Source organism: Amia ocellicauda, chromosome 5 (genome assembly GCF_036373705.1).
Source record: "Amia ocellicauda isolate fAmiCal2 chromosome 5, fAmiCal2.hap1, whole genome shotgun sequence".
NCBI lineage: Eukaryota > Metazoa > Chordata > Actinopteri > Amiiformes > Amiidae > Amia > Amia ocellicauda.
This window is the reverse complement of record NC_089854.1, coordinates 10,642,760-10,920,259: the sequence shown is the minus strand read 5'-3', so window position 1 is coordinate 10,920,259 and position 277,500 is coordinate 10,642,760. Positions and strand designations below refer to the sequence as shown.

At 38.8% G+C, this 277,500-nt stretch overlaps 6 protein-coding genes across 19 annotated transcripts in view; 1 reads left to right on the top strand and 5 right to left on the bottom strand.

The window, feature by feature from the left end:
- The window catches only part of sycp1 (synaptonemal complex protein 1), a 22,371-nt gene extending 9,966 nt beyond the window's left edge, over nt 1-12,405 (bottom strand). For all 4 annotated transcript variants that reach the window (XM_066703690.1, XM_066703686.1, XM_066703688.1 and 1 more), the window contains exons 1-20: nt 11,680-12,405; nt 10,988-11,118; nt 8,635-8,719; nt 8,179-8,231; nt 7,542-7,706; nt 7,072-7,139; nt 6,825-6,898; nt 6,547-6,605; nt 6,409-6,475; nt 5,988-6,061; nt 5,177-5,285; nt 4,908-4,993; nt 4,470-4,642; nt 4,291-4,358; nt 4,145-4,206; nt 3,512-3,628; nt 3,071-3,175; nt 2,786-2,889; nt 2,245-2,362; nt 352-413 (exon numbers count right to left, since the gene is read on the bottom strand). In XM_066703690.1, the coding sequence (XP_066559787.1) occupies nt 352-413; nt 2,245-2,362; nt 2,786-2,889; nt 3,071-3,175; nt 3,512-3,628; nt 4,145-4,206; nt 4,291-4,358; nt 4,470-4,642; nt 4,908-4,993; nt 5,177-5,285; nt 5,988-6,061; nt 6,409-6,475; nt 6,547-6,605; nt 6,825-6,898; nt 7,072-7,139; nt 7,542-7,706; nt 8,179-8,231; nt 8,635-8,719; nt 10,988-11,104 (1,766 nt within the window). In that variant the 5' untranslated portion in view covers nt 11,105-11,118; nt 11,680-12,405. The remainder of the gene's footprint in view (nt 1-351; nt 414-2,244; nt 2,363-2,785; nt 2,890-3,070; nt 3,176-3,511; nt 3,629-4,144; nt 4,207-4,290; nt 4,359-4,469; nt 4,643-4,907; nt 4,994-5,176; nt 5,286-5,987; nt 6,062-6,408; nt 6,476-6,546; nt 6,606-6,824; nt 6,899-7,071; nt 7,140-7,541; nt 7,707-8,178; nt 8,232-8,634; nt 8,720-10,987; nt 11,119-11,679) is intronic.
- Nucleotides 12,406-13,005: 600 nt separating this feature from the next.
- Nucleotides 13,006-19,801, bottom strand: LOC136749404 (alpha-1,3-mannosyl-glycoprotein 4-beta-N-acetylglucosaminyltransferase C). Of its 2 annotated transcripts, none has more exons than XM_066703691.1 (4): nt 19,449-19,801; nt 18,546-18,676; nt 17,709-17,856; nt 13,006-17,419 (listed from the first exon to the last, which is right to left on the bottom strand). In XM_066703691.1, the coding sequence occupies exons 2-4, from the start codon at nt 18,636-18,638 to the stop codon at nt 16,236-16,238; spliced, it is 1,425 nt and encodes a 474-aa protein (XP_066559788.1). In that variant the 5' UTR covers nt 18,639-18,676; nt 19,449-19,801; the 3' UTR covers nt 13,006-16,235. The 2 variants fall into 2 exon arrangements, with proteins under 2 accessions (XP_066559788.1, XP_066559789.1); XM_066703692.1 differs by lacking the exon at nt 19,449-19,801 and adding an exon at nt 19,126-19,425.
- A 2,393-nt stretch (nt 19,802-22,194) lies between these two features.
- Nucleotides 22,195-25,796, bottom strand: LOC136750549 (probable G-protein coupled receptor 139). The gene is made up of 2 exons (XM_066705694.1): nt 25,693-25,796; nt 22,195-24,552 (listed from the first exon to the last, which is right to left on the bottom strand). Exons 1-2 carry the CDS (start codon nt 25,766-25,768, stop codon nt 23,618-23,620), a joined length of 1,011 nt encoding a protein of 336 aa, XP_066561791.1. The 5' UTR covers nt 25,769-25,796; the 3' UTR covers nt 22,195-23,617.
- Nucleotides 25,797-28,500: 2,704 nt separating this feature from the next.
- On the bottom strand, nt 28,501-34,445 carry tmem183a (transmembrane protein 183A). The gene is made up of 8 exons (XM_066703685.1): nt 34,229-34,445; nt 33,687-33,776; nt 31,412-31,579; nt 31,092-31,251; nt 30,642-30,822; nt 30,418-30,498; nt 29,806-29,961; nt 28,501-29,596 (listed from the first exon to the last, which is right to left on the bottom strand). Exons 1-8 carry the CDS (start codon nt 34,290-34,292, stop codon nt 29,411-29,413), a joined length of 1,086 nt encoding a protein of 361 aa, XP_066559782.1. The 5' UTR covers nt 34,293-34,445; the 3' UTR covers nt 28,501-29,410.
- Nucleotides 34,446-35,502: 1,057 nt separating this feature from the next.
- On the top strand, nt 35,503-161,286 carry ppfia4 (PTPRF interacting protein alpha 4). 10 transcript variants are annotated; one of them, XM_066703675.1, is made up of 31 exons: nt 35,503-36,667; nt 106,578-106,679; nt 109,073-109,237; nt 109,436-109,510; nt 116,340-116,423; nt 123,346-123,567; nt 125,005-125,139; nt 125,583-125,717; nt 127,374-127,457; nt 130,144-130,275; nt 131,007-131,069; nt 131,285-131,376; nt 132,301-132,442; nt 133,044-133,270; nt 136,795-137,026; nt 137,721-137,756; nt 138,832-138,971; nt 139,445-139,602; nt 141,190-141,271; nt 141,634-141,693; nt 143,355-143,436; nt 144,367-144,567; nt 144,849-144,911; nt 145,472-145,498; nt 145,807-145,982; nt 146,282-146,379; nt 147,346-147,521; nt 148,470-148,538; nt 152,166-152,343; nt 154,849-154,941; nt 157,517-161,286. In XM_066703675.1, the coding sequence occupies exons 1-30, from the start codon at nt 36,419-36,421 to the stop codon at nt 154,905-154,907; spliced, it is 3,744 nt and encodes a 1,247-aa protein (XP_066559772.1). In that variant the 5' UTR covers nt 35,503-36,418; the 3' UTR covers nt 154,908-154,941; nt 157,517-161,286. The 10 variants fall into 10 exon arrangements, with proteins under 10 accessions (XP_066559772.1, XP_066559773.1, XP_066559770.1 ...); XM_066703676.1 differs by having other exon boundaries at nt 124,993-125,139; nt 133,065-133,270; XM_066703673.1 differs by having other exon boundaries at nt 124,993-125,139.
- Nucleotides 161,287-161,518: 232 nt separating this feature from the next.
- myog (myogenin) lies at nt 161,519-165,045 on the bottom strand. Its single transcript, XM_066703684.1, has 3 exons — nt 164,435-165,045; nt 162,857-162,962; nt 161,519-162,099 (listed from the first exon to the last, which is right to left on the bottom strand). Exons 1-3 carry the CDS (start codon nt 164,948-164,950, stop codon nt 161,984-161,986), a joined length of 738 nt encoding a protein of 245 aa, XP_066559781.1. The 5' UTR covers nt 164,951-165,045; the 3' UTR covers nt 161,519-161,983.
- Between the last annotated feature and the right edge of the window lie 112,455 nt (nt 165,046-277,500).

Below are 277,500 nucleotides of genomic sequence, written 5' to 3'. Positions count from 1 at the left end.
CGTATCATAGGGACACGTATCGTGTCCATCGCCACAATATATACAGTATTGTGCAAAAGTTTTAGGCAGGTGTGAAAAAATGCCGTAAAGTAAGAATGCTTTCAAAAATAGACATGTTAATAGATTATATTTATCAACTAACAAAATACAAGGTGAGTGAACAGAAGAAAAATCTACATCAAATCCATATTTGGTGTGACCACCCTTTGCCTTCATAAATATAATCTATTACCATGTCTATTTTTGAAAGCATTCTTACTTAACAGCATTTTTTCACACCTGCCTAAAACTTTTGCACAGTACTGTATGCTATGCTGATAAATGTATATAGAAATGTGACAACAATCTTGCCTCAGCTGATGATTTTCCACTTCCAGTTTCTCAATTTCCTTCCTTTTCTTTTCTTCACTTTCCTAATGTATAAATAACCAAAAACAATTTGATTATGTCTTCTTCAATATACAGTGCATCCGGAAAGTATTCACAGTGCTTCACTTTTCCCACATTTTGTTGTTACAGCCTTATTCTAAAATTTATTAAATTCATTATTTTCCTCAAAATTCTACAAACAATACCCCATAATGACACGTGAAAGAAGTTTGTTTGAAATCCTTGCAAATGTATTAACAATAAAAAACAAAAAAGCACATGTACATAAGTATTCACAGCCTTTTCTCAATACTTTGTTGAAGCACCTTTGGCACCAATTATAGTCTTTTTGAGTATGATGCTACAAGCTTGGCACACCTATTTTTGGGCAGTTTCTCCCATTCTTCTTTGCAGGACCTCTCAAGCTCCATCAGGTTGGATGGGGAGCGTCGGTGCACAGCCATTTTCAGATCTCTCCAGAGATGTTCAATCGGGTTCAAGTCTGGGCTCTGGCTGGGCCACTCAAGGACATTCACAGAGTTGTCCTGTAGCCACTCCTTTGTTATCTTGGCTGTGTGCTTAGGGTCGTTGTCCTGTTAGAAGATTAACCTTCGCCCCAGTCTGAGGTCCAGAGCGCTCTGGAGCAAGTTTTCATCAAGGATGTCTCTGTACATTGCTGCATTCATCTTTCTCTCGATCCTGACTAGTCTCCCAGTTCCTGCCGTTGTAAAACATCCCCACAGCATGATGCTGCCACCACCATGCTTCACTGTAGGGATGGTATTGGCCAGGTGATGAGCGGTGCTTTGTTTCCTCCAGACATGAGTTCAATCTTTGTTTCATCAGACCAGAGAATTTTGTTTGTCATGGTCTGAGAGTCCTTCAGGTGCCTTTTGGCAAACTCCAGACGGGCTGTCATATGCCTTTTACTGAGGAGTGGCTTCCATCTGGCCATTCTACCATACAGGTCTGATTGGTGGAGTGCTGCAGAGATGGTTGGTCTTCTGGAAGGTTCTCCTCTCTCCACAGAGACACACTGGAGCTCTGTCAGAGTGACCATCGGGTTCTTGGTCAACTCCCTGACTAAGGCACTTCTCCCCAGATCACTCAGCTCTAGGAAGAGTCCTGGTGGTTCCAAACTTCTTCCATTTATGGATGATGGAGACCACTGTGCTCATTGGGACCTTCAATACTGCAGAAGTTTTTCTGTACCCTTCCCCAGATCTGTCCTGTCCTGTACAATCCTGTCTAGGAGGTCTACAGACAATTCCTTGGACTTCATGGCTTGGTTTGTGCTCTAACATGCACTGTTAACTGTAGGACCTTATATAGACAAGTGTGTGCCTTTCCAAATCATGTCCAATCGACTGAATTTACCACAGGTGGACTCCAATCAAGTTGTAGAAACATCTCAAGGATGATCAGTGGAAACAGGATGGACCTGAGCTCAGTTTTGAGTGTCATGGCAAAGGCTGTGAATACTTATGTACATGTGCTTTTTTGTTTTTTTAATAAATTTGCAAAGATTTATGGGGTATTGTTTGTAGAATTTTGAGGAAAATAATTAATTTAATACATTTTGGAATAAGGCTGTAACATAACAAAATGTGGAAAAAGTGAAGCGCTGTGAATACTTTCCGGATGCACTGTATTTCACTATTTTTACACTTAACATGTCAATTTGGTATACACAGAAAGCTAGCAGAATAAGTGTAATATGAAGCAGTCAGGATTTTGTCACATTGATGAGACACTTTATTATTAAATTTGTTAATAATCTGGTAAATAAAATTTTAGCATTCACAACTGTGATTACATTGACATTTGTTTCAGAAGCAGTAAGCAACTTTCAGTTTAATAATTTTAAATACAAACCTTTAGTTGTTTCTCAAGGGTCTTAGCTTCAGCATCTCCAATTGTAATCTGTTTTGTAACATTCTCCTTTTCGAGCTGTAGTTTGCTAAAACTTGACAGTAACTCGTCATTCGTTTTCCTTTTGAGAAAAAAATATTACAAACAATCAAATAATAAGTGAGATTACTGAAAATCCATCTTAGATGCACTGTAATTGTTTGCAATTACATTTTGTTATGTTAGGTCCAGAACAAATTAACACTTTGACTTACCCATGACATCACAAATTATAAACTTGTACCCATTTGCCCTAAAATGTACTGTCTGTCTAGTCTAATCATCATAATCCATTAGTGAGCAAAGGTTGATTAAATGTAAATTGTTATCTGGATGGTACAGAACCAAGGCTGTTTTGCTGGATCTATCCAACTGGAGTGTTGTAAACTTGATGAGTAACACATAAATGTTCACAATATTGAGCAAAATGTACTTGGTGTAGTATAAAATCAAGTGTAACATATGAAGCACATTTCAAAACGACAAAATATATAAAGTATCTCACTCTTGTTGTTTCAGTTCTTCCTTTAACTCATTTATTTCTTCCAATAATACCCCTTCTTTTCCAAGAGCAACAGACAGTTGTTCTTCAGTCTCATATAATTGCCTCTAAGAAAGAAAATTAATCAGATTCATCACAATCTAAGCAAGAGTACGATAGCTTGTAAAATACAATTATTTTATTACTTAATTTTATTTCTGGTACAGATTTTAAACATGTGCCTACCAGCATATATTAGAAAAACAAAAATCAAATTCTAAACAATAAACCTGAAATATGAAAGCAGACCTCTCTTTCTTGGACAGTATCCTTCCAAATGTCCAGCTCTTTCTGTAACTGCTCCAGAGCCTTCTCTGTGTGAGTTCTTTCAACTGAAATAATCTGTACTGCATTCTAAAGAAAAAAATATATTTTATGGATTCAAAAATTAATTCCTTCATGTAACATAAGAGTTCTAAATCCCTGTTCGTTTATTTTAAAAGCAGTGAATATTGAATTCATCAACCTCACAAAATTGCTACATTAAAATAAACCTTTCTTGTGAATTGTGTGACAGGTGTAAATCTCTCTAGTTCTTGAGATATAGCTAAATGACAAACCATAGAAAACAGAACACAATAACACTACTGTATAGTGTTTGTATAGTTAATAACATAGAAAACTAATGTGTAAATTCCATAGATATTGCAAAATGAGTATCAGTACTCCCAATTCAATTATCTGACTTACCTTTAGTCTACAAATCTCAGTGTTTCGGTCTACAAGTTCAGTGGCAAGTTGCTCACGCTTTATCTTCTCAGTTTTTAACTTATCTTCAGATACTGTTATAGACTTCTTCATGAGATCCTATGTAAAAACACATCACCTTCATCCTTTTATATATCACCATACATATATTGGATATTATAATTACTTACTAAAAAATCTGTATTAAACAATGAAAAATGCTGCATAAGGTCTAATGACCAAATTTCTTTGAAATATTACATTTCTCTGAAGTTTTAAGATTTTTTTTGTTCTGTACTTTTTCACATTCTGAAGCTTTGGACAGGTTACAGGCATTAAATTCAGACATTTTATTTATTCATGTGCAGTATACTGGTGGCAGATGTTTTGTATTGAGAATATATTTAAATAAATTAGTATCAGAAATACTACTTCAATGCAGGGGTCAGAAAGTTGAACTGTGAGCAAGTTTGAAATGTTCCAGGTATTCATGAAGACAGTTTTCAGCTTTCAGAGTTGGCCGATTAATTAGTGCTCATTATTGCCATATGCATTTTACACAGTGAAATAATAATCCAATAAATTGTATATAGACATTTTTAAAGAAAATATAAATTAACAATTATTATACACTACCAAATCATCTTTAAGACTCTTGATTTGTCTTTCCTTCTGTTCTATCTGGTCTTCTATTACTCCTAGAAAAGGGAATATATAAATCTCAAATACATATACTCACTGGACTTTTGAAGGATTTTAAAAGTGTAATATATAAATATTACCTAATTTGGATGATTTCTTCTCCATCTCCTCCAAACCTTTATTGATTGCCTCTTCTAGTACACTTCCCCTAAATACAGCATGCAGAACAAAACAAAAATATAATTTGAGCCAATACATAATCTGAAAAGAACTAATAAAGTTGGATAATGTTTTGCTAATACAACACCACATCTCTTACCTTTGTTTCTCTAAGACGAGAGAGGCATGTAAATCCTGAATTGTACCCTGAAGCTCCTCAATCTGCGCAGTCTGCTGCTCCTTTGTTTCATTAAGGTCTCTTAAACTGCAGTCTTTCTCTGAAAGTTTCTGTTCCTTTTCTTCTAGAGCAGCTTCAATAAGTTTTACATTTGCCTTAAAACAAGAGCAAACAGATTTGTGAGAGCCAAAAATCCTAATTCCAGAAACTATCAAGTAATTGATTAAAATGTCCACTTCGGAACTTTTTCATGTTTTATCATTGAAGATTCATGATTTGGACTATTGTTCCATTTAACCATTAACATGAATCTGCATCAGACCAATTTATGATTTTGCTTTTTACTTTTTGTACATTCCGAAGCTCGAACGCAGAGGTGAGAACCAGGCAACATTTGTAAGCATAGAAACAATCATACACCTCATTTTGTCTGCATAACTGTTTTGCTTCTTCCAATTGCTCTGCTTGATGTTTATTGGAGTCTTGAAGCTCTTCGTGCATTTTCCCTAAATATTGTAAGACAAGACAACATTACATTCTACATTACATTTTCTGGAAAGTAAAACCCTACATATTTAGAGCCAGTTTTCTGAGAATGCAGAAGACTGAATAAGAAACAGTACAACATACACATTTAATCTATCAAACTCATTCTACATTTAAAAAGGTATTAAAGGAGAAAATCATACTTGCTGATTCTTCTAGCTGATCGCAGTTATGTTTTGCTTGTTGGAAATTGTGCCATATTTGTCGAAGTTCTTCATTTTTACCATTAACTTTCTCCTGAAGCATTAGCACCTTAAAGTAAAATACAATTGTTACAAGTCTCTTCAGATTTAAACATACAGGTATAATTCAACAGGAAACATTACTAATTATTGTTCATGTATTGAACAGAATTCAGGCCTATACTGGCAACAGAAAATTCAGGAAAAGGGACATAAGTCTAACAGTTAACTAAAGTGTTACATTGTGATTGGATGACATGGGATGCTACATACAACATGGGAAATTGCTGTGTCCACAGGGGCAAAGCTGGTAGAAACGTATCCACAGAGACTCATGGCTGTAATTGATGCCAAAGGTGCCCCTACCAAATACTGACTGAAGGAGGTGATTACTTATGCATTCAATTATTTTCTGTTTTGTATTTGTAATTCGTTTAGAACAATTTGCAGATTATATTTTTCACATTATGGATATTTTGCATTCCGATTTCATGTTGTAACACAATAAAATGTGGAAAAGTCACCCTGGAAAAGAGTGTCTGCTAATAAATAATAATAATAATAATAATAATAATAATAATAATAATAATAATAATAATAATAATAATAATAAAAATAATAAAAAATGTCCAAGGGGGGTGAATACTTTTGAGAGCCACTATACATATTTGATTGGACCGAGAGTTTATTTTTCTCATTCTGAATGGGACATTGAGAAAGCGTTCATTTTGTTTACTTGGTAACAGACATAAAAACACATTTCGGGGCTAACCTCTTCCTCCTTTTTCATGATTTCCTTTTGAAAATTTCCTCTAAAATCTTCAAATTGCTGCATCCCATCCTTTACTAAAAAAAAAAAAAAACTTTGAATATTACAGTATACAATATGGGTTTTAAATTTTAAGTTCTCAACTTTTGTACTGCAATAAAATATAGTAATCAAGTAAAAACAGTACACAAATAAAATAAAAATAAAAATATTACAACAACTTATTCTTCTTTTTGTTTAGCTTCAGGAAATACGAACTTTGCTAAGCATGTTCCTTAATGTATAAGGACCATGGAAAGCACTGTTTTGAGCCAATAATTTGAGATTTTTTACATCCATACAATAATCAAATACTTACTGGTAATTACTGTTATTACTGATAAAGTAATCTTTAATTCATGTTTCATGAAATCAAATCACTTACATTTTAACATCTCAATTCTTTCAGTTTCTGCTTGCACACGAAGACCCTCAAATGCAAGAATCACCCCCTAAAAATACAAATAATGAGGTATTTATTTTACTTTCAAGTTTACAATTTTTAAATTGCTTTGAATTTTACCTGAATCTTTTCATTATATTGAAGAAGCAGATGATGAGTTTCTTCTCTTTCAGATTCATCTGTAACAATTAAATTTAAGTCACTTCAAAAACCATGTTTAACATCTGAATTAGAAACAAACTTTAATAATGATAAGGATCAAACACACACAAACACTCACATACATACATACATACATACGTGCATTTATATAACATTACATTATTCTACTAAATGCAAAATTAAGTATTTAACTGTTTGCAGGCATATTTCAAAACGTACATTTACAGGTTACTTACACATATTCATTTTCTCTGCTGTTCTTTCAAATTTCTCCTGTAAAATATTACACAGATTCCGTGTGGCAGTGTTTCTATACGAAATCAATAAAACAAATGTTATTGAAGCAAACATACTATACAGGCACTAATGACAGGTAAGAACATTTAAAAGACAGAGATTTAAACGTACCACACATTTTAATTTAAACAACTGAGAATGCCAGTGATAGACTCTTGATTGTTAAAAAGCCAAGCAGGCACTTACTGGTCCTCAAGTTCTTTATTTTCATTAATCTGCTCTTCCAACTTCATACTAAGGCTCTCATTTCCAAACTGAAGAGAAAAACATATATGTTTACAGTTATGCAAGTGAAGAGGAAATTACCATCTCATTCTTATAGCATCTCTGTTAACAGGTAACAAGGAGGAACACTGATCTCCTTGATGTGGAAGGGGTGGTGATGGGTGGATGCACTGCATTGATTGACAGTCTGACAGTAAAAGACACTAGATAAAAGACACACTGAAAGTATAGTGTTTGATGCTAGTTATTAACATTCAACTGTTGTATTTAAATTTCAATGGTACTATCTGACATTCAATACTTGCATTTAAATTCAATTGATACATTTAATTTATTAAATGTATCAATTCTAGGTTCATGCAGTCAACCATTTTCATATAAATATTTCAATTTTTTATTGCAGTAACACCTCCATATTTAAGTTGGTGTACCTGCAGTTCTTGAATGGCTTTACGTTGGTTCTCCATCGTTTTTTTGTTCTCCTGGATTTTGTTTTCCTTTTGTCCAATTTCAGTGTCTATTTTAATTTTCCAGCGTTTAATCTTTTCAGCCTCCTGGTATAGCTTAGAATAAAGCTGACTGATTTTCTCAGTTTTCTGGGGAAAGTCATGAAAATCAATTCATCCTTGAGTGCAAACCCAGGAGTATGTATACAAAACACCTTTTACAGAATTAATTAGTATTTTCATGTATTTTACAAATAGTATTAAAACTATGAAATGATTAGAGCATATGAGTTAAAACAGATCTACAAGTAGTCCTATATAGCCTGATTAAACTATAACTTCAACTCACTTAGCAACTGCAAATGACAAGTCAGTAATAACAAACAAAGTCACTACAAAGCTTTGTGTGACAGGACAATGTATTGTAATTATTGTTATTAAAAAGCAGAAGAAGCCTCTCCCCTGCAGTAAAACACTAACCTCTTTAACCTTAGAGTCAGAGTGTTGTAGATTTAAAGATCTAAAGCTGATAACAATTAGGTAACTAAGGTAAATGTTTATATTTTTTGTAAGTAACAACACAAAATGGATTGTGGAGGGGAGATTGAGATTTCTAAATGACCTCTTCATCATCTTCTTCTGGCATCGACATTACAGCTATCTTCTTCACTGCACCTTTAAAAAATATATAGCAATATAAATAAATGGTCATCAACTCATTATTTGACAGTGATAGGTTGGAAAGCTTAAGTGCATAGATTTCCTTATTCAAGAATTTACTTATTTGATTATCTGTATTAATTGTCAGATTTCTCAAATTAAATAATAAAGCGAAAGAAAATATTGATTTAAGAGTCAGGTGAGTCTTTTTACTTCCTCAAGCTGCTTTATCAATAGAAACTCACAATTATTCTAAGTGTCAATCACCCCACCTAGAGAACGCCATTCAAATATCTTCATGTATTATTATACAAAATAAACTGTACATTACACTACAAAGTGTGTCAATAAATTGACAAAATCTATACCTAGTGGCAATAATGTTAAACTATAGATGTCCCTCAATTTAATGGATTACCTGTCTTGACGGCTGAAAATGGGATGAAAGTCTTGGTCTTTGAGAATTCAATGTTTGACTTGTTGTCAATGTGTTTACTTAAAGTCTGAAAGAAAAAAAAATTCACAGATCATCAAAAACTGCTATATAAGACTATATTAATTTATTCATTTTAAGTTTATTGGTGGTGTACTGATTATGTATGTACAGTGAGGGAAAAAAGTATTTGATCCCCTGCTGATTTTGTACGTTTGCCCACTGACAAAGAAATGATCAGTCTATAATTTTAATGGTAGGTGTATTTTAACAGTGAGAGACAGAATAACAACAAAAAAATCCAGAAAAATGCATTTCAAAAAAGTTATAAATTGATTTGCATGTTAATGAGGGAAATAAGTATTTGATCCCCTATCAATCAGCAAGATTTCTGGCTCCCAGGTGTCTTTTATACAGGTAACGAGCTGAGATTAGGAGCACTCTCTTAAAGGGAGTGCTCCTAATCTCAGCTCGTTACCTGTATAAAAGACACCTGTCCACAGAAGCAATCAATCAATCAGATTCCAAACTCTCCACCATGGCCAAGACCAAAGAGCTGTCCAAGGATGTCAGGGACAAGATTGTAGACCTACACAAGGCTGGAATGGACTACAAGACCATCGCCAAGCAGCTTGGTGAGAAGGTGACAACAGTTGGTGCAATTATTCGCAAATGGAAGAAACACAAAATAACTGTCAGTCTCCCTCGGTCTGGGGCTCCATGCAAGATCTCACCTCGTGGAGTTTCAATGATCATGAGAACGGTGAGGAATCAGCCCAGAACTACACGGGAAGATCTTGTTAATGATCTCAAGGCAGCTGGGACCATAGTCACCAAGAAAACAATTGGTAACACACTACGCCGTGAAGGACTGAAATCCTGCAGCGCCCGCAAGGTCCCCCTGCTCAAGAAAGCACATGTACAGGCCCGTCTGAAGTTTGCCAATGAACATCTGAATGATTCAGAGGAGAACTGGGTGAAAGTGTTTAGATGAGACCAAAATCGAGCTCTTTGGCATCATCTCACCTCGCTGTGTTTGGAGGAGGAGGAATGACCCCAAGAACACCATCCCCACTGTCAAACATGGAGGTGGAAACATTATGCTTTGGGGGTATTTTTATGCTAAGGGTACAGGACAACTGCACTGCATCAAAGGGACGATGGACGGGGCCATGTACCGTCAAATCTTGGGTGAGAACCTCCTTCCCTCAGCCAGGGCATTGAAAATGGGTCGTGGATGGGTATTCCAGCATGACAATGACCCAAAACACACAGCCAAGGCAACAAAGGAGTGGCTCAAGAAGAAGCACATTAAGGTCCTGGAGTGGCCTAGCCAGTCTCCAGACCTTAATCCCATAGAAAATCTGTGGAGGGAGCTGAAGGTTCGATTTGCCAAACGTCAGCCTCGAAACCTGAATGACTTGGAGAGGATCTGCAAAGAGGAGTGGGACAAAATCCCTCCTGAGATGTGTGCAAACCTGGTGGCCAACTCCAAGAAACGTCTGACCTCTTTTATTGCCAGCAAGGGTTTTGCCACCAAGTACTAAGTCAAAGGGGTCAAATACTTATTTCCCTCATTAACATGCAAATCAATGTATAACTTTTTTGAAATGCATTTTTCTGGAGTTTTTTGTTGTTATTCTGTCTCTCACTGTTAAAATACACCTACCATTAAAATTATAGACTGATCATTTCTTTGTCAGTGGGCAAACATACAAAATCAGCAGGGGATCAAATACTTTTTTCCCCCACTGTACCTTCTTGTTAGCTAAACTCCACGTTCAAACACTTGCAAGGCATTTCACGTGGACTTTACTATACATAGTGCTGCTGCTAAAGATGTAAGATGTAAAAAAACGCATCTATCAGACTTTGATATATGGAATTAATTATTTTTTTTTAAATCAAAACTGCCTGCTCATTTCAAATCCCCTTCAATTTTCTCTGCATTAAAGAAAAGCGACGCTTTGAAGAAAATCTTGACGGAGAATACAGCGGGAAATCTGGTAAAACACAGATTGAGCCGTAAACATTAAACACTGAGCAAGAGATAACTGGGAGAAAAAATGGTGAATGATTGTCCAAATGTTGTATACTGCTTAGAATAAAATGTAGAAATGACATTGTGAGTGTCTGATATTAGTTTGCTGGTACACACAAAGTAAACATGATAAAGGCACATATTTTCAGCCATGTGGTGTGCTGCATTGAAAAAATGTATACTGTAGTCCATTTCAAAAGTTAAGGCATCTAAAATTCCCAGGGCCACTGCAGTAAAACTGGTTCCCAATCTTCATTTAATTGAGCTTAAAATCTAAAGATGTATTATGTCAATTACCTGCATAAAACCACTACTGCCTTCTATGGCCTCCTGGGGTCTGACTGCAGACACGGGCCCAGGTGCCACCCTAGGGGGCACAAACAGCTTAAAACTGAACGACCTCTCCTTCTCCATCTCGTCTTCTGAGTCTGCAAATACAAAAACATGTTAACCATTAAAGAACACAGAGATAAACAGCATAAAAGTCCAACACCGAGAATAAATACATAAACAGTAATTTAGCAAATAAGAAACTAAATAAATAAAACTTTGCAAAGTAATAAAGCCCTACCATAGCCGTTTGTATTTGGAAAGCAAGTCATGGAAATAGAAGCGGTGCATTCTGGGCATCACCAAAAAAATGTTACTATCTGGCTACAGTGAAAGACAAAGTTGAATAATTTTTAAACGTTTAAAACATTAGTTTCGTTTTTAGGGCAAATCTTATATTGATTATAGAAGCATTATATTTAACTGTGTGTATTTGGGAAACGAAGATATAAAATGTATTCTGAACAAGAACCGGTACCGTAGACTTCGAGGGTCTATTTCTCCTCTTTGTGCAGGTAGGCTATAGAACATATATGTCGGGTGAAATGTGATGACATTATTGTGTCGAGTTAAGATCAATTATAAGCCAACATATCATGAATAATGTAATGAAATGAACGACGAATCATATGAAGATGAAACGCACGCATGTCACTCACCTCAGAAACCCGTCGACCGTTACCCTCGCGCGCGCCTCTGCTCATGTATGACACATGATCTGTGCACGCCTAGAGCTGGAGCACGCGTGTCTTGCAAAGTGCCTTTGTGTTTCATTAAGTCCGTAGTTTGCCCAGCCAGTCATGCGCATGTGCGTGATGTGAATGCCATGGAAGTCTTAGAAACACGAAACACTATTTCATTAGTGACATGCACATGCTCATGCGACATGCTGATGACAATTATTCTCTCTCTCTCTCTCTCTCTCTCTCTCTCTCTCTCTCTCTCTCTCTCTCTCTCTCTCAAAATATGTCCGTGCCAATCTGGTCAAAATGCTAAAGGTGTTTGCTCATACTGCGCATGTGCAAGGTAAAGAGTTCATGTCTTTTTGAGAAATGAACGCTTAATTTCACCCCACGGCGTGGACACCTTGCAGACATTGTGTGGCAACTAAGATAAACAAATGCCGAATGGAATAATGTAAAAATGAACCAAACCACAAACGGAATTGGTTTGTAAATAGATCTTAAACTTTAACAGTAGCATTTGCTGCTCATCAAACTTAAAAGATAAATGCCTTAATGTGTATATTAAGATTATTTTAGTGAATACACAGACAAAAGGCTCTAATATTTTCAGAGATTGAAATTTGAGGAACAGGAGGAAGGCAATTGGATAAAGTTCATGGGGTCACAGCAAACCCATTCTATATATTGATTATGTCCATATTATGTAATATACATGCGTGTTAAAATGAACACCACAATAAAATTCCATACTTATTTTTTATTTAGTAATTTATTATTTTGTTGATTTTGGCAGTCCACTTTACATTTAAACCAGTTCTGCCTCAAAATTATTCTTTTTGTGAACAGTGTTACATAAAAAAGTTAATCCTGAGTAAACTAAACTATTATCCCTTTCTTAATGATGCATGCATAGGAGTAGTTTTCTTTGGTTTGAAGACAGTGTACAGTATTTTGGAAAAGAGTAATACAAATCAGAATGTAAAAAGTATGTTGGTGCCTATAAAATAACTGTCAAATTACTAATTTGCCCTGCATTAATAATACGTGATAGTCAGCAATGAGCTGTCCCCTGCAGATCAAATTTAATCACACTGTAATCATACAGTCATCTTAGGGCTAGACCAAATTAAGACCTGTATCACTCCTACATAAACAAAGTAGCAAATGTATTGCAGGTTCTTAATTCAAAACTTGCACTATCGAAACATAATCCCTCCATCCTGAAAAGAGGAACAGATCACTGAAGTGGGCAGGAAAAGTAGAAAGTTAAAAACATAAAAGCTAGGAGTCATCCATATGTACACTTGCAGGGAGATCACAAATATGTTTTAATCAAAAATACATAATTATACAGTAGAAATTATATTAGCCAAACTGAATGAAGTGCTAATACTTTAAAACTAATACATACATCCTTCATGTAGTGGAACAGGAGGAAATATGTACTTCTTATTCAATAAGTACTTCAGTAGGATATGATTTATGACATGACTTTCATAATGGTACACTACATTTGCTTTGCATAACATTTTTGTAAATGTACTGCCAGAATGGTAGGGTTGTATTGTATCCATTTTACTATACATCTATTAAACTGATATAAATGTTTCAGTTTTAGTTTAATTATTATTATTAGTGGTGTTTTTTCTGATACAAGATATTAATGAAACCCTTCAAGACATGTATAAGGGCTTTTGCAACCATCATAATGGTTACTGTGTTTGCAAGATTTGGTAAAGCATTGTCAAAGCATCCACTTTCCCCTACCAGTGAAAGGGAACCTGCGAGTTTGCCAGTTTAATACATGAAAAGAAATGTGTTTCGATCACAGGATATTTCACTGGTCATTTTCTTCTTTTGGTTTGGTACTGGGAAAGCTTTTGTATCAATTATTGCAGTCTAGCCTTCGAAACTCTTTAAAGAGAAAACCCACAATCTGAGCTTTTAGCAGTGGAGTCATTCGCAAGTCCCTCGCAAATGCAGAAGCCAAATTGTAGTAAAACTCGACAGAAGCTGAAGTAACCTAAAAAAATATTTTTAGAAAAACTAAATAAAATGTTTAAAACAACAACAAAAATAAGAAAATACATAGGCCTGGACCAAATCACAAGTTTGACTCTTCTGGCAATAAGCAAATAAATAAATGCATTATTAAGTAAATAAATAAACCATGGTGGAAGGTTTGTATTTGGCCGATTCTTCAGTGTTGCAAAAAGCCACAATCAAGTACTGGAATGGCAATTTACAACTGAAGAATGGGTCAATGTTTTGATGTGCTCTGGGCCTTATCTCACATGCCTGAGCTGTTCATTACAACTGAGTGCTTTCAAATAGAAATTATTTTCAAATTCCATTTTAAGAATATCTTTGGAAAACTGTGCAGACAACATTGCAGACCAAAATCCAAGTTTGTCTTTAAGGCACTAAAGGTTTTAAATAATTCCCTGAAAGTTTCTTCATAAAACTGTATAGTTATGCAATATTAAATATAGTAATTATATAGCACTCCTTGGCAGTCAGCTGTGCCAGTTGGGAATGGAACTAAAGCGATCTTGACTATAGGACCCAACCCACGATCTGAGCTTTTAGCAGTTGAGTCATTCACAAGTCCCTCACAAATGCAGAAGCCAAATTGTAGTAAAACTTGACTGAAGCTGAACTAACCTAAAATCACTGCAGCACATTTTCCTTTACAATTCCTTCCACACCCCCAGCAGTGCAGTTTTCCCTAAAATGCAAATATTACATCACAGCTGCCAGACAAAACACACAAAATAAAATAAAACAACCTCTATAGACAAACATATACATAATGCATATCAGGGTTTCGCCAAGAAATTTGCACAAGCATGGCAGCATGTCTCAGATTTGTCAACGGTGGTGGGGGGGGGAGTTCAGCTGGACAAACTGTTGAGCTGGCAGGGTTGTGCTGACAAACTAATTATCGGCGTGCCACTTGGCCTGAAAATAGCAGTGGGAAACCCGCTGTGTGTATATATATTTATACACACACACACACACGGATATATCAATTTTGTTTTGAGTCAAGGTAAGAAGTACATGGTAGTGGGGAACAGATTAGTGAAACATCAGGACCACAATGAGCACATTCCCTCAATCCAAAATATCCAACAACTGTATTGTTACTAAACCCCATCAAACAAGCAAAACCCCTACTATTTTTAACCTTGCCTGGCACTCTGAAAAGGTGATGTAAATTAGGAAGCCATCTCAAAGTCAAAGCATCAGTACATGACATTGGACAATGTGCAAAGATATAATTAGACTGGATATTTTGGAGTGTGCTAATGCTTTTGTGGCATTCAATCCACTTCTATTTGATGATTAAGATAGTAACGCAATAAAATACCGTACTGTGCAAATGTTTTAGGCAGGTGTGAAAAAATGCTGTAAAGTAAGAATGCTTTTAAAAATAGACATGTTAATAGATTAGGACTGTGTGCAAGTGTACCTAGAAGATGCTGTTTTGAAGGCAAAGGGTGGTCACACCAAATATGGATTTGATGTGGAATTTTCTGTTCACTCACTTTGCATTTAGTTAATTGATAAATATGATCTATTAACATTTATGTATTAAAGCACTTTACAGGATTTTTTCCCCACACCTGCCTAAAACTTTTGCATAGTACTGCATGTACAGATTGATAAGATCACCCATTTCCTTCTGTGCTTTGCATTTACGTATGTGATATACACCAGTAGAAAGAAAATTGGAAATATGCAAAACAGAATAACAATTAGAGGCAGAAAGATTGCCAGATTCACTACAGCTTAAGGTAGATATTTCTGATAGATAAGGAATCTTCCAAGAAACTGCTGATCTACACTTGATTTATTCTACAGGAATGGCCCCTACTAAAGAAACTTCTCTATGGGCATTCAACATATGACAAACTATAAACAATGATAAATGGATATGGGCAACCTTTAATCAAAGGTCTTAAGGCCACTGAGAGAAAAACAAAAACAAAAAAAACCTCATGTGTCTGTTTCCCCAGTTTGTATTCATATCCCTTATTCAAGATTTCACTTGGTTTTCATATTGCCCTTGCAGAATTTACCATTCTAGAGTGCAATTTAAATGATTTATAACAAAGGCATTTGTATGGAGAACTACATTAGGAGTAGCAATTTTAATATATAGAAATCCATCTTTAAATATCATGTTTGTATTGACACTCACCAAGGACCATGGAGGCCAGGCCAAAATGAACTTTCGTAGCCTGCTAATTCATTTATTTATAAAAGCTTTAAAACTACACTATGGAATGCCACATGGGATATGAAAACAAAATGGGGACATTTAGACATTAGTAATAGTTTTTATATTTAAACAACTTTTAAGGAATAGGCTACATACAATAATACAAATGTATGGCGTAATTTCCAATTAGGGATTACTGTAAATGTTAAACTTTCCAACGAACATTGATCTAAGCAGCCTTGCTGAATACGTCACTGTGCTGTACCTTGACCACAAATCGGTCCTCATAAAAATAAAAGCACACTCACACACACTTCAAATTGTACCAGGCGTTACTGTGACAATTTTTTAGCATCCAAATGTTTATCCTTTGGATGATGACCCATTCTTTTTGGCTTTCCGTCACCACAATCCTCAGGCACGAGAAGGCGGAATGCATATTCTGCTCAATATTGGTCTTCACAAATTGTCCATTGACAAGGTCTCCAAGTTTGACATAGATTGAACATTCAACCTTATTTTTCACAGTGGCTGGATCCTTCCCCACTTCCACCCTTGCAGAAATCAATACATCCTTCTTTCTGTCCTCTGTACCAGTGTCTATCAGCACACGTGTCAGCACGGCTGGTTTATGCAGAACCAGAGTGAAATAATCCCCTACCGATGGCGACTTTCCCCAAAAGTACTGTTCCACATTCCCATAAGCTTTGTTCGCACTGTACTTCTCAAACGTAGTAATGTTGGTGAAGAAGTCTGCAGGGGGATTGTCGGGAACATCAGTGGGGTTCTCTTCAAAATCTTCATCTTTTAAGCGGTTGACAGACCCCTGAAAGGAAGAGTAGAGCCCGATGTGCTGGAATAAAGAAGGCTTGAAACGCATGATGTCAGGCTGAGCAAGAAGTGCCCGGAAATGGCTCAACAGCCAATCACAAGGCATCTCCTGGTAGAAGAGGAAGAGGAATTGGGCCAGCCGCACCAGGTCGCTGGAGTGGTAGAGCTTCCCAATGTAGCCCAGCTTGGAGAACTCCAGCGTCACCCAAGGAGAGTTCTCCCTTGGCGAAAGAACCTTTTTAATGGCGGTGAAGAAGTTCTTGGAGCAGAGGACGTCATCCTCGATCATGACATAGTAGCGCGAGAGGTTGGCGCAGAAGTTGAAGAGGAAGGCGTAGTCCACGTTCTGTTTGGAGCGGAAGTAGACTCGGTCGGGGGCATCATTGAAGTTTCTCTTCAGGCCATGTAATGGAGGGTAGTGCTCCTGGGGCGCGTGGATGACCAGAAGATGGCCTTTCAGGATCGGTCGGGGGAACCTGTTGGAGATGTCCCTCAGGACTTGCTCATTCCAGCGCATGTCAAAGTCCGCGAGGAGAACCACCACCACCATCTGTTTCAGCTCCTCCTCGGAGGACTGGGTGAAAATGGAGTTCAGTGTGTCCAAGAGGTAAGAGCCTTGCTTTCTTTTGATTGACGACAGCCCTACTGTGAGGTACTCTGAAAGACAGAAAATCACAATTAAAAAGGTGCTTCCTACTCACTTCACTAGTGGATGAAAAGGCCTTGCTTAATTTCTGCTAATGGATTCTTAACGCACAGTGAAACTCTGACGGCAGGTTATTTTGGGAAATGAGTGAGTGAAGAACACAGGACGCTCATTCAAATTTGCAGCAAATACAGTTGTCAGTGTTAGTATATTTTGTAAAATCCCCAATGACCCAGTGTCCCAGTGACATTTCAATTGCTTGCCAGATATTTTAACTATCTGAACTAGAACTAGGCTTACTTTGTTTCTGCATTGGGAAGCCTGCCAGGAAGCTATAGGACACATTGAAGGGCAAGGAGTCGTTCTGAAGATCTCTGAAGCTCTGCAGATTTCGGTCCGAGTTCAGCTGCTGGGTGATGAGCACTCTGGCCCAGCGCTTCTCCTCCTCCTGTGATTCAAAACAAGACATCAGTTGTGGAGTCATCAGTTTAAAACATCCTTTTGAGAATCAGTAAAAACAACCCTTCAGAGCTTAACTATTCAGTTTATGCATTGCTTAACACTACTCAGTTTATGCATGGTGTCTACATAATGATAGCAGTATGGTAAGAATGTGTAATATTCAGACATGTAAAAACCAGTTTCAATCCTGAAGTTTCATGTGTAAACAGATAGATTTTTACAGATTAGGCCTATTGTTTGCTGGCATACATGATCAACTGAAATTTGTCCACTGTGTGTTTTTCAGGGTGATGGTTTTTGGAGTAGGAAATAATCAAGACAGAAATGGATGATGGATATTGGATTATATTTAGCAATTAAGAATGATGAAGATGTCTGACCTCTGACCCTATGTAACCATATTGAAATGCAATAATTGTACCAACCACAATAACGAAAACCGAACAAGCACAAACTGTAAAACTCAATGAGTCATATAGATTAATTATAAGACAGTAATGCAGAAGTCCCAGTGTTCACATTTCTGCAAGAATATGCAAAGATTTTTCTAAACCAAATCAGACAATCTATACTAAGAGATTGTTCAAATTATTATTATTCATTTGAATGATGAACCTGCCTTGAAAGATGCAAGTGATATCAATACTAGTACTAGTAAAGAACTTCTCTTCTTACATTGAAACCATGTCCTTTGTTGTCTATGGTGATGTACAGGACCAGAAGTAAGAACAGGAAAACCACAGAAGTCTTCTTCCAGTAACATCTCATGGCCACTGAAGTCTGAGGACTGCGCAAGTCAAAGGCAACTGAAATCAAACCACAGAAGAGGAAAACACACACTCAGTCCACTCCCACCATTCCTCAGAGTACAAAAAGGGTTAGGATTGAATTACCCTTTACATATTTCTAAAGTATTTAACAAATAGATTAGGGGGTTGGTCCCACAGGATAAGCATGACAGACCACAGTAATGCAATGAAAGTGGTGTGTATGTGTTGACCCTTTCCTTCCCTAGGGTTTAGCACTCCAGTTGCCCCCTGCACCAGACTCCACCAAGCAAGACCCATCCTACACCCTGCCTTTCACTGCAACCCCTTCAACACAAACTGTACATCTGAATGCTCTGTCCTCTATCCCCCAACACATCTCCCGCATACAGTACAGTGAATCAATGAAGGAGGTTAAATGCTTAGCAAGTGCGTCACATAACACGTATTTCACAATCAACAGGCGAGAACAACATGTAAATCCTCACCTCTTTTCCAGATTGTTCAAACAGTGGTTGCAAGTAAAATTAAACCGGTTGATCACATTTCTGCCAATTTCAAAACCCGGAAGGACCCTGGTGCCGTTTCAACACGAGGTTTTAAACATACAACATATAATACAAACTATATGCATACTACTAAAATACTATTGCTATTTAAAGACGTGTGCGCTCACTCATCAGGCGTGGTTTAAACCTGGTTAACTTGGCAGACACAGAGTCACTGTAAAAACATGCATCGCACATAAAATACAGTCAAATACACACACGTTTAAAACACAAGGACGAACAAGTAAGGGCGGGTTACTCACTCAAAACTCGTCAGCCCACCTGCGGGAGACTGATCTTGGCAAAGGCAGGCGCGGATAATGCCATCAGGTGCAATTAGTTTAAGTGCAATACATTACATTACAATACAATACAATACAATACATTAAGTGCAAGCAGCAGCGCCCGTGTCTGTACTGTGACACAGTCGTGCTAAATGCCAGCGAACCGGCAGCTCAAACCCGACGGGGTCTTGATGTGACCCGAGCGGACAACTGCAACAGGTCGGGAGCTCCGTATTCATCTGAGGATGCTCAGGATGTCCGTGATGGAAACCTGTTACAAATGAGTTCAGCTCCATCATGTGATCACAGACACCTTAAAGACACACGCCTCTTTTTTCCAGATCGCTGACTTCTGCCGCTGCTTCAGGCCATGTATGGTGCGTGTGTTAATCGAGCTGTGCACAGGTTTGAATACAGAAATGATTGGTTGGGAGTGTTTGATATTTTACACAGGGAGTTGTCCCAGGCTTTTCCAGAGACAGCTGGACTAGCTCTGAGGACCCCGTGTTGCTGCTGTTCTGTTTGTCCGTGGGCTCACAACAACCCATACATTACAAAAAACAAACACTAAATCACATGCATTTACATCCCTGGAGTAAGGAGTGATCAGGTGTTATGTCTGTATGTGAAACATCGTGATATAACCTGTGCTTTAAGCTAAAATTGGAGTTGTGAATCACTACAAACAAAAACTGCTTGAAGGTCATATGGGCACTGCGACCTGGTACCAAAAACCACAGCCACGATACTGGCTAAATAAAGGTACTTCAATTGTAAACAACTGTACATTTCTCATCACCTGACATGCATGCAGTAAATCAAGTATACTCACTGTTTTTGTGAGTATATGCTGTGTACCACTGATGTGTAACAAAATATGTACCAGGCATGCAGTTATGTATTGAATACAACAGGTTTGTGAATACATTGTTTCTTTCAGCCACACAATTCTGGGCAGAAATCTGCTTCTGTTTCAAAGCTAAATAGGTCCTTTGTTTAAGCAGGAAGCATCATTCAGATGTTGAAAGAGAGACCTGGAAGGTTTGGTGTGAAACAGGAAAAACTACTTAAATCCATAAAAGATTTACGCATAATGTATTGGTTCTCTTTTCTCATATCATCACCCTTGATCCTGTTAAAAGTGTCACAGGATCTATCACATGTTCCTTTTGAAACCAGCACCTTCCACAAAACATTGCATCCTCTCACCTTGACTTTGAGGAGTTTTCAAACCTTCAGTTTGGACCAGTTTTTTGGTTAAAGCATTGTCCTGCCAGCCGTGTGCCAGAATCAACCTGATGTTTCCTTTGAGTTCTACCATCCAGGTACAATCCAGACCTGCTCTTCCTTCCATCCTTAGCATTTAAAATATGATTAGATCTTTATTCAAAGGAATATTTCTCTAAAAAAGTCTAGATGTGCATTCCCAAGCTGCAACCAAAATCCCATGACATAGTCCAATCAAAGAACGCAGTAACTTACAGACATTTGTTTGAGGGCGGCTACATGTGCACTCCCAAAGTGAATTTGATACCAGCACTAACAGGGCCTATTACACCATGTTACAATTTTATTTTATTTTTTGGTTCCTGGGTAGTAAGTGTTATTTCCTAATTGCTTATGCTTCAGAAGTATAGAAAATGGCTATTATTCCCCACAAACTGCTTTTATGACCAGGACAGTGATATTTTGAAATTTACCTATTTCCAATGAGAAAACGGGTGAATGTGTCTTTTCATTCACATAAAGTCAGAAAAAAAAATATGAATCCAAATTAACATGTATTTGTACTAAAGTAATACAAAAATGACTACAAAAGATTTAGAAGTGAGTAGTTTTTTGAGATTTATGATTGTACTGTAAATCACTGTAATAACACTTACTACCCAGGAACAAAAATTGTGTTACATAGTGTTATTCATAGAAATATTCATTTAATTCTGTGGATGGACACATTCACACACACACACTGTCTTAACTTTGTTAAATAAACAGAATCCTTATTCCACCAATCCCATATCAGCCAGTTTATGGCACTGGATAAGTGTGCCTGTATCTGATGTGTGTGTCCAAAGCTGTTTTGATTAGTGAAAGCACATCTTAAATGACTGAACCTTCAATTATTACAGACTTTTAACAAGATATAGTTCAAAGTATCTAAGCTTTGAAGCAGCATGCATTTTTATGACCGCAGTTCACTCTTAAAATGCAGTTTAATTTCCTTTTCATTTAACTGCAAAGAAATTGCAAAATCTTTCATCCACATAATTCCAGAAGAAATCTGCTTCTGATTCAAGGCGAAATGGGTCATTTTAATTGCAATAATTACTAATCGAATTTAGGCCATTTAGACACCGATGTACTGACATGTGCTAAAAGCATTGTTGCATTATAGAGGTGTTCTGGGGCATGCAGTTTTTATTTAGTCTTTAAATACATTCTGCAGCACAGAATCAACATTAAATATATATATATATATTAAATAAAAATATGATGTTGTACAAGCTCTGCCAGTAGAGGTCAGTGTTCAATTAAATTACTGTCTGGATACTCAAAATGTCTGTGGGAATAGTAATACAAAATCAAGTACTTTTTCCTCTGTATAGTTTATCTCTCGTTGTTAGTGCCGTCTGTTTGCTTTGTTGTCCCGAAGAAGCCATCGACCTCTTGTGAAATTTAATTTGAAATCCACACTCTAGTACAAACATAATTTATCAGTATGATCTTGTGCTTAAGCAACTCAGATTGCAGCCTTTATTTACATGATATACAAGGATATACAAGAGCAGTGTGTACATATACAGATGTTTTATATATCACTGTTTAAGAAAGATGATCCTGTGTCTTTGAACAGCAAACAACCTTTCCGATAGCCATCTCTCTTTTTCCATTAAATAGTCAGTCAGAATTAAAATCCTTAATGTACAGCTTGTTTGACGTGAGTGAGAGAACAGAAAATGAAGCTTTCTGTGTGTCTTTGTTTGTGTCTCAATCTCATTTCACTGTGCTTCTCCAAAAAGGTTCACTGTGATACTTTGGCTATAGCTCAAAATATTCTGAGCAGTAAAGCAGTTAAAATAGGTTCTAATTTTTAATCATTTGATACATACAATTTGCTTAATGGAGAGACATGATGACAAATCAAATCAAGGAAGGTAATGTGCATTCAGCACACTTCATTTGTAAGGTTGTACTAAGTTCTGGTCACCACACTAACAGAGGTATATTGCTGCTCCAGAAAAAGTACAAATGAGAGCAAATAAATTGATTATTGGTCAGAAAGGAATATCATACTCAGACACATTCAAATAACAGTCATTTCAAATACGACTATGTGGGGACTTGATTCAGGCATTCTGAACGCTGACAGGTACTGACAAAATCAATCTAGGGGACATCCCTAAGACAGCTAATTCATTTAATGACCTGGGTCACAACTGCAAACTAAGTTTTAGGAAGCTTCGAGACAGAACACAGTCAGTCGTGGGAGTGTGGTACAAACTCCTCAGCCAAGTTGGAATCCTTAAAAAATCTTGTGTTTTAAATTATTGGATCTGTAAGCTGCTACCAACCAAACGGGTGAGATGGTGTGGGGTGGGAAAATGCTAGACATTAGATCAGTGAAATAGGAAATGTATTAAATCAAAAAATGAACATCTCATGCAGAGAACAGGGGATTCATGATTATACAAAACATTTTATAGACCAAAAAAAGGAATTGGCGAATACAAAAAAGGTGATAAGAGGCCAATAATACACTGTTTTGTGCATCAGGTGACCGATAATGATGTTGCACGTTATTTGGCACATTTTGTACCTGAACTCCTGTTATGAGTTCTCACCCTTCACAGTGATTTTTCCATCTTGCAGTAAGGTTAACCCCTAATTCATTCCTCCTGTTCGCAAATGCATAACCCTTATATGTATTGGCTACATTGCAAGAACACAAAGCTTACACTATGCCTTGAACTTCACCTCCACCTCTCCCAACCTGACAGAGATGTCATCGCATGCTAAGGGAGAGGTTGCCAGCACATCACCTCAACTTGTCTGTTTCCCAATTTTAACCCTTCAAGGGGAATGCCTGCCACATTCTCATGTTCCTATGTGAAGGAATGAAATTGGGGATTGTCATATAGTTACTCTGGTTAAAGCTGGAAGATCACCGAGGGGTAATCGTACCGAGGGGGCTTGCAGGTCATGCAGGGGGAGATGGCTAGTTTGATGCAGGTGACCACCTCTTTGCGGAACTTGGTCTGGGTGCAGGCGTACAGGTACATGTTAATGGCGGTGTTGCTTAGGTCCAGCATGGTGCCAATGTCAGCGGCCACGTTGATGGGCAAGGAGTAGTTGTTGCGATTGATGTCGTAGAAACCCAGGCGCAGGACGAGCTGGGTGATGAAGCGGGTGAAGGAGAGCAGGGCGAATGTCATGGACACACTGATGAGGAGGAGCATGGATTTCCTCTTCTTGGAGCGGAAGTGGAGGCCACACCTTTGGGGGCCACTGGTCTCAGAGTGGACCTTGTTGCTCCTGACTATCTGCCGGAGTGTCAGCCCATTGAGGGAGAAGATGATGATGAATGGGAGGATGTAAACCAGCACTGTCTGGAACCACACCAGGGAGTGGACGTAAAGTGAACGTAAATCTTGGTTGTAAACGCAAGCCCAGAGCAAGTGGTGGTTGCTTTCGTTGAAGCTGGACTTGTTGGACCAGAAGTAGGGAATGGCGAACAAGTGGCTGCAGACAAAGACCACCGCAATGATGATCATAGCACTCTTTGGGGTGCAAAGTTTGGCCTTGAGCTTCAGGGTGTTGATGGCTATGAAACGCTCCATTGTGAAGACAACCACGAGCCAGGTGGAAGCATTGTAGGCACCGTAGTTGAAGATGTCCCTCAGGCTACACCATGGGTCTCTGCTCCAGTACGGCTCATCCACATTGTACTTCAGGGTGATCTCCAGCACTACGATAAGGACTAGCACCATAGTGTCAGCCACTGAAATAGCCATCAGGTAGTATGTGCTGGATCTCGAGAGCATGCAGTTCCTCCTCCAGAAAATTAGGAAGGTCACAATGTTGGCTAACAAGAGGATGAACGAAAAGAAAAAGATGATCATGTTGATGATTATGATGATATAGATTAACCAGAAAGAAGAAGCAACAGACAAAGAATAATGTTAAATCAATACTTTAGAAGTCTCATCCTTCCTTTAGACCCAGGAAATTAGGATAAATCAGTTTTTGAAATCTGTTTTAGTTGAGGAAGGTCTGTAGTCTTTTGTACTTGTAAATGGTGCAAATAATTATGGATTGAAAGGAATGTTAGAATTGAAATGAAGCTCATCTTCTTTGTTTGACTTATAGTGACTTTGGAAATAGTATACAGTTAGGTCAATAAATCTTTGGACAGTGACACCACAATTGTCATCATTTTGGCTCTGTACGCCACCACAATGGATTTGAAAGGAAACAATCAAGATGTGCTTTAAGTGTAGACTTTCATCTTTAATCTGAGGGTAGTTACATCCAAACTGGGTGAACGGTGTAGGAATTACACCCATTTTTATATGTGGCCCCCCCAATTTTGTATTGCTTTCTTTCTGTAGAAAGTGCATAGGCTACAGGAATTATAGTGGAGAGTAGATTAGTACAAACTCAGTGAAAAATAGGTGACCCCAAAATAGTGTAATTCATTGAATGGAATTAATTAGATTGCCCTTTTTGAGACATAGAGAGACACAGTTTCTCCCCAAAACATGTATCTTTTGTACCACTTATAAAGATTCAGTTATTTGTTTATCTGGCTTAACATGGATCCCCAGAGAGGATTAAAAATTTCTTATCACAATTTAGTAAACTGTGTGCCTGAGTGATTAATTATAATGGTGTCTCATTCATGGCTCAGTTTGTCAAATTGGGGTCATCAATTAAAAAAGCATGGGCACAAATGAATAAACTGCGCACACATACTTTTACAATTATATTTGACTTTTCAATTAAATAATATTTGAGAATCCATAGCTTTATAAAAACTTCAACAGCACATCTTGAAATCTGCCCTGTATGAAGCCTCAATCGGGTGTGTCAGTAACCCAGAGAGATGCAATTTGATCTAAAGCCATGCATCTAATATTATTAATTTCAGTCCCTCAACAAGACAAGACATTCACAGACATATTATATTCATCTCCCAAAACAAATATATAATGTGTCTACTCACAGGGGATCCCCACAATGGCGAGAATGGGGTAGAACACTCTCTGTAGTGTAATCATCCAATGTCCCTGACCGTTCATATCCGAAGCAGTGGGCACCAGCTCTGACACCCACCAGCACCTACTGCTCCTATAACTAATTCAGCCACACATTTTATGGTTATTGTTCTCATAACCCTCAGCAAACAGTTCAGTCCGGCCTGTTCATTTTGAGCAGGATCTCTGAGGGATTATTTGCTGAGATCCAGCGTTAATCATTACTCTTTGGGTGCTGGGCTGGGTGAGGCAGGAGAGAGTGTGAATGGCTCTGGGATGGTCAGCTTTGATGGGTCAGATTGAGAAGGTTGTTCCCGTATGGGTTTGGAATCGACAGAATGGATTCAATATCAATGTGTCAGTATGATATTTTCTATTGGTATACCAGACATTACCTGGCCAAAGCAAAGATTCTGTTCAGATAATGGTTTACTTCGACAGTGGTGAGATTAAAACCACTGTAACAGAAGACAGATTCAGCATGATTTTCAATAATACTTAAAAATAAGCATGCATTTAATTTGTATGTATATTGATTTGTTTAGGGCTTCCTTTTTCATCCAGCAGTAGTCAAATCATGGAGCTTCAATATATGTCATGCATGACAGCTGATTTCACTACCAAACTACCAACTAATTGAAGGAACAAAATATGGAGAGCAAAATATGTTAATTATTTAATTTCCAGAGAGAATAGAAGTACAATTTTGAAATTTGAATCCCATACGTTATTCCAATGTGTTTGTGATTGCGCATCTTATACATCCCATTTAGGACTTTCAATACCTGAATCAATTCTGTGTAAGATGCCTTTGAGACCATGGATTTCTGGAATTGGTGATGAATCTTGGATCATGAAGTAAATCCACTACTAGATGTCCAAACTACAAATAAACATCTCTAAAATGTGAATACGTAATCTTGTCCTCCCTACAGCAGGGGATCTTTGCCCCTGCTGTAGGGAGCTTGGCTGATTTAGTTTTCAACAGCAACATTAAATGAGAAATCTTCATTTCAATTACAATGAATCAACAAAAAGACTAGATTGCAGATTGTATATAAGAACAAGTTACTTTGTAAAAAAATAAAAAATGCAACTTGAACGTCTATGCAATTGTCCATGATCCCTCTATTCTTTAAGTTAGTATATTTAGCATATGGGACATGCAATGAAAGATGGTGATGTGCCTATTTATTATTGAATATGATTTAGAGAATTCCAATGTATCACCTAAAGAAGCTTGAATTAATAAATGTGTTTCTAACTATCATACTAAACAAAAGACTTCGGGCCATTAACGATAATGGCAGCAAGCTTACAATCTGTCACAAGTATGACAATGCACAATGCAAAAAAGAAAAACAGGGCCAGGCAAGTGATCTCCAAGTAACCCAATCTACTTTAAATGTAAAAACCCTTGAAACAAATGACTGTGAATATAATAATTACCTGGTTTATCAAATGCTTTGTAAATTAAGAAGTTGGTCTTTAATAACATTTTTAAATAAATTAGATATTAATCACTAAATATCCACACTTACCTGGAAGGACTGAGGACTGCTTACCTGAGCATGCAAACATTCAGTTCCAGCAGGTGGCTTCCTTATATACCACACAATCAGATCAGCCACAGCTTGACTGCCCATGGCAGACCGGCCATAGTTACTAGTGAAAAATACTATATACAGCTCTGGGAAAAATTAAGAGACAACTCCAAGTTCAGAAATCAATGTTAAGTGGTTAATTTTTTTCAGAACTGTATATACTATAGATCACTTACAACTTCGATGGATGATAATGATAACATGGGATTAGTTGGTTTACACACTTATTCCCTCGAAGCTACATCAAAACAATTTAGAAACCTACAAACAGAAACTATTTATTGTTCTGCAGTCACAATCCAGCTACTTTTATAGACCAATTTAAAATGAAATGCCATGCAGTGTGTTCAGTATTGTGAGCAGTGTCCAGCTCCTGTCCTAGAAAACTATAGAGCGGAGGTCTGAAACAAATTTTTTGGAGGGCCACACTCTTTAGGTTATCATTCTAACTGTAGCTCTTAATTACTTATTTTATCAGTTAGACATATACAACAGGATTGTAAATTGCTTTATAGCAGAAGACACAGATTGGTTTGATTCAAGGCAGTACTTTATAAAATAATTTATAGTCGATAGGGAAGTTAAAACCATCCAGTAAATCAGATAATCTTAACAGTGAAGTAACTGGGAACTCAATTACAACAGCCAGAAGACTGTGAACTTCCAGAAGGTTTATTACCCTGTTGTAGGGTATTAGTTTTACAATGCAATGTTTCCTAGACCAGAAACTGGTCTGGTTTTCCCACGAGAAGGGAAATGAAAAACAGAATAAACATTTTCCAAAAGAAACTACGGTGATTGCGATAATCTGTTAAACCATAAATATTTGTTTTGGATAAAGACTTAAAGGCAGTCGATATGTAGACTGGAGCACTACCACCACCTTGTGTTCACTCATGAAGTACTGTAGGTGATGACAAACAAACAGGAACAATGAGAACACACAGAAACTGTCAAGACTGAGAAGGTGCTATTTAGATTCTCTCTCCACACACTGCTTAAATTATGGTATTATGGATTTTTTTATAATTAACAAGACAGTTTTGAACTTCATACAGATTTGTCATTGCAGAACACTAGTGTTTATATGACCACAGCAGTACAACACAATGTAAACAAGCTCTTTGGAAGAAACTGCATAATTCTACAATGTGAAACAAAAGGAGCATGGGACATTTTTCCATTTGCTTTACTGTAGCAATTTAAATTGGAAGTACAAATCAAACATGCTACATTTTTTTTGATACAAACACAGTGATAGTCCATGTATGGAAATGACTGACAATTGCCTCAGAAATTAAATCCAAACACACAATTCTTACAATTTAATTGTAGTTCTTACAAGATTGGTCAAATTAAGCTTGTGAGGTCTTCAGTACATTTGGGACTGGACAGAAAAATTAGCATAATGCAGCCCTCAGTGGAAAGTGCACAGGTTTGGATTACTTGGTGAAGTTCCAGTTACTCACTGTACATTGTAGACTACTTTACCAATAAAAGGATGATAATACAGACTGATGTATTCAGAAGCATTGAGATCATACAAACTAAATGGTCTATAGAACAGGTGTGCAGGAAAAAGCAAAAACCTAAAGATTTTGGTCCCATTGCAAATAATCTCGGCAGTTTCCCATATGTCTATTTCAAAACAAAAGAATAAAAACAAACTGTAAAACTAGGATCTGGTCAAAAATTGAGGTCTCAATTAAAATGTAAAAATATATCTATTTCCTGTCATCAAGTGTTATGCCAAGTGGAAAGTGCTGAATAAAACATTTAAAGAGCTTTCAGGATATGCTGTAAACGAAGACACTTCTGAAACAGTCATTTATCCACCCTTTTCAATCTGGCAGTCAAACAGCATCACACAACATATAGTGTACAGTTCACTACGATGTAGCACCGTGTTCATCCCATGACGGTTTGCAGCAAACGGGCATGTATGCATCCTTACGAATGCTGTGTTTTGTTTCCAAGAAGCGTCATCTTTGCCAACATCTTCTCAAATTGTGTGGCTTGGGAATTGCTTTTTATGGAGCCGGAGGGAGGGGGGGTGTTGGAGGAGAGCATGTTAGTAGGAGATCTAGGCCGACGGTGCTGGGGGGTACTGGGGGTGCCACCAGTCCACGAGACTAACACTGTGCACAGGGTCCAACACCACCTGCACCCCCTGCTCATTTCGGGGCTTCTTGCCTCTCAGGATAGGCGAGTCCTGGAACACCAGCCTCACGCGGTGGTGTCTCATGTCTGTACTCACGTTTATAGTGAACTGCAGAGGGGGGAAAAAAGAACAAACTCATCACAGATGGGAAAACTGAACACACTCGCTGGCATTTCAAATAAAATACTCGCTGGAGTATAGGAAACCCAATGAGATTAGCACAACCCTTCCCCTCATGATGTGAGATTACCCATAATGAAGTGGTCCACAGTAAGTCACATTTGAAAATACTGCAGCAGTCTGCTCCCTGTACTCACCAGGGATAATGTCATGCCCATTGCGACGGAGGTAAAGATGAAATTGAGCGTGGTGACTTGCAGCAGATAGCAGTCCTCGTCGGGGTTAGTGTGAACATCTCGGTACTGCCTGGGAAACTGGAGTCCATTTCCACAGCCGTTCTTAAACTTGGCAGGCTGAAACATTTTAAATCAAGTTAAATCAGTGCTTCTGTATACAAATTATGCATCAAAACACAAAATGTATAGATGCATGTTCTTACCGTGTCTCTCATAAGTATACATGTGCTTTGTACACACGACATCCATTTGACACTTAAATTACGATATTTACTGATCTAAACTTAGTAGTTATTAATTTTGTATTGATAGATTCAGTGCTTTAGATTTAATATAGAACAATGCCCAATATAGTACACGTCTACATGAAAATCACTTATTTGCTGTGGTGTGATAAGTAACATGCTAATAGAACTAAAGACATATGATTCTATTTATGATCCTCGATTAATTGAAGTTCATAACTCAAAATGCCAGTATAATAAGTTACACTGAAGGAGAACTATGCAAGTCCAATTCCAAGTTAATTGTGCAAGGAATTCCAGTGGTTATGGTTACTTTAGAGATGCTTACCTGCTTAATAAATTTGAAATTGAATTCCCACATTGGTTCTGGCCTATTCCCATCTACCTTGTTGACCCAAAAGAGCAAGCACTGGAGGGGAAGAGAAAAAAAGATGAATGAAAATAACATCGACGTTTGATATCTCACTAAACCAGTACAGAAGTAGTGTTCAAGTTCCACACACCATTAGATAGACAACTATAACTCGTCTAATACCACCAACAACCATTTACCTTGGAATTCAGAAGCGTGGTGGGAGTGGACTCTGGGAAAGAGGGGCTTTTGGAGACGCGAGAGCTGAAAGGCTCATACAGGTGAAAGAGAGAGCGAATCACACAAGCGCGAAGACACCGCATCTTCCCAATGCAGTCAGGCTGCAGGCGGAAAGGCAAATCTATATCCAAATTATAGTGTCTGAAAAACAAGAAAACATTAAAGTCACCAAACCCTGAATTTACAAGATTGTAGATGCCTCTCTACACAGCACAACAGGGAATTAACGGGACTAACTGCATAATATTACCTGTTCTATGAAAGATGGTTATGGTTGCGATTTCATTTAAACGGGTCACAAGGCCTTTAACATGCTGAGTTGATGACAGAAGCACTGATGCAACCTCACAAAGCCACAGCAGCTCCCTCCAGCAGAACAGAAGCACTGGGGCGCAAAAAGCACATCTTACCTCCTGTATAACCTGGTCCAAAATGCAGCAGTGCAAGTGACAGTCCAAGCATTCTTGCAGATCAAAGCAAATTTGCAAGTGTCTTCTGGGCGGATATATGAAGCCAACAGCAGCCAGATGTCAATGGGGTACTCGTCTCCATCGCTTGCCTCACTGCTTTCTTAAAAAAAAAATAATAATAAAAAAAAAATTAACAAAAATTTGAGGTAAGAAATTGTGGTTCTCAGTTTAGACTTATATTGCTTCAAGGAACAAAAACTGAGGTTTCTCTCTCTCATTCCAACACATTTTGTTTTGTTTATATGCGATTCCACAGCTACCTTTGCGTCTCTTGCTTTTCTTTTTCCGGAAAACCTTCAGATCAGTGTGGCTACCTTCTCGGTCCACTTCGTCGCTGCTCTCGCAGTCCTGCCCGCTGCCAGGCACCGCAGACGACAGCACCTCCTGCACCGGACCATGAGAGGCCTCCAAACCACACAGCAATTTCACTGGAACACAAGCCACAGCACACACTGCCCTCAGTACACAGTAGCTACAGTGAGGGAAAAAAGTATTTGATCCCCTGCTGATTTTGTACGTTTGCCCACTGACAAAGAAATGATCAGTCTATAATTTTAATGGTAGGTGTATTTTAACAGTGAGAGACAGAATAACAACAAAAAAATCCAGAAAAACGCATTTCAAAAAAGTTATAAATTGATTTGCATGTTAATGAGGGAAATAAGTATTTGACCCCTTCGACTTAGTACTTGGTGGCAAAACCCTTGTTGGCAATCACAGAGGTCAGACGTTTCTTGTAGTTGGCCACCAGGTTTACACACATCTCAGGAGGGATTTTGTCCCACTCCTCTTTGCAGATCCTCTCCAAGTCATTAAGGTTTCGAGGCTGACGTTTGGCAACTCGAACCTTCAGCTCCCTCCACAGATTTTCTATGGGATTAAGGTCTGGAGACTGGCTAGGCCACTCCAGGACCTTAATGTGCTTCTTCTTGAGCCACTCCTTTGTTGCCTTGGCTGTGTGTTTTGGGTCATTGTCATGCTGGAATACCCATCCACGACCCATTTTCAATGCCCTGGCTGAGGGAAGGAGGTTCTCACCCAAGATTTGACGGTACATGGCCCCGTCCATCGTCCCTTTGATGCAGTGCAGTTGTCCTGTACCCTTAGCATAAAAATACCCCCAAAGCATAATGTTTCCACCTCCTAGTTTGACGGTGGGGATGGTGTTCTTGGGGTCATTCCTCCTCCTCCAAACACGGCGAGTTGAGTTGATGCCAAAGAGCTCGATTTTGGTCTCATCTGACCACAACACTTTCACCCAGTTCTCCTCTGAATCATTCAGATGTTCATTGCCAAACTTCAGACGGGCCTGTACATGTGCTTTCTTGAGCAGGGGGACCTTGCGGGCGCTGCAGGATTTCAGTCCTTCACGGCGTAGTGTGTTACCAATTGTTTTCTTGGTGACTATGGTCCCAGCTGCCTTGAGATCATTAACAAGATCCTCCCGTGTAGTTCTGGGCTGATTCCTCACTGTTCTCATGATCGTTGAAACTCCACGAGGTGAGATCTTGCATGGAGCCCCAGACCGAGGGAGACTGACAGTTATTTTGCGTTTCTTCCATTTGCGAATAATCGCACCAACTGTTGTCACCTTCTCACCAAGCTGCTTGGCGATGGTCTTGTAGCCCATTCCAGCCTTGTGTAGGTCTATAATCTTGTCCCTGACATCCTTGGACAGCTCTTTGGTCTTGGCCATGGTGGAGAGTTTGGAATCTGATTGATTGATTGCTTCTGTGGACAGGTGTCTTTTATACAGGTAACGAGCTGAGATTAGGAGCACTCCCTTTTAAGAGAGTGCTCCTAATCTCAGCTCGTTACCTGTATAAAAGACACCTGGGGGCCAGAAATCTTGCTGATTGATAGGGGATCAAATACTTATTTCCCTCATTAACATGCAAATCAATTTATAACTTTTTTGAAATGCGTTTTTCTGGATTTTTTTGTTGTTATTCTGTCTCTCACTGTGAAAATACACCTACCATTAAAATTATACACTTATCATTTCTTTGTCAGTGGGCAAACGTACAAAATCAGCAGGGGATCAAATACTTTTTTCCCTCACTGTACATTTGTAATCCTAGGCATTAGCCAAACCTGAAACAGGTGGCAAACCTGAATTATCTCTATAATAATTTGAAGAACAGTAAAAGGGACAGAAAGACGCTCAAACTGAACAGTTACCAGACAGCATTTTAAGCAAAACTACATAAAATAGTCTGAATTTAGAGTGGTAAGAGGCTGCAACCTGCAATATTCAATTGAGATCTAGCATTAAAGACAGTATTCAATAGACAAAGTTGTCAAAGACTTGTGTAGTAAGCATTTACATGAAGCTTATTTATTCTAAATGCAAGAAAAAGCAGTGGATCACTTAGAAGAGGTAATCAGGCATAGTATTTTAAACATTATGCAGTGTAACTATTGCACACGGCACCATAAAAGCAAATGTGGACAGAAGTAAAACTAATATAACTTTCCATAAATGTTTTAACAAGCTTTTTATTATTTTTATGACACAAGCAATGCAAAGCATACCTTCTTTTTCGATTGCATTTGCAACAGCTTTTTTCACCCTCCCAGACTTCACAATGGCTGGGTCGGAATTGGCGTAATCGGCCACAGTAACTGCAGAGGAGAAAAACGTCTATTAGGACAGTTAGAAGTGTTAATAAAAACAGTGGCGTAACCATCTACCCTTAGTCCTAATACTCACTACACACATGAACATACCCCGTGGCATGTCTGGATGTTTACTAGACTGGTTTAGACCATGCAGTGTTCAATAGGTTTGTACTGGCAATGCGACTGTCTTCACACAACTAATGGAAATCATTATTAATCTTATCACACAGTAGCTGTTAAGTCGCGATAATCATCAACTTCTGGTAAATGTGTACGTGTCTTATATAATTCGATAGTTGTACAATTTAAATTAAATAAACAGCACTTATTAGCAATTAATTAGTTAGGTACTTATTTACAAGAACACGTAATCACTCTCTGAATCGAGGCCCCGCCCTCCGCTCTTGGGTCTGTTTGCGGCCTAACGCCGCTGCCGTGACGGCCGGCACAGATACCTGACTCCGAGCACACATCCTCGGCCCGGAACTTCAGCCGTTTTCTGTTCCCTTTCTTGGGCATGGCGGCGGGGATATGTGGCCGGTTATCGTGTCCGTGGCTCCTGCCATGTCTCAACGACAAGCAGAGACAAGGGGAAACGGAAAGAAATAAAGGAGAGATTGAAATGAACTCCTCCAGGATCTGCAGCCATCATGGAACTGAGCTCAGCTCCCGCAGAACCACGCGAGATCTTCGACACCGGCGCATTACGTCATGCTGGTGGGGCTCTGAAAAGGGCAGGAGTTTCAGCATCTTCTGTGACTGAAATTTTATTTTAAAATATGATTTGAATTATTGTTCAAAATAGTAATTTTACAGTTGTTTACACATCTGTCAGTGGATGCAGAATTACACAACACTAGCAGTACTAGAGACCTGGCAAGATCTTCTTTTCAAAAATGCCCAATGCCGTTTGTTTGTTTTTGTGGTCCAGGAAGTGCTACCCATCTTAAATACAATCCATCCATCCATCTTCGAAAACGCTTATCCTGGTGAGGGTCAAGGGGTTTAAATAATAATAATAATAATAATAATAATAATACATTTGAAATAAATAATTACTTTTTTGGCAGATATCGAAATGGCATGTAGATGTATTATTATTACAAATAAGTGTGCACTTCTGACCACTGTAAGCCTCGGTAACACAGATCCCACTCAGTATTCAACAGACCACAATGTATGTGTATGAGTATGTGTATGTGTTTTGTTAATTTGTATTTCAATGTTTTTATGGTTGATTATTAGAGTATATCAGACAGTGAGAACCTTTACAGTATGCATGTGCTCTGCATATCCATACTTAGTTATATAGCTTCTTAACCTCTTAAAAAAATACTGCTATCTAGGGTTCCCCCAGTTTATTCCCAATCCCACCACTGATTATAATATACATGAAAACACATTAATAAAGGAGTTTACGGTATGATGGGTGAAGCCTATTCCTTAGCATTGTATTTACATTTGCCACCATGATATTATGCAATGCAAATGAGTTGTCTTAATGAGCTCAGAGGCAATGCATTATGTATTAAACGATTAACGCGCAGAGCCAGATCCCCTTGACACTCCCGGTTTAGTTCCTTAATAGAATAATTAATAGGACGATTGTGCTTTCAATCGCGATGGGGGGAGTTGAGCTGCAGCCCCGCCAGGGAGCGCTGCAAAAGGCCTGCGCTCTCCAGCTTCATTACAGGACCCCAGTGCTCTACGCTGGGCTGCGTGCGTGCGTGTGTGGTGCTGATGAGGGGAGTTTTTACTGTACAGTTTGACGGTCGTTGGCAGAAACCTGCTGAGATATTTCGTAAAACGCTTGGTGGATATAAAACTGGCTTACAGGCAAAGGAAGGAATTGCCGGCGCCGTTCGCGTAAAGGCGCAGGAAGCCCCTGCAGTCCACGCACGGATGGTGCGTACCCGGGTTTGCTGATGGCCCGGCTGCGCCGTTTGCGTAAGCGGCAGTGACAGCAGCCGCGGCAGCAATGAGCTCCGGGCTGGGGAGAGAGGAGGGGGGCAGTAGTTTGTTGGCTTGAGAAGGGGGATGGCGGAGGAACCGGCGGAGGATGCGGCAGAGAAAAAATGTCTTTCTCCGTTTCGGTAACAGAAAGATGAACGGCAACCGGTGGCTGTCGGTGGAAGAAGGCTACGGCATCGCCTGAGACGCGCTGGATGGCTGTGCTTTATACCGGCTCGCACAGGGAACTATTGCATCGCTGCTCATGGGCTGGACTGTCTTCTTCGCTCGTCTGAATCAATCCAATATCCAGCGGATGGGATAAGTGAACAGCTGGCCGAGGGGAGTAAGAGAGAAGGAGCATAAAAAAGCCGCCTGGAGTGCGAGTATTTTAAATCCAAACTCGTTTTATTAATTTGCATTTGTAAGACCAGCATTGCACTCATGTGGAATTGGGTAAATTGCAGCAAACCGAGTATTTATTATTATTAATATTATTATTAGCTGTGCCCAGTGTGGCTAAACTAAAAGTCAAGGAGCATGTTTTTCTTCATATATTGTGGACGAGACTATACTCCAATGTGAGTTTAGCATCAAATCCCCTCCTTTATGACCTTGTGTGGGCTTTTGGGCATCTTTGCAATTTGGTAACGGCGATCTAGTGGAAGTCAAACCGAAAAGGCAAGGAGGGCAAGATGATGTGCGAGGTGATGCCGACCATAAACGAAGGGGACTCCATGAGTTCCCAACGGGGGTCCCAGAACGGCTCGGACCCCGACAGCAATTTCGAGCAGCTGATGGTCAACATGTTGGACGAGAGGGACAAACTGCTGGAATCGCTCCGGGAGACTCAGGAGACCCTGATTCAGACCCAGACCAAACTGCAGGACGTGGTCCATGAGAGGGACCTCCTCCAGAGACAGATCAATTCCGCCCTACCACAGGTAAGACCTCCAGCTCCAGCCTATAGTGCCAACCTGTGCAAACCTCACACCACTGTCTGCTCTCCAGAGGCAGCCCATTGCATTGGTTTGCAATGTAATGATGTAATGACACACGAATGCATTCTTGCACTGTTGGCACCGTTGGCCAACTTACCGCTGGTCAAGTTTAATGCAAGTGTTATATGTGGCCAAATGCGAATGCAACTGTGTTTTGCGGAAATGAGCGTCTTTTAGGTGCAGAGACAAAGAACCGAGCAGAAGCAGTCCAGCTGTAGCAGGAGTCAAAGGATACCTGTAGCTTTCGGTGACTAATGCAACGCGCAGCCCAAAATAAAGGTGGCGCTCATGTGTGCTGCTGTGCTTTGGAGACACATTTGCATGTATTTGTGTATGGCTGCCTTGGGTGCTGATAAAGCCGAGGTGTACAGCTCCTTTGTGGGAAGTTGGGCGTGGAATTCGTGAGTGGCTTGCACATTTTGATTGAATTATGCTCTATTGCCTGGGCAGGCTAGGGAAGAGAGCAAATCTGAGGAACTTCTGAATTAAAGGGAGGCTACCCTGAGTGGGAGGTCTTCCAATTCAGACTGTCTGGTTACAGCACTATAGTAGTGAGTGATGGATAGATAGTTTTTTCTATATTAGTTTATTTCTTGATTTATTGAATCATTGTCCTAAGCCACTGTTGTTCTAAAACTTGAATGAAAGCCTAGGCCAAGCAGAAAGCAATAAAACCATCTCCTGACACAAGCACATTTACAAAGGGCTAAAGGGAAAACTCTCATGCTTCCCTCCCCTCAAAATCAACACACATTTCCACCAGCAGACCAATGAGATCCTGCCATCTCTCTGAACTGCAGATCGCTCGCCAGCCGTGCACCCCTGCAGACACACACACACACACACACACACACACGTCATCTCGGCTCTTTCAACACTCAGCCCTTCCTCTCTGAGAAATCACCATCCAAAAGCTGGATGAGAACTGATTTGCATCCCTGATGTCACCAAGCAGGAACGGCAAACCGCATGCTAATGATCTGTGTCCAGCCGATCTCAGCCTGCCCTGCGAGTTTACCAGCTGCTTAAAAAAGGCACGTCTAGTCTAAGTGGCCATAGATGTAATTAATACAATAAAAATGTTCTCTTTGTTGAGCAGGTTACTGTGGGGGCTGTTTAATAATAAGTAACAGATTAATTTAAATACATGTCTAATGAGTTGAGACAGATGTTTGCAAGGGACATGACTAAATGTATATGTAATGTATGTGCGTGTGCATGTTTGTATGTATGCATCCAAAGGGAATTCCACAGAAAAAGCTGTTTTTTCCTCAGACCTTTCTATTGAAACGTTTCATTTGATTTTTCACATCTTTCATTTGAACCCATGATTACCAATGTGATTATTTTGTTTAATTCATATTGTTCATTGGATTACTTCTAAGTTTCACAGGTGTAATATTTTCAGGTGTCCATGTCTTGAGGTGGAGGCTAATGTTCTCTTTTTACCACAGCTGTACTTTTAAATATATCGCTGGTTGGCCTATGAAAATTCTGTGGCTGACAGGGTCTACCATAGGATTCTGTCAAGTTAAATCTCCCACAGAAGTAACCTGAGCTGTTTGGGTCAAGGTCAAAGATGTTCCTGGAATGAGTCCGGGTTGTGCTGAGTAGGCAGTCTGGGATGGGAACCAATCACAGGCGGTGCCACATTCTCTTCAGTGGTTTGTGGATCAGCCTTAGGAGGTACCCAGCAGAAAGAGAGACAGCGAATGAGCTGTACACGTCTCTTCTGCACTCATGCTTTCCATAGATTAGCAAGCTCCTGTGATTAAGTCAATCAGGGGGGAATAGAATCTTGTTGTGTGATGCAAACAGAAGGCACCAACTGATTGCCTGAAGCGTCTTACACGATTAGTTCATGACATATCCATACATTTTCAGCAATAGCTTCATCTAGTGTGGAGTTGTAGATAAATATATATTTTCATCATCATCATCAGCCTATATCGATCCACAGCTGGATGAAGGCCTCCTCAAGATGTTTCCAATGCTTCGATCTATAGCGTTTCTTTTCCATGTCAAGCCTGCAAAGTTTATTATTTCATTGTCCCATCTTTTATGTGGTCGTCTTCTAGGCATTTTTTCATCTCCTGGGATCCATTCGGTAGCTTCCTTTGTCCATTGTTGAACTGTTCTCGCAATGTGTCCGGCCCATTGCCATTTTAACATTTGCACTCTTTTGACGATGTCACACATTTTTTGTTTGTTCTCAGATTCATTCTCTTCTTGTTATTCCAATAATGCATCTTTCCATGCTTCTTTGTATATTCCACAATTTCTGTAACATTTTTGCATTTAGTGACCAGGTTTCACAGCCGTAAGTGAGCACTGTTAGTATGCATTGATCAAATACTTTTTTCTTCAGGCAAATAGACTTCCAAATGCTGTTGAACATGACTTTGGTTTTACTCAAGTTCATTTTAAGTCCAGTTTTCTTGTTTGCATCTGAGAGGTCTTGAATTTGAAGCTGCAGGTCTTCAGGAGTTTTTGAAATTTGACATCGGTAAATCTTAAGTTATTAAAATAAGAGCCTTTTAACTTGATTCCTTTTTCTTCACAGTCCAAAGACTTTAACATTTCTTCAAGAGTTGCCGTGAAGATTTATGGAGAGATTGTGTCTCTTTGATGTACTCCTTTGCAGATCTTGATTTTATCAGTGTCTTGGTGCAGTCGGATTGTTGATGTTGCATTATTGTATATATTTATTAAGAGTTGTAGGTTTCCTCTATATTTTTATTTCTTAGAGCCCTGATCAAAGCGTTTGTATATACTGAATCCAATGCTTTCTCATAGTCAACTAAGCCCAGGCACAGGGGAAGCTCATATTCTCTGCAGTTTTCCAGTACTTCTTGGACAACTTGTATATGATCTATGGTGTTATAACCACTTCTGAATCCTGCTTGTTCTCATAGTTGGGGGTGAAATCCAGTGTGTACTGAAGACAATTAGTTAAAATCTTTGTAAATACTTTGTATAAGATGGGATATACACTCACCTAAAGGATTATTAGGAACGCCTGTTCAATTTCTCATGAATGCAATTATCTAACCAACCAATCACATGGCAGTTGCTTCAATGCATTTAGGGGTGTGGTCCTGGTCAAGACAATCTCCTGAACTCCAAACTGAATGTCTGAATGGGAAAGAAAGGTGATTTAAGCAATTTTGAGCGTGGCATGGTTGTTGGTGCCAGACGGGCCGGTCTGAGTATTTCACAATCTGCTCAGTTACTGGGATTTTCACGCACAACCATTTCTAGGGTTTACAAAGAATGGTGTGAAAAGGGAAAAACATCCAGTATGCGGCAGTCCTGTGGGCAAAAATGCCTTGTTGATGCTAGAGGTCAGAGGAGAATGGGCCGACTGATTCAAGCTGATAGAAGAGCAACTTTGACTGAAATAACCACTCGTTACAACCGAGGTATGCAGCAAAGCATTTGTGAAGCCACAACACGTACAACCTTGAGGCGGATGGGCTACAACAGCAGAAGACCCCACCGGGTACCACTCATCTCCACTACAAATAGGAAAAAGAGGCTACAATTTGCACAAGCTCACCAAAATTGGACAGTTGAAGACTGGAAAAATGTTGCCTGGTCTGATGAGTCTCGATTTCTGTTGAGACATTCAGATGGTACAGTCAGAATTTGGCATAAACAGAATGAGAACATGGATCCATCATGCCTTGTTACCACTGTGCAGGCTGGTGGTGGTGGTGTAATGGTGTGGGGGATGTTTTCTTGGCACACTTTAGGCCCCTTAGTGCCAATTGGGCATCGTTTAAATGCCACGGCCTACCTGAGCATTGTTTCTGACCATGTCCATCCCTTTATGACCACCATGTACCCATCCTCTGATGGCTACTTCCAGCAGGGTAATGCACCATGTCACAAAGGTCGAATCATTTCAAATTGGTTTCTTGAACATGACAATGAGTTCACTGTACTAAACTGGCCCCCACAGTCACCAGATCTCAACCCAATAGAGCATCTTTGGGATGTGGTGGAACGGGAGCTTCGTGCCCTGGATGTGCATCCCACAAATCTCCATCAACTGCAAGATGCTATCCTATCAATATGGGCCAACATTTCTAAAGAATGCTTTCAGCACCTTGTTGAATCAATGCCACGTAGAATTAAGGCAGTTCTGAAGGCGAAAGGGGGTCAAACACAGTATTAGTATGGTGTTCCTAATAATCCTTTAGGTGAGTGTAGATTAATTCACCAATCTTCAGGACCATATCAGTGTATTTTCAAAAGGATTTTATTCATATTCTTGCCATTAAAAAAAAACATGGAAAAAGGTCAGTTGCCTAATTGCTGTATGCCTTTCATCACATTTTTAATAGGGTCCACTTATCCATATATTTCTAGTTCATCCTACCAATAATATCTACTGACCATTTCAACAAGGGTACCTTCAGAGAGAGTGTATTAAAAGCCTTGCAGGTAGTAGCTAGTTTCTGAGTAAAATAACCATCATTGTTTGTTTAAGGAATGTAGAGAGGGGAGTTCAAAAATGTGATTTAAATCTCTTTAAAAGTAGTTGCCTTTAATTACCAGCTGCAGGAAAATGTCATGGTATCCTTGTCAGCTTCAAAAGCAGGTGCATGGGTAAGAAATTAAAAAAATAAGAAGGGGGAAACAAAACTAAGACACACACCCTTAGTGATATGCCCCCTAGGTGGATTGCTGTTGTGAGGTTTGAAAACAAACTTGCAAAATGAAACTGGACACGGACATTGTTTTTTTTCTGTCGGCATCCAGTCCTCCCCCATTGTGGCAGAATTCGCTTTTTATCTTGACTCATGGGATGGGTGCTTGCTGCCACTGAACCACTGCCTCCACAGTTCAGACGCCAGATTTGTTTTTGCCCTCAGAGGTCACTCATCCGCAAGCACAGCCTACATTGAGTTCCCTAGAGCTAATATGATCAGATCGCTAAGGTGGGATGGCCGAAGGCTGTAATAAGTAGAAGGCAATGGTTTGTGTCATTCTAAGTTGTTTTAAGGTAAAACGTGCAGCTGTAGATGTGGAAGACAAATACATTAGGCAGCCAGCAAAGCACAAACACACAGTGATTGATATTATTAGAGCCGGCACTTATGTTATCATTTGTAGTAGAACCCTCACCAGTAAGAAAATCATGTGAATTGCAGTTAGATATCTGGTAAATAATGGTAAATGTAATGAATTGCCTGTGTGTGTGTGTGTGTGTATATCTGTGTGACTGATATTGTGTCTGAACTGAGCCAGGGTACTTACCATACAATTGTTAGTTTCCTTATATGAAAATATTACTTATACAGTGGCTCAGGGACCTATCCAAGCGTAAGTCACAGGGCTTGTATGTGCATATTAAAGCAAGCAGTAAAACCCCAAGAGTGCCTTGATGAAACTGGGAGTTGCTGAACCCTGCTACAGGGTTAACAAGATCCTGTCATCTGGAAACGTTCAAAAGAATCACCTCTTTTTTTTTTTTTGTGAATTTCTCAAAATGTACACGGTGGTGCGATTACAAATAAATGTCTTTACCCCATCATAAGAAAAGCCTCTGAACAATTACAAGAAGATATGTTTTGGGGAATGTAAAGCCAGTATGAAGGTATGATAAACACTTATTTGGAAAATCAAATTCCCAGCTCTGTGTTTTTATTAGAAATTACCTTGACATAGTGAGACCAACCTGCCCTTTCACACTGCAGTCTGCACACAAGCTCAGGGAAGAGAAATGAAAGGAAGTAAATATAAATGACTTCACATAATGCATATGCAATTTGCCATTTTAATAACTAGAGAGAACTACTGCCTTGTATTGTCTGCTCTTTTTTGGGGGATGGATAAAAGGGCATCACGAGTTGCCACCTCCTCTAAGGAAGTCTGTTACAGAAATTAACAACTACACTTCTTGTTTCACTGCATTATACATGACATCTCTTTTCCAAGCTTCTGGTGGTAATGCAAAACAAACATTTTTATTTTTTCTCTTAGGTGCAGCGTTACATCGGATTTCCAGTGCAATGACCCAGAACTGTCGTCTTCTATAAATGTGTTTAACCCGATCAAAGGGGGCATGCTTGCTGGAAAGATTTCAAAATGACACAATACATTCAACGATAAAAGTGTTTTTTGTGTTCTAATACAAGCTGTGATTGGCACCAACCTCCAGTGCCCTGAAGTGCTCGTTCACATCTTGTAGGGAAATAGGTGCTGGTAGATCATTCAAAATCATTACGGAAACTAAAAGAGAAATATTGTCCACAGTTAGCATTCTGCAAGCACACCCACCCACAAACGGCAAGTTACATAATGTGGTTGTAGATGTAGGCTTTTAAAATTGCTTTAGTCTTGTTGCTTCTCTTCAAAAGCTGCTCAAAGGTACTGGGTTTAGTAATTGGGGTGTTGTGTCAAAGCTTTGATTAAATCTGCTTAGTTTTCTCCAGTTACAAACCCTTGTGCTCATATAAGTTTAGAATGATACACCAACCTACCCTTATTGCAATGTATATATTTGTAATTAGTCTTAATACATTTTAACCTATTTTTATAAGGGCAGAAATCTCCTTTTAAACGTTAATTGTTATGTTGAATCAAAGACTCATAGCTGTTAACTGCTAATGCTACTCTTATCCTTTTATGTAGCTGAATCTAGAGTATTTTTAAGGGTTCTTGTTATGCGCTGTTACATTGGTACAAAGTGGAAATGCTTACTAATCATGCATTTACTGAAACATTTATGTAATCTGCAGGAATATATATATACCGTATATAAAATACTTAATACCTGTGTCCAGTTCATTTAAAGTAGTTAACATTTGACTGTTAAAATTATTCAGTATTTTCTTATTTTTTCACTGCTGTATTAATATGAAGGACATTAATGGGGCATGATGCTAATTCACGTTCTTCTTTCACAGTAGTTTAACAGAAATCAGAGGACAATCTTTAGACAAGCTTCAAACGTTACCTAAAATAGCCACAATGTTCCCATTGTAAATCCTGAAATAGTGCAGCTAAAACCGGCCTTGACCACTTAGCACTTTTGCAACTTTTTGGGATGTGTGAACCATCTAATCGGAAATTGGTAGGTGCTTCAGTGTTGCCATCACCTCTTTCAGATCTCTTGAGATGAACCATGGATGTTATTGTTGCTGCTTTTTACAGCAAAATGAACTTGAAAGTGCAGTTCTTTTATTTTTAAAACGGATTTATTTCTTCAAAATGTTTTCTTTCTGGGTATCTTATCTCAAACAAATCACTGTCAATCCCTCAGTTCCTCAGCCACGCCTGTAGGCAGTACACATCTCAGTTGTTTCCTCATTCTGAACAAGCTTGCTGTCAGTTCGTCTGTTCTCTGTTATCTGTGTCGGGACATTTGTGTGATTGGCAGTTCTCACAAAGTTGCAGGGGACTGTCGTATAACTAAAAGTATTAGCCATGCCAGCTAGCTTTGGGAAATTAGGGCTCCAGCAACAAACTGCCACAGATTGACAAGACTTGTCAATCTGCCTGAGAGTTTTTATTTTGCTTGTCCAGAAACAGTATAGATAAGAAAATTAAAAAGAAGCCAAGCAAATTGAAACATGAACTTGTATTTTGCTACTTTTACCATTTTAATTATACATTTCTTTATATGGACTAACACATTTATACATTTATTATTTAATATGTAAAATGTAGACATTTCAAGACATGCATGCATCAAACCATAAAGAAACTGAACCTTAGCACATATATTTCCAGAATCTCCTTTTGATAGTCTATCCTGAGATAGATGTAGAATGACTTTGAGCAAAACAGTGGGACATTCAAGCAGAGATGTATATTTATGCAATTAGAATCCTCTTCTTGCTTCTTCATTGAAAAGGTTTATGTAACATGTTTCCTTTACCTACATGGATCAACAAAAGCTATGCCAACCATCTTAATCATTTTAAAAGTGTTCTTTTGAGCTGGTAGCTTTTATTTGAAGTGACAAATAAACAAATCAACAACAACAATAATAATAATAAAACCCATTCCAAGGTAAGACTAGCATTTGGGTACACTTTGTAGTTCATTGGAAAGAAGGCTTAAATAACTCTTCATTGTAAACTGGTAGAGATCCTTTAATTGCGATAACTTGTACAGGATTTAACTGTCAGCCAGGGTCCTTGCCATTTCTGTTAATTTGATCTGCAGTGTCTGAAATGCTGATAGTTCTGGAAAATTCAATATTTTGAGCTTGATAATCAGCCAAGTGGATAAGTGATCCTGATCAATTTAGCAACCCTGAATCTTTTGTTAAAATCGCAGCAGCCTTTGTGCACTTGAACAGCATCTGAAAAAGGCCAATGTAATGCGTCTCTCACTACCTGGGTTACATCCCTCGCAGCCAAGACTAAAACACTGCCCGATTTTTTCAACACGAGGCCTTTGGGAACATTTAATGTTCAACTCAATCAGTAGCCCCATAACTTCAAAAGGAAATTATGGCAAAAGCGTGGCAGTACATTAAAGGAATTCCAGTAAGTTTATCCAAAAAAAGAAAATACAAGAAAGAGGTAGTTCTGCTATGTATATTTTATTGCCTTTTATGCATTGTTATTCTAGGCAGTTTTGTACAGTATAATCACACAGGCACCATTTGATCATCAACTTATTCATTAGTAATCTTTCCTTAAAAACTATTTACAGATTTAGGAAAATGTATAGGTCATTTTCTGAGGTTTGGAAGAATTATGTGTAAAATCAATAAATCAAAAAAAGGATTTAATTAAGTGTAAGGAAAGCAGAAGGAAGATATATTAGGGCATTTATTGGCTAACCACTTCTGGCGGCTGAAGAGAATATAATGCTATCTGGGAGCAGCCAATAGCAGTTTGCTTAGACATTTTAAAAACATCATATATTCTCACTGACATCCTTCAGGGACTCTTGGCTATTGTCTCTGCTATGCATTCAGCCTATCAATAGGAGTGCACAGGTTTTCAAAATCAGTGAATTGCTGTGTTGTCACCTTTGGTTTAGAAATGCCATTTTAATTTCTGCCCACTCTTCCCTGTCAAGATCAGGGCTTGTGTTTTGAAGTGGCACTCGGCAGTAAGTGAGGAAATGAACAGGGTGCTTCAGTTATCATTGAAGATTACTTCAGACTCAAGAAGGAGAAAAACAAAAGGCACCGCCACAGCCCCGGTTGCAGGACTAAAATTAGGTGCAGGGGTAGATATGCCTCGCTGAGTTTCTTCTTTTTTTGTTTCTTAAAAAGAATGCCTCTCTGAATTCTGAACCTACAATCACAACTATATTAATTTAAATTGTAATACTACATTTGGTTTGCTTGGCCAAGAGAATGCTGTTGTCTGTTCCCCCTGATGTTTGTTTCTCCTTCCTTTACTACATTTATGAAGCATTTTGGGTCAGATGTGAATGACTGTCTCATGCAACCCAATCAAATGATAAATGCACTACTCCAAGGGACTAGTGCCCAGGCCTGAGTGGTATTTCACTATAACAGGCACAGTGAGTGCTGATACATTACAATCCCCGTAGAGATGTATAATTAAATACTGTGTCTTCTGATATTTGTCCACTGTTTACTTCTAATACCACAAATGGAATATGGAAAACAACAGTAGGTCCAACTAATTCACTCTTGCTTGTTTTATTCGCTTTTTCCCGACGTGGGGCATGTCTGTAAAAATGGGACGAGGAGAGAAATATGCTATTGACATACTTAGAATAGCAATATGGCACAGAAAGTGTAGCAAAATAACTTATTTTTGTGGTCTGAGATAAAGTAAAGTTTTGCTTTCTATTGGCCATTCTTTGGACATCACCTTGCCTGGTAGATACCTAATTAAAGCCATTCTTGTGTGCCAGCTATGATCAGTACTGTATGTACTAGATGTGAGGAAAAACGGGGACAAGGACATACACACCTCCTGTAAGAGGCTGATGGCACGGGCAGCTGTGTTTCTCTGCAACCCGAGAACAGTCTTCTGGCCCTTGTTGGCAGCGATTGTGAGAAAACATGTCTAAGGAGAGGAACAACCGTTTCCCCTCTGCCCCTCTTCTTTGGGTTTTATTTTTGCTATACGTCTATTATATTTTTAAACCAGGACTGTTTCAAAAGCCAGACTGAGCTGTTCCCTTGTTTTCAATGCTCAGATGGAGCACACACACACACACACACACACGCAGACACACACACACGCACACACGCACACACACACAGACACGCACAATAGACACTTTTTGGCTGCTGCTACAGGGTCTAATCATCCTGAACAATTCCAAAAAGGCTGCCGTTACATTCTCTGCCCCAAGGTGCTGCCTTCTCAAGTGGCTCTTGATTTATTTTAATGCTTCAACCTACACCAGCATGAAGCAGTAAAACACATGTGTCTCAAGAGTCTCTCAACATCCTGGTACCTTTAATGGTGGAAAACATGACATTCAGACCACGAAAGGACTGCTTTCTCTGTTATTGTTACTGTTCTTGATTTACTTCATAAGTTTACTTCCATACTTCAAACCAAATATGTCAATTGAGTACAAACCAGCCAAGAGGACAGTACTGTTAGTTTTTCTTTAACAGTATGAGTTGTATTTCAGATGGATTTAACAAAAAATTGAGATTGAGGTAGCGCAGGTGAAACCCAATCGCCTCCCAGTGCATTGCAATGTATGCATTACAGAAAAAAACATATTATTCCTTCCCTCCTCTAGAACGGGGCACTTCAGCACAATTTCATGTGGTCTCCCAGTGATAAACGAGCGTGATCAATAGGTGCTATTCTGCAGGATTGTGGATTCTAGGGGTGTTGTGTTGATTTACAGAGTATCGGAAAATTGAAACCCCATTGACAGGACAAGCAGTTTCTGAGACCTCATTTAGCACCATGGGGGTCATTTGGCAGCAGAATGGAGGGAATTAGTGGATTACAGAACAGGTTTCAGGCAACCGAAAGAGCTACAGTTACAAAGCTTTATAATTATGTTTTTTTAAAGAGCAAGCCTTTAATTATTGTTAAATGTTCTTGAAATACCCCCACCCCCCCCTTGCCACTTTCGTATCTAATGGTATATGTGTTACTAGCCAACTCTTGGAGCAAAGACTCAGTGCATTATTATCACAGCTTGGGATCATTCGAATTTCTAATTCTTGTTGAAAGAAGAGCTGGATGGCAGGAATACCCAAAGATGTAGCTTCTCTGCTTCCAATATTCACTTGGCAATATTGTTCTGCTTGTGAGTTTGATCAGTCTATGTACAACTTTGTGTACTTCGCAGGCCAGCGTTTATTACGCTTTACAATAAGCAGCCTTCACCATAGACATCTATCAAGTCGCTGGGAGCTGCAGCGTCCAAAAAAATGGCACAATTCATAAACAATCCAACGAGCCAGGTTGGTTTGAATACATCCAGCACACGATGCGCAGACTACTGTCAAATCTGTCAGGACTGGAAGCAGATGCCTTTCATTGGAAGACGCTCCTCAAACAGCCATCTGCACCTCCTGAGACGCTGTCGTGTCACAAACGGATGTCCATTCGTTTTTAGAAGCGTCTTCATTTTTGTCAGTTGAATACAGTTCTTGTTTCTCTTCCTCCCCCTACCAACACAGATGTCAAAACATTAGTCGCTTCTCACACCGCCCCCCACTGAGCTTAAAACTACAGTAATTATACAATGCAAGTTTAATTTATGTAACTTAGCGGTATTGCTCTATACATTAGTACATTTTAAGATCCTCTGACTATCTTGTTGTCAGCAGTATCATTCCGTTTGTAGTATCCTTGTATTCTGTTATTGGGGATGAGATCGGAAATCATTATTGGTCAATGTGTAATTATTACTATAATCGGTCTCAGCTTTGCACATGTTTACCTCCAGTTAAGTGAAGTAATTAAGAGATTTATTAACCTTTTCCAACCCGGGCCCAGTCTCGTGCGAAATGGCCTGAATTGACATCCCTCTGCAATTTCCTTCTCTGAGCCACTTAAACAGGGTTGTCTCTGCTGCTAACGTGGAACCATTTCTTTGTGTGTGTGTGTGTGTGTGTGTGTCCAGTTTGTCTATGGGATGGTGGCTAAAAAAACGAGTTCACTAATGCCTGTGCTTGTCTCACACTCTTCACTCTTATCAATTCTAACTCTGTTAATGCTTTTGGCTGCCTGGAACCTCATCAATAAATTAAGAGTCCATTAGGCAGTCCATTACGGAGGATCTTCTAGACGAGTTCTAATCTCATTTGCTTTGACTCTCCTTCTCTAGGTGGTAAGAAGCCAGTACTGGCGTTGGAAAATACTATATTGTATGTGCAGTATAGGGGGAATGCGTTCTATAAAGATAACGCATGAAAAATGTGTCTGTAATCTCTGATAACCTGCCACAGACTTGATATGCCTCAATGTAGGTTCGGAAGGTGGAAGCAGGATTAGGATTTCTAAGCTTCAGTTGCTGGGTGAGAAGATGAGGAATATTACAGTCAAGTTAAGCACAATGTTCATGTAATGTTGGAGTAAAATGGTCCTCCTGACACATATTTATTTACCACAAGAGACATAATGACTCTTACAGGCATTCATAGCCCATAGCAGCACAGTTTCTAGTCCCCAAACACAGAATTACCCTATGCATCATTTACCAGTTTCATTCAATGTTTAACCAATAAAATAGAAACAAAACACAACTGTTAATGACAGAAAAATATAAAAATCGTCATCTCTTCCTAATATTTTGTAACGTTTCGCAATTTTAATTGAGGCTTTTTCTCATTGGTCATTGCAGAACAGATATCGAAGTGTTCGTAACTGTTTCTGCAGGCGGCACGACAGACTTTCCAACATTTGTCTTTATCACAGCAACTAAAGCTGTCATTATCACAGCAATTAAGACACTAAGGCCAGCTATCATCCTTTAACTAAATACATGACATTTAAAAGAAAAGCATGTAGAGTCCTTTTTAAATGATCTATAGAATATGGGAACCTTCTAAAGAAATTCACATTAGCAAAAGCTTAGTACTTTTCGAGCTACTGCATTTTCTGTAAACGAATAGATTTATGTAAATCTCTTTTGATATAGTAATATGACATCACAGGCTATTTCCTGTGGATTTAGCTAACCTTTTCTCATTGTTACTGTAGTGCAAATTAAACAACAAAATAAACCCAACTATAATATCATTCATTCCCTATTTTCTTCACATGTTAATACGTTATAATTTAGTATAATTAACAGCTTGCATTTGAAGTCTTCTCAACATGTAAGCCCCGGGGGGAATAAACACTGATTGCACGTAGGTAGTGTTAACTTCCACACACGATGAATCGTCTGCGATTTATTTTTACATATGTCATTTTTCTTTCTCAACGATTTGCTTTTTGTTTCAACATCTAGCATAGCAATAATGTTATTCTTATTGCAGTTGATATTTTTTTAATAAAAAACGTGGAGTATAATCGCTTGGTTCCAGTTATATTTCTGGAATATATAGCCTAGATCAGGAATTTGCATTTCCCCTCCGTACTACATAATTTGTAAGACAGAGTACCTGTACCCAGGCGTTTGCAGGAGTAATCTTCTTGGCCCTACAGTCAATGCTCAGAAACAATGAAACATGACCCCTATCTTACCAGAAGGAAATTTGTGTCGTCCGCACTTTCATCTGTAAGATAAGCCACCTCCCAGAATATAGTCTATCTTTCCCTCGCAACAGTTCTTTAAGGTAGAGGTACTCTTCTGATGGCGGAAAATAAAAATGACACGGCTGCCGTTTACCAAAGCTTTATCCTGCCACTTTGATGTCGAAAAACACTTTTTAGAAAGTCTGCTGTTTTGCATTAGGAGCTTATTGAAACAATGTTGTGAAGTAGATGCCAATTTCACTGGAGTCTGTTGTCACGTCCATTATAGATGTCAGGGTTTATTTCTTCACAGAAAAACACAGACCTTGAAAAAGCATTCCTTAAATGACTCTAGGGATAAACCTTCAGAAGCAGAACACAATGGATTCGAAACATCATATTGTGAATGCTGGAGTATCAGTTAGTTGTTGCAGATTTGTACTGAATCAATTCTTTCTGAAAGCCACACATATTTTTTTGTAGTAGCTTTTGTCCCCTTTTTCCAGTGCAGCATAGTTTGGTTTTGGGCCTGCAATACGGCTTGCGATGTTACAAACTGCGGTATAAAAATGTTGACTGTAACATCCAATATTTATATTGATCTGAAGCAAAGAAAATTCCACATGTAATTGCTTTAGATACAAAAAAAAGTCCTTGGGTAATCATTGCATATTCAGTTTATATAAGATTGCAGATTAAATCATTGTCACCCTACATTTGAAACTGTTTTATTCCCTATTTTTTTTTAAACTAGGCTTATTTGATTATCTTTTTACGAAGTATTGAGAAGATATTGATGCATAGAGTAAGTGTACTTTAATTAACAGTTGAATATATTATTTAGTGAATAAACTTCAAAGGAGGGGGGACCTTTTCTGTAACTATATATTTATTGTTCTTTCCTTTTTAGCAGATGCGAATAAACTGGCTTTTATTAATAGTATCATGTGGTGTGGGTCCATTTTTCTGCCCTTAATTTATCCTTTGTATGGGTTTAAAAGCTAATGAAATCTTTCTGTAAATGTTGCCTGGTGTGCACTGTAATAACCTCAGTAGATTTTGTGAACCATCTGTCACCTAAAGAGTGCCGCACATTTAGCACACCAAGATGCCAAATTGTCTCCCGTAAGATAGGAAACTCGCCGCAGTGTAGGAGTGCAAGGCATTCTGTTGGGCTCGGGAAAAAGTCCAGAATATTGTGTTGAAAATATTCTCCATTATAACTTTTTTTTTTTTTTTTACTATACTCTTTCAAACATCGTGGTCTCACTGTGTCGTGGGATTTGAAATATGAGTCACATCAGTGATATTGTAACACTGTATTGCAGTGCTAGACTATTTGATTAATAGTACCGGTAAGAAATTCTGCTCTTTGGTCTTTTGTATCTGAAATTGGTCGCATAAATTCCCAAGCCATAGCTGGGAACATATTACTTATTAGTGCCCATTCAGCAGCAGACCCTTGTCAGTGGAAGAGATGCAGGTTTTCAATGTGACATGTATAAGTGTATACACCAGAAACACTCAGTCACAAGGTGTTCCCTCGAATGGTAAATTAAGTCCATATTTCACAGGATTATTTTCTTTACACTAATTAAAAATGATCCTGACGTGATATTTGAATTTATTCCCAAGGCACTATCTGAGCCCCAAAGCATCTTGCCGATGGAGTGTCAAACAGGACTCGACAAAAAAATCTACAGCAATAGCACTAAACTCATTTTATCTCCTGCTTAATCCTGTAGATATACCGTGGTAAGCATGAATTTATCCCATATGCCTTAATACCAACCTGTGGTTCCAACTATAAACTATGAATCAATTGAATATTGTACTGAAATTTCATTTTAAATAAGCACCTTGATATAAAATTAGCCCCCCCGCCCCCTCCAAAGCAACCTGAAGATCTGGAAAAAAGGGGCTTTTTTTATTGGAAAGCAATTCCACTCCTTTTAAGCAGACTTGCCAATGCTGCCCCTAATGTGACAGAGTGAATGTCAGTTCTGAGCCCGAGCTACAGTGTCTTAGATGAGGTGTAATTACGTGAAGCCCAAGGGGTCACCAGCCTTAAATAGCTTTAAATATTCAGCAAAGTATTTAATCATCCTCATTCCCTCTTCTATCGAAAACCTCTGCTGAGAAAAATCTAATAAAAGGCGTACACAGTAATATGATGACATCAGTCTGCAGACTTTAAAACCAAAGGCCTTTTTTTTTTTTTTTTGCATTTTATTTTTCAAGTCACAGAAGGGCACTATAGGGGGGAAAAGAAAAGAGAGAGAGTTTATTTAGGCAGCTCAGCACTGAAATCCCAGCTCTGTTTAATATTCACAGCTCCTGACAGGGAATGTTCGAGCTTCCCCTCTCTGTGTCGAGGCGCTGTGTTTTTCTATGTGAGCTCTCCTTGGGGGGCTGGCCGTGGTCACGTCTGCATCGCAAACCTGTGGCCATGATTGACACAGTAATCTGACAGATCTTGAAGGAGGAGCTCCCGGAGCCTGCTACTTCCAGTTATTGCACTGCAAGCTGGGTTTCTTCAAATGCAGCCCCTCACGGGCCACAATCCAGCTGATTTTATTATAATTGTCCTACATTTATCACCTGCATTGCACCCAGGACAGGGTACAGTTCACATTAATTAGTTCAGTTAACCAATTAATAGCTCAAATGCAATTGAACCCAGAAACACTGTAGCCCTAGGAGCAGACAATAGGAACTGTACTGTATGCATTCTGTATTGTGTTGCTTCTTTTAATCAAAAAATTCTGATGAAGCTTTTTTCTCTTACACATTTTACACATTTATTTTCCGCCCTCGTCCATCAGCAGGAGGAAAGACTGTGTTAAGGGCCATCACAGCAGGCATTTGTGGTTGACTATATGAAAAGCAGGCTCTGTTCACCCCCTGCCTGGCACACCAGCTGAATGTTCCCAGAATTTAGAGTCTGTCTTGATATGGTTTGATTTCATTTTCACTTTATTTTGATTTAATATAACAAAGTGAATAACTTTTTTAAGACCCGTACATTTCAAGTACATGATTGCACTGATCCACTGATTGCATCGCATCAGACTCCGAAGTCATGAATCTTGAGGGACCAATAGAGCTCATATAATGGAGTCTATTCCCCACTTCTGTGATTCTTTGCTGAGTGCTATATGGTTTGAGTATTGGCTGCAGTAGTAAGTGACCTAGGTTGACAGGCTGCCTTATAATGTCCATCATACATCATCAATGGGTCTATGTAACACTAAAATAATGCCGCTGCATGCTTCCTCTGTAGGATTTTTCAGAAAAGAAATTTCCTTCAATAGTTGATTAATCTAAGTAAAGTAGAAGAAATAACATCCGAAACAATGTAATGAATGCCTCTATAACAGGATGTGCAAAGTGATACCATTCTCAATTGGGAAATGTGTTCATGCACTTAAAAAAACCTCAGTCAGCTGACTGACACTGAGCTGGACTCTTTTTAAGAAGCAGAGCACATGATAAAGTAAAACAGGCATCTCATTTCAATGGGCCTGTTATTAAAATAATTAAATTATTTTTATTGTATCACTAAAAATGCACTTACAGCAGATGCACATAGATTATGTCATTCATTAGCTTATTATGCCACAATAGTGTTCAAAGCTGTTCAGTTGCTGCCTTTGATTTTACTACTACAATGAATCTTCAAGTGGTTGGCTTCAAATGAAGTTAAATCAGTCAAGACAGAATATGTTATTGTGTGCTTGCAAGGATGTTACTGAAGTGCTTTATTTTTACATACGTTTCAGGAATAAATGTGTTTCAATGGGTGGTGTGAAGCAATATTTTTACATGTATATCTCAGACTGAAAGATTCCTCCATTTTTACATTCGTCTTTATAGACATATGTAATAGCTTGTAAAGATCATTCTGTTGAAAAAGCCTGTTATGGACATCAGCTCAGCAATGATTCTGTTATAGAGCTACATATACATTTCTTGATGTCTTTTGTTCTTGAGCCAAATATATATTATATGTAACCTCCTGTGCTTCAAGCAGAGGTGATATCACGCCTATTTCTTGCATAATTAAATAATGACAGATTTAATGTAAAATATTAGCGATTTGAAGTTCTATCTTTTAACATCCTTTTAATGGGTGACCATAATACACAGAAGAAGGACAGTGGAACTCAAGGATATAAGGGGAAACTGAAAGGAGTGGAAAGAATTCACAAGTAGGGTAGAGAAGAAATGGTAATGGTAATGTTTTTTCATCGTTAAGTTTTGTGCCGTATTGTACTAATTGTGTGGAACTCCAGAGCTGCAGGAAGGGTGGTGCTGCTTTGGACACTGTTGGACTGTTTTTGTAGCATGTATGCATGATTTAAGAATGATTTTTTTCCCCCTTGTGCTCTACCAATTTGGAACGGGGAATTGTAAATCAGCTTAAGCACCACCTAATTAGATTTAAGCATGACAATAATTGGTCCATACAGTATTACCAGCATTTCCCTTGTTTGCAATGGCTAGCAGTTCTGTTGTGTTTTTGTCATGCTGGACATTGAGTCCAAAAAGCAAAATGGCAAGCGGAAATCAAAAATGACAACGACTCATGAGATTAATTTGGTGCCTTCTTATTGCATTTCTCAAACTCAAGAGGGCTATCTGCAACTGTGTGACAAGACAGACTGGGGGTAGCATTGACAGAAATTGAACAAAGGCAGGCAGGACAGTTTCTGGAAATATGGAGCAGAAGGGACCTTGCAAAGAGCTTATACAAATACCCTGCAATCTTCACAATATATTGTTTGTCTGTGGAAGGCAAGACATTCTGAGACATTGTGGTTACATTAATATGTCCGACACCAAGACCAAGTCAAGGTTTGTAGAAAATGACATATAATCTTCATATTGTTTGTTTCTATGAAGATCACTAAACAAATGAACCGGTGCAATAAAGTCTTGCATCTTTAAAACCATAGACAACACATGCAGAAAGCTAATATAAAGGGAATTATATAAAATCTGAATGAGCGATTACTTAATTCCAGTCTGCTTCTAGTCCTCTTCGCCAGCCTGGACTCAGATTGCTTTTGGCATCGGAGGCATGGCACAGATGTGAGAGGCTGGTGGCACGGGGCTGCTCTGCTGCCCATATCTCTACACTGTGACAAGAAAGTCAGCCCTGGGGGAAATGAAATAAGACATTTTTATGATGCGAACACTGTTAAGGTCCTATAAACGTCTCACTCTGCAAGCATAAGCCTAATAGCGTTCGGTTAGCTGGGTTTCTTTTTTTATTATAACTCTGTTATTCTGCCATAGTTAAAACATAAAAGATAAAATCAATGTCCCACCCTTGTAATAAAACACTTCCGGCAGGCCACAGTTTCCATTTTATCTTTTCAGCTACTTCATGGTTAAGAATAAAACAAGGTTGTTGGGCTCATCTTGCTTGTTTAGTTTTTAGTCTCTAATGAGTTCCCTGAATGTTGTCCTATTTTCCTGAAGGAAGCCAGAAAGTCTGTCTGTGTAGCTTGTTCCAGACCCCCACAACCCTTTGTGCACACATGCCTTCTATTTTCAGTCCCTGACTTATCTTAGTTTGTCCTTGTGACGTGATGTTTACACAGGGGGTAGTCCTTGGAGTTGACTTTATCCATCCCATTCAGGAGTTTGAATACCTGAATTAAATCCAGTTTTTCAGTTCCTTTCAGCCTCGCTGGGTATGACATTCCTTTGTGGCCTAAATATTGATATGGTAATGGAGAAAATGAAAAGTGTGCAAGAAGTGTTTTATGTGTGCATGATACTATCATTATTCAAATACACTACAATAAATTAAAAAAAAAAACATGGATAGGTATGTTTGCTTTACATAGGGAAGAAAATGTATACATGGAATAGTGCCAGTGCAAAAATTTAGATTGATCGGTTTATTTTTAGCAAAAGGAAGTACCTATGTATTTTTAATAGCAATGAAAGTGCCTGCCAATACTCCCTGTATGAAAGTCAGATGTTCAGTTATGCTTCTGTTTGACAATGTTGTCCTTTAGTGAGGGTTTCTCCATTAGCATTGAATAGCTCACTGCATTGCTCACAATTGGGTGACATGGATGTACAAAAAGACCAAAACAGTGCTCATCAATTAGTGTGTTTGTTGGGGCTTCGCTTTGTAACCTTAATTTGAATTGCTATCCTACGGGTACAGGTGTCACTGTAGCCACTTATGGCCTCCCTAGTGTCATTCTCCTCCAACCCCCAAGGAATAATAATTGAATTTAATTAGAGGAAAGAGAGGCTTCACAGTGTTAACACACTGGTTTTACTCTTTGCTTTTGAAACGTTGCATGGATTCCTGAATTTCAGTATCAGGTGAATTAGTAGCCTATCTCCTAATAACATCCGTTCAGTGCCTGAGCAAGGGAAGCATCTGGGAAAGCAAGGAAAGAACTCAGTCTGTCTAATTATGACTGCAGATCGTCACTCTGTTGTTGTTTCTTGAGAATGTGTCTGCGCTAGGGGCCAGAAGTTTATATTTGCATTTGTTACTTTAATTTAGACTCAACAATGAGAGGCACCCAAGTACGTAGATTTATCATTTCAAAATGCCTTCATTTCAGGGAGCCTGACAAGTAAGTAAACATGGTTAATAGATAGTGGATTTGTTTATATGAACCCTTTAGGTTGATTGCGATGCAGTGGTGGGAGGAGCTAGGTGAAATGTCTAGTACGCCAAGCAGTAATCTCTGTAGCCTGTACAACACTAGTATTCTTCCCCACATCTATACAACCCTATACATGCTGTCAAATCATATTCAAACAGGAAAGAGCCAGGTAACATAACCCTTCGGGGATGTGAGACTGTGAGGCAGTTGATTTTAAAACTACTGAGAAATCAAAAGGGTTAACATCCCATTCCCCTGACACACCACACCACAATGTGAGGCTGCCTCCTCTCACGCCTGGTCTGGGTCTGGGTCTGGGCTGCCAGGACCGCGCCTCCTCTTCCACCAGCTGCGTGCTCACCATTCCTGTGCCGGGGAAGCTTGAGATGGCTTTCCCTTTATAGCTGTGCAGCATGATGACGTCTGGCCCTGGAGGGGTCATCTTTCTCCCCAGTGCACAGCCTCTATCCCACTCCGGGTGAAGGTCACTGAGCATGCAAAGCACATTCGAATAATTAACATGCAAAGCGACGTGATGTCAGGTTGAGGCACTTACACTACTCCCTCCACCCCCCCGTACTGATATCAACACGCTCTTGTGCAGTTAATGCCGTCATCCTGTTATGTTTTTAAAACAAATATTAACCCCGGGAATGTTGTTCTAGTAAGCAGTTTTTTGAGTGTTTTGTATGCATTCCTAACCACACAACATGTTCATTCTGGTGGGAGGCTTCTGTGTTCAGTCCTGTGCACGAACGGGTGGGGGGGAGTCCATGCAGTGTGCTTGACTGTGCAGGAAATGGGTTCACTAGTAGTTTTCATCTGCCGTTAAGTCCTTGGCGATTGTAAACAGTATGAGACCTCCTTCTCCTCTTCCTGCTGCTCCTACGCTTTCTATATTGTATGTTTGAGTTCCTGAACTGCAGGGCCTGTTTCCCCCCAAGCTGCTTAACACAGGGCAGTGCACTCGTATTGTTCCACATTGGATGCCATTGGAAGCGGTCAAGGACATGTAACAGAACAAACCGCCAGGGCACAATAGCTCAGCAGAGCACTTGCGCGATCGGCAAGATTTCCTTCTGCCTAGTTAGCTTGTCTTAATTGGTCATCTAATCCTTCCTTTTAAGCCAAAGCCTTTCACTTGATAGGCAATGCTCTGCCGGATTGTGCTCATCGGCTTTGATAATGTGGTTTGCGCAGGACACTGAGAATGCTTTTTTTTTTTTTTTTCACCCTTAAATCCTGCAATTTCGTTACCACAGAGTCTTTTAGCCGCAGTAGAAGAGCACCTTTTTCTGTGTGGGTTTGGCATTATTATAATATCTGTCTATGAGTATGAGACTAGTGCTCCTTAATTTGTGGTGAGGAAACTGCACCATGTAATAATCAAACACCTCCATCCTGCCCAACGTTGGGGTTTTGTTTATCTCTAATGTCAAGAAGAATCAGTTCTCTGGCTTATCTAACCATGAACAAATAAACAGCTGGGAGTGTTGTCTTTTATTATTATCCCAGTGAGTCAAGATTGGCTTCCTACCTGATTTGCAAAGGAAAAAAATGTTTTGGTTTTTTTCAGAGTAAAAAATACAAATAATAACTCATCTGTGACGCTTGCCTTTTCTCACTTCGTTTTCTCCTATCTTGAGATTCCCCAAATGAATGAAAAGGATTGGGGAGCCAGACGAGAGTAAAAGTGTTAAATAGATAGTGGATGTGTTTATACGAAGCCTTTAGGTTGATTGTGATACGGTGGCGGGAGGAGCTTGGTGAATATCTAGGGATCAAAGCAGGGGATGGCAGTAGTATGCTTCCCCACATCTATACGACTCTATAAATCCTATCAAATCATGTTCAAACAGGAAAGAGCCGGGTAACGTAAGCCTTCGGGGATTTGAGACTGTGAGGCAGTTGATTTTGAAAACTACTGAGAAATTAAGAGGGTTAACATCCCTTGAAAATCTGAACCAAAGCCTCCTTCAGGATATTTGACTCAGCGAAGAAGTGAACCACACAGACTCATGCTTACACACACACACACACACACACACTTCTGTTCTTTGTTAAAAATAGAGTGAGCTCTGATCCCAGCAACACCAAACCGTTTCCATGGCAGCCAGAGTGAAGATTAATAAGACTTGAAAAGATACTTACCAGGTGTTTGGCTGTTTGTTTTAATGCTCTTCTACCTCTGAAGGAAATGCGCACAGATACACAGATTATTTAGGGTGAACTGAGCTTGCAAATTCAAGGATAAAACCTATTGGCCCAACATGTAGACAAATCACAAATAGCACCCTATAAAATGACTTTATGTATCTGCTTCTTATTAAAATAGAAAATACTTTCGTGTATAATGTGTGTCAATTTATAGAAGAAATGCAATGGTTTTAATATTCTAAGCTATTGTTCCATCCATTTTGGGGGTCATACCTCACAAAGTATGAGGTAATGCAGTTTCTCTATATACAATAACACATTAACTAGTGTGTGGTTTAGACTTAACACAAAACTAGATTTGTGCTTAAATGAATGTCAACCAGACAAAATTCTGAATGTATCAGGTGATGCACCCAGAAGAGATGCAAACAGTGGTTCACTTTGTGAGTGAACGGGGGCTGAATCACCTTTCAAAACTGAGGATGGGTAATTACTTTCATTTTCAAGTAATTGGACTGATTTTGAACATGTGAATGACCTTACCTTGCAATGCCTTAATGGAGGCTATTAGTAATGTGACAAGGAGTATTAGTAAAGATGTCTTGTGAAAGATGTCATCTCTAGCAGTCTCTTTTTGACAGTCCATAGCCAGCTCCTTCTCTGAGGTGCGTTCTGCAACCAAGACTCACAAATATCACCATCATCGATGTGTGCTGAATTCCATTTAATCACACTTGTCTTTGAGAAAATATTTTTCATGTCATTGTTCCTATTCAACGTTGTCAAACAGCAGTCCTTAAACATTTTCAGTGCAGCCTTTAATGTTTGCCCCTGATTTAGTTTTAGGTATTTCTGGTATCTATTAACAATATCTTGTAAAAGACAGTGATTACACTAGGTTCTACTGCCTAGGGTTTGCTGGTCTGGAGTATTTAGTGACAGTGGAAAGTGTTGCCTTTGTTTTGTAAAACTTTTCCAGTGCAGTCATGTGTCCCACAGGTTTGTCTTTATTGCTAAAGCTATCACATCCTCCCTCTTGAGAATTTGTGCCTATTTGTGTTACTAAACTGATATTTTTGAAAACTGTACTTGTACATAAAAACAAATATCCAATGAATGGTACAAAATAGAAATGAAAAACACATTTATTTTACATTTGTTAACACTTAGATGAACACATGAGGGATTCATGTGACACTTCTTTGTGTTTTTTCCTTATTAGGAAAAGCATGTGTTATAACTAGCTGTGTTATAAAAATGGCCATCGTGGGTCCCTGTCATTTTGTGTGTTATTTTTTGGTCTCAAACAGACACCTGGGTCTACATTCAGGAAACATTTACCACCGTTCAAAGTTTGCACCTGTTGGTTTCTCGTAGGAAAACAACAAAATTAAGTTGTAAAGTGTAACCTAAGTCTTCCTGGGTGCTAATTTTAGAGCCCCTACAGTTTAAATGTTGTGTTTTTCATGTTGTTATTTAAGTTATGGCTATGGGTTAGTCTCTGAGATTATATATAATTATATTATTGTTATTAGTAGTAATGGTATTAATATTAATTAACAACAACACATTTTGTGACAGTTTTTAGGATATATTAACACTGCATAAACATTTTTACACTGAACTATCTATCTGCTAACACTCCGCATTACGTTTTCCATTCACAGTTATGGATGTACATTGCGAATTTGGCCTGAAGTTCTTGAATGGAACATAAATAGTTCCTTTCTCCAGGAAATCCTGCTTATTTAGAAGATGCTGACCCTGAACAATTGACTCCCGGCTCAGTGTTGCATCCTTTGTGCTGTTAATGTTAAACGGGGCTGAATTGCGGCGGATTGTAGATCCCTGTGACAAATGTTCTTTACCACGCGACAGTAATCCCTATTGTTTCCTTAATTGGTTATTATTGTGCATAACTGATAGCGAGGATCTGCTGTTTTGCCAAGCAAGGAAGCTCGTAATTAAAACACTGTGGCTTTATCTGGAAAACAACAACAATGAAATATCCAAAACGCAATTTAACATTTGCCGTCTTCATAATTTAAATGCTGGAATGTGAAGGTGTGCAGCACAAATAGAACTTTTACTGAATTGTATTGCATAGAAATGCCATCATAAAAACATAAATTGCATGAAGCTACTGCTGGTAGCTTTAGTTTTTATAATTTTAAATAGCATTAGACCATATATCAGTGCTGAGAAACAATGAAAGCAGAACACACACACCTTTCCTGGGAGTATCATTTTTAACATTTAGAAAATGCCTCCTGATAGCGTTGGCCCTTTTTCAGTCGGTATCAATTTGGATTTGGAAATGCATTGGCAGAGGAGTGGGTTATAAACCAAACGTTAAAACCAAAAAAAAGACATCAAAGGACTAAAGTTGGCCCAGCAGCTCTTATAGTAGAAAAAGCCAAGATTTCTCATATCATCTACAATTTCGTAATAGTCACACATGAGTGACAGTTATTTAAAAAAAGCATCACGACCAGGATTGTTTCTGCGTGTGTACAGCATAGTTCTACAATCTTTTCCCTCTGGCACAGTAGAAACACAGCAGATGCAGGTGTTCCTAACTTGGTTGCTATTCAACAGTCAGGATTTTAATGCTGCTCTGCTTAGACTGCTGCCAGAGCCCCGCGCCTGTGAATCCCGTTTCCATGGTAACCCCGAGGTCGTGAGGCGCCCAGGGAAACTGGCGGAAGTGTTGATTCTTTCGATCCATCTACTCCGTCACGGTGGTGTCGGTTAACAGCTTGTTCCCACAGTTCGAGTCAGCGCCAGGTTCTGAGAGTCACACACAACTTTGGTCAATATTACTGATCTCGTCAAAGAAGTAGGACTCACACCTTTAGCTGACCAGGTGCAAACGGGTCATAACTTTCACAGTACCCGTGTCAGCTGTGAATTTAAGAATAAAATCTTCCCACGTCCCTGAATGACTCGGCTGGTAAATGCCTGCGTGCAGAGAGCAGGTCGAGCCCTGTAGTTCAGACAGCGCTGGTTTCAAGTATGTGACCAGGATTTCTAGCATGGAGAATTGTACAAGCGCCGACAGATTTGGCTGATTTTCAGTTGGCCAAGGTTTGACTGTCTTGTCGCACAACAGCGACACCTGTAGCTTAGCAGGTATCTGTGAGCTCCATATTGTTATCAGTGTGGGGCTCCATTCCTCCTACAGTGTTTCCGCTCTGCTGTTTACACTGTGGACCTGCACTGTGATGTTTAGGTAGATGTGGATGTGTTAGCTGCCAGTTGTGGTGAGTCAATTGATTAAATTCGGCGATTTCATATTGGAAGAATAAAAGGATATAATTATTTGCTAGTGGCTAATAAAAATACACATTTAAGAAAGCTTGCCATAGTTGACTCCTACATGTATAAAATCATTTGTAGGACAAAACCTAATTTGGGTTTCTGTTTGTTTATTTTTGTTCCAGGTCAACTGCAGTCAACATCTTAAAAATGTACCCGATATTGTTCATGTTTTGTTCCGTGACACTGTCTTCTTCTATAATACTGTTGCCCACTTGAGATCCCGAAGGCCTGGGGTCCAGCAGGCTGTCTACTTGTTGCCAGTTTTCACTTTGCAAAAACCTCAGGGGTCTGTTGCTGTAAAGAATGAAAAGATAGCTACAATCTTAAAAAAAGAGAAGGAAAGCAATGAGCTTCCAATAAAATCATTACTTAATGGAGCGTATTCATTTTTGAGTCATAAATATTGAAAAATGCTCAGAGAACAACTGGCAGGTTACACAAAACAATTAACATTTTTTGAAAGCATGTATTTCATTATAAGTGGCCTAAAGGCATTTATGATCTGTTTAATATTCAAAATGACATGCCACTGTATTTTAATTGGTTTCTCACCTACTCTTCAATTTTATAATTGTGACCAAAGTCAGTGAGGTGCAACCATCATTTTTATTTTTGTGTGTGTGTTGTTGCTGTTTTTTTTTACAAAGCATTACAATACCATTTACTCCCTGTATGGATCAATTTGGGACCGGTGTCCCTTCTGTAATAAACAATTGTTGACCTAGATGATATCAAGACTTCAGTCAAGCTGCCAGAAGCACATGCTGAATGTGTCTCGTGATACTGGGTTTCTGTTGCCAACGGCTTCTTGTGTCTACCCAGTGGAAGTCTGCCATTAAAATAGCTTCTAGAATTTATGTGGCAGGTGGGTGGGAGTGCTGAGTTAAAGTGGGCATTGGTGTGTGACCCATGGGGATTACACAGACCTAATACAACTTTAGTTGGACATTTGACTCCACACTCTGGAGTTGAGAAAATCAGACAAAGAATCTCCCATGCAAATCACCTGTAAAATCCGACCTTTTCAAAAGCTATTTGAAACATTTGTCTGATGACTCGAGATGAGAGAGCACATTGTCCCTGGAAGAAGACAAGTGGTGAATTTGTTGACCTAATGACTGGATTGGCAGTTCAAAACCCCAATCAGCCAATCAAACTATTTTAATCTAGCAGATTAGCAAATCATAGTGATCAGCGCATCTGCTGCCTTAATATACAATATCTAATATCTAATAATGATAGACAAATTAAGCTATGACAAAATGACATGGTTTAATGTAAAGTTTGCCTACAGGGCAACATATAAATGCCTCTGTATGAAATAATTAATAATACAAATAATATAAAAAGTTAAAAGCAGTATTTTCTGTGCTAGTACCTACCTGAAAAAATAAACAATAGAAAACTAATAATTTTTATTATTTTTTAACTTGCAAAAATCTTAATTCAAAGTAACTGTAGTAAAGTTTAGATTCTTTGGTTTACTAATTAACAGAATTCCACCAAAAATTGCAAAGAACGAATGAATCCCCATTATAAAATTAGAATTATAAAATTAGAATATCCAATGTGAATTGAAAACGTTGACTCTTGGATAAAATAAAATCATCTATATGTGAATATAAAAATTCTCTTACTTAAGCCTGTATGGCATCCGGTGTGACGTAAGTCAGGAAAAGGTAAAAACATGAAAAATAACTGAATGACATTTGTATATGTAAAGACAGATTGCAACAAAGAATGGAAAATAGACATTTCACACTGTACGGTGGGCGACATCTTGAACCAGAAACAGAAGTGGTCTGTCGTTCGTGCACATGTTTGTTCATAACAACGTGACCCAAAGCACATTAGAAATGTGAAGAATTATGAAATGGAGAAAGAGCGCTACCTATGGTTTACTCAGATGAGAGGCAGAAAAGCTGTCATAACAGACGTGATATTGACTGAGAAGACATGCTATTGCAATAAACTACATGTACTATACATTGTACACTGTATGACAAACTTTCAAAAAGCAAGATAAAAGGTGTTGCAACATTCAATAAAATGTGCTAAAAAGTGCTGTGCTGTTTTGTGCTACTGTACATTGCTTGCATAAGGCATACTCTCATTAAACCACCACATTTGCAGAAAACAAAGTGTATTACTATTATTAGTATTATTATTATCAATGGTAAACATGTATAACAGTTTGTTTTATTTCATTGTCAAGGCCAGGTGATAATTGCCAACAACAATTTATGGAAGTAATTGACAAAACTGATTTGATTTTAATTGCTCTTTAATTCCTTTTGCAAATCTAAATTTAAGTGCCCTTAATTCTCTTGCAACCGTATCATAGATATATTCAAGACAATTAGACTAGCTGCCATCATCAACAATTTACAGGGATAGTTGAATCTTTATTTGGCAAAAATCCAATTATATATGTTCTCTTCCAGAGTCCTCCTTTTCTATTTCCACTTACATGGCTAATTGCCATGCTAATAAACTTTTCCAACAAGATTAACAGAAAAAAATGTTTTTGGAAAGACTACTCGTAGCTGAAGGGAAGTGTATATCATTATTTCCCATGCTTCAGTGCGTAAGACTTTGGCAGTAAGGCTTACTAATATACTACACTAATTTGTTTGCCCGGTACACTTCCTAAAAAGGAGTTTTTAAAGATGTTGTTTCCTGTATTTTTGAGATGCATTCTCTTGACGGATAAAACAAGATTTTTTTCTGTTATTGTAATGCATGATTGCTACAGTCGGTGTCTTCGTGTTTCTGTAAGCTAACTATATCAAAACTATCTTCCCCAGCCCAAGCTGAGGGTCTGTAGGGCCTACAATGGATCTTTGGAAATGCTTTTTTGTGTTTGTTTTGTTTGTTCTTTTCAAAATATCCCTACTCTGACGCTAATTGTGTTTGCAATAGTGTCCCTGAAGGCGACAAAACCTCATTGGTATTATTCAGGACTCTTTCTCGGTACACCGCCAAACACCTGCCCAGTCCAGCTCAGAGCTGAAACAGTTGTCTGTGCCTCCGAATGGGCAGCATGGCCCGTGCCAAGGTAGCAGGTGGTCGCTTCATTTGATTCTGTTGTAATCCTTCTGGAGAGTGCCTGACTTGAATTAGCCTCATGCAAAGGCTAATACTATGGTGAACACTCAATAAATAGATATCTGTGTGTGTGTCACGTATATATGTGTATCACTTACATTTTGGATATGGGGAATAGGCCTAAATTGTCAAATAATAATGTTCTTCAGCTGGCATCAGTACAAGCATTTTTTTTGTCAATCTGTTTTGGCATACATTTAATTGATTTTTATGACTTCTTTTCAGAACCTGTTGGGGTATTTGCAATGCTGAGATCTAGGCTATATTTAGGCATTCATTTGGAAATAGATTATGCTTGCCATTGTGTGGGATGAGACAGGATATTATGAACAGGCGATATTCCAAAAGCACAGCTTCTCAAAGCATTTTCTCACTCCAGTTTTTATTGTTTGTAATGTGAATACTAGCTATTCTTGAAGCTTTGGATTTGTTTTCTCAGAAATAATATCAATGATGGATCATATTCCAAAACAATTGTTTAATCAAAACCAATTGCAATAGCATTTCTGATTCAATAGTCTGAGCATCACAATTCAGAACTCACACAAGAGAGAAGACATCAGCTAATACAATACTCCTTTAAAAACTTATCCCTCAACATTTCTGAGCATGTTCTTACAGTGTGATAGGTCCGTCTGTTACTGTTTTACAAACTCTAGACTCTCAATAGTGTGGAAATGTTCGAATCTGATGGCATATCCAACACAATATCATTCCAGTTTTTTAGAGAGATTTTTCTTTTCTTGTTAACTGGAGCATTTGCTTGACCTCAGTTATGTGTTGCGATATTGTCCAAACTGTGCCAATCATTTTGGATTGGATGCCTAAGACATTTAATCATGTACGCTGGTTTGATCAGTATTATACGGCCTGTATTTCTGCAAAACAGCCTCAGACAAGCCACTGATTAAGGAAAACAACCCCTGTACTTTTTATAACGATCCCCAGGAAAGATAAGGCACTAATTACAGACAGTTACTGTCTCGTATGACACATTAGGAAATCTGCACCACCCTCGAACATACTCGGTATAATCAGCTAACAGATGTTTTTAGGCATTATTATTTTATTTAAGTTGTGCTAGCTTTTATGGCCGTCCAAGCTGTTATTTGATTGTGAAAGCATTGTCACATCCTACTCCTACTGTCTTTCCCTAAATATATACTTGCAACCAGTTTTTTTTCTAAGGATCTACATCTCCCTTTAAAAAGGACCTTGATAATTAATACTGTATATTACTGTGTAATAACCATGGTATAATTCGATTGTATCAGCACCCTACCAACATGTCTATCTACCTACCTGTCTATCAATTTGCCCAACTATCTGCCTAGTGATTTACCCACCTTCATTTTTAATTGACACACCAGGGAAAAAAGGAAAATATTTCACATCTGTTTATCTATAGACTTATAGACACATACAGATATATATATACATTCTCCCTATCTACCCATCTGCCTGTCAGCATATAGTTACTGATCCTCTGTAACGCGAATCCGCAGTTGTCCCTTTACGAAGCTTAAACGGGCTTGGCTCAGGCCTCCTTCTTCAGGCGTTGTGTTTCAGGGCAAGGATCATGAGAGCCTGGCACCCGGTCACGTCTGGGCCAGGCCGCCTTCCCTGCCAAGGCCAGCCGCAGCCACACTGCACTGGGTGGCTTTCCAGACCCTGGGCTCTGAAACGTGTGAGGGGCTAGCGGGTTGCTGTCCCAGGCACATTGTGAAAGGTTGCTCCTCACTTGCTAGTTCCAGCTGACGCCCTGCATTACACTCAATAAGCCCTGCACCAGAGAAGAATGCAGCTGCTGTAAATATCACACTTAAATCATGCTGGCTGAATGTCTTTACTGTAGCTGCAGAGAGCAACGGCTTCAGCATGGTATGCTTTCTGGGATCAGCGGGGGGGCCAGAAAAAACAACAAGCCTTTTATTGATGTCTTTATTTATTAAATGGTGTAACCTGCATTTGTTTTTGACTTCCAAATCAGGTTGAAGATAAATTGACAAAAATGACAACATGAAATTGATCAGACTCAACTCTAAATACGGTAGAAGGCAGGCTAATCACAGGCATCTTTCACTGGCTTTGTTGGGAAAATAGTGAGATGAATTATATCGATTTCAAGTACACTTTGTGTTTATGTGAGTGTATGTGACTGTCTTGTTGGGCTATTCAAATGTCTAGTCACTTTCAAGAGGAGTTAGTTAGAATATCAATGAGAGTACAGCATGAAAACTGCTACAACAATCATACTAGTTAACAACTGATAGATAGTCAAAACAAGGTTGGCCTTAAAATAAAGCAACACTTTTGTAGGACATGATTGAAGCTCTGCTGGAATCCTTATGTGTGGTGCGTGGGTTATTTTGCATTTGGGAAACCTTTGTTTGCATATTGAGCTTCACTGACCTTCCATTTTGAATAGTAAAGGAAAAAAGAAAAACCTTTGTAATCTTTCCCCTTACCTGCACTGGAAAACATGTGAATAAATATAAGAAAATATATGTGCTTGCGAGCATGCTTGCGTGTTATTACAGTGGGAAGTTTCTGAGGTTTTCCAAAGGCCTAATAATTGTACACTGTACAGTGAAGAAGAAAGCAAACAGAACCAGGCCTTTCAGGAATTGTTAAGCCCAGCTCCAGTATACCTGGCTCTTTCTCTGAATCCCTGAGCCTGAGTAAAGCTCTCTTCTCTAGCTCACCGTTTTGCTGCAGCTCCACGTTTGTGGATGACTCATGAGGTTTCGGGATCTCTCCTGTCGCGGTGGCGTTTGCATGCTGGCTGCTACAGTACCGGTGCCAACACAACACTGGCTTGATTCGTTTCCTGAGATGTGGCTTTCCGGAATGTGTTAGCACCCAGATGGCAGCAGCTCAATACTACCATTTAAAATACTGCAAAACAAGATGGGTGAAGTGATATTATTGGAAAACAACATACAAGGTCACATTTCAAGGATGTTTATGAACACTATCTATCTATCTATCTATATTATCAATCCATGTCTATTGATATTTTTTAAGTTCTGTTTTCCAGATGTCTACTACCAGTATTCATGTTGTACGTCTACTACTTTGGAAATACTTTTTTCAGTGTCTCATGATTGTCTGTTAGATGTATAACCCAGCAGCAAAAAGTCTTACCTCACTTCCCACACTCTAAACCTATGACACCAGTCCTGTTACACTGGCAACCAGTTAATGAAATAAATCTCCTTGATTAATACATCCTGGTGTGAAGGCATTCAATGCTGAATGATAGTAGCCAGTTGTGAATGATTGCAGTCTGTTGTGAAGGAATGTATGTCCTTTAGCTAATATGATTTGTGTGGCTGTAGAAGGCTGGCTGTTTACATTCACGTTCGGATATCACTTGCATGGTGACACTATTAGAGTAAATAGAGGAAGTGACCACTGAGATCACTCGCTCAGTCTCTAAGCAGCTGCTGCAAGCATTTCCAAGAGAGGGTGTGCAGGGAAGGGGGTTTGATTCTTTGCTTCTTTATACTGTTTATTTTTAGCCAACGTGAATGCAGGTCTCATGAAAAGATGAGGGATGGCCACTGGCTGCAGTCAGACCCCACATCGGCAGGCGCCACCGAAGCTTCCTCTCATAACTCCACAAACTCTCCCCTAGCACTCTCTGCCCACTCCTGGGCCTTCCTTCACCAGAGGGACTCTCAATTGGTGTCAGGTTGCATGTTTGCTTTTGTGCTGTGTATTTTAACACACCCTGGGGGATAATGCTGCAATCTTTCAGCTTATTTCATTTGGTGTTTTAATTTCGAACCCCGAGATGAATCATTTTGCTCACTTCTGATATTTGAAGTACGGGATTCAAGTCACTTTTACTGCAAGTGTTTGATGAGTCAAGATGACGCACAATGTCACTCACAACTTTGAGTTAATTTGAGCAGTACCTACCTAATTGCTTCTATATTTATAAACTGACTAAATTAATTATTACATTTGATAGTTTACCTTCGATTTCTCTCATCAAGTGGAAATTCACTGACATTCCCACACTAAATGGAAAGTTATAAATACTGCATCAGAAAAGATCTTGCAGTAGCTCAGGTCTTATGTTTTGATTGTTTCTTTGGATATATATATATATATATATATATATCTGTATATAGAGAGAGACATCCATCCTTTCTCAATACAGGCTTATAAAGTTATTTACTCTCTTTGACTTCCTGTTTTGTGAAAACGTTAGGTTGCGAATGCAACCCCGGTTATCTGATAAAGGAAGAACTGCCCAATTGAGAGGGGTTTCTGTGCACTTCCGTAGGAACCCGATCGAAAACATAATTCTATCAAAGCTGCCATTGGCTTCTACAGACCACTGAATAACAGTGTTAGTAATAGTCAACTGAGTAGCCACAGCTGGACATAACAGTATATACAGCGTGGCAGCAGGAACATTCATTACATTATTTGTCATTTAGCAGATGCTCTTATCCAGGGTGACTTACATTTGTACCCATTTATACAGCTGGGTAATCTAAGTGAAGTATCTTGCTCAAGGGTACAACAGCATTGCCCCACCCGGGATTCAAACCCAGGATTCATGCTGCCTCCACACAGCACAGGAGAAATCACGGAGTGGTAGAGAGTGGCCAGCTCCACTGTGCTGTCATAACAACTATACACATCGCTGGGTGCAGGAAGCAGATCATGCACCACCACATGACACGGGAGCAGTAGTCACCTATTAGCGCAGCTAATGCAGGACAACAGCAGGCTGTACCATGACAATCAAACCATACACCACCAGGTGTTCAGGCACCGGGATCCCAGTGGACTCGTAGGCCATGGTAATAGTGTCCACAATCCAATGCGAAATGCGCTGCTTTGAATGTCCGCACTCCATAAGACACAAACAGTTGATCAGAGCGCCTAACGTCCTTAGTGCCTTCCAAATAGCACCTTCTCCGAAGCGAAGGGAGGAGGATGAAAAGCCATCAACTCAATAGGCCTGTTGACATGAAATTGAGACAGCACTTTCGGGAAGAACGCAGGGATAGGCCGTAGCGTGACCCTGGAGCCATCTCCCGCAAAACGGACACACGATGGGTGTACGGACAGGGCCTGTAACTCACTCACACGTTTTGCAGAGGTGATTGCCAGGAAAAACGCAGTCTTAAGTGACACTAGCTTCAGCTCAGCTGAGTTCAGTGGCTTAAATGGGGCTTGGGAAAGTGTGTCCAGCACTACATCAAGTTGCCATGTGGGCAGTGAACGGGTGCGAGGAGGCCGCAGCCATCGAGCTCCCTTCAGAAACTGTGCAGCCAGGATATGAGACCCAGGGAGCTCGCCATCAATCTGGACATGACATATGGAGATGGCCGCCAGATACACTTTGAGCGTGGACGGGGACTGGTCCAACAGCTCTTGTAAAAATTGTAATATGACCCTAATGGGACAATTAATTGGGGTTTGCCTGCCGTCTTGGCACCAGGTGCTAAACGTCTGCCAGCAGTGGGAATACTGCAACCTCGTAGAGGGAGCTCTCACCGACTGAATAGTGGCTACTACCGCGTCTGACAGACCCCAGGCAATCAAATGCTCCCACTCAGGGGCCAGGCCCAAAGCTAGAGGAGGCCTGCTGCCAAAGCATACCCTGCACCTGGGACAACAAGTCCGCTCTCCGAGTTACCAAGGCTCTACGTTGAGGGGTGCGATCAGATCTGCAAACCAGAATCTTCGAGGCCAAATCAGCAGAACTTGTCACTTGTTTTCTCCTGACCTTCTCCAGGACCAGCGGGAGAAGGGGAAATGGTGGGAACATGTAAAGGAGACAGCGCGACAATGCTTGGGTTAGCCCGTCAATCACTAGGGTTCCTCAGCGGTCTAGGACGGAGAACCATATTGGGCAGTGGGTGGACTCTGCTGAAGCAAAGAGATCCACTTCCGCTCTGCCAAACCGGCTCCACAGTTTTTGTATCACCAGCATGTGGAGGCGCGATTCCGAAACCAGGGGGCCTCCCCAAGAGAGGAGGTCCGCTGCCGTGTTGGATAGGGCGGGGAAGTGAATTGTGGAGCGGAGTGTAGCTGTGCCCACAAAAGCAGACGGCATGCTCGACAGTTCTGTCTGCGTGACCAAAGACCTCCTTGCCTGTTGATATAGGCAACCACTGCTGTGTTGTCTGTTCGAACCAGCACATGTCTGTCCCGTAGGACTGGAACAAAATGACACAGTCCGAGGAGCCAATAGGGAGGTTCTGTGATGCTGCAGATAGGAGGCCCAGCAGCCTCTGGCAAGCGACTTTCAGATCCACTGTAACGAACCAGTCGCCAGGCTTGATGGCCTGGGACATGGTGCACAGGTTGAGCGTGCTGAAGCGCAACACCCTGAGGCGGCAGTTCAGGGGTCTCCAATCCAAGATGGTGCGGAAACTGCCAATTTCCTTGGGTACTAGGCAATATAGGGATTAGAATGCCACGTGCTGCCCCAGTGGGGGCACTTCGCAAATTGCTCGCTTCTCCAGGAAAGTGGCGATTTCGAAGCAAAGTGCCACACACTGCAACAGGTCCCTCACTGCATAGCATGTTCCCTCTCTTGGGGAATGTATGTCAGCATCTCCTCCATAGAGGGGGCGAAAGTAAAGCCCGGCGATATGGGCCCATCTAAGTGTTGCCTGTGACAGCCAGAGCTGGCAGTGCTCTGCCACAATGGCTGCCAAGGAGCATCCTATTGCCCTTGCACCATGACTCATCACATTGACGAGCAAGTCGGCCGCCACCGCTATCTCTCTGATAGGGGGCGGGGCCTGTGATGCAGTGGCTGGGTCCGGGGCCTCCGGGGGGTGTTACGCAGGCGAGTCGCTTGGGCTCCAGCCTCATAGGCTCTCCGGAGCAGGCTCTCCGTCACACAACATTGCCTGTCAGGACAGGCCAAGTCATGTGACTCTGTGGACAGTGGGATTTAGGAGACCAGCGTGGCGATGGTGGAGTTCACTTGGGTGGAAGTCCACCAGGCCCACTTCAGTTGCACCCTGAGTTCTGGCATAGGTTTCCCCCGGCCGAGCCTGGGTGGGGGCCATTGCCGGACGGTCCCAGGTGCCTCTCAGGTCGTCCAGGAGGTCCGGCAGCAGCAGGAGGGCCCTTGTGGGCTACTGTGGCCGGTGATCCATATTGAACCTGGAGCGTGGGGGGGGTGGGGTCAGAGGGCCATGGGATCTACAACCAGTCCATGGCCGTCTGGATCCCGACCCAAAACTCCCAGTCCTGACTTACAGGAGCAGGGGGATTGTTGTTGCTCAATGGAGTGGGGGGGGGGCGACGCCGGTTCCCTCTCCATGAGCTCCGCCTCGGACTTCAAGCTCACGTGCGGGCTGAGTAATAAGCGGTCCTCCTCAAAAAATTACCTGTCTGCTGCCCTTGTCAATGGACAGGGCAGAGAAGTTCCCCTCAGAGTCCAGTGGCACATGGGCCGGTGGAGAGGGGGCTAGTGACGACTCAGAAGAAGGGGAGGGGGACCGTGGGCGTCGCTCCACCACTGTTCCCTGTCGCTCGTGTGCTTGCGTGGGGGCATGTGAGGCCATAGTGGCTGTAGCGGCATGCACCGCGGGCACGTCAGGCAGGGGGGACACGGCTGCCGAGGGGGAAGCAGAACGCAGGTGGAGAAGTGGGCGCGGGAGGCGCGGCTGTCTCCAAAGCTGCGTGTCTGGAGGAGGAGATAGAGGGGGTCAGGGAGAGGCGGAGGTCCAGAGCCACCGAACCCCTACCATCACTCGCCAGAGTGGGAGGTCGCCGGGTGCCGTAGCGGAAGTCGTGGCCAATTTTCGCCCACTGTTGGTGCCCAAACAGACATGGCAGAGGACCTCACCACTCCAGGCGGGAAAAGTGCGTCGACCGCAAGTGCCGCAATGGCGAAGGCGAGAGGAGCTCATCGCCGAGCGTACACGCCTGTGACCAGGCAAACATGCAACGGGGGCGCCGGTCAGTGTTTGCACCATGGGACACACAACAACTGAAATGCCTCCGCGACAAGTGGAGCGTCCTGCGGGCTCACCGCTGTAAGTGTGTCTCTGCCCAGCAACATTTATGGACATGGGGGCAGTGCAACACCAACCTTGCTGTTGCCGAACAGAACACTGTATATTCCAAACACCAGGTGTCGGATACAAGTGCCACGTAGGCCCGTAGGCTTAACCACACTGTGTGTGCCTGGGTTTCAGGATGGTGGAGTGCAGCAGAGCTCAATTCCAGCAAGCTGAGAGAGTGAGATCCCCTACAGCCGCAGCCGCGGGCTGTAGTGTAGTCCGGGCACAAGCCGGCGGAGGAGCACCTCACGTGGGCGAGATCTCTTATGACAGACCGAGGCTCAGGCCGGGCAGCCAGGCTGCTAGCAGTCCTGCTGTGGAAAAAACAAAGACCTGTGGACAAAAAAACAACACCGCAAGCAATCAGATAATATATAGCACTATATTATTTTTAATATAATATATTATTTTTAAATGCTCTATTTGTGAACCGAAAATGAAACCGAAAGCACAGCCGGAGCTCCATCCAACATTGAATTATACCCTTGAACTCTAAACAGCTTAATCTGTTCTGTACCATATCCTTCCCTGAATGCAAGCCAATATGGACATGAATGACAGTCACACCATGCAGCTTTAGTGATGGCCCCATGTGTTTGTGTATCAAGTTTCATCTTTCCATGGGGCTCACTTTTCATGATCTGGTTTGAAAAAGCCAACTAACATCATCATAAGCACCCTAATATAGACCTGTGTACACTCACCTAAAGGATTATTAGGAACACCATACTAATACTGTGTTTGACCCCCTTTCGCCTTCAGAACTGCCTTAATTCTACGTGGCATTGATTCAACAAGGTGCTGAAAGCATTCTTTAGAAATGTTGGCCCATATTGATAGGATAGCATCTTGCAGTTGATGGAGATTTGTGGGATGCACATCCAGGGCACGAAGCTCCCGTTCCACCACATCCCAAAGATGCTCTATTGGGTTGAGATCTGGTGACTGTGGGGGCCAGTTTAGTACAGTGAACTCATTGTCATGTTCAAGAAACCAATTTGAAATGATTCGACCTTTGTGACATGGTGCATTATCCTGCTGGAAGTAGCCATCAGAGGATGGGTACATGGTGGTCATAAAGGGATGGACATGGTCAGAAACAATGCTCAGGTAGGCCGTGGCATTTAAACGATGCCCAATTGGCACTAAGGGGCCTAAAGTGTGCCAAGAAAACATCCCCCACACCATTACACCACCACCACCACCAGCCTGCACAGTGGTAACAAGGCATGATGGATCCATGTTCTCATTCTGTTTACGCCAAATTCTGACTGTACTCTGAATGTCTCAACAGAAATCGAGACTCATCAGACCAGGCAACATTTTTCCAGTCTTCAACTGTCCAATTTTGGTGAGCTTGTGCAAATTGTAGCCTCTTTTTCCTATTTGTAGTGGAGATGAGTGGTACCCGGTGGGGTCTTCTGCTGTTGTAGCCCATCCGCCTCAAGGTTGTACGTGTTGTGGCTTCACAAATGCTTTGCTGCATACCTCGGTTGTAACGAGTGGTTATTTCAGTCAAAGTTGCTCTTCTATCAGCTTGAATCAGTCGGCCCATTCTCCTCTGACCTCTAGCATCAACAAGGCATTTTCGCCCACAGGACTGCCGCATACTGGATGTTTTTCCCTTTTCACACCATTCTTTGTAAACCCTAGAAATGGTTGTGCGTGAAAATCCCAGTAACTGAGCAGATTGTGAAATACTCAGACCGGCCCGTCTGGCACCAACAACCATGCCACGCTCAAAATTGCTTAAATCACCTTTCTTTCCCATTCAGACATTCAGTTTGGAGTTCAGGAGATTGTCTTGACCAGGACCACACCCCTAAATGCATTGAAGCAACTGCCATGTGATTGGTTGGTTAGATAATTGCATTAATGAGAAATTGAACAGGTGTTCCTAATAATCCTTTAGGTGAGTGTATAATGCTCACTACGCACAATGCCATCTTATATGTCAGGTATTAGATGAGGCCGCACCTCCACATTTTTCATTCTCAGCTAGAGTTAAACATGTTGCAGAATCAAATGTGAGGAAATGGGTCAAGATCCTGTTGAATCCCAATGGTGGGACAGACCAGCAACACAAAATGGCACAATATGAAGGCTTGTGTGTAGAACAGGATTCAAGAGAGAAGGCAAACAGTGTTCAGTGCAGTATGCATATTCTCTATTGGCTTGTAGTCTTCCATATGTAGCAATGACTTATCCCTGTTTCTGTTCGTCTCGTTACTGGATATCGCCCATCTCTTGCACAGATACGAGCACTGACACTGGCGTTTTTTGCCTTTTCCAAGAAGAAGCTTTATTAATAGCCCGTGACATTTGCTTTTATTCTGCACAGACCATTTTGCCTTCCTGCTGGCTATGGTCCACATTAGCATAAATCAATGAACTGAACTTGGGAATCCGCTGCCCTCCAGTTACTTAAAGAAACCCTTACACAACCCATCTTGCACCCACAAACCATCCCCTCAGTGCTTTTCCGCGCCCCCGGGCCACGAAGAGTTAACTGCAGTCAACCTTATGTGCATGATGGGCTTAGCAGAGACACGCTTAGACAGGGCTGCAGCAGAACCATCTCATACACACAATGCCCCTTTTCAATTCATTAACCAGGAGAATACTTACAGTAGTGGACACAGACATTGCATAATGTTACATTTGGTTCATCGTGGAGTGTATTGTTTCCGTTTTATTTTCTTGCTAGCTTTCCCCCCATCAAAGCAATCCCTTCCCATAATAAATAAATAATAAACAGACCTTTCTTTAGCGTGCTGCTGAGCTTAAATACACACGACGTACATTTAATTTCCCGTGACTTAACCTTTTTCCTCTCTTAGTATTTGTGACGTATTAAAACAGTAAACCCTACCTAGAAGCATTTCCAGGCATTGATAAAACCAGAACCAAGTACAGGTTTTAATTGGCAAGACAGCACATTTAAAGCACTGAAATTCACAAGGTTTTATACCACAGTATGGGGCCGAAGCATCCTGGAGTTGATGCAGCCAATGCTATAAACATAAAACCAGTGGCTATATCACATTTCAAACTTCATCTCAAATACTAAGAAAGGCTGGGCCTAGTCAGAACAATGGATGGAAGACATGTAATGATGAATTGGGTTGAAGTCGGAGATGATGTTGTAGGTCCAGAGGGCTAAACTTGTCCATTTTGACCAGAAATTTCACAGAAAACTGTGCTGTAGGAGAAGAGACATCAGAGACCTTAGATGAGACATCAGTGCCTGTCAAATCCCAGCTAACACACAACGTTGTCACTGCATTTCAGAATGGTGCTGTAAGGTTGTTGTTTGGTTGTGGCAGACATAACATCAAATACAACGTTGATTTGATTTTGTCAGGCGCAACATTATAACAATAATATAGAAATATATGTGTTTTTTAATGATGTTACTAGCAGAATATGTCATATACATGTTATTTTAATTACGTTTCTATAAATAATTTTATTTTTAATTGAAACATCAGTTATAAATACCTATGTTATATAGTCTGTGCAAGCGGTTATATAATTAATCAAAACTGTTTTCAACCTTGTTTATCAACTATTACATTTTAAATACTGTTCTGTAGATATACAGCACAAGGTGTTGCAGATTTTGGTTGCATTATCCAACAATGTACTACTGTATCTGTGAGTCTAAAAATGTGTGTTTAATTTAATGACATTTAACCATAGGAAACTGTTGTCACAGTGTTGTTCCAACGTTAAACAGGTCAAAGCAACAGAGTTGAGGAGAAGCAGATCAGACCAATGGAAGAAGAGGTCAGTCTGCAAGCATGGAGACGGAATAGGCTGAGAATGAAGTTAGATAGGTAATTTGGTACTTGGGACCATGGGACCCTTGCCAAACAAGATCTATTTGTTGTCCTTCGATCACTGGTCAGTTTTGTGCAACTTTTGACCATTGTTCCTCCATGTAGGTGAGCCATCATGGACATCATGGTTACACTTAGCTGCCCTGCTTCTCCAAGATCCCATTTTGTATGTGTACCAAGTGTCATCGCTCTGCAGTGCCCAGCAATTAAGAAACTGCTGTTTCAATGGGCAACTATCATTATAAAACCTCTGTACAAAGGTCATGATCTTTAAAACGCCCTATCCCAGTGTGAGAGTATACCATCACATCTAACATGTAATCAGCATGACTCAACATACATAAAAGAGGAACGGCTAAAATTGTACAGTGAAATGCTTCCTAGTGTAACACAACCTTGCAAAGTGTCTCCTACTGAAAACCGTTAGCGCTGTATTGGAGGGCGGCAACGGGATTGTTGTCTGAGACTCCCGAGTCTGAGAAACTGTCAGGGAGGAAAAGCACAGTTTTCAGCATCATTGGTTTAATTGGAGACTTGGTTCCCAGCTACAGAAAATGAGAAGCTGCAGGCAGTCTGTAGAAGAGTGGGTTTCTAACTGAGGGCTAAATTGATATTACTCAGTTATTTGTTCTACATCTCTTAGACTGAAGGTATGGGGGAGCTCATTCCATCAAATTAAGATGAATTGGCCAAGTGCCAGTATCCTTTACGAAAAGCATGTGTGAAGTGTTGCATGTTAAAAATTATTATTATTATTATTATTATTATTATTATTATTATTGAGGTTCTAACTAAAAAATATTATTGCCATTTATTATGATAACATATAAAATGTATATATTTTTTTCATCATACGTTATTCTGTACAAAAAAATGTAAAGGCAATAAACATAAATACCGTTGATGCCTGTGGTGTCTACAATAATTGCCTTCATCAATTTTCACCCCCAAAAAACTAATTACACCCTTTTGCCACAAGGGGCCCCAGTTTGATTACAAATGATTAAGCACTGTTTCACAAAAAAAAAAAAAAAAACAGCTGTGCCTTTTGGAAATGAAAAGAAGCAGGTTTCTGATTGTGAAAACAAATACGTTTAATGCCTCATCACAGTATAATACATAAGAGGTGACATCTGTGCAAAATACACAACCCACGTAAGGAATTAATTGTGGAATACCAAAGTTTTAAACGCAGTGGGAATGAAGCTTCACTCATGTGTCTCTGTTTCATCTGAATCAGTGGATGTAATTCCAAATCTCAGAGCTCAATTAGAAGATTGTGTACAATTGTGCTCGCTTCTGTGCCAAAAGGATGTTGCTGATGTGGAATGAGGCAATCAGAGATGAGGGACCAACTTAATCCCTGACCTTAAAGAAATGTCACAAATGGACAGGTTAAACTGAGAGAATCTCTGCAACAGACGAAACTACGATGGAACATGATTATATGTATTTAAAAATCCTGAAAGGTACTGCTAATACCTTCAGGATCAACAGTGAAACAAGGACACAGAGACCTACGGGGGTGTGCTTTTAAAGGTTGGGAGAATCTGGGCCGAGCCACACATGCATGTTTGAAATGTATTCCCTTGGATCCTGAACAGAATTCCACAGATCAATCATGGATTTAGCAACCAAAAACAGCAAGATTGACCAAATGGTCTTCTTAGCCTCTTAATCATCACAATCACTCCAATACTTCCAACACATCTTTTTCTCCAGAATATTCTGTGTGATGGTTGATAATACCCTAAATTTGTTCATGTTTTTGAAAATTGCAAGACACAATTGTAGAAGACCTCTGAATCTCTATTTAAATTATTAGAGTTTCTCTGCATTCACTGGCTGGCTCAGTAGGTCACATTTATACTTGTAGAGCACAGATTTACTTTGAATAAACCCTGCAAAGTTTGTTATTATTGATCTCCACCCTTATGTTCGTAGAGTATGTAGCCTATAACCTTATCAATATTTAAACCCAAACCGATTTGTATGACATTTCGTGTGGCAAAATTACGGATCTGTACAAGTAAAAAATTCAAGCACAACATTTCAGTTCATGGAATCGTATGTATAGTTTGTGATATCTGTCAACATGAATGTTACATAGTTCAAAAAAGGTAATATTGTAAATATTATTTTGATGATGATTTGTAGTATCATTAGTAGTGGTAGTAATAGTAATCATAGTGGTATCGTTTTTGATTTTTAATACTTGACAAAGATTTGAACATTTGAAAATTGGATAGATGTAATATAGTGAGCTATTCTATAATGTTACATGATTTCATAGACCAACAGCAGAGATAAAACGCTCCATAAAATAAACCCTTGCAATGTCACAGAGAAAGGGGACGTCAGCTGTAATTAAATTGTTTTGCTTGGATTAAGCCTAAAGGTTTAGTGAGCCGTGACATTTAAAAAAAACAAATGTGCCTGCTAAATAATGACTTCATCCATGAAAACGGTGCCGTGGTTTGTCCGTTCGATGACACACTTCTGGAAAGTGTGTACCTGCCCAGTGTCGCGGCAGGACTCTGCTCAATTATAATTATTATGCAGAGATTTATTTTAGCACAGATACGCCATTTAGTCACAGGCAAATTCTCTCTCTCTTTTATTTTTACCTGACATTATACATGAACCAAATAAGAGATGGTTCTCATTGTATATTTTTTTCTTCTTCTTGTCCCCATACTTCTACTACTTCCTTCTTTTGCTTTTCTGTTCCTCCTGCTTTTTCTCCTTCTCCACAAGAAGGAGACATTGGATTCCTCACAAACATTCGTGACTAAAATCAACACAAAGACAAGAAACTGCTAATTGCGATAATGAGACACAGTGAACCACAGTCAAAGCAAAGAGCCTTCTTTTTTTTTTTTTTAAATGTGTATTACATTGGGAAACACAGGCCATCATTTTGCAGGGAGACATGGCAGGATTTGGCCTTGTTGACACCAGTAACTACTACCATGTGGAAGTGCTGAATAGATAAACAGGCAATCTTTAGACCACTGCAGACAGACAACAATGTAAAAATCAATGCCTTCCCCATCATGCTATGTCAGAGGATGCTCAGTACTGAAACAGTTGTCTGCGTTAAGCTCACAATCAAGGGGATTATAATGGCATCACTTGCAATTGGCTGTCAAACAGGAGGGCACGGGCAAGAACCAGGTTTTTGAAAGTAATGAGGCCGAACGTGCCATTTAATGGAAGACAAACGGCCTGACACGGGGAATTTGCTGCCCCCAGTCAGACACTTGAGAGCTTCTTGCAGGAAGAGTGAGCAGTTGTGACACTCTCTGTGGGGGCTGGAGGCCTGTGCAAACAAACCGTTCAGGTCTGGCGGCATAGAAAGCAAAACCCAACAGGACTGTAATGGCACTGTCAAAATACTGATCTCAATGAGCACCCTGCATCTTCCCCACTTCATTACTAGAAGAACCATCATGACATGAATGTCAGAAATCAACTGGATCATCTAGTAGTAGCTAATCCATCCCATAATTCCACCCAGCCATTCTTTAATGGAACCAAGATAATTAGCTTCCAGTTTTCAAGCCCTCCGTGACTCATGGAAGACTAGAAATGCCTCCTGCTCTTAGTCCTGAATTGACCTGATCTTAAATTCCAATCATGACCTCTGCTTCCTGTTTCATGGTAGGCCTTGGGAGTGACTCTGCCTATCGTTATTCTTTTCCTCTATTTGAGTTCATTCCAGGGATCTAGTCGCTCTTTCTCAGACCCTTTGTGTCACAGTGACCACATTTGCAGATCAAATTCTAGAAATAACCGGCCGCACTTTACTCATACTGAACTAACTTCACTGTGGTAGATAGATCCCATAGATGCAAAAACATTATTTGCTTGTTTGTTTTAAATAGATTTTTTCCATGAACAGATGTCCATTTACCAAAACATTCTACAAAATTGTAAATAGTGCATTGTACAATAGTTATAATCTGAGTATATTTAACTTAATTCAAATTCATACAGATATTCAGTAATAGGTCGACCAGTGCTACATGCATTGGGCGTAATTACAGTGGGGGAAAAAAGTATTTGATCCCCTGCTGATTTTGTACGTTTGCCCACTGACAAAGAAATGATCAGTCTATAATTTTAATGGTAGGTGTATTTTAACAGTGAGAGACAGAATAACAACAAAAAAATCCAGAAAGACGCATTTCAAAAAAGTTATACATTGATTTGCATGTTAATGAGGGAAATAAGTATTTGACCCCTTCAACTTAGTACTTGGTGGCAAAACCCTTGTTGGCAATCACAGAGGTCAGACATTTCTTGTAGTTGGCCACCAGGTTTGCACACATCTCAGGAGGGATTTTGTCCCACTCCTCTTTGCAGATCCTCTCCAAGTCATTAAAGTTTCAAGGCTGACGTTTGGCAACTCGAACCTTCAGCTCCCTCCACAGATTTTCTATGGGATTAAGGTCTGGCTAGGCCACTCCAGGACCTTCATGTGCTTCTTCTTGAGCCACTCCTTTGTTGCCTTGGCTGTGTGTTTTGGGTCATTGTCATGCTGGAATACCCATCCACGACCCATTTGCAATGCCCTGGCTGAGGGAAGGAGGTTCTCACCCAAGATTTGACGGTACATGGCCCCGTCCATCGTCCCTTTGATGCAGTGCAGTTGTCCTGTCCCCTTAGCAGAAAAACACCCCCAAAGCATAATGTTTCCACCTCCGTGTTTGACGGTGGGGATGGTGTTCTTGGGGTCATTCCTCCTCCTCCAAACACGTGAGTTGAGTTGATGCCAAAGAGCTCGATTTTGGTCTCATCTGACCACAACACTTTCACCCAGTTCTCCTCTGAATCATTCAGATGTTCATTGGCAAACTTCAGACGGGCCTGTACATGTGCTTTCTTGAGCAGGGGGGCCTTGCGGGCGCTGCAGGATTTCAGTCCTTCACGGCGTAATGTGTTACCAATTGTTTTCTTTTAATGACTATGGTCCCAGCTACCTTAAGATCATTAACAAGATCCTCCCGTGTAGTTCTGGGCTGATTCCTCACCGTTCTCATGATCATTGAAACTCCACGAGGTGAGATCTTGCATGAAGCCACAGACCGAGGGAGAGAGTGCTCCTAATCTCAGCTCGTTACCTGTATAAAAGACACCTGGGAGCCAGAAATATTGCCGATTGATAGGGGATCAAATACTTATTTCACTCATTAACATGCAAATCAATTTATAACTTTTTTGAAATGTGTTTTTCTGGATTTTTTTGTTGATATTCTGTCTCTCACTGTTAAAATACACCTACCATTAAAATTATAGACTGATCATTTCTTTGTCAGTAGGCAAACGTACAAAATCAGCAGGGGATCAAATACTTTTTTCCCTCACTGTACTAAAAGTAGGGAAGCAGTGAAAATTAAGGGGATTAATGCTTATTAATAATGTATTAATACTTGTCTATTAATAAGAGAACACAGACTAACCTGCCTGCGATGCAACTTCTTAACTTTTCCTAAAGAAGACTCATCAGCCACACAACTGCAGCTTGTAGGTTTTCTGCTCGGCTCCCATGCGGCTCTGCTCATCAGTCTGTAATTTCTTTGCGCAGCCCTAATTCAAAAACACATCAATGCTTTTGAACAAAGTTAAAAGAGACTAGTAGTTTGAGGCCTGTCTTAGCAACATGCGACGTTAGTCGGAATTAATCTTTCACTTTGTGGAGTGTTATTGAACGAGTTGGCCTAATGTTTAATGTTCACCCTGGAGATTTCTTTTCTCACTTGAAAAACTAAATCAAAGGGTTCCATATTTTGTTTCTCTATTATCCTGTGAAAATTGATTAATTATAATACCAGGAGATCAATACTGCACAAAGACACAATCCTTTTTTAGTGTCGTGCCTTTGGAGGTTCAAGTGGTGAAGCATGCAGTTGGTCTTAATTCCACAAGCCAAGCAAAAACTCATAACACAGCATTGTTAATTGTTAAATTGTGATAACTATTATTATTGCTGATCCCGTAGAATTAGAACGGATGACTAGCATGCAGTATAGTTCATCCAAGAATTGTACTGCTGCTCTACTAGGAGAATGTGTTTGGTGAATTGTGCTTGGAGCCCCATTGCTCCTTCTTGTGCCTGTCATGGCCATTTAGATCTGTGATACGACTGTGTACAATCCACTTGCACCAGAAGAGGTTTAAGAACACAAGAGAAGTATGAGAGGCGATCATTCGATACAGCTTGTTGATTTGGTTTCCTATATCTTTATGATCCAAAAACGCAATATTTCTTGGAGGTTCCCCAATGCATCTGCTGCAACAACTTGGCAGGGACTTGTTCCAGACCCTCACAACTCTCTGTGTGAAGAAAGATCTCCGGTTTGTTGGACTCAATGCTCCTTTACCTTAGATCCACATCTGTCTTCAGTTCCTGGTATTATATATGTTTTCCCCATGAGATGAAGAACATACTAAATCTCATTCTTTACTATCTTAGCCAGTCTGTGTTGTTGTAGACTTGCTCTGATCCTGTGAAAACATGTTTATTTGACTTTCAGCGACCCAATGGCATGCATACAGCTGGCCTGTTTCCCTTTATAAACCTACGAAATCACAAGTTTTAAATTTGTATTGTGAAGTCTTGAGCTGTTCTCTATTTATAGATAGATGTGAAGGGGAGACTGCCAGAGAGTATTAGCTAATTTGTGCTATTTTAGTAAAGTGTTGCTTAGCTGCCTTGGTGAAAAGAGAGCTGAACTTGATATTGGAAGAGTGCTAAAATAGGTCAGAATGCAGATAAGAAAGCACCAAAACAAAACAAACGCCACCAACAAACACATTAATTCATGCACCTGTTATTGTTTGACTGATGCGTCAGCATAGCTTTTGCTGAAAAAGAAAGTAAAATCGCAAGAGTTACAATGTTACACATCCAGGCTTTTTATGGAGAATCTGAGGTTTGCAGGGAGAGAGGGAGAGAGAGAGAAAGTTTCAGGGTTTTAAGAGATAGATGATTGTATTACAAAGTCAGTTAAAATTATTTCCCCCCCTCACTAATAGCATTTTTATATAAGCTGCAATAGTGGCACAACTCAAATTCCATCTACCATTAAATTGCACAAGAAAGGCAAATAAACATCAAAACACATTCAATTACCATGGTTTCAGGGATAATGTTGATTTTGTTTTTGCTAACGTTTATGAGGTCAGCAATACAACCTTTTCTGTGATTCTCAATTGGGGCAAGGTAAGAAGCTGCTTGAAAATGTCACTTCCTTTACATTTTTGAAGGTGCAATAATTTGATACATAATGCATTTTATATCAGTCTTTTGAAATGCAGTGGCGGTTCTGAGGGGGGGCCAGTGCCCCCGTGACAGCAAGCTTGGCCCCCCTGTGGCCCCCCTAACTAGCACCGTGGACCAAACACCGTCAGCACCCACCCCCGCTAACATCGTGGACCAAACACCGTCAGCACCCCCTCCCCCGTAAAAATTGTCGCCCAAGTTGAAAGGGTTTAGAACCGCCACTGTTGACAGAAATATAAGTGATTCTGTTTATTAAGTAACTACTTTACTGCAATGCAAGCAAGAGCAACATTGAAAATATGAGTTTGTTGCCAAAGTTGATTATATGACAGGGAACTGAGTTTGAACAAAATAGAGGCATTTGGCACTTAAACTACCTGTTAATTAATTAGCACAGTTTTTGTGGTGCCATCCTACTTACTACTGCATCTGTACACTACATTTTCTGAGAAACTAATGTAATGTTCAGTTAAACTGATCAGACTTTTGATTGGATTATCTATCGGTGGTTATGTAAGCCACAGAAACGTGACATTGTGATGAAGTTTTCTGAATACTTCATGTCATGTAAATCTAGAGATTGACAGATAAGTATAGTTTAGGAAACCTTATTTATTCAACCAACTAATAAATGAGTAACATTGCTTTAAACAGATTATATAAAAAGGTCATGGGCACTATTTGTTGATCAAAGAAGATGGTCATTAGTAGATGAAACTTCCATGTAGATCAAAGCTTCATTAAAATGCGATACTCCAGTAACTGAGTTGAAGTTGTTTGTTAATTTTCAATAAAGAAGAAAAGCCCAAGAGCGTGGCTGTCCCCCTCCCCCCCCCCCCCCCCCCCCCACACACACACACACACTTTTAGGCCAAACTGTTCTGGCAAGAAATAATTATAGCCCTTTTAAAATATTCACACCATCCAGGGAGAGCTTGGGAGGTAAATATGCAATACCTCTCTCATTCTCTAGGAATGCAAAAGTCAAACTATATCAATATGTGGTTTTACACAGGACACTCATTTCTGGCAGGGAAAATTGTTATCTGTCCCTCACTAATGCCAGGAAAGTAATTTGACTAAATTGGAAAAACAGAACGAATACCCTAGTGTTAGAGAAATCTCCCATCTAGAGAGGCACCGTCCAATCATAGCAAGGCTACAAGGCTGAAATATTGTATTTATTTATTTATTATACATCTCAGAAGTTATGAAGATTCTTGGTTATTGTATTACTCTGCAGTGAAGACAGGTACATAGGTCGTTGCAAAAGTCCCATTGCAAATTTCTCAGATTTAGCAGAGTTTTATAATAGTGTTTGCTTTGCTTAGGCGTACGATTGTTTTGTGTGTAAGGCCTCATATTAGTCTAAACAGGTGCCAACCCTTATATAACAGTGGTCTTGTTACGCCCCTCTCATCATGATTGCCCCAGAAGCCCACCGCCCCTTGTGTCACTGTTTTGTTTGAGTTTTGTTTGCAGGCTTAGTAAAAGAATTCCCCCCCCCTTCTCTCTCTCTCTCTCTCTCTCTCTCTCTCTCTCTCTGTATCTGTATCTGCTCTGTCTCTCTCATCTGCTCCGTTTCCCTGTCTCTGGCAAACTGTACTGGGAGTTCAGCCCACGCTCTGAGAAAGAGAGGCTGTGTATCTCAGTGCTGTGTCGCTTGCTGGGTGGATGGCGCTCGGTGCAGAGAAATTTAATTTATTCTGTGGCTTACTGTCATCCATCAAGGATTTAGAGGCAGAGGAGAGTGCTTTATTCCTCCCGTGCTTTCGCTACTGATTGGGAACTCGGATATGATTCTTTCGACATGAACCCTACCTCTGTGAAAATCCATCTGCAAAATGGGATCCACTTTAACACATACATGTACCAGGTAGGGCTAGCAGCATCTGAACATCTTGAGTCAACTAACTGTCTTATTTTGGGGGGGGGGGGGGCGGGATTTAATGCATTATGTTTCACTGACTCACCTTGCCTTTATGGATCAATAGATTTGATTAAAGCCAGTAATGCTCATCACTCTATATTCCAGTCTGAAGTTTCTTTTCATCCCTAGGACTGTTGGGTTTAACGCAAATCTTTTTTTTTTTATCCTTAAAACGAGAAGCATTTATTTAGGACAGGTGGCTTCAGCCTTCACAAACTTTTTTCAGTCCCAACAAATCATTACCTTTTCCAAGCTTTTTTCATGGCTGCAAACTTCAAGAAGTTGTAGGCTGTTGTGTATGTTTGTGTGAGTCTTGTTACGTCATAAAAAGATTAATCCAAAGTCAAAGATGAATCTCAAAGCTGCAGAAAGTAATAGCTGGGTATTTTCAAGTGTGAAAAGATGGTGCTGGTTTGTGATCACAGTGTTTGAATGTTACCTAGATATTATAGGTTTATACAGTGGTAACTTTTATCTGTCTGAGACACTGTACACCGCTGTGCACCTGGTATCTCATAAAAAGATAAATAGAGGCAGTCATTTTCCTGCAGATTTGCTCAGGATGTTGTCTCACAGTTGGCTAGCTTCAGCAAGGATATTTGCAGCGTACAGCACTGTGAATGATTCAATGAGAAAGTAAAGTTAAGCCTTTTTGATATTGCATTGTGCAAACGCGCGGTATAAGCTACGTCTTAAGCATCAGGAGTTTTTGAAGTTGCTGGCTAGGAGTATAATAATATTCATGCATAGAAGGCTATTTCCTTTCAAAGGAAAATGCACTTGAATGGGAACTCCACTTTGCAGGGATTTATTGGCAGGGAAATATCCTGCTTCTATAAAGACAAAAAAGTTCAGAGTACAATATTCAAATCACTAACTTAATCTCCTTATTATCTGTGTAGATACAGACTCTTTCACCCCAGAATCCATATTTTTTTTTGCAACATTTAGCTAATGAGTGTGTTTGCAATGCACCACAGAGAGTAACTTATTCATCCTTGTATTGAAGTGTTCATTTAAAGGCATTAAAGAGTATTCCTTCTTCTTTCAAAACAGCTTTTAACATTTTCAGATTTTAGCATTTTAGATTGTTTTTTTGTTTTGTTTTCACAGCTATTGCAGTGGATTGGCAGAACTTTTGTTATTTACCAATTATTTATTAATTAAGTGAATAACAGGGTGTCATTTTTCCCAGCTGCTTTTACATTTGCTGTCAAAACATCTTTCAACTTCCTCAAATTATAGATGGTGCAGAAACAACCACAATCATATTACTAATAACCCTATTTACTAAAAAAAGCATATAATAAACAAAATAATTGGCTTTAGTTTTACCATGCTCACAGTAATTCTCACATACTGTCAGTCTTCCTTTACAATCTCTTTGATTTCCAGTCCTACATGAAAAGCTCTTCTCTGTTGTAGGTAGGTATCCTAAGCATCTTTGCAACCTTTCAAATGATGTGCGATGGTTTCCTTGTGCGGTCTGGCGTTCTGCATAATCCCATCTGATAAGCAGATTTAGCGAATGATGACAGCAGCTTTTGAGATCACGTTACTTACACTGAATGTCTATCTAACCTCAGACGGTGGGAACACAGACACGAGCCGTGCTCTAATCTCCCAAAGAGCGCTGCAGTAAGTTCCCATAGTTCTACTCCATGTACCACTTGCACGACCCAGAACCCAGTGTTTGCAGTCTCCTTCCTCCCCATGGGATATAAGCAAGGTGTTGGCAAAGCGATTATTTGTAGTACCTAGATTCATATTAAAATAAATGGTGGGAACGCATGATCTCCCCACAGGCTTTGTAATAAAACTGATCTGTCCATTCGGGAATCGGTATTGTCAGGTGGGCCTAATGATTTTGAAACATTGAACGCTTTTTTTTCTGTTTATAATCAGGGGTTCACATAAGCAGTACTGCAGGCACACGTGTGGACCAGTAGTATGGGTAATACATCACCAGATAGATATTTTATTGAATCTGTTTTAACTTTTGCTTGTATGTGTTGGTTCTCGAATTTGGCAACAAAAGTGTGCAGGAAGTGGTCAGAAATTACAATTATGAGTCTCATATAAGGAAAGCAATTGTCATTCTGGACAAAAGCGTTCAATGTTTACATCCACTCCAGTCTGATTTTTAGATTGCTTCCTTCTGGTCGTCGATACATGGTACCTCTTCTTCCAAAGCCCAATGCTATTTAAATGTATTTATCTAAGTACATAGATTTTAATGGACAACATTACATAATTGGGTGGCATTGTTTTTTTCATGCTTGTTTGAGTTTGTCAGTGCCTGTTTCATGTATTCATGCACTTATGTATTGTATTTATGTATTTATGTTTTGTGGATACGTTTTATGCTGCTTTCAAATTGCCCTGCTGGGACAATACAGATTTCTTGAACTTGAACTTGAACTTGAACTTAAACATTGAGAGTCTACACCCCTTTAATCTGAGCTTGGGCCAACTAGTCTCAAATTACGTACTATTTTTTTATTGTCAGAAACCACTTTCTATTACTTACAAATAAGAATGTGATAGGGTACAGGGTTTGCAATTGTGATTTGTACGTAGGTTACAGCTACAGTACAATGGGATACCCTCCCACCACTAGTACCTATGCTTCATCTGAGACATGTACTAAGCAACAGCTAAGCTTTGGCAATTTTTGTTCAGTTCTGAAGGCAATTGGAAGGAGAAAGGAAGAGAATGCGCTTCTATTTACTGTAATGGAGAACAATTTAAATTTTAAAAAAGGACGTGATTAATTTTTGTTAATTTATCAACACTTAATTGTTCTGGGTAGGCATGTGAGCACTTTTTGGTAATCTGTTTATAATAAAGATTTTCATATATGTTTATGGAACTTCATCTCTACACATTGACAGGTTTTAATAAGTAATTGGTGAAGACTTGATTATGGCACCTTAAATGCTGGTTTCCGCAACCGGGAACTTGGACAGCACTTCGCCAGCACCTGCCCCCAACACCCCCCGCACCGCACTTCACCAGCGCTTGTTTCAGCCACTGCCCCCCACAATGCTGTGCATTAAGGCTCGTCGGAATTCTGACAATATGGCTGCAAAACATTGCTCTCAACCACCCTGTTTTATGAACCCAGTTCCATAACAATTTATTTTTTGTCTCTACATCTTGACATTGCAGTCACCATTACTACCTTGGAATTGCTAAAGAAGGCTATATACAAAGAGTTGATTGTTTACTAGTCCTAATGTCTATTAAGAAGTGCAAGGAGATTGTATAATGGATAGTTGAAAGTTAAGCATCACCAAACGATGCATTTGAACAGGCTGGAATTCTGCTAATGAACTGCTGTTTCTGTTGTAGCAGATGTGATTGCAGAGGCAGTTGTAAAGCAGTAATTGTGGTCACAGCTTAATCATGTTTGTTTGTACTGCATTGCACAATCAGTTGTGGTTGACTGGATTGGACACTAGCTAAAGGTGCTAGAGAAATAGTTTTTATTTTTATTTCTGTATGTAACCCTTAAACGTCCACAGCATTCTACCAAAATATTGAAAATACAACTCCTTCTGATAGATAACTGGTAGAATATTGTGCCAATCCTGCAGCACTGTAACGTCTAGTGCAGTGAAAAAAGTTGGTTTCAATTGCAGATTATCCAAAAAGTGTCCAGCAGGTTTGAATACTTTGAATACTTTCAACTCTATTCACCTTGATCCTTGTTGTCACTGTCCCAGCTTTGTGTCAATGGTGTGCTATCATATTGATAAACATATTTTGGTACTACAGTGTCACCCAAGCTGGCAATACACTGTATTCCAAAACATCACACATACTGATAGTCACTAACCTCTGTGTCACCAATAGCATTTTTTCTAAAGTCTTTTGCATTTGGTCCTGAATGAAGTCAGTTGTTTTATTACACCTGCTGGATTTGTTGCATTGACTTAGTAAATAAGCAACACATGGATAAATACAATAATTAATGGATAATTAAACACAAGAGTATCCAAAATCATTTGTTTGAGTTGCCCGTTTCAAGTTAATTTCTCCAACAGGTTCATAACTCCTACCCTAAACAATAAATACAGAAACCAAGCCTCCAGAGTTCAGGCATCGAAGCAAATCTTCAGTGACATATCACCAGGGCCCAAATATTTAGATTCACTAATCATTTATATAAGAGCTCCAGATCACGATAAACTACACTACAACATCTCAAGACTTATAAAAAATAACAAGAAATATCGTTTAGTGACCTTTCAACTGTTGTAATGATGTCATTCTATAGGTCACTGTAGGTCATGTTGTGTCACTGTGCATTTGTTCCTGCTTTGGCAGCTGGAGTTGGTTTGGGAGCAGCATGCAGCATCCCAGTAGAACTGTGTTATGCTTGTAAGAGGCAATTATGCATAACGCATTATGGAGAAAAAAAAAATGTTTATATGTAATTAGATCACTATTCTTATTTGGCTTTTTTCCAATATTAAAATCCCTACTCATGAATTAATCTTTACTTCTCTGTTTTTCTATAATTCCACCAAAAACCAAAGGTTCATACAATATACTGCATCTCGACATAGTAGACTAAGCAGAAATGTAGGTAAAGGATTGAACTGTGCAGTACATTATCAAAATGAGATGTAGGGTTTGAAATTGTAGGCCTTTTATACACAAAGCTTGGCGATAGTGTGAAACAAGTTGCCCTGAGTTGCCCAAGTTGACTCAGCTTTCCATCAAGAAAATGGTGGATGAACTTCTGTGGTTGATCAACTAGAGAAACCCAAGTGGCCACCTCTCATTGTTCAACGTTTCTCTAGTTCTTATATTCTCCTGTAATACATTTGTGGAACAGAATATGTTTATATGAAAGATTATATTTAGTTTTTCAGAATACAGCTGTAAACTGTCTGGTGTGTCCCATCTAGAAATCTTGCATGCGGAATGCTGAAAAAATATTTTCCAGAAAGCTGTTTACATGCCATTTTTACCTGATATATTTTAATTCCGTGTAAATGCTCTGAATCAGTCTGGGCTTTTAAAGATCTCCTGTGTTGTGCTGCAGTGTGTGGGTAGACTTGACTAAACAGCCCCTTAGACATTGATTTGCCGATTAAATCAGATTAACTATCTATTGCAATTACGTTGTCCCTTTGATTTAAACCATCGAGTTGTTATCAAATGTCGTCCATCAGACAGTGTGAATCCTATATTTGGAAGTGTAAAGTTTACAGGCTGAAAAGTGGGCTTTTATGCAATTGCACTGATTTTCATTACTTCACTGATTCAATGGAGCTGGTGACTTATACTGAATAAATATTAACCACATATTCTATTTTTATGAATTAATTGAAGTGTTGTACCCCCCACGCACAGCTTAGTACTCCTGCAAGATGGTTGACCAATTTAATTTGATGTCTAACAAAAATCCAAAAGCATCATTGCATGGACTTGTTTATGAATGGCCACCTCAGCCTGTAATAGACCTTATCCTCTTTGATTTCCTCATATCTTTAGCCAGCTCTCCCCTGCAGGGGCTGTTTTTTTATGTTCAATTGTGGGATTTTTATCCTTTTGAAAAAAACAATATTATGATAATTATTATTATTATCATATATTATCATTATTATTATTTTATGGCACATGTATCGAAGATGAAACCACAATGGCTTCAAACTTATAAGAACTTATAAAAATGACCTAAACTGAGTAAGAGAACCAAAAATACAATACAATAAAATATGGATCCTGAAAACATGTGGCCATCCATCAAACAATACAATTTTAGTTGAAAACCTGGATTCCCATCACATGCGCGTATTCCCTAATCTCCTGTATCTCTCGGGAACTTCGACGTTAGCTTCCACAATCTAATAATGGCTAATTGAGGTGCCCTAAAATAACCTTGGAGCTCCATATTCTGAAAAAAATGAACAAATAAATATAGTGTTCCGTGGTGGTCAGGCGCTCCGGTGATAAACAAGGGGCGGCTGCATTGTGGGTTAAGATGAATAATTTGGTCTTTGCTCCGAGATTTGGGCTGCAGGCCCAGTGTCGCAGCACTGGGCATGTGCCAACTGCTCGAAAGTGCTCAGACTGTGTCATAGCCCCGGATGATTAAGACATTGCGATGCCCACAAGCTTAACAGCTGGGGGACATAAATGAGTCCAATCTTTTTATGATCTGGATCCCGCTGTAGACATGTGTGGGCAGTGAAATCAGCAACAGCCCTACCTGAATGAACTGCACACTTCTGACCAGCTGAAACTACATCTTAGTCTTATGATTATCATTAATATTATTTTCTTCATTTTGTATTTGTACCTAGTTTCAGTTTTTCAGAAGCAACCCATGTCGAGCTTTTGCCACATGTGCTTTCCTCTTAATTTAATCTGTGTAGGGTATTTACGGTTCTAAGGCACTCAAATTGATTCAAATTGACTCCTCTATTGGGAGATGTTGACAGCAGCTAAATTTAACATCTTAATTAAACTTCACACTTCTCTTGTTACAAACCATATTGTTAAGCATGTGCCTTTTTGTAATAAGAGAGCTGAGTGTGTACTTATTCCGCAGGATAGTATCGTATTATGTTTTCAAAAGGATTATTATTATCATTAGGATTCAGTAATCTCCTAGTAATCCACCTTGTAATACTTCTAACAATAAAACAATTATTCCAAGTTATAACCTTGTTTATCCACTTGTTTTCAATGTGTCCACATTTCTCGACTCCAGGCTGTTATTTCTTGTCAGTCCAAGAGCCTCTCCCACCCATAAACTGTTTGTGAAGAGACTCCTCCAATAAGGTTGGGAGGTGTACAGCGGAAACAATCATTGAGACATTTATTAAAGTTGGTGTGACAATTATTTCTCCCCCCTTATTGCTTCCTCCCACTCAGCCTCAAGATTTCTTTTCAAGAGGCTACTTTTCACTTAAATACTTAAATTGCATCCTGCATAACAATCCACCTAGACACTTTTAGCAGAGCCAGACAGACTACAATAATTGGATACACTGCTGTAAGAATAAAACTCAAAAAGCACAAGAACCCTGTGATAGGAAATAGGCTGCTCCTCTGAACAGTGCAGAACAGTTGCTCATTTTGTGATTTTTCTTTTTTTTGTGAGTTTTCAAGGAAGATTTTTTTTGTTTTGTTTTTTCTTTGCTTATATCATTGTACAAAACCATTGAGGGGGGAAAGAAAAGGCTAATTATTTTGTGTTCCCTTGAAAAAATAAATTAAAAAGAGATTTTTGCCAATTTAAAGAAGTACTTCCACCAATTCCATGCATTGGCTACATCAAGCTTGTGACGCTAAGTTACAGAGTTAAAGAGAAATGAAAATCATACCCCCAAGACATGCTAACCATTAATTTATGTGATCTTATTGTTCCTAATTATAAAATGATTAGTTTACTGTTTTTATGAATGAATGTGCTCTACAGTTTATACAGATACGTTCTGTTTGTCACTAGTTAATACTGTATTATTGCACTTCTAGCAAAATAGCGAAGCTAATATAAAGAGAAGACAACTAGATTGTCACAGAGAAGTAAACGGATAGACAAATAAAATGTCTGAAAGCACTGTAGTCTCAAATGCTATGATCACCTTTAAGGTGATCAAATAAAACTCTCTAAAAGATGTCCTCTTGAGTCAACAAAACCACTCCAGAATAGGGAAACTTTGAGTCGTCCATCTTACATTTATGCTTCTGTAACTTTTCTGTTCATCTTTTTTGATGATTCATTCAAGATTATTCGTAATTCTATTCTTATTTACAATAAAAGTGACTCCAAAATCACACAATGCATTATTTACCATTCATTTCGGTTGGCACAAAATAATTTGAAACACAACCAAAATAAACAATAAATGCATCCAACAAGTTATAGTCATTATTTTGCGAGGGAACACTAAACAGTTTTTTTTGTTTCAGGTGTCCCCTTTGTGGTTCTGTATCATTGTATAGCCCGTGTTTTTTGTATGCATGTATACACATTTTTTTTTATCATCCATGCCCTTCACAGAAAACAGAAACCGTAATAAATGTATACACCCACAGTATGCAGTGAGATTAGGAACTGGTCAGCTTTGAGCCCTTGACACACAGAGACACGGCGCATGTGTGTGTTAGACACTGACAGAGAGAGTGAGACACTGTGTGTTAGACAGTGACAGAGAGTGAGACACTGTGTGTGTTAGAGAGAGAGAGACAGAGTTGTGTGTGTTAAACTGTGATACGACGAAGGGAATTCCCCACAAATTAACAGTGATACAATGGAAATCACCTGAGAGGCCAGACTGTATGCAATACACAGTATACACACTACCCACACTGTACACTATACACACAGTACATGCACAGGACATACAATACACTGTACACTCACAACATATACTATACACAAACAACTGATTGCACACATTATAAACGCAAACTACTATACTCTATATGGAGTATAGAGTAGCGTAGCAAAGAGCTATCAAAGCTGCTGATTTTTGAACATTGGTCTCAGGGGTCCCTAATTAGGTCTAATTAATACATAGCTTCCCTGAAAGAATGCTTAGAAGCGAGAGGCAGCACATGAAACAAAAACATTGGTACTGAAAACACCCTTAAGAAAAGTCTGTTTTGATGTCTTGGTTCTATGAATATTATATTGTACCTGACGGAAATAATTGCAGCCTAAGCTTGTGCAGACTGTGACACTGCCATTAATATTAACTGCAGTCATTACATTTTATTGTAACTGTAACTGCTACTATAATGCCATCAAGTTTATTGCCGGTTTTATTTCTTTATACTGTTTTTTTTATTTCCTGTTGTTAAGTATTATTTTAATGGCTACTCTATCGTGCACATGCATTATTTTATTGAGCATTTTCACTTTTTAAATATAAATTCATTATGTTCCTTGACACCTCTAGGTTGGTTGTCAAAGTTCCTCCTGCCCACTGGGCTCCCTCTGTCCAGATTGTTCATGACAACATAATTATGGGAAAGTCACATTTTTATAAGTTACAAACAGTTCAAGACAATTAAGTAGAGTTTGCGTGGGCTTCGAAAAGGAAAGTTCTGAAAGTCATAACTGCATAACATAATAAAGAAACGACATTAGGACAGGATCAAATTGACACTGTAACCCTTAAATTAAAATCACACCACTTTTGTAGAAAAAATCTTCAATGAACAATAAACCTTTATCCAAAACCAGGACAGGGTTGGGGATTGTGCTGTTCCTCCTCCAAGTCCCCCAGCCTGTTTTAATGCATTTCAACAGCAAATGTAGATTTTGTTTTCTCTTCTAGCAGCATATGCACTCAGGTGTGAAGTGTATCCTTGGATGTCTTTCTTGGAGATTGAAATAAACAGCATGGTGTGTGAACAACTCCAAAAACGAATTGCTTCTTTTCTTGGAACGCTGAATTATGAAATCTCTAGTCCCAGTTAAATAAAAAAATGTGTGTCTCTCAAAACTGTCCGCTTAAAAATACAATTAAATTAAATGTCCTGTTTAAACAATCCAGTTTCCATCATCTTCTGACAGGGAACTGCCAATCATTTTCTGCTTTGGTACAATTTCCATAAGGCAATAAAAAGCACAGTGGGGATAGTTCTCAGCTGAAACTGTACACTACTGTGAGAAGTGAGAAGAACAATAAAAGTACAATACTAAACCCAAAACGTAATACAGAGAAATATAAAGAACTGTACAAGAAAGAACAATATGGCAAATGAGATGCAGAACTAGAAAATTAAACAAAGGCATTAGTGATGTGCACTAGGAATAACAGTTTTTAGATTGCAAAGCAGTGATAAGTCAAAATTATGCCAAAGATGTTTTAAAAAGCCCTGCAAATCTTCTACTTGGAGTTTGATTAGAGTGTGTTTGATACCATGGTGCATACTAACAAACAGATGTGTGGGGCTGTCAATTAGTGTTACTGTTATATATACAATATATCCACACAGTTTTACTGTAAATATAACTAGATAGCAGTATTGAAACAACGTAACATCAACCTATTTTGGAATTGTAACAAGAAAGCACAGGAACAGGATTCAAACCTTAACCTGTAATTCTAATAAACAGGAACGAGGGCCTTAAAAAACTATTTTGTCATCAGTTTTATGCCACATGACATCAGGCATTTTTAATGGTAAAAAATTGTCAGTAGAGTTGCAGAGTGTTGGCCACTAAGTTGCCTCTAGTAACAAGTCGTTACTTTCGGTTGCCAATATACTTTCATATTGCTTAGTGATCATATTAATTAGCCACATGGTTGGTGATGAGATATATTTATATCATCACCATCATCATGACTTGCTTCAAACTAAGATTTTATTTTCCATGGCACGCCTGCAAAGATTATTATTTAATCTTCTAATTTTTTATGTGGTTGTCTTCTAGGTCTTTTTTCACCTCTTGGTGATCCATTCAATAGCTTCCTTCTTATACACTCCCCTAAAGGATTATTAGGAACACCATACTAATACTGTGTTTGACCCCCTTTCGTCTTCAGAACTGCCTTAATTCTACGTGGCATTGATTCAACAAGGTGCTGAAAGCATTCTTTAGAAATGTTGGCCCATATTGATAGGATAGCATCTTGCAGTTGATGGAGATTTGTGGGATGCACATCCAGGGCACGAAGCTCCCGTTCCACCACATCCCAAAGATGCTCTATTGGGTTGAGATCTGGTGACTGTGGGGGCCAGTTTAGTACAGTGAACTCATTGTCATGTTCAAGAAACCAATTTGAAATGATTCGACCTTTGTGACATGGTGCATTATCCTGCTGGAAGTAGCCATCAGAGGATGGGTACATTTGTGGTCATAAAGGGATGGACATGGTCAGAAACAATGCTCAGGTAGGCCGTGGCATTTAAACGATGCCCAATTGGCACTAAGGGGCCTAAAGTGTGCCAAGAAAACATCCCCCACACCATTACACCACCACCAGCCTGCACAGTGGTAACAAGGCATGATGGATCCATGTTCTCATTCTGTTTACGCCAAATTCTGACTCTACCATCTGAATGTCTCAACAGAAATCGAGACTCATCAGACCAGGCAACATTTTTCCAGTCTTCAACTGTCCAATTTTGGTGAGCTTGTGCAAATTGTAGCCTCTTTTTCCTATTTGTAGTGGAGATGAGTGGTACCCGGTGGGGTCTTCTGCTGTTGTAGCCCATCCGCCTCAAGGTTGTACGTGTTGTGGCTTCACAAATGCTTTGCTGCATACCTCGGTTGTAACGAGTGGTTATTTCAGTCAAAGTTGCTCTTCTATCAGCTTGAATCAGTCGGCCCATTCTCCTCTGACCTCTAGCATCAACAAGGCATTTTCGCCCACAGGACTGCCGCATACTGGATGTTTTTCCCTTTTCACACCATTCTTTGTAAACCCTAGAAATGGTTGTGCGTGAAAATCCCAGTAACTGAGCAGATTGTGAAATACTCAGACCGGCCCGTCTGGCACCAACAACCATGCCACGTTCAAAATTGCTTAAATCACCTTTTTTTCCCATTCAGTTTGGAGTTGAGGAGATTGTCTTGACCAGGACCACACCCCTAAATGCATTGAAGCAACTGCCATGTGATTGGTTGGTTAGATAATTGCATTAATGAGAAATTGAACAGGTGTTCCTAATAATCCTTTAGGTGAGTGTATATGGTTGTGTATGACAATATGGTAAATAAGTCTTTATTTTTAAAAGTTTCAAGGGAGGCTAATTATGTATTTGGAGGTTTTCTTTGAAAATATCCTGGGGAATTGTTGTCAGGCAGCAGCTGTCAAATTTCCATTAGTCTGAAATGCTCATTAATAATCGTGATGTGCCTTTCAAGCTGCATTGTGGTATTTAAACTGGATTGTTTTGCAACATCAAACATATTTCCACACCATTTTATGCTGTTTGTAAATGAAAATAGCAATTCCATTTTGGATTTCGTGTATGTGTTTTACAGCTGAGGAAGTGGGGGGCAGAATGTTGAACTGCATGATTCAGATTGCACTGCCAGCAAATCTACGGCATATTGCTCTCATTCCTTAATCCAAGTTCTTGGAAAATAAATGCTGAGAAGTCCCTGGGGTCTTTAACTCAGCTCTCCCTGAAAAATACAGAGGAACCAACCTGGTCATGTATTAATGTCTTGCCGACCAGGAGACTCAAATAGACGCTGAGCTATTTTTTCTGTTGCTTTCCTTTGATTCCAAAAGTTCTATTTATTTGCTCCTCTCAGAGTAAATGTATTGGTAATATGAAAAATGCATGTACAGAGGCACAAACATATTGTGAATACATTTCACAATGTAAGAAAAGAAAACTAACAGCACCTTAAATTGCGCAAGAATTTGGTAGTTTTAAGACTTATGCCCATTGATATCAAAACACGTTCATAGCTAAATTGAAAGCTATCATATGTGATAGTTAAACTGCTTGCCCTGGGTAGACAAACAACACAATGAATCAGAGATGGTTTTGACAATACAAATCTGTTTTTATGGGGAGTGTTTTGATACTAAAGTGTAAGAGGCCTTTAAGTATAACCAGGTATATAATTGATAATAATAATTTAATAGGATTTTAGTGGAAACACATGCTAGCATTCTGCTTTATTTGTACATTGACTTTTGAGTTCATAAAATGTAATTTATACATTTTTTCTGTCCTCCTAGGACTTCAGTTCAAATATTCTGTGTGAAGCCTATGGTGAGATATAACTTCTGTTTCCTCAACTGCTACTGCTGATAATGTTAAAAATGTGTGTTTCTTTCGCACACTCACATGTTTTTCTTACATGTAAATACTGACAACATTCTTAAAGAAGGAGCAAACCAGCATAGCTTTAAACAGCTATTGTTGGCTTGTTCAGATCAGTGGGAAATTGGAGAGGGACGGTTAAAAAGGACATATCCCTTTTATTAAGAATGACAGTGAACTGAGAAAGGGCCTTGACGGTCATAGAAGAGCAAAATTGTGATCTGTATTTGGATGATAGCTTGTCATCACTGTGCTTACTGAATGAATTCCTTCGGGGTGTGGGAGGGAAATCTGAAAATGATCTTTAGACAGGTAATTTACAGAGACTAGATATCCAAAGGCTGCATTGCTCACCTGAAGTTATTGTTCCCTCTGGGTCCGCACTGCAAGACAACAGTCACTTCTGCTTTGGCTATGACAAACTATGGTGTAAAAATACATTCAGAAGGGTCAGTTCACTGCCTGCTCTGAGACCTCTGGGTCAAACCACAACCAGCGTTTCTTGTACTCCATAGTTAATCACCCGAAAGACCATTAGAGTGATTTACTTTTCCCCTTCTTTTATGTAATGCTTACAAACATTTGGGCCCATTTCTCGACTCTGAAAATGCATTATTAAACATTCCATCTTAGGATGCATTTGATGGTTGCGCTACTCTGCAAAAACAGGACAGTTATACAACCACAAGCAACAAGAAGAAAATAAAACTTTAATATAATATGCTAAACATACACAGAGAAACATGATTTTTAAGTTATTATTATTTATTATTTTTATTTCTTGGCAGACGCCCTTATCCAGGGCGACGTACATCATAAGTGTAAACAAAGTGCAAAAATACAGTGAAGTACAAGGCATCAATCATTACAAATTCAATTTAGCTAAAACAGCAATTCAGAATAATACATTTTACAATTGGAATTTGTAAAATGTATTATTTTGAATTGCTGTTTTAGCTAAATTGAATTTGTAATGATTGATGTTACTCTTTGTAGTAAAGCATTTCATATTAAATATGTATAAATTGGAATTTGTAAAATGTATTATTTTGAATTGCTGTTTTAGCTAAATTGAATTTGTAATGATTGATGTTACTCTTTGTAGTAAAGCATTTCATATTAAATATGTATGTGAACATGATGAATATGTTTAATGAAAAGAACAATTTTTGTTGCAACCAACAAGACACGGATATCAGGCAAGAAATAGGTCTTATCTGTGTCCTTTTTTTACCCATGCAGTTCAGGTTCTAGTTCAGATCTGTTTCAATCTGTCATATGGTCTCCACCATCTCGTCAACTCTGCTTTAATCTGTTTCTCTAATCTGTTGAACACTTTCGCTTAATCCTGTCTGCCATTGGAGCCAAACAGTAGATGTTGTGTTGTGGTTTATGTAAGAAATAGAGTCCCAGCATCCTTAAGATCCTGAGCATCTGCGAATGCTAGGAAGCAATCATAGACCCGTACGATTCTGCATGTGCAATGCCTGTCCAAAACACTCTGCCTCTATTCAAATTTTGCTAAGATGCATCGTCAGCATTCCAGTATCAATCGCTTTGTAATGGTAGCCCCCCCCGTCTCCTATTTCAATTTTCTTTCCCTCTTAATACACAGTAATACAGTGGATCTGTTGCTCTTCGTGTGGCTAATGTCTTCTATGGTAATCTAATGATTAAATCAGCCGTGACTTCAGTCAACGGATAGTGCCAGTGGCAATGCAGATAACTCACGTCAGGGGGTCTGATTGAATAAGCAGTGAGAAAAAAAAAAAGACTGGTCTACTCTGGCACAATAGAACAAGGTGTTCTAGAACTTGCAGCACTGTGGTATTTGGATTATATATAATTATTGCTCAGAGGGTTTTGATCTCCAAGCTATGGTGATATGAAATGGTCTTAAGTCAAGTCACCTGTTAAAGCAAGGCAACTCCAGTCCTTGAGGGCTTTAGGGTCTTCATGATTTTGTTCAGAAGTATCTCTCCAGATTGAATGATCAGAATTCAATGTTTCTGTTGAAGGGTGACCTATTGGACCTGCTGGACTGGAGCTCTCCAGGAACAGGGGTGGCAACCACTGATCTAGACCATATATAGCAGGTGTCTTCAAATACCAGACATTTTAGTGCACTTTGCAGATGTTTGGATCATATCTCCCAGTTTACGCAAGTGAACAAACAATCAGTTAATTAAACATAATGCGTATGTGCCAAATATGTACAAGGCAATGAATTTGTAGACGTATGATTTTTTTTTTTTTTTTTTTTTTTTAAGATTGTTTCCTTCATTGGACTTTCTTAACTGAACAGAACACCATCTCAAATGTTGACAGGCGGCTTTGATCGGGAGCTGATACTGTAATGTGCTTTAACAACTTTTTAATTAGTATTTTGAATCACTAGATGCAATTGATTAAAAAAGGAAATAATACTGTGAATTAAAAGTCTGGCAAATCCCTTAGCACTTTCTGGAAATGCCGGGATCATTGAAACAGAGTATTTGTTGTGGATGGGGAGGCTGTTTCTGGGGACATTGTGAATGCTGCTTGTTTTGTAGCAGTGTCCCAGGCCTACTGATCTCATCAATATGCCTTTTGATCACAGAACGCCTGTTGAAGGCATGACAGAGCTGTGGTTAGCTTAGACCTCCATATTTAAGAAGCTTAAAGGAAACTAATTTCCCCCAGAAGAGTCTCAATCTTCCCAGGGACCTGCTGAAATTTCCTTTCAGGGGAAGAGAAATCAACTTTCATCATAAATATACAGAAAAAAGACCAAGAAAATAATAATCATTAGAACCCATTATCTAACTAAAGATGTTAAAACTATTTATATGCATGGCATGCTTGTATAATGGGCCTTTTTGGGAGCTTAAGTTAATACAGGAATTAGCATAGATTACTCAGCTAGTCTTGGGAGTTACTGCTATCATCCATATGTATTCTGTATGACAGCTCTGTATCGGATCACCTACTGGGAAAGGTGCTGATGAGGAATTAATCCAGAGTCCGTCGGCAGGTCCCAAATTGAAGCTGCCATCATCGGCGATGAAGAGGGTGTGATCTATCATGCTATTTAAACGAACAGACTTCATGTCTTCGCAGAATTGATAGCGGAGAGACTGAAATAGCTCCCCGTATGTAGCTCATTCCGAGATGCTGCATTATTCTGCGCACACGCTAATTTTTCTATGTGCTGTCTTATTTTTTTATTGTTGATCACACTGTGATTTATGGAAATCAGTTGTTTACAAATAATGCAATATTGTTGCACTGACACTCGCGTACATTTCAGAGGAAAGGCACAGAGACTGACAGAATAACAGAGCTTTCCACAAACTCTCTGAGGACAGATATAAAGTGTGCATTGGCTATAACTTTTATTTATAGTTAGCGTGCTATTCAAAGGTACTCAGCATTTAAAAGGGACAGGGTTCAAATTGATTCATCCAGAGGCACATGTTGATAGCACATAAGTGTACAGGGAGCCATATAAAAATATACTGTTTTAAGGCATATACAATGATTAATGTGACTTGAAAGAGAGAGTGAGATACAACATCTGTTCTTGGATGGAAACTGGCCTCCTTGTCTATTGCATTGCCCTATAAAAAATCAAATAAAAAGCAGTGACCTATTTTCTACCCCCCCCTTGTGCATTTAGGGAATATGATTTAAAATGTGAAAAGGTATATAAAAACATCTATTTGTGAAAATTGTTAATGGGGCAAATGTTTAACAGAGAGCACTATTCAGATTGAGTCTAATTAGTAAACCGTGTCATTTTCATCCCAGGTTTTTTTTTTTATCCTTCCCCCCCGCCCCTGAGGAAGTCCTTGTCGTTTGATTTGATTCTGTCAAATCGTCATGTCTGTCAGTTGCACTAATGCACTCTGGCCTGTTTATATTGGTTGACAATACTGCAGCCTTTAAACTGTTCATATGGTTCAATCCTCAGTCACAGTCCCCCAAGTCAGGGTCTGACTGACAGGACGTATCAGAGGTAAGCAGTGCATTAATCCTTTTAAAAAATAAATATTTAACAAGTAAATAATGTTGGGTCCAATTAATATGCGAACAAATGTGAGGGAGCCATTGGAAAATAAATTAATCAATCAATAAAACGGATGCTTTGGTTTATTACAATTGCCCAGATTCCTGAACTGGTAACATGGCAATAGCCACCTCCTAAATGTTAAAAGGGTCAGACATTTTGTTTTGTTAGTGAGGCTCTTGAGTCGCCCCCTGAATACAGCACATTTCCATCCTGGATCAAGCTGATCTCAGATTCCAGCTGTGAATCCCTTGGGGGGCAGCAGTGGGACAGTGTGGGGAGCAGGGCAATCCTCAGTTATCCACACACGAGCTCCTGCAGGTTCAGATTGTTCACAGATCCAACTGCACAAGGTCCTCAGATTGCATCTCATAGCTGGGCTAAGGGCACTCGGGGCTTGCGGTGCGAAATACAAATGATGGCTCTGGCAGTGGATGGAGGCCTCATGGTTGGTCTCATTTCTTCTGAAGGAGTACAGGGTCATAGTGCTGGTCTGATTGAATAGTAGTTGGAAATAATAGATTTCAAAATGGTAGAAGATGCCTATGCAGGTATAACAACACATGAGCTAGTTTTACTGCCATTTTATTTAGTCAAACATGTCGCCTGCCGTCATTCAGAGCCCGGGGGGTAACACACAGTATGCTCCGGGGGGGCGTCTCATTCAGAAGGTCACAGATCACTCGGTTTCGATCGGATTTCTTTGCAAATAGGCTTGTTTTGTTCAGAACAACCTGATGATTAATACAGTATGCTTCTATCAAACACAGAGAAGTTCAGATCCAGATATGTAAAATCATTGTGTATTAGTACACTGTAAACAGAGTTTTCAATCTTGACATTTTGAGCTCTTTACGGGTGTGTGTTGCTTCTACCAAAACGTGGATGGTCCTGTCTTGATCAGTAGACTATCTGGTTCCAGAATGTCATTATTGTCAATATTTTCTGAGATTTTGTATTCCTACTCAGACCAAGTATCTCCCACCCCCCATTTCAGAATGCGGAGGGGGGGTGCGTAAATGCAGGGGGGGGTATAACAACCTCACTTTTAACATCAGAGAATGCTTCACATCGTTAGAATGCTAAGAGTCTTGGCAAACAACACAACACAGTGAAGAGTACACATGGGATTAAAGAGAAGCACACAGATTTGGTGCCTTTTTAAGGGTACCAGAGGGGTTTGTCAAGGGGTTAAATTTTGTTAAACAAAATGATTCCATGATTTATTTTTTATCTCCAATTGTTTATTTGTTCTATGCTTTAATTTCAGACATTGAATTGAGACATTAAACTGTATACATTTCAATGGAAACTGGAAAAATTTAGGTGTTCTAAAACTTTTGACCAGTAGTGTATGTTGACACGAGATGTTTGGAAAGTGTATCTTCACATTTCTGTGCTATGGGCACAGGTTAAACGTTCCCACTGATGAATGTAGAGGGATTAATTCCTGATTACACCTGTGTCTTCCTGCTGGGAATAGATTTGGATAGATAAATGGCCAAGGCTTAGCATGCATCATGTACACCGAGCACATAAACCCTGTCCCCAAGCCACTGTAATCCCACAGGTTACCTGCTTAGAACAAAGGAAGAATGAACTGAGTTAGCATTCTTTGTAATGTGCAATTTCTTCTTTGTGATTTCTCTGTATCCTTTTAGAAACAGATAGATGAGCTTCCAGAGTTTATTTAAGTTCTATAAACCAAAATAACAGAGTGACCTATTTTGCATTTAACATGTTACATTTGTTACATTTAACATTAAGGCTTCCCTCTCAAACAGTACACTTGAAGTACACTTGAATGGAAGCACTTTCAAGACTAAGCAATCAGCCATCAACTGTAAAATTGTTTGCATAGTAAATGAGTATGAAAAAAGTCTTGCTTGCAGAATGAGTATTTGAGGAATCTCATCTGTGGAGACTATGACCATGTGGGTTCCTTCACACCCACTGAAATAACTCACCTTTTCACCTCCCTTTCTATTCAACGCTGCAGTGCGTGTTTGTTAGAGAACTCTGTGAACTGTGAGTAACGCTTCTCTGAAAGACTGTATTGAACAGCTGTGTTAATTGAGTCCAGTGCCTTGAGTCACCCAGTCTGTTCAGAGACCCTGATCAGGGTGGCACCACACAGGGCTACCTACTGGCTTAAAGCTGGGGGGCACAGTCAAGCCATTTTTCAAAATCTAATTAGAATAGTAGTTATTATTCACATAAAAAATTAAGCACAAACTAAGAAGCCCTTCATATATTTTTTTATGGATCTGAGCGACTTTGACAAGGGCCAAATTGTGATGGCTAGACGACTGGGTCAGAGCATCTGCAAAACTGCAGCTCTTGTGGGGTGTTCCCGGTCTGCAGTGGTCAGTACCTATCAAAAGTGGTCCAAGGAAGGACGTGGGGAGCGAAGGCTGGCCTGTGTGGTCCGATCCAACAGACGAGCTACTGTAGCTCAAATTGCTGAAAAAGTGAATGCTGGTTCTGATGTGTAGCCGCAGACCAGTCAGGGTGCCCATGCTATCCCCTGTCCACTGCCGAAAGCACCTACAATGGGCACGTGAGCATCAGAACTCGACCACGGAGCAATGGAAGAAGGTGGCCTGGTCTGATGAGTCACGAGTTCAAAGTGTTGACTTGGCCTCCAAATTCCCCAGATCTCAATCCAATCGAGCATCTGTGGGATGTGCTGGACAAACAAGTCCGATCCATGGAGGCCCCACCTCACAACTTACAGGACTTAAAGGATCTGCTGCTAACGTCTTGGTGCCAGATACCACAGCACACCTTCAGAGGTCTAGTGGAGTCCATGCCTCGATGGGTCAGGGCTGTTTTGGGACCTACACAATATTAGACAGGTGGTCATAATGTTATGGCTGATCGGTGTATATATACTAAGACCAAGTTAGATATTTGGATATTATATTCTTCAAGATACTGGTCAGAATCTTTTGTATTTTATTCCAGAGGTAAAGGCCGAGACAGATTCATGTTTTACACTTCTGTAGGCTCTATGGATTGGGCACTGTCAAGGTTTTAAATCCCACTGAGATTAACAGGACATCTCTTGTTTTTTCCTGCAGGAGTTTGCGACATTAACGAAGGAGCTGAATGGTTGCAGGGAGCAGCTGCTGGAAAAAGAAGAGGAGATCTCTGAGCTGAAAGCCGAGAGGAACAACACTAGAGTGAGTAAAACCACAGGGCGACATAAAATGTGCAGAGACTGTGGCCCTGGAATATAGGCCTCAAACTGCAGAGGCCTTCACCAGTAAAACCACTTGGTAGCCCAGATATGTATACCACTGTGCCATCTTTGATCAGACTTGCTGGTTAGTCACCTATTTCAGCACTCTCAAGAGTCCACTGCTGTATGTGTCATATATCTGCATACTGTGCACTATATACCACTGCATGTAATTTAGGTATTCAGCACATGCTATTTGTGTGCAGATAATTAGCTTAATGCATAGGGAAAATAAGTAATTACTGTCTTTGGTATAGCTTCCCTTAATTTGTGTCTTGTTGTACTGGTTTGTAAAAGAGCCCCCCTAGAGAGAATACTGATGGAGTCAAAAGCACAGCAAGCAGTTCTGAATATTATTAAGTTTCCTGCACCAGCTTTCATCATGTTGCGTTTTGAGTAACAGCCAGATAATTTTTGAGAATGCCAAGAACAGCATCGATCAACAATGAACATCTTATTCTTTCGTTTCTATTTTAAGGCTGGGAGCTCCTAAAAATCTGAGTTTCAGGCTCACAGGATGACCTTGGATGTTTCTCACCACTTTTTTCTATTACTAAATAAACTCTTATAAATAATGATGTAATTTCCATAACACTAACATACATCCCTCTTTTCCATATGCTTTCCTTTGCTCAATTTGTACATTTGAGCTGTTACTGTTATTTTCAGAAAGTGGTGTTCTGTCTGTTTCCTGTTTGATTATACACTCACCTAAAGGATTATTAGGAACACTTGTTCAATTTCTCATTAATGCAATTATCTAACCAACCAATCACATGGCAGTTGCTTCAATGCATTTAGGGGTGTGGTCCTGGTCAAGACAATCTCCTGAACTCCAAACTGAATGTCTGAATGGGAAAGAAAGGTGATTTAAGCAATTTTGAGCGTGGCATGGTTGTTGGTGCCAGACGGGCCGGTCTGAGTATTTCACAATCTGCTCAGTTACTGGGATTTTCACGCACAACCATTTCTAGGGTTTACAAAGAATGGTGTGAAAAGGGAAAAACATCCAGTATGCGGCAGTCCTGTGGGCGAAAATGCCTTGTTGATGCTAGAGGTCAGAGGAGAATGGGCCGACTGATTCAAGCTGATAGAAGAGCAACTTTGACTGAAATAACCACTCGTTACAACCGAGGTATGCAGCAAAGCATTTGTGAAGCCACAACACGTACAACCTTGAGGCAGATGGGCTACAACAGCAGAAGACCCCACCGGGTACCACTCATCTCCACTACAAATAGGAAAAAGAGGCTACAATTTGCACAAGCTCACCAAAATTGGACAGTTGAAGACTGGAAAAATGTTGCCTGGTCTGATGAGCCTCGATTTCTGTTGAGACATTCAGATGGTAGAGTCAGAATTTGGCGTAAACAGAATGAGAACATGGATCCATCATGCCTTGTTACCACTGTGCAGGCTGGTGGTGGTGGTGTAATGGTGTGGGGGATGTTTTCTTGGCACACTTTAGGCCCCTTAGTGCCAATTGGGCATCGTTTAAATGCCATGGCCTACCTGAGCATTGTTTCTGACCATGTCCATCCCTTTATGACCACCATGTACCCATCCTCTGATGGCTACTTCCAGCATGATAATGCACCATGTCACAAAGGTCGAATCATTTCAAATTGGTTTCTTGAACATGACAATGAGTTCACTGTACTAAACTGGCCCCCACAGTCACCAGATCTCAACCCAATAGAGCATCTTTGGGATGTGGTGGAACGGGAGCTTCGTGCCCTGGATGTGCATCCCACAAATCTCCATCAACTGCAAGATGCTATCCTATCAATATGGGCCAACATTTCTAAAGAATGCTTTCAGCACCTTGTTGAATCAATGCCACGTAGAATTAAGGCAATTCTGAAGGCGAAAGGGGGTCAAACACAGTATTAGTATGGTGTTCCTAATAATCCTTTAGGTGAGTGTATATACAGTATGCATCAGTACACTTGAGAATGCTTCTGAATAACTACCATAAAAACATGTAATATTGAGGGAGCTCAATGGGATTTGTATTCAGAAAACATAAAGCACTGTAAAAAGTAAACATGGCTCTTCTACTTCTATAGCAGGCATTTGTTTGCTAGATCTTGCTTCCTGATTGCTTTTTAATGGACAACATGAGCAGGGAATTCCATATTGACATATTCCTAGATGACAAGGGGGAAAATTATATCCCTTGAGATGATTTAACTATCCTGATCACTGACGCTTGAATGATTTAGAAACTCAAGCACTAGAAAAGCATGGTTGTTCTGTAGAAGTACCTGGATTGGTCAGACAGGGGTCTAAGTCTTTCCCCATCTTTTGCCCCTATGTCTCTGTCCATTTCAGCTGCTGTTGGAGCATTTGGAGTGCCTGGTGTCTCGACACGAACGCTCCCTCAGGATGACCGTGGTGAAGAGGCAGGCCCCCCCGCCCTCGGGCGTGTCCAGCGAGGTAGAGGTCCTCAAAGCTCTCAAGTCCCTGTTTGAGCACCACAAGGCTCTGGACGAGAAGGTGAGGAGCAAGGATTGCGTGCTTCCTAAAGGTCAAATGAGCAGACTCATATGGAACACACATTTTTCAAACATGGTTGAAATATTTATACTTTTACAATACCATAATTACACCCATTTAAAAATATATTTTAAGGTTAATGTCTAAGAGGTTAATGTCTAAGGTCAGTAAAATAACTTTTGTTCCTACTAATACCAGGTGCGAGAGAGATTGAGGGTAGCGCTGGAGAGAGTGACATCACTGGAGGGACAGCTTACGACAGCCAATCAGGAGGTACGTGCCTGTTTTTCACGGGACAGAGGCTGGCGGCCATGTTTGTTCCTGTGTGTATGTGGGTTGTACATTTCGGCTTAGTGTTCACCAAGTCTGCTCCAACATTGTGTTCCTGCTCAGAAATTATAAACCAGAGACGACGACAACATATGTAGGTAAGAGAAGAAGAACTTTATGAAATATTACAAGGCCTACTTTTGGTTTTGATTAGGTTATAATGCACAAATCACAAACCCATTTCATGACAAAATCTAGTCACCTTCAACTACATGGTAAGGTATCGTGTTCCAGAACTCTACCTCTCTTTCTTAAGAGGTGCCTATTCTATTCAGCCCTAGACAAACCTAATCTTAATTTTTATTTGTGACTTTGCCCTAGTCCTTGTTTTATTGTTTTACGGCAAGTGGTTCCTGGAGTTGACTATGCCCATCCTATTCAAGATTTGGAATTAAACACCTGATTCAAAAAGCCCTGCAATATAATATGTTCACTACAAAGTGATTCACCATATCCATTAACCTTTACACAGAGAGTTGTGGAAGCCTGGAGAAATCTCTTCAGCCATGTAATTGAAGCTGTCTGTCCTGATTCCTATAGAAAATGACTGGAATACTGTGTTCAAATACTAACATCTCTTGGAATGGATATGCTTGCTTTTTTTAATCAAACTTGAGGTTTGCACCTGCCATTAACAGCATAGAAGTGGAAGAATATTATTAAAGCACCCCTCACCTGTCTGACATCGAGTGCTGGATGAATTGAGAACTTTTTAAAAGCACATTCAGGAACAACTGCTGACAAAAAAAATGCACACTGGTGCGCTATGAAGCCACTGCAGTGGGAATTTTTTTTTTTGTCATACTTTTTTTTTTTCCCCCTCTCACTCTTTGTTGTTAGTAAAATAGGATATCTGGGTCAAGTCCTGCAGTAGTTTGGCAACAGCTGCTTCAAAACACAACTTCAGAATTAGTGAGAGGAGAGGGAATTTTTTTTGTTCTTCTTTTTGGTGGTTTTGGGTTACAGTAGCGCTAATGATCCCCAATCCTTTATTTTTCTTTGAGTGAGAAAAGAAAGGTAACTGTATCTATAATCTCAGAAGGATATACAATTATAAGATGGAGTTTCCCCCTGAAGAATCTCAAGGTGGAGAACATTTTTTTTTTTTTTGTAGTATTTTGTTAGTAATTTTTGATTTACTTTATCAAACTTCATCACCTCTTGCTTTGCCAGTTAAATAATGATTTAAATCTAAACTGTTCGGTTTTCTATTATTATTTTTTTTTATTTTTTTTAACTATTTCTTGGCAGACACCCTTATCCAGAGGCGACTTACAACATAAGTGCAAAACAAAGTGCAAAAATACTGAATGTTGACCTTATATAATTTGTTTACAGGAATAAGAGATCAAAGGGTATTTTATTGTGGTTAATATGGCAATACCTTGACATAACTTGTGAGCCACTGTGCTGACTGCTTAGGCCAGTGAATCTAAAGAGCCAGTGGTGGGTTAACTCTGAACCGGACTGGAGAGTCTTCCTGGTGCGGCTGTGACGGAGACAATCATTTTATGTGAAACAGAAAGTTAAGTTAGAGAGAGAGACATCAAAAGCCCTTTGAGGTAAGGGCTGGGACTAAATCAAAACTTTGACCAACCCGCTAATCAAAAACTACAGAACTATACTCAGTTGCAGTTTCATTTTCAGTAAGATGTCACTTTCTTCTAATCAGAAATGTAACCGCTATGATGTACAGGTTTGTAGTTTGCCATTAGCGGGTGGGTCAAAGTTTTGATTTAATCCGGCCCAAGAGCTATTTAATATGCTATTACAGAGTGCTGCAGTAGCTTCACGCTCCAGGCTAGTGGCCCTTTCATTAACCTTTGACTCACTGTGGCGCTTTATTTGAAGAGCCCAGTTTATCACAGATTGATTGATGTTATACTGGTAAACTCGTGATCACTTGGGCACTTTGTTGATGTTAAAGAGGACGTTTTATGTGATTTGTGGTTCTCAAAGGACTTAGTCTGTTCAATATATAAAGAAATGAATTGCCAGACTACATATTAAGTGTGGTTTGAAGTAGTGCTGGGCGGTATACCGGTTCATACCGAATACCGGTGTTTATTTTTGTTATGATATTAATTTTTAATATACCATAATACCGGTGTATATCGCTTAAACAACATTCGGAACGCGGCACGGCGCGACACTGTTTGAGAGGGATCCCTTTTCAATGTTGCACTGTGGTGAGGGCACAGGCTGCATGTGTTACTAAGCGTGACGGCAAAGATGGATAGGATAGATATTGAAAGTTCTGAAACTGAAGCTGTAGAACAATTAGAACGTGATGACACAGAAGAACTTGTGCCAAAAAGAGGAGCCATATCTGTTGTTTGGAGGTTCTTTGGTTTTAAAAAATCTGACAACGACCAAACAACTATTTATGTTGTTGGCTAAAGTTGCCGGAGGCGGCAACACGAGCAATTCGCTCCACCACCTTAGCCGCAAACATGTCTTGGAATATAATCAATGCATGAAACTAAGATCAGCGTCCTCCACATCAGCAGGTAACACTGGAAAAGCAAAAGAAAAGTCGAGTCAGATGTCACTTGAAGACGCGTTTGCTAGAGGGACTGCCTATGACAAGAAAAGCAAACAGTGGATCGAGATTACAAACTCTATCACTATCCACCTAGCCAAAGACATGGTCCCGCTTAATACTTATAATTTATTTGTTTAAATATTTATGCAAGTTGCCTTTGCATGCTGTCCAGTTGTTAAAGAAGTCAAAACTTTGCAGTTATAGGGGAAGGGGATTGTTTATGTTGTGTAGTTGCCAGTTGGTTTACAAAATATGATTTTTTAAGTTGTTTGCGAAATTTGCACAATAAAAAGATTCTGTATTTTGACTGCAACTGTCATGCATTCTGATTCCTTCACTTCATTAGAATCATGAGTGCCACCTCTTTGTAAACAGCATCATGTTGTGGGGCCTTGCAAACCTGTATTAATACTAGTGTGGAATTTTTCTACAATATTCAATCATCATGACAGTAAAATAGGGCATTCTAAGTCAATCTACTGCTGTATTTTCTCTCTCAATCAGTAGAAAATGTGGTTAACACCCAGTCATGCATGAAAAAAACTAAAAAATACCGTCATATACCGTGAAACCGGTATAATTTTGAAAAATACCGTGATATAAATTTTTGGTCATACCGCCCAGCACTAGACTGAAGTATGTTACTGGTCTGCAGTGAATTGATTTGCCTTTGGATATGCAGCTGGTTCAGTCAGTCTTTGAGGTGGTGACTTTAATGGCCCTTTTACTTTGTATGTTACCAACTTTAAAAAGCTGGAATGGCAGTGGCAAAGTGGTTCTTCTTAGACCCCAGGTTTGTTTCTGGCCTTGGGTGTCTGCCTGTGTGGGGTTTGCATGTTCTCCCTGTGTCTGGGGGGTTGGATGGACGACATAATTCAATATCGGAAATTATACGAGGGCATACACAAAATTCCCTTCGAATTACGTGGACATACAGCATATGCCTGAATATATGTCCTCGACTGAACCACTGCCTGTATAGGATGTAGCAGTTATTGTAAATGGATGGATGGATGATCCCTAACTATATTTAGACTATGACCCAATACTCCTAAGATTTTAAGACAATTTTTTTTTTTTTTATAAATCGTAAATTGAGCGATTTTGGCCATTGCCATGATGAGCTTTAAAACGGTTATTTAACTTGTTTCTTTTTTGTCAACATTCTACTTTACATTTATCGCATTTTAACATATCACCCTACTTCTCATCAGTGTTAATTTCTTCAACGAAAACTAAGATGAAAAATATTCGTCAACGACCTATTTTCAGTGATGATAACTATGACGATAACTAGACTAAATAATGTGGAAAATAACTAAAAATAACTAAAAATAAATGCCTTCTAATCTTAGTTGACTAAAATGTGACGAAATTAAAAATAAACACAATACTAATGGACATAAATTACAATGCTTTTTGAGGTGGCAGGTCATGGTCGAATCATAATTATGCATAAGTTGACCTGGTCATCGTGTTTGTGTAGCGCAGCTTATCGCAGTTCTGCTCAGATATGTGCTGATTCATCAATGGGATCGGTGGGATTCTGCAGATCTGCACAGAACCGCGGAAATCTGTGCAACAGAATGGGACTGGATTGTACCCAAGCGTGTGTATCACTAAACATTGAACGCGCTTGATGTGGTTTAATGTATTGTGCTTAATATGAAGTTGATACAGATTGTGTGAAGTTAAACGCCTGTTCTTTTGGATATAGGATTAGGTCTTATAATTAGTAAAAGTTAGGATCTAATTGGTTAATTTATAAGTATAAGGCAATTTTAGCGCTTACAGCATGAAGTGAAATTCATGCTTGGCTACAGGAGGGTTTAATGATATGCTTATGCTATATCACTTTAAACATCCAATCTTTTGTTTATCAGTGGGGGACGTGTTTGGAAATGATATGTTAATGCAAAAGCCTTTTGAAATTTTAATATTGTCAGCGAATGTGCGTAGTGGAATATAAAAATACAAATGGGATGATTGTATTTGCATTGTAACCTAAATAACACGTGCATAAATGGAAAATGAAAATGCTACTGTGGGATTACATTTGCAGTTGAATAAAGTCCATTATATGCTTCCATACTGTTATTGTAAATCTATTCTAATTACAAAAATTTTCAAGAGAGACTTCAAATTGAAAATAATGTGGATTACAGTAATTTGTGACCATGAAGTTTACAATAGATGTTTGTGACTTGATTTCAAATACATTTCAAATTAAGTCAATCAATATGTTTGTTTTGCATCCATCCACTATGGATGTAAACATTTGGCGTCAGACATAATGCATAATGGTGATTTGCATAAATAAAAAAAATAAAAATAATACATGGACAAAAAATTACACTGACTAAAATGACAGGAGTTTTCGTTGACTAATATTAACTAAAACAAATGAAATGACTAAAATGTGACTAAAACTGATTTTATGTGCAATGTGTGCATTTTAGTCAAAAGAGTAAAACTAAAACTAAATATAAAATAGCTGCCAAAATTAACACTGCTTCCCATAGACATCTCCCTAATCAAATATGTCCTTAGTATCGATTAATGATTCAGTGAAAATTGATCCCTGAACATTTCATGCAAGGTTAAATCAGTTATTGTTCTGCTGCAGATATTAGGATCTTATATAAGTTAAAGAAAATAGAAAGGGGAACGGATGTATTGCTTATTTCACGGCATGATTGCATTGCATTGCAAGATTTTCAAAAAATGTACCACTCAATGTATACAATTATATTTTAAATTAAGTTTATGGTCAATTTTAAAAACCCTGTCCCATTGCATAGTATCTGGGGTTTTGTGGGGCTATATGTTAACTTGGATTTCTACATTGTACTTGGATAAAAACAATGACAACTATAATTAATTAATGTGAAAGAACACAAAGCAAACAAACAACTGCGTCAAAAGATTTTTGGTTAAGCAGAAAAATGACCATCCCGTTACTTGCCTAATTTCTCACTCCGTGCAACTAAACCAACACTAGAGACACTTCTTTTATTATATATTTTTTCTCCACACATTGCAGGCAAACCATTAATTATCAACAAATACATAAGGCTCAATCTGGTATGAGCTGTGATTATGTAACGGCTCTCATGACATAAAAGCTTGCAGAAAGAAAAACAAAATGGACACGGACACCTTCATGGGTCAGGTGCTAAGTGGAACACAACACTGGGGCGGTGATTTTGCTGAGATTTCGCTGTTGTCAGTGTGTGGAACTGTGGGAGACAGGAAGTGCATCATTAGCGCAGACAAACTGGGCCCAGTTCAATTCACATCAATGTGAATTGGAGGAACCTTGCACTGGAGACAGATCACAGCAAAGTGTCCTTAGAGACAGCAGGCTAGAAACAGATATCCCTGTTACTGAATGTGTTACAGCCTCCTTGATAGTTCATGCTGAAACACTGTCCTGTTTAGAAAGAATGGGTCCTTGTCACTACAGAAATAAATGAAATAGAATGGCTTGCGATCCGTAAGCAACCGTAACAGTTAAACCTGATGTCTGTTGTCAAGAAGCTCATATAAAGGATATTCATATAAAATATATTTCAATTAAGTGAATTTACGTTTCGCACCCCGAGAGACACCCGGTCTTTATAAAATAGCTTCCCTGTGAGCATTGTTCTCAGTCACATTTGCTGGTGCTGAATTGGGCTGAATGATCAAATTTACACATCTTTAAAGACCGCAGTGAGAGTGTGGTTGATGTCTCCATTTGGATAATGATCAATGCGAATTGCACAAAATGTTCCTGGACAATACAAGTCTTTCATAACCACTCTTGAGAATCTTGATTGTAGTGGTAATTAAGTTTAATTTCAAGGATTAAGAACATTAAAGCAGTTGGGTTTACTTTTTCATTACTGTAATTTCCAAACAAACAGTTATTATTATTATTATTATTATTATTATTATTATTATTATTATTATTATTATTAATCCTCTCATTGATGTTGTCCTTAATGTAAAGCATTTCGTCTTACTGACCGTCTAAAAAGACCAATATCTTTGTAAGACTACAACAGTTTTTTTTTTACAAAATCTTAAAGGATTAATAATGATACTGATGGTAGCTCCCTGTTGTGCCTTCCTACAGGGAGTTTTACAGAGCTTCACAAGCTGTAATCCAGAGTGGTTGGGTCTCTGTGGGTTTCCAGTCACTGTTCTCTGTATATTTATATCTTCACATTGTGTACCCCCCAGCTGTCAACAGCAAGACAAAGGAAAGACAAGACAGAAGGTGACTCTGTGGATGGGGTAGATTCTGTTTCCAAACCAACATGGAAGGTGGGTGACTGCATCTTGGACCAGTGCTGCCCAATCCTGGCCACCTGGTTTGTGTTCCACCTGAGCCCTTGATCACCTTTAATTTAAGTATTTGCTAGATAGGAACCTTTAAAGTAACATAACACATTTAAACACATTTAAATTAAGATGATTCTGCAATAAATACTGGCTTTTAGAACTCCCCTCATTTAGATAAGCTGTTTCAATGACTAGGTGTTTTGCCCACACATTGACAAGGGTGACTACAGGAACGCTTGATGCAATATAATTACCACCTGTGTCTGTTTCAGTATTCATTGACAAGTGTTCAGATTTAAGAACAATGGTTCACTAAGCAAAATTGAAGACAATTGTATTTGTTCAATGTCTTGACAACAAGACAGCTAGAGCAGGGTATTTCCTCAGGACTGAGTGCATAAAAAAACTAAATTAAGAAAATGGTTAAATTAATGGCACAGTACACCATTAAGTTCAATTTTGTTTGGAACGAAAACATGAAGTCACAATGGGTCTTGAAGACATGGAGTGGGAAGCACTGTAAAAACACCAAAAACTTCAAAATGGATTTCCTTTACAATACAGGAGTGTACTCCTCTTGACATAACTCTTAAAATCAAGACATTTTCAAAGCACTGCACAGCTTTTGACTTAAAATAATCATTTAGAATTCTATATTTTAGACGGGATTGAGTTCCTTAAATCCCAGAAAAAACATACTGCATATTAAAAAATGACAATATTATGGTAATGTAATCCTCACTGTGGTAAATATACAGTGGTCCAGTGTTTGTGTTGAACACAGATGGTAGTAGGTGATGTATAACTGTTAACATTTTTACATGTGACAAAAGCCCCTAACTGCATAAAACTTGATTTAAAACGTTGAGCTAATGAGATGAGCAAATGCTAAGTATACTCTGGTGGGTATCTAGTGTTTAAACTATTTATTTTACCAGTTGATGTTAGGGTAGACTGATCAAAATGTCTAGCTTGTTTTAACCTTTGCCACTGGGTTGTTCTGTGCTTATGTGGGGACCTTTACAAACTCCGCACATTTCATTACACTGCGTTGTGTGATCATTCCAGTACAGTTCAGATCAGATTGCAAGCACCTTTGTTTAATATGCTATACAGTGATGTTCTTATTGTCACATCTCTGTAGTATATGTTGTTTCTTGGTACAACTCTGTTGAATTTGAATCATATTCTATATTTTTTGTTCAGCTACTTTACAATATGACCATACATACCATACTACCCAAGCTTTTTACAGCTGGACATGAATTACCTCAGTCCAACATATCAGTCTATAATTATAAATAATCATAATCATGATAATGGTCAAATCAATACATTTTGTGTTTAAACAAAAAATTATGTGTCTTTATTTATCCATTAGCTGATGCTCTTCCCAGGGCTACTTATAGTTTTCACAAAATATACACATATCAAGTAACATAATACAAAAAAACATCATGGATAGAAAGGCATTCATGTCATATCAGGGCCAAAATCCTGCTGTACATAATCTACCTAGACAGAATCCCACAGGAAACAAAACACAAATGGAAAAATTGACAATCTCCCTGAATAAGTATATATTGCATTAGGTTAGCCCTTAAACTAAACTACATGGGAGCCCCATCGATGCAAGCACTCAGCTGAGCTATACAGTATTGATACATCATTGTTCGTATTTATCATTTGTTTTTTGATACAGCTTTTGATATTTAGACAGTTTTAGCTGGCTTTGTTTCCTGCTGGATTTTCTCAGTGGACATAAATAACATTGTATTGTATATTTCTCCTGAACCATGCATGTCAAAATGTCAAATAAGCCAGTCACGCCCTCTATTTCTCTGTATGAATTTGATACTGGATTGATTTCTTTATCAATCACGGCACAATCATTGGATTGTGATCCAGCTAGACCAGAGGCACAGCAAACGTCTAAGTGATCTTTTCATTTAGGAAGTATCTGCCAGAGAGTGAGATTCGATGCAATTGAAGCCGGAAGCGATTTCCTTCTTCCTTCTGCACTGTGGAAATAATGAATTGAAAAATTAAATTGAGACGACATGGGATGGCACTCATCTGTACTGTTAGCAGGCGGCTGCAGCAAAGTTGCAGATTTTGTGCCCGGAGAAGACCAGGAAGTCTGTGCAATGTGTTCTAGCTTATTAATACTTCTGGGTTTCGAAAACAAACATGCGTTGCATAAAATAAGCTTCAGTTGTGTCCACCTTAATATAATACACGGTGAGAGCAAACATGAATTCCCAGAGATCACAGATAGCTTGTTGACAGAAATGCTGTGGGAGGCAGATTCAGTAAAGAAAAGAGACATGCTTTTTATGTTTATGTGTAGCTATAGTTTGTTTTATGGGTGGTTTAGTAATGCAGTTGCTTAAAGTTAACACAATTTCCTCTTTAATTTCACATATGGGACTTTAACAGAGAGTATTGTTAACTGTCACTGGCATAAGTAGAACTCAACACACCTGTAGTTTCATAATGTATAAGACAAGGCATTAGATGGAGTCGTAGCCTTTACATATAACACCCAAATTAAGTCTACATGGGTCGTACCACATGCGTTGGGTCTGTAAATGTAGACGCATGTAGTAGACACTCCACTGTTGTGTTATTTCCCACACTGATAGTACAGGGAACAATGATTTCATTGCTGCGAAAGAGCAAACCTAGCCTTGCCATCTGACTGAGTTCCCTCAAGGTTTATTTAATTAACACTTCTGATTAATTCCGTTTCAGGCTGGAGCATTTCAAATCAGCCTCGATTCAACATCGCGCCACTGGATCTCATTTTCCATCTCCTCCTTTTTAGGTCAGATCATTAAAACTTTAGAAATTGGTGTGCATATTTTAAAAGTTACTTTAACAGTTAGTTTGGGGATTTATGGTTTTTCTTACTACCTAAGGTAAAGCTGCCGCCAGTACAACTTTTCAATTGTTGCGTGGTGTCAGAGATTTGTATTGTGTCTGAGCCTTAGTTTTACAGACAAACATATACAGTGAGGGAAAAAAGTATTTGATCCCCTGCTGATTTTGTACGTTTGCCCACTGACAAAGAAATGATCAGTCTATAATTTTAATGGTAGGTGTATTTTAACAGTGAGAGACAAAAAAATCCAGAAAAACACATTTCAAAAAAGTTATAAATTGATTTGCATGTTAATGAGTGAAATAAGTATTTGACCCCTTCGACTTAGTACTTGGTGGCAAAACCCTTGTTGGCAATCACAGAGGTCAGACGTTTCTTGTAGTTGGCCTCCAGGTTTGCACACATCTCAGGAGGGATTTTGTCCCACTCCTCTTTGCAGATCCTCTCCAAGTCATTAAGGTTTTGAGGCTGACGTTTGGCAACTCGAACCTTCAGCTCCCTCCACAGATTTTCTATGGGATTAAGGTCTGGAGACTGGCTAGGCCACTTCAGGACCTTAATGTGCTTCTTCCTGAGCCACTCCTTTGTTGCCTTGGCTGTGTGTTTTGGGTCATTGTCATGCTGGAATACCCATCCACGACCCATTTTCAATGCCCTGGCTGAGGGAAGGAGGTTCTCACCCAAGATTTGACGGTACATGGCCCCGTCCATCGTCCCTTTGATGCGGTGCAGTTGTCCTATCCCCTTAGCAGAAAAACAACTCCAAAGCATAATGTTTCCACCTCTATGTTTGACGGTGGGGATGGTGTTCTTGGGGACATTCCTCCTACTCCAAACACGACGAGTTGAGTTGATGCCAAAGAGCTCGATTTTGGTCTCATCTGACCACAACACTTTCACCCAGTTCTCCTCTGAATCATTCAGATGTTCATTGCCAAACTTCAGACGGGCCTGTACATGTGCTTTCTTGAGCAGGGGGACCTTGTGGGCACTGCAGGATTTCAGTCCTTCACGGCGTAGTGTGTTACCAATAGTTTTCTTGGTGACTATGGTCCCAGCTGCCTTGAGATCATTAACAAGATCCTCCCGTGTAGTTCTGGGCTGATTCCTCACCGTTCTCATGATCATTGAAACTCCACGAGGTGAGATCTTGCATGGAGCCCCAGACCAAGGGAGACTGACAGTTATTTTGTGTTTCTTCCATTTGCGAATAATCGCACCAGCTGTTGTCACCTTCTCACCAAGCTGCTTGGCGATGGTCTTGTAGCCCTTTCCAGCCTTGTGTAGGTCTACAATCTTGTCCCTGACATCCTTGGACAGCTCTTTGGTCTTGGCCATGGTGGAGAGTTTGGAATCTGATTGATTGCTTGCTTCTGTGGCCAGGTGTCTTTTATACAGGTAACGAGCTGAGATTAGGAGCACTCCCTTTAAGAGAGTGCTCCTAATCTCAGCTCGTTACCTGTATAAAAGACACCTGGGAGCCAGAAATCTTGCTGACTGATAGGGGATCAAATACTTATTTCACTCCTTAACATGCAAATCAATTTATAATTTGTTTGAAATGCGTTTTTTTTCTGGATTTTTTTGTTATTCTGTCTCTCACTGTTAAAATACACCTACCATTAAAATTATAGACTGATCATTTTTTTGTCAGTGGGCAAACGTACAAAATCAGCAGGGGATCAAATACTTTGTTCCCTCACTGTACATAATTCTGTGATAATTCTGAGAGTACCCAATTCGTGTTTAATTTAGTAAAATTAGAAAATGTTATACCGTATAACCATAACATGCAATAAAACATTGTAGTTAGTGGTCCATATAAAGAATACAATACCTTTATTTATCTCAACAAATGGAAAATAAAAAACTGGGCTGATTTCTAATGTAGTAATGATTTAAAAATATCAAATAACAAATTGTGAATTGACTATTCACTGACTCCCGTATGATGAACATCTTTGGGTTAATGTATTCAAAGCAAGAAACAAGCAACATAAAACATATACTGATGGTAGATAAGTAGTCATAGGTTCATAGATAGATAGACAGAATGATAAATAAATAGCATTGTAAAATCTATTGCATTACCTAGCATAGCAAACAGATGCATATTCTTAGCATTGGTCCTTGTGAATGATGGTATTATGCATACCAATGGACAAATATAGACTCCTCCACCAATCCTTTGTCCCTGAGAGTCACATAGTTGGTAGGCAGTGTGGAAGAGACTGCTGGAACTAAAAAAGGACAGCTGGATTGAATGGAAATGCAAATCTGTAGCTCAAACTCACAGACCTGCCAGCACGGGGATTAAAAACACTAATGAAGACAACAGACTGGGATGCGAGTAGCGGTCTTTTAAATCTCACCTTTAATCACCGAATTAACGAACATTGTTTGCACAAATCCAGCTAAAAACAGCCTTACACAAGATGAAAGGAAAATGATTAGGCACACAGTCTTTACAAGTGTTTGCAGGAGAGCGAAGGAAGAAGGAAATTCACATGCATTGGATCGGACACTTTCATACTTTCATGAGGGCCCACGAGGCACCCACCCTTAGAGACTTATTTTCTTCTGTAACAGTCTGTCATCTTAAAGGAGTTTTTGTTTTTCTCTCCTCCTTTTGACCACTACCGGTCAAAAGTTTTAGAACAACTCCACTGACAAACCCCTCTGGTACCCTTAAAAGGGCACCAAATCCCATGTGTACTCTTCACTGTTGTGTTGTGCTCAAAATGTCGAGATGGAAAATCTGTTTACTGTGTACTAATACACAATGACTTTACATAATTGCATCTGAACTTCTCTGTGTTTGATAGTATGTAGTATATTGATATTATATACTGGATTAATCGTTAGCTTGTTCTGAACAAAACTAGCCTATTTGCAAAGAAATCCGATTGAAACGGAGTGATCTGTGACTGTCTGAATGAGACCCCCCCCCAGGAGCAGACTGCACGTTTACCCCCCGGGCTTTGAGTGATGTCAGCAACATGGACACTGTAAATCGGATGTGTTTGAAAATGAAACGCGCTGGTAGCCAGGAGAATAAGCTTTCAAACGATGTGCGCATTGTAGGAATACAGTGTAACTTGTATGCACAGGAGCTGTGCGTAACACTGCCAAATAATGCTTAATAATGCAGTATATAACTCTGAAATGTACATTATTTTTCAGTTTTTAGTAACCTAAACTTTTTTTGTTTTTTGTTTTTTTTAACCTCTGGCAGTTTACCGCTCACCTTTGTACCATTTCAGGTTATTCACTATACTTGAACTGCTTAAATTTCAATAAAAACTGGAAAAATGGGGGTGTACTAAAACCTTTGACTGGCAGTGTATTTATCACAATCTTGTGTTGTTGTTTTAATCTGTGAAACGTTCTGTGGAAACCTATACCAAAGACTGCCACAGAGGGTGATATACCAAGTAAAAATGTATTGATTGATTGAGTAATAACTGGTCTGAGGACTTCTGTCATAAAATATGAAAAGTATTATATTGTCTGATACTTTTTTCCATGGTGTGAATAGCGTTTGTTTGGACCCAAGAGTTAAAGGTGCTTGTGATCTGATCTTACTATATAAACATTCACCCTTCACTTGGTTGAGAGTCATTCAGCCCTTAAACCTTTGTATGTGAATTGACAAGTTATGGCAGAGTATAACTGGTTTTGCGAAAAACATTGTTTTAAATTCATGCCTTTTGTTGACAAGATTCAGGATCATGTTTTTTTCCTTTGCCATTTTCCTGTTTTTCTTTCCATAGCTATCAACACACATCTTTCACAGATGATTTAGTGGTAGAGATGCACAAACATTTTTACTACGTGGGCATTCCTGTTGATCAATATTGAGTGCACAAATCAATACAAAAACCTAAAACCATAGTTTGTTTTTCACCATAATAAGGTTTGGGTTTGCTCCTTAAGCCAAAAGAGAATCCAATTTGGATGGACTGATATGTATGCCTGGTTTTATGATGTGGGTTGTGTGTGTATGTATTGTGTTTTAAGAGGTTGCCCAATGGCTCCATCGATGCCCATGATGAGGTGAGCAGGACTCTGGAGCTGCAGGAACTGCTGGACAAGGCCAATGTGGAGCTGGCCCAGAGCAAGGAGAGAGGCAGCGCCCTGACCGCCCGTGTGGCTGAGCTGGAGACTGACCTCACCACTGCCCGCAAAGACCTGCTGAAGAGTGAGGAGCTCAGCAACAAGTACCAGAGAGACATCCGCGAGGTGAGGGTGATCAGGGAGAGAGCAGGGCCTCAGGTGTCATTAATAACACTAACCACTTCAGACCACACTTCACCACAGTGGGCACCAATTCTTAATGAATTGATGTGTGAAGGCCACATGCTCTGGGGCTCTGACCGATGTCATCTTTGGGGTGTGATGGGGGTGCTTGAAAGAAAGCCAATACATAAACCATCTATCAGTGTTCTTGTGATGACAGCTTTAACATTCAAACTGCTTGTAAGACTCATCTACAGTGCTCTGCTTAGGTTTATAAATGAAGATTTTACGCAGTTTTGAATGTGAATATGTTGACCGCACTGAAAGGAAGTTTACATATCGCTGTATGCTCTCCCAAGCACTCCCTGTGTTTCTGTGTTTCACAATGACGTAAATCTCTCCTGTGACTGACGTCACTGAAGAAGGAGACGGGCAAGTCAAATGACTCATCTCCTGGCCTGTCCATTTTTACATTTCATAATCTTTCTAAACCGAGCTAAAAAGAAAGCATACCTTCAGCACAGGATCCTAATACTACCAAGGTGCTTCTACAGAATGGCAAAAAATATTTCTGTATGATAGTTTTCCACACTCAACCACTGTGACAGCATCTTTCCAATCCGGTCCTCAAGTCCAGTCTATAGCATACAGGTTTATTGGTCTCATTAAATGACCACCTGCATTAAACCTAAGAGATTAATAGAGAAATTAAATTAACTAATTAAGAGTCCTGGAGGAATGAAAACCAGGAGTGCACAAGCCTTGAGGACTGACTTTGACTAAAACTACTGTCAAGTTTTTGAGGGCTGCATCCCAGGGTAAGCTGTGGTATCAACCATCAGCCTTGCATTTTATCATTTTATGTTCAGTCTACAGATGTTATCATAAGATCTCCAAGACAGAATGTATCCCTTACAGTGTCAGTTTCCGAGTATCTTCTTGTGTCAAAATCACTCTTTCTTGCAGCAGGTTATTTGGAGAAAACTGATATCCAGCCACAACTAATAGTTGAACTGCGATATTGACTTTTCTTTCACTTCATGTTGTCTCCTGTATCTGTATTGCATTTTCTTGTTCATATTACTTGCTTATCTTGCTGAGTATTCCAGTCAAAACAACTCCAAACTTAATATAATTCACAGTTTTTTTAATTAGCACCCCACCCCTCGAAAATGGGCACACATATTTTCTTCATCATTAAACAGAAATTTGCAGAGTTGCTAATATACATCAATTTCTGACCCCACAAAAATTATACACTGATGAAAAGAGTTAAAAACATAAACAATAAACCCCCAGTAAAACTAAGATATTGCATAAAACTATATAGCATTGATGCTACTTAATGTATCCTGTCAGATATACACAATATTGTGTCCCCCAGTGCCTGTTTGTTTTTTGTTTTTTTACTATATGCCTGTTTCCTAGGCTCTGGCTCAGAAGGAGGATATGGAAGAGAGAATTACAACTTTGGAAAAACGTTACCTAGCTGCCCAGAGAGAGACAACGTCGATCCACGACCTGAACGACAAGCTGGAGAATGAACTGGCCAACAAGGAATCGCTGTACCGACAGGTGAGAGAAACACAGTGTACACCACGGACACTTCATGATGCTAAAGGAGACAATTGCAGTAACTGTAGAGAGATCGGTAGATGGAAAATGATTTGTCACATTGCTTGGTATTGTGTTGGCAATCATGTAATCCTTTCAAAATCTATTATACACAATATAGTTGTGGACAACCACCTTGCAAGTGCAACTTTTTGCACACAGATGTGCAAATTCAATTGGTCCGCAGTGTTTGGCAGGAGTCTAAACTTATTATTATTATTTTTTAATTAGTGGTTGTGCAAATAACTTATTTTCTACAGAGATCAAAGTATTTCTTCTCCATGAGTATGTGTCGTCTTCTTGGTGCCTCAGGTTTGTGGATTTCTGGTGGCCTGCATTTCTGGTGCTTGCGTCCCCCTCAGTAGTTGATGCCCTGTGTGTGTGTGTCTGTGTCTCTCTTACAGAGTGAAGAGAAGGCCCGGCACCTGCAGGAGCTTCTGGAACTTGCCGAGCAGAAGTTGCAGCAGACCATGCGCAAAGCCGAGACCCTGCCCGAGGTGGAGGCCGAGCTGGCACAGAGAGTAGCTGCGCTGACCAAGGCAAGTCATGGGCAAAGCCCAGGGATACAGCAGAGGGGCAGGTGTGGTGGTAAGGAAACTAGACTCCAGATCATGGGTACAAACCCATAGAAGGGATGCTGTTACTGTAACCTTCATCCAAAATTTGCTCCTGTTAAAATAAAATACAAATCAAAAACAAACTGCCAAATATTACAGTAAGTGATATTGTCTGTAAGTACAGTCAGAGCTAGACTAAAACTGCATCTAATCTTGACACTGTTCTGCTTCACCATTTGTTATGGTGTTAGGCCGTACATTTCATAGTAAATTCCTCATTGGTAAAACAGTGACTTCCACAGTGCTTTTTTTGTACTTGGCAGAAAGGTGAATAATTCAATTTCCTGCCTTTGAGGCAACTGTCAAAACCTCCATCCATGCAAATTGTGTAAAATGTCCAAAACAAAACTGAAATTTTAAGTGCGGTCAAAAAAGTGTATTCTTAATCATTATTGTACACAGAATACTGTGTAAAAACATATTTCCTTAGGGGAGCTCTGGTTTGTATTCTGCATTACTATGTAAAGTTTACAGTGATTATCCCTTTAAATTCTTCTTCTGTAGAACTGTCAAGCATTTGACAGTTTCAATTCCGAAAGGCAAAAGTGTTATTTTGCAATAAGCTTTTCCCTAATCTTTTAACATCCTCACACATCAGTATATTTTGTATTTTTGTTACATAAGGAAATGTGTTTTGTTAATAATAATAACAGCAACAGCTAAAAATTAAATAGTCTTTTCAAACATTTGTAAACCCGGTATTTCTTATTTTCCGTTTTAAATAGTCCTCACTGAACGGGTGATTTTCTCCCAATCTACCATGAGAGGTTGAAAGTAATGAAAAGCCAGTGCCATCAATGGCCCCTTCAGCCTACGGGTAAATCCATGGAGAAACATTTAGCGGGTTCCTTTTCTCTGTCGGAAAGTGATAAAGTCCATTAAGGATTTGACTCAGCAGAACTAATCTGTCTCACTGGGAAAAAAAGGATCCATATATAGAGAAGTTTAATCAGGGACTGCTGTAGTCTTTTAACAACCGTTACTGCTGGTACAGTGTCAGCTAGCTGGTGAGCGCGATGGCTTTGGAAAAGTGATTTAAAAAAATGGCCGCATTGAATTGCATTCCCATACAGTAGTAGTCGAAAAGATTAAATGGCATTAAGTTTAAACAATCTTGTATGGTGATTAATTTAGTTTAATAAATATTATTAATTAAACTATACCTACTTAGAAATTAGTCACTTAATTACTTTCAGAATTTGTTGGACAATATTTCTGCCTAGAGCAGACTGTAAAAGTTCCAGGTCACTTGAAAGAGGTTAGATAGTGTAGACTTTGGAGTCACGGCCGAGAGAAACCATGGAGGAAATGTAGAGAGAGGCATATGTCTCAGTTTTTCTATTTGGCAGCCAGCATGCACAGTTTGCCAATACACGATCGGAGAAAGAGTCAGAGTGAAAATCCTATTAGACGCGTTAGGGGGCAGCAAAACTGCCTGCAGGATTGAGGATTATGAACATGCGGCAATTGACTTATGTTCCTTTTGTGCTCCAGTGTGTGTGTGTGTGTGTGTGATCCTGTGCAGCAGCCGCTAACGTTTTCTTCCCACCCCCATGCCTCACCCCTCCCCCTCCCTAGGCGGAGGAGAGACACGGCAATATTGAAGAGCGCTTGAGGCAACTGGAGTCTCAGTTGGAGGAGAAGAACCAGGAGCTTGGCAGAGTGAGTGGCTTCTCAGACAGAAATCCCGGGCAGAGCTGTAGTCAGCACTTTTCCAATGTGCGCGCCTCACAGATGCCAATGTTGCTGCCTTTGGGCTCAGCAGGGGCGGTAAGGGGGCCATCCAAATATTACAGAATCCGCACGGCAACCTTTCCAACCACCATGAGTCCCAACCAAGCCTCGAGCTGCCATACGCGATCGTATATAATCATCCCACCAACCCCACGGATCCGTGCAGCCTAACGGTAATTGGCCAGCCAATGAAAAGGTACAATGGTAACAATGGTTTGCATTTCTAGTGTAATTATACAAGAAGCAATAAATAATTTGCTGTTGCATTTGTAATTAATGCATACGCAGTAAGCTTGTTCTACCGTTTATCTTATTAGACATTAATTGGTCACGATCAGCTTCTTTTCAGGAAGTGTTTCAGAACCTTTATACTGTATGAGATCATCAGCGAGCCAGAACGATTCGTTAGCAACAACTGATCACAAAATAACAAAAGGGTTGATTATATAATCATTTTGCCAACTGCCATCATGCATTCATGCCTGATCCCCTGGCTGCTCACAGAGCATGTTGAGTTGATCGTATATGTTTGGATGGCCCCTAAACAACATCAAGCTTCTCCAGGTCGGTGGATACAGAACACTGAAGGTCGCAGCATCCCTCAAAGTCTAATACCTTGGTCTTAATATTGGTATCTAGGTAAAGTTTTACATATTGTTTGGGTAAATTTTTTAAGGCCTTAATTTTAAAATACCTAAAATTGGCATGAGGAGACAGTGTTTGAAATGACGAGATAAACAGGTGGAAATATTTTGGCAGTGCAGCAAAGAAAAGATGAGTGAATCCACAGCATGTTTTTGCTTTTCTCCGAGCACTGAGAACAGTGTCAGCATCGCTGGGATGGGGATGGCACAACAGGGCTCCTGATGCCTTCGACTACTACAGCAAAGCATCACTGCGGAGGTCTTAGCAAAGCTCCGTTAACCACACATTATCTTCCTCCTGTGTGGTGTTTGTACTGAGCAGAAACCAAATGAAAACTGGAGTTTGGAGGGCCTTTAGCATACTGTGCAAAGCTGTGAGCTATGGAAGCTCAATGGGCCAGGGCTGTAGTATAACAGAAGGTCCCCTGTAGTGTTTCCATTCCCTCTGCAAAGGAAAGATTTTGTTTTGATGTTGCTTTTATAATTTTTTTTTCATTGCCTCTATTTCCTTTAATGAAGCCCGAAGCAGCTGGAATCTCAAAGCATTTTCCTGATGCCCCTTTTTCGGACTGATTGGCTGTTATATTTAGGCCGTAAATAATTAATGCGTTCCTAATTTCCCTCTCGGAGAACTGATAATTATATTTACTTGAGAGCCTTTCGCCTCGCACAAATAGGTACCGCAGTGCATTAAGGAAGCAGAAGTTAACTTCAGAAAAAGGTAGCTTTTCAGTCAGTTCTTGTTCTCATAGCCACAGGTAAAAAAACAAAACCAAAAAGCTTGCAATCTTGTAAATTAACTTGCAGTTTAATCTAGTTTTCTGTAAAATATACAATTCCAGTGCTTGAATGTATAGATGAAAAACAAACCAACGCTAAAGCAAAGCACGTTGCCCACTTTGGTTAGCAATAAAAAAGGCAATGGGATCTTGTGAAACACTGGATGTAAATTCACATTCCTTCCCTTAAAGTTTACCCTACACATCAAATGCATCTTGTCATCATCCCAGTACCATAATAACCATTTTCAATTCTGACCATTTCTGGCACCGGAACCATTTTCAGTGGCATTTAGGATTGTGTCTGAATTAGGCATGGCTAATAACATGATAAATGGATGGCCCCCACTCAATTAATCTTCATACAGAATTCTTATATAGTAAATGAAATCACATTTACAACCAGATGTATTATAGATGAATCTCTGCCACCAGCTTATTAGATATTCATAAGCTGTATACTTATCATTAGGTTAAGTGTACTTTACATTATTATAAACTGCAGATATGTATTCAATAACATTATATTCCAAAATATAGTCAGAGTGTATCATTCTTGACTCTGATGATCTTAAATGAATTAGTCATGCTGTTATTACACTGTGATACATGCTACAGCTGTAATAATATATCATATTAGACACATTCTGAGACTGCAAGTACAGCTGAAAAGCTCTCTGAATTATTGTGCCACCTACTGGCTATTTGGCCTAAGCACATTTGCTGTAGGCTTTTTGTTTATGCAATATGTGTGACCTTAGTTTAGAACAAAATCATAATTTTTGTACTGGATTCCACTGTTAAAAGTCATACTAATACAATTATTATTTTGTTAAAAACTTGAGACTCCATGTCCCCCCAATCTTCAAAACTAGGAATTAAGTCCACTGATCTAAGTAGGGCATTTGTTTCAGGACTGACTGTCAAAACTCAATTCTTGTTCAGTGGGTCTGCATGTGCACATTTTGCCTTGAGAGAGAGAGAAAAATGCTTGATCAAAGCCTTATTCAACTGCATTGACATCCTGATGGCAGGCATGTGCGCGCTCAGGCTGAGGCGTTCGTCCCGCTCTTCAGCCTCCTTCAGTCTTCGCGGGTGGCTGCGTGGCTTGCACTGTGCATGGCTGCGCTGGGAGCTGAATGGCAGGTTTCCTTTGCATGGGCCCTCACCCTTGATCTCTTCCCATGGCAGGCCAGGCAGAGGGAGAAGATGAATGAGGAGCACAACAAGCGGCTCTCGGACACGGTCGACCGCCTGCTCACCGAATCCAACGAACGGCTTCAGCTGCACCTGAAGGAACGCATGGCTGCCCTGGAGGACAAGGTGAGGAAGAGATGTTTAACCCTGTCTTTCCAAGTGTTTGAATCTCAAACAGGATAAATTGGTTATTAGTCCACAAAGCCATATATCAAGTTAATTTATTATAAATGATCAAATATAATGTACTTTAGAGCAGGGTTTTCAGGTTTTCTGAGTTCCTAGATCCGTGTCTGAGATAATGATTTGCTTAATTGACCTACTTGTAAGTACTTTCTAATGTTTTTAGAGAATTAAATACCATCACATCCCATACAATCATGTACGACAAGCTCCTTAATGATATCATTCAGTTCAGTATTGATTAGTCAATTATTAATCTAGTTGTGACAAAATCCTGATTAGCTCTCCTAATATTATAATTTGCCACATTACTGTCATCACCCAAAACTGTCCGAAGTGACTTCTGCGGTGAAAGGTACACTAGAAGGAGATGTATGTCACACGTCTATAAAGTTTACCTGGTGTATCAGCTCTCAGTGTCCCCAAACCATGTTCTGTATTTCAGCCATGGAAAGTCTTTACAGAAGCCACTTCTCTGTGGTGTGACCTTTTTGTGTGTTTTGTTTGTTCTGATTTCCGATCCAGCTGCAAATGCAAGTCAAAAACTCAAAAATGATTGTGGTCGTAACCTTAACTGAATGAAAATCATAGCATGGACACTAAGATACAGTCCCATAAAGGTGTATTGCTGCTGTATAACATTATCATTCCCTCCTTTTTCCTACTTGTTTTAGAATACACTTATTCAAGATCTGGAAAACACACAAAAGCAACTTGAAGAGTATCATCATACAAAGGTACAGTATATTTGTAAATGCTTTATTACATCTCTGACTATACATGCCTGCCTGTCTTTCCCGAGGAATCAAATGAGCCCTTCTCTCTCTTTGCTGCCACTGCAAGCAGCTCTGGGTTACAGGGACAGCCAAATAAATGAGCCACAATGTACTCCATACAAATCTAGCATGTCTTTAATGCGATGCCTCTCATTTTGTTTTCTTGGATGGTTTAGGAAAGACTGGTGAACGAGATTGAGAAACTGAGGACCGAGATTGAGCATCTGAAACGAAGAAGTGGTGCCTTTGGAGATGGAACCCATCCGCGGTAAAGCCAAGTCTCTCAGCATGCCGTATCTCCATTTATTTTAAAATTAGAATCGGTAATGGTCATGTCGTTTTCTACCCTGCCACTTTCCGCAGTCGATAATTGTTAGTCAAGGAGTCCAATAAGCACAAATGCCTTCTAAAATGTTTGCTGTCAAGAAATCAGATTCTCGTCGCACTGGAAGTCCACAGCATGAACGGTGGCGGGGGCTGATACAGCTCTCACTGATTACTCTGTGGAGCAAACAGCTCATTATTATTATTATTATTATTACTATTATTAAAATCATAAAGAACAGCAACAACAAAAATAAATCTTATATCTATATATACTGTAAATATTGTCACACATATATGAAAGTATTAGGAAATACTCCTTCACGAACTTTACTTCTTCCATTTTAATTTGATCTGTCAAACGCTAGACAGTTCTATTTCATTCCAAGGGATAATCCCTGGACACTCCACACAGCAATCCCGAGCTCCCCTAAGAGTTTATGTGTTAGTTAGTCTTAAGTTATATATACAGCATTCTGCTCACTGTGATAATAATTCTGAAAATGTTCATAGGACTTTTAGGATAGGAATTTTGATGGGACTGGAAAAGACATACATGTAATGTAATGTATACCTTCAGACATTTTGCTATAATTTTATGACTGAGTCTTAGTGAAGGCTTTTTAAAATGGAAATCTGTATGTGCACATCAAGAAAGTCCTGTATTATTCATTTTATGTTTATATAGCTGGAAAAACCCATTCTATTGAGATTAATCTGATGTTCCTCCTATACTAAACTATATTAACCTAATGAGGAGAACTTCTGTTGATATACTTTGTCTTGGATATTAATTCATTCAATGTGAGAGGAAAAGTCATTCTGCGCTACTGGTCGTCACACATGCGATGTTCTGTCCTGTGCCCAGGTCGCACGTGGGCAGTGCCACCGACCTGCGTTTCTCTGTCAGCTCTGTGGTGGATGCCCAGGCCGAGCACTACAGCAGCACGGCAGTGATCAGACGGGCACAGAAAGGCAGACTGGTAGCACTGAGGGACGAGCCCACTAAGGTATAGGTGTCCTTCACCACCACTGTAACACCAAGAGAGAGCAAAAAGTGTATATATTAAGAAAAAGGTGATTACTGGAAAATATTATGATTATTATGATTATTCGGTTGATTGCATGATGTACCCCATTTTATTTCAATGTCAGCTTCTGGAACGATCTTGTCAAAATGATTTTCCTCCTCCTTCCTTGTTCTAGAGATAGGATGCCATTTTCATTATCACTTTTTTCCTTTAGCATGAACAAGTGATACAGTACCATATTCTACTCACTTAACTTTTATATCTTTTCCTGCTTCCCCTGGGGAAATACGAAAAACGTAAGTTCTTTTTACAAAACTTTTTAAATTGGTGTGGTTTCTTCCTCTTATTTCATTTGCATCAGATGTTCCATCCAAGGGTGTGGTGATGTGATATCTGGGGTCAAATGTGAACCACAATCCATAGAAGGACATTTCATAAGCTATACTGTGTGTGTGTTTATGTGTGTCTCTCATTGTGATTAATGTAAAAGTGAAGTGCAAATTAAATATAAATCATTGTTGTATTTTAATGTAAAGTAGCCCTGCCATGTTAGTAATCTGTGTGTGTGGGCATGTTGCAGATCCTTCCTGTCATCGAACAGGACTGGGAGCGCTCCCAGCCAGCGAGCGTCCGCACCAGCGTGGCCCACCTCATCGAGAGCGACCCAGAGCTGTCGGACATCGACGACGACGACCGCGAGACCATCTTCAGCTCGGCCGACCTGCTGTCACCCAGCGGCCACTCGGATGCCCAGACACTAGCCCTGATGTTGCAGGAACAGCTGGACGCCATCAACGAGGAGATCAGGTCAGAAACACCCGCCTTCCTTTCCCCTTCATTTAGATTTAGGTCACTTTTCAACTTAGTTCAGCAGTGCTGGGAAAGCAAACACATGTTCAAAGCTGATTTTACCAGGGGTAGGGGGGGGGAGGCATTTCGGTAACTGGAGCCTACAAGGATCTATGCATCAATGAAATTTTTTAAATGATACCACTTGATACAATGAATGCCAAGTGGTGCTGTTTTAAAGAAGCTCATTTTGATAGTTGAGGCATGAATAAAACAAATGTAGTTCTAATGTCATACTCTTAGTTAAAAAGCAAAAAACGATCTGCATTTTGCTAGAAAACATGAAATCATACCTATCAAATATTTCATTGTTCTCTACTTAAAAAATAAAGTAAAGATTGCCTGATTTTTGGTTTCTTCAGTATCCAGTATGATTTACCTGTGTACCTATCCGTTAAAATGGTACACAACAATGTAGAATGTGTTTATTTCACTGTTCACTAATGGACTAATAGGAACTGCATCAGCCTCTGATGTCTCCTCACAACCTTCAAACCACGCTCCCAGATAAGGCAGCTCTGAAGCATGTCTGCACAAAATCCCTCATCCCTGAAGACAGACCTTTTTCATAAGGACCCGGGTCTCGGTCTCATCAGAGGCCGAGCAGGTCTAAAAGGGAGAGCACATCACAAATGAATGATTCATAGATGAAATGCACATTCTGGCTGAGTCAGTAACCTTTGCCAATGTACGTGACTCAAGCCCCCACAGGCGCTGATGTAAAATGCATATTTGTGCTTTTGTTCACAGCGCTAATGTCAAGAGACTCTTCGTAGCGCTTTCTATCCTGTAGCTTCAGTGCCAAGTCTCCCTCATTATGCTTTAAACAAGCAGTCGGATGGGTTTGTTGGGGACTGTCATGGGACCACACAGAGATTTAAGCCTGTACTGAAGATCGAGCGATAGGGGTTGTGTGTATTAGTGCATGTCAGAATGGATTGGACAGTTATGTATCTGCTGTATATTCTTTGAAATTTAAGCTGCATATTATGAACTAACTATGAGATGAAAAAACAGATACATATATTTTAGTTTAAGCCCTAATAAAAGTTTTACTATGGCAGTTGCAGAAAGCATTATATTAAATTTTTTTCCCATTAACGGTTCCTGGAGTTTAATTGTTGCCCCATACTGCTTTTACACATTGATGTCAATATGCCTAGCTGTGGGGAGGGGGGAGCAGTTATATTTCATATTTAGGTTATTCAATACATGGCTACTGACCTTAGAAATGAATAAGTAGGATATTCAACACACGTTTCAGTGGACTCATTTCAAAAGAACTGACAACAATGCAATTTTTGCCGTGCGTGGAATTTGAATTTTTCTCTGCAGTTGCCAAACAATCCAGGCATGCAACATTAAAGACAGACACGTCCGGATAAAGAAATATATACCCTTCTTCATATTTCAGTGTTAGGAAGACAACTACTTAGAGATGCTTGGGCACAGTGTGTTGTAATAATTAATCTAATTCTTCTGTCATCCAGCAGTGTGTGCTGTAATTTCTCCCATCAAATTCTCCTTATCCGCTAACCATTTTCCTGATGAAATTGCGCCGTTTTGACCCATATTTTTGTGCAGTATCTGTTTCTGAAGGCCCTTTTGTATTAAAGGCAGAAATGTCAAGTTAGTCACGGTGCTTAATATAAGACGATGTGACAACGTGTACTGTAACAAGATTTTAAAACCTTAAAAGTCCCTTAAGGTTGGCGACCAATACTGCAATGCGGATTTCTCTAAACCAAGTGAAATTTAAAGATCAACGTCTTTTTTCAACGTTATAAACTATATCAATATCATAGATAGATTTGCCAGTTATTTATATGTTTTTAATTTAATAGAAAATGAAATTAATATGTAATTTGTGTAAATATGTATTTACATAGCGTATTGTTGCATATCTGTATTCAGATAAAATGTTCCTGAATCTGAATTCTGTTTAGATACAGAATCGGTAATAAGCCATTTAATTTTACTGTCAAAATTTTGTATTGAATAATAATAATAATAATTATTATTATAATATACATTTTCCAAGCTGGATATAGCAAAAGAATATATATATATAAAATATAAATAACAGTGCTTATGAAGAGGAATAAAAGTCTGAAAAAAGTATTGACACCTTGGACCAAAAGAGGTATATTTACATCAGATGTAGGATTCAATTCCAGAGTTTTCAATACATCAGCAATAATGAGATCGATCGCCAGCTCCGTTTCACAGGTTGAGCTGTAAAGTGAGACTGATGTCCTCGCTGTCCTGAAAGGAAGCTGGTTGCAAAGGACATTTTTGCTTGGCGAGTCAAATTAAAAAAACTAAAATAAATAAATACATACATTATAATACAATATAATATTATTATTATTATTATTATTATTATTATTATTATTATTATTATTAATTTCTGAGCTCACAAAGTGAGCTGTGGATGTGTCTGTAGCTGTGATCATGGAGTATTTTGGGGGGAAGCTGAAAAGACATTTTACTCCTTATTGTGATTATTATGATGAAACTAAATGGAATACACTACTGGCTTTCATTAAATGCAGTTAATCAGACCGTGATGCGAGCATACAGGCCAGGAATTAATTAAGCTCTGAATGTTGACATACATAGTGAAATCACCCACTAGCTGTTCCATCTGATAAGAGTACAGTACATTTCACAATATTTTTAACCCTCTCCTCCCTCACTGGGGCGTCCAAAGGAGATGTTTTATTTATGGCAGCAGTCTGGGTTGCATAACTCGATCTTCCACAGTATGTATTTTCAGTTCAGTGGCTGCTGTTTAACCCATTTGTGCTGGAAAAAACACACAATTGCTGCAATGTTGTGAAAGACTACACAAGGCTTTCAGCGAAAGCATTTTTAAGATCAATAAAATCACTTGGAGGATGTGTATACATTGATGTGCTCTTTGGCACCAGGTAATTCTTTACTAACACCCACTAATTCCTCTGTCATTGTCATGTTTTAGATCAATATAATTTGTTTTAAATTGACGACTCACTGTGTTACCTGGGGAACAATCTGAAAGTATTGCTACTCTGTCAACAGTAAGACAGTTCATTCCCATAATTCCGCTTACGAGATATTTTACAGCAGCGCATACTTTGTTCAAAAGTGCTTCATTTCTATGAGGATTTCTTAGAAGAGTTAGTTGAAGCAAAACTACCAGCCAAACCTGGTTGCGGCGGGGTTGCTTATTAATTTGGAGTATTTATAAAAAATTGGGTGCCATAAAGGAATTAAATTTGTTCCACGCAAACAGAGACCAGGTTTAAAATGGGGATCGTGCCGTCTAAGAGCATACAGCCCTATTGGACACTCGAATGTACTATGTCCATCCACACAGTCAAGCCATTACATACTAAGTCTAATACAGCCATCCCTTGGTGTGTACCATGGTTGTCCATGAGCATATGATCCCCATGGTAGTCCCTGACTCCCCTGTGTGTGTGTGCTGGCTTTGGCAGGATGATCCAGGAGGAGAAGGAGTCCGCGGAGCTCCGGGCGGAGGAAATCGAGAACAGGGTGACCAGCAGCAGTATGGACGGGCTCAACATGCCCCCCCTGCGCCCCCGCTCCTCCATCCCCACCTCCGTCACCGCCCTGTCCCTCGCCAGCTCCTCGCCCCCCGTCAGCGGCCGCTCCACCCCCAAACTCTCCTCCCGTACCACTGCCCACGAGCTGGGCATCATGACGCTGGTAAGGGTGCAGGGTATGGCGTGGAACCCCCAATGGAGCACTGTGGTTCTAAAGTCCACCTTCCACCATGTGCAACCCAGACACTGGCCTGGGCAACTGTTAATGCATGATCTTTTAAGCACTCTGGCCTAAAGGTTAGAAAGCCCACCGCAAGATTTCTCTAACTTTGATTTGTTTTTTTAATAGTATGAATACTCTTGAGAAAAGCTTTTTGAAAACTGTTTTGTGGACTTATATAGTGTTGTAGAATTGTTTATTAACAATTCCAGTCCTTACAAAACAAACATTGATTGCTGGAGAAAACATTTTGTTGACTCCTATTGTACTTATGTTTTCACTGATATTTCTCTCCTTAGATTATTGTTTCCCACCAAGATTACCTTTTGCTTTCCATTTACAAAGTGGTAACATTTAATCTATAAATCATAGTTTTGGAGGTACTGTATATTAACGGGACCTTTATCTTGTTACCTTCAGTACATTTGAAGAAGAATTGCTAGTGAAGATAAAAACATATTACACTTTTCTGTTACTCATTCAGGATTCATTCATTTCTGACAAGAATAATGTACAGTGAGATCATTTTCCTTTTCAGTAACAAGTTTTGCTTCAGCACATCAATTGCAATGTAACTGTCAGGTTCTCCTTTTTAACTGTGTGTATGCCTGTGTCTGCTTCCTTTTAATGCAATCAGCCTAGCGATTTAAGGAAACACCGCAGGAAAGTTCTTGTAAGTGCAGATTTAATTATTTTTTTACTTAATTTGATACCATGAAATCTACTGGTGTCATATTTCTGATGGAATGTGCAATTGTTTTGACTATGTGAAATACTATATATGTAAAAAATGGTGGTGTTGGTGGACTTCTATAGGCTGGGGTTCCCTCTCACAACAGTCGCACATCAGTGATTCCTGCAGGTCACCTGAAGACACATTCATGCATTTGGCTCCAACATCCCTGCTCTGTTAACCACAAGAGTTTTGGCAGGGGGCAGAATTGATTAATAATTGTGGATTCCAAATTGGTAGGGTATAAACAAGAAAACAAGAAATATATTTGTATTTACTAAATAATAATAATACAAAAAAACTTTATTTGTATAGCACCTTTCATACATAAGATGTTTAAAGTGCTTTACCTATAGAAATGATAAAAATAGAATAGACAATATTCTAATAAAAAAGATTAAATAGAATAAGAAAGATTAATTTAGAAAATAATGAATAGATACAAATAAACACAATAAAACAAATATACAATAAAACAACTCAAGTGGACTCCTAATATAAAAACATTGTCAAGAAACCGCAAAACTATGAATGTTTCTTATCTTCGGTGCATAATAATAAAAGGCCACTTCACCATACTTCTTGTATTTGGAACATTTAGAGGCCTGCACTGGAATATCAGAGTGTGCGATTTGGTACATGAAATTACAAATCATTTGACATATATTAAGAGCCTTTAACACCAATAATAACACTTTAAAATCAATCCTAAAAGAAACAGGTAGCCAACGTAAGGATGCTAGTACAAGGGTAATATGTTCTGTTTTCATTGGCACTGTGGTTTGCTGCATTTCGTACAAATCTAAAACAAACACTCAAACTTTTGGGTAGGGACCCCTACATTTCTGAACTATACTGAAAGTGAAAGATGCATGTGGCACTTCACAGCTTGGTGTGACTTTTCTACGGGGACATTGTTTTCGGTGTACAGCCCCCTGTGGGTTGAGGTCTGAGGCTCTGAGAGTTGCGCTGTGACCTGCCAAGTCTGTGATAATGACATTGTGTTTCATCCCAGTCTCCAGTGTCTCGAGATGAGGCACGAGAGGACAAGGCCACTATCAAGTGCGAGACGTCCCCCCCCTCCTCCCCACGCAGTCTCCGTCTGGAGCACATTGGACACGGCCTGCTGTCCACCAGCCTGGAGGACGGCAGAGGGTAAATCTCCATCACTCTCACCTGCAGTGTCGACACACAGATACACTGGAAGCATCAACATGTGTCTTTGTGGTCAAAGTGAGCTATAATCTCCTTGACATGTAATATAATGGATAGATGTTTTATCAAACAGTGTTTTGTTAGCAAGGGGGCTGGCCGTTGCCAGAGTAAACAGTTGGGAAATAAGTATATGTTACCTAGATACACTGTAGTTTTATGTTTCTAAGTTTTAAGTTTTATGAGTATTGTAAAAAGTAAGAAGCAAACATTTACCAAGACAGGGTTTGGTAAAACAGTTTTCTAGCAACGTACAGAAGGAAGGAATTGTACCACGCATACTCAGATGCATAATTTATCACAGTTAGTGTTGGTTCTGGAAAACTTTTGATCAACATTCATATTATTTTGTCATTAGTGAAATCAGTGGTGGAGGTGTGAAGGGAGTGTTGTTGAGAGCCTGGGCTGTATTTCAGGCCGGATGAACAGACGAGCAGCAGTAACAGCAGCCAGGATTCTCTGCACAGGGGCAACAAGAAGAAAGGCATCAAATCTTCCATCGGCCGCCTTTTTGGCAAGAAGGAAAAAGGGAGATTCCTGCAACAGATGGGCAAAGAGGCAGCTGCCATCCAGGGTACGTCATCTGCATGGTCTATGATTTTTACATTTTTCACAAAAACAAAACAAATTTACCTTTTGTTTCACAGATTGTGCACACTTAGTGTAAACCCCATTCCGATATACACTCACCTAAAGGATTATTAGGAACACCATACTAATACTGTGTTTGACCCCCTTTCGCCTTCAGAACTGCCTTAATTCTACGTGGCATTGATTCAACAAGGTGCTGAAAGCATTCTTTAGAAATGTTGGCCCATATTGATAGGATAGCATCTTGCAGTTGATGGAGATTTGTGGGATGCACATCCAGGGCACGAAGCTCCCGTTCCACCACATCCCAAAGATGCTCTATTGGGTTGAGATCTGGTGACTGTGGGGGCCAGTTTAGTACAGTGAACTCATTGTCACGTTCAAGAAACCAATTTGAAATGATTCGACCTTTGTGACATGGTGCATTATCCTGCTGGAAGTCGCCATCAGAGGATGGGTACATGGTGGTCATAAAGGGATGGACATGGTCAGAAACAATGCTCAGGTAGGCCGTGGCATTTAAACGATGCCCAATTGGCACTAAGGGGCCTAAAGTGTGCCAAGAAAACATCCCCCACACCATTACACCACCACCACCAGCCTGCACAGTGGTAACAAGGCATGATGGATCCATGTTCTCATTCTGTTTACGCCAAATTCTGACTCTACCATCTGAATGTCTCAACAGAAATCGAGACTCATCAGACCAGGCAACATTTTTCCAGTCTTCAACTGTCCAATTTTGGTGAGCTTGTTCAAATTGTAGCCTCTTTTTCCTATTTGTAGTGGAGATGAGTGGTACCCGGTGGGGTCTTCTGCTGTTGCAGCCAATCCGCCTCAAGGTTGTACGTGTTGTGGCTTCATAAATGCTTTGCTGCATACCTCGGTTGTAACGAGTGGTTATTTCAGTCAAAGTTGCTCTTCTATCAGCTTGAATCAGTCGGCCCATTCTCCTCTGACCTCTAGCATCAACGAGGCATTTTCGCCCACAGGACTGCCGCATACTGGATGTTTTTCCCTTTTCACACCATTGTTTGTAAACCCTAGAAATGGTTGTGCGTGAAAATCCCAGTAACTGAGCAGATTGTGAAATACTCAGACCGGCCCGTCTGGCACCAACAACCATGCCACGCTCAAAATTGCTTAAATCACCTTTCTTTCCCATTCAGACATTCAGTTTGGAGTTCAGGAGATTGTCTTGACCAGGACCACACCCCTAAATGCATTGAAGCATCTGCCATGTGATTGGTTGGTTAGATAATTGCATTAATGAGAAATTGAACAGGTGTTCCTAATAATCCTTTAGGTGAGTGTATATCAGTTCTAATTGGAAGTGAATTAGGCCATTCATCACACCATTATGTAAACACCACTTGAGAGAGGTTAAGGATGAGACACAACACCGAGCACTGAAACAGCAGCAAACACAGCAGGGTCTGGTAGCGTATTTTGTGCAGGTCCGGAAGCCAACATTCGTGTACAATAGTGGTATCAATATGTGGTGTGGAAGTGTAGTACTAGGACTTGCAGGAATGATTGGAGAACCAGTTAATATGTGCCTGTATTTCAGATTTCGAGATGGGCATATCAGATTCCCTCACTCTTGGGAAACTGGGAACACAAGCAGAGCGCGACCGGCGGATGAGGAAGAAGTACGTTCCTTTTTTTTTCTATATCCATCACTCAGATTTAAGATTGGTCCACCTAATAACGGACTAATTTAAATAGCTGATATATCAGCCTCTCCAATCTTAGAGGATCTTTCATTTTGAGGGTTTTTGATGTATATGTTATTTAGACCTAGTGTTGCATCAGTAGATACTTTTTTAATTCCCTGTGTTATATTTAGAATATTTTGATTTTTAAACTTCATTTTCTGTCTCAAGTCTACTGTATTTGATCCTGTATGTCTTTTGATCGTCTTGTCTAATTCGATTTGGAAAAAAAAAACGTCCTTAACGTGAACTCAGATCCATAATCCAAAGGTAAAGCCCATCTCTTCTTCACTCTTTAGCTGGAAAACAATGGATGTTGCTCCCTATAGTTCCCTATATCATGCTACCAAAAGCAGTGGGTCAGTGCTATATATTCACTCTTACTAGACTTTCAGCTTTGAATAATAACATGTGATTTCATTTCTAAACTTGCATAGACAGTTTGTCCGTCTTCTCACACTTGATTGGCATCTGTGTGTGTGTCTGGTTTCCGTTCCATTGAACAGCCATTGATTTTAATTTTGATTGCTGAAAATTCTAAAGATTAATTCTGCTTCTTCCGAATGAAAGTTCAAGCAGTCTTTGGAAGCTACCTGCATGAATGATTTCCTTATACATGATAACTAGTTTTCCTGTTTATTGTTTGCTGCCTGTCTTGATGCAAGTGAATGATTGAAACTGCTTTATTTTTTGTAACATAGGACTTGTAAATCAGTTCTTACAAGGCAATATTGTTCCCTGGCTGTAACGACTCGGTTGAAAACAGTTCTGTTATGTTGTGTTTCTCCATCTGAGACGTGTTTCTGATACCGTCTACATGAATATCTCTGTCTCTGTTCATGTACTTTTGCTTGGGGAAGTTTTCAACCCGCTCATTAAAAATAATGTTTTGTGCTTTTCTTGTTTTTCGTTTTTTTTTTTTTTTTAATTTAATGTTTTTTTTTTACTCACCCTTTTATCTCATGACTAACAGAAAGAGGTAAGTGCAGCCACCATCTTATTATTTTTGGTTGGATTTCATTCCTGATTTTGCTTATGTTGGCTTTTTTCCCATTTTCTGTTCTTTGCTGTATTTTTGTTTGTGTATGTGTGTGTTGTTGCTTTTTATTTCATTTTCATTTTATCTTTTTTTTTTTTCTTCTGGCTGCTGAACACATCAAAGCCAGCTGTGTCTGTAATTGCTTTCCAATCTAAAGCCCGGTTTCCCACTGTGCTTTAATATTAAGACTTGACTTAATTAATATATAGATGTCAAGAAAATGCAAATGCAATCATTTCCATTTGCATGCAGCCTTGTTTCTCCTGCATTTTATAAAAGCTGCAAAGTGTCCCTCTTAGATAATCCTCTCTGTATAGGAAGACCATGCATTTATAAAGCACCTTTTCTTGGGTACCATCAGAAGGCTGTACCATAAGCATTTCATCAAAATCAAAATCAAAATCTCAAATCCAAAAATCACAAATTTTAAAATAAACAACAAACTATTGACTTACAATACAATAAACACACATGGCAGGATCTGAACAGTAGACCTTTAAGTGAGGCTTCAATATACTCAATCATTTATGGTGGGTAGATTGGAGGCAGTGAGTGTATGCAATAGTCCTGATCAGGGTTTGAACCTTTAACTTTGACTCTTTTTACAAGCACTGTTAGGTCAACATATGTAGATGATGTTTAATAATCACTGCATTACGTTTGAAAGTATTTAATTTCAGATTTTACAGTTGGACACAATTCTTTTTGCTTATGAATTTGGAATTTGCAATTATAGGTTTTCTTTTCTGACCCTCCCCCCAAAACATCTATGCAGGTCTGAAGGATATCTTCAACCTTAAGAATAAATTATTAAAATAATAAATTATTAACAAATTCCAAGATTTTGCTCTTGTTTGCCAAGGCCTCCACATCGGCATCTTGCTAAAACACAACCATTAAACATCTGGTTCCTGTAGCTGTAGCAGCCAAGCCTGAATGGTCTCTGATTTTAGTGCTAATGTCTACTCTCTTCCCCTCTAGACACGAGCTGCTGGAAGACGCCAGGAGAAAGGGGCTTCCATTCGCACATTGGGATGGACCCACCGTGGTGTCCTGGCTTGAGGTAATCACAATGGAATGAGGACCTCCTCCTTTAATGACCAAATCTCTTCTTATTCACCACAGCTTGGCTTTTGTTTCTGACTTTTGTCTTTTTATTCCAGTATTTGCATTGCGAAGCTTGTAAATAATTAATGACAGGATGGAGTTAGTCATGATTTATTTATGGTGGTTATAGCTGGTTACGGTTTAAAATATTTTTGTTTGGTCACGTCTTACAAATTTTACAAGAATCAACACAACAAATCCAATCATATGGAGGCCACCCTGGTTCTCTTCGAGAATTGACATTATGGAAACACGCCTGCGTGAGGCAGGTTCTGTCAAAGACCCCTTGATGGAGGTGATGCACAAGCCTGCCCTTCCTGCTTCTTCAGGAAACCCCACTGAGCCAACATCCTCCACTGCCATTCTGCTCCCTGCAGTCGTCTCACCCCGCAGTCTGATGATTGCTTTTCAGAGCCGGGGGTTAATCAGAAAGCAGTTATCAGTACAGTATGGGAACTGTGTACCCTAGCTGTTGTGAGGAAGGAGAGTGTGGTGACCTGGGACTCACCCGCAGTGATGCGGGGCACCAATTACTGGCCCAGTGTGCCCCCAAAAAGAAATACAGACTTCAGTGAGAGACAGGGATCTGCTCAAGAGTGTAAGAGCAAAAGAGTCTCAGATTGACAGTAAAGGGTGATTTACTGTTTAGTATATTTTACTGTTGTATTGTGATTGTCTTAATGTAGTATTTTTACTGTAAGTATATTTTATCATGTATTGTTTAGTTTCTGGAGTATAGATTATAAATATAATAATAAAGCTACTTAGAATGTTTGTAAACAGGTAAATCAGAACAACAAAATGTTTTAATTGATTTAATAACTGGACTTAATTAGTTAAAATAATCGTTTAAATGGAGCCCCTGCTCTGTGGTGTGTTTCTCCAGCTGTGGGTGGGCATGCCGGCCTGGTACGTGGCAGCCTGCCGTGCCAACGTGAAAAGCGGCGCCATCATGTCTGCCCTCTCTGACACGGAGATCCAGCGGGAGATTGGCATCAGCAACCCCCTCCATCGTCTCAAGCTGCGCCTCGCCATCCAGGAGATGGTCTCGCTCACCAGCCCTTCTGCCCCCCTCACCTCCCGCACCGTGAGTAACACCCTTCGACTGGTTACCTGTAATTCACCCTCGGTAAAACTACAGTAAAGTGTGGGAACACAAATCATGGAGAGGTATAGTAAACAATGACCAAGCAAAAAGAAAAAACACAAAAAAATCCTGCCAAAATACTGTGGTAAGTTTCATATCAGCAACTAGTCTGGTGGTGCTCTTTCTAGAGTAGCAATATGAAGCAATACTCCAAATGAAGTTTTAACACTTTAAAATGGCTTCCCAAAACCCCAAAATGTTTCTTCCTTCTCTTGGCGCAGTCATCTGGAAACGTGTGGGTGACGCATGAAGAGATGGAGAATATGGCAACTTCAACAAAAGCGGTCAGTGTCCTCCACATGACAATGAGTTACATATGTTGCTTATCTAATATTGAAACAGATTTTATTGTTACGCTCCACTGCTTGTGCCAAATTCTTTTGAAAATGCAGCATGTTTAAATGTTTCTTAAATCTAGCGTCGATTTACCTTTAAAAGACCTTGGTACAGAACAGTCAATAGTCTTTTTATATAAATCTAGTGTACCTACAAAGTGTTTTAAGAAACCATTTAAGATTTTTAGTTTGAACTTTTGACATAGTTTTCATAAATCTTAAGAGTTTCTTTTCTTCCAGAACTCTTTGGAGCTTGTTACTTTGTGGTGTATGCTTCAGAATCAAACACACTCTTTGCTTGTTTTTATTGTATTAAATGACATGAGTGTTTTATGCTGGATGCTTGAGAAATAACTAATGACTATGAATGCTGTGAACAATTTCCCCTCATTCGTCTACCACGGTTGATGCATTTATGATGCATTTTTTAATTCCACTAACAGATTAGATACAGGCTAACCTTTAGTTCTCTCTCCCTGTACTAACATGCTGTCATGCCAAAACAATAGGAGAACGAAGAGGGGAGCTGGGCTCAGGTGAGGTCTCATGTTTGCTGTGTCTTTTCTCCTTTCAACCTCTAAGCTGGTGGAGGTGTTTCACAAAATAAATACATCTGGATGCTTGTGCTCATTTTCTGCTTGAGTTCTTCTTGTCTTCCTGTTTCAGTACCATGCCAGCTAATCTCTTACCATCTTAAAAAAAAAAAGGTCTTCCTTCAAGGGGCTTTAAGTTGAGATTCAACATCAACCTCTACTTCACTGCCCGTCTTTTGCCCATCACTGTGCTCAAGAAAGTGGAACAAATGTCCAAGGGGGTCATCTAAGGGGTGTTTGCTCTGTTACAGACCTTGGCCTACGGGGATATGAACCACGAGTGGATCGGGAACGAGTGGCTGCCGTGTCTCGGCCTGCCGCAGTACCGCAGCTACTTCATGGAGTGCCTTGTGGATGCCCGCATGCTCGACCACCTCACCAAGAAGGACCTCCGCACCCACCTCAAGATGGTGGACAGCTTCCATCGGTGAGGGTGGCTTTTTTTGTAACCCTGACAAATCAAACTAAATGGCCGACTGAACATCCCCATCATAAGAACTGGGGTAGGCTGTTTACATTTGATCGTCGCTGAAATTTCACATCATTGCCAGACTATTTTCATTTGCTAGTTCCTTCCACATACACTACTATGTCTCCACTTTATGGACTCGTGAACATATCTTCCTGGAGGCCAGGTGCATTTTCATCTTTCTCTTTGTTTTTAGTTTCCATGACTGCATGCGTGTTAGCCCCCTTACTGACTGTGTCTTTTGTTTTGAAATGAAGGGCCAGTTTACAGTATGGGATCATGTGCTTGAAGCGCCTGAATTATGATAGAAAAGATCTGGAAAGAAGAAGAGAGGAGTGCCAACACGAAGTCAAAGGCAAGACGCTTACGTTAATACATTTAACTGCATTCATTACAGTCCGGTATGTCAAGAATTCACTCCCTTCTGAAAGGTTGAGATCTGCTTTTGATTAGAGCAAAGTTAGTTTAAGGAACAAATTCAGTCTTTAGTTGGATAGTGCAATCCAGAGTATAATTTAAATGCCAACAGAACAGCATTGCTTGAAACAATACTGGTATATTTATATATGATATTTTCTTAAATCAATTATTAAGATTATGGAGGGTTTTTCACTTTTCTGTCTTCGGGGACTCTACTTTTGAGGTTTAAAATAAAAAAAAATGACTTGGAGGAGTCCTTGTAGACTTGCCCAGCTATCTACCTGAACACATTGCCTCTCCCCACTCTCTCTGTGTTCAGTACGGACAGACATTAAAAGGTCAATGCCAGTGCCAATATTCTTGATATTTCTTTCCTGAGCTGACTCAAAGGTGACTGGGAACGTGTCATGCTTTAGTGGAAAAAAAAAAATGTATTGTGACTGCACTCATTTCAGAGCCTTCATAAATATTCATGACTGTTAAAGGTTTTAACATTGGCAAAGAAACAGCGTCACTTAGTGGGCACTGAAGGGATTGCTCTATCAGGGATAAGATTCCTCATTTATCAAGTCAGCAGGCAACACAGTAAAACACGGCTGTGAATTCACTCAGACATATATGTGAACTTCAACTGCACAACGGAATACAATCTTAAAAGCAGAACGTTACTGTGTTATTAATACTGTTATTATTATTTTATTATTTTTATTACTACTAGTTCTAGTAGTAGTTTTAGTAGCATTAGTAAAACTCTCAACATTTTGAAATTAATAGCACTAAGGGAGGTCTGTCTTTTGCTACATAATCCACTGTCCTGGAGCAGCATGCATGAGCTTAGACCTGATGAACAGATAAGATAGGGGCACAGGAGTAGTTTGTTCTCACTGTTGCTGCTGTGCAGATGCGCTGGTGTGGACGAATGACCAGGTGATGCACTGGGTGCAGTCTATCGGCCTGAAGGAATACAGCAACAACCTGCTGGAGAGTGGCGTGCACGGGGCCCTGATTGCACTGGATGAGAACTTTGACTACAGCAGTCTAGCGCTAATTCTGCAGATCCCCATGCAGAACACACAGGTGAGAGAGACCTGTGGGCCCCGCAGGACACATCCCAGCTCTTGCTGAATTGTAATGGACGTTGGAGTGAAGGCCGTGCCACACTGAGTCCAATATGTCATTGTAGTCTGTCATCTGAAAAGGTGTCCGTCAAGGACCTTGCACATTGGATCCATAAAAAAACGTACCTAGTACACAGGCTTTCCCATTTCTTACACTGGGGTGGGGTGGGGTGTTTCTTTACCTCCTCAACTACAGTGATGTAAAAAAAATAAAAACCTTATTGCACACAAACTACACCTCCCCATAAAGACACAATAGCAGAATGCATGGTTCAACATTAAACTGTTGATTTGAAAGTGTTTATCTGTGCTTATGCACTTTCTACATCAATAGGTACCATAAATACTCCGCGATAGGTTGTCATATATAGTCTCTATATTTATTTGCTCTGCTGTATAGTTTTTCGTGGTTAAACAAGCAGATGATAAGCTTTTCCATCAATCCTCTCATTTTTCATTGACCAATGTCATTTTTTAATGCACGTAAAATCAGATCGAAACTAACTTGTTTCGATTCCAAAATTGATGCATCTCAGTCATACAACGATGACGGATACGGTGTGAGAGGCGAGATAGGGAGGACACACGTTCGTCTTTTTCTTTTCCCACTTGTAAAAATCAAATGCGTCTTTATTCCTTTGTAAACTTGCCACCACCGATGTTCTCGAAATGGAAATCTACACATTTTAGCTGGAAGTCGCTTATTATTTAAACATTCCTATAGTTGTACCACGTACCACCACTCTGCTTGCATGCAATTTGTGAAGAAGGTCTAATATAAGGCAACGTGGTGCACCATGGCATCACTATCCCTGATTATAGTGTGCCATTTGACATCAGAACAGCCAGGGTGAGCGTGTTTTTCAGGAGATCACATAAAAAGGGTCTTTCTCTGTGTCTTTTTCAGGCAAGGCAAGTCCTAGAGCGAGAGTTCAACAATGTCCTCGCCTTGGGAACAGATCGCCGACTGGACGAGGTGAGAATGTTGTTGCACGTTTGGTGTGTTGGGTCAATTGCAACATATATCAGAAATTAATACACAGCGGTCTCAAGAAACTGGAATAGCTGGGATGGGATTTTCAATTGGATCATCATTCATTCAGGTCCAATGGCAATGAATGGCATAGCTGATGCTGAGATTTAATACACAGCACAGGGTCATACTCCCCCCCATGAAAATCTCATTATAGTTGAGCTTATACTGTTGTTATTCAGTGATTCATTACATTTACTAAATACTGATAATTACAATATACTTATCAATTATACCTTCAGTTTGACTGTGTGAATGCTTACTGCCATTATCTCCTTCAAATTAAGCATATGACTGGATTCGGCTACAACTGTATAGTTATTTACCCCCTAAAATAATCAATACATAACATAATAACTATATATATATATACAGTGAGGGAAAAAAGTATTTGATCCCCTGCTGATTTTGTACGTTTGCCCACTGACAAAGAAATGATCAGTCTATAATTTTAATGGTAGGTGTATTTTAACAGTGAGAGACAGAATAACAACAAAAAAATCCAGAAAAACGCATTTCAATTGATTTGCATGTTAATGAGTGAAATAAGTATTTGACCCCTTTGACTTAGTACTTGGTGGCAAAACCCTTGTTGGCAATCACAGAGGTCAGACGTTTCTTGTAGTTGGCCACCAGGTTTGCACACATCTCAGGAGGGATTTTGTCCCACTCCTCTTTGCAGATCCTCTCCAAGTCATTAAGGTTTCAAGGCTGACGTTTGGCAACTCGAACCTTCAGCTCCCTCCACAGATTTTCTATGGGATTAAGGTCTGGAGACTGGCTAGGCCACTCCAGGACCTTAATATGCTTCTTCTTGAGCCACTCCTTTGTTGCCTTGGCTGTGTGTTTTGGGACATTGTCATGCTGGAATACCCATCCACGACCCATTTTCAATGCCCTGGCTGAGGGAAGGAGGTTCTCACCCAAGATTTGACGGTACATGGCCCCGTCCATCGTCCCTTTGATGCGGTGCAGTTGTCCTATCCCCTTAGCAGAAAAACAACTCCAAAGCATAATGTTTCCACCTCTATGTTTGACGGTGGGGATGGTGTTCTTGGGGACATTCCTCCTACTCCAAACACGACGAGTTGAGTTGATGCCAAAGAGCTCGATTTTGGTCTCATTTGACCACAACACTTTCACCCAGTTCTCCTCTGAATCATTCAGATGTTAATTGGCAAACTTCAGACGGGCCTGTACATGTGCTTTCTTGAGCAGGGGGACCTTGCGGGCGCTGCAGGATTTCAGTCCTTCACGGCGTAGTGTGTTACCAATAGTTTTCTTGGTGACTATGGTCCCAGCTGCCTTTAACAAGATCCTCCCGTGTAGTTCTGGGCTGATTCCTCACCGTTCTCATGATCATTGAAACTCCACGAGGTGAGATCTTGCATGGAGCCCCAGACCAAGGGAGACTGACAGTTATTTTGTGTTTCTTCCATTTGCGAATAATTGCACCAACTTTTGTCACCTTCTCACTAAGCTGCTTGGCGATGGTCTTGTAGCTCATTCCAGCCTTGTGTAGGTCTACAATCTTGTCCCTGACATCCTTGGACAGCTCTTTGGTCTTGGCCATGGTGGAGAGTTTGGAATCTGATTGATTGATTGCTTCTGTGGACAGGTGTCTTTTATACAGGTAACGAGCTGAGATTAGGAGCACTGCCTTTAAGAGAGAGCTCCTAATCTCAGATCGTTACCTGTATAAAAGACACCTGGGAGCCAGAAATCTTGCTGATTGATAGGGGATCAAATACTTATTTCACTCATTAACATTGCAAATCAATGTATAACTTTTTTGAAATGCGTTTTTCTGGAATTTTGTGTTGTTATTCTGTCTCTCACTGTTAAAATACACCTACCATTAAAATTATAGACTGATCATTTCTTTGTCAGTGGGCAAACGTACAAAATCAGCAGGGGATCAAATGCTTTTTTCCCTCACTGTATATATATATATATATATATATATATATATATATATATATATATATATATATATATATATATATATATATATCAACATATTATTTTCCAAAAACCCTATTGAATTAATATTCTCTGCAATTAACAATAGCTTAGATAAGAGTCAAGGCACATAAATATCCACCAGTTTCTAAATAAACCAGATTTAAATTCTACCTTGACTCAACTCTAGACTAGATGTGCATTACCAATTAGCATTATTGTTGCCTAGGCCTGTTTCAACCTTATTAAAATTCATATTTCTTTCTGATTGAATTATCCTTCCTCTGGGCAAGGCTAGCTTGGCAGTGGACTACCTTTTCACTTGACCATTGATATTCTGTTTCAGTTTAGAAATATGCAGAATAATCATATTGTCACAATCTGGTGCAGCATTTTTCTCCAGTGTTGAAAATTATGCTGAAAGACATAAAAGCGCTGCTTTCTTAAGAAAGGGTCTGGTTAGTATTTCATTGACAGTGGGATTATTTGTGGGGGGGATTGTTTTCCGAGCTCCGCAGTCATACATTCCTGTCCACTCTGGGGGTTTTAAAGAGAATCCGGGCTAATTTATCTTTAGGTGTCTGTGTGTGTGACTGAATGAGGTCAGTGTAACCAATTCACAAGCATGTACCCCTGCGTGTATGTGTTTACCTAGCCAGAGAGCTGCGATGTTGTTATGTATGTGTGCATGTTTGCGTCGATGCAGGTCAGTCCTCCGTTTGTGGTAACAGATACAGATAAAGTGCATACAGGCAGATATCAGGGTGTGTGTGTGTGTGTTTGAGAGTAGAAATAGTAAACCCCATAGTATTTAAAACACACCTTAAACATGCCTATAGAGCTGTAAATTAGTACAAATCTAGTCACGGTTAGTTTGACTTCAATGCCAATAACTAGCATTTGTCAGTTAGTTTGTTTGTACTGTGTTTATAGTGATTTGAATGTGCTTTACAGTATTTCTGTCACAATGCAAACCTGTCATTGCAATTCCAGAAAGTCCCTGTTCTCCACCACTAGGGGGTGCTAAGCTGTCAATTTCAGTCACATTCTCCTCACAAACAACTGCCTTTACCCTGGCACCTAACTCAGCAGTCTGTAGAAAGACAAGTGTATCGAATAATACCTGCGTTTTCAATTTGGAATTAGCTTCCTTTTTTTCTCCTTTGGCTGTTTACAAAGTTTTGTCTATGTTGGGTTGGTCCAGTCCAGCTTAAATTAGTAGCATGTGATATCCCCCTTCTGCTGCTTCTTAATAACAATACACATCTGATTAGATATTTTATAAGTCTGGAAACCAATGTTAGTTATCAATTAATACAGCAAGTCTCCTGTTCAGGTAAGGGAATTCTGGTCCTTGAAGGCTGAAAGATATCCAGGTGTTGGTTAAAAATCACTGAAGTTACTTAATTAATCAGTAGTCAGTATTTCAAGTAATTATAAATTGACGATTCACACGTGAGGAAGACCTATATGCAACCTGCTGTACTAAAATAGGTAAGAAGGTATGTCATAATATCAAAGTGAGACTCATGCAAAACCTTTCCCCTCCTCAACTTTCCTCCTCCTTTTGTGTCCCTGTGGGGGGGGTGCTGGTGTGTCTGTTTGCAGGGGGACGACAAGTCTTTCCGCAGGACCCCCTCCTGGAGGAAGCGGTTCCGCCCGCGGGAGGGCCAAGGCCTCAGCATGATGCCCGGCTCCATGGAGACCCTGCCAGCTGGCTTCCGCATCACCACCATGTCCATCCCATCCACGGTGGCCGTGATGCCCAAGAAAATACCACCTGAAGGTAGGGAGAGCCTGTCACACATCGCTGCAGAGACCCCCAGAGCCGCCTTTGCAAAATGCACAGACTCATCATTTTAACATCAACTCAACTTAACATCGCATTTGCATTCAGTAACCCAACGTGTGCATGTAGAAGAAGCCATTAACCAATTTAACCTATAGGACCACTGGTGGTCCAGTTCATCACACAGTTGACAATCACCCCAATATATTCCATGTTGGGCAACCTTTTACATTTAGTGTCATTTATTACACTGTAATTACATAGTAATTACTTATATACCTGTGTATGTACTATGATATACTCTATTTAATGATAAAGTTGTGTAGTTACATATAGTATTATTTTCATATGAATTACATTGCAGCTACACATAATTGCATAAATGCCCATAGCAATTAGGAAAAGTTAATGTCAAATGTTATCCCTAATTGAATCCTGTGCATTTCCCAGTTAAAGGGATATTTGAACTGGTTTATTTTGAAAAAAGTTGTGTGTGTGTGCTTGACAGGGTCATTGTTAAGTCTTGACTTGTCTTTATTTTGTAAGTAATATCTCTCTTATGCGCCCAGCTCATATGATTGTCTTGCTTCCAGCACAATCACTGTTATCATGCAGTTGTGTAGCAGGCCACCTAGTGTACATCGACCGTCACTATCAAGGTGTTTGTAAAGACTTAATTCTGTGGGAAACGATTACATGTGCACATTCAGAAAAATAATGCAATTACTTCTAGTAATATTTAACCCCAATAGCTAGAGTTTTGGTGCCAAAAATGGTCTTATGTACCTCATCAAAATAAAAGCACACTTTCAGTTTTATGACTTAAGTAGGTCATAAAAACAATACTAAACTACCAATATTAAAAATGTCATAAAAAGGATTTTATGAGCTGATTAAACATCATGATTAGTTGTTTTGCCGAATTATGTGTCTGGAGTATCCATGTTGTGTTATTTTGCCTGGATCAGTGTCTACACCTGAGTACAATACCTCCTGCCAAATATGTGTCAAATATGCTGAGCAGCATACAAACATAATTTTGTCTGACTCAAAAATAAATTGCATGTGTATTATGTGGTCTGAATTTATAATAATGAATGTATACATATTCCAGGAATAACACATGCATTTAATCTTGAGTTCAGCTGTCAATCACCTGTATAACAAGGTTATGTCACACTAGGCTAGAGTTAGGGTTTCTACTTTTGATGAACACATAACTCATTTATCAATTTTGTGAGAAGTAATTTTTTTGGGCATCAATACACTTCTGCTCTTAAAAGCCTACATCTGTGTACAATTGAACAGAGTTTGCAACCTTTTACATTTTTATTCACAAGAATCATTGGATTATATCATTGGATTAAACCTGTTGATAATCTAAACACAATGCAATTATTTTCAAAAATATTTTAATCCAATGTCTCGTGAGATTAAAGTGTCTCATCTCTGTCATATTAAATGTAAAACAAACCTGATAATTGCAAAGTGACTGCCTGTGTACCATTTCCATGTAAATTGCTTGAATACAAATTAATTGGATGACAGCTGCCTCCTATGCAAATTATAATGCTCATTATCACGTATCTGTGTGATGTCTGCTTGAGATCTAATCATATAGATTACCCAGGATTTAACACTAAACATGGTTCAAAACTCCAGCAGTAGCTGTTGGAAGCTTATTTTGTTATGAATTTCATTTCAATGGGGAACACGCAGCTAAGTCACAGATGACAATCAGTCCTTACACTAGACTTCACTAGATGTAGAAAATAATCAAACATCACCTTTGGGAAATAAGGTTTGTTCATACAGGGACATTGATGAAACTTCACTGCTCAATTTCTAACAATCATACAATCAAACACTGAATATAATCAACCTGTAAACAAATTATATTATATATAAAAAAACAGAGGGGGTAAAAGAAGTGGCCTTGTGTTCCTTTTTGCATGCCAGCAAAAGAGACTAGTGCAAATCCAGTCCCTGAGATCCTCAGTCTTGCCAGATGTTAATAAAAACATCTCCTACATTTTTAAAGATACAGGGAAGAAGAAATAAACCAGTCAGTTGATCAAGTCAGTAATTTGTTTGCAAACTAGAGATGTAAACCAGGAACCCACTGCAGAAAATACCATTCTGTTCACACAAGTCTCACCAAAATACGATGAAAGAAACAGTGCCAAAAAAATAAAAATATATTTTGAGAGCTGTCTGCATTGTCAGCACTTGACTGATGAACCAAACACCAAGCAATCACAAATTATTCACAGGGCTCTCAATCTAATCAATAAGAAGTGGTTGCCAGACCCAGCCCTCAATATTGATCCTCAAAATTTTAAGTAAGCTGCAGACCATAATGCCCTGTCGATGTCATTGGCCATCGCTGGGCCAGGGCAATTTATCTGTGCCTCTCAGGACTCAGTGAACGCCAGCTTGGGCCGGCCCGCCTCACTCACTTGCATGGTGTTTTCCTTTTTGTTTGTCACTGCTCACCTGTAGCTGGATCCTCAGGGTCACAGAGAATAGATACCTCCACAGTTCGGACTTACTCTTGTTAACCCCTCAAAACTAACAGGATTGCAGGTATTCAAGGTAAGCAGCACTCAAAAAACATTTAAATTATTGTTATTATTATTAATTATATATATATATATATATATATTACATTTGTCTTATTGTTTCCATTGTGTAGCTTTTATTTTAACGTTTCTTTCAGTTTTTTCTCATCTCAAAGCACTTTACATGGCATGTTGCAAACCGAAAACCCTGTGGGTTTATCTTACTATACACCTTCCATGCAGCTAATAAGAAAAAGAACAAACCTCTTGGTCTTTTTCCTGTCATCACTGTCTATTGGGCCTTCTTAATTGCATTTTTTCCTTATTTCCTTTATTTCTATTTTATTTCTTGAATATCCAATTTGTAATCACTAATGGGAAATCATTTCCTTGTTCTTAGCAGCTAACACTGTTGTTTTGCCCATTTTAGCACTCGGCTAAATCATGGAAATCATAACGACAAAGCAAGGAACATTTGGGGCAGTTTATCGCAAAGTGGATTATTCTAAATTATCATTTTAAAAGGATTTCTGTACTCAAAACTGTGCTCTGATGGAAGAAAACAACAGAAGAAGCAGACTACTTAGTTGATTTGGAGTAGACCCTAATAAGCAATTTGTACTTAACTACATGGTAGACAATGGGAATCACAAGTCACTGTTAACAAGAAAGCCACAAATTATGCCTCTTCAGAAACCAAAACAAACCAAGTTGAAAAACAACAACAGTGCTCATCTTTGCAGAATATGACCAACACTTGCATTTGTGTATGGCCTGGGGCCTATTGATACACTTAAGTTGAATACAACCCTCACGGGCTACAGGAGTCGCTGTTCTGCCACAAGCACCCACCCAGCCCTACAAACCCTTATGGGCACAGAGGGTTGTAGCAAACTCCGGACTGGAGCAGGCACTGTCTGGACTATAGGGCTCAATATGCAGCAACTTTCCAAACAGTACTATATTGATTTTCATAAACTACCTCCTGACCCAGACTTCTTTTTAAAACATCATCATCTGCCAACAATCTCCAGGTTCATATTCTGCCTCAGGGCAAGCATATCACAAAGCTTGAGTCCAATAATGTCAGACAAAACATAAAAATAAGATATTCTGGATTTAATAGTATTCCCTGTACCCAGCATTTTCTGCTGTTTACTTTTCAAATTATTCAAAATTGTGAAATAGAATAATTGAATGATTGAGGCAAAAACATTGTTTCCCAAAGTCTTGCATAGAAGGAGGGCAATTTTATTCTCTTGTCTGACATATACTTTAAATATGAATAGAGAAACCTTCTTTGTGACAAAATACACTTCAGTTCATCATGAAATAGCAATAGAAAAATAAATAATCAAGCACATATATATATAGTTTAAGTATAATATAACTTTAAATATGTATTGTTTTACTGCATTTGTTTGATGTTCTAAGATGTGACGTAACATCTGATTATAAAATGAGAGACTCATATGAACAATGTTTTTGAAAGACTAGCCAATGCTTTATCCTGCCAATTTCCTAACCCCTTTTCAGACAAACACAGCAGCACTGAGTATAAACGTTCTCATTATGTTCCTTGTTTGAGTCCTCTATTTTTCAGCGCTTGTTTTGAAAACCTGTCATTTACTAGCTGCAGTAGTGTTGGGAAAACAAACCCAGTCATTAATTTTCTAAAGGGGTTGGCCTGCATCCTCTTCTGTCTCACTCTCTCAATAAGTCCCTAATCTCTACCTCCTGTTCTCAGGCTCGGACTATAAGAGATTTTCTCAAGAAAAGGAATTTGTGCTGCTTAATATTAAGCTTCCAGGAACACTTCACATACCTTCCCATGTCCTGTCCATCATTCTTCAGTAGTTAAAGTCATTGTCAATGTCCTTTTTATTGTTTTCTGTTCTTTTGTACAATCTACAGTTCTGTCTTCTGTTTCTGACTGATTGCATGTTCCTGCTTGGCCTTGTATAGTGGCATGAAAACTCCCATTGCGTAGCAGTTTAAGCCATTTCAGTTTTTGTGTTGTTATGCTGCAACATTACACAGCAGTGATGTATATTCTGTGCTTGTTATCTTTTTACGACAACAATTGCAGATGAGGTGAGCTAAAACAACACACAATACACCAACCTTATTTTGTCCATCGCTACGTTTTTACACCTCAAATGGATCAAGCTGCTACTTTGATTTCCCTCCCTGTGTTCAATAACTACACCCTGCTTCTCTATTTGCAAGACAACTGAACATTTGATACACAATTTGATTGTAAACATTCACTTACAGTTCTGACTATTTATCCTCTTGTTTCCTGGTTAGATTTATTCATTTGTTATACATGCATTTTAGAGGACACTTACAGTCTGACAATGCAGGACATCCTGTGAATACCCCATGCACTGTTCGCAGGTTCCTCAAAGTAAAAAATAGGGATTACATTTTCACCCTGCCGCGGACAAAGAGTGCAATCAAAACTCTGAGTCTCAAGAGGATTAACCACAGTCAAAAAAAGTATCGGAGTTAAAAAGACAAGGTTATTGTTCATGCATGCAAAAAGAAAATGCTAACAAACACAATGATAAGGAACCAATGCTATCTGTCTCTTCTTCTTCTCGCAGTGCATTCTCACTACCTGTACGGACACATGCTTGCAGCCTTTCGAGACTGAACTGCCAAATTTTAAAATGGGATGTCTTGGATTTTTGGTGGGGGTAAACAGGTGGCAAGAGAGGGGGTGTTGAACCTGCCAGACACACCATGATTTCCTTGGAAGCTGTCCAATAGGGGACACGAGGTCAAGGGACTATAACTCTAAACACAGAAGAGTTATTCGTGCGTGATCCAAAAGGAGATGTCTGTGTCTACAGTGCTATTCCAGTATTTTCAGATTAACTAGTAGCTGTGATGTTGTCCTGATGCTCCCTGTTTTAAACTGATCTATGACACCTTGTAGTCTGGTTTTCATAGTATATTTCCTGGGTGTGTCTATAGTATATATCAGACTGCCCCCATCGGTTATGCAAGGTAATTCTTCTTTATTTTGTTTCTTTTCTGTATATAAACTGAATGACTGTAAAAGATTTTATAGAAACCTATATGGAATTTAAATTATATCCTTAATGTATAAAGTTGAACATTTTTGTCTTAGCTGGTGTTTGTTTTGACCTCTGTTGTTCCCCCCAGTACTATGTTTGTTGTCAGTTTTTAAAAATATGAAAAATACTTCTACCCTGAGAAATGGTGACATACGTACTGGAACTGGAACCAATAATAGGGATTGATTTTCCCCAGATAACCATGAAAACTGTTGCTGGACAATCTCTCACATCTGAATGAGCTCAGTTACTTTTTGCCCTTAAAAACATAAATACATGAAATTAATGATAATAAAGTAATAAGTGATATATCTATATAGTGGTAGAGTGCAAGGAATATTTCTGATGTAATAACAGCAATATTAATATTAATATTAGTATATTAATTGCAATCTACTCCACAGTATTGGAAAAGGGACTTTTAAAGCTTAAAGCTTTGTAAGGAAAACTATTAGGTTTGGGTGTATCACCATGAACTAACATTGTAAGATTGACCATTCTTTCAAAAACCTGTTGATGTAACTTCAGATTTTTTATCTCTGAGCGTATCTCATATAACTAAACTGGCATCAGTAAAATTACACTTTATGCCTCGACTCAATAAATGCTGGGAAAGGATTAGGTCTACATAGCTTAAGATACACGGCAGTCAAAGATAACACTGAGGCGAAAATAATAAATAATTGAATTGAGTTTTGGTTCAGTTCATTTCAATAATACTTATAAAGCAGCTGACAAAGCCTAGGGCTTGTGACTGAGAAAAAGGGGGAATGCAAACCAAATATTGATCAGAGTAAGTGTGGCGCGAGGTGGTAACTGGGTAGCTTTACACAGTATGTATCCATGGACTTTTCCATTATGCCAATTAATGTGAACCAACTCATGGTGACACAATAGAAACAAACAAAACAAAAGAAGGAAATGGACCCTTATTTGTGTATTAGTTGTTATGCTGACAATGAAAAGCAGAATTGTGGTGTGAAAGCTTGCTGTCCTACTGAGATGTTAATGTTTTGACAATCAAGTGTTGAGATGTGCAGGATTGTGGTAACCCCCTTCGAATGTCCCACGTGTCTGTTTTTATTCCAGCACCATAGAAGTAGTGTGACTAATATCTCCCCGAATTCTCTTTTAAGCTTGATCTTGTTGTTTGTTTATTGATTTGTTTTTTTGTTGTTTGTTTTTTATTGGTTTCCTTGTTTTTGCCAAATCTGCCTTGTGACAAATCGAAAAAAGGTCTTATTTTCTTACTAATTTGTAGTGAGATTATGAATGCAGGAAAAAGGAAAAAAAAATAAAGGTGTATCAGTATTCTGCTGTCCGTTGTACAACAGTATATCATATTGTATTTCAACTAAACATGCTGGATGTCAGATTTTTCTTTATGCAACTGTTAATTCCTGTCTTTGTTGTTCTTGACATTAAGTCAGTAATGCAATTTGCTTCATTGCAACTGTTGTTATGATGAATTATCATGATTTAATTTGGCTTTGTCCAAAGGGAATCATATTCACCAAGGAGCTAGGGAAATGCAAGATAGTGCTAAATTTATCACTTGCAATTAACTGAGAAACATCCCTCTATACGCTCATCTGTAGGATTGTCTCAAAGGGAAAAACATAAAATCTAAATATGTTTGCAAAATTCAAGTAGTGCAGTACCAAGCACTGCAGACCATTGAAATCTACCTCAAATCTATTAATCTGAAGTTCAGTATTATTAGTATTACAGAAAGTGATAGAGATAGTGGTTCCAGATAGTTATTCCTTCAGTGAACAATTAATAAGAAATTGAGTTCTGGATTGGAAGAATGAGATTGAGTGGGGGTTGGAGGATGTAACATACATTACTACAAATGAAATCGATTAGATCCATGAAATAACATATAGAACATAATCACTGGGAAGGGGAATCAATTCATCAATTCAAAATGGCATTGCAACGGCAAATGTGTTGTTGAGGTGAAATTCCATGTGCGTTTGCAGACGTTATTGTTTTTATTTACATATGCATTTTGTTTCAATTTGTGTTTTTACACTTAGAGACTCCTTTCAAGTCTGACCTCGAAATGAGGAATTGTACCCTTTTAAGGAGCCTTGCCAAAACCAGAGGCCAACCGCTTGTGAAAAATGAGAAAGTAAATGTAAAGGTGTCAGACTCATTATAGAAACAAACTTCTTGTCAGAAGGCAGCTTTTAAATGGCCTGTGCTCAGCCTGTATTTTCCCAAGAAGAAGAAAGATTTTAATGGATTAATTTTTTTGTTTGTTTGTTTTTGTTTTTTATGGTATGATTTATAGTTGGTCAGATTTGTTTTGGAAGACAAGAACAAGAACAAAAATGGGCGCTAAAATGAAATCTGCACTTGTTCTTTTTAACAGACTGGTGTGTGTATATAATTCAGTCCAGGTGTGATAAAGTCAAAGAAAGAGAAGTCTGACATTTTTTTCCAAGTGTTTTCATATATGTATATATATATATATATATATATATATATATATATATATATATATATATATATTTATTTATTTTTTCTGATTTTGTAATGATTTGTTTATGAGTTTAAACTGGTCTGAGATGGAAATATTTAAAAGCACAGATGGCTCTCAGTAGTACCTGTTTAGTCTTGTATGCTGAATGGGATATAGCAACCATTATTGTATTTCTAACACCATAACGCAGTGGTATAATGCTACACCAACAGCCTGAAGACCCTCTCTCAGATTTAGGATTCATAACAGTATGGATGCCTGATATACCAATGGTGTTTCTTTACCTGCATCAGGTCATTGATTTTGACCATTGTCATTATTGCCACAATTTTGAAATTGCCAATATTGCTGTAAACTCAAAGCTCTTCAAAAGCGTGGTGCATTTTAGTAACGTATAGGCAAGTGCTGTTCCAATCTCAACAATGTTCGCAGTATGCTTGTCTCTTTGATAGATGTTGTTGCGAATAAAAGACAAAAGAAAAAATCCTTACTTTGATCTATTGTATTTCAAGTGTATTATATATCTTTTCATTTCTGTTTCAATGTACTGTAATTGTTTTTCTGCATTGTCTGTTTTGAAGATGGAAATGCCTGTTTCCACACTTTTTTTATGGAGTGTTGGAGCAAAAGAACAAACAACAACACAAAACGCATACACATACATATATGTATATATATACAGTATATATATGGCGTCTCATGTTCTTTGATGCATTCTTTTTTGATTGTTGTCATTAAAATATCCAAAAGGGGACCCCAATTAAAAAAGAAAAAATGTGCAATAAATCAATCTTTTGAAGTATGTTTATGGCATTTATTCGCAATGGTTTACTTAACAAATATTGGCAGGAGCTTTTTTGCAATTTCCTGCTTAATTGGTGCATGATTTATCTTGGAAATGGTTTGATATTTCTAGGGGCTCCAGTGATGACAATATCAGGTTTAGATGGATCGGTCAATAGCAAATTGATCGACTGGCTTTGTCGATTAGGACACTGTGTAGAAGAACATAAAAAAGACACTTGAGAAAAGGATATATACAAATACACAACAATCTTTATTATAAAAGTCAAAAATAAGTTAGCGAAACAAATAAAAAATAAAATAGCAAATCCACTCTGTAAAAAAAGGAACGTATTTACATCACAAGCATTCAGATCTCTAGCATAAGCCGGAATTGGTCAAACTGCAGTAGAAAATATTGGCCCCACAAAAATAACCCTTCAGCATAAAACACACGCAAATAAAATGCAAGACTGAGTAGGCAAATGCATTAAAGGATAACGTCGATCTATCAGTATTAAGTTAAGGAAGAAAGAGCCCAATTCCTCTTTTAAAGCTCTAGTTTCACATTTCTAAGTATAAAAAAAATTGATAAAAAAAGTGGACCACCTATTTGTTACCAAGAAACCACTTCATTGTTTGGCATTTCAGATGTTTTCTGTGATTCCCATCGCTCTGTTCTTTGGAAGACTGGCCTGTCCCTCCATCAGACTCTCTCATTTGGAAATGTCGCCTGTGTAAGTAACAGCCGCCCCCTCCACAGTGATGCTGTCTACTATGGAGGTCAGGGAACGAAGGTTTGGTTGCTCTGAAGAATCCTCATTCAGAAGGTCTGAAAACAAGACAGAAACACATTCAGGATGTGTGTTCATAGTCTACACATTGCAAGTCAGATATAGAAGATGGATAGTACACAAAACACTGCTGTTTTATAGTTTATAGTTTAATGTATGTGTGTATATATAGTTTGGTTTTTCTCCCCTTGATTTTACCTCAAATGAATAACGTCTAATCAATTAAGTTTTTGATCACCCTGGAGCCAGGACAGGGTAAGAGCAATACAATTTTGCTCCAGAAGAAAGTACTTATTTGCTGTGAAGTTATTTGGAAGCTTTTTCATTGTGGAAAAATAATATTTCACCAGGCATGTTTAACAGTATATTCACTGATTTTTTTTTTTTAAACAACAACAACTTATATATATATATGAAACATGTGCTTGGTTGGTGTCCATTGAGAAATAGCAGCTTCCAGTTATTTATGCCTTTTGCTTTTTAAAATAAAAGTGTCTCATCTAGTTGTATTTCACTGTTCCCTGTTTTGTTTTTCAACTCATTAAAAATTGTTTCTGAAAAGTATTTTCATGGAGGGGCTGGGATAAATGACTTAGACAGTGACGTACATTGCTTTAAAATGCCATGATGGATACCTTAAACGTCACTCTGTGCCACGCTATACAATTCCCCACTGTCCTCCACCCTTGACAAGGCAAGGCTGGAATAGTTATGGAGGCCAAACTTAACCTTGGCAATGGATCATTGTAAGGAACAGAGGAAACAGGCATGCAGTGTGTAGGCGGCTGTGTTTACCATCAGGGTGGTTGGTGTAGGCGTTTCCACAGTGGTCTGAGGGACTGCTCCACTCTGGGCTGCTGCAACAGGTGCTCCCAGAGCCCTGCTCACTGGACGAGGACACCTGCCAGATAGATGCAGCACAGTCACTCACACTGCAGCCATTAACCCCGCTGCCACACTTAAGGGCCTGTTGACCCACAATTGAAACATAAACAAAACATGGGACTGCAACGCAAAGCAAGTCGAGCTCTCTCTAATCAAGCCTAAAGGTTAAACTGTACATAGATAGGTAAATATACACAGAGACAAAATAGGAAGGCCATAAAGAAATTCATTACATAAAAAGCAAACTTTGCAATTGAAGGACGAATGACGGAAGTGGCTGTTTCCACTGTTATTCATGAATAAATGCACTAGTACCATGGGACACCCAGTTACAAAATGATTATTATTTTTTATCCAGTGTGTCATCATGACCAAATCAAATGTTACAGTACGAATCGATGTTACCGTTTTATGTTTAATTCATTATCTATAAAGCAGCACTTAGGATGGGCATACTTTGCATGAATGCCCATTTCTATCAATTAAAAGAGGTTAATTCATTATGTTAATTATTGTTTATGCAGAAATGTTTGAAAACGGAGGAAAGCTCATTTAGCATTTTTTTTATTAATTGACATATTATCTAAAGACGTTATGGTTATATATAACTTTAGTGGAATTAGACAACCACTATAAACTTTAATCTGGAAAAAAACAATTCCCCAATTACATTTTTGCCATGTAATAATATACACCCTAGAGAACAAAGTTAATTATGTTTGAAGCCATTCTAAAATAGGCTGTGATTAAATGTACTGTTGCTCATATTAGTTTGACACATTGTTTAACCCTTATAAGACACTTGTATCAATATTATTCAAAGCTGCTGAATGAAATTACTGCACATTGGTTTTCAAACTAAAGGTTATTCTTTGTCTTTGTATTTTCCCCCTATGAAATTAAGGAGCTGATTGTAAATCTATGACATTTAAAAGGACAGCTGAGGAAAATGGCACCACTTCATCAATGCATTCATTTCTACAGATTGTAAGATACCTAGGTATAGGTAATGAGATTATGAAAATATGTAACCTAATTCTGTTTTCTTGTAAGTTATTGCCAAAATCAAATGAGTGCTCTGAAAAGTACACATTGGCAGGATGTTAGAAAGTATCTTTCACTCGAAAATAGTTTATCATTATTATTATTATTATTATTATTATTATTATTATTAGTAGTAGTAGTAGTAGTAGTAGTAGTAGTAGTATTAAGAAGAAAGAGGTATGTTACACAAATTGAGTATTATCTGTGTACCTGTAATAATAATCATAATATTATTATTACATTGTTTCAGGATAAATAATTAAACTGACTGATTTTGCCCAGCTTTTAGTGCCAGGGTATCAGTGGGCATCTTCCAATCAAACAACCTGCAACAATCCCACAATCCCCAATCCTCAACCCCCATTCAGAGAGTGTGCTTTGACCACTGAGCCCTCGTACCGCCACACCCTTCTCTCCGGGGGGCTATGCTGGCCGCTCACTCACCCTCTGGGATCCTGAGCCCCTGTAATGCATCCCTCCCTGCTGCTCTCGCTCCTGCTGGTTCAGTGAGCTGACCAGGGCCTGCAGCCTCTCGATGTACTGGATGGCACTGCGCAGGATCTCCACCTTGGGCAGCCTCTGGTTGGGGTTCATCAGCGTGCTCCTCTTGAGCGCCTCGAAAGCCTCGTTGACCTTCTTCAGCCGCCGCTTCTCCCGGAGGGTGGCAGCTTTCCGGCGGTCCATGGTGACCGATTTGCGCTTGCAGATCTTACAAGCCCAGGGCAAACACTGGCCTGGGCAGTGCTCCTGGGGTGACATGCTGGACCCTGGAGACACCTTGTCCTCCAAGCCCGCCCCAGACAGGAGCCTGCTGTCAGAGCACAGTCCCATCATGGGCCGCTCCTGGTAGGCCGTCTGATCGAAGCCCCCCTGCAGCCGGGAAGGGAAATAATTTTCCCCATTTCCCTCATAGAACCTCTGGTCGGGGAAGAAGTACGGGTTGGTCTCAAAAAGCTCCATTCTCTTGCCCTGGTGCAAGATCTCTCCACCTCTGTCTTTAGTGTGCTTCTGAGCTCGTGCCTGAGGGATCTGTGGACAACAACTGCTCGCACCAACTGTTTGGTGGCATTTAAACCCTTCGCTTGGCGTTAGATCACTGGGTTAAATATAGCCAAAGCCCAGAGAAACCCGATCCCACTTTTAGCTGTTGCCTCACATCTAAACTTTACATCTCTTTTCATTCCAGGTCTCCTGGGGCTTTTCGGAGCAGCTCGGTTCAAGGAATAGTGACACCGAGTTTTGGGAGGATTGGGAGGACTGGAGCCTTGTGCTTTGGAAAATCAAAAAGGGAGAGATAGATGTGAGGCACAAAAATAACTAAACCCCAATGCTGTTGCCATCTACATATTAGTATGATGATGGTTATTGTTTTGTTTTACAGATGTAGTAATAGAGGACACTTTTAGTTGAATTACCTGAAGATGAGATGCCAGGCACATCCTGTAGTAATTGTATTGGACATTATAGATTTTTTTGTCATTTAACCCCTCGACTCACATATTCACCTCAGGTCACCTCAGGATGTGCAGAACTGCTGCTCAATAAGAGTTGATAAAATACACTAAAGAGACAGATCAGATCACTTGTCCATCCCCTGTGGTTTGCTTCCTAAGAAGGCATAGTGTATCAGTGATGCTGGGCCAGAACTGACCGGGCTCTTGGAGGTTTCATTCACCTTGCAGTCTTATTTAGAGAGCTTCCAATTGATTATCTGATTAGCAAGACTTGTTACTAAAGAGTTTTCTGGCACAAGACTATAATTCAAAGCCCGTATTGCCTTTTTCACACCTTCTAAATAAACATGAAGGTTCCTAAGTTCAGGAGTGTGTTGAAGCAGCCGGTCACAGCTCACTATCTCTACAGGCTTGTGCCAAGAAGTCCTGTCCTCTTCTCTCCTCTCCCCTCCGTAATTCATCCCTGTCCTGCTGGATTAAGTGGCTCTGCTGTTTGCTGTCAGTTTAAAGTGTGATGGATAGTCACTGATGTTAGAGGCAGTACAAAGACATTACTGTATTGGAGAGGGGGTCCGGGGGCTCAGTGTGTTATAATCAGTCACTGCTCCATTAACCCATTGTCACATTTCACAAGTCACAAGAGTTTGGTTTCCAGTCTGGCAGAAAATATAGGTTTAGCCTTTCTTGTGGAGGAAGCTTTCTGCTCACATTAACCAATATTAAAACACCAAGTTCACTTTACAGCAATATATACAGTGTCATCAAAGAGAGTGTATTACGGTTTACTCCAAACACTATGAACTCAGAATCACTCTCTTTACTATTATAGTTATCTGACCTGTAAGTGAAATTACTATTTTACCTCAAAACCTTCAGTGTTTTAAGACTTGTGAGCAAAACAATATGTGATTGAGAAACATACTACCGGTACCTAAGCTACAGGTGTTATTTAGATTGATATGGTTATGCATATCCATCTGTCATTTTTTCCTGCATTTGCAATCATTTCAGTCTGGTTTTCATTAATGAACATCAAGATTATATTCATATACTTGTTGGCTTCTGTGTTGCCAGTGTCAAAGAGGTTAAAGAGGCTAAACATATTTTAAATTGCTGTCAATCCAAGGGGAAACAAAATACACTGATGCCATTAGGGTGTGATTGGATGCAGTGTGTTGGGAACAGCTTTTATCCACTGCTTTTCAAATGTTGTTGGAGAAACAAATTTCCTAACTAGTTTATATAATGTATTTGCTCTGGAAATGTCTGACCTTACCTCTAGAGAGTTTGGCTTGGAGAATGACAGTGAACTGTATATTACATGAAACCTGCAAGTAAGATTTAAGAAGTCTGAACAACTCTTATCACCAAAAAATAAACCAATCATCTGCCCATTTTCTGACAGTGATAGCAAGTGATGGAGTATGGTCAGATATCTGAAACCTCTGGGATTGTTTGGAGACCCTTTCTGTTATGCCATTGGTTTGCTTTCCACCACTGTGGGCTCCTCCCAGGGAAAACCATTTATACTGAGAAATATGTATTTTTTGGTATCAGTGTGGACATGCGTTTGTTACAGGTCCTCGATTTAAATATTGAGTCCCACGGCAGATTCATTCTCCTGCAAATTGAGTCTGACCTAAATATTGGTTAAAAACAGGATCAGAATTAGTGTTGCTGCTTTCACTTCAGTCTTCAGTGAAGTTCTGAAGAGTGAGTAACCCCTTTGAGTGATGCTACCAACAGGATATGCCACAAACTACAAGATTTGAGTAAAAATAATTCTAGTATCTATAAACTGTTTTCCTGCTTAAAATCTTAAGGGTGATACACATCCTTAAAAAAATAAGGAACTCTGTTATATGTGAACAGGGTACCATAATCAAACATCTGTGAGTGCAGAAGACACAAGCTGAGACGTTTGGGGGGATGGAGACCCAAACAGCTTAGTATTGAAAGTAGTGCATTTCAAGCACGAGCGAGTGGGCTGAGTTCACCGGGGTTTCTCCCTGAGAGGCTTGTCATTGCTTGTTATGCTCCTGTTTGGTCAATGACAAGCAGCAGCACATTGCGAGACAGCTGGGGGGGGGGGAGGGTGAATTAGCTTCTTGTGAAGAAATGCCTAGAACGTGGCCGCATTAGCCATGGAATGTATACTCTTCTCTCATACTTGGCTCCCGACCCCTAGAAAAATATTATGCCCTCCGTTATTGCTTCCAAGCGAGCGCTCTCCACTGTAATGACTGCGACAGATGCCCTGTGTTTGGAGGTCTTCTGCCTTGGGCTCCTAAGTTGCCCTGTTGCTATGGGCTTTGCTTTGTCAAACGATCCTTTGCTCAGAACAAATACCCCCTACAAAGTAAGATGGGGGACTTCAGAAAAAATGACATTGGATCGGCTGCAAAATTATGTGGCTGGCTGGTCATTCAATTTGATCAATAACTGATATAAAAGCGACTTTGATATGTTTTTGCAGTGGGCATACATCTTTTCAGTTCTTTGAAGGATGTGAGCCAAAATAGTTGTGCAGTTTTAGCAGCAATAAAAATGGTAGAGACTGTATTACTCTGTGCCTCTAGAGTAACAAAAAAAGAAACATGAAACATTGTATTGTCATGGTTCACCCTCTAGTCTATGTGAGACCATTTGAATTTCTATCAAATCATTTTTTATTATCATTATTATCCCAGAAACCTGAATGCAGACTGTACTTGTGTCAGTCGATATTACACCGCTCTTTCACCAGCAATGATATTTTACTTGATCCTTGGAGACATGTTACTATTAATGTGTGAGGTATTTTTGGAAGATTCTGAACTGTAAAAATAGCACTAAAAGGCATTTAGTTAATTCATGTTATGCATTTAGTTCTTTCACATTGTTGAAATTGCTCAGCTAGCTGTGTATTTAATTCTGGCACAGATAATATTAAAACAGGGAAAGGATAAGGTCAGATGGATCAATAGATTTGAGTTTGTAGCTGTTAAAGAAGACCTTTGTATTAACCACTTCCTGTGATGGTATATTACACAGGAAGTGAAGGAACCTCATCACCTATACACCTCAATGTCCCCATGGGAGAGAGGCCATCTTGACCAGGTAAGACCAAGCAAACCACATATTATAGTGTTATTTAGCATGCAATACTTGTTAGGGTATTTTATAGGACACATATCCCTTACTTACCTTTCATTTAAAGTTGTACAAGTAATATTTTTAATTATTTTAACCAAATACCAAATAGTCGGCAAATTTAATAATGCCAACATAATGGTGGGGTGAAAACAATCCTATATAAAGTTCTGAAATGTGGCGATTATTTTCATTTGATCTCTGCTGAATGACAGCAAGTTTTGCCCTTGAGGGGATACATTTACAGAGCTGAGTCTGATGCTTGTTGTTACTTGAGTGATGCTATTAATGATGTGATTTACTTTTGTTGGGTGAATTGAGTTGTTTCCATGATAACCCTAAAGCTGTTGTTTGGTTTTATTCTGTGGGATACAACTTTAAATGGTTTTATTGCCTGCAGAAGTTTAACATCTTGACACAGCTTTTCTCTCAACACATGTGGAAGTCAGAGTGCAGGTGGCAACACTGTAAACCTCTAAGTGGCTCTAGTACAGCGCAAAGTGCAGACAAACTTGGAGTGAATTGGCTCATTTGTCAAAGGGGGAACTCTGTGTCCACTGATGGCTCTGGCTGCCTCCAGCCACTACTAAATTGCATTCTTATCTTTCACTACGGCCCTGTTAATATCCACCCGCTGCAGTCAGTTGAAAGTGTTTTGGAACCAGCCCCATTTAATTAGTACATAAACCCAGTGCATTTTCAGGTGCAGGCCTCTTACAATACAGATTGTGAAGGGGTCTAGTTCGTATTGTCAGGGAAATAGACTCAAAGCTAAATACACAATGCAGAACGTGAGGGACAGAAGATAAGACAATTAGTTCCAACAGTTTAACAAGAGACTGATGAAATGCATTGTGTTAATTGCCTGTTGAGAGATTTCACCAGGAGTTGGAGATTTATCTTGTCTGGAGTGAACAACTGTTGCTGATTTAGATTTTGTTTTTTTTGGGGGGAGTAGTGCACCCCTCACGAGATCCTTATGAAATGATTGTGATGTGAAATAAGACTTTCATGTTGATATGCATTCTGATATGTTTTAATTTGCACCTGTTTTTCTGCTGATCGCTTGATACTTAATCCTCAATTTGTTAATGGTTTTGTGCACTACTACATCTTTCAGACCAATGCAGAAGAGACAAATACAGATACAAATGCCCTTGTCATAAAAATGTCCTTACAAACTGTAAAGCTAATACCTTAGATTGGGGTTGTTGAACTCTGGATTATATTCCAACCCATATGCTGGATACTTGATTGGTCTAATTACATGATTAACTGGATTCATTTTCACTTTTCTCAAGACTCCAGTTCTAAGGTTGTTATAATAATGTTTTAAATACATTTTTAAATATTCCTTTTGGCATAAAAAAACAGAGGATACTGTGGCCCCCAAGGAATAGTGTTTGACAGCCTTACATTTGATAGTTGATTAACTCAACAGCCAAACCAAAAGCCAGAAAACAATGGGGGTAATTTTTGTCCAGCAATGCAAAGAAACCTGCACCCCTCTAAGGGTGCCAAGTCATTTGCATGTCTTCCTTTGGGATGTCTGAGTCAAGGTCGATTAATGACACAGCCCAGATTTGAACCAGTGATCTCCAGTTTATAATAATCAATTTGACCACAAAGTTGAAGCCACCAGATGAGCCACTTAGACACCCTTGAAATCAATCATTTTACTACCTTCAGTTTCACTTGTAAAACAAACCCAACTCAAACTTCTTTTCTTCTACCAAAAGACGGGGAATGCAAAATCAGCTGTGCCTCTATAAAACCCATGACCTAAATTCCAGTGTTTATTCAAGTCCAACTTTCCCTTAAATTCTTTGAACATCTTCATATGTATTTAGGTTAGTTTAGGTAAGTATTATAAGCAGATGTAAAACATTGGAAGCCATCTCTGAGGAGAACAGGAGTGTATCAGATCTTAAGAACAAAGAAAGAAAGAAACAAAAAAAGGTTACTGGCCCACATTATCACATCTTTATCCTGTACAGCGCACAGAATGGCAGGCACGCACATTAGCAGCTGTCGGTTTCTCAGTGCCTGTGGTGTCATGTTAAGTCAATGGAATAATCCAGACCATGCTACGAATCCTCAGGGTTCGCCTCACCCATCGGAGGCATGTTTACTGTTAGTAAATAGTTGACTTGGAAAGTACAAAAAATTGTTTCTGACATCGAATATAGCACAATGCCTAATCTAGAAATCATGAATATATATACATTTTAAAATTGGCTCACTAACCTTGTTTTGGACACTTACTAAATATTTCAGTGATAATTCACTACTAAAAAGGTTTAAAATTCATATATTCATCATTCTAGATCAATCACATAGAATGTTTACAGTTTTAGTGAGCCTGAATCAGCATTTATCTCTTTAAAAACATATATATATATATATATATATATATATATATATATATATATATATATATATATATATATATATATATACTTAACATTATTAAGTTAATAACTGGCCCAATTATATTGTTTCAATTGAAGGATGAGAATATGGTCAACAGCAACTACATTAGCACGCACTTTGTAGGTGCATTCACAATCTGAGTTACTTAACTTTTATCTAAAGAAACCCACAGATGCTACAGGGTGAATTATGAATGAACAACTGCTGGAGGACACAGCACAAGCAGGTGAAGTGACTTTCTTGGGCTGTCACAGTGAGTTAATGGCAAAGCAATGGGTTTGGACTGGGATCCTTCTGGTAATAAGACCTTATCTATAACCACTGGACCACCCGACCTCATTTGGTCCCCCAGACTCTTTCATTTAAAATACACCTGGTACTGGGAACCAAGACTCATATTTATTATTACCCAATTTCTTAGCAGACACCGTTATCCAGGGTGACTTACAATTGTTACAAAGTATCACATTATTTGTATATGTACCCATTTATACAGTGTCTTTTCCCATTTACACAGCTGGGCATTTACTGGAGCAATCTAGGTAAAGTACTTTGCTCAAGGGTACATCAGCAGTGCCCCCACCTGGGGACTAAACCCACAACCCTCCACTCCAGAGTCCAGAGCCCTAACCACTACTGCCCACACTACTTAGATATATACCGATCAGTCATAACCTTATGACCACCTGCCTAATATTGTGTAGGTCCCCCTTTTGCCACCAAAACAGCCCTGACCCGTTGAGGCATGGACTCCACTAGACCTCTGAAGGTGTGCTGTGGTATCTGGCACCAAGATGTTACCGGCAGATCCTTTAAGTCCTGTAAGTTGCGAGGTGGGGCCTCCATGGATTGGACTTGTTTGTCCAGCACATCCCACAGATGCTCGACTGGATTGAGATCTGGGGAATTTGGATGCCCAGTCAACACCTTGAACTCGTGATTCTTCCATTGCTCCGTGGTCCAGTTCTGATGTTCACGTGTCCATTGTAGGCGCTTTCAGCAGTGGACAAGGGTCAGCATGGGCACCCTGACTGGTCTGCTGCTACGCAGCCCCATACACAACAAACTGCGATGCACTGTGTGTTCTGACACCTTTCTATCAGAACCAGCATTAATTTTTTCAGCAGTTTGAGCTACAGTAGCTCGTCTGTTGGATCTGACCACACGGGCCAGGCTTTGCTCCCCACGTGCATCAATGAGCCTTGGCCGCCCGCGACCCTGTCGCCAGTTCACCGCTTTTCCTTCCTTGGACCACTTTTGATAGGTACTGACCACTGCAGACCGGGAACACCCCACAAGAGCTGCAGTTTTGGAGATGCTCTGACCCAGTCGTCTAGCCATCACAATTTGGCCCTTGTCAAAGTCGCTCAGATCCTTACGCTTGCCCATTTTTCCTGCTTCTAACACATCAACTTTGAGGACAAAATGTTCACTTGCTGCCTAATATATCCCACCCACTGACAGGTGCCATGATAACAAGATTATCAGTGTTATTCACTTCACCTGTCAGTGGTCATAATGTTATGGCTGATCAGTGTATGTAAGAACATAAGAACATAAGAAAGTTTACAAACAAAAGGAGGTCATTTGACCAATCAAGCTTGTTTGGTGTTCAATAATAACTAAGTGATCCAAGGATACTATCCATGTGTGATAGACTTTAATATATGTTCAGTTAGACTTAACTGAAACCCATCTTATCAATATTGGCATCCGGTAGACCACTAGATTTGGTCCTGTACATGTGTTACTATTTACTATGTGTTTACTATGTACTATGGAGTTAGTCTCCATCAGCAGAGAGTGTTGCACATGGCACAGAGCATTGCAATGCAATGCATGACTAGCTGCTTCTGTAAATTGAATTTCTGTCAGCAAGGGATATACTGGCTGCTCACAACAAGCATTAAAATATGTCAACCATGTGTTCCTCTGTGAATCCAAAGTACACCTGTCTGCAATATCCTGCATCAGGACCAAAACCATGACGTATAAAGTTGATAAGCATCAGATTAAAGTTAATTAGGTTGTTCCTGTGCTTATTGTCCTGAGAATATAGAGGATATGACTCCAAAAGTTGAAAGAGAATGATTTATAACTAACCTTTTATTGCATATGCATTCTGAATGTGAAGCAAATCTGTATTTGTCATTGCACTGACAGGTTACAATGATGCCTGTTCGTGAGATGTTTTATGCAGGTTAAATGCCTGACAAAGTAAATTAATTAATTAAAAAAAAAAAAATGAAATAAATATTGGCTTTCGTGAGGCACACTTTATTATGTCTCCAGCCATGTCCAATATAGAGTAAGTATCAAAACCATGTGGCTAACTCATTAAAGTGAGGTCGTGAAAGTGGAAACAGCTGTTCTCAATCATGAGATGAGAAGGCTGTACAGCTGAACTATAGCATGTTTCCATGTCAAAACATCATACGAGGTACCTACTGTAGTGTTGTATTATAGGAGTAGCTCACACAGTCTGTATGACCCTGTGGTTTAACTGCTTTATTGAAGAATTATCTGTTCTGTGTTGAAGTCTATTTTCTGATATAGGCCTATTTCTTTTGTCATACTAACCTGAACCTAGACCAAATCAAAACTTAGCCCAACCAGTGAATGGAAAATTATAATGACAGCTTGGGGAGTCATACAGTATCGAGCTCTTGACATACATAAGGCAGTTCTGTGGTGCACTGAAATGAATACAAAATGTTTTATTGCAATGCATGTAACTGACTTTTCAATGTCAATTAATTGTATATATGTGAGAACTTTCTCTAAGTAGTTATCAGAGGAATTCATCCTAGAATTGATTGCCAAGAAACCATTGAGAATGTGCTTTAAAATGATTTGATCCCTGACTTGCTTGGAAATCTCCTGGGTCTTCATTTGCTTGAAATTTGTTACCTGACCAAGAAACCTCAGAGACGGGTGTTTTTAATCTGAAATCATGAGAACCGCTGTTATTGCACACACAGAGGCCATTCAACTAATTGTGTGGCTCATTAAGGTCATTTTGTGCACCTGAATTAATTTAGGTTTGCCACACCTAAGGGTTTGAATGCTTATGCAATCATGACCTTTCCATTCTTATTTGATATTCATTCTCTATTTACTTATTTCTCTTTGCTTTGAATGTGTGGCGTTAGTTGTGTATATAACACATATTAGTCCTGCTTCAACGTGTCATGTCCGCAAGCTTTACAGCAACAAATGTGAAAACTGTGAGAGGGTGAAATGGGTTAGTCTCCTCTCATTTTTGTCTTCACTGATGTTCCCCTATCCCAACTTTCATACAAATTTAAATCAGTTAAATTTGAAGAGGATAATCAGCATGTTGATGACATTCACTTGTAGTATTTTTCTCGAAGTCTACAGTGCTTCAGCAAAATTGCACTGAAAGCTAGTACATGTGCACTAGCACTACATTAACCCCTGGCCCCAGCAAATAAAGACAGCCTGTCAAACAAGACTAACGGCTCGTCTCGTTTGCTGAGTTTGTTAAAAGCCTGCTCGACTCTTGACTATTGACCACAGCACAATATTTGCAGAGGTATTGTTCTCCTTAGGACAGCTTGTAGATACTGTTAAGCTAAGTGAGATTTCTTCACCCCTGTGTAAACTCAGGCCGCTTCAGTTAAACACAACCTGATATTTGCTTTTTCGATAAATCAGTAGGGCTGTCAGAAAAGACCAACCTGCTGGGAGTTAGTTGTTTTGTGTCCATGCCCTGTCACATGACTGAAATGATTGTGTCCTCTGTTTGGCTGTAAGAAGCACCTATGGATTAAAGCACCAATTTGGATATCCTGTACCCAATTGTGTTTGAAAAAATGGCAACAGTCCAATTAAATTATAATACCTGTACAGTGTAGGAAAGAGTCATATTTTTTTTATATCGTAATTTTTTCTGTTTTGTATTTTAAAAGATTTAATACAGAATATGACCATTTATACATTAATTTCCTAACAGAAGAAGCAGCCAGGTTTAGGTTTTTCACACCAAGATGTTTTCTGAAAGTAGACTGACTTGCATTACTCCTCAAGAGGTTTGCCTTTAGTTTTACAAATATAAACACATGTCCCAACACTGAGGAAATCTGAAACCTGGTAGGAATTATCAACCAAGCAAAAATACTACACAGATACAGCTTTCCTTGACTTTCGGCTCTCTAGCTGGGGCTGGCATCGCTGCCCTTCTCCCGTGTCAGAAGGGGCAAGAATGTAGTGATTTGGTTTCTAGAGTGACAGAATAGCTGACAAGATACAGGGGGCCATGAAACTCCAGGCTAGCCAGATAACGTTACCAGATTTGGTGACTTCAGAGACGTAAACAAACTATAATGTAAACAATCTATACCTTCTAAGAATGTAGTGGTAACAGAAAAATCCCATAGTGTTCAGCTTGGTCAATGTAATTAAAAACAATCAAGCATCTATTCCCTGTACTTGGATACCACAGTATGTGTCATATTTGTAATCTCTATTTTTATAACCTCTACTACATGAGGGTAGAAAGAAAAGCTTATTTAATTAACTCCTATCTGATTAATTAATATTCCTTGTTAGAAAGCTTAAGCAATTAGTCAAATGGCAACACACTTTTCAATACTGGAGCCTAATGCTTGGTTAGAGTACTTCTGTGGCACTTCTTTGAATCAAACGGATGTTTAAGCACTTAGCATCCACAAGATGTATGAGCACAAAGTGAGTGGGAAAATGTACTCACCCTGAACTTGTAGACGGGGGTGAAGTGATCTCTGTCTGTGGCAAAACTACTGCGGCATAAAGATTTTTATTGTGATAAAAAAGCTTTGACCTACCCAGGAATCATACATTACAAACCTGCACCCTTTTGTATTTCAATTTGTCAGAAGCCACTTTCTACTACTTATAAATCAAAATGCGATGGAGTACAGGTTTATAATTTGCGCTTTGTGGGAAGGCCAAAGCTTTGATTTGTTCTAGGTCATAGAATAGACCCACCCGGTCATCCTTTGCTGTAAAACGCCTATACTATGTCATCAATGGCCTGATCTTTAGACACACCTCCACGCTGAAACAAGCAATTACACTTGGATATTACTGTGGATCTTGATGTGCAGAAGTAAGCTTCTAAGATTGCATCTGAACCATCCATATGGTTCTCCTACATTTCCAAATGTTCGGTGTGGTATATTAGATACATTTACATAGTTTGGAAGATTTCGTTGTTTAGGTGTTTTCCAAACTTTATTTTAAGTTTTAAATTTTAATAAGGAGCTCTTTGCGAAACACCATACCTATAAATATGGCCTACTTTGGCAGACTATTTACATGAGCAGCTCAGCTTTGATGCTCAGAATAAACCTATTAACAGTAGGCCGAGTCTTTCCGGACAAGATTTACTGGTCAGCCTCCTTCATGCCTCTGTTTAACAGCACTGCTCTTACACTTCCGAGCCCTGAACCCCCGTCACCACAACAGGCTATTTCGACGTCCCTGGAGATCCCCACTACAAAGTGTGTGTGCCCTCTTCAGAATGCACAGGGCTCAGTTTTGGGCCTGAATTTATTTTTGAGCAAGGAAAGGGCTAGCAAGGGTGCAGACTGTAAGCCCAAGAGTTATTTCTTGAACAAAGTGTTTTCCAAATACGCCACATGGTGCTATGATTGTGGAATCTGTGTGGATGCCTGCTCTGCCACGTCACAAGGCCGTGCTAATCTGTTTTTCCACTCTCACCCCGGATCAACAAGCTTTAAATAACCTGCCTTCCCACTCCTGTTTGCATGCCGCCGTTCCCATCAAAGGAATCCCCCCCACCCACAATAACTGCACCCCCACCAATTCTCGCCTTTAACAATCAGATGCATCCTCTGTAGCCATGCAGAGACTTCCATACAACATGTGATAATTGGGCACCCAAAGTTGAAATATGAAAAGCATGTTGCCTACAAAACCACAGCTTGCTAAAATGTCTGAGCATCTTTCAAATGAAGAAAAGTTATTACAGGAATGATCTTCATTTGCAATGGTTCCTGAAAAACCTAAAATTAAGTGAGAATTATTTGATGACTACCTATAAAACCACTTCTTCATCGAAGACAACGAAAAAAAGTATATCATACATTTCCACATAGCCTCCATGATTATGTATAAATACATAATCTAGTGTTTAGAGTTATGTCTTGGTTACATTGAAATATAGACAAATTGCAAGTCTATTGCAAAAGGACATTGTGTGGATAGAAGTGTTATTTTCTAAGAGACTGAAGTAAGAGATATGACAAAAATATCTGATTTTGTGATTAAGATGCTGTCAGAGTAGGAGAAAATTGCATTGTCTATGCAGGCATATTTGTAACCCCTTTGTAAAACTGTCTAGGCCTGATTTGTAGTTTAAGAAGCTCTAAACTGGAGCCCATTGGTGGCTGTGAGAGGGAGATGGAGGTGATAGTTTTCACACGCAGACCTGCCAGACGAGAGTTCTCACCCGCATCCCAGCGCGCACTGGGGTAGAAGATTTATTCTTATTCTATGATTAATATGATGCAGAGCTGGAAAAAAATGTAGATTCATTTGTGCAAATCAGAAGTCTTAATTAATCAATTGTGCACATGGTTTACTAAGCTGCAGTGTCTGGGGCTGTGTATTATTGTAGGTAGTACTTTTAGAAGTAGTACTAGCAGCAAATGCAGTCTTGGCAGTAGTAACATTATGCTAGAGAAGTCTCTTTTCTCAGCAGTACAGTGGCTCTCAAAAGTATTCACCCCGCTTGGACTTTTCCACATTTGATTGTGTTACAACATGAAATCAGAATGATTTAATCAGGAGTTTTTGTCACTGATCAACACAGAAAATATCCATAATGTCAAAGTGATAAATGGTGCATGGTGGCAGCATCATGCTATGGGGATGCTTCTCTGCGTCAGGGCCTGGAGGCAAAATGGATGCAGCAAAGTACAGAGAAATCCTGGAAGAAAACATGCTGAAGTCTGCAAGAGACCTGGGACTTGGGAGAAAATTAATCTTCCAGCAGGAGAATGACCCCAAACATACAGCCAAAGCCAAGTGGCTTAAAAACAAAAAGGTAAATTGCTGCCAAAGGTGCCTCTACTAAATATTGACTGAAGGGGGTGATTACTTATGCATTCTAGTATTTTCGGTTTTGTATTTGTAATTAATTTAGAACAATTTGCAGATTATATTTGTCACTTTGACATTATGGACATTTTCTGTGTTGATCAGTGGCAAAAACTCCTGATTAAATCCATTCTGATTTCATGTAAAAATAAGACATGGTCCATTTTCACCCTGAAGAGCCACAATGTCTTTTTTGTTTGCTTTTAATTAGTCCATTGAATCAATTAGCTGCTTAGCTGGACAACATATTTCTTAACTCGGCACAATCCTATTAGCATTTGTGCAATTTCAGTGGCATCTCTGTGTGAAAATCAGTGTAGATTGACAGGTCTAGGTTTGCTCCTGTTTGATAGATGAGGCTCCAGTCTATTGATCAAGCCTAGTCACCATGTGCTATGTTTCCAAATAGGAAAGCTGCTTCAATCAAACTAGGTGTGATTTGCTTTAACTTAATGATAACTATAAAATATGCAGGACTGTAGGATTAGATTAGACCATTTCAATGTATTTATTCCATACTCTAAGCCTTTCTCCTGTAGCATAACGTGATACAACACATGATTTTAAAATTATCGAAACATCAGTCAAATTAATAAAACAGTGCTATTGTATTATCATATATGCAAGTATAATATCGTCTATAATATAAATATGTATATATATTGAACTGTCCTGTTTTTGCACGCCAGCTGAGGTGACTCAAAATTAGTTTCACAATTCATTATGCATTGCAAAGGTGATGAAGATAATTTAAATCAGTGTACCTTAAAAGTAAAAGCTTATGATGAGTTGCATATAAAAACAGGGTTCAGCAATTGTATGTGATTTTTAATTGTTGTTAGCTACTTATATACTTGATACAAGATACAATTTGGAAATTGTCACCCTGAAATGTGCCATCCTTAGACTGCCAGTGTAGTGAATTCTAGGCCAGGTATTGGGGAAGCACATGGTTGAACGTGTTTCCCATTGTAAATCAAAGCAAGTGCAGGGAAAGCGCTGGAAATGACACCTCCAGTGTTATGCTTTCATGGGGTGTGGGGGGGGGTTGGGGTGTCCATCTGTCTCAGTCATTGCTGGACTGTCTGGATTTCGACTTTCTCTGGTTTGACGGGCAGGTGTGCTGGAGAGATCTGCAGTGTGGGTGGCTTGAGCCTTGGGAATATGCACTAATTACTAATTAGCTTTGGTTTTGGGTATCAGGCATACATTTCAGAAATACGTCTAATGAAATCACATCAGTGAAGCAAGTATTCTGACAAATTAAAATGAGCCTTGTTCATATATTATTCTCCCAGTAATACATCTAGATACTCCTCTACCAGGTTTATCAGTCGAAGAGAACTGAATATCAAAGCGGCCTAGACATAAAATAATACCAGACACAATATACACAACATAGTTGGTAGGCTGTGTGTCATATAGCATCAGATCCAGATATTTTGTGGAAGAATTACTTTTATACCACAAAAATGGAAGTCCTAATCAAAAAGTATGCATCTTCTAGGGTTCTCTATTTAATGAGTGTAGTGATCCTACAGAATACAGTTGACACAAAAACCTATAGATTCCATTTTGCATGAACAGAACCAAGAGCGAACTACTTAACTGCATATGATGATACAGGTGTTTTATAAAGTTAGCTGGCCTATTGCAAACAATGTACTGTAGAGTGTTGAAATAGGATTCCTCTACAGTACACAGATTTCACAATACAGTTGTCTGAGTTGACCATCTAATGTTTGAAGTGTCTTGTACAGAACGGCTGCTGCACCCAGAGCAACGCAACGCTGTTTGCAAGCCTCTCTGATTCAGAACTGTTTTACTATCTGGTGAGTGTGATTTATCGGACAGCTGCATGTGGACTTAAACTGGCTGATAGTGAGAATGTCTTGCATATCGCCCAGATTCTTTAGGGCAACACCCACCTGCCACTCTGCACTCAACATCGCAGGTCTCTCCAAGAATTAAACAACATTTTAGCACCCTGCTCCGGGAATTCCCCTTCTCAAATACAAATAACAATCTCTCTCTCTTTATCTTTGCAACAAACTCAGTTTATAGGATAGCCATGGTTGGGATATGTTGTATTGTCACAGTACCACAGAGGGGGGAAACAAAACAAGATTCTAGAAAAATAAGTGTTTCCTTATACTGTATCACCACAACTACACTAAAAATGAACTTATTGTAAACTATTACCTGTACCTACTTAATCTATATTTTGTAACTGTATACCTAAACTGTTCATCACAATGTTGGAAAACTTAAATGACACTGGATACTGTTGTAGGCTAAGTAATATTTACAGTGGAATTATTTGTGAAAAGTGTACAGCACCGAATGTTTTTCTTGTGGTGCTTTTTTGGTAGGATATTTAGAGGGGAACTGAACTGGGATGAGTGCAAATGATCCACAGTTCTTTACAAGGGAATTCTCTCATGTAAGCAAATCAAAATTACAATTGCCCAGCTTGTATCATACCACCCTCACCCCCAACACACACACACACACACACACACACACACACACACACACAGTTTTTCCATTTGTCTCATTCATTCATGTTTGTTGTAGCACAGGGGAATAACCAAATATTTGTTACATTTTGTAAACAGGCGCCGCACAAAGAGTAAAACGGATCTAAAGTTACATCACAAAAATACTCCAAATCCTTTCGCTATTAATAGCCATCACTCCATTAGATGGGGAATGCAGCTGGGCTAATGATGGTTAAAGCTTTAAAGGCAGGTAAGCAAGGAGTAAACACTGAAATTGAAGGGCACTACCAATGACAAAGCTTGTGTTGAGCAATACAGTATGTTGTCATTCCTTTATAGTGCAATTTCCACCTAATGTGACTGTAATAGTAAATCAATGGAGATATAGAAAAAGAGAGAAAGGTAAAACATACTGTATAATACTTTTTTAATGTATTTGTTCAAAGAGCTGCATAATGAAAACACAAAACATTGTATGCACTAACCTGAATATTCCTTGCAGTATGACTTTGTAAAGTTTGTGTAAAATATTATTTTTTAACTCCAAGAAAAACTAAATATTAATTAATGTAGAATAGAATCCAAAATGTGGTAACGGTAAAAGTGGTAACAGTAGAAATAAGAAATATATGAATGAGTGAATTAAATAGTTAAAAACAGGTCCACACACACAATTCTGAATTGTCTGCTCTTAGAAAATGTCTTCAGATATGATATTCATGTTGGATAAAGCCATCCAGGGCTTGTTTTGTAACCCATCACTTATGCTTCTGGCCCGTTTTATATTTCTCTATGCAGTTTATCTGACATCTCTGTTATCCCTGGTACCCTAAGGAATGCACAAAGAAAATGGTGCGGCACAGATGTAATCATAAAACAAAATTAAAATGAAAAGCTGCTCCAAGTCCCTGTTAAGCGCTGACTTGGCTAGACGTGCTGTGGTGGTGAGGTGCCTTTTATTTTTGGAGACTTTCTATGCACACTCTGGGAAGAATTGCATTAAAAAGTTCAAAATGGCAATTAACGGGTAATCTCGGCTGTTTGTGCTGTAATTCGAGGCAGAGGGCCAGCGAGTCCAGGGAGAGTTTATTACCAAAGTAGGTTTGCAGGGGGCAGGTGGCCGAGGCCGTCCTGTCGTGAAGGAGAACGGCCTCGACAGCTGGGCCTGTCAGACAATGACTTATTCTTTGACGACTGGAGCCGCGCACTGTACACTTTACACCAGGGGGACGCTGACGCAAAGATACTGTATCAACAGGCTCTTTGTCAGTGTGCCTGTGTGCGTGAGTCTGTGTGTGTGTGTGTGTGTCTTGGTGCTACAATCTGTTCTCAAATCATATACCCCAGATCTCCTTCAATTAAAAGAAGGCTTCCGAGGTAACTTGAAATATGAGTTTAAATGTTACCGAGTCTAATTAGGCCCAGAGGTGGAAGAATCCAGTGATATTCACGGTTAGTCCTGGAGAGCAATATTTCTGTAGGGTTTTTATAGTTGACTTCAGATCCTCACTGGCTGAAATACAAGAAGCATATTTTTTTTAAATATATATATATATATATATATATATATATATATCGCTCTTCTGTGTGCTGTGCCTCATCTCTAGCTTTTATCAGTGTGATAAGACTGCTAGAGTTGTACTTGTTCCACATAGATTGTGGTTGGAAATGGTCCAGATTGCAAAGCCAGACTGAAACAAGTAACATTTTACAGGAGTGTGATGGACAATGGACATGAATGAGCCAGTTATCATATTATAGGGTCATCATTACGGGTTACTGTGTGTGAATATCTTAGAGCTACACTTAAAGGATGTTCTTTTCACTCTATTGCTCAGACTTTTCTGACCATCTGCCCCTGCTCTCTGGCCGCTGTTATACTTATTGTGACATCCTGTTGTTCTGTCCTGTTACAACTGCCCCTTACTGGTCGATGGTGATTTCTGTGCCAATAAGTCATTTAACTTTAACTACAGTGGAACTGAACATTGTACTTTGTCTGATTTTGATTTGATCTTTTCCGTCATTATCAGTCGATCAGTTTATTCAGTGTCAATCACTTCAAACACCTTCCAAATACTTGAAATATCATTTTAGTGCAGCACTACTCTAATGTCGGCACTGCTGGAAATGTACAGATCTTTCTGTAGTGCGATATGTCCTTTGAGGGTCTCCTACAGGGTCCCAATCCCATTTAAGTATGTTGTAAGTCGCCCTGGATAAGGGCGTCTGTCAAGAAATAAAAAATAATGATTAAACTGCAATCAAACTACTCATCTGAACAGGTTATTCATTTATGCATTTATTTCAGTTATTTGTGAAATTCATTAGTAGCAATACACTTTTGCCAACCTACCAAACTCAATTGTCACTTTAATTTCTAAGAGATATTACAAAAAAACACTTTCTGTGTGAGAAACATTCATCATATTTAACAGTGTAACCACCTGGTTCACTTAAGACTCTGGAGGAAAATCTAATCGGCAGATTTTTGATTAATCTGCAGACATGAGATATTGTCATGGCTCATCATTAATTTATGAAGGAAAACAAATTATATTTCGATCAGATAAGATGGCAATGTACAACTCTTGTCCACGGTGTAGCAATTTTTAAATGTCATTAAAATTGGGTTGCTATATTGATATACAAATTTACAAATAGCATAGCTTGATATTTTAGACTGTTTACTGTAAAATACTTGCAGATAATGTTATGCAAGTTGAAAGGATAAAATAAGAACCTCAGTTTAATCATAGCAAACTCTAGCTGGAACAGAAACTACGAAACACTGCTGCCCCTACAGGAAGTGGCTTTGAGACCCCTGTCCTTCATCACATTAGGCAGTAGATGGCACTGAGATTCTTAGTAAACCTCAGTATTTGTGAATTCAGTGTAAAAGCACTGAGGCTTTGTGCTAGACCAAATCAAAACTTTGACCTACCTGTCACACCTTGTTTTAATGTATTGTCAGTATACAATAATACTTATTAATCAAAACACAATAGGGTACAAGTTTGTGATTCCTAATAAGTACGTTTCCATTTAGTCTAGGCTCTAGTCTGAACTGTGCTTTCTATACTGCAAGACTGAAACACTCCTAACATAATGTTGACATGGATTTTTTCCTTTTATGTGTCTTTCAATAACTTATGTATCCTCCTCCACTTTCATTTGAATTGCTAAGCCCATCTCCCTTTTGAACATAAGATTTAGAGCATGCTTGTTCCCATTAATGTGAATGATGCCTGTTTTCAATCCAGTACATTGATGGTCTGCAATAAAATATAATAATGATGTGCAAGCAAAATGTACTGTCTCTCTAGTTGCATTTGACTGTGAACGTCTGAAGTATGAAATGTTTTCCCTTATGGTACTGAAGAAACTGCTGCAGATTCTCTTGTATTGGGTGCCAAATGTAAAACAGTTTTTTGTGTGTTTTTTCACACAGATTTAACTTCAGTTTTGTGTTTCTTTTCCAGATTTAACAAATTAAGCTTTTTTCCCCACACATTTATCAATATTTCTCAGCCCAGTGGAGATGTGCTACAAGGGCAAACTCTATAATCTGAGCTGCATTTTTGTGACCAGATAGTTGTTTTTTCATGATGTAGTCAGTGGATCTAGTGGTCACTGATTCACTCTGGCTCAGAAAAGCTGCCCTTTGGTAGCCAACAATGCTACCGGCCCTTTAGGACATTTTCAGAACCCAACATAGTTCGGGCCATCACTGGTCCACCAATGCAGTGAATAGGAGTTGATCATGTTTGTAACCAGTAGTATTGTGGGAAAGCGTGGGATTCACAGAAGCGAGTTCTAAAACACTCTGCGATTCAGGCCAAGTTTCATTTAATGTAATACATGTAATAATGTAATAAGATATCAATTTGTGTGGCTTTTCCTCAAAGTTAATTTAATAACCGAAAAATAAAATAGACTTGGTCTCCCGATTGTTGTATAAATTATCATTCCCCCTGGATCTCATTATTTATTTATAAGAAAAATACAATTGCGAATTATATAGTCATTACAACAATTAATTTCAGCACATGCAAACAAATCAATTTCCCATGTCTGTGTCAGAAGTATTAATGTTGCACCTCACAAGGGTAGACTGGGAGACACTCAGGACTCTCTCAGGAGCATTGGCAACTGTGAAATGTATTAGAGGAAGGTAGGATTCTTGTGTCACTGACTTGTGTCTTGAAGTGATGTGTCTATCAGAGATCCCTCTAGTGTTTCACACGAGAGTAAACCTCTTCACGGTTTTTAAAACGGGAGAGAGATGATTTTCCGAGGGGGACAGGCCAGTTTGTCAGATTCATGGGTATCCTCATGAGTATGTTCACTTTAAAAGCTTTCTTTTTGGTTGGAAATCTAATTGATTGCCTAAAGCATGTGTAAACAAGTGAAGATGCATCTCAATTGTCCAAAATATAGCAGTACTTGTTTCTGTATGAGGATTTTACTCCATGCTGCTAATAAAACTGTAATTTCTTTGTGATCCCACACAGCACGTGAGATTTTATCTTCCAACATAATGTAGTTGATCTCTTCCCTGTCTGTTTACAAGTCAAGCACACATCTCCCCTTCTGAAATTGAAGTATTTCCTTACTGGGCATGACGGACGCTTACGGCCACATCTAGCACCAAATAGTTAACCATGCAGAAAACCTGGACATGTCCGGACACTTAAGCCACAAATTGAATCCCTATAATGCAATAACCAGTTTGCTCTGGCTTATTGTGGAATTCTGCAGTCCCCGTTAGTGTTGCCAAAGTTTAATCCAGCATCCATTTGTATATCAGTGACCTATTGATTCAATAATTATTCTCCGTATTGGCACCAGTTTCATTATGTTCTTGTAGGTGTGAAACTGCCGAAACTACCTACATTAACTACAAAGGTTCATATCCCGACTAATACTGTCTGGTTACAATTCTAGATGAAGTTAAAGTGCACTCTGGGGATGTACGGTACATCTGGATGCTTTAATTGCATTTAAAATAAGTGTTTATTTGTAGCAATACTACAGGTTAAAGGGTAAAAGTAGCTGGGTCTAACAATTTACCAAATGTGTCTGTGGAGAAATAAAGTTATGACGCACAGGTTTGGAGAAAATTTACTTTGAAGGCCAACTGCAAATATAGAACCTTGCCAGCTGGTACAAACATATACAAATAAAATATGTGGATGTGTCATAGTTAGTTTTAATGGATCTTTTTTCTGCTGTTGGTTTCTACCTTCCAAACTCATCTTGCTAAATCATTTGACTGTAGAACTGCTATTATGCAGTTAATCTTTTTCTGGATACATTTTATTGCTAATTTTACATACCAGGCATACATTACACCAATTAAAATATAACTAAAATATTATATATTTGTGATGGGTAGATATGCAAGTTTTCTATTATCTCATGAGCTTCATAAAAACCCTAAACATTCACACAAACATTACAAATAGTGATGCTTATAATATTTAATCTGTTGATATATGATTGATTGCTCATAGTATATACACTCACCTAAATGATTATTAGGAACACCATACTAATACTGTGTTTGACCCCCTTTTGCCTTCAGAACTGCCTTAATTCTATGTGGCATTGATTCAACAAGGTGCTGAAAGCATTCTTTAGAAATGTTGGCCCATATTGATAGGATAGCATCTTGCAGTTGATGGAGATTTGTGGGATGCACATCCAGGGCACGAAGCTCCCGTTTCACCACATCCCAAAGATGCTCTATTGGGTTGAGATCTGGTGACTGTGGGGGCCAGTTTAGTACAGTGAACTCATTGTCATGTTCAAGAAACCAATTTGAAATGATTCGACCTTTGTGACATGGTGCATTATCCTGCTGGAAGTAGCCATCAGAGGATGGGTACATGGTGGTCATAAAGGGATGGACATGGTCAGAAACAATGCTCAGGTAGGCCGTGGCATTTAAACGATGCCCGATTGGCACTAAGGGGCCTAAAGTGTGCCAAGAAAACATCCCCCACACCATTACACCACCACCACCAGCCTGCACAGTGGTAACAAGGCATGATGGATCCATGTTCTCATTCTGTTTACGCCAAATTCTGACTCTACCATCTGAATGTCTCAACAGAAATCGAGACTCATCAGATCAGGCAACATTTTTCCAGTCTTCAACTGTCCAATTTTGGTGAGCTTGTGCAAATTGTAGCCTCTTTTTCCTATTTGTAGTGGAGATGAGTGGTACCCGGTGGGGTCTTCTGCTGTTGTAGCCCATCCGCCTCAAGGTTGTACGTGTTGTGGCTTCACAAATGCTTTGCTGCATACCTCGGTTGTAACGAGTGGTTATTTCAGTCAAAGTTGCTCTTCTATCAGCTTGAATCAGTCGGCCCATTCTCCTCTGACCTCTAGCATCAACAAGGCATTTTCGCCCACAGGACTGCCGCATACTGGATGTTTTTCCCTTTTCACACCATTCTTTGTAAACCTTAGAAATGGTTGTACGTGAAAATCCCAGTAACTGAGCAGATTGTGAAATACTCAGACCGGCCCGTCTGGCACCAACAACCATGCCACGCTCAAAATTGCTTAAATCACCTTTCTTTCCCATTCAGACATTCAGTTTGGAGTTCAGGAGATTGTCTTGACCAGGACCACACCCCTAAATGCATTGAAGCAACTGCCATGTGATTGGTTGGTTAGATAATTGCATTAATGAGAAATTGAACAGGTGTTCCTAATAATCCTTTAGGTGAGTGTATGTGTGTGTGTGAGAGAGGATGTGGGTTTGAGTGTGTATTTCATATAGCCAAGTCACTGCTTTCAAAATGTGAAAATATGATGACTAAATCTACAAGCTCATAGTACATCCCCCCTGACCCCCCCTCCCCAATATAAACCAATACACATTGGTTTCTACCTTCCAAACTAATTTTGTACAAAATCATTTGACTGTAGAAAGTCTACTGTGCAGTACATCTTTGCATACCAGCCTGCTTCCTTCATACATTACACCATTTCACATATAATTCTGTTTTTATTTCCAAAAAAAGAAATGGTATTCATGATGGGCAGATATGCAAGTTTTCCAAGTTGTCTCATGAGCTTCATAAAAACCCTAAACTGGGGTCATTTTTCCCCAGAAGTGCATACGAATGTACTACACTATAAACCCCACATACATCAAAGTTCACACAAACATTACAGATAGTGATGCTTATAATATTTATTCTGTTGATATATGATTGCTTGCTCATAGTATATATATATATATATATATATATATATATATATATATATATATAATGTGTATGTGTGTGTGAGAGAGAGAGAGAGAGAGAGAGAGAGAGAGAGAGAGAGAGAGAGAGGGAGAGGATGTGGCTTTGAGTGTGTATTTCATATAGCTTAATGCTTAAGCCACAATATATTTGGTTCTATGGTGGTTTACTGAAGAAGCTGAAGACCATTAATTTAAATGTCGAAGGCTAACTATGAGTTTCTGTATCAGGCATTGTAGTCATTTTTATTGCATTTCTGTAGAAGTTAAGAGTCTATCAAGGATGTCTGCATCAACTGAATATAATTTAATACTTGCATGTGGATGTTTTCTTTAATATGATAATTTCAGAGGCAGCTATAAATGGGCAGAAAGTCACTGCTTTCAAAATGTGAAAATATGATGTAATTAAATCTCATATTAACCCCCCCCCCCCCCCCCCCAAGGTATAAACCTATACATATATAAGCCTATACTCATTGGCTTATAATCAATACTGAACTACTTGTTTTTAATGAAGTGAAATACTACTTTTTCATTTGAGGCTTTTTGAAGATCATGCAGGTTTAGGAATCTACACTCCCTGTTGTACCTAGAGATCTATAAACCAACCAAGAGTGAAATGCATACAGCCGTCCAAAGAAGAGGTTTTGTATAAATATACAGACTGGCATGTATAGAATAGAGCAGCCCGAGGACACTTCAATAGGACTCCTATAAGAAATGCAGACTCAATCAATGACAGAAGATTAGAAGTGAAAAGGCCATGTGAGAAATCCATGCTTTGGTGTTGGACTTTTCCAAGATCAGAAGATCTGAATTGCCCAGGTAATAACTGACCCCTGGTGAGTTAAAAGAGACCTCTGTAATTTAAAACCTGACAGGTATCAGGCTGTGCCCTGACCTCAAACATATATTGATGGTCTAATGGCCTCCAACAGACACAGGAAGACGTCTATGGATTTCAAAAATACATGAATAAATCGGCCTGTTTGTTCTGTTTTTGTTGGACATCAGCATGGAAATTTTAATTAACCAGTCATTAATCACCATGCTTTTTTTATAACTCAACATTGTTTATTCATTATATCAGCTTTTTTGGAGGGAAAATGCTATTTCAGTAGTTACAAGAAACAGTTGGGACTTTATGGAACCTGAAATGTCTGAGGTGTCCCAATAGTGTGTTAGGTTGGCTGGCACACTTATTTATGGTTTCACATCACCATACGTACCATTCATGATGCAGTGGGATTTCATCAAGGTCATGTTACATAAACCCTAAAGACCGGGCTCTTGGAATTGACAATTAAAACATTGACATGAACAAATTGAGATGGTAATGTTGGTTGTGGGATGTGGGTTTCAAGACAACAGTTTTATAGTATTCATTTAGCAACTGTTTGACCTTCATGTAATTAGTTGCACTACCTGAGAAAATTCTTCGTAGCACTGTTCTCACTAAATCTCTCCCATTTTAAATGTTGATTACTGTAATTGAACTCCACGATAAACAGCAGGCATTTAGGCTGGCTTCCAGCTGCTATTCTCTAACTAAAGCAATACATTATCACCAAGCTTCATCAGTCAGCCTCCCCCAGACAGTTTGAAAGCAATAATCAAATTTTTTTTTTTTTTTTCCTGTTCGAATGGGAGTCACTTATTGATAGATCACAGGTTTGGGGGGGAGTTAAAAGTGTACCTTCCAAGATCCATCGGGTCCACCAGTGAATTACTGCCTCCCTGTTTTGGGTGACCACATTGACCCTCACACTAGCATAGGAGAGATGTAGGCAGCTTATATGTATAATACAAAACATGTTCTGATAAATCATTGACTTTTCACTCTGCACATCCACGGTTATAGTCTGTGCGGATGACTAAAACAGCTGTCACTTATGGCTCATATTTTGTCTGTTAGGCTACAGGAAAGCTGTCTGACTCAAGTGCACCTAACATTAGTCCATGTTACTGTAAACTATTCTCTAAACTATATAATTGAGAGCTGACCATGTTGAATAGGTCTTAATATGAACTAGTCCATTTTGTATTAAATATCTTAAACTATCCCCATCCCCCAATGAGCTATTAGTGAGATTTTATTTCCCTGAGCAACACAGAGCCATTATTTTGGGTATTTGAGTACTTTATCCATGACAACCTATTACAAACTGCTATTGAATGTGGGTTAGCAAAAAGCAAAGACACATCTTCAGCTTTTAGGAGGATGGACATTTTCTTGCTAATATTAAACTAGAAAATATGATAATGTTTTTCTTTATTAATGTAGCTCTTCACCTTCATCCATTATCCCTAATTTTCAGAACTAAATGTTCCATTTCATTTCTTCCAACCAAATCGTTTTACTTAGAAATGCACAAACTGGATTTTGTTTTTTCCCCCTCTACTCATTTGTGGCTTTTAGTATTATTATTGCTCCTTCTTATTACATGGTGACAGAGCTCGTAGTAGTAATTGTGTGCCGCTGTGTGCTTTTAATGTTGGAGTCATTACTGCGAATACCCCTAATGCATTCAGCTCTTGTTGGCAAGTAGACAACAGTAAGCATGAATGACAGCCTAAAGTCCCTAATAACAAACCAGCATGCACAAAAACGCACTGGGGCACCATGATTTGCCCCCGTTATGTCCACAATCACATTTTCCAACTTGATGATGATAAATCAATAAATAAATGCAGACCCTAACATGTTTATGGAAGTTCTACTTTCAAAATTGGTACTTTCTTATGCATTAAGAATTATTTCTAAATGGTAACATTTATATTTGAATTACCCACCTGTTGCCTTTCTTCACGCCTGGTTAACATAAGAAATATAATCTGAATCTGTTTAAGCACGCAATTGTGCATGTTTCAATTCTAAAGTGACAGAAGATGAAATTATGTTTCAAATTACCCAAAAGACTAGTTTTCCTCATCAACTGTTTTGGTTGTTACTTCTAGCCTTGCTTTGTGCATTAGCATCCTACCCTGTGACTGACTCAGAAAAAATCTTCTGAAAAATGCTTCTCGGCAAGAAAGTGCACAAGGGAAGTAAATTAGAAATTAGTGACAGCCTAGGTCAGCATCTCAAAATGTCTGTCTTTTGCATAGTACATGTCCTCTGCTATGTGGTAGATCTACCCAATCCTTAGGTATCCATACCTGTAATGCAGCATATTACTTTACTGTACTGCATGTTCCTTTGGTCAGTTTTATGGCATCATAGTTCGAGGACACTGAGACATGGAAAGGTTTTCTCAATGCTGAAGTAAGTGAATGATTAAATCAAGCATTACAGATTTAGAGTATTGATTGTTATTGCTCTCTTTAGGACTTTAAGTCCATTTTGGAGATGTGCCAATTCACGGATTATGCATCTCCCTGTTCCGCACAGTTTCACATGAGGAAGGAGCAATAATCCAGTTGCCATGTGACCAGCTGATTGGTATTGTGTGATATAGGGAACCCAGTTAATGTGTCTTAACAACAAAAATAAATTGATGTATATAATGAAAGTAACATTTTGCTTTCATTACTTGATTAAACACTATTGAATGTGAGTGCCTCTGAGTTGTATAATATTGATATCGATAGTTAATCAAACAAAAGGTACAGTCTAGACATTTGTTAAGTTCAGTTTAGGAGCCCCTGGGAATTTGGGCCCTGTGTTTATGACATGACATACACCTTACATGGCACGGAAGATAGTCCCACTTTTTTCGTGCAAGAATCTATGACTGTCTAGTATTTCTGTTTAGCCACTAGGAATATAGTCAGGCACGTTTCAACAGAAAAGCCATTTTGGCCAAGCTTGGCATTATAGAGGCTTCAGATCTCAGTGGGAAATCAATACCTGGGAGTAAAATGAGAGAGTACAGTAAATCACTGACTGGAGGACATTTGTGAGATAAGGCAGAGGAGGAATGTAGAACCAACAACAAATGGGACCTCTTGGCCAGATTGAATTCCACAAATAACAAACTCCTAACATGAACTGTACCTGAACTGGAAACTATATAGATATACTAACCAAAGAAAAACATATTTTAAATTCATTTGTTCTGGTTTACATTCCTTGTGCTCAGTTACGGATGCTCACAAATGGAATGTAAAAGTCTTAATTTCAAGAGTGGACTTCAGTATTTCACACACAATTTATAGCTGTGTAATACCTTCTTACAGTAGCAGTAGAATTGAGCTTCAGGCTTTGGTCTAAGTGCTAGTAACTGGCTCTCTACTGCTCAGGTCTCAGTGACCTTTTCATGTCTTGTGATAATAGATTGTCTATTTCAGCAGGATTTGTTCTTTCTCCTGGGTACATTGTCACATGACATAACCCATGGAGAATCTGACAGAATACTGATTGTTTAAAATGAAGCAGTTGTGATCATTACAATAAGTACACTCACAATGATGTGATTGAAGATTCACTGGGAATGAGAAATAACTGGATGAGATATTCACATCAATAAACTATTAGCAACCATATTCAGAAAATTTCTATTTTACAGACCTTTAGTTTTACAGCTGTTGCATTTCAAACACATTGGCTTGTCCTGCTGTACTTATGTTTAAAATATTGACTGCAAAACAGGACCTCTGTATGACTCACCTCTCATTAAATAGCACTGCATTTTTCATTTTTCCAAAACAAAATGTCAGAGAAGTAATTGTATTTTTGTGGGAGCAAGCATATAATCTAGTGATCTATACAGTCCTGATGTACGCATTTTGTAAATTAATAACACCACTACAGAGTCAGTTGAAGGGAGAGAAATATAATGTTTAGGATCTTTTGTAGAAATTGGCTCTTTTTTCCCTTTGGAAAGAGAGTGAAAATCATACACAAAGTTTGTAATTCAAAGCAAGAATAATTGTATTGTAATTACTATGTTGTAGCACAATTGTCTGACTTAAATTATCCCAGGTAGCTTTGTGTGGTTGCGGTAAGGAACTTCATTATTAAAAACATAATTGTTATTCTGTTTTAAAACTTAAGCACAAACTCCTCTGATGGCAGGAATTAATTATTTGTAGCCCCCCTACCAACTATCGATCTTGTCGTTGGCATGGAAGGTAGTCAACGGTGCAGGACAGCACATTATAAATTCAGTGTTCGGTGGAATTTGAGTTTTAAAAGAGCCTGAGCTTCGCTGTGTGCGTCACACTGCGGAGGTAAATACTGCAGCTCTGGGGCCCATAGAGTTATTGAAGTGGAATGTAATGAGTATTTCAAGTAATGGATCATTGTGATGCTTGGGAGATATTACTCACAAAAGGAGTTGTATGATTTGTTTTTGTAAGGCAGAGAGGAGGGAGTTTTTGGTTTGAGAAGATGATCTGGAGAGAATATTCAGGGTTTCAAGAAGTTGCATCTCTAAATAAATTGCATTAGTTGAACTAGACCGGTCGTGTTTACTAATGGTAAACACAATATATTTCAATCTTAATACAGTGGAGCAAATAAGACATATTAGTCAGTCATCCATAATTCTCGTTTATTTCATTATCCATCAGTAACTGCTTTCTGAGGATCTCTAGCCTATAGGATGAACCCAATACCTTGTTCCTACCTTTCGAACCCTCTTTTGTTCACTTGTTGGCCACTTCATTGTCCTTTCTCTTCCATTCTGAGACAGCGCCACCACTGACCACCTTCCAACAACACCTTACTTATGCTACATGCTACATACTACATATATACATTTTCCTCTGCATCTATGGACCGGTTAGCAACTGTGTTATTTGCCTCCACCCATGAAAGATCAGATCACTATTCTCTCTGCCTCCTGCTCCCTATTAACATGTATTGTATCACAGTTTTATTAACAACATTTCACAGTTTGTGTCTATACCCTTGGACAGAGGATGGGTAGAGGTGTCAGACAAATGACAAAATCAATAAATAAAAACATCTGTTGGATCCAAAGGACACTCATTAAAGTACTCTTATCTCGTCTGGACTGCAGGTACCACAGCTCCAATCAAGTGATCTGTTGCTACACAGCACAGTGAAATGTGTTATTCGTTTCATCCTTATAGTTTATGATGCACAAAACACTGGCTTTATAGGGCCCATTAGGTTTTATGTCATCAAGCCTGACAGGGTTCTTAAGTCAGTGTCTTAAATCTTGTCATCCAACACTGCATGGCACAGAAAAATAACTAATCACTATTGTCTCATTGCCACCACTGACAGTTCATTGATCAGATTTTAATTTAATATTAATTAAAATTTCTGGTCCAAGTTTTTCTCAAGACATTAAGTTTGGACAATGACCTCATAATGAAAAGTGCAATTTAATTTAAAGCCTTTCCTCCAGGGGTTATTGTGCCATTAACAGAAAGCATTGGCCAGAGTCACTGACATGAAGAACACTAATGGCTCTGGCACTTTTGGAGTCAAATGGTATAATGATCACAACAGACAGAAGCAAATAAATTGCCTTTATTGCACTCAAGTCAACACGCATCTGAATAAGACAAGGTACATGTTCCCAATATTAGCTAAGGTCTCTGTGGCTCCCGACTGTCTCAAATGGATTTTGGAACCCATACAAATGGCAGCATGAGAAATATGCCAAACATTATATTGCCCTCTTGAACACTGAGCAGCTTCTTCCAACTGTGTATTATATCCTTCCACACATGCAAGTCACACAGACACAGGTCACAGTGAGCTGTCTTCTGGTATGTGTTGTAGTTGTCCACGTGCACGTGCACGTGTTTCCAGGGGTCCTGTTTGTACGTGTACTGAACGTTATTGCTCTGCAGTGAAACTGTTTAATAGGTTGTCAGACTCCATATGCTGTCTGCATTGTGTGTGTGTTTGTAAATATGGGACAGGAGGGTGTCTGCAGTGCTTTCACCCAAAGAGTCAATCCCTGGTTAGTCTTATAGGTCACCCTCAAATCGACAATGTCTGAAGACTGGAAACACGTTAGTTGTTAATGAATTAAGCAAGCCGTTTGTTTAATTCAGGTTGTTTTCCATGAGAGCTGAAAGGTATTCAGTGGTCTGATCCAACTCTTCTTGAACTGGTTGACACCAAGTGTTGATATTTTTATTTTGTTAATCACTGTAAATTATATAATACCCATATTTTTACAATATACAAAAACATTTTCTAAATTTCCCATCTCTTAAGGTGCAGTAAAATGTGCAGTATTAGACCTTCTGGATTGTTGACTTCCAAGATCAGAACTGTGCACTCGTGCCCCACTGGATGGATGTATCTGTTAGGAATCTATGCTATGCTGGTTAACATTTCTGACAAAGGTCCCCAGTAACAGTGCTAAATAGATTAATTAGACCATGAGGATTACAGATCCTTTGAAATCATGTCTGGTGGTTTCATTTTTTAAGAAATGTGCACAGTAGTAGCTGCCCTTTGTAGTGGCCTTTTATATTTTGTGTAAATGCTCTGAGTTCACCAGAGGAGACATACCTTTGGTTTTTATAACAAAAATAAATAATATACACATTACAAAGCATAACAAAACATTTTTGTATTCCATTCAGTGCAATAATTCAGAGTTGGTAACCAGAGTAGAATGTTTTGTTTTGACATTTTGATCTAATTAATGCTAATGATAGATTTCCCTCATGGCTTGTGTTGCAGCATTGTTGTAGGACAGTTGTATAGGAAATACAGAAATAACATAAAAAATCACAATGAAGCACTTTACTCTTAAATGTAACCAGGCAAACATGGCAAATCCTTCTACAGTTCAAATTATCTTGATATATATGCACCTTAGCTGATTCTAGATTTTTTTGTGCATGTGTGTCTAACAGATATTGTACACCAGAGACCAAGTTAAGGTAATCTCTTGTATTGTTCCTGACAAGAACAAGAACCATCCTTTCAGTTCAGTGGCTTCCAGTGCGTTATTATTCTTGTGCAGTCTCGATGTTTAGGATTAATTTTGTGCTGTATATGGCAAGCTACCCTAGAGATCAGGCTTGGCTGGAGTATCCTTGATTAGACTTTGATTGTATAATAAGATTGTAGGACTGACTGAGCCTAAAAGCAGCATTTACATGATATTTTAAACATGTTGCTTTCAACAAGTTCTCAATATAGCACAGTGTTTTTAATTGATTTCTGCTATTTTTTCATTTTACATCAGCCCTTGTCTGAATTACCAATTGTCAAATGTTACATTTTGAACTGACGTGAGAGGGATATAGACAGTCCTCACATGCGATCCAAGTCATCTACATCTATTCCCACTGCCAGTCCACATTGCAAACAGCCAAGCTATAGCATCATTAGGAGGACTGCTGTTATTTGCCATGACTTCTGTTCTGAGGGCAGATCTGTCCACTTGACAGATAAGCCATCTGCATTCAGATTGGTTTATTGTGACAGAAAGGCTGTCTGTCTATGAAGAAAACCCTAACACTGAGCTAGTGATGTGAATTCACATAGATCCATCTTCAAAAAGGGTTATGGGTTCTGGGATTCAATGATCTGGTCAAATAAGGGTGTGTAGCCTTTATTATTTCAGATGTTCTTCTAATCAAGGGTCTCAATCTTTTTGGCAACCAAGTCTCTTTGCATACTAAATCATTCACAGTCCTAATAAATGTACCAAAAGCAACATCTGGTAGACAGCCTGGAAAGATTATATTTACTAATTTGGCAAGAGGTCAAATCAAAAGATGCACACTAGTATATTTGTATGACAAATCAACGGAGTTTGATCAGGTCTCAAGGACTCAGACTGTGAAAGGGCACCGCGCTTCAGAATTTCAATCCGCTTACTTATTGAATATCTAAATTTGCTACAAAGCCACCTCAATCAAGCAGGTAATTACATTTGCTCTCACTGCAATTTTTTCTAACAAAGCAATATCCAGACGTAACAGTTGGCGTAGGCTGGCACACTTGCTTTTAGGTAACCTAACATTTAGCTTGTTTCCATTATCCATTACGTTTGCAACAGATTGTTTCCCTGAATATGCATTTCTTTCTTTATTCATTAGTTTTTTTAATGATTTCCCTTTTGTAAAGTGGCTCGGTAATCTAGGAAAGATGTCCATAAATACCTTTGTCTTAGAGAATTCTACTGACTTAATTAAAATACCATAAACAGGACATGTAGATAGATGTGGGCATTACTCATGTTGTTCATGGGAACACTTAATTTAAAAGGTAGATTTCTGTTTTTTGTTCAGAATCTACTAATTTTACTCAAGACTGCTCTCCTGGCGGCTGCATAAGGCCCTATTCTGTTCCAGCTGTGACGATGTGGCCTGCTGTGTAATCCTCGATGTGCTCGTTTTAGTAAATACAGATGGGCCCAGCAGCTGTATGTACACTCTGACAAAGCAGTCTTGGTTTTGCTTGTGCAAGACTTTATCAATGTCTCAAAGGCCACTATTGGCATGCAAAACAAATTCTGTTTTACACATCCAGTTTTAATGATTGATTTCCTCATCCTGTTAGCACTCAAGTCAGTATGGGCTTCTTTCCCCACAACATCATAACAACACAAAGCTGTCTTTGTGCATATCCAAGCCTTTTTCTTCCTCTCCTCTTTTCTTACTTTGGGGCCCATTTCTCCACAACTTCCAAATGGGAACATGTGCAATGGAGGAAATTTATTCTGTTTTGGCCACCTTGGACATTTGCTAACACTTTTTGTGAAGCATCTAATGGTACATTTCCCTCTCTTGACCATATTTCATGTTTCCCTTTTTATTGACCATTGCAATACCTCAGACCCTAACACTAACCCAGAATATATTTCAGGACACTGGTCAACCATTATTTTAAAACTGTTATGATGTATAGATTTTTTTTTTAAATATTGCTTGGAAGCATCCAGTTTAATAGTATGAATAGTTTTGTTGATAAAAAATTGTGGTTTGTATTGCAAATATTTGCATATGAATGCATATGGTGGGAAGCCCATGCTATTTGAGCTCCACAGGTGTTCTGTTTTAGACACGGTCACTAGACTGACAAGCTTTTCCATTCTTTTAGCAAGTTAAGCAATTGATTCCTCCATTTCACACCTGTTCATCAGCGCACACCTATATTGCTTACTCATGTCCCTGTGATTCACTCCCAGTAACACCTAAATCAACATAAGTGACAGCTGAACAGAAATTGCAGAGAGCAGCCTTTTCTGTCACTGCCAATTTGGAGCCATTAGTTTACCTCTTGAATCACCTCTGTGACCTTGTATGTATGTGTATTGATTATTTGGCGCAAGCTGTTCGAGATCCATTTTTTTGCTGTAAACGTATGGAAATCAAAGCAAGGAGATTACGTGACCAGATTGGAAAAGTAAAGTGGAAGACGTTACTCCACCCATTAGACTACTACAGAGATAAATGTTTAATATCTTCTGGTGCAATAAGGATTTTTGGTGTATTCGGACCTCTAAGATTTATATTATTTATTAAAGCTTCGTCTTTATACCTGTACCAGATATTATTATGCTTTAAGATTTTTTGATTTTTTGAATAATAGTTGTCTAGCCCATAAGATTAAATATAACTTGTATAAACAATACTGTGGAAGAAGGGGTGGGTCAAGGGATTTTGCAGCTGAATATTAATAATTATATAAAATCTAAACTGACCTTATCTGTAAAATTTTGCTAATGTATTGAGCAGGTTTGCAGTGGGTCAATTGCCCTTGTAAAATATTGGGTTCCTTCTTTGCTTCAGGCACTGCTTATATAAATGAATACCAAGTAGAACTGCTAGGTAATCCCACTTTAGGGAAGTGTTTTTATTTGTATTTTTTTTAAATAACACATAGAGGAGGTGTAATGCATGCTTACTGTAAAAGCTGGAAATGGTAATACCATTCCAAATGTCTCAAGCTGTCAAAATATATAGTAAGGTGGAGTGGTTTTGAAAGTGGGGAAAAGAGATGAGGAAAATAATTATTTCCCAGCAGGGATTTATTTGTATTCTTATTGCTTACTGTGTCATGTCAGCACCATACTGAGCATATTGGTTTGAATGTTGATATTGTTGACTTTCAAACTGTCACATGAATGCTTTCCAACCCATTTGCATCAAAATCGTATATTCTTTAATTTTAGTATCATTTTTAAAGCAGATGTTGCTAATAATAAGGCATTAATAATGTTAGTTATGGTTGGGGAAGGCCAATTCAAACAAAGTGCAGCAATGGAATTTGGAACAGGTACAAATGGCACCATGAGAAATATGCCAAGTATCGTAATTGCTCTCTTAAACACTGAGGAGCTCCTTCCACACACAGTCACAGACAGTGGTGACAGTGAGCTGTCCACATGCACATGTTTCCAGGGGTCCCATTTGTACGTGTATTGAATGTTATTGCTTCACGGTGAAACTGTTTGAATAGGTTGTCATACTCCATATGCTGCCTGTATTGTGTGTGTGTGTGTAAATATAGGTCTGCAGTGCCTTGCAAGAATGCCATATGGTCCACATCTGTGAAAGGTACTAATGTACAATTTTTTTGCAGAAAACTAAAGAAATCAACATTGATCCTGCCTCACAGAGCTGTCCAATGAACAAATATTACAGATGGTGCTTGATGTGTTTGTATCTTGTATTTTCGTTTTGGCAATACAATTTGACAGTGATATGAGGTCTTCATCCAAGCGTTTTAACTCAATGTAACAGATTCTGGAACACGTTCACTGTTTCCATAATCTGGCAGCACCCCATTTGGAGGAAACAATAAGGCTAGCAACTCTGCATTGGCACCCAATCTGTGGTCAAGATCAACATAAAATTCAGACAGAGGAAGTATTTGACTTCTTACCCTTAAAGTTTTACTTCATCCAATATAATTTTTCAATTTCTCTGTTAAAAGTAAAAGCAATGGTATAGACCAGGGGTCTCCAACCCTGGTCCTGGAGAGCCCCTATCCAGCAGGTTTTGGAGGTCACCCTTCTATCACCGATGTATAAACACCTGGAAGTATTTCATTCTGTAAATTCAGTAATTTATAAACCATTGGAGCAATTATCTGAATACCTGTGACTGTTTCATCATGAAGTGTACCAAAGTAATTAGCAGGGGAAGGTTCATGATATGTCTCTAGTATATTTTCTGGAAAAGGGCAAATTCTGGTTGGCATCACTGCAATGAATCCTTAAATGACGCAGTAATAATTCCACTGAATACATCTCTGATAAGGCCAGGGAGCTGTTAGGTGGTGGTTTCCGGGATCCCAAATGTTACCATGTCCTTGAATGTTGTTTCACTGTACTAAACTTTAACCATTTCTGGAAGCTTCATTACTCCAGGTGAACAAGGACTGACAGAAGATCTACTGTTCCAATCTGGGCTAAGGCACTAACCGAACACTAATCGCCATGTGCTGCTGGGATTAGATGGGCTCAATGTTGACCATAGTTTCTGTGGCTTGTTGTAAAAATCATGAAACTCCTTGGACTTGTTTGACACCTTGGGCTGATTGCACTAAAAAGGTTTTACTGTAAGTTGGCCTGGAATTAAATAACACAAAAACACAAATGCCATCAACCTGCCGTAGTGCGCACTGTATTTTTTTTTAAAGTACTTAGTTTTACTTTACTTTATTTTAAGTTTAAATACAGTACAATCAATAATAGGAAGTTTGAGTTAAAAGGGGAAGGAGAAAATTATTATTGTAATTATTACCAGTTGTTGGTTTTTAATACATTTGTCATTTTTTATAATAGATACTAGATAATATATTTTAATTTGTATTGTAATAGTTCACCTAAATGTAAGTTTTTATTAATTAAATGAACAATTTCAGTGTCAAATTATTTGACTATTATTAGTCATTGTTATTATTATTGTTATTTCTGAATTATCCATATGAGAAGGGTTTTGCCTGTCCTTAAATATCCTCCCTCGATTAATTGCCCTGTCATTTAAAAATTCAAAATTACCTGGTATATGTGCTGTCATGTTGGTTTCATATTAGTTTCTATAGCAAGAGATGCATTTTTCCCATTTAAGCCTGGTGTAGGGTAAGCTTAAAAACATGACTTAAATTTAAGACCAAAGTGATTTGTGTGTGTGTGTGTGTGTGTGTGTGCGTGCAACAGGCCTGTTTATTTTGGGCTTAAATGGAAGTCTAAAATCTAAAAAATGGTCTTAAGACCTTTTGTGCAACCGGCCCCTTATGAGCCATCAATGACCAGTGAGAGCTTCAGTAGTTCTCTCTACAGAGTTCACCGAGTGAACAGAAGCACAGCCAGCACTTCCTGGAGGATGCACATGTTCATTAGCAACTGCAAATCCCCAACTGGGAAGATGTGAAAAGAGAAAAAGTGATTAGAAAGTAGCAGAAATGGCTGCAACCATGTCCTTTGAAATATGACAGAAAAGCATTTAAAATACTGCAATATTTAGAATTTATAAAAGTTGTTCTGTATCTTACCACATCTATCAAACCAGTCTAGTCATCTTCGTACTTGTCCAAAATCAGAGACAGTTTGTGGTGTTTAACAACCGAGCAACCTCTTTAAGAGCAGATTTGGTTATTACAGGTAAATGTTGCCTTGCTCTCATTGTTCAAGTTTATTTATCCTAAGGGGCATATTGTGAAGAGTCTTTGGCAAGGTAATGATTCAGCTTGGTGTTTAACAATGCAGGAAAGGAAACTGAAGAACTGGCTGATTGTTCTGAAATCAAATACCTTTTTTCCCTCTTTAATAACTTGAAACGTAAATGTACAAGAAACAAAAAGATGGGTTTCATTGCAAGGCATCTTGATCACCAATAGTCATATTTTGGGTAAGTATGTGCAGCCATGATTTTAATAGTTATATATCAACCTACGGGATAACAGCATGTCACCAGTCTGGAAGTGTAACAGAGGTTCAAGGAGAATATCACAGAAAACCATTCGGTGCTTGAATGGATTTTGAGTTACACAAAACCACAGCAAAATCAGTCTTACAAGGCTTAAGTATGAACTATTGATTTTCTGTTAGAGGTTTCAAAGGGTTATCATAGATCTGCTCATTAAAATGTCACCCATCTTATCACAAACTGCTTTCTCTCAGTAAGCAGCTAAGTGAAGGGTTAAAACTGGCTTGATTGATTGTTGGCCAAAATCTAACAATTGATGTATTACATAGCATGTAGGTAATATCAAATCATTAGGATAAATAAACTGAAGGCACTTCTTGTAATGTTTTTAAGACTGTATATTATCTGTCATTCTAGAATTCACTGTATTCAGGGGAAGGCAGGGAAACTCACTTGGTTTCTACCTAACAGAGGCTAGAATAGCTTAATGTAGTTTGACACTTAGGAACAGATTTAAGCAAAACTTCCAACCTTTAACTTTTCATTTTTTAGGTACAAGAAACCCTTCAACAGCCATTATCAAGTAACTAGATGGAAAAAAACAAATTGTTGATCCACGTGCCAGTAACAAATTCCAATACTTGCTTTTGAATTTAATTTCTGATTTTAAAAAATATGTATTTGGTAGCAAATGCAATTGTATAGTGTGTAGCACAGTCAAAACCCCTTAATGCATAACAGGAGTTGAAGATGGCTACCTGGATCCATTGTCCCTTGACACATCAAATCAGGAAGAGGTGTTTTGAAGCCAACATAAACATTGAGGATCATGAACAAAACATGAGTATTAAGAGCAGCATTTGAGGAGGGCTTTCTAAATAATCCATGAAATTTTCACTGGAATTATTTATTTCACAAAAAAAAACAGAATAAATCCTCTGAGACCTAATGAAAAAATTCCAGTTGTTCTCCTTTGAACTCTTGCCATGGCAGCAATATCCTTCTTGCACAGCAGTGGGCAAAATTGGACACAGTTTTCAAAATGAGGGCTTACAAGTGCATTGGGTAGTTTTAACATTATTAGAATTAGGATTCACAATAGCAACAACAATATGGTACCACACACATGTCTGAATTGGTTTAGCCAATTGATTGTATGATTACATATTGTTGTAGTCTGCCACTAAAATCAATACCTCTAATCAAAATGAAGTGTCCAAGCAATCACCAGAGTGTTTTAACTGGACTCTGGCGACTGCACATGTGGAGTACAACGCTTTGACCCCTACTCAGAATTGTTTGATTAGATTCATTGGTAATTGAGAGAGTATAGGTGTCTATCATTCTTACTGGATTACAGGTGTATATAAAATAAATCTCAGTCCAGTCTTTCATAGGTTCAGACAATAGCTAACAGGGGAGACTGTCATGTGAATTTGGCTAATTCAGAACTCTCTCTCTACTCATATGCTGCAAAACATGTTGATTTAAGCTCTACTGGCCAGTCCTCACAGTATACAATCTTAACAGTGAGCTTTCATCCTCCCTTAGTAACTGCACAGAGGCCAGTTGTATTTTCCATGCCATTGCCTGTCAGTGCTGGTTAGCTTGATAACAGCCTGATTTGTGACTGGAGTTTTCAGCTCTCTGATACAGGGTCCCTGTATGCTGTATAAAGCTTTCAATTTAGTGGATGTTTTTAGTTTAAAAGATGCTGTCAATTGGACATTGATGTGTGGCCAGGCTTTTGTGTCACTTATTAAATTTCATAGACTGTACGATTTCCTGACCCTGCTGTGCCGCTGAAGTATAAGAGGTTCCTGCCCTTGACCTGCCTGACAGGAAAGCAGATATCTGACACAGAAGTGCCGGTCACCAGGATCTAAGCTTAGAAGACTGTTCCCCTTAGAGGGATCCGCTATTCATTTTGTGCATTTTCGTGCAAAATATGTTGCTGCCACTTCTGCTAACACACAATTTAAATGTCCCCTAAATGTGTCCTGGGTGTAAATTACACTCCCCCTTAATTAATTTGCACAAGTTGTAGCCCACTATGCCACCCTAATTTAAAGGGCAAGGACCTCTGCCACCCCCACTAAAGAACCATCAGCACCCAATACCCCACCCAGGTTTCCACAGAATATTTTCTTTCCACAGGTTGACAAACAGGTAAACAGTTGCTTAGGGTGGGGCACAAAGTCTACACACTAATTCTGGTGTTTCCCTGCATATTCGGTTGGAACTTTATAAATCTGATATTCTGTTGGTCCCACATTGTGAAGAACAGACCAGATGTGATGTCATATTCTAGAATGCATGTGTTGATTCCCCCCCCCCGCCCCCTAATAATAGTGTTATCAGAGATTTTGTACATTCTATCCAAATATCCAATATAATTTTCACTTTCATTGAACTTCATCTGGCATATTACCAAGTCAGTGATCTAGATGGTATTGTTGAGAGCCCATTGATTTATATTTTTACTGTATTTATGATGCTACCATGAAATATCTTTACTAACCTGCCCCCTCCTCAGCCAAAGCTATCTACTTGAAGTCATCCATTTCCTTTTCTCATTTATATTTATAATGCATGCAACCAAAGTTTATGGTTCTCACAGTCATAAAAGTACAAATAGCTGTATTTCCTAGTGGAGTTGTATCATAGAAATATATGGGAATGTCACGCACAAGAAATGTCATTCATTGTTCATGAAGGCAAAGGTTTTTTTTGTTTTTTTTGTATTAATATGCTTTAAAGATTGAGCTGCAGACCCCATTTATATCCGTTTTTTTTATTCTCAGAAAGGCAATACATTTTATATAGCATATCTAGTCAGGATTGACCCAGAGAACGTTGAAGGACATCAAATTGTGACTCCTGCAAGTTCAAAATTGGAAAAGAAATGGATGAAAATTTTCCAATGAAATTAGGGAGAACTTTCCATTTCAAGGGAGTCTAAGTTAAAGACCTATCACTATGTGGGAAAGAGGAATCAATTCATCTTTGAGCTTGTGAGATCACAGCATGTATCTAAACCAGCACAGACTTGGCGGTAGGGTCTGGTTTTCTAGATGAATCACTGTTCTGTGATGAAAGGAACTACTCTTTGATGAATCACAGCATTTTCGGAAAACCGCTTTCTCTCTTGGGTGTTCGGTATCGTTTTTGTTGAAGACGCAACATTGTGAAAATGATTTAGAAGCTTATGTTAGTCAGTCATTCATCTAGACAAGGGGGGAGAGGCAACTTAAAAGGCGAACACAGGGCTTAGAAAAATATTTTTGAATTTTAATCAAGGAAAGTAATTGAAATGGAATGTCATACACAGATAGTGCTGAAGGACTTGAATCTTGAACAGAATTGATTCCATAAGGGATTTGGGTCTGGTGTTGAAAATCCTGAGTGGGATAGACAAAGTCAACCCCAAGGACAACTACACACTCAAAAATGTAATTTAGGAATTTAAGTCGCAAATAGAAAATATGTTAAGTTGCATTTGGGACTGACTGCTTTGTAGTAATCTGTTAGTAATTGGATAAATATATCTTCACAGACCATGCTTCAGAATGCTGGGGCCAATCTTCCACTCCCTCACATATGCTTCCAACCTATAATCTATATTTCTAACAGAGTTGTTGATATAATTATTTTGTAAAGTATTTTGTATATACAGCTCTAGAAGAAATTGAGATCGCTTAATATTGATTTCTCAACTTGGAATGGTCTCTTAATTTTTTTCAGAGCTGTATGTGTGTGTGTGTGTGTGTGTGTGTGTGTGTGTGTGTGTGTGTGTGTGTGCGCGTGTGTATACAGACACATTGAATTGTAAATTAACCATAATTTTGAATTATTCTGGGCTTTTGTCTTTGGATGTAGCCTCCACCAATAAAAAGAACACCCTTGACATGCGTCTGACATGAAACCATAATATAATGATTTTTCCAGCAACAAGCTCTTCCAGCGAAAGGAAATGAACTCACACTATATTGGCTTTGTGTCTGAATCATCTTTGAGCTTTAGCCTTGTTCCCAATAGTCTCCTCAGTGTAATCTTACAAGGCTCTACAAAAGCATTATCAGTATCCAAACCCGCTCTTATTTCATAGTGCCGTATCTTTCCTTTGTAGCACTCGGTTATTCCTCAGACGAATAGCGGTGCATTTTGCAGTTAATAGCTAAATGGAAATAGTATGGATTATTTTATAACACAATAATAAATTACTGTAGAATTTTGTTTCCTGGTTTCATTTGTTTGCAGCACATGCTAATCCCACATGACAAAAACCTTTTCTATAGATTGTATTGAAATTGCTCTTCAGTTATTTTCAAAAAAGACTTCAGTGCTGCAACAATGTGAATGGAAAACAATCTTGTTTATTTACCCATTTAAATACAACTCGTTCAATTTCAGTGTGATGTTGTACAAGTTTGTAGGGAATTGGCTTTCACAGTCTCAAAGACGGGCATCTGGTTTCTGAGGAAACTAGCGCATAATTTAAATGAAAAAAAAAAAGTAATGGAAAAGTTATGGAAAATAAAGAAGTTGTGAGGAATTAAGATGGTAAAAGGAAATTCTCTGATTTTAATTAATCGAGATTGAGGTGTTTACAGAGGCAGCTAGGAGGAAAATGGCAGTACATTCCCATCAGGGTTGTATAACTAATTGCTGCATGATTGGGGTATTTCAGTTTCCTTGGAGAAGCTCAGAAATCCAAAACCAGCTTAAATTCCATATTGCTTGTTCTCAACTAATTGGAGCCCAAATTACATCAAACCTTTGACGCAGAAGCTCCTTAGTTTCTCAACTGGAAGAAGCCTCCTCTTGGATTTGCAGGTTAAGCCCTATAAACCAAAGCCCTATAGACCATTAGTTTACTTTTAGTGGCTACAGTGTACATCTGCATAATAGCCATTGAAATACAGGTTACAAAACCAAGTCCTGTAACGCCCTGCTATGGGCTAGTGAGTCACAGCAGAGGGAAGGAGAAGGTTGTGAGAGGAGTGGTAAGTAGTAAGTTGGGGTGCTTTCCAGTTATTACTACTGCAGTACAAGTTGTTTTGATCTCTTCTCACCTTTCTAACCTTTCATACACTTGTATAAATTGTAAGGATCATATTACACTACCTTAATTTTTGTCCAAATGGAAGCATTTTACTACGCAAAAAGTAATAAAATGCCTATGATGGTTTTAGAGTGGTGCTCTTCAATGGTTTTCTTAGGTGTGATGCCTTGTGACCTGGCAGTCTGGGTGTGTGCCAGCATCTGTGTGCGTAGGAGTTAGGCAGCTGTTCCAGGACCACTGGCATTATCGACATTGACTGTTGATAATTTACTAACTGGTACAGTCTCTGTGCCAGGGATTAGGGCAGGATGAAGGCTATCCTCAAGCATGTGGAATAATAGGAATTAAAAAAAAAAAAAAAAATGTTGCTCTTCGGGGTAATATTCCATTTAGAGTGTAGCATTGCAGTGTACAGGTCACATGTTCAAATCCAGGCTGTGTCACTAGCAAATTAAGATTGAATAAAAAGCCTAAATTAGGGCAATTATGGTGTAGTACAGTGTTAGTGCAAACCTGGGTGCTATTGGCTAGAGTTTTCTGCCTTACCTGTTACCATTCACAGTCATGTTCTGCAATTGAATTTCAATGTGATTATGGGGTGTGAGGCCGTGTTGTATTTGCCCCTGCGTGAGCTTGCATAGTGCACACATATATAACACTAATATTCTTATTACATCTGTTCCTAGTGCAGTTATATAAACTCTTGCTGTACTGCAGATGGTAGGTAGTGTGGTACAAGACAATTTTTATTTCCATTTATGACTGAAATTCTTGAAAACATGTATTACTTTATTATTGTATTGCTTATCAGTAGGGTTATGATGTTTGTAAACATGAATAATGTAGCTAAAAAGTATAATATATAATGGTTGGTATATTTTTATTTAATCAAATGTTGTTTGATTTGACCTGTCAGTCTGGAGGCTCCATTTGTAAGCAGTTTTCCTTACTTGTGTATGCCTATTTCTCCAGCGCCTAGTATGCTTGTTCCAAAGGAGTGCAATAGCTAAATAGGTTTTTATTCCTCCTAATAGAAGTAATAGTGTTGCTGGAAACAAGTTAGATTAGAATCTACTGCATATCAGGAATGCAATATGAACTTAAGTCATCGTGACGTCATCAAAATGATTGCATGGGAAAGATTTTGAAAATGAAGCTGCCCCTCAGCCAGTGCTATTTTCAAAGTGTTTGTATTAGTCTGAGTTCCAATATACTACTTAAACATATCATACTCTCAGAAATATGTAGGCTATTTGTTGAAGATAAAATATCTCCATTGTGTAATCTTTGAACTCCTGATGAAAGTTTTTTTTTTTTTTTTTTTTTTTTTTTCTCTGTTTTTTCCATATCTCCATTTATGTCCATGATAAGACTCTGTTTTCATGTACCAAACGTAGACGACTAGTGTTCAAAGGAGGATTTTTTTTTTCATTTAAACTTTCTTTGCCATATCACTGGCAGTTAAAACCAAAAGCAATGTACAATACATGTACAAGTGCACATTTAATTCCTAACCATTTAGTTCAGATGTATTCTGCTTTATGAATTTACAGAAAATACTTTCTCCACTATCTTCTGTGCTTAGAAAAACAGAGTTGCCCCCTGCTGCAAAGATATGTGCAAAGTGTGAGGACAAAGCACACACTTCCTGCCTTTTGTTCCCCTTTTTCGTTTGAGCTTATTTTCATATATCTGATAATCTGAAGGAAGCATATTTCCCTAGAGATGCAAGTTCACATTTCCACTTCCTTGAAGCCAATCTAAAGGTTTGGTTTGGTGTTGTTTTTTAAGCCTGAATTTATCATTCTCAAAGCAAAAACATCTCTTGTTTATTATCTTCACTGTGTAGCCAATTATAAATAGTTTCAAAGACCCTAATCTTTCACTGGACAGGATACTTTCCTATTGTCTGATCTTTTAATTCCTTAATTATATAAATATTTCCTGACAAGGATATCCACTTGGCAGTATCTATTCTAAGTTCACTTCTGATGTACAGACATCAGCAGACATTAAAAAGTGTCTATTGTATCATCTCATTAATATAATCAATTGAAATTTGGTTAGTCAAAACAGGCCAATGTCATACCGAAGAGTTACAAAATTCAATAAACACTATGTACTTAAGGAAGGACTGTAGCAACTATTAATGTAATAGCTTCTGAAAATGTAATAATGTTAGCATATGTTAATAATTTGCCAATAATATAATACAATTTCTGCATAAACAAGGCAATATCTTTTTCGAGCATTATGCAAGTTATTACATTATTTACTGATTATTACATTTTTAACTGGGTGAAAAAATATACAAAATGTAATAACTTCAATTGATAATGTAACATTCTCTAGAGTAGAAACTGTACGTTGGACAAAATTGGGAATGAAAATGAAATGATCTGTTTACAAAAACAATAGAAAAATGTTGTACTGTTGCAAGGCTAATGTGACTGACAAATTGTGATAGCCACATGTAATAGCTATCAAGGGAAAGTCCACTTCAAATATGGTAAATGTAATGGAAAAGCAACTGTAAAAAATGCAGAGGTGGGGCTGAAAATGTAAGGGGGGAAAAAGTGAAGTCTCTTGAGTCAGATGCAGCTAAATATAGGATGTTAACCAATGCATTCAGTAGTAGTGCCAGTGCCAATGCCAACAACATGCATGTGGTAGTCCATGCCAATGAGGATGCTGCATATCCTGCCCCAGTTCACACTAGAGTAGTAGCAGAAGTAGACAGCGACAGCATAGCCAATGACGATTGTGAGTCTAGCACAAGCATGTCAGTGCAGTGGCTGCAGTCGAAGGAGTAGGCAATAGGGACCAGAGCAGGGAGGGAGACCAGATAACACATCAATATGACACATCAGTATGTGTTCTGTATAACATATTTAACGGTTTACAGAGTGTGTGTGTGTGTGTGTGTTTGTGTGTGTGTGTTCTGTGGTACTACAATAGTGTACATGAATAGCTGTGATGTGTCTAAGTGGTGGTATTAGGGGCAGGTGTGTGAATGTGAGTTTGTCTGCGGGGATGGTGGAGTATCCGCGGGCTGGTTTTGGTGGGTCCATCTGGGTCAAAGTCCTGGGTCCAAAGTCATGTTTGAGTCCCAGTCAGTCCCTTATAGTATATATAAGATCCTATGACTACACAATTTGTATGATTTGAGGAGTCAGGTTTTGTATATATAGTCAGTTGAACAGCTTTTTGATGGATACACCAACAGTACGGGTAAGTGTTATATAAGTGTGACTCTTGATAACTCTTGATATTACATTATCAGTAGTTATTACTTTATTAGTTGCTACAAGAACCATTATAACAAAGTGTTCCTGATTATAATAGTTTGATTATCATTATTTAATGTAATTTTCAATCTACAGCATATGTTTTATTAAGCACAATTTGACACTGGGGTCATAGTAAGTCCATAAGGCAGAATGAGAAATCAGTAAAAAGGCATGCAGATTTTACATATTGTTTGCACTTTATAATATATGTATAACATGTAATAACCAATCTATAAATTATCAATAACATCTGTAACCAATCTCCCCTTGCTGTTGAGTCTGTGCTTTTGAATTGTGGTACAGGTAGATCAGGAGCCACCTCTTATAACAGATGGCTTGCACTTTAACACTGAAGAAAGGTCCATTGAGAAATAAAGTTACTTGGTAAAGCTCTTTGCTCCAAAAGATTGTCCCCAAAGCCTAGGGAGTTTTTAAATTGTTGTAGGATCAGTAAATGCCCAGCTGTATAATTGGGTAAATGTAAACAATTATATGATATCTTGTAAAAATTGCAAGGCACCCTGTATAAGGGTGTCTGCTAAGAAATCAAGTAATAATAATAAATAATAACGAGGGAAGTGGTACCACTGTCAAAGGCACAAGTACACAATTGTCTGTGTGGACACAAAATTGTTGTACAGAGTGTTTAATTCTTCTTCAAAGTATTATTTACGATGTGCTAAATAAAAGGTGAGGAATAGTTTACACTTCTCCAATCCCCATAAAATCAATCCCTAAGAAGGTATGTATTTGTCAGTTTGCTTATTTCTTTATTGATCTCCATAACAACCCACAACAGTTGTTTGAGCATTGCAAATTATTGCACGGATCATAAGAGAAATGTCTTCTTTTCATCCCCTAGATATTGACCGTGAAAAAATACATTTCTGACTGATGTTGCTCAACTTGCTTGTTGTTTGAATAACTTTGCATTCGAGGCAAGAGACTTTAATTGTGTTGTTAGGGGTTCTCACACAATAAGCACAGTGGAGTAATGACTGTTACAGCAGCCTCTGTGGAATCTGATGCCTGGAATGATTTATACTAGCTGGTAGAGTCTGAACAGAGAAAAGCCATCTGGGGGAAAGATATCCTCCAATCAATGCCAGCTTCCATCTTCTCTTAACTAAACCAGAATGCTATCCTGGGGGGAAAGCAGTGAGTAACAATATCTCTGACTTTTCTTATAGTGTTTACATGCATCTCCTGACTGAAGTCCATACTGCATAGAGTTCCCATATCGCCCCCAGATACTCTGAGACATGAGCGGATTCTAAAGTCACCCTTAAACGGAAATAAATGAATGGGAGAAAAAAAAAACACCTGATCATTAGATGTTCTCTAAATTGATGTTATTAATCATAACATTACAACCCCACAATCTAATGTGTAATGCATGCATTTTGGCATTGTTTTCTGTCCCACAGCACACAGCAAACTAGCAGAGAGCTGAGCCATATAAAACACAATTGACCACTACATTTTTAAACTACATTAAATATTTGATATGCGTGTGAACTGTACACTCTATAATACATGAAGTATTCTGAAACATTAAGTATACATATATAGAGCAGCCGTATCTAACAACCCATCTATTGATCGAAATGTATCTCTCTCTATGCGGAGCAAATTGGCTACCTAAAGCCCAGACAGTTCTGCTTAGCCAAGTTTTTACCACCCTGTGGGGGTTCCCATTTAACATTGACTATGACATAATCCAGGCTACAAACCTGGACTATAGGATTCAATCTGCAGTCCGAATGGGGTGGCTTTAATCAGCTATGTTTTTGGGATGGCCCTGTCTGTTGACTGTTAACAAACTGACTGACAGGTGTTTAATGAAGCTCAAATCCACAGCATTGCTTGTTACAACAGTGCAAAGTGACTCAGTAATCTAGAATGACATACTGCTCAGCAATGTACATTAATAAAGCAGATACTTTAAAATTCACCCTATCTTGAAGCACAGCTACTATTCAAATCAAACTTATCTAGTGAAAAGAAAGAAAGAAAGAAAGAAAGAAAGAAAGAAAGAAAGAAAGAAAGAAAGAAATGTTCTTGGAGCTTATCTGCCAGTCAACATGTCTTACGGTCATGTTCAGCTATTTATTTAAAGACATGTAACCTAGCTTTTAGCTGCATTGTACAGCAAGAATCAATCTTCTTGCTATTATACTGACAGTGTGTCGGTATATGCGTCATGTTTTGTAAGCTATACCACCAATGCATTTTTTCCCTTTGCTACAAATAACTCCCATGTATATTACATGCTGATTCAGGTAAAAACATAGCCTGTGAGTTGGATCTTTATTTATCAATTATATGAGGTTTCCAGGGGTATAGAGAGTCTGGGAGCAAGGGAGCATTTTCCCCGCTGGCATGAGAATCAATATATTTCTCAATGCTAATGTAAAATTGTAAAAGGAAGCACTTGTTTATTTTTACATGGAGCTTTTAAAATTTGACTTGGCTCCATAATGGTTTCACTGTTCTTTTACGTGACCAGGACTGAAATGTTAATGATTACTGTAATGTAGACAACGAGGGGAAGAGGTATAGAAAAGCCTAATGCAAAGTGGAGTGTTTACAAAATAGTTATTAAAGTTGGAGCACATACCTCATTTGGAATTTAGTTGAGTTTGCTCACATTGTGGCAAAAAGAATAGAAGTGCTCCTGAGAGAATTTGAAAAAGAGCCATCAGAAGCATTCCTGGCCTCAAAGGAATGCTGTGCACAGACAGGTTAAGGGAATGTAACCTTCTGAGTAGAGGAAATTGTGAGGGATTTGATTCAGGTGTCATCAAATTCTCTCTGGTATTGTCAAAGGCAACCCCCTAAGGACTACTTCATATTCAACAATAGAACAAGGACCAGACACACATGGGAATTGAGAGCAGGTGCTTAAAGTACTGTAAACAGGAGACACTTTTCACAAAGCTGACTGCCTGGTATCCTTTCAGAAACAGCTGTCTGATTGGGTCTACCATTTCTGAATAATAATTATGAACAACAACAAAAATAGATGTTTTTCATATTCTTATTAGGATTATATGGAATTTGTTTGCATTATCATATTATTGAGCTCAACTTTTAATTGCTTATAATATCAGGAATTATTGTGTTTTTTGTATTAAGTGATATTTATATTAAGAATTGGTGCCCATTATTTGTAAAGTGTGACCCTTAATCTTAATAAGGAAATAGGCTATATTTTGTCTACATTTTTTATCCTTCAAGATTATTTGATTACTATTTCTTAAAGTCTCTATTCACAGAGGTTGAGCCTTATTGATTGTTTGATTGGCGCTTCACAGTCAACAACTGAAGTATTGCATGTCACAAATACAGCGCATACACCTATACATTATATGTACATTTATACATACACATTCAATTGGAGTTCCTGGATAATAATGTTCACAATAAATAAACAGTCTATAAAGTGTAGGTATTAAGAAGTCTGATTAAAATAAGGAATAGGAGAGTTCTGGTCACAGCATTTTAACTAATGGGATACTGAGTTTATGGCTAATACGAGTGATGCATCCTGACATTTGGATGGGGGGAGCCAGTGTGAGAAGTGAGGAACTTTCAAAGTACGAGCAAAGCTCAGGCAAATCTGCTGACACGTCCTCTTCAGGGAGGGAATTTCCAGTGTCTTGAGGGCTTGCTGGTAGCCATTATAAGACGCTCCATGAATGATAAGATATGGCCCCTTCTGCACATGCTCTAGCTGAATGGACTGGGCTTGAGTGAGACCAGACTGCCAAACAGGTACAGTGTACTCTAGTACTAGTCTAATATAGCTGAAGGAAATGGCTAGCAGATCTGCTGGAGAAACAGAGAAGTGCCTAATATGCTTTAGGAGGTATAGCTTCTTGCTAGAACTAGCCGTCATTGAATTCATCTGGTAACTCCATCTATGGTCCTCTTGGATAATATATCCCAGAACTTTGATTTTAGGCAGTACATACAAGGTGTTTTTTTGTATGTGTATAGAAATCTTTTCATTGAGGAGCATGCTGTTGTTCGTAGACCAAACATTTAGCTCATTAGTTTGTTCCTGCATTGAAGAGGGCTCTTGCAATTGCCTGGTTTCCAGCATGTTAATATAATCCACTTACTTCCAAACTGGATTAGAAGCTCCAACAACAACGTCAATCAGGACAAGGAACAGAACAGGGCCAAGAAGAGTTCCCTGGGCAACACCATGAGAGATGTTCCCATTCCGATAGGAATCGCTGTCTTCGATTGGAGATAGTGTTGATGTGTATCTTGTTCTGCACTAGTTTGCCATCATACTTGTGGCGCAGGCAGACATGAATGGGGGATATTTTATCAATGCTAAAAAATGACCCAGTCCATGGACTAAGTGGTTTTCGCTTTGCCCTGGGAGCTAAAATTGGGTGATAAAGTTACATAGTGTCTCCAACACAGAAAGTAGGTTCATGGGACTTTGTAGCTGACATTTTCTGCGTTGTTTCCTTCCTCTTTTCAACTCTCCATCCAAATTCCAGTTCATCCAGTTCTGATATGATATAGGATGATACTGCACCTGCAGTGTATTTACACACGTGTAAATAATGTGACAATAAGCAATGTGAAAACAATATAAGTTACTTCCGTGCAAATAAAAACACTAAACAATACAAGAATGGTAATAAACAAAACATAACCAATAATCAACATATAAAGCTTGTCACCCCACATGACATGTACGTTTTAGCTGCCAACATCCCCCACACCTTTAAGGCCAGCAATTACAGCAGTTGGATTGATAATTAAATCTGGATGCTTTAAAGAGAAATAAAGTAGTAAATACAGGAAAAGCACCTTCATGAAATTCAACTCCTAGCAGCCAAATTGGCCCAATAACTTTTTTAAATGTTCTCCCATGCTTGTGTTTCATCTGTGTTATTATTTGCCATTTGGACAGCTCTTTGGCCCTCAAATTATTCCAACACTTCTGAACTAAATTTACTTCCACAGCTGTGTCCATTAATGCACTTTCTGAAAACCATCTGAGCCTCTAAGTCTAGCCGTTAACTACAGCACTTGATGACTGCTGCAAAGTGAGAGACCTCATTTTCAATCCACTGAGTGATCCAGTTCAAGCCTGTAGTTCTAACAACTCTTTGAGCATGCCTTACAGATTGCCTCTCAACTGACAAACTCACGATTGTCATTGTTTCCCACCAGTGTGTCTGTCAGTGAGAACATAAATCACCCAGAGTGAATCACTCACATCATAATTGAAATCCCTGTTAAATTGGACAAAATTAACAATATGTATGTTTTATACACTCACCTAAAGGATTATTAGGAACACCATACTAATACTGTGTTTGACCCCCTTTCGCCTTCAGAACTGCCTTAATTCTATGTGGCATTGATTCAACAAGGTGCTGAAAGCATTCTTTAGAAATGTTGGCCCATATTGATAGGATAGCATCTTGCAGTTGATGGAGATTTATGGGATGCACATCCAGGGCACGAAGCTCCCGTTCAACCACATCCCAAAGATGCTCTATTGGGTTGAGATCTGGTGACTGTGGGGGCCAGTTTAGTACAGTGAACTCATTGTCATGTTCAAGAAACCAATTTGAAATGATTCGACCTTTGTGACATGGTGCATTATCCTGCTGGAAGTAGCCATCAGAGGATGGGTACATGGTGGTCATAAAGGGATGGACATGGTCAGAAACAATACTCAGGTAGGCCGTGGCATAACGAGTGGTTATTTCAGTCAAAGTTGCTCTTCTATCAGCTTGAATCAGTCGGCCCATTCTCCTCTGACCTCTAGCATCAACAAGGCATTTTCGCCCACAGGACTGCCGCATACTGGATGTTTTTCCCTTTTCACACCATTCTTTGTAAACCCTAGAAATGGTTGTGCGTGAAAATCCCAGTAACTGAGCAGATTGTGAAATACTCAGACCGGCCCGTCTGGCACCAACAACCATGCCACGCTCAAAATTGCTTAAATCACCTTTCTTTCCCATTCAGACATTCAGTTTGGAGTTAAGGAGATTGTCTTGACCAGGACCACACCCCTAAATGCATTAAAGCAACTGCCATGTGATTGGTTGGTTAGATAATTGCATTAATGAGAAATTGAACAGGTGTTCCTAATAATCCTTTAGGTGAGTGTATATACTTTTTTTTGTATTATTACAGGCTTTCAGAAAAGTAAACTTTTCAAAACTACTTCACATACTTGAGTTTTTATGTATATGTGAAACCTGTCAGTCAATTCTTCATAAGGCACAGCCGTTTAATCCCATTTATTAAATTGTTAACAGTGGACTGAAAAAATACTCTTTGGTACAGTAAATTCCACATTTACTCAATAAATAATAAATAATTGTGTAACACAGTATAAGGAGAAACTAAAGGTATATAACATTATTCTCTATTCCCCACCCATTATATGTCCTAAATACATATATTTGAAGCAGACTGCAGTACAGGAATAAACAAATCAGGCCACATTTCTGATGTTTCTGCAGACCCAACTCTATAATGTGACTTAAATACAGCAAAGGTAGCAGCCAGTCATTTATATTTCATGCATTACTGTTAATGGGCACACCAAATAACTGTCCATTTCAGGAGAGTTACTGTTTCTGTGACTAGAAAATTGCAGAATGAAATGCATGGGTTTTGGTAAAAGAAATGTCATGAATATGATTTGTTTCTGATGTATAAATTAAATGTTTGCAGTAGTATTTTTTAAGTTGCATATTATTTTTGATTGTGTACATAACCCAGCAAAGCAAAACATTCGTATTAGAATGCTTATAATCCAATCAGACTACTAAAGAGCTTATCGGAGAGTGAGTGCAATTAGATGATTTAGCGGTTTGAACAAATCTCAGTTTTCCATGTCACGCGACAGCATAAATGATCGCACTGAATCATCAGCAAGCCAGTAAACAAAGTAGTAAGCCTACCACCTTCCATAATTTGTTTTAATTGCTTATTCAGGGATTATTCTCGTACAGACCCTGTCAATAGCTATAAATTCTCCTTGTAATACCTTAGATGGTTCATTGTAGGAGATAGCATATGCTATGCATGCAATAACGATTGGAATGCAGATGGAACTAAAGGCTTCTGACTTGATTTATGACTGTTATCTTCACCTTGAGCATTTCTTGAGATCTCTTGTTGCAAAAGCCCCAGTGCCTGATGCCTCAAACGGCCATTTCTGTAAAGATCACTTTACATCAGTTACATGAATCCTATCTTCTTATTTTGCTTTATGCACATATATTGAAGTTCAGTGACAGAGCTGTCATCTATGATACAGTATGTTTGTCCTGTTGTCCGGTTGAGAGTTATAATGCTTATGAGAATCTTATCACAGGATTTTTGGAAATAGATAAGAGTAGTCGGCAAACAAACCAAGCATTGTTTTTCAATGAGTCAACAACAGACCACATTTTGTTTTCAACAGTTAAACATATTAGATTAATGCTGTAACATAACAGATACATATAATAAGATCAGTTGGACCCCCCACCCAATGTAGGGTACATTTTAATGAAATAACAAGGTTATAGAGCCCTTGAGTAAGCAACATAGAACATGCAAGGAGAATTAAGCAGTTTGTCAATAATTTCAGTCTGTGATTCATTGACTGTAAATGAAGCACTTGACTGCAGTTTATGGGGAACTCGAATACACACATTAAAATACTCACAAAATATCTGCCAGGTTGATTTTAATGGATCCTTGATATTAATTAATCTTAGTCTCCTACATTGTGGACAATACACATGCAAAATGTTGTCATAGCCCCTCTTCCATAAAGCCAGCCTTTATATCTCATATTGGAAAAATATGCATTAGTTGTAAGAATCTAGGTCTTCTGGAAATGTCAAGTAGTTTATAGTGTCAAATGCCCTCAATTTAGCGGTCACCTGAAACCCTTTGAAACTCCAAGCACTACTGTATTTTGTTTGTATCAGTTACACCCAGCAAAAAGCCATCTAATTTTAGTCTGTAGGATGCAGATAAAATGCAGTTTGTGTTGCAATCAATTTATAATGCATTATGTCGTCACCAACACTTGCAATCTATAGAGTCACTGAATTATTTAAAACGGAAGCAGGCCGCCTCTTCAAACATAGCAAGTGGTTTTGCTGTAGACATCATTCCTTCAGTTCCAGTTGATGTACCGTGAAAGTGTTCTTCTACAATTCCAGACATTTTCTGTTAATCTGAATGAGCTATGGGGGATCAGAGTATTCACTGTTATGACAAAACATCACAGTTCCTGAAAATGACACCAATTTGAACTCGAAACCCTAAGAAAAGAGCTTCACTGCTTTGTTGATGTGCTGTCGGTTCCTCCACAAGGCCAGTAGGTCTGCTACGTTTTCACAGAAGCAGTGGCTGAATTTTAAGTAAAGTCATTGAGGTTGGTACTGTCAGAGCTTTGTTGGTAGGTTGAGAGCTTGTCTTGATATTGCCAGATAACATAAGGCAGTCTGCCAGCAAATGTGCAGAACATCAGTGATGTAAGGAGAGAGGGATAGCACAGCAGTGGAAGCACAGGCACCTTAATCCAGCTGTCTCAGAAGTATAATAGCAGTCCGTCTATGGCAAGCCAAATTATAATTTAGAGATATATTTATAGATATCTGCAAATCATTTAGAGATATCTTTAAAAAGCACCTTATTTAGATATCTCTAAACCGTTTGCAGATATCTCTAAATCATTTATAGATATCTTTAAATGAATTAGAGATATCTTTAAATATTTGAAGATATCTTTAAATGCATTTAGAAATATCTCTAAATTATAATTTGGCTTGCCATAGTCCGTCTCATTGTCTATTAACTATGCAGGCAGGCTTCTTAGCATTTGATCCACACTAAATCCACTATGTCAAAAGGAAAGTCACTGTAATGACCTCATACATATGGCAAGACAAATGATCATTTACAGATATCTCTAAATGCATTTCAAGATATCTGCAAATCATTTAGAAATATATTTAAAAAGCACCTTATTTAGATATCTGTAAATGGTTTGCAGATATCTCTAAATCATTTAATCTTGAAATATTTGAAGATAAAGGTAATTATTTGAACATATCTTGAAATATTTGCAGATCTCTTTAAATGATTTAGAGATTTCTCTAAATATTTGAAGATCTCTTTAAATTAATTAAAGATATCTCTAAATGATAATCTGGCTTGCCATACACACACTATAAGCTGATACAACTGGGGAAACAAAAAATGAGGACGGTGTGTGCCTAGGGTTGCAGTTATGACAGATTTCTGCAAATTGTGGGATTGAATTTGAAAACCTTATTAATCATTGGAGGAGGAATGTCATTTATGTTCAGGGAAATCAATATATTTAAAATACATATGCCCTGGGGCAATTTACCATGTGAGACGTACTCTCCAGTTCACTTTCCTGGTAGAGCTTTTTTCAGCAGTGCATATAGTGGGATTTGAATGTACTGTCCTGTATCTGTTCAGTCACGGAGAACTATTAGTATCCAAGGGAGCAGAGAAAATAAATGTCAGCACTTTCTACCTAATGTTCTGTACTTGTTTCTTGCTTTCAAATATCTGATGTCTAGTGTTCATATATCAATATCCTTATGTTGCTTTTGTTAGGGAAGATTTTTCAGTTTCCTCACAATCTCTGGGAGGAGAAATCTCTTAAATCTAAATATATTTACTCTTAAAAATAACTCTTTCATCCTTGTTACACTTCTGAAGCATTATGATTCCCTAAGGTTTTATACTGTTTTTGAAGTGATACACACTCTGCACCAGGAAAACAGCAGACATTAAAGTATTTATCCAGGCATAGTCTCTGAAACAACAACATCAAGACATTTCACTGACAAATTATGCCACCGCATGCAATTCTTTAAACTGAGGTTCACAATTTGTACAAAGCCTATGATACAATGTCTGAATAGAATTACAAATGATCCTGTCTGAATGCTGCATGGACACAGGACTCAGCTACTTTACATAACGCTGCCAGTCATCTTTTAATGTTCTGTAAATTACTGTTGGCTGACATTTCCAAATACGAAACAATCATCTTTGAATAAAACAACAAAATGCCATGGTATCAAATATCACCCAGAAAATGAGCAAAGTATTCTGCTGAAAGGACTAAATTATTATTTTACGCATTAGGAATATGTACACATTTTTCAGATAAAACAGGATTGAATTCTAATGTATATCTGAGAAGGACACCTTTCTTCACCTTCATTGTTCTAATGTGACTATCGGGGAGGTGAACACATAAAAATATGTATAGAAATATTGAAGTGTGGTACAGCAGCCATAAAACACTGTTGGAATTTGAGTACTGAACCTTTCAGTATTGGAGAAGCCTTAGGAAAACTAGTATTTTGTGTGTTATTGCCCATAGTTTATAATGGAGGACTAAAAACAGCTGTGATCAAAGATCATGGGGCACTATATATATGTTTTAGAAAACTATGAACAGTCTGCATGTTTTTTTTATATTGCAAGTTGACACTTGTAACCCTGCAGATTAATATGTAGTTAAAGTTTATATATGAATCCTTTAAAATATTTGATTTCACACTTTGCAGATATATTTGGTGGTGATGGGAAGCATTTTGTAAACAGTGCCCTTCTTGTGGTGAAGCAAAGAGATCAGCATGTACTAAATGGACTGCAGGCTTGTCCTACTGCCACTTAGCTTTGCTCTTACATTTGACAAGTATTGGCAACACGTATATTTTAACAGTGCTAACTGTGAGGAGTACTGGCACGGTGTCTCAGTGTGTGCCTGCCTGTCTGAGTGAATTCACTTTCAATTGCTACAGTGTGAGAATCGGGACATTTTACAGAAACTTACACTTACAGAAAAATTAGATTTTTCCCCTCAGTCCATGGGACAATTGTGCCAGCGCAGCAGTTTTGATGTAGAGGTCCTGCCCATTTAATGATCTGAATGATGAAGCGCAGGGGACTGTCTACAGGAGAAGCCAAGCAATTACAAATCGGCATATCGACAGGTCCATATACAGACCAGCAGTGATGACAGTGGAATGGTCAGCAATACAGTACAGACTTTTACTAGCATCTGTACATGTCTATTTTTACAAATTAGTCTTTATGAAGTTTTTGTTCTTTAAAAAAAGTGAATGTATTTAATATTGTACAGATTGGATAGATTTTTTTTTACGTATCTCCAAAGTGATAGAGGCTTATTGTCCCTGCTCTCAAGACTATTACATTTTAATTAGATATTAACTCTTATTAAATCTTATTTATCTTTTCTTCATCTTGTAGTAGCTGTTTGCTATGCATTAATTGGAGCAGAAGTGGCATGTTTTGAATCTCTTAGTATTTGCAAATGATGTACCTGGTCTTGAGTATTTCCAAAGAACACAGTGATATACTGTACAATCTCGTGCCCTACAGCAAATTGTTGCGCAGTCTACACACAAATCATTTCCTTGCAGGCATTAGGTTTGTAAGCCAGTGGCTCATGTACTGTTTCTAAATGGTGTCCCCGCAGGGTTGAGCTGCTCTGATCTGTGTTTCTACCCTCATATTGAGCCTGGGCATGACCTTTCGATCCCAGTTTCTCAAGCTTAACTAGAATGAGTAACTGCTGCTTCCGAAATGGGATCCGTTGATATCATTTCACACACTATTTGCAAAGTGCTGAGGGACGCACATTTCAGGTAACTTAATAAAAAAACAGCTCAGATTTTTGGTTAATTAAAAAATTTATTATCTGGCTTAGTGTAATGTAATATTAGTTAATACACTGAAGCACAATAGGCCAAAACACACTGATTTTGGGGACATTAAACATTAGCATTATGGTAATGCCACATTACTGAAAACAGGACCATAGAAATCAGCAGTAAATATATCTGCTGCTTCACAGTCCCTTCCTGTTTTCTACCGACCTGTCTTAACATCAACACATATTTTCCTGAAATGTCCCAACACAATGTATTTGGAAGCACAAAGCACTAACAGTCACAGCCTGCCCTTAGCGGCATCTGCTGTGTAGTCTATAGCCAGGCATGATGAATCTCAAGCCAGATGCATTTCCCTGTGCCTTATGGTGCTTCAGCAATGCGTAGGATGGAAACAATACAAATAGTGTTATTTTGCGGAGGTGTAATTTATGAAGGAAAAAATAATCACGTGTAGGCCAAGAACAGTGCTGCAATCCCAATGTGGGAAATTGAAACCACCAGGATTTTAAAAAGGGTAATATTTCTGGTTTGAAGGTCGCTTCCCATGAAGTAAAAGCTTGGTGGCCTACAAAATCCCAAACCACAGTAGTACGATTGTAGAAATGCTTTAGAGGAATTGCGTTGACACTAGCCATTCACCCACAAGTTGTTAGATACACATGGTTGCCTAATATATACCATACAATGACTGAACAAAGTGAACATTTTGGGTAAATGAAGCCAATATGTAGTGAGATGGACTTGCAGACTATGCAAGCTATTAAATGTGATGAATAGTACTTGAGAATAGCCTCTCTGTCACATTAACAAAAGAACAAAAGGACATTACATGGTGTTCTGCTATCTTAAATCTTTGCACAATGAAAAAGCAGAAGATAAAAATAAATCCAATTGCTCACACAGCCGCTTCTTTTTATCTTAACTTGCCTAATTCAAGTTAGAAACAGAGACAGTACTTTTAACTCATTAAGCACGTTTTTTAAGATTAGCAGATATGACTTATATCCTATTAATCAAATGCAATAACTAGGCTATTTCTTCACTTAAAATAAACCCAAATAGGACTGATGCTATCTTTCTTTGCTGTCCCCCCTTATTTTTTATAGAAGTGAGGCTTCGATCAAAAAATAGTAGGGTTTTTGTAAATGTATTTGTTAAGCATGGTTTTCCTCAGCCTTGATAATATAATACTTGTTAGAATTTGCATTTTGGTTCATCATGGGCTGATTTTAAGGTGTGTGTATAGCTTCAAAGAAAGTTACAAATCAAGGAGAATAAATTTACTGAGTTTGTTTGTTTAATTATATACCTGTATATTCTGCAAACCTCGGCCCAGTAATTGGCATTGTAGTTATCTTACATTAATAAACCCTCTGCGATTCAGATCATAAACTCACCCCCAATTGGCCCTAAATCTTGTATTTTATGTTGAATTAGAATAACAACTGTTGCAAAATGTGCATGAAGTTGTTTCATGCATTTGAGACACCATGGAATTGCAATTCATTATCAAGGGCACGATAGTGGAAAGAAAAGTGTGCATATAATCTTAAAAGCAGAAGCAAGGGGATGTATTGAGCACTTCCCGAAATCCAATTACTGAGCATTAAATGGTACAGCTGTCAAAGTTAGCTAAATATGTAGTATACAGTTTATGGTAGTGATTGATTACTTTTATAGGACTTTGATTTACATTTGTGATGCTGGGCTCCAACATACCAGATTCTTTCAAATCTACTTCTCTAGATATCTGTCCTATGCACGTGTGTTTAAATGTGTAATGTTTGTATAAATATTGTCTGTCTTTTATATATATTTGGAAGAAAACATGTAAACGTGTAATGATCTGCTGTAGTTTCTTGTGATGCAAATCTCATCCCTGGATAATTAAGTGCATGTGGAAAGCAATGTATATGCAACAGTTGTAAGCATTGTACACAAATTAACAAAGAGAAAAGATACTGCATTTGTAAATTGGATGCCACACAAAAAACTAACATGATTTCATGTTTATACAAAGGTATTTTTTGAATGGAAGTTGCAATAATACAAATATGAAATTCGGTTACACAATGTTTAGCTAAAAATAAAGTTGAATATAGTAGAGGATCAAGCCTACTTTACATTGAACTTAATGTAAAGGAAGAACAAGTGGAAGAGGATGGATCCAAACTACTGTGACTTTAAGCAGTGGAGATAAATCTTGACAGAACCTGTAGTTTCAGACTGTATTTAACAAAGATCTCACCTTGGGAGCTGATTCTATGCATCTTCAAGGAGTGCAGAAAGTCATTACACAGACAGAGGATTCTTTGGGGCCACTTTGTAACAAGCACAAGTTATTTCAACAGCCGTCTCCAGGATTATCTGCCATCTTTGTGCCATAAAATGCATCTCAGCTACCTGTATTATTTTCTCTCCTAAGACAATCTTGTAGCACAGGGGGACAAAAATGTTTGAATCTGACAAGCTTTCTTGCACAAATACTGCAGTGTACCCCAGGCACAAAAATAACCATTTAAAATTTGATTCTGCCAGACAATGAGAGAGAGCTGGGAGAATTATCAGATGTACAATTAATACTAAACTTCAAAGTATGGGATGGAATTGCAGTGTTAGATGAATGCCAGATTATGCAATAGGCAGTCTCAGTGTTTGGTCAAATATTGAAAGGAAATTACCTTGCTTGTCTAGAGGTAGTTATACAAGCACCCAGAATAATTATGGTAATGGGTATGATTATATAATATAGATATGTGAATTAGGCTGAATTGGTTGAAGACTTTGAGGAGGCTTTAATTAGATTCTATATTGTGGAAGCGATTGACAGACCAGGCCTATTCAGCTAAAGGCCACCCCCCACTTACGACCTTGGTTCCTGAAGAGACGTTGGAAGTTGAAACCCTTAGTATGGCAAGACAAATTGTCATTTAGAGATATCTCAAAACACAGTTTAAGATATCTTAAATTGAATTGCAGATATCTCAAACAAACTCCATTACAAGATATCTCAAATTAAATTTGAGATCTCAAGTTGAATTTGAGATATCTTCAAATAGTTAATTTGAGATCTCAAATTCAATTCACGATATTTTAAATGCAATTCAATACATCTCAAATGCAATTTGAGATATCTTGAATTGTATTTTGAGGTATCTCTAAATGATAATTTGGCTTGCCATACCCTTAGACCAAAGTCTTATCACAAGTGATTAGTCATTTGATTAGACATTTGAAATGCTAATGTGGTTCCATCAGTAATCTGCCACCAGCCAAATGAGTAAAAGGGCTATTCATACTATAGCATTTAGTCTTGCATGTATTACCTACCTGAACAACTGTATGCAAACACTGCTGCTCAAAGTACAAAAGTTGTGGAAAAATCAAACAAGAACAGTTAGATTTTTAGAAGAAAAATCCCTGTTCAATGTCACAGCACAGAGCATCCAAAAAATACAGACCATCCATAGGCTTGTTACAGTAACTGTTTTTATTCTGTTATACAGATAATTAAGAAAACATTTAAAAGTAATGGCTGACTAACCCCCAAAACAGTAGGCATCAATTCTGAAGACAAAGACGAGTGAGAATTTCTGCACTGATATGGATATTGGAGTCTGACCTTGATGAGCAATTTCAAGCTTAATCAAAAACCTGTTATCTGTGATGCTCTTCTACACCAAAATTATTGGTAATGCTTCCCTTAAAACATGTTTACACAGGGGGAAAATGCTGTGCGTGCTGCAACTAATGGGTATGAATTTCAGTGTATAAGGGAGTGGCATTTTCTCAGTGTAAACTGCTATGCTGGCACAGACACCATGTTTTCCATTCAAAGTGCTTCTTGCAAGCAGTGGCAAACCGTATTCAGCAATCGTAAGTGTTCCCAATGACATTTCTTAAATTGCCTACCATTCCCATGTGATGTTAACAATCAGCTGGTCTCTGAAACATGGCATAAAGCATTTCAGCATTGTTTTAGTTTCCCTTGGACCTTGATAAAGTTAACTTTTAATTGCCTTAAATAAATACATACAACATATTGAAATCCGAAAATTGACTTGGTATGTCGATAAACCTTTAATAAGAGTGGGAAGGCCTTTTTTTGGAAAAAAATATTGAGCTGAAATGTTTCCATGCCTAAAACATTTGTATGCCATTTCTGCAGGACTTTTTTCTTGCTTGCTTCAGCACCCAATAATTTAATTGAACTACTTTTCTTAATTGGAGGAAGCAACTAAATCCTGGTCTCAAGCAAACTCAAAGTGTAACCCTGGCGGCATTAAAAGCTGTACTATGTTGTATTTTATAAATAAGAGCTTGGTAGAACAAAAAACACCCTCACTTCCAAGTGTAAGACTTAACTCTTTTAGTCTCTCCTCAACAATCAGGATTTTACATTTTCTGAACTCTTATGGCTACTCCTGTTTCATGTAATCCTTTAGTACCCAAAAAAACTCCAATTATCTCATTTGTGAGGATCTTGAGATTATCAGTATGCAGATATTTCCAAATATTCCTTTCAATCTCAAATACTTATTAGCTCTTCAAGCTGTATTCTCATCTACCCACTGTGGGCTTCCGGTCATGTGTGTTTTGATCCCATATTTCCCCTGCCCTCTCAGCACAAAGCTTGCCTTAAGCCCTCGAGTTTGAAAACCACTGACATGGCGTGGGTTTAAGCATTCCATATCAGGTAAAGTCGTTTAATCTCTTCACGGGGGGCCAGCATTGCCTTCCCATAAAATGCCAAATTAAATGTGTTTAATTGAAGTCTGCAACCCCATTTGCGTGCTCACTAATCTATAAATTTGGCACTGGCCTCTCCTTGCAGTGGAACAGAGATTTTTGTGCAACTGTCAAAGACCGAATCAAGAGACAGGAGTGAACACACCTGATAATTGAATTCAAAATACTCTGAGATCAGTCTTTTCCTCTGGTACTGTTGACCTCTTTCAAACATGGTGTATTCGCTTTTCACAGTTTGGGCTCCAGTTATTTTGGTGCTTATCTATGAATGTTGTTTGTATATTCAGACATACTTTCTGCAAAAATAATACACTACTGTAATAAAGTCCAAAACTCACTTTACTTTTGGTCCACTGTGACTGATAGTAGATTAAATGAAACTAATGTGTTATTTGCGAGTTTGGCCATCTTTACACCAGCAATATTCAGATAAGTAGATAAACTGTACACAACCCATTCAAGATTCTTGGAATGCAATTAGCTGCTTTCAAAAACCTCCTTCAGATGATATTTGAAGCCCTTTTTATCTCAGAGGAAGTACAACACAGCAACGCATCTGACAATTTTAGATTGGAGCTCTGCATTGAATTTCAATGAGCACATAAGGCCCCTTCATTTAAACTGCTCTTCATGTGGAGTTTTTATCCTCCCTATTTCATCAGCAGTAGGTACCATCCTTTCCTGTCAGCTCTGTGTGGCTGAATGCATCTTCTCTTTTAGTGGGAAGTGTACATCTATACAACCTAAATGAGGACAGTGTATGTATTGCTGTGATCTTTCTCAAAGTTGGTGGACAGCAATTGTTTTGATTTTGTTGCTTCCTTTGAATAAAATGCTAAATAATATGGGAGACTGTCATGGCCATTCAAAACCTGATCCAAAAAATGGATTTCAATTAAAATCAATATATATTTTTTTCACATTTTACAATAAGCCTTTTATAGGTCAAATGTTGACTAACCAGATCCACTTAGTTGCAGACTAAAGCAAAAAAGCATTGAGACTGTCATCTGGTCTTGGAGCTGAATGGTTGTGCGAATGAAATCAGATTGGCATTCAAAACCTATTGTAAGCTCATTTGTCAGTACTGAAAGAGCTACACAGACAATCATTTTGTGTCTCCGAAATAGAAACATCTGGTCAATTGGTAGCTAGCATTCTTTAATTTCTTTTGCAATTTGTTTTTGTTTTTGTATTTTAGCTTTGTTTTTTGCTTTCAAGAAGCCACGTTGTTTGCCAGAAGTTTCTGCCAGAAATGTGATGTTTTCGTACTTCACTTGTTCAGTGAAGAGGCTGATAAAACACACAACGTGTCTTTACTAATGGAGCTTTTGGTTGTGTTTTCTCATAGTTGAAGGGCTGCATATTTAACCGAGTTTTGAAAATAGCAACAACATTTCTCCAGACAAAGTATGTTCTTCCACATAGCTTCTGGACGTCTGGAAGCTAATGACACAAGTGCTTGATTTTGTTTTCTTTATTTTAACGAAGCTGGTATTTTTAAAAGCCTCCTGCCAGCTGTTTAATACACAAACAAAGGCTTTGTGTAAACAGACACTCTTCTTTGTCCCAGCTGTCAATTCTCACAAGTCGTTTTTTTTAGAGGAAAAAGCAGCCCCAGTTCTGTTATACAGCTAATTTCACTAGAATTAAATTATAAATAAGTTCTGCTTTATGTTATCGTTCCATCTTAAGGGGAAGCATAATCTGCATTCAATTGGGAAGGGAAACTGGTAAATATGTACTTTTAAAAAGTTTTAAAGTGTTATTGGGCTTGATCTTTAATTGTTGTTGTTTATTTCCCCATAATATATGCACGCTTAACATTTGAATGTAAGGGAGAGAAGATAATTGTTTTGTTCCCTCTACTTTCCGGACTACTAATCTCTCTATCTGGACTGATAACTGACACTTCTTGTAAGTTTCTCTAGGAACGGCTGAACATGCAGTCTCCAAACTGAGTGGCAGTTCAGTGTGAGCACTACTTCTACCATGAAAGCTGGGGTGGGTGTATGAATCTACTTGCAAATCTCTTTTCAGAGGGGTGAGAAGGAAAGAAAGGAGAAGGGAAGAGAGGAGTGGGGAATATGCATTCAGAAAAAATGTGTAGCTTTCCAATGTTTGGCCTGTCGTGTTAAATTTATTTTATGTACAGTAACTTTTGAAGAGAGTGGAAAAAAAAATATAATACCCCTGCAATCAAAGGCCAAAGAAGCAAGGCATCGATGTACCATGTTGAGAAACACAATTGACCGCATTGTGCACCTCTGAAATATTTCCTCAAAGCTTTTCCTCTTATTCAGTATTGAGTAGCCTTTTTGATTAAAAGACGCTTAGCAAGGCATTCTCAAGAGCAACAACAACAATATAAACCAGTCCTTTAATCACCATGGATAACATTAATAAGCCGCCTACCATAATTATAATACACTTAAAAAGTAAATCACTACTTGAGAGGACACAATCCTGTTCTGGAATTATAATGCTCAACAGTAGAGATTCATTGCACAGTGGGAAATATATGCTTTTTGTTTTTAATAAAATAATTTAAAAACTTTCATCGGGTGCCAAATACTTGGCCCATCTTAAAATGGCATGTCTCCAAAATGTAAGGGTGACTCCAGAAGTTGAAGCTGTTGTTGAAGTTATTTCCAACATTTTGGAGACGCTTTGAATACCCTTCAAGCCCAGAGTTGTGCTGACCATGTGACTGGCTGAACGGATTAATAAGTAACATGTTCCATGCCTTGGTTGAGAGTTACCTACAAAAACTGGATTGAGATTCTGCAGGACCACCACCTCCAATTTAAACAAACAAAGAAACAAACAGTAAATCATACCCTTCTATTTGGATTTATTTTATTGTATCTGTTTGCTTCATTGTTCACTTAAAATGTTTAACTTCCCTAAAATATGCAGACAGTGCCTCCCATTTGAGAACTTTTTTGAACTTCCTCCTTCTACCAGCCACATTTTTAATATTTCTCCTCTCTCTGCCCTCACCTTTCAATACCTCTTTAAAATGCATCTGGTTAGATTTGTGTATAGGTCGTTCTACTCCTCTCTTTCACCATAATGTTATTCATTGTGATGTGTAGATTTTATTCTTATAATGTTGTCTATATTGTATGTTTGTTTCTGCATGACCTTATAAGTTACCGTAAATTAGCCTACTTAATAACATAAATACTTCCCCTGCAACACTGAGGGAGTCCATTTGCCAGTGCTTCCTATGTAATCCTATGAGGGAATGCTTTGTTTGTGTTTTATATTATTCAAATTTATTTCCAGTTGAGCATATGCATTATGCAATTCCTATCTCTGTACCGGAACAATAAAACACTATTAACCTTGTCTGGGAAGTGAGAGAGGAAAAATTGGTATTCCAAGCTAGTATTTTTTATTTTTAGACATGTTTCAGAAGGGAGAGGTCTTCATTAATGTGCTTTATACGTCAAATATAATATATTGCCTGCCTTGAACTGCTCTATTCCTGTGGCCATAGCATTAGTTAATCTGAAACTAATATGGGTTTAGAAGCAATGTGCCAGCTGCTTCAAAGCATGATAGGAGGTCCTGAATGCATCAGGTTTAAAACTTTTAAAAGCAAATTCCTTGTAATCCTGTTAAACCCAGGGAGATGTTACTGTTATGAAAACATTTGTGACATCAACCATTGCACTTTAAATGGATTGATTTAAATCCCCATGACATTTCCACCAGGAAGACGGAATCTTGACTCTTTAAAAGCCAGTATGATTTAAGCAATCATGCCATCCCCTAACAAATTACATGGATATTACATGTTCATTGTTTATACGAAGCATAACAATAGAGTGACAACCAAATCCAATTACTAATTTAATTATCTAGTTCTTTTTTTAACCACTTCTTGCTATGTATCCCTTGCATGGTGGACAGTGATGTGTCTGAGCTAGCTCAGGGTCACAGGATGTGTTCCCTGGACTGCTGTCAAGATTCATCATGTGCCACTGTAGTTCACGAAGGCCAATATGAAGGTCACAGAGGTTAAGACAACAGCCACACTGACGTCAGCTTCAGACAAGCATCGAAAAACAACAAGAGCAACTGCGAGACCCCTCTTTTTTTGGAAAGGCTGGAGTTGTGAGACCTTGTTTGTTTTCCACAACCAGGTTATAAAGCTTTGTCTTTTTCTTTTAATGACTCTCCTGGGTCAGTGGTACTATGAAATAAAAGTACACAAACTCACTTGTAGTGACATCAAAAGAAAGAAGCATGGTCATTCCCCTCATTTGAAAAGGTTTACATTTCATTGCCTAATATGGTAAGTGCCCCTTTGTTAGAGAATAAAAACTGGTCATGATTATTTAAGTTTTCCCATGAAATAGGTCAGAATAACAAGCTAGATACTAAAAGCAGATGTGAAACTTGTTAACATTGGCAAGTGTACTTCAGTAAACTTGTAGTATGAGTAAATATACTTACTGTACTTTCCTGTCATTTGTGTATACGTAAAGGAAAAACTAAAAACTTGTCAAGGCACAAGTGACAAACGACCCAATTGAGCAACAAACCAACCACTCCAAAACACTGGTCTAGTTTTGGCTGTTACATCACTTGAGAACTCAGGAGTCAGTCTTACACTGTGCTCACTGTTTTTTAACGATATATTCCAAATTGGGGAAAAATACATTAATTATTGTTTGAATTAGACAGAAGAAGGTGCTTTGGTATAGCACATTTTGCATTGTAAATCAGCACCTTTCTCAAGAATTATGATAGGCAGATTTTTTTTTTTTTCACAAAAAGATTAATTTGTGACCTGCCAAGTTTGTATTTATTTGTAGCAAGTTATTAGCAGTTTTGAAGCCTTACCCATACCCCAACCTTTAAAGGCAAATAAGTACTTACAATAGTTGTCTTTGCTTTTTACAGCTTGCAGAACAGAGAGGTAATGAAAAATATAAATCCCAAGATCTGATATTGCATTAGGCACCACTGGTACAGAAGGAGTCAGACTAGGAAACATCAGAAAGAAAATCTAAATACATTTTCCTAAGTTAATTAAAACGTCGACTGCTAGTCTATAGTTCTAGGGAGGTTTTGATGGCCAAGTCATAAGATAAATGCAGTTCATTCATTATCAACAATAAAATAAGGATCTCCAAGAAAATAAGTTTTTAGTTTCTGATTTAATTTCAGCATTAGACCCATGATCTGTTTAATCTACAGTAATGCTTCTTCTTGCTGCATTTAGCAAATCCTAAGAAATAAAGCAGTGATATTTGATGTAGTCCCTATTAGGTGCATATTAAAAACTAGTTTGCAAATCATTAGCACTAAGCGCATCACCCTATAAGGCTGTGTTGGTAATTTAGGATGCCTAATACCAATCCAAATTAAATCACTGGTACTAGATGTCTAAAATTAGGTGCTACCATATTTGTATTGATATAGCCTTGCACGTATTCATTCTTAATTAAATGCTGCCAAATAAGTGCATGCACAGTGTAGTGCAAGCCAGTCTGAAATAAATATCTAACTCATTCATACATAACACACTCAAAATGACATGTTACCAATAAGGCCTTGCTTTTTCCAAAGGTTTGTGGTGAGATATAAGACATTTTGGACAGTCAATGGGTGTAAGATTACCATTAAGCTAATGTTAATACATTAGCAAAAAAAACATTAATAAAGATTTACACACCTATGTTGTATACATTTCTCACATTCTGAGGCACCGTTTCAGATTATTTAAATGGTATGGGTAAAATCTTTAAAGGCTGCCAATGATATATGGACTGTCTTTGCGAGAGCACAGATGTTTTGGTAGTTCTTTTGCCTACTGCCTGGATTACTACTTAATATATATTCCTGGTAACCCCTTATGGGCACCGATTCTTTATGAATTAATGTATGAATCCCAGGAATAACATACAACTACTTCATGTCACTGCACTGATCTAAATACACCCCCCCACCCCATCTCAACTAGTCTGTTTCAACCTGGCTGACTGGATTGCGTGATTGACACTGACCTCCAGATTTCTGACACCCACAGGTGAATTTCCTGACACAGACTTCCTTGTTCAGATTTCTACATTTTCATTTTTTGCCAAAGAATCACATCAAGCATTTCCCTTTAGAGGGAGCTGATTCGAAGGGTGGCATAGCGATAGAATGCCACACCACACCCTTGCAATAAATCCCAACTAGAGTCCTAGGGAACTGTGATGGTGAAAATGTGTGTGGTTAATATGCATTATTTAGTATGTTCATCATAAATATTACTGGTTTATCGAGAGAAAATTGTAATGTAGCATGCCTCGTTAGCCTGGTTGAGATTAACAAAGACAAATAGCTCATTTATGTGACAGCACTATTTATTTTAATCACAAAGAGACATTTCAGGAAATGCAACATTGAGCCAAGATGTAGATTTCAGATCCAGTAAAACAAAATAAAGCTTTTCAAATAAACAGACAAATGAATAAATAAACGGAGGCAGGGAAATGACAGAGATTTGTTCCCTGGGTTTAATTTTAAACCCACATCAGTATAAAGACCTCTGTGATGCCCCTGTTCAAATTGTGAATGGGCCTGGACCTTTGTCCTCAGTACGAAGAAATCATTCTCCCACAGTAATCTCTGCTTGTAAGAGACCTGTTTGTATAATTACATCTGTCATGGCTTTCAGTCCTGAAAACGATGTTTATACGCCTTGACGGATAGGAATAACAACAGGCAGTGGGCCAGTATCAACAGTGATTACATAAGGAGGAACTCACAACTCTTAATTGTTTGCTTCATAATGCATTCATTTTACTAATGATGTATTAACAGGAAAGGCATGTTGACTGTTAATTGAAAGTACTGTATTTTATCAAAGAAACCAATGTGTTAGGCTAAAAACTGGTCCGTTGGGTCAGTGTTCTATGGGAGTTTGATTTGGGTTTGCTGGGACGTTAAATACAGGAGAAACCATGACTAAATTGAATAAGAGTTTGTGGGTTTTTTTCAGCCAAAAATCCCAATGTGATTAAATACCAGGCATTGGGATTAAAGGAACTTCTTGTGCAGTTTAACAGTGAAGTATATGAAAAGGAATGCGAGACAGGAAAACAAGCAGACCCATAGGATGGAGATAACTTCAAAGTAAACAAATATAGCAATAAATTCCAATTCAGAAGGTGATCAATTAAGCCCAGGTTCTAAATTTATTTTTAGTTTTCTTTGTGTGTGTGTGTGTGTGTGCTTAAATGTATTATTAAGCAGACATGATAAGTTGGCTTATTCTGGACTCATAACATTTAATGAATTCAGTGTTTATACTGCGCTTTGTGGGCTTCACATTTGTGTTTTATTCGAGGTTTCAAAGAGAGGGCGGTGGATTGTGCCGACACTCACTGTTTAGAAAAAGTTTTGAAGGATACTCAAAAATTTGTACATGAACCAAAACTTTGAGCAAAGAACTTTAATGTTTCGGTTAATCAAGAGACAAAATATCCCGGCCGAGTTATTCTCCAGGGTGAGCTTCAGCAAACAAGCTATGATCTATTTTCCCGTTAAAGTCTCACAGGCCAGAATTAGTTATTCTTGTGGCGACCGAGTCCCACTTGTCCTGTTATCAATGAGGTATTCCAGCCTACTGTTGCATCGCAGAGGCTATAAAGCACAGTGTAGATATGGGAGGAATAATGGAATTATCCTTCTGGGATTTCAAAGGTCCTCAGATGCTCCCTCAGCCGTCGCTCAAACAAAATATCCCTTTAGCCCCAGACTCGTCCTAGCCTATCCTTTGAGTTGTCTATGATATAAATAACTCTTGACCCTCCTCGCACACAACCGCAATCGCAAGCGGGTCGAAGCTGATCTTTATTCTGACTCACCCTCGATATGTTAACAAGCATGTACGTGCCAGTCATTCAGGACCTGCGCGCCTTGTGACCGAAATAACTTATCGGGCTATTTATAATGCGATGTGGACTTCTCAAAGGCAGGGGAAGCTTTGTATTTGTTCATCTATTTACAGGGATATATCAGTGCAGGGCCGAAGTTACTGAGATAAATGGGTTTCAGACGCACAGCGATGAGTGCATCTGGCTTAAATGGGGTCTGATATGAAGCTGGCCTGGCTGCTTTGTTTTCTTACATTGCTATTACCGTGAAATTGGACGCTGCTCTGAGGAAAATTGTGTTCTACCGAAACAGTGCCAATTTTATTTTAGAGTTGCTTTACCTTGTCAGTTTGGAAATCAATTGGAGATCTTTGAGTGAAAGTTCACAATTATACGTGCTGTAGACTTGGTTGACCAAGGGAACCCTGAAATATTGCTGGTTGATTGTATGCAGAGGCATTCTTGTCGAACTGTATTTCACATTTTACTAAAAAGACCGCTCTGTAGGAAGGAAAATTCTCTCAAATGCTACATCTAAAATAGGCCCATTTCATTTAAGTCACTGCTTGCTGCTAATAAGGAATTACCATTTAGGATGGAGTTTAATTCTAGATATTTTTGAAACCTATAGAAGGGTATAATTTCCAAAGGTATCTGCAGTGTCAGTTTGTTCGAATGGGGTTCATTGTTATGCAGCTTCAGTAGCCCTGGTCGTGATTGCCTGCACTGTAAGACATCCCCACCTGCACATAACCTTTGCCATACTGGTTTTTATTCTGACAGAAGTGCTCTGTTATGATTTGATGAGGAACAGATGCACAGTTTATGGAGAGATTGAATTTATCAACAAATGGGAATTTGTCCCAAAGTTATTTTGCTGCTTTTCAACCAATCATATAGACATCTGCTGTTCTCTTTCAATACCACACAAGTTTAAAAGATTTGTCAAGGTTTTTATTTATATATACTCCGCCTTCTAAGTCAAGGTAAACCTAAATGACTAATAAAAGAACCAGATACTTGTGTTCAGCTTCCACACTGCTGCAGTCTTTTCACCTAAATACGCTGTCATTGCCATTGATTTTGAAAGACCAATTAAGAGACCCAGTAACAGTTCTGCCACTATGAGAAGCAATTCAACATCAATTACTTTCTAGTGCAATGTCTAACACTATTTGTTACACCCATATGAAATAATACTGTTCCAAATTCACTGCAATCTTCAGCACAAATTGCTACAAAATAAATAAGTAATGCACTGAACAAATCCCAGCTCTATGCACTAAATGCACTAAATTTCAGGTTCAAATCTCCATGTCAGTTTAAATTGCTAAATAATTTGAGTGCAGCTGTCATAATATCAAGTGAAAAGGGCAAATCTCATAAATACAATGATTAAGCAGTTGCAGGTGTGCTATTTTGCTTTACATTTAACGATATTGTAAATGATGCCCCAACCAAATATTTGTTCTGTTACAATTGTGATATACAGACAGGTGACAAATTAAAGGAAAAACCTGAATACATGAATGGAGGAACATAACAAATGCAGATGCCTCCAAACAGGTGTTCTGCAAGATACAATTAAACAATTAACATCCTATCTTCCTCTGTGGAATGTATAAAAATGCTGAGCAGGCCCAGTTGACCTTGATTTTGGATCAAGATGGCAGTGTGTAAACAACCCATTATGAATACAAATGTAAATTTGAGAGATCAGTGGTGCAAAAACCATAGGCACTGGTCTACAGAGATGTGGAAAAAAAAGTGATATGGTTAGATGAGTCATCCTTCACCATGTTCTCGACAAGTGGGCGAGTGCATGTGTGGCGACACCAAGAGAATGGGACCTGATTGCTTGACCTCTACAGTGAGGGGGTCTGGAGGCTCTGTTATGCTGTGGGGGGCATTTTCCTGGCATGGTTTGCATCCACTTGTCCCCACTTGGGTTCCCAATGTCTGGTGATGGAGGGCCAATTTCCAGAGGTTTCATGGGATGGGGTGGCCCCAGTAGAAAATTGAAAACAAAATATGCCTCAAATCATACCTTGATTATTTCCTATACATTTCTGTTAGGGAACATTTATGGACTATGATTGTTTTATTATTTCCCCAAAATTACATAAGCAATTTGTAACAGAACATTTTCTGAAAGTGTGAAAATATAGTAAAGGTTCAGAAAAGGGGATGTTGACGGTGGGCTTTGGGGGAAGGGCGCCAAACTTCCTTGAGGTCCGCACTTTGGGAACCCCTGCCTTAGAGGGAAGGGTCACTGCAAATCATTACACAGTTATTCTGAGTGATCACCTTTATCCTATGGTGACACATTTCTATCCTGATGGGAGTGGTCTCTTCCAGGATGACAATGCCCCCATCCACAGGGCACAAGGGCTCACTAAATGGTTTGATGAGTTTGATGATGTGAATCATATGCTATAGCCTTCGCAGTCACCAGATCTCAACCCAATTGAACACCTATGGGAGATTTTGGACCGACGTGTTAGACAGCGCACTCCACCACCATCATCAAAACACCAGATGAGGGAATATCCTTTGGAAGAATGGTGTTCATCCCTCCAGTAGAATCTGTGCCAAGAGCATTGAAGTTGTTCTGGCCGCTCGTGGTGCCCAACACCTTACTGAGACACTTTATGTTGGTAATTTGTCACCCGTCTGTAGATTGTCTCCCATCACAGCCTGGTCCAGTTTTAATCCCAATTGCAGCATTGTGTGATTCAGTGTATGTGTGTTATGGGGAAACCAACATCTTTACCCATCCATCCATTTTTGAATGACAGAAAATAAATGTTCTAAGGCCAGTACAATGAAAAGAATGAGCAAATGAAATCCAATCAGCAGTGCTGTGCAGTGCTTACAGACGAAGCATAAAAAGCATTTGTACAAAAGACAACACAATTTCATGGGCTTGATTTGTTATTTTTCTTGTTTCAATTTGACCGAAAGTTGTTTTTCCACTGGAAAAGTTCATTTTATATGGATGTGTGTCCTTGTGTGCATACGTGTTCTTGTCCTTTTTACTGCACATCCACATCCCCAAGGGACAGGGAAATACTCAAAGACTCAAAGGATTATATATTGATACACAAGTGTCTTATATATAAATGTTGCCTGTAAAACATTGAGGAATACAAGTGCCATTAACTGATTCCATTCTCCCTCCATTGCTACAATACACCTGGCAGCAAACCTCTGTGATAAATCAAAGGCAGTGAAAATGGAGTACCTGCATTTGTGTGGGTAATGTTGACTGCCAAGTCACAGAGAGCCACATTCGATAATAGGAATAATGGTGAGGGCTGTATGGAGTATGTAGTCTTCTGTCTCGGAAATTAAAGCTTGCTGTTATCTCTCATTGGAGTGAGCAGCATGGTATTCAAGGTGAAGAGAACTGTCTCTCTCTCATATCAGCCTAAAGGGAAGAAATTTCCATTCTACCAGATACATTGGTTGCTGGAGAGAGATGTCTGCCACTTATTGTTTTCTGCAGGATCTAGCTTATACAATTTATCATCCTTAAGAGGGTTGTGTGACTCAACAGATAGCTATAGTTTGTCATTAATAAGTTCAGGGTAGCTTTATCAAGGAGGTCAATGAGGAAGAAAAAATGTGTTGTCATCATGGTATTGTATTGAACCATATTCAGGGACCAATAATGCAATTATCACCATAGTTATGGTTAATTGTATCAATCAGTCACCAAGTTGACATACTGTCTGTGTAGTTGTACATTTACAAAATAATGTATCTGTTCTGCCAGTAAAGAATGCTGATCTCATTATAAAGCATTTGAAAATAATTGTTGCAATTTAATAGGGTTGTTCTACTAGTTAGCTGGGAGCCAAATGGTCCAATTATATTATTACAGTAACTATTTTCTTAAATGAAACCATTAAATGTTTAGCTCATGTCTTTCAAGTGAGGATGTTGATCAGACCTCTTATAATGATGCCTCAGCTGAGAGCTCAGGTTGAACCCTTTGCTGGTTTCAATCTCTGTGTCATAGCCGACTGTGACCGAGACTCCCAACATAAATTCTAAAAGGATTGGGTGGGCTTGTGTCTGTCAGGGTTTCCACAGCTTGTAATCCATCAGCGACTCCTGTAACTCGCCAGGTGCCTGGGAGCTCTGTAGTGTCACCAGTGAGAGCTGCATCAGACTTTCCCACATTGCTCTTTGCCGCTTGACTGTTGTGGGCTCGTGCTGTGAATAGAGGGTTGTTGTCTGGCAGCGCACGTTGCAGAGGGGAGGTCAAGCATTCACTGCCTACATCCATCCCCAATGAAACCCATTTGAAGTGGTGAGCCATGTTGATTATTACCAATTCCAAATTCAAAGATGATTTTGTGGGGATAGCGGTTGGAAAGTAAATACAACTTTTGAAATCACCCCAAGAGTTAAACGGAATTAAATTATTTCCATCTGTTTTAAAAGTGATTGCCAGTACCTTACAGAGAATCACCCCACAAACTTCACACTTGAAGATCTATGGAGCTTTTTTGTCATGACTTGACATGAGGTTGGCTGCAGTTTTCTCTTTGTGGCACCAGGTACAGAGTTCAGTGGGGGAGTGTTAATCCATCCAGTCATTAATATTTCAAGTATATATGGATCAGGGAGGCAGTCCACTCATCATGGTAAAGGTGCTGGATAGAATAATTAATATTGATATCTCAAGGAAGTTTACCGACAACAACGACAAAGACAACAACGTCCTTATGACTGAATCCACAGCTGGAGGCACATTCCAATATGATTTAGTTGAACTTTGCATTCGCCTCACTTCTAATAGACTCCTTTAAAACAACTTGCTCGACCAACATTATGAAACAAATGTCTCACAGCTTGGGGTGTGTAATTTATAGCCATTCATGAGGGAAACAAATCCAGTAGGTCACACATGCCTCATAAGTATTAGTAAGGAAGAAATGCTGAAAGGGGCATCAACTCAAAAATGTAATTTCATCAATTCAACACACATTGGAATCAGTCAGACCGCCTACAAATTTCTCAGTTTCTGAAAGTTAAAAAGGGAAAATGCCCTTTACAGAAAACTTTGCCGATTCACTTTTACGAATACGTTAGTGTTCTTGTAAACTTGATAACATGTAAACGTATAGAATGGGTCTTTGTTATTTCAGGGTCCGGACTGTAACCTTGTGCTGTCCCAGAGACCTGAATAAAATGATAGGAAATGAGATTAGGTTCTTGGATGCTATTGATTGTCAGGCTCACGGCAGTTTAGGAAGTTTCATATTTAATATCACACTTGCAGGCTTAAGCTGAATTATTAAGAGGGGACAACTTACGGTTTGGTCTTTTTTTTAATATCTGCGTAGATGGGTATAACAGAATAATTTATAACCTTTTTTCTTTTCTTTATGAAAACTGTCCAGTAAGTTTTGGAAAGAATTATTGCCACAGCTGGCCCTTAGAATTGTGTCTAACTGTCCTTAATTTCACTTTAAGAGAGAGAAGGTCCTAAAACTTATAAATCTCTGCCAGGCTCAGAAATCCCCATAAAACACCATGACAAAATAGATCTTATTTTTTAAAAGCAATTTTTATTAAACTTAAACCTCAACAGGAAGCAGCCTATGAGAGGAGCAATGGGGAGATCAGCCCAAGACCAAGAAACAGAATACACCCCAGTATCCAAACACAACCAAAAATAGAAATAAGTTATAATATCTATTAATAAATCATCTAGTAAACAACTAATAAGAACTTCAAACCAACACAAAAAAAGCAACCAAGGAACTAAGTAATTAAAATAAAACAGAAAATCAGTCTTGGAAGTCTTCCCCACAACTACATCTGAGGGCGTAATGAAAGCTGAAATAAATTCTACTATCCTCCCCTAAGAGAAATCGACAATTAAAATCAATTCAGAATAAAAAGAAAGGGACAACACCTTAAAATAGTCTAGACAAAGTAGATCAAATAATCCAATAAGATCAGTTAAAAATAGAAGAAAAAAAACAGTTACGCAGTTTACTAAAATACTATTCATAAGACAGTGTCCTCTCGGTAACCAGGCACGGATCTCTGCCTCCGATTTCGTTTTGGTCTGTTTCACGGTCTTTGATTCATTCCGCTTCGTCCGGGTCCATCTCGCTGTCCGTGGACTCGTCAGGGTTGGGTTGGGTTGGGTTGGGTTGGGTTGGGTTGGGTTGGGACTGCTCAGGGCAATCCTCTTTCACCTCGCCCCTGCCCCAAAAAAACCCAAAAGTCCTTTTAAACTGTGGATGTAATTAAAAAAAACAATGGACAGGTGCCCAGTCAAGACAATCTGCAAATCAACCCTTCAAAAGTAAGTGTCCTATCAATTTAGGGATTTACAAGTCATTTGCACGTGAAAAACAAACCACATTCTTAATGACAATACAATACCAAAACAAAAACCGTGACAAAAACGGATTATAAAAGGAATGACCAAATAGTCACTTGTGACATTATCACAAAGGGCTAAGATGATGCAAACAAACTGCTGAAGAAACCGTTAATGTCTAAAACTCAATAAACTTGTCAGGGCTGAGTCAGCAAAAATAATCAAAATAAACTAACAGTAATAGCAAAAACATAGTGATGAATGTAAACTGAATGTACAAGCCAGGCCATTAGACTACAGAGTGTGTTTCTAGCACCCAGCTAAACTCTGAGATGTATATTAGGTTGAAGAAAATAAACTAATCATTGGCTTTTTACTTCTGATTGTTCTGGAGCACTGATGAGGTGTAATTTAAGCAAAACAGCTATGCTAGGATACTAGGTGAAAAAAAAATGAAATCATATTTTTTGTCTCTAGTTTATAACACAATAAACACACAAGTACAGCTAATTGAACCTATACCAAAACTACTGATCCTCATTTTAAAACTATAAATATAATATAATGTTTAATATGTGAATCTTATTGGCTAATCATTTTGTTATAAATACCTCAATAATAAGTCTATACTTTCCCTAAATGGATATGTTGGGCTACAATAGTACTGTTTTACTGGTGACATTATAATTATGTACAGATTGTGCTTGTTTTATTTGTATCTAGTATTATAATCCCTTTAGACATAATTTGCATATTACCAGCCCAGTAGGTAACATAATACACATCTATTTTTAAGTTACTTACATATGTAATAGATGCAATATGTCTAAGTCTATCCATAGCAATATGTTCAGATATACTTTAACAACTCCTGTAGTATAAACCCAGCAAACTACTGCTGTCTTCAAAACCTCAGGTGGTGCAGTATGACTGTTAGACTGCCACTAACACATGTGACTTAAAATATATACATTTAATTTGCTTTGTTGTGTGGAAAGTAATAAAAACTTTCCCACTTTACATTTTAGTAACACACATAGTAACCACAGCATACAATGTAGTAAGGTGAATATACACCTTTCGGTGTGCACACATGAGAGTGAAACAATACTTTCCCATTGGCAATGCATTTACAACAAAGTTCCCCCTCAGGATCCAATTGCTCCCTAATGGTGATGAAGACCAAGAAGGAGCTGTCACACAGTGTTTGTGTTGTCCATTGCTCCCTGACATTCAAAATCTTTTACTGAATTACCCTGTCCTTTTTGATTATCTATAACTGACTAGATACAGTATTGCTATCTGTTCCACTGCCTCATCAGTAATCAGAATGCTTTGATGAACCTGCAAATTAAGAAGGACCCAAATGATTTCTTCACGAACTGTTAGGGTCATTAGGAAGAGCAATGTTATTTAACCTCCACTTCCCATTACATTTTGATTCACTTGCCCTCAGGCTCTGTTCAAGGTCAGGGAAGCCTCCGCTGAACAGTCCGCTGTCATTCTGTCAACACTTCTAATGTGATAATGTGAAAGGTGGGGGTTAGCCATACTTTAAGTTTTTTTACATCCAGTTTTTATCTTCATTAACGGCAGTGGCTCAATATACCATGAACAGATGCCGTATATATGATTCATTCATCTGGCAGACTGTGACAGACATGGATAAATGAGTGGATGGATCTATACAAATGTATAGTCACTGCACTTCCACATTGTTTGGTTGTCTGAAGATTAAGCGTGCATTAAGTGTGCAAATATCCGTATTTTAGACCATATCTACCAAAATAATCAAGAAAAGTGTTGGCTCAAACTCCTGAAAGATTATTTACCAATTACATTTACCCTCTAATGGTTGGGTATTGAAAGAGCATGTTGCTTAAACATATTACATGTAATATCACACCAACAGGTTCTGTAACTAGAAACATCTGAACATGAGAAGGAAATAGAGGGTGGTGAAGGGAGATTGAAGAATGTCACATTTTCATGCAAACCCCTATGGAAGAACATGTTCTGCATTTTAATTGCATGCCTCTAATATCACCTCATATACAATTTTGACCCATAAAATATATATATAATACTGCCTTAAGGTCTGGAATAACAAGTTCACTGACAGTTATATCATCAGGCCAGAAAAGGTGTTGGTACGAGTTAATTTTAAATGATAAAAAAAAAGATGCCTTATCTTGTAAAGCCCTGTAAAGCAAAATAATAACTCTCTAAAGTTGCTGTTTATCGTCTTGATGAGAAAGCCTGGAAGGCAGAGATGTACGTTATGAAGAGTAGCATGCTTTCTTTGGAAGATTCAATGGCCTGGTCTGAATTCCAATCTGATAACATTATTAAATGGCTTGTGCTCTCTTAAGTAGCAGTCCCAAGAGATCACTGTATTATTAGACTAGGCTAGTTAAAACAGAAGGAAAGGCTAAAGAGGTTAAATCCAATAAGATACCAGCATATTCAGCATTGTTATCAACTGAAAAGGCATATTCTTCAGTATCGCATCCGTCAATGTCATGTTTATTTTCTTAAAAAGCGCGAAATGCCTTTTGAGAACGTCAAGCCCCAGACAGATAAACAGGCAAAGTACCACAATGATTAATATGATGGTTTTAACAAACAGATGTAGTGTCAACTCCAAAACTCTATGAGAATCCCAAAATGAAGGTCCTCACAATATAAAAATGGAGTCCAAAAAGCAGGTTGGAAAGAACATACATACTGTGGCCCATATTTCTACAATGTAACACTAAAGGCTTTTTCTCACTGGATCATATGACACATCCATGTTGTATGTGTGTGAAAAGAGAAACATGAGTGTGTGCATCCCTATCACACCTTGCAAACTGAGTCAGTAATTGTCATATGACAGTGATGCATCAATTTTGAAATCAAAATCAGATTGTACATGCGGTAAAAATGATATTGATCAATGAAAAAATGATGGGAAGACCTGGATTAATGCATCTAATTTGTGTCCTCTGTAAAAGCTTATCTGCATGTCTAACCATGAAGAAGTATATAACAAAGCAAATAAATATAGACTGATAATATATGTCTAGTTATCTCAGAGGAGCTGGGAATGAATGATGAGCTATTGATGTACCTATAATTCTCCTAGAAAGCACAGATAACCACAAAAGTGACCTACATTATTTACAAAGATTTGCATTTTCAAATAAATTAATGTTGAATTATGCATTATGCTTTGGTGTCTTATAGTGAGGCGTAGTTTGTATGTGATAAGGTGTGTTTTTTTTTTTCATCACTGTAGTTGAGGAGGTAAAGAAACAGTGGCTTAGCTTGGGAGACACACACCAGTGCAAGAAGGTGTAAGGCTGTGTACCTGGTGTGGTTTTAACAGATTCAATGTGCAATGTCATCAAGAGATCAAACCTTCAATCAGTTGATACCAATTCTGGTAATTAACCAACACTCAGGTGTTACTAATGCCAATATAAATAATCAATACTCACAACTGGATCTTTGGGAAAACTAATCTTGAATAGAGAAAGAAACAGCAAGGCTAAAACAAATGGAGATGAATGATGGATTTTGTTTTTTTTGTTATATGCACTTCATGCATGTTATTGTTTAACTGACTCAAGGTGAAAATATCATTGAGACACCTCCTCCATCCTCCCCCACATCTCCATACTTTTGCATATGTAATCGAGATGACTGTTCTCCTTCAGGAGGGGCGCGGAGTGCATGTGTCCCCTGAAACGCATGCTGTCAAAACCGTCTGCTATTTTTTGCTTGGCGGGTTCAGTATGCCCATAAGCCCCGCTATCACACCAATGGGAAGATTGGAAGCAGCTGCTAAAAGCTTGAACCTGTTGGCACCCCCAGAAGCCACAGAGATATGCTGGAATATGACGATCTGTGAAGTCTCCATCCATTTCCTGTCCACCTCCACCAGTCAACACTCCGTCAAATGTGTACTGCCCCCCTGGGAACTTCCTGGTAAAGCTGACAATAAAGCTGGGGTTGGAGACTTGCCTGATACTAGCATTTAGGATGCCATCCTACATTCTGGAAGGCTTTTACCTGATGCACCACTCGAGAGCCCCCTTATAAGTAGACACTTAACAGAAATCCATGGGAAGTAATGTTAAGACTGTACAATGCACTAGTTAGAGCTCATCTGGATACTGTGTTCAGTTCTGGGCTCCACACTTCAAGAAAGATATCGCTGCTCTAGAGGCAGTTCAGAGGAGAGCAACCAGACTTATTCCAGGTCTGAAGGGAATGTCCTACTGAGAGACTGAGGGAACTGAACCTTTTCACCCTGGAACAGAGGAGACTACGTGGGGACTGGATTCAAGTCTTCAAAATCATGAAAGGCATCGACCACATCAAAACAGAGGAGCTTTTCCAGATCAGCAGGGACAAACGGACCCGGGGACACAAATGGAAATTGGGCTTCAAGGCATTCAAGACAGAAAGCAGGAGACACTTCTTCACACAGAGAGGTGTCACAATCTGAAACAAAAGCTGAAAATTGGGAACATTAAAAAAATAGACTGGATATGATCCTTGGATCACTTAGTTTTGACACCAAACAAGCATAATGGGTCAAATGGTTTCCTCCCATTTGTAAACTTTCTCGTTGTTCTTATGATATTAAAAAGAGCATCCATGATGTTAACTTACTAACTCATTAATACATGGATGGCACAATAGCTTTTTTTAATCTACCAAAGCTGGAGTCGTACTGCAGACTGAGTTGCTGGTGTGCAAAGTGATCTGTTTATTTAATTGGGGTTAATAACTCCGTCTGTTCTACATTGTCGACAACAGTCCTTGATTAATTTAATTCTGGGACCTCTGATTTGTGTGATTTATGGCTTAGGAATAATGCATCAGTCACATATTGTTATGTGCTGCTTTTTAATGGTCTTGATTACTTTTTATAGACTGGCAATCTGGGGCATTTGTGAAGCTTCAGACAGAGAAATGACCGGGTTTGTCATTTTTTCTTTCTTTGCTTTCCCTAACCTTTAAGTCTCACTGATTTGATAGGATTACAGAAAATGTTAGACCAAGAGAGCAATGACCAGGAGGCTACAGTAGGTTTTTATTGATACCATATTTGAATTCCCTTGTGACTATATGATCTTTCTATCAAGGAACACCAAATGCACTATATTGATCTTATGCCCATCTGTCTACTCTTGTCGATAACATATTAAAAGACAGTCGATAGCAGCACTATTTGGTAAACCCATCATAATTTTTCTGTCTTCCCTTCATAGATTTTTGCCCCTTTTCTCTCTCCTATTTCTGTGTCAGTGTGTGGTCATGATACCATTCTTTCTCTTGTAGTGCAATATTTAACAAAAAACACATTTGAGTCATGGAAACTAGTTGATATGGAATTGATCAAATTCATAGTGTATTTTGCTAGAATTTTGTTTCCTACTTCCTGTTTAGATCATCAAAATAACCCAATACATTTATATAATGAATAATTTGTGAGCAGTATGAGATTGTGCTGTACAGGGGGCTTATAAAGTGAATTGGTCTATTCAAACAATTGTAATGTGAAAACTGTGGAGCAATGAAATTTGGTTCACTTAGTAATGGGTCCCTGGGGAGCACTTTCCCATAGTCAACCAAAGCACACAACAGAGACCACCTCAGAATAACCACCAGTGTAGTCTGTGATTGCTTCTGTTCATACTAGGTTATGATAGTCAGCTGCAACACTGTTCAGTTGCATTCCCCATAGTCACATTCATATGTGTACAAAATTGCATTCTTCCCCAGTTAACAGATTTCACAATGCCATTGACTGAATAGGCCTGCAAACATTATAAGCACCCTGTGTATTTCTTCACTCTGCTTGAATCCTGGCTGGCTGCCATTAGGTGTAGAATTATTTAACAGCACTGGTGACAGGGAAGGTTGGGAGGGTTTAAGTGGAAACATTACTCAAGTTTATTTCACAAACAAGTCCTCCCTATTGTGAAGCTGATATCGGGATATCTTAGCCTTCAATACCAGATGTTTGAATCTAGATGGTCACATGTCATTCCAGGTAATCTTTCTTTTTAAAAAGCTTCTCAAAAGACCTTTTAAAAGGTCTAATTGGTTGCTATTTCTGAAATGAAATTACTTGTCCTTAATTAACATATACACCTTTTAATCCTTTAAGTTGATAAAATCCTCTACAAAACAAAAATATTCATATTACAAAATACAGGGAAACGCTCTGTATACTGATATCTATGGCACCTTGTATTTTCAAGTGTGTGTACCATGATGTGCCATCCATGCAGAGACCAGTAATCCATGCCATTAATCTGGATACAGAAATGGTTCACCGGTGTTGTCAGCAGGGGCATCGCAAGGGGGTAGGCATCCTAGGCAATTGCCTGGGGCCCCGGGCTGAGGGGGGGCCCCCAAATGTGAACCCCCCCCGCTCTCACGGGAGAAAACTTGGCCTCTGTGCCCGTCACTCAAACAGGACCCTTCCACTTCCTGTTTGTATAAAGTCTGCACAAGGACTTGCCTCTTCTTGCCGGGAGCTTGAACTCCTGCGTGACCTTGCAACCCTTACAACCCTTGCAACCCTTGATTACAATAGGTTCGAGTTAGAAGCACTGCCCAAGGGGGTGGGTTTACAGTATAACCAAACCGTCATAAGGGAGGAGGCAGCGAGCTGATAAAGGTGACCGCTAAGGGGCCTCGGCTACACAACTCCAGACAGTAATACCAAAGGACCTGTAGTGCCACACCTGGGCCACTCAGGAGCGAGGACCGCAGTCATGCTCTACCGGGAACTTTCTAGAATCACCATATACAAAGCGGGCTACAGAGGTTACACCCTCCTCTTACAATAGCAAGGCCGGCTGCAGATAGGAGTGAGGCCGTTAACCTACTTGCACAATATTTGGTGTAGCCAATCAAGCAAATTGTGCAGCTTCCGCACATTATCATGGCAGTGGACCCCTGATCCACTAGGACCGAGGCCACGGACCCACTGAAACACAACATAATACGCAGCCGGCTAATCACAGAGTAGCCGAGCTGAAACAACAATACATATCGTGTGGCAGCGGGAACATTCATGCTGCCTCCACACAGCACAGGAGCATCCTACTCAACTGAACAGTACAGAGTGGAGAGCTCCACTATGCTGACAACTTAAAATGTTGTACAAATAAATTATATACACCACGGGGCATAGGAACCAACTCATGCACCACTCGCAGAACACAGGAGGAGTTGACACCTGCTGATTTGACCAGCTAACACAGAGCAACATTAGCTCTACTGTGCTGACAAATTAACTATGTACACAGCGGAACACAAGAGCCCACTTAAGTGCTTACCGCTGAGGACAGCAACAGCAGCCTCTTACTCTATGGCACAGCCTGAGTGGGCCACAGACCTGCTGACCAAGGAACTATGTACACAGCAAGGCAACAAACAACTCGAGCACCATCGGGTGGGAACAGCGGCAGTGAGCTCCAGTCTACACAGGATAGAGTGGAGCCACAGTCCTGCTATATGTACATAGCGGGGTACTGGGCAGACACCTGCACCACCGCACATAATGCAATAATGAACAAACTATATACAGGACAGCCTCGTAAGGCAACGTACCTGGAGACCCCATGTCTGACCCTGGAACACATCAACAGGGCAATCAGCAAGTCCAGGAACAGTTCACATGGGTGCTCAACTGGAAGGGAAGACACGGTTCAATAGCTTCATCAGGATGTACTTAACGGGGCAGACTGGGAGAGGAAATCAGGAGCCAGAGCCCATGGGCTCGACTGCAGCCAACACCAGGTTCCCAATGGAAGGGACCGGTCCCGTCACGTCCAACCTGTAGAACCGGACAAATGTAAGCGGCGAAGCCCAATCTGCAGCTGCACAAATGTCTGCCAAGGGGGTGCCTTGAAAAAGGGCCCACGATGTGGCAACGCCTCGAGTCAAGTGGGCTACAAGGTGTTCAGGCACTGGGGTCCCCGTGGACTCGTAGGCCATGGTAATAGTGTCCACAATCCAATGCGAGAGGCGCTGCTTTGAAAGCACCTGGCCCTGTGTCCACGCTCCATAAGACACAAACAGTTGGTCCAAGCACCTAATGTCCTTAGTGCGTTCCAGATAGCACCTGAGGGCCCGCACAGGGCAGGGCAGGTGAATCCGACTTGCTCCAAAGCGAAGGGAGGAGGATGAAAAGCCATCAACTCAACAGGCCTGTTGACATAAGTAAGAAACACAGGGTTAGGCCATAGTGTGACCCTGAAGCCATTTCCTGCAAAACGGACCCACGATGGGTGTACGGACAGGGCCTGTTACTCACTCACGCGTTTTGCAGAGGTGATTGCCAGCAGTCTTACGTGACACCAGCTTCAGCTCAGTTGAGCCACAGGAGACACAAGGGCTAAGGGCCAGGTGGAAGGAAGGAAGGATCCACCGAAGCCCTGCCCCTGCTTGGAGAGGAGGACAGCCTGATGACGTAGCCTCTACCACGGATGTGTGAGCACAGCAGAGCTCAATCCAGAAAACTGGAAGAGCGAGACCTACAGCTGCAACTGCGGGCTGTAGTGCAGGCGCAAGCCTCTAGCGGGTGGCACAGAGGCTCTCACCTGTCTTGATGAACCAAGGTGATGGGCAAAAAGAGGAAGTCTCTGTGCAGACATCACCTTGTATACAAACAGGAAGTGGAAGGGTACTGTTTGAGTGACGGGCACAGGGGCCAATGGCAGCTTTGATGGACAAATGTCATAGATGCGTTCCAGCAAATGTGTGCTGAAACCCCTCCCCCTTGGGCAGTGCTTCTGAATTGAAAGACAACTGCCAAAACACAATTTTGATTCAAATCTTTATTATAAATCATAATAAATCATGGTAAATGTTTATTGATAATTTATACATTTAATTATGAATGGTTTCAAAGAACTTTATAAACCATTTACCAATCATGTATTAAATCGTAATATAAAGTGTTACCAAGATTTCTTTACAGTTTATTTAGATAACAGCATCATAAAACCAATTTGTTCTTTTCTCTTGACCAGTCATTTCCAAAGAAAAGGGGACATAATTCTGAAAGATGGCAGGAATCTTTGTCATTGTTACAATGGCAAAGGCTCTAATAGTCTTTCACAATGACCCCATTATTGCTTGGGGAATGCATTGTAGCTGGTAGTGGAAAGAAAAGAAACCGCATCCAGTCATACTAAAATAGATTCTTCTATATTAACCTTCTGAGATAACCATCACCTGAAAGGTTGAAAGGTTGTGAACGTGATATGCAGTTTCCTTCCGAGTCAAAGATGTTCAAACACATTTTTAAAAAGTACACATTGGGATGACATTGGGAATTTAAATTCCTTTTATGCCTGAGTAACATTCTCTAGAAGGATCAATACAAAATAAAACATTTGGTCCAGAGCATAATCTGCAGACCAAGAATGCATCTCTTACTGATAACACTGCAGAGATCAAAGGGACTGGAATCTCTGTTGTGTAGCAAGGCACAGAAACATTGGCTGTCTCAGTCCCATAACCCCCCACGTAGCACTTGATCAGTCGAGCTCAGACCCCACAGAGAATCCCTTCCAAGAGCTCAACCTGCTGTCTGAATAGGGGCCAATACCGGTTGGACTGACATTCTTTCAACAGTGCTTAGCCCATGCATGCATCCAATCTGAATTGATCTCTCCAGTGATCTGTTTTGCTCACCTGATTTATGTAGGAACAGGAGTAACACATTTTTACAACAGGCTCTTCTTTACACTTGAGCCTATAAATACTACATGCACCGCAGAGAAGCATCTGCCACAAGCCAGAAGCAGGAACTATCATTCAGTATGTGGCGCCTGCAGTCTCAAAATAATTACTGGGCACTTTATTTATTCGCTTAATCAGAATTGATTGGGGAGCTAATTTAAAACCCTCTGTATACTTTAAGCATCCTGTCAACACTTGAGATCAGCTTCCAGACGAACATTGTCGCTTTAAGTAACTCAATAATTAACTGACAAAAACATCCTATTAATGAGTAGAGAGGAAGATTTAAACTTAACTCAACCATAACATCTTTTATATTTTACTCCTGGCTCCAAACAGTTTTTTGTCCCTGTTTCAGTGGGGACCATTGCTTAGAGATGGCAATTGGTCAGGGACAGTAAACATCAACACGTTACTTTGAGGGTAAAGGAATCTCAAAATTGGAAGCAAAAGGGCAAATTTGTCATGCATCGTCCCTGTAATTTGACACATTTAAGAGAAGTATACAATATGCTTCAGGGGTGTATACAATATGCACAGGGATGAATTATTCCAGTTACAGAAAATGTGTTGTCATCAGCGTTTGTGACCAGAAACAAAGTACTAGTGTAAAGTTTTAGGTACACATCAATTCAAATTCTTTTTATAATTTAAAACGAAATTAATGAATAACAACATTGTGATTGTTAATATTTTTTCAGATAAATTCACTAGAACCAATGTGAACTGGTCTAAATCCTGCCCTGAGGTTACACTGCAGTAAATGAATTCTGACTGAAATTGATGAGCATTACTTCTCAGCTTATCTTCCACTTCTCACTCCAGCAAATGGTTTGAAAATTCCGTTCCATATTTCCTTACAAAAATGTTTTGTATTATTCCCACCTCTAGCCATACTTTGGTAGAACTGTGATCTGATGCATGTTATGAAGAACTATGAAGAATATGGCCCTCTTCAGTCATATACAGATGGATCAATAAGTTCACAGGAGAACTCAAGAGATCTGATGACCGGGATTGCAGTCAGAAACCACAAACAGTCAGTCAAGCCATAATAAATGTGAATAATAAAATTGGTCTCCCTTTCCTTTAGTTATTTAGTCTTAATGTTTGAGAAAAATCGCTCACTTTAGCAAATCGCTTTTTAGGGGGGATATGAATTGTCTGCCAATTATGGATTGGTACCGATTTGTCTTTCAGTATTGAGTTTATTTTTATTTAGAAAGTTAGCTGATGTGAAGATGAGTCATTGGACTGGCTTGACTGAAAACTTGAGGTTTTGGACTGACAACCAGTTCTCATGACACAACTTTGTGTGAATTTCACAGAGCTTCTCTCATCAAGTATCCAACTCCAAGCTTCCATACATAGAGATGTCAGCTAGGAGGCATGGCAATCTCTTCTACATAGCCAAATGCATCAAGAAAATCTAAATCCTAAGTTCTGCATCATAGCCAGATCTTGTTCATCTTGATTTTGAGCTTCCTGCAGCTCAATGCCTTCTGTAGTTCTGACTTGGTTTGTAATTACAGAGGAGTAGGACTTTAATAGGTACTTTACAACATAATTACAAGCCAATTTATTGCAATGACATTAGCAATTTGACAGATTGACAAGTACTGTATCTCATACCTGATCCAGCTCCCACTGACATGTAATGAGTATCTAGGTTGTGAAACTTCACAATCACTGTTTGTTTTAAAAATGGTACAATATTGGTTTACATTATTTGAAACCATAACAACCATCACAGGCAGATTTCAGTACTATGTCCTTTATCATTGTTGTCATCGGTGGCAGCAACCAGACACCTTAATCAGGCCAATGAACCATAAGAGTTTTATCAATATTTCTAATGGGGGATAATGTTGAAATGTGCAAATGAAGCACTTAATCTTTGTAATGGAGAGGTAGACTTTTAATTGGATGATGGAAGTGCAGTTCTCAGAATAATTCCACCTCATAAGGTATTCAAAATGTGGATAATCACAACAAATTCAGTGATTTTATTGAATTAGAAATAGATTTGTGTTCCATTATTATTCATTCAATGTCCGAAGAGACCATTTATCGGTTTAAATCTATAATTTCCAAGTACTGAAGCAATTTGTCACTGCTATAAGTACTTTATTACCCTTTTGAGATCTTAAATTACCTTTGCTGAGCTAAAGCCTTGCATTGCTTAATTAAGTAATCTAAGGTTGCCTTTGCAATTTCTCTTTTCTCTTGCTCTCTCTAGTATTTTATTGCAGGGCATTTTAGTATACTAAAACATGAAAGCATGATTCTGAAGAAAGCTACATTACCAATGGAAACAGGCCATACATATATCTTTCTCATGCTAAGCATAAAGGTGCTGTTCTTAATGACACCTTGAGCTTAAAGCAAAGCAAGAGAAGATGGATATTTAATGTGGGTATTTTCTATTGGCTCCCCAGACATGCAGCCTCATTAACTTTTCATTTTGAGCAGCAAAGCAAGGCATGAACAGTAAGTCCCTATGATATTGTTTAAGTTGAACAGAGAGAGGAATTGTTTGGGATCATTTACATGGCCTTTTGCAACCTAACCCGTAGTGTGATCACTTCCCATCAGTGCCCGTTATAATTGCTGAGTGGACCTGCATGCAAAACCTGCAAAGCCTGCTTTTATTTTTTTCAAAGACCTGCTTTTATATTTTTCACCGTATGTATGTTCATGTGCACCGCTTTTGTGCATTTATTCTACTTCAAAAGTTACTCTGTCCTTTTCCACAGTATTCGTAATGGAAAAAATATGTGAATGTCAAAGTGACAAGTGAATGAAACAGGTGTTACTCCGGACAAATAATTTTCTAATGTAAATCATTTTTACGTACATCTGATTTATGGGATTGACAGATGTGTGCAGACACTGAATACATATACAGAACATAAAATTGTTTTTCCTACACGAGTATAAAAATAAATCGCTGTAATACATTTACTGAATAGAGTAATTCTTGCGATGATTAAAAATGACGCTGACTAATAATTTATATTTGGGAAAAGTGCATGTCAAGTAAAATTAATAGCCTGCTTTAAATGCAACAGAGCTGTGGGCTTTGCTGCAGATGCCTGGTGGATTGAAGCCTGAAGAAACGCTTCACTCTTGGTGGTTTCTGGTCTTCTAGGTTAGTTGAAAAGCAGTGCCATCACTCCCCGGTTTTATGGCCATGTGCCGTGAAAGACGTTTGAAAGTCTGTCAGATACATACATACTTCAGTTGCTCAGGTAATATTAATCTGCAACCCTTTGAAAAATTATATTTTTAAAAAGCAATCAAATTTGTTTGCTTGCTTGCCTATATCTACATACCTAGCTATCAGTGTCAATCACAAGAGACAACAAGAGGTTTTTTTTTTTATATATATATATATATAAGAACGGAATTAGAATCTACCTTCAACCTCATTCCAAAATCCAACTGTCAAAACCAGCTTTAACTGGCACTGATCAAGGGACACGTATGTACAAAACTTTTATATGAATATAGAACCTGAAGCTTCGACTAAGGTAATGGTAGGTAACCCTGGTCCTTGGAGGACTATGGTTTCTTCTGTTTTTTGTTCCACTTCAACTCTTAATTATGTCAGTGAAACATTTACTTAACTATACCAATTCAGCATAAAAACATGTGGGGGGCATAAACAGGCCTACAAAACTACCACTGATGTAAGGATAGCCCGACTGCAGATGTTGTTCTGCATTAGCCATGGATTACAAATAATCATTTTACTTGTTTGAAACTGAGCAGAAAAATAGGTCAGCCAGCTGTGGTTGTCTTTCCCTTCCTTAAAATGCTTTTTATAACTGTTTATACTTTGTTGCTCTCAATGGCTGGGTAACGTTGTACACTTTTTGGTTGATATATACTCGAAACAAGTGATGTTATCTGAAGAACTTCAACCCCTTCTTGTGAATGGAGGAATTTGAATTGCTGTACTTGAAAAAGCACTGCCGTTTCTCTTTGATAATGGGGCTATTTAGCTTTAATTATTGCATACCTAATGAGAGCATTTTTTATTGGCCACCATTGCACACATGTATGTAATTGCAGAGCTGTTTTACAATGAATTCACCTCCCAGAAGCCATCCTGGTTCTCAGGAGGCACTATTAATACGTGCAACCTTCAGTGTACCTTTGTGTACCACCTGCTCTCCACGGTAAGAAACAGCACAGTCGGTGTCTGGACACTGAGGGGCTGAAAACAGAAACCACTTTGCAATCTATAAGCTGAAATCCTTTTTGAAATTAGATGAAAATAGTTATGATGAAGATTAATTAAATGTTTTTGTTTGTTCAAATGTTTTCATTTGAAGGGCTAAATCTGCATCTTATTCATTATTCATCCAACAGTTTCACTCAGCCATTTCTTGACAGATCCCAGTGAAGCAATCCATCAATCTGGCTGGGGAACCTGCTCTAGATGCTCACAACCCTCACCAAACGCAGAAGTGAAATTGAGCCATTTGTGTAAAGGTAATGCATCCAGACACATTCACGTTAAATAATGAATATCCCTTTCTTTTCTTTAAACTACCTTGAGTAGCACTGGAAGTCAGTTAAATATTACTTATATCACAACACATTCTTAATGATTTATGAATTCACATTCTTGACGAGTTCCCCAAATATCCCAACCCTGTTAAGAAAAACCGAGAGAGTTTCAAGCAGGTGAATATAATTTCACCCAACTAAACCATAAATGCATTCAATGCCTTCAATGGTCCCAATGAAACGATAGATGCTTAGTTATACATGATTATTAGGATTGCATAGGTCTCACTGCCACATATGTCTCAATAGTCAAAATTAGCCCTAATATAATCAGCTACCTGATAATGAGCTACTAGCAGATATTTATTGTTGACTGTTAAGGGTCTGGAGTAGTTAATTAACTAAATCTATTCATTAATTACATTTAGGATGTTTACACATTTTTAAAGACACCTGTGTCACAAGGCAAATGCCAATTGATGTCTTTATGTATTACTCATTGATAGGCCATTACCTAGTGTTCAATGTTTTTCCAAATGAGTCTGCTGATGAAGGTCTCTTTCACTAAAACAAAGGTTTAACTGTTTTATATAATACATTCTATTTTCATAAGCATTAATTATATTGGGATTTCAATTCTTGTTTTTTGTTTGTGTATGAGATAAGATACCACATTCAAACCACCTCCAATCCTCACAGCCCAAACTAGCAATGTCAAAGCATCATGTGGGAGTTTTGTACATTCTTGAGAACCCAGGGGATGGACGTCACTATTTTAAGTTTATGTACACAGTTATACAATTAGGCAAGTCTCACTTACAATGTTATTATTATTATTATTATTATTATTATTATTATTATTATTATTATTATTATTATTATTATTATTATTTTTATTTATTGGCAGGGTGGCTTACAAAATATGTTATGTTGATCACAAGGAGCCTAGTCTTCTCTTTCTATGCATACAGAACAAAATGTAAATATATCTGTACTTTCCTGTATATCCCAAATACCAAATATTTAATATTCAGTGAGTCATTTAGTTGCGCAAATATCCTTTACTAAACTGTACTAAGTAAATGGGCTAGGTCAGTTCTTGAAACAGTTCTGAATAGAGAGATTGTTCGGTCTCGCTCTAACTTCACTTTGCTGAATGTTCAAAGCACCAGTGTTTACCACTGATTGATCTTGATAGCACAGATTTATGAGGGTTGCCATTTTGTTTGGACATTCTTTGCATTCTTATCGTCCACTTATCAATTCAGGAGGTGTCTCCCTCACAGTGCCTTGTGAAGCTGCAAAATGTGTTCTGGTTTCAAATTCAGTATAAATGTGTGTAAATACAACATGTATTTGGTTTGACAGGCTGGTGGAAAATCAGCTGTCTGCCTCAAAAATATAAGCGGTGCACTGCAGTGTCCTTTGCATTCACAGGATTAATTTATATTTGGTTTGTCAGTGTAACATGTCCTTCAATCTATTGTTATCGCTGGAAATGTGTTTGACTGAGTAATATCCTATATAGGGACCATAATGAAATATTTCTGTACGAAAAAGCTGCTTTACACTTTCATTGTCATGAACAATTACATTCCATGTGATAGGAAACCAACCATGTTCAATTAAGCAACAATATATTCAGTACCACATAAACTGGTAAAGAATGAATTGTGATTAATTTCTTTTGTATTATCTTGTATAGATATGGTATAGATAAAACAATACAGTGTTAACGCAGCCAATATTCAAAATGTAGCTGCATCACAAGTATTTAAAAAGTTTAAGGCCCACCCTTAGCCCCACTCAATGCTGTATTCTCGAATACTCCTGTGTCTCAGGCTTTTTTGTTCAGGCCGACCTTTCATAATGAAATCCTTCCCTGAACTCTCTGCCATCGTTTTAACATGCTGGTAATAATTTATAAGGTCAGATTGAAGCATTTATAGTTCATTTACAATTAAACCATGCAGATTGCAAACGTAGGCAACCCCCAATATATGGAGTTGAGGTCAGGACTCCGTGCAGGACATTAAACTGTTTTTCTGCATCCACCATGTTATACTCAGAGACTTGATACGAACCATATCATATTGGCAGATATACAGACTATTGACGTACAATGTTGTCCAAAATATACTGCCAACATAATGCATAATATTTGATTTATAGTCAATACATAGAAATCTAGATAGACGTCTGATGCTTCCCAGTACTGGCCAAGGGAGTCATTTTCTTTCTGAGAAGAAAACAAAACAGATGTATATTTTCCTTATCTGGCCCAGGGGGCTGTCACAAAAAAGAGTTGGACATATTCAATTTGTCATTAAAAATTAATAGCCTTTATATATTCAAGCTTATCTGATCATCAATCAGAGCGATTGTGAAGCAAGAGTTATAGTACACTACCACTGATCTCATTTAATCTCACTACCGACTTTGGGAAACCATTTAATCATTTTAGCCTTTGTCCAGTGACCACATCTACATAATCTAGCCACAATAAACCTTATCTGCTAAAACCCAGCGTGCATTTACTAAAAGAGCTTAAACTCTTTTAATCTCTACTTAGTTTTTCTTGGGACTGGTGCACAAGCTGTAGCAGAAGACGGTCTAAGGGAATATATTTTAGATATGTACCTTCCATGATAATGTTTATTCTGGCTGTTTCTGACACAGTGCATTAAGAGACTTGTGCAAACACCGCAACGCGTGGGGGAGCTTTACAGAACAAGTCTGTTCACGGGTCATTGCTCTGTTCCAACCAAGACTGAGCCTGTTGATACTTAAGAGCATCAGTGCATGCGATATAAATTCCTGGCAAGTATGCACAATACATTAGGTAGCCTCGCTGTGTCAGTTCATACCCCCTGGAGTTTTATGTAATTGTGTTCCATTTTGTTTTGCTGGTCATTGCATGTAAATCAACCTATTCCACCCCTTTCAGTTTGACTATATTTAGAATGATTTTGCATATATCCCCCCACATCGCACTTATTCAATGGAGTCACCCACAACCTTGTACATGAGGCAGATAGAAATACATCATGACATAAACCACATTTGTATGAAAAAAACAAAACATGAAAAAAATGTGGGGGCGGTTTAGCTGGTGGTAATTGCAAAATGTAAAATGTATCCAAATGTAAAAAAACAAATTGTTGTTTCTGCTGTGTATTTAACCAGAATAATATTTGGCAAATGTTCCTCATTCTAGGGAAATTACTGTAACCAATAACTTTCAATCAATGAATTAAATCCTGCACTCATTTCACTTTAAAGTTTCATTTATTCCCTCATTTATGCCTCTAAAATGTCCCCTCAAACTCAACCTCTCAAGCAAACACTTAATTAAACCAATTAGTTGCTGAAATGTAAAATACACATTTAATGTCAAGCTTCCTTCAGCAAGCAATCATTTGTTTATGGACTTAACAGTATATTAATCATATGAAATAAAACCAAATTAGCTGACATTATGTAGCAGATATATGTGCAAGGAAACACCTGACTAACAGGAATGTAATCTGCAGATTCCCAACTGGCACATCTGCTAAAAGGATTAGACTAGAAGGCAGGGTCTGTCCTACAAACTGGATAACCTGTTCTCCAATCTAGCCTGTGCTATCGCTGGCCTTGGTCAACATTTCCCCGGGGGACGTGCACAACTAGCTGAATGCCACCGCGGGATAATGAGTGGAAGCCAGCTGGGAAAAAACTGGTTCTCTACATAAAAGTGACTTATTTGGCATCTAGGACACCTGCAGGTTCAGGGTGCTATCTTTTCCATCTCCACCACCTCCTCCCATTGGTGTGGTGGGTAGGCTTTCTAGGTTGACCATGAAAGAGATGACTGACGTGCATGCTTTGTCTCATTCTCTCTGAAGCAGCAGCTGGGTAAAATGAGCCCAGTTCAGTAATTAGGCAATGCGCCCAAAATGAGGGGAAAATAATTGGAGATTCTGAATTTAAAATAAATAAATTAATGGTATGGAATGCAAAAGTGCAGTCCTTATCAAACTTTTTGTGCGAGGCTTCCAGTTCCAGACGGGCAGAAAGTTACCAAAAGCTGTTCTCTGTTGCAAAAAGAGCTTTAAATAGTTAGCTTGGCTTCCTACCACAGATTTCGAGTTTAGAAAAAAAAAATAGATGAAGAAATAATCATTTTTCCAATAGCACACTCATGTCACCCACAATAACTAATTACCCAATTACCTCCAAGGCTTCAAAATGCTGCTGTGGTTTAATAACACGGTGCACCCACTGGATATCAAGGGCTGGGCATTTCAATTGAGCTCATATCACCATTATTAATAAGACTGTGTGCATGTGGGGGAGTGATGAGTTTCAACTACCTATCTCATTCTACGTGGGTTTGGACGGAGACTTTTTAACACTTTACATTAATGGGCATTAATTTCTCATGATTTCTGATAGTACAGCACAGGAAAAACACATGAATATTTGTGAACTCAGATTAAATTAATTTGTAATTGAAGTATGTGTCATGCAGTGGCGGTTCTAGACCCTTTCAACTGAGGGGCCTGGCTGGGTCCAGTTGTAATATTAGGGGGGTGTATTGTCTGCTTTTGTAAGGGGGGGTGGGGGGTGCTGACAGTGTTTTGTCAGCGGTGCTAGTTAGGAGTCCCCCATCAGAACCACCGCTGGTGTCATGAATCATGCATATTTACAAGAAAACGTAACTTGGCATTATGCCGATTATTGCAAGAACAAATACATTTTAAAATTAAAAAGTCCTGATTTGTACACATGATTAACACAATTTGTTGCAAAGGAATTACGCATTAATTCATGAGGAACATACTGGAGAAAAGATCCTTAATAACCATGAATCATAATGAATTCATACCCTTCATTAAAATGAATTAATGTTGTGCAGACATGATTTATATTTATATTTATATATATATATATATATATATATATATATATATATATATATATATATATATATATATATATATATATATATATATATATATGATCAACTTAATTTATTAAAAATTAATTCCATATCAATAAGAGCCTTTAAATCATTATGAATACACATACTTGAATTGCAAATTAATTTAATCTGAGTTCACAAGAATTATCATGTATTCATGTATTTTTCCTGTGTTGTACTATTGGAATTCATGAGGAATTCATGCCCATTATTGTAAAATGTTACCCTTTTTACCTATACAAAGTAGAAATGAGAATAGGCTTCTGAAAACTGCATTGTGCTGCTGTATTTATATCCCCCAGCTTTTTTCTGCCTACTAAGGACTGAAAATAATTTCCTATTACTCAATGAAGGCTTATACTGATATTATTAGTATAAAAAACAGAGAAGAGAGTTTTTCTAGTCAACGCCAATGCCTTTTCAATGGTTCAAAAATGAACCGTACAATTATCCTTATTTTCTTTAGTTTTTTTCTCAAGAACGTCAATTACAGAAAAAATAGTGTCTTCCTCCTGTGAGTGGCTATAATTTTAATTCTCTCCCCTGAGAGCAGTTGGCTGCATTTAAAACTGAGATAAAAGCCCTTTTCTTACTCTTATAGTCGGCAAGCATGGAGTCTTTATTTGCCAGCCTTTAAGAAGAGAAAAATAAACAGCTAGTTTTCACTACAAAATATTAACTTCTTACATGTGTTAGTCTATTTTAATTCCTATGTGCATGGTGAAATAGGTGTTGTATACATATTTATTGATATTTAAGTACAAATATTGTATTTTGTGATTTGTTAAAATAATAATTAGTAGTAGTAATAGTAGCAGCAATATGTATGTATGCCTATGAAAGTGGTTAACTAAATATATATATAATAGTAATAACACAATGGAATGAAGTAAAGCATATTGCTGCATAATACCCAGAAAATGAATCTCTACTTTATTAAGCAGACATGTCAAGACCAAGTGATGAGCCCAATTGACTGAACAATTTCTGATTCCAGATTGGGAGGATTTGAATGAAAAAAACTGTTTGTGATTCCAGCTTTTCATTTTGGTCAAATATAAGTTGTGATAAATACATCTGTACATTACATGTCAAGGTGCCACAAATACAGCCAAATTACAATCTGGATCAAGATGCTACATTGATCGCCTTGTCACAGCTATCAGTAATGCTTGCAGTTAACCGTAAACCGTTATATTTCCTTCACTTCTTATTTCACCTTGGTTTGTAATCCTGACTGTTCAAATAGAACCTGCTGCCAAAATTCCATCAGAGGCATCCAGAAATGTCTGTATGAGACACAGTGCTCTACTGTGTGGGATTGCTTTCCTCTCCCAGCACTATTGTTTGCCCAGGACAAAACAGAACGTCACTGACTACAACACCCCTACCCTGACCTCTTATCAAAAACACAACACTTTGGGAATGTACAGAGTGAGTGTTTGCCCTTCAGAAGCAATCACGATCCTAAAACAAATAAATGGAAAGCTTTAGAAACTGATAAGTTTAATTGTAATAATGGAAAACCTGGCAGCTTTCCTGTTTTGTTGTAGTACTGTTGCTTAAAGGACAATAACCTGGCTAAATCTACATTCTCAAGAGAAGGTGAGAGAGAAAAGAGAAAGTTACAAAGTTATAAACATTCCTTAGTATAAGTCATACTGTAAGTCAAGCAAAGGCCAACCATCCGCTCATAAAAGTGATTTTGTCAACTATGTAGAAACCATTTTTCTCTTTCATGACCAATCCATGACTCAATCTGTACATGACACCCTGCAGAATTCAGACTGAGCTCTGTATTTCCGTCCACTGCTGGAGTGAAATTGAGTGTTTCCACTGTGGCTACATCAGATAAGGTCAGGTGCTGTAGGTTCCTGCTACCAAGAGCAGCCACCCTGCCCACAATGGAAATGTCATTTTCAGCCATTGAGTCTTATAGTCAAAGATGCTGTAAATCTACTGTTTGTGCTGTGGACTCAATTCATTACTTGATAGGAAGTACACACCTATTAACACCATTGAGCAATGAAATGTGGTACTCGTACAAATGGGACCCCAGGGGACTGCCACAAGGCAGCTCAGTGTGATGGCCATATGTGTGCATGGTGGCTTGTGTGTTTAGAATCACATGTTACAGCACTGAGTGAAGCTGTTCAGGGTTCAAGAGGCAATGTCATATGATATGGCATTTTCTACATGCTCCCAGTTGTATGCAGATCAAATTTTATGGTTCCATAAGTTTAACAAGCCAACTTTATTTACTTTCCTATAATATACATCTTAAATGTGTTAAACATTCCACAACAAAAAGTCAGACAATCTCGAATTTACAATGTTGCATCAGAAACTGCCGATGGATGTCTTTGATGTCAAAGCTTTGAAGGTTACACATCAAACATCAAATATCACAGGTCCAGGACAGGATTTTTGTGCTGAAGATTATTTAGTTTGTCACAGATCAATGTTTGTTTACTTTCAATTAAAGAAAATAGCTTGAGGACTGTAAAGGACAAAACTCAAATTATAGTGTGTGAGGCCATGGTAAACGTAGAAAACAATCACATTAACCGAACCTTACCTGCATTATGTCATTTTTAATGTCGGATGTAATGACTTTCTATAGCTTGTTGCCATTCTAACTTATTTAAATACATATCCGGCCACGTTTACTAAATTGTTTTTGTAGGAGGGATTTTTGTTACAAGAGTAACACTTCTTGTCAGGAAACAAATATTTGAATGTGATTTGACTAAGCAGGTGAAATAAAACTTTGCTCCATTAGAAGATGACTTCCCACAAATGTAGTTTCCCCACAGCACTAAATCAGCAGTATTTAATGAGCTCTGACCATGGTCGTGTGAAAAATAACACTGTCAGAGTTCATTGAACACTGACGATTTTGCAGTGTGCGCGTACACAAATATGGTACACGAAAGAGCCTCCTGCTTGGTCAGATTCTGCCTGACTGCCTAGTACAAGCTACCAGGTATGTGCCAGGTGCTGTCCAGTACATTTTATCTCCATGACCTGACTTCTGAATGTCATATAGCAGAGTTTATATTTATATCTAAAATCTAGCATGTGAATGTGAATCACTTTCATCAGTTTTCTAGAACCAGAGTGAAAGAAATAAAAACAGTGAGATTTTCAGGGGGAGATTAAAAGTCAGATTTTTGCCAGGTAAATCCTTAAATAAGCACCGGCTGCAGGGCTCCTGTTGGGCCGATCACAGTAAATCCTTCCTGATTGGGCAGGATGCACACAGAGGTTCGTTATTAGAGGATCAAAATCACAACTTCCTCTTGTTTGCCAGCTGAATAATCTAATTGAAGCACAGCCCCGAGCTAAGCTGAATTTCAGAAGGTATTAATGGCAGATATTTACAGTGGAAGGAGCCGTATTAGCAGGTAAAATAAGTGGTTGTGTTATTCAACATCATTATCTGTATGTAGGAATAAATATTCTGTAGTAGCATGCCATTATTTTTGTAGTTTGCTACTGAGGATTTGAGGGAAATTATTGTGAATATGATTGTACCTACAGGGCCCTTGCAGATAAATAATGCAGGGCATCTATTTGGGCTGTACAAGTTAAAGTCTGATCTGCTTATTAAATATATCCCTGAGTCTGAGTGAGGACGTAACTGATATTTAGTGAACATGCTATGCCAAGGATGTCATTTGGATAATAAAGATTTGCCCTGGTCATGCACTTTAAACATTTTTTAATAATCACAATGGGCAAAATGATAAATCCACACATAAATGAACAATGTAAATGATTGGCAGTGCAGAAGGTGCCTTAGTGTAAGTGGCAGCAACAAACCATTTTGATTATGTTCTTTTGAAGTGGTGCCCAGTTCAAGTTCTGTTCTGATCCCTAAGAACTAAAACCCCTTGAAGAAAGACTGAAGGGAAGTCAGGGAGAATGCATCCCAGAAATAAATTCAACCCTTTTCCTATTTGATGTTCAGAGTATGTGGCATTTTTTTTTTATTCTGAACCTGCTTACATTTGCACTGTTTGGGGTGTAAACACAGACAACAAAAGGTACGGGAAATCGGTTATTAAACATGATTAGATCTCCAAGGTAAGATGATATACATTAAGTGTTTTTTCACAAAATAAACCCGATTTCCTGGGTAACATTTCTCTTTCAACAAGGATATTACTCTTGTGCTCATCATACAGATCGCCTGATAAAGACAGGTTTCCATGGGGCTTGCACTGTTACAAAGATATTTACAAATCTATTTTTGGAGTGGTACCTTTGTTCTTACTCCAGTGGTGCACTTCATAATCATATGCAAAATAAATTGTACTCTTGACCTTTTTATTTAATTGTATATGTAAATTATTTAAAGTCACACACTGAGACTAACAAACAATGGGGCACACAGTATTTAATGATTATTATAAGTAGTAGTATGATAGTAGCAGCAGCAGTAGGAGCAAATAAAGAAAAAACTAGACAATAGCTTTACACTTAACCACCCACAAGATATTTAAACTTCCCAATCTTATATAGTCATTACTCAGTCTTGTAGTAATAAAGTACAAGTAAAGTTGGATCCTGCTGGTTATAAAGTCTTGCCATTAAAAAAATAATAAAATCCTCACCACCTCTTTTTCATACATTCATATCTCCACCTGGTCCCCTTTGTTTCCACAGAGAACCTTTTCAAATAATAGTTTTTTATGCTATTAAATTGATTGCTAAATGTTACAGAATGATTCAAATTATGCACCAAGTTGCTCCCATTTAGATTATATTATTTCCTTCATCTCAATCATGTCATGCTCTGCTTTGTAGTATGTCCCCCTGTGATCCCTGAACAATGGTGTTGTTGATAGCATACGGCTGGATATAACATAGTAGGTTTCATAAATTGGAATTTTACACCTTAAACCGCAAATCTTCTCAGCCTGTTAAACTTGCTGTTTTAGAAAATCATTCAAATGAAACAATTGTATCCAATCAAACCTACATTTTGGTAAATCCTTCGTCCATTTTGCTTTGACACTTTAACCACAGCAGACTTGTACTACATTGTAACAATGCTTGTTACATTTTCCATTTTTATTTTTATATATCTATCTATATCTAGCACGCTGATGAAAGGAAATCTACCCATCTGCCTGAAGAAAAAAGTATTTGATCAATGCATACTACCGTTGCTCACTTATGGCTGTGAAAAAAATAAAACAACGTTGGAGGCGGCTTATGGTAGAGAAATGAACATCCAATTCTCTGGCAACAGCTCTGGTGGACATTCCTGCAGTCAGCATGCCAATCACACACTCCCTCAAAACCCGAGATATCTGTGGCATTGTATTGTGTGACAAAACTGCACATTTTAGAGTGGCCTTTTATTTAAGGTGCCCCTGTGTAATGATCGTGCCGTTTAACCAGCTTCTTGATATGCCACACCTGTCAGGTGGATGGATTGTCTTGTTTGTAGGGGACATTTCTGGGATCTTTCATGTTGAAGGTGACTGTTAACTGTATTGTTAGTCTGGCTGGCGATGGGGAGTTCTATTATATATTCCTATCAATCAATTGAAAATTAATATTATAGGGGGTATTATAAGGTTTTGTATTGATCCAGAATGTTATATCACCCCTAAAGGTGCTATAAAGGTGCTCCTGTCTCTACAGTCAGCTGAGGGTGGCAGAGCACCTACAGAACAGAACACCCAAACACAGCTCAGCTAATCTTTCCTCTGTGTAGTTTTGGGTTTGTTTGTTCAGTTTTTATAACGTCTGATGTACTTCCTTCCAATGTTTTGAGTTCTACTCCCCACTTATCTATGGGGAACACTGCAAACAGGTATTTTGTCTCTCTACAGATATACTGGGCAGTATACAGACAGCTTGTGTGTACTTGCCATCCCTATATTCTAAGGAACTCGCACCAGCACCTGCGGGTGGGCATTGCCCACGCACATCACACTATGTGTTGATTTGTATACAAAATAATGCATTTTAAAAGGTTGGGAATCTAATTAAATAAACTAGCAAGTCTAGTTATGACTCGCATGCTTCTACCCCCGAATTCTAATTAATTCTCCATTCTTTCTGCAGAAAGGATGCATAGCTGGAAGGAGGTGCTTGACTGTCATTCCCATGTGTGGATTTAAAGTGAAAGAGAGAACAACAGCAACCTGAAACTTCAAAAGCCAGAGGTTTCAAAATGCAAATGTAGTCCTTACACAGATACCAAAGCTGAATATCTGACCTACTTTCCACCCTCCAATCCCTTTCCACGCATCGCCTGTGGCTTTTCACACGAGAAGAGACACGAAAGGCATGAGAATCCAGTAAGACATCTAATCAAACCGGGAAAAGTCCATATTGCGTAAATGTTGCGAATCTCATCATCTGACAATACCTAAGACAATCTATTTCATTAAAGATGTCTATGGAATGTACTACCTCCTGAATTCTTCTAGGATAATTCAGGTATCATTTTTTATAAACCCTGACTAGAGGCTGGGCGTTGTGATTTAGATTTGGTTTGTTGGTTTGGCCTAGCGGTAGAGTCAGACAGCATCAGGCGAGTAAGTCAGTTGGTAAAGCAACCCCAGTCCTCTCTAAAATACCTTAGTTCTGCTGTGTGGATAGTAAACTCAGTGTGAGGTGAGCCAGGTGACTGACAGCATTTAATGTCTAAGAGATATTGGATGCTAGCTGTCACCATCCCTCTTCTGTGTTAACAGAGGGGTTGTAGTGGTGAGTAGAGCAGACTTAAAATTGGCAACTGAAGAAAGAAAAGCATATTATTTTTATTAAAAGTGGCATTATTCATTCACAATATACTCAAAGGAACATTTTTTCGCCTGTTTGTTTGGCAGCTCCCGTTTTCCTTGTTTCCTTGTTTCACACTTGTTTTTGAAGTAATCCCTAGTGTTTCTCAATACCTTTCAGGATTTTGGACAGAAATCTTTAGATAGCAAGCTTCCTTTTGGGTGAGTGAACTAAGAACGTACATAAATACATCCACAGACAAGGGAAAACACTTCACAGAAGAAAATTCCAATTTCATACATATAATACATATAATTTCAAATTAATTCAAAATGTTTAGGTGAGAAAATAACGAATTCCAGTACCAAATTAATGAGGTGTCTTTCAATATGATGAAATCAGAAAGGGGAAATGCATCTGAATTGTAATATTCACAAGCATGCTGTATATCAGAATTGCAAATTAAAAGGCTTAATTCTAATGCTGGATTTTTTTGCACTGGAAACAATAATAATGGACGACTTAAAAGTTCTCTTTAAAGAAGGTCTTCAAATGAGCAGAACTAGGTAGATTTATAGCCTACCTACTCCATATTCTTTCAAGTATATGAATAAGGTTTGTATAACAAATCAGTTTTACAAAAAATCAGACTAAGGAAGAAGGACCAGGTCATGTCTTAATCTTAATGAAATGTCAGTTACACTTACAGTAATGGCCACCTATATAAATGAATAAGCAAATGAGAACCACAGGAATAACATGAATTTCCTGTCAATTCTGATGTTGTATACATGTGTAATAGGGTTACAGGGAAGGTTTGGGTTTATGGCTCATAGATGTGATCAACATCAGAGCTCAGAGGGAGTGGACAATATATAGATTAATTTCAAGTGTTTCTGATATGTCATACACAGAGTCATTTAAATAACAATCTGTTTAGTCTCGATCAGAGGAAATTTTGGCAGCACTGCCTAAGGATCACCAGTAAGACAAGGTCCTGAGGACCCAAGGGGGAAGATGATGTGCTTTAGGACTGAAAGGCATTCATTTACACAATGTATTGTGGGCATCTGGAACTGTGTGAAATTTCTTAAAACCTTGGTCAGAAATTGAAAAATGTCAATGAATTATTTAGAGAAAAGCAACAAAATGAAGAGAACAACACCTTTAGGGTTGCTTTAAATGTGAACATCTTTAAATATTTTGAGATATCGCTTAATCATTTAAAGATATCTGCAAATCAGTTAGAGACATCTCTGTATGTAGCCCAAGATTATCATTCCTGTTAAATTGTTCATTAATTTCTATATAACTGAATTAGGAAACAGGAAGTGATAATCTCAGCCAAGATGCAGAAAGTCATTTGAAGATATCTTGAAATTATTTGCAGATCTCTAAATTAATAGCAAGTCATTTGCAGATATCTCAAAATCATGTAAAGATATCTTGAAATAAGTTTGAGATATCTTTGAATCATTTAGAGATCTTTAAAAAGCACCTTTATTTAGATATCTCTAAATGGTTTTCAGATATCTCTAAATGATTTAACGCTATCTCCAAATATTTGAAGATATCTTGAAATGCATTTTGAGATATCTGTAAATGATCATTTGGCTTGCCATAGCAGCTTGACCATGTTCACATTTAAAGCAACCCTAACAGGTGTTGTTCTATTTGGCATGCCAGAATGCGTCTGCAGATTTGCTTAAACCACTAAAATAGTGTGCAATGTTTCCAGAAATGTAAAGTGGACTTGCAACCAGAACCATACTGTATGAAAATGAACTAATGAAAATGAAATCATAATCTATAAACTTCAGCAAAATGAAACTAGTTTGTTTTAGTCTGACACAGTGTAATCATTTAGTACCTTATAATGCTACCCATTCCCAGAAATAAAATAATCATGTCGTAGTGATAACCACAGATTTTTTTCCACTATAATTTCAGATTCCAGAGTTCAGATAGATTTTGTTTTTGTTTGTATCACCTGATTAGCATCCAAGTTTGCAGTAGAACGTAACTTTCCCAGAAATATGGCTCTTCCCTCTTTGCATCATAATTGCAAAATAAACCCTCTCTGGATTTTAAAACTATAAACACAGATCTAAACTACAGAGTGGGCAGAGGAGCACACCAGGATAAACTGCAATTGTGGCGGCCTCACTGATTATAGCTGTACTTAGGTTATTGTTAAAAGTGTGTGTTTGGCAGCCATCAACACTGTTGATTCATACCTTATTCATAGTACTGTGAACTTTTTAATCACAGGCTCAGCTTTCTAGCAATCAGACCTGAAATAACCATCTGAGGGATGGTGTCTAAATGGTGTCTAAATTACGGGGCTGGTGTGCACACACTTTTTACTTCAGATGACACCGTCTACAATAACTCAAGGGGTTGAGCCCTGTATCCTAGAGAGTGCTGATTTGATTCAGAATGTAATCTTTATTTCTATTGATTAACAAGCCAGAATTGACCTGCCCATTTAAAAACTATATTAAATTGGGAGGGGGAGGGGGTAAAACTCCTCAAGGTTGTCTGAAGTTTGTCAGGTATAATCTTATTTATCAGGCAGGCTAAAAGGTATTCTTGCATTTCATTACAATTGTAAATTAGACTGGGGAAGCTGCCTTGCCATCAATATGCAACAATAATGTGATTATCAGTGTTATTCTTTTATATTTTCTAAGCTGTCTCTTATGAAATGATCACCTGGTGCCATATGGCTCAACTGTGAAAAATTAAGCTGTCAAAAAATGCTCTTATTTGCAGTTCTTTGTGTGTGGGACAGGGCGTTCAGCTTTGAAATGTAAGAAACACAAATGCATTGTGTGCTACTCATTAATTAAATTATAAACTGATCTTATTCCTACATTTAACATTTCTTCATGCTGATCTGTTGGGGTCATTCCCATTTACTTTGGCATAATTCGTCTTCTTTAAGTTAAGTCTTTCTTTTGGGATTTTGGGATTTTAACAAGCAACTAGCAATGTGATTACAAATATGGTGTCTGTTCCCAACCCATTTCTACAACTGTACAAAATCAGTCTTTAGTTTTTCAGAACACCAAATCCAGCAGGTGTCATAGGTCACCCTAACTCTGCATCAATTAAGATGGTGTTATGGTAAATTGGGATGTATCTTTTGGAACAAATACCTGAACACTCCTGCACCCCTCGTGGAAAAGAGTCTCTTGAATTGAACAAGTGTCTGGCTCCATTAATCATTATCTAACAATGTTCCCCTGCTTTAGAATCATGACACATAACCCACCTAAACAACTGTCTTTATTGGCAGGACTAAGTAGATTAATATAAGCAGATATTTGTTTTGTTAAATGTATTTCTGGTTTTCAACAAAACAATAATGAATGTATTACATTCTGTGGTGGGATGTATAATACTATATTGTTTAGGAATCCCCACTACTTGTTATTTAATACTATTAGTGGCTGTATTATTTTTTTCAGTTGAAAGTGTTAAAAAGGATCCACATTAGGGGCTCCCCAAAAATGTGCTCAGCTCAGAACGTAGTCTCTAGACAGCACTGGCTGTAATCTGTAGACTGTGACCAGTACTCTCCAAACTGGGGTTCACAGTTGATTTAGTACTGTTGGGCATGGGTAGGTTTGAGTAAATCAGGATCTCCACCACTTGTTGCCCAACAGGTACTGGCCTTTACCCTACTGGTCACCTGTGAGTTATCTTTCAATTCAATAACACTACCCAAAGGGGGAAGGGTTAATTTCAGAAAATGCTCATAAAAAAATACATAACTCATCTCTTAATGATATAGCAAAGCACGCAGAACAACCTTTTGTAAATGGAGATCTAAGGCACCTGCTTTTACAGACACTGTCTGGAAGAGCTTTGAAGAAAGTAATGTTTCCTGTTCATTCATAAACTAATGGCAAGAATTGATTGACTGCAAACAAATGACAGACTCATAGATCTTGCATTAGAGATGCCAAATAAAAGTGGCATCTTCAATAGAATACGACAACTCTAATAGCCATTTGTTGTTTCTAGAATCTGATTTGGGAGATCCATATTTAAGTGATAAAGCAATTGTATTTATGATCTTATTATAAAAACCAAAAACAATTATATTTTCCTAAGCCATCTTAATTATATTGACCGTGAATACAACTACAAAAGAAAAGCAGTCATTTTATATCCTTAATCAGGTTTTACAACAGGTTAGTGTGGAAAAACAAACCTTTAATGTATGAGGGTGAAAGAATAGATTGGCATAGTCTAAAGAAGCTCACAAGCAGATCTTCCTAAGAAAGCTAAAACACTTTAATGTTTTGTTTATTGACCATTAGAAAGCCCCCACTTCAGTTATATTACAGTTTAAAATACAAAAGAGGAAGGTGCAAAATAAGGCCAGTCTATTCTCTTAGTGTGTGTGCAGGGAATGTATTTTAAGATCTATCGCTCTGTAGTGTCCAGAAGGAAGGTACTTGAGTGGTACAGTGTGTTAACTGGTTCTGGGCATTACTGCATGCTTGACAGAGATTCTGTACAAATCACTCCCACTACCTAGCAAACTACCGCTATCCATTTTGTGCATTTGTAGGTACTTAAAAGCTTTTGGCAGGCACTATAATACTGAATGCAGGCACAAGTCATTATTTTGAGATGTCTCCACTGTCTTTTTTGCTTATGTGAACAGGAAGTATGGTAATTTGGAGTTGGCGATTCTTTAAGAGCCGTCTTAATGAGTGGTGTTAATTTCAGTATCTTCTGTTTGGGCAAAATGTATGTTCTCTGCTTTATTTCTTTTTATGTTTTTTAACTGTGTAAATTCAGAATCGGACATAATGTTTTCTTTTGTAGCCTCCCAACTAAGAATGGGCATTGGTCAATCAACTCTTATACCACTGTAACACATGCATGCTCTGAAAACACGTCATCCACTTTTTCGTAATGCGAGGGGATTAAGTCAGAAGGTATGTAAACTATTGATGACCACTTCATTGTATTGCCATCTTGCTGTCAATCAATCAACTGGCATCTTTAATGTAGGACTCTGAAGAGATATCATTAATAAGTGTAGTTTAATTAATAATATTTGTCAAAGTAAATTAATAACTCATTAAGTGTTTCAGAAGACTGTGACTTTCAGTTATAACTATATACATGACTGCAGTCTGGTTTGGGGGATTTTTAATATTATACTAGCAGGGCGCTACATGTTTTTACTGATATTTCATTTTTGGTTTCCTGCTCTTCACCAGCTATCATGAAGATTTGTTCCATTTTTAGCCTTTAATGATTCATTTGTCAGGACTGTGTGTAGAAGGGAAGATGGGATAAATGTGACTAAAAAGCAGCTGTCACACGCAGAACCAACCTCACAATATTCATGATCGGCAGTCTTGTGCTATTCATTTCACACTGCCTATTGACTTCATAAACCATTTTCTTGCTTCTTTCCAGCCCTCGATGTCTTTTTCTGGAAAGCTAAAGGTGCGTCATGGTTGGTCCCCTGGTCAAGACATTGAAATTCAGAGCTGATCCATAGCAGACTGAATGTGTCAGTATTGCCAGTGTTCATTTTTTAAATCCATCTAAAATTATTACTTTGTTACCTCACTGATAGTGTTTGTGTGTGTGTGTGTGTGTGTGTGTGTGTGTGTGTGTGTGTGTATGTGTGTGTTTGAAAATAAATCTCCTGTGTGGACTACTTCCACCCATCACAAGTGATATACTGCATACTGGTTCACATAAATCAGTTAGTCTGGAGTGAGTGAGTGGTGTCCTAACCAGCTTATTAGAGGGAGAACTCCTCGAAACATAGCTACGAATAAGGAACACCCATTTCAGAAGTAAAGCAAATTCTAACATGTTTAACACAATTAAAAACAAAAAACACATGATTTTGTTTTGTTACAATATGATTTAGTTTTTGTTTTTTTTACAGTCTTTTTTCATTAATCCCCCCCACCCACCCCCTTTATTTAGTGTAATGTTTTTAGAGAGCTATTGTGCCCTTATGTAGTTCAGTTAAGTCAGGGGTAGTCAATTATTTTTTGTCAGGGTCCAAATTTCTTGGTCAAGGTATAGTCAAGGTCCAGAGTGCAGTGTGTGTGTGTGAACATTCATTTAACAAAGTAAACAAATAAAACGTTTAAATAAATGTTATTATAAGTATAAAAGGACTTTCAGCCCACTATTAATTGTTTTAATTTGTTAAAGATTATTGTAGGCATAAACATAATAGGAACTTTCAAGCATTTCGTGTTGTATTACTCTTTATCACTGTCCACTGTTCACAATTAATGTATAAAATGAGGGTAAAGAGGAATGAGGAATTGAGGGTGGGGTATGGGGACTGGGGGTCCTCCCCAGAAGAGTTTGAAAATTGAGACCTCAAATGTGCAATTCTGAGTCATTTCGACGTCAATAAACTCAGCTCAAAATCTCCATGAAACCAGCCAGATTTGGACTATCTATGCGTCACAACCACGTCACCAGCGACAAATCACACATCAACCGACATTATACATGCAGACTAAACGCTGTTTCTGGTGCTTGTCAATCACAGATCCATTTCAGTGGGTCTCTGTGATTGAAACAGGTGAGGATGCACCATTTTCTATTTGTGCGCTGCTAGAAATATGCATCTTCATTGGAAATCAGCTGTTTCCACCCCTGATGCAGGAGTTTCTAGGTGAATACAAGCTATGTCATCATGACCCCCCACCTCCCAGTCATGTGTATGCACTTTAATATTTGGAGGCGAGGTTGAAATATGTTCACACGTCAAACGATCCGCAGTTTAGCTTTTCATTTAGAGAAATCAGGAAAACAAACCAAATCCCTGTGGTTTTGACGAGTACAAAGTGCCGCTCCTGCCTCAGTCCACACCATGCATTGAGATTTATCACCAGCAATCTGTGAGCCAGCAACTCCATGCCTCCAACATGGGCTCTATATAGGACTTCCCATATCACTATGTCACATCCTATTGGCTAATAACCAGGAAGGGCTGCTACTGGGTTCGACACAATAACAAGCACTTACTGAATTAACAATACATTAAAAATCCTCCATCCTCAACTCCTCACTCCTCTCTGGCTGTTTCCCCTCTGCATTTAAAGAAGCTGCTGTCATCCCACTGCTCAAGAAACCAACCCTTGACAACACCTCTCCTCAGAACTACCGCCCTGTCTCCCTACTCCCCTTCCTCTCAAAGACTCTCGAGCGGGTGGTCCACCGTCAGCTCTCTGACTTTCTGTCCCAACACTCACTCCTTGATCCATTGCAATCCGGCTTCCGCACTGCTCACTCCACTGAGACGGCTCTCCTGGCAGTCACTGAGTGGCCTCCCTCTCCTCAGTCCTCATCCTCCTTGACCTCTCCGCAGCATTTGACACCGTTGATCACTCCATCCTCCTCTCCTGCCTCGCAGACCTGCTCTCACCTTGTTCTCCTCCTACCTCAGCGACCGGTCCTACCAAGTGACATGGCGAGGCTCCTCATCCACCCTCAAACCTCTCCTCACAGGCATTCCCCAAGGCTCCATCCTGGGCCCGCTCTTGTTCTCTCTCTACACTCGCTCCCTGGGCCCCCTCATCACATCCCATGGTTTCTCCTACCACTTCTATGCTGATGATGCCCAGATCTTCCTGTCTTTTCCCTCTTCTGACCCTCTCATCCCCTCTCACATCTCTTCCTGCTTGTCTGCTATTTCCACCTGGATGCACTCACACCACCTCAAGCTCTCCAAATCGGATCTCCTGTTTTTCCCCCACGCTACTCCACTGCTCCGCTCCCTCCACTGGCTCCCAATTCAGGCACGCATTCAGTTCAAGACATTGACCCTCACCTACCGCTGTCTGGACCACACTGCACCAAGTTACCTTCAGACGCTCGTCTCTCCATACATCCCCTCCAGACCACTCCGCTCCTCCAGTGCCAGAAGACTAACTCTGCCTCCTCTCCACTCTCCTTCCTCCAGAGCCGCTCCTTCTCATCCCTGGCCCCTAAATGGTGGAACGACCTGCCCACCAAAGTCAAAACAGCAGAGTCCTTGACCTCATTCCGGTGCTTACTCAAGACGCATCTTTTCAGACAGTAATATTAGTCCTTTTATCCCCGCTAGATAGCACTTCACAGTTTTATTATGTTTCTTGTGTTTTCGATTTGTTTTCCTCCTTGCTCCCTTTCCCGTAGCCCTTGACTGTGACCCTACATCTTGACAGCATTTATCTTTTACCGTCCAGGATGTAGGACCTCACTTACTGTACTTGCCTGTGTAAATTGTAAATTGGAACATGTAATATGTATTATATTTTGAATTGCTTTGTTTTATGTAAATTGAATTTGTAATGATTGATGCCATTAGTGAACTGTATTTTGGCACTTTGTTTTGCACTTATGTTGTAAGTCGCACTGGATAAGGGCGTCTGCCAAGAAATAAAAATAATAAATAAATAAATAAATAAATAAAACAATCGTGATAAATTAATTAAAATTATTCTCGTGGTCCATTCAAAAGCGTTAATTGATCACAGTTAGCCTGGTCTCTATGAAGGTAGCACATTGTCAAGCTTTCAAAGACATTCATAGTTAAAGCCACCAGTACTCATGTCGAAAGTCCATACACTCCCAGCAGGCACTCGACGTCATTTCAACGTCGTTTCGTGGTTGAAATCTAGTAGAGACGTGGATCAACAAGAATACAACTACTATTCAATGTGGATTTGGCAACGACTCATCAACGTCGAAATATACGTTGCTTTCAGGTTGAATAGACGTTGCGACAGTCAAAACAGTCAAACAGACCCCAGGTAACAAACATAATATCCTCTCAAATAAATGTATTTCCCCAGTCAGTACATTTTTCATGGGTGTATTTTGAGTGACATGGTAAAAACAATGCGCAAAATTCCCCTTAATAAATAAAACATATATATGTACGTGTGTGTATATATATATATATAATGCTACTCTATTACAAATAGCTTAGCCGACGAATCAGATAGAGTCGGAAAGGGTTATCAAGTAATCAAGTAATCAGCCAATTAGATGAAAGCGGGAAAGCCTTTAAACTTGAAGACAGCCTGGGAAGAACCTCCATTTTAACTGAAGCTGGCTGTATGGAGGAAGGTTTTCTCAAGTAAGAGTATATATATGTATATATATGTATATATATATATATATATTGTGTAGGCTATTGAAAGGGTCTTTGCTGCTTAAATGTTTAACTGCTATATACTGTAGAAAATGATGAAGGTATATAATTAGAATTTAAGCACATTCCTCTAAAGGAAAAATATTTGTGAGTTTCGTTAATTTAAAGAAGTCATTAACGGCTAGTTTAACTCAAATATTTTACCAGCAAAATATTTCAGTGCAGGATAACAAAATTGTATTATGTGTGCATTCATCAAATGTATTATCAAAATAGTAACTACAATTAAAATATTGTATCAGTGACAGTTGACGATATTTGAAATTTGAAAAATGTGCATCGTTTTTTTTTTACTTCAACTTTAATTCAGCTGGAGACCTGTATAAAACATATTGGAAAAACTGGGTGTGTCTAAAAGTGCTCTCTAACCATAACTTGCATGGAACTAGTTTTAAAAAGATTTAAATCATTTTTAAAATCTGTTTTTCAGGTGGTTTAATATACACTCTTAGAAATAATGTGTAGAAATTCTGTGTGTTAATAGTACTATGACACGTTTTGTGTTATTTTCTACACAATATGTGCAGGGTACTGTCTTTCTTTATAAAAATAAAGTAATTTCTGCCAAAAAAAATGATGTTTGGAGTTTTCATTCTAGGTTCATCCTGTGTTTTTTTCCTCTACTGTTTTTGTATAGTTAACACCAAGAAGTGTATTTAGTTATTTTGTTCTCTCCCCAGATTAACTCTATCTGTCATCACTCACTCTCTCTTTCTGTTGTTGTTTGCATTTGCTGATTAAATTGATGTTGAAGGAATGTTGACAATTCGACATTGATTCCATTTGCAAATGGTCTCCACTTTAACAAAATACTGTGAAACTGGAGTGAATGTCTCTTGCAACCTTTATGCATGATTTATCCAACAACACTTGAAATCTGTGTCAGGCATTAATTTAACCCAAATTGCATGCTAATGTGTTATGTATGTCATTTTTTTGACCCATCATTAGGCAGTGCCATGTCGTTAGTAATAAACAGATATTGTTTTCCCTAAAGCACTGATATCTTCAGAATAATGCAACTTCCTTCTGGAATACAAAATAGCAGTATGATGATTTTATTTTATTGTATTTGAAGTGACACAACTGATTGTTTTATATTTCTAGGAGAATTCTCCCAATCAATAAAGATACATCACAATCCTGTCCTTTATAGAAACTCATCTGTAAACTCATTAAAAAGTTGCCATTGGGCCTATTTGAAAATAGAGTTCTGACATATACATGTGACCTATTATACTGGATTATTTGAGATCACATTTTTATTGGCCATATTCAAAAAGGATTTTAGTTATCTCCAAATGTGACAACAAGGCCTACTGTATTTTGGGGATATTTTACAGCTGTCATAACTAAATAGACCAAGGGCTGGATTAAATCAAAACTTTGACCCACCCGCTAATAGAAAACTCCAGAACTGTACTCAGTTGCGGCTTCATTTTTACTAAGATGCCACTTTCTTCTAATCAGAAATGTAACTGCTATGATGTACAGGTTTGTAGTTTTCTATTAGCGGGTGGGTCAAAGTTTGTTTTTAGCGGGGTTGCTCATCTTAAAAC

What these genes read in the sequence shown, in the direction of transcription:
- ppfia4 (XM_066703673.1), top strand. Translation starts at nt 36,419, where the DNA reads ATGATGTGCGAGGTGATGCCGACCATAAACGAAGGGGACTCCATGAGT. An exon ending in CCGAGAGGAACAACACTAGA is followed by an intron (nt 106,680 to 109,072) that starts GTGAGTAAAACC and finishes TGTCCATTTCAG; the next exon opens with CTGCTGTTGGAGCATTTGGA. An exon ending in AAGAGTATCATCATACAAAG is followed by an intron (nt 131,070 to 131,284) that starts GTACAGTATATT and finishes TGGATGGTTTAG; the next exon opens with GAAAGACTGGTGAACGAGAT.
- LOC136749404 (XM_066703691.1), bottom strand. Translation starts at nt 18,638, where the DNA reads ATGAGATGTTACTGGAAGAAGACTTCTGTGGTTTTCCTGTTCTTACTT. An exon ending in ACAAAGGACATGGTTTCAAT is followed by an intron (nt 17,857 to 18,545) that starts GTAAGAAGAGAA and finishes TTTGAATCACAG; the next exon opens with GAGGAGGAGAAGCGCTGGGC. An exon ending in CTTCCCAATGCAGAAACAAA is followed by an intron (nt 17,420 to 17,708) that starts GTAAGCCTAGTT and finishes TCTGTCTTTCAG; the next exon opens with AGTACCTCACAGTAGGGCTG.
- tmem183a (XM_066703685.1), bottom strand. Translation starts at nt 34,292, where the DNA reads ATGCCCAAGAAAGGGAACAGAAAACGGCTGAAGTTCCGGGCCGAGGAT. An exon ending in AAATGCAATCGAAAAAGAAG is followed by an intron (nt 31,580 to 33,686) that starts GTATGCTTTGCA and finishes CTTGTGTTCCAG; the next exon opens with TGAAATTGCTGTGTGGTTTG. An exon ending in TGGGCATGACATTATCCCTG is followed by an intron (nt 29,597 to 29,805) that starts GTGAGTACAGGG and finishes CCCCCTCTGCAG; the next exon opens with TTCACTATAAACGTGAGTAC.
- myog (XM_066703684.1), bottom strand. Translation starts at nt 164,950, where the DNA reads ATGGAGCTTTTTGAGACCAACCCGTACTTCTTCCCCGACCAGAGGTTC. An exon ending in GGGGCTCAGGATCCCAGAGG is followed by an intron (nt 162,963 to 164,434) that starts GTGAGTGAGCGG and finishes TCTATCTGGCAG; the next exon opens with GTGTCCTCGTCCAGTGAGCA. An exon ending in CTACACCAACCACCCTGATG is followed by an intron (nt 162,100 to 162,856) that starts GTAAACACAGCC and finishes TCTTGTTTTCAG; the next exon opens with ACCTTCTGAATGAGGATTCT.
- LOC136750549 (XM_066705694.1), bottom strand. Translation starts at nt 25,768, where the DNA reads ATGAACGGTCAGGGACATTGGATGATTACACTACAGAGAGTGTTCTAC. An exon ending in CGCCATTGTGGGGATCCCCT is followed by an intron (nt 24,553 to 25,692) that starts GTGAGTAGACAC and finishes TCCTCTTGTTAG; the next exon opens with CCAACATTGTGACCTTCCTA.